This window comes from Scomber scombrus, chromosome 8, assembly GCF_963691925.1.
Source record: "Scomber scombrus chromosome 8, fScoSco1.1, whole genome shotgun sequence".
In the NCBI taxonomy this organism is placed as follows: Eukaryota; Metazoa; Chordata; class Actinopteri; order Scombriformes; family Scombridae; genus Scomber; species Scomber scombrus.
The window spans coordinates 26,570,875-26,832,949 of NC_084977.1; the positions used below are offsets into that span (position 1 = coordinate 26,570,875).

The 262,075-nt window shown below is 38.4% G+C and overlaps 16 protein-coding genes and 1 long non-coding RNA gene across 18 annotated transcripts in view; 14 read left to right on the top strand and 3 right to left on the bottom strand.

Annotated features, from left to right (window-relative positions):
- The window catches only part of LOC133984540 (complement C1q-like protein 2), a 24,809-nt gene extending 16,413 nt beyond the window's left edge, over nucleotides 1-8,396 (top strand). Inside the window, exons 4-5 of the mRNA XM_062423941.1 lie at nucleotides 2,762-2,893; nucleotides 7,723-8,396. Coding sequence (XP_062279925.1) covers nucleotides 2,762-2,893; nucleotides 7,723-8,006 — 416 coding nt within the window. The 3' untranslated portion in view covers nucleotides 8,007-8,396. The remainder of the gene's footprint in view (nucleotides 1-2,761; nucleotides 2,894-7,722) is intronic.
- A 19,406-nt stretch (nucleotides 8,397-27,802) lies between these two features.
- On the top strand, nucleotides 27,803-92,179 carry LOC133984539 (complement C1q-like protein 2). 2 transcript variants are annotated; one of them, XM_062423939.1, is made up of 7 exons: nucleotides 27,803-28,066; nucleotides 28,196-28,279; nucleotides 39,260-39,343; nucleotides 74,470-74,553; nucleotides 91,097-91,159; nucleotides 91,603-91,734; nucleotides 91,828-92,179. In XM_062423939.1, the coding sequence occupies exons 1-7, from the start codon at nucleotides 27,817-27,819 to the stop codon at nucleotides 92,109-92,111; spliced, it is 981 nt and encodes a 326-aa protein (XP_062279923.1). In that variant the 5' UTR covers nucleotides 27,803-27,816; the 3' UTR covers nucleotides 92,112-92,179. The 2 variants fall into 2 exon arrangements, with proteins under 2 accessions (XP_062279923.1, XP_062279924.1); XM_062423940.1 differs by lacking the exons at nucleotides 27,803-28,066; nucleotides 28,196-28,279; nucleotides 39,260-39,343 and adding an exon at nucleotides 74,106-74,377.
- On the bottom strand, nucleotides 31,991-77,665 carry LOC133984543 (uncharacterized). The gene is made up of 3 exons (XR_009925419.1): nucleotides 77,586-77,665; nucleotides 34,087-34,393; nucleotides 31,991-32,384 (listed from the first exon to the last, which is right to left on the bottom strand). It is a non-coding gene; the product is annotated as an uncharacterized LOC133984543 (long non-coding RNA).
- Nucleotides 92,180-94,530: 2,351 nt separating the features above from the next.
- LOC133984896 (transmembrane protein 69-like) lies at nucleotides 94,531-97,225 on the top strand. Its single transcript, XM_062424398.1, has 3 exons — nucleotides 94,531-94,610; nucleotides 95,875-95,919; nucleotides 96,032-97,225. The coding sequence occupies exons 2-3, from the start codon at nucleotides 95,875-95,877 to the stop codon at nucleotides 96,809-96,811; spliced, it is 825 nt and encodes a 274-aa protein (XP_062280382.1). The 5' UTR covers nucleotides 94,531-94,610; the 3' UTR covers nucleotides 96,812-97,225.
- Nucleotides 97,226-97,965: 740 nt separating this feature from the next.
- Nucleotides 97,966-113,452, bottom strand: LOC133984411 (mitochondrial adenyl nucleotide antiporter SLC25A24-like). Its single transcript, XM_062423727.1, has 10 exons — nucleotides 113,003-113,452; nucleotides 109,479-109,605; nucleotides 109,271-109,358; nucleotides 105,490-105,601; nucleotides 102,250-102,408; nucleotides 101,659-101,811; nucleotides 101,379-101,486; nucleotides 100,367-100,534; nucleotides 100,119-100,269; nucleotides 97,966-99,214 (listed from the first exon to the last, which is right to left on the bottom strand). The coding sequence occupies exons 1-10, from the start codon at nucleotides 113,180-113,182 to the stop codon at nucleotides 99,033-99,035; spliced, it is 1,428 nt and encodes a 475-aa protein (XP_062279711.1). The 5' UTR covers nucleotides 113,183-113,452; the 3' UTR covers nucleotides 97,966-99,032.
- A 2,315-nt stretch (nucleotides 113,453-115,767) lies between these two features.
- Nucleotides 115,768-134,623, top strand: LOC133984807 (EEIG family member 2-like). Its single transcript, XM_062424284.1, has 11 exons — nucleotides 115,768-115,939; nucleotides 121,480-121,600; nucleotides 123,011-123,040; nucleotides 123,492-123,608; nucleotides 124,194-124,240; nucleotides 125,157-125,251; nucleotides 127,856-127,954; nucleotides 130,196-130,430; nucleotides 131,327-131,463; nucleotides 132,148-132,217; nucleotides 133,178-134,623. The coding sequence occupies exons 1-11, from the start codon at nucleotides 115,794-115,796 to the stop codon at nucleotides 133,218-133,220; spliced, it is 1,140 nt and encodes a 379-aa protein (XP_062280268.1). The 5' UTR covers nucleotides 115,768-115,793; the 3' UTR covers nucleotides 133,221-134,623.
- Nucleotides 134,624-136,859: 2,236 nt separating this feature from the next.
- Nucleotides 136,860-141,368, bottom strand: henmt1 (HEN methyltransferase 1). Its single transcript, XM_062424849.1, has 9 exons — nucleotides 141,285-141,368; nucleotides 140,980-141,092; nucleotides 139,939-140,073; nucleotides 139,588-139,770; nucleotides 138,856-139,042; nucleotides 137,810-138,020; nucleotides 137,527-137,596; nucleotides 137,135-137,292; nucleotides 136,860-137,012 (listed from the first exon to the last, which is right to left on the bottom strand). Exons 1-9 carry the CDS (start codon nucleotides 141,366-141,368, stop codon nucleotides 136,900-136,902), a joined length of 1,254 nt encoding a protein of 417 aa, XP_062280833.1. The 3' UTR covers nucleotides 136,860-136,899.
- A 13,450-nt stretch (nucleotides 141,369-154,818) lies between these two features.
- LOC133984911 (trace amine-associated receptor 8a-like) lies at nucleotides 154,819-159,194 on the top strand. Its single transcript, XM_062424422.1, has 3 exons — nucleotides 154,819-154,991; nucleotides 155,478-155,804; nucleotides 159,119-159,194. The coding sequence occupies exons 1-3, from the start codon at nucleotides 154,819-154,821 to the stop codon at nucleotides 159,183-159,185; spliced, it is 567 nt and encodes a 188-aa protein (XP_062280406.1). The 3' UTR covers nucleotides 159,186-159,194.
- A 10,311-nt stretch (nucleotides 159,195-169,505) lies between these two features.
- On the top strand, nucleotides 169,506-170,925 carry LOC133985252 (trace amine-associated receptor 1-like). Its single transcript, XM_062424850.1, has 2 exons — nucleotides 169,506-169,672; nucleotides 170,118-170,925. The coding sequence occupies exons 1-2, from the start codon at nucleotides 169,506-169,508 to the stop codon at nucleotides 170,923-170,925; spliced, it is 975 nt and encodes a 324-aa protein (XP_062280834.1).
- Nucleotides 170,926-176,445: 5,520 nt separating this feature from the next.
- LOC133984958 (trace amine-associated receptor 13c-like) lies at nucleotides 176,446-177,929 on the top strand. The gene is made up of 2 exons (XM_062424480.1): nucleotides 176,446-176,618; nucleotides 177,119-177,929. The coding sequence occupies exons 1-2, from the start codon at nucleotides 176,446-176,448 to the stop codon at nucleotides 177,927-177,929; spliced, it is 984 nt and encodes a 327-aa protein (XP_062280464.1).
- Nucleotides 177,930-182,186: 4,257 nt separating this feature from the next.
- Nucleotides 182,187-183,655, top strand: LOC133985253 (trace amine-associated receptor 13c-like). The gene is made up of 2 exons (XM_062424851.1): nucleotides 182,187-182,353; nucleotides 182,848-183,655. Exons 1-2 carry the CDS (start codon nucleotides 182,187-182,189, stop codon nucleotides 183,653-183,655), a joined length of 975 nt encoding a protein of 324 aa, XP_062280835.1.
- A 3,203-nt stretch (nucleotides 183,656-186,858) lies between these two features.
- On the top strand, nucleotides 186,859-188,333 carry LOC133984678 (trace amine-associated receptor 8b-like). The gene is made up of 2 exons (XM_062424129.1): nucleotides 186,859-187,028; nucleotides 187,526-188,333. Exons 1-2 carry the CDS (start codon nucleotides 186,859-186,861, stop codon nucleotides 188,331-188,333), a joined length of 978 nt encoding a protein of 325 aa, XP_062280113.1.
- A 6,432-nt stretch (nucleotides 188,334-194,765) lies between these two features.
- Nucleotides 194,766-196,183, top strand: LOC133985040 (trace amine-associated receptor 13c-like). Its single transcript, XM_062424591.1, has 2 exons — nucleotides 194,766-194,938; nucleotides 195,376-196,183. The coding sequence occupies exons 1-2, from the start codon at nucleotides 194,766-194,768 to the stop codon at nucleotides 196,181-196,183; spliced, it is 981 nt and encodes a 326-aa protein (XP_062280575.1).
- Nucleotides 196,184-197,935: 1,752 nt separating this feature from the next.
- LOC133984679 (trace amine-associated receptor 8c-like) lies at nucleotides 197,936-199,362 on the top strand. Its single transcript, XM_062424130.1, has 2 exons — nucleotides 197,936-198,105; nucleotides 198,555-199,362. The coding sequence occupies exons 1-2, from the start codon at nucleotides 197,936-197,938 to the stop codon at nucleotides 199,360-199,362; spliced, it is 978 nt and encodes a 325-aa protein (XP_062280114.1).
- Nucleotides 199,363-205,724: 6,362 nt separating this feature from the next.
- LOC133985254 (trace amine-associated receptor 13c-like) lies at nucleotides 205,725-207,192 on the top strand. Its single transcript, XM_062424852.1, has 2 exons — nucleotides 205,725-205,894; nucleotides 206,382-207,192. Exons 1-2 carry the CDS (start codon nucleotides 205,725-205,727, stop codon nucleotides 207,190-207,192), a joined length of 981 nt encoding a protein of 326 aa, XP_062280836.1.
- An 8,165-nt stretch (nucleotides 207,193-215,357) lies between these two features.
- Nucleotides 215,358-216,841, top strand: LOC133985077 (trace amine-associated receptor 1-like). Its single transcript, XM_062424637.1, has 2 exons — nucleotides 215,358-215,530; nucleotides 216,031-216,841. Exons 1-2 carry the CDS (start codon nucleotides 215,358-215,360, stop codon nucleotides 216,839-216,841), a joined length of 984 nt encoding a protein of 327 aa, XP_062280621.1.
- Nucleotides 216,842-221,015: 4,174 nt separating this feature from the next.
- On the top strand, nucleotides 221,016-222,496 carry LOC133984955 (trace amine-associated receptor 13c-like). The gene is made up of 2 exons (XM_062424477.1): nucleotides 221,016-221,188; nucleotides 221,689-222,496. Exons 1-2 carry the CDS (start codon nucleotides 221,016-221,018, stop codon nucleotides 222,494-222,496), a joined length of 981 nt encoding a protein of 326 aa, XP_062280461.1.
- Nucleotides 222,497-262,075: the final 39,579 nt, after the last annotated feature.

The window sequence follows — 262,075 nt, forward strand, 5'->3', positions numbered from 1 at the left end:
TAACAAGCTCCAAGCAATAAGTGAGTAATTATAACCATGTGTGACTGAAACTGACTGTTTTACTTATTAATGGAGTTATAGTAAGCACAGTGAATACACACAGTAGTTATAGTTTGATCTTTACTTTTTAAACTATAATTCCCTAAATCTTGTCTCAAAATGATGCAGTAAAACTAGTCCATGCATTTGTTACTTCTAGACTGGATTATTGTAATTTATTATTATCAAGCTGCCATAATAAGTCTCTAAAGACTCTCTAGCTCTCTAAAAACTAGAAAGATTGATCATATTACTCCCATTTTAGCTTTGCTGCATAGGCTTCCTGTAAAATAAAAATTCAGAATAGAATTTATAGTCTTTCTCCACCCTTTAAAAACTCAGGATCCATCATATGTTAAAGAGCTCATAGTACCTGATGAACCTACTCGAACACTGCACTCCCACCATGTAGGCCTACTTGTGGTTCTTAGTATCTCTAAAAGTAGAATGGGAGGCAGAACTTTCAAATATCAGGCTCCTCTCCTGTGGAACCATCTTCAAGATTCGGTCCAGGCGGCAAACACCTGCTCTATGTTCAAGAGTAGGCTTTCAACTTTCCTTTTTGATCAAGCTCAAAGTTAGGGCCAGCAGGCTCGTCTTGGACCAGCTCCTAGTTTATTCTGCTATAGGCTCAGACTACCAGGGGACTCGCACGATGCACTGAGCTCTTCTCTCCTCATCCCTCTTTCTTTCCATCTATATCCACTTACACTCATTTATTATTAATGCATTCACTAACCTAAACTTTCTCCCCAGAGTTCTCTGTGCTCTCTCATCTCACAGGCAGCCTTGGACAATGATGTAGGGACCCCGGGGGTGTTCGTAGCCCATGATATGAATAGAGTTATTATTATTTTCGATGTTGATTGTTTGTCACTGTGCCTCTCTCTCTCCTCTCTCCCTCTTCTCCCTTTCCCCTCTACTCTTCATTTCTCATTTCTCCCTCTTCTCCTTCTCTCCCTTCCCTTTCACTCTCTCTCCTTCAAGCCCAACCAGTCAAAGCAGATGGTGCTATATGAATAAAGATTGATTGATTGATATTATTTCCTTCTACCTGTCCTTTCTACATAGTTTTTTTAAAACTTAATTTCAAATGTATATAAATACTACTCTCTCTGATATTCAGTGGTAAAGATTTCCACACCTTGGCTGTCCTGGACCAAAGTTTAATGTAAGTCCCCTGTGGTGGATGGTCTTATTAACCTTGAGACAGCACTGCAGGTTGTTACAAACAGTTTAAGCAGTTTTCAGTGCTCACTTATACAGACTATGAAGTGGTTACATTGATGTACTGTTTGACTGAGATAAACTCATAATCAGAGGTTCAGTTTAGTTTAGCTCATTTTATTTCTTATATGAAATGAGCATGAATACACTTAATTCTTTTTGATATTTGTGTAATTGTCTTTTTAGTGTGGATGTTTTTGTAACATGTTGTTGTTCTTGTTCTACTTTATTATGATTGATTTATTGTGGGAAAATACGTTTTATTACTAATTTCAGATATCAGCCTCTTGTCTGTGTAAGGTCACTTTCATTTGTGTGTTTTAGTGTGGTTTTCCAGATAACATGCTCCATGTGTTATCTAACTGCACGCAAGTTTGATCAAAGAAAATCTGGTAATGAATGACCAGGGTAAAACACTATATAAGGCTGGGATTAACAGAGAAACTACAAAGTTTAGATACACAGACTGACAGTCACAGAATGGAGATGACTATGTTTATTCCACTGCTGCTGCTGATCTGCTCTTTCTCCACGGCTCAGCTTCAAGAGGAGCCTGACAATGAAATTATTCCACATGGAAAACAGACTGAATCCAGAGGAGGAGAACCAGCAAATGCCTCTCATCAACAACCAGCCTGTCCACAAGACATTCATGCTGTACTGAGAGAGATGACTGCCTTGTTGGCTGAACAGAGGGTGGAGATCAGGCAGCTACAGAGAGATAATGAAGGTACAGTAGTGTTGTGGAGTTTACACACTTATAAGACAAGACTGATCACAGTAGTGTGTTCGTGGTTAGGGATACGAGAGAAACAGAGAATATGTCTAATCATACATTTTATTTCCTTTTCTATTTTAGCACAGGCAGCAAAGCTGGAGGGACAAAAGACTGAGGTGGACAACATGAAGCAGGAGATCATTCATTTACAGAGAGATAATGAAGGTACAGTAGGGGTGTTGTGGAGTGAAGAAGAAGACATTCCTGCTTAAAATTACTCAGACACATTTTAAATTACTTGATCCTTCAGGAATAGATGTCAAGTCATCATGGTATATCAGAATTACAAATGAGAAAGAATAAGCTCACTGAAAGCCAGTTCTCCTAAATGTATTTATAATAGGATTTAAATTAAATGTGTGAATGTATTTTTCTAGACAGCATTTTATTCCAAAATATTCAGATTTCAGTGGATAAATCAAAGCTTAATGGAAACAATGATAATGAGTTAATTTTCTTTCAGTACATACAGCTGAACTGATCACTATTCAAGACAGGACAAATGTCACAGAAAACCAGGTGGAGACTCTGAAGAGAGATGGAGAAGGTAAGACTCAAAACTAATTTATATGTAGAATATCACTGTAATCATATATATATTACACAAAACCTTAATACATTGAATTATAGTATGTTTTATGCATATTAATAGAAATGGATTAATAGTTATTTCCCAACATATGCTGTAGTATTGTAGTATGTTTCTTTCTCTCTCAGCCAAACAGGTGGCTTTCTCTGCCTCTCTGTTGGCTTCAGGCTCAGGATATGTCGGACCGTTTAACACACAGACTCATCTGGTCTTCAGACGTGTTGTGACAAACATTGGAAACGCCTACAACCCAAACACAGGTACTTGAATTCACATATTTTAACATTTAATTTGACTTTTCATGACAACAGTCAATTCTCCATTCATATCAAATGACAAAAAATGTCCCACAGGGTTTTTCATTGCACCAGTGAGAGGAGCCTACCACTTTGAGTTCTCCATAGGTGCACATGGACATAATTCACATCCTTCAGGTGCTGTGTTGTTCAAGAATGGAGAGCATATTTTTATTGCATATGAACATCAAACTAACGGTTTTGGGAGTTCTGCCAATGGTGCCACACTGCTTCTAGAGGCTGGAGATGTTGTGTTTTTGCGTCAGTATCAAAACACAAGGATATTTGACAATGGAAATTACCACAGCACCTTCAGTGGTCATCTGCTTTTCACCATGTGAGAAAGAAACAGTCCTTTTTCTTCACAGACTGTAGCAGTGTACCAGTCTTTGTTGACAGAAGCTGTTTCAATGAGAAGAGATTTGTGAATTCTTCATCTGCTTCTGGATTTGCATTAAAATATACAATGTTATACGGTGATGAGCCAGTTTTTTTATTTGATTAAAGAAATTCAGTAATACAAGATAAATTGTGATACTGATCCTTATTTCACAATGTTAATAAATAATAGAATAATTGTGTATCTTCAGCCGGATTAACATCATTGACACCACTGTTATTCCTGTTTGTTCTTTGTTCCATCTCACCTTTACTGTCTGATTTCTTTACACCATGTTTTACTTTGTTCTATAGAAACATAAATACTCATGTTGATGTGAAAAGAACATTTCCTGTGTACCTTTGATAGTGTATAGCTGTGTTTTTGTTTCACTTGTTATGTTATGTTTGCAATCATAACATCAATAGTTTGTACATTTTAAATGTCTTTTTTATGATTGTATTCTCTTATATTCTAATAAAATGATAAACCTCGCTGTAGTACTTTTTGTGGACTGTTGTGTTTGTAAATGATCATAGCTGGCAGTAGGAAGTGATAGATTGGTCAAAAGTATTTTTATGGTTGAACAAAGGTTAGACTCACCAGCTAAACATAACATGTACTTTTTATTGTGAGTATAATAAGTATAATCTGATTTAAACTGACTGTGTTTTACTTGTTCATGAGATTATAATGAGTTTATTACAGTACTTACTATACAAAGTTGTTGCATTTTGATCTCAACTTTTAAAATCGTAAAGTTTCTGTAATATTTCAAACTTGTTATCAATCATGCCAGCAGTAGGCCAATAATAAAACTCTTATTCTCTACTTTTTTATACGCCTTAGTGGCTGAAGAGAGGGTGAAGATCAGTCACTTACAGAGAGTTAATGAAGGTGCAGCAGTATGTTGGGGAGTGAGACATTAGACAATCATTTTGTTGGCACAGAATACGTCTTATTATATCTTTTTTCCTCTCTTTCCTCATGTCAACAGGTGATCATTTCAATCAAATACTAACCCTTAATTCTTGACTTGTGGTCACAATCTCCAATTTAAAAGACTCTGAATTACTATTTAGTATATTGAAATATCTTTAGGTTATTGACATTTTAAAAATGTTCCATTATTCTTGATTGTCACTGAGGTGTTGATAATTATTTTTTTATGTTGTATTGGATTGTATTATTATAAACTGTTAATGATATTTGGTTACTCTCATATCAAATATAAAATAAATGTACTCAAAATAAATTGTCATAGGACACTGGACAAAGACAGTCTAATAAAACTAAAACTAAATACCAGCACCTTACTTACAGTCCGTAACATATTAGCCAACTGCAGACTGCTCACCCAGAAGCACTTTACATTTTTGCTGGGGATTTTAACAAGGCGTGTTTAAAGGGTGTGTTACCTAAACTCTACCAGCATGTGGACTGTGCAACTAGAGGTGACAGCACGTTGAACCTTGTTTACACCACCATTAAAGCTGCATATAGAGCAGCCCCTCTACCACACATAGGCAGCTCAGACCATCTAACTGTCACTCTGCAGCCTGCATACAGACCCAGAGTGCAACGAGAGCCAGCAGAAAAGAAAAGCATCAGAGTGTGGCCACAGGATGCTCTACCAGCACTACAAGACTGCTTCGAGTGCACACAGTGGAGCATCTTCAGGGAGGCTGCTTCATCTGGGGACTTCATCGACCCACAGGAATACACAGAGGCAGTAATGGGATTTATCTCCTGATGTGATGATGAGATGACTGTGGTGAAAACTGTTAAAACACGTGCCACAAATAAGCCATGGCTGACCGGCGAGGTGTGTTCACTCTTTAAGACCCGTGATTCTGCCTTTAAAGCTGACGAAGCTGCAGCATATAAGGAGGCAAGGAACAACCTGAAAAGGGGGATCAGAGAGGCTAAAATGGCCTATACAACCAAAACAGCTCAGTGCAACAATCCATCGCTCCCAGTTGACCTAAACAGGTTCTGTTCCCGGTTAGAGGACACCAACACCAAGAGTTCACAAAAGCTGACACCAGCATCCACTGACCAGGTTCTACAGCTGTCTGCTGAGAGTGTTAGGAGGACCTTCTCAAGGATAAATCCTCGAAAGGCCTCCGGACCAGACAATGTACCAGGCCGTGTTTTAAAGAGCTGTTGTTCCCACCTGTTTTAAGAGCAGTATTTCATTTTTATGTACCGGCATAAGAATGACAATTAAAGTGAATCTGAATCAGAATCTGAATATACTGAGTGTAAATGGTTGCCAACATCAAAGAAAGGATGCAGGCCTTTACCTGAACCCCAGTGAGTCTGAATCTGACTTCTCCTGCAGTGTCACTTTACTCCAGCTGGGTGGTGGAGATGGTCGTCTAGGGGTTTGTCACCAGCCGTGCACTGACTGCTTACATCTTTGGTTTTAGGTTAATATGAATGCATATTAAAACTAAACCAAAATATGTCAGGAATAGAGGATGTTATCTGTCATGGTCTGAACATCTTTTTGGTGTTTGTGTTTCTGTTCTTACATCAAAAAGCAGCCTAATATACATGTTCAAAATGGATCAGCTTTACTGTGCTGCAACAGTCACAACAGTCCCACATTATGACCTAACATTTATTTTATGGTTTGAGGAGAAGCCAGTTTCATGTCAGTGGGGGAAAATTGAAAGTAGGTGTGACACACGTGTTGTTGTTTTTCAAAAAGTCATACTTTATTACATGATTGATTTATTGAGGAAGCAAAGACAAAAAATAACCTCTCATTGACCTTTTAATTGTGTTCTCATTAAGTATTTGCTTACCGCAGCCAATTTACAATCTGAGAGGTTTCGCAATATCTGATCATGTTGTTAATGTTTGAGCAGGTAGAGATGATTTTTTTTGCTGACTACTCCTTCCATGACTTGTTTTATATAAAGTGTATTTAATTTGTACAGATATGTTTTTTTCTGATGATTACATAAAAATAACTTCATCTGACTATGTCATGAATGTATGAACCACTAAAGTTACTGATAGATCATGTATCTTGTTTCATTTGTGTGTTTTTAGTGTTGTTTTCCAGATAACATGCTCCATGTGTTATCTACCTGCACGTGAGTTTAATCAAAGAAAATCAGGTAATGAATGGCCAGGGTAAAACACTATATAAGGCTGGGATTAACACAGAAACGACAAAGTTTAGAGACACAGACTGACAGTCACAGAATGGAGATGACTATGTTTATTCCACTGCTGCTGCTGATCTGCTCTTTCTGTACGGCTCAGCTTCAAGAGGAGCCTGACAATGAAATTATTCCACATGGAAAACAGACTGAATCCAGAGGAGGAGAACCAGCAAATGCCTCTCATCAACAACCAGCCTGTCCACAAGACATTCATGCTGTGCTGAGAGAGATGACTGCCTTGTTGACTGAACAGAGGGTGGAGATTAGGCAGCTACAGAGAGAAAATGAAGGTACAGTAGTATGTCAGAGGGTGAGGGACAAGACAGAAATATTGTTTGTATAGAATATGTCTAATCATGCATCATTCTTCCATTCTATTTTCTTTCAGCACAAACGACAGAGGTGGACAACTTGAAGCAGGAGATCAGTCATTTACAGAGAGATAATGAAGGTACAGTCAGTAGGGGTTTAATCGAGAGAGGGATGAGACAGAAATATTGTTATGAGAAAAAATTGTAATTTTTATAATAGTATAGCCGTATTATTTATTCCCTTCTTCCTGTTGTTTTTTTTTTTAGCACAGAAGAATGAGGTTGACAACTTGAAGCAACAGCTACAAGGTGACAGTTTTCCTAAATGTATTTACAAAGGATTTAAATGTGTAACTGGATTTTTCTGGACAGCAGTTTATTAGAAAATATCCAGATTTCAGTGAATAAATCAAAGCTTAATGGAAACAGTGATAATGAAATACTATTTTTCAGCAAATACAGTTGAACTGATCACCATTCAATCCAGGACAAATGTCACAGAAAACCAGATGGAAACTCTGAAGAGAGATGGAGAAGGTAAGACTCAAAACTAATTAATATGAAGAGTTTCATTGTAATCCTATTTTGATTATTTAAATTATAATATATAGAATAAAGGTGTTATAAAGTTGATTCATAGTTATTAATCATATTACAGTAATATCAGCCAGTATTAAAGTATGTTTCTCTCTCTCTCAGCCAAACAGGTGGCTTTCTCTGCCTCTCTGTTGGCTTCAGGTGAAGGATTTGTTGGACCGTTTAACACACACACTCCTCTGGTCTTCAGACATGTCGTCACAAACATTGGAAACTCCTACAACCCAAACACAGGTATTTGAATTCACATATTTTAACAATCAATTTGACTTTTCATTACAACAGTAAGTTCTCCATTCATAATAAATGACAAAAAATGTCCCACAGGGTTTTTCATTGCACCAGTGAGAGGAGCCTACCACTTCGAGCTCTACATAAGTGCATATGGACATAATTCACATAGTTCAGCTGCTGTGTTGGTCAAGAATGGAGAGCATATTTGTATGGCATGTGAACATCAAACTAACGGTTTTGGGACTTCTGCCAATGGTGCCACACTGCTTCTAGAGGCTGGAGATGTTGTGTTTTTGCGTCTGTGGCAAAACACAAGGATATATGACAATGGGAATCACCACAGCACTTTCAGTGGTCATCTGCTTTTCACCATGTGAGAAAGAAACAGTCCTTTTTCTTCACACACTGTAGCAGTGTACCAGTCTTTGTTGATAGAAGCTGTTTCAATGAGAATACATTCGTGAATTTTTCATCTGCTTCTGGATTTGCATCAAAATATACAGACATAAACTGTGATGAGGAAGATGTTTTCATTTGATTAAGGAAGTTCAGTAATACATGAGAAATCGTGATACTGATCAAAAATCCCTTATTTCACAATGTTAATAAATAATAGAAAAATTGTGTATCTTCAGCTGGATTCACATCAGTGACACTACTGTTATTCCTCTTTGTTCTTTGCTCCATCTCACCTTTACTGTCTGATTTCTTTACACCATGTTTTACTTTGTTCTATAGAAATGTAGATGCTCATGTTAATGTTAAAGCTCATAGCTGTTTTTTTAACTTGTAAATATCTAAGTTTGCTATAACAACATCAATAGTTTGTATATTTTACACATCTTTTCTATGATTTTATTCTCTTGTATTTTAATAAAATTATAAACATCACTGAAGAACAGTGGACTGTTGTGTTTCTAAATCATCATAGCTGACAGTAGGAAGTGTACGCAGCCCGTAAAGGATCATGCAATATATTTTTAATGTTGACGGAATCGAGCGCACGTTTTATTAACTTGTTCCCACGATTTGATAAAACGTGGCTACATTTAAATAACTCGTGCTCACGTTTTATTAACTTGTGTGCACGTTTTATTAACTCATGTGCACGTTTTATTAACTTGTGTGCACGTTTTATTGAATTGTGGCCACAATATAGCTATAACGTGCGCACGAAATACTAATACGTGGCCACGAAATAGGTATAACGTGCGCACGAAATACAAATTCATAATATTAATATCATTCCTGGACAGCTGGGTAAGCAAATCGAGCGCACCTTCTCTAGATCCTGCAATAGTCTACGTCCGGACCAAATTCTGTTCACAGTTTCAGCTTGAAATCATCTTAAAAACTGCTTTGTCCCTGATCATCTCCTTTGAAAGCAGCATCATGTGTGTCAGACTCTCAGCTGAGGGAACACATAGGTTATATGAACCGCAGCATTTAATGATGCCACCGGACGAAGCCGTGCAGTTACAATAATGCTCACTGTATGTATCACGTTGCCAAGGGAACGTATAGCCTATCAGTGATCAGAATCTAGTTTGTATTGATTTGCAGGTTGTTGTTGTTGTTGCACTGACTGAACTACTGAATATGTCTGTAGTGTTCTCTGGAAATTTGTCCTTCAATAAAATCACAGAAGATTAAAAGTTCACTAAATTATTGATCAGTCTGACGAAATGTGCTATAATTCCTTTAAACCATTATGTTATCACTTTGATGATGTTTTATGCTTGGTCCTGATTTGCTGAAGTCCGTTTTACACTGCTATATTACAGCTAATAGAACACTGATTAGACAATTGCGCAATCCTTTATTACCACAGATAATATCTGATCAATAAAAATCATTCCACTTTGATTTGCCAAATACTAAATTGATTTCATAGGACAGTGTGTTTGAGCATAATGTTTAAATCAGCTGCATCAAGTTTAAAGTTTCAGAGCTCTACAATGTGCAGCTGTCACCAGAAATACGGGAGGCATTGAGAGTAAACCGAGCACCCAGGAATGATATTAATATTATTAATTAGTATTTTGTGCGCACGTTATACCTATTTCGTGGCCACGAAATAAGTAGGCTATAACGTGCGCACAAATTAGTATTTCGTGCGCACGTTATAGCTATATTGGGTATCTTGAAAGGCGCTATATAAATCGAAGTTATTATTATTATTATTATTATATTGTGGCCACAATTGAATTTTTTTCCTTTTTTACCATGATCCTTTACGGGCTCCGTAGAAGTGTACGGAGCCCGTAAAGGATCATGCAATATCTTTTTAATGTTGACGGAATCGAGCGCACGTTTTATTAACTCGTTCGCACGATTTAATAAAACGTGAGCACATTTAATTAAATTGTGGCCACAATATAGCTATAACGTGCACACCAAAATACTAATTTGTGGCCACGAAATATGTAGGCTATAACGTGCGCACGAAATACTAATTTATGGCCACGAAATAGGTATAACGTGCGCACGAAATCCTAATTAATAATATTAATATCATTCCTGGACAGCTGGGTAAGCAAATCGAGCACACCTTCTCTAGAACCTGCAATAGCCTACGTCGGACCAAATTCTTTTCACAGTTTCAGCTTGAAATGATCTTAGTAAGCCACTTGGGTAAAGTTAGAAAGAGATTGGCAGATTCGAACTTCAGCGATCAATAGCTCACAAACGAAACATTGTTAAAACATAAAAAATGTCTCTTTCCTATCGTAGTAAGGTAGACTATTGACTACAAACTCATTTTCGCCAAAACGAGTCGTCCTCCAGGCTGCAGGAAATATATTGCTCTCTATGCGCTGCGGGCGGAGAGGCGAACGCTTAGGGACTGTCTACAAAGTGCAGTACCAAAGCAAAAAATATTCAATATCTCCACTTTTATTCACTGTAGTCTCACCAAATTCACTCCACACACCAACGGTAACCTGATAATCACACTACAACAGTTATTTCATAAAAAATCTTTTTGCATATTTTTGGGGAATTTTATTGTGAAACATCGTCAATAGCGTTAATATTATACAGTGTAGGATGACCAAAATCATGCTATACAACAAGGGTCACCTGATAATCATACTACAACAGTTATTTCAGAAAAACGTGTTTTTGTTTATTTTTGGAGAATTTTATTGTGAAAAATCGTCAATAGCGTTAATATTATACACTGTATACTCACCAAAATCATGCTACACAACAATGGTCACCAGATAATCATACTAAAACAGTTATTTCAGGAGAAAAAAAATTGCATATTTTTGGGGAATTTTATTGTGAAAAATCGTCAATAGCGTTAATATTATACACTGTATACTCACTCAAATCATGCTACACAGCAAGGGTCACCTGATAATCATACTACAACAGTTATTTCAGAAAAATGTGTTTTTGTTTATTTTTGGAGAATTTTATTGTGAAAAATCGTCAATAGCGTTAATATTATCCACTGTATACTCACCAAAATCATGCTACACAACAAAAGTCACCTGATAATCATACTACAACAGTTATTTCAGAAAAATGTGTTTTTGTTTATTTTTGGGGAATTTTATTGTGAAAAATCGTCAATAGCGTTAATATTATACACTGTAGGATGACCAAAATCATGCTACACAACAAGGGTCACCTGATAATCATACTACAACAGTTATTTCAGAAAAATGTTTTTTTGTTTATTTTTGGGCAATTTTATTGTGAAAAATCGTCAATAGCGTTAATATTATACACTGAATACCCCATCCTGAATAGGGCGGAAAGGGCGCAGCTCAAGAGATTGGTTGGCGTGGGACTCAGACCAGACCTTAGGATGGAATGCAGGATTAGGGCGCAGCAGCACTCCAGCATTCCCAGGCAAGAAGCGGCAGCACTCTTCATGCACGGAAAGGGTATGTAGCTCACCCACCCTTTTTGTCGACACAATAGCCAACAAGAATGTAGTCTTGAGCGAAAGCCATTTCAGCTCAACCGTTTCCAGAGGCTCGAATGGCCCATGCCGCAAGGCTGACAAAACCATCTCCAAATCCCATGGGGGTACACCCGGCCTCCTGGGAGAGGGAGCAACCCTACAAGCCCCCCTAAAGAACTGAGCAATAAGGTCACAACAGCCCTGTGCCAGTTTACAAGGCCCAACATGGGCCGCCTTTATGGCTGCCACCACCCCCCTCAACGTCGAGGGAGACTTGCCTGCCTCTAACAGCTCCTGAAGGAACTGAAGGATACCAGGGGCCATACAGGAGAGGGGATCCATGTGTCGTGAGGCACACCATGATTGAAACACTCCCAACGATAGGAATAAGCAACCCTGGTTGAGGGAGCCCGGGCCCCCTGCAAAGTACCCACTACAGACTGGGGGAATCCCAAGGCTAGAAATTCGGCCCTCTCAGGGGCCAGACCCAAAGCCTGAGGCCCTGGGGAAAAGGATGAAAAAGAGTTCCCTCGGCCTGGGACAGGAGGTCCCGGCGAATGGGTAGCTCCCACGGTTGTCCCTGAAGAAGGGGCGGAATCTCGGCAAACCAAATCATCTGGGGCCAATTGGGGGCCACCAGGATGAGGCTGGACTCTCTTTAGGAGTTGGTGCAGGAGGAGGAAGGGAGGGAAGGCATACAGGAGGCCCAGTGGCCACTGATGTGCCATCAAATCCGTCCCTAAGGGAGGATTGTCCCTCCCCATGGAGAAAAAGAGGGGACAATGAGTGTTCTCCCTGGTTCCATAGCGATCCCATATCCCGCTCACAACCTCTGGATGCAGCTGCCACTCTCCGGGGAGGGGTCCCCCCCTGGAGAGCCGATCTACAGCAAGGTTCTCCCGACCCGGCACGTATGTGGCCCTCAGGGACTTGAACTGGGGATAAGCCCACTTCCATATTGCCCGAGCCAATCTGCACAGGCGAGGGGAACCTAGGCCCCCTTGCCTGTTGATATATGCCGCCGCTACTGTACTGTCTGTTCTCACCAGCGCATGGCGGTCCTGTAGTTCTGGCAGGAAGTGCAGAAGAGCCAGATGGATAGCCTGCAGCTCCAAAACATTTATGTGCTGTGACCAGGGTCCGTGCCAAAGGCCGCTGATGCCCTTGCCTTCGTGGACAGCCCCCCAGCCTACCAGGTGCATCTGATGACACCACCTGGCGACGCAACACATGCCCCAGTACCGTCCCACGTGCCAAGTTGGTCGGCCGCCGCCACCACCAACGGAGAGCCACACACAGTCTGCGCATCACCAATACGCTGGCCTGCAGATTCCTCTGTGGGCAAAATCCAAGGCCCAGGAGGCAGCGATGCACTGGGCGCATGTTCAGAAGAGCCAGGGGTATGACATGCACTGTGGCTGCCATTAACCCCAAGAGGCGGAGACATAGCCTCCAGGTCACCCTGGCCCCAAGCCGGAACTGGGAGAAGCAAGCCCTGAGGGCGGCCTGTCTCACAGGAGTCAAGTAAAGAGTCCCTGCCCTGGCATCCAAACACATGCCTAGGAACTAGGATTTTGGTCATCCTACATTGTATAATATTAACGCTATTGACGATTTCTCACAATAAAATTCCCAAAAAATATGCAAAAACACATTTTTCTGAAATAACTGTTGTAGTACGATTATCAGGTGACCCTTGTTGTGTAGCATGATTTTGGTCATCCTACACTGTATAATATTAATGCTATTGACGATTTTTCACAATAAAATTCCCCAAAAATATGCAAAAACAAATTTTTCTGAAATAACTGTTGTAGTACGATTATCAGGTGACCCTTGTTGTGTAGCATGATTTTGGCCATCCTACACTGTATAATATTAACACTATTGATGATTTTTCACGATAAAATTCCCAAAAAATATGCAAAATCACATTTTTCTGAAATAACTGTTGTAGTACGATTATCTGGTGACCCTTGTTGTATAGCTTGATTTTGGTGAGTATACACTGTATAATATTAACGCTATGGACGATTTTTCACAATAAAATTCCCCAAAAATATGCAAAAAGATTTTTTTCTGAAATGACTGTTGTAGTATGATTATCAGGTGACCATTGTTGTGTAGCATGATTTTGGTGAGTATACAGTGTATAATATTGACGATAATGAAGATTTCTGAATGTAAAAAATTCCTAAAATTATATCAAAACTAATATTCCTGAAATAAATGTTGTAGTATGATTATCACGTGACCCTTGTTGTGTAGCATGATTTTGGTAATCCTACACTGTATAATATTAACGCTATTGACGATTTTTCACAATAAAATTCCCCAAAAATATTCAAAAAGATTTTTTTTCTGAAATGACTGTTGTAGTATGATTATCAGGTGACCCTTGTTGTGTAGCATGATTTTGGTCATCCTACACTGTATAATATTAACGCTATTGACGATTTTTCACGATAAAATTCTCCAAAAATATGCAAAAACACATTTTTCTGAAATAACTATTGTAGTACGATTATCAGGTGACCCTTGTTATGTAGCATGATTTTGGTCATCCTACACTGTATAATATTAATGCTATTGATGATTTTTCACAATAAAATTCCCCAAAAATATGCAAAAACACATTTTTCTGAAATAACTGTTGTAGTCCGATTATCTGATGACCCTTGTTGTATAGCATGATTTTGGTGAGTATAGTGTATAATATTAACGCTATTGACGATTTTTCACAATCAAATTCCCCAAAAATATGCAAAACGATTTTTTTTTTCTGAAATTACTATTGTAGTATGATTATCAGGTGACCCTTGTTGTGTATCATGATTTTGGTCATCCTACACTGTATAATATTAACGCTATTGACGATTTTTCACAATAAAATTCCCAAAAAATATGCAAAAACACATTTTTCTGATATGACTGTTGTAGTATGATTATCAGGTGACCTTTGTTGTGTAGCATGATTTTGGTCATCCTACACTGTATAATATTAACGCTATTGACGATGTTTCACAATAAAATTCCCCAAAAATATGCAAAAACAAATGTTTCTGAAATAACTGTTGTAGTCCGATTATCTGGTGACCCTTGTTGTATAGCATGATTTTGGTGAGTATACAGTTTATTATATTAACGCTATTGACGATTTTTCACAATAAAATTCCCCAAAAATATGCAAAAAGATTTTTTTTTCCTGAAATAACTGTTGTAGTACGATTATCAGGTGACCTTTGTTGTGTAGCATGATTTTGGTCGTCCTACACTTTAAAAAATTAACGCTATTGACGATTTTTTACAATGAAATTCCCCAAAAATATGCAAAAACAAACTTTTCTGAAATAACTGTTGTACTATGATTATCAGGTGTCCCTTGTTGTGTAGCATGATTTTGGTCATCCTACACTGTATAATATTAACGCTATTGACGATTTTTCACAATAAAATTCCCCAAAAATATGCAAAAAGATTTTTTTTTCTGAAATGACTGTTGTAGTATGATTATCAGGTGACCCTTGTTTTGTATCATGATTTTGGTCATCCTACACTGTATAATATTAACGCTATTGACGATTTTTCACGATAAAATTCCCCAAAAATATGCAAAAACAAATGTTTCTGAAATAACTGTTGTAGTCCGATTATCTGGTGACCCTTGTTGTATAGCATGATTTTGGTGAGTATACAGTGTATAATATTAACGCTATTGACGATTTTTCACGATAAAATTCCCCAAAAATATGCAAAAACACATTTTTCTGAAATAACTGTTGTAGTCCGATTATCTGGTGACCCTTGTTGTATAGCAAGATTTTGGTGAGTATACAGTGTATAATATTAACGCTATTGACGATTTTTCACAATACAATTCCCAAAAAATATGCAAAAAGATTTTTTTTTTCTAAAATGACTGTTGTAGTCCGATTATCTGGTGACCCTTGTTGTGTATCATGATTTGGGTGATCCTACACTGTATAATATTAACGCTATTGACGATTTTACACAAGAAAATTCCCCAAAAATATGCAAAAACAAATTTTTCTGAAATAACTGTTGTAGTCCTATTATCTGGTGACCCTTGTTGTATCGCATGATTTTAGTGAGTATACACAGTATAAAATTAACGCTATTGACGATATTTCACGATTAAATTCCCCAAAAATATGCAAAAACAAATGTTTCTTAAATAACTGTTGTAGTCCGATTATCTGGTGACCATTGTTGTGTAGCATGATTTTGGTGAGTATACAGTGTATAATATTAACGCTATTGACGATTTTTCACAATAAAATTCCCCAAAAATATGCAAAAAGATTTTTTTTCTGAAATGACTTTTGTAGTATGATAATCAGGTGACCATTGTTGTGTATCATGATTTTGGTCATCCTACACTGTATAATATTAACGCTATTGACGATTTTTCACTATAAAATTCGCCAAAAATATGCAAAAACAAATTTTTCTGAAATAACTGTTGTAGTCCGATTATCTGGTTACCCTTGTTGTACAGCAAGATTTTGGTGAGTATACAGTGTATAATATTAACGCTATTGACGATTTTTCACAATAAAATTCCTCAAAAATATGCAAAAACGCATTTTTCTGAAATAACTGTTGTAGTCCAATTATCTGGTGACCATTGTTGTGTAGCATGATTTCGGTCATCCTACACTGTATAATATTAACGCTATTGACGATCTTTCACAATAAAATTCCCCAAAAATATGCAAAAACACATTTTTCTGAAATAACTGTTGTAGTCCGATTATCTGGTGACCCTTGTTGTATAGCATGATTTTGGTGAGTATACAGTTTATTATATTAACGCTATTGACGATTTTTCACAATAAAATTCCTCAAAAATATGAAAAAAACAAATTTTTCTGAAATGACTATTGTAGTATGATTATCAGGTGACCCTTGTTGTGTATCATGATTTTGGTCATCCTACACTGTATAATATTAACGCTATTGACGATTTTTCACAAGAAAATTCCCCAAAAATATGAAAAAAAAACTTTTCTGAAATAACTGTTGTAGTATGATTATCAGGTGACCCTTGTTGTGTAGCATGATTTTGGTCATCCCACACTGTATAATATTAACGCTATTGACGATTTTTCACAATAAAATTCCCCAAAAATATGCAAAAAGATTTTTTTTTCCTGAAATAACTGTTGTAGTACGATTATCAGGTGACCTTTGTTGTGTAGCATGATTTTGGTCATCCTACACTGTATAATATTAACGCTATTGACGATTTTTCACAAGAAAATTCCCCAAAAATATGCAAAAACAAACTTTTCTGAAATAACTGTTGTAGTATGATTATCAGGTGACCCTTGTTGTGTAGCATGATTTTGGTCATCCTACACTGTATAATATTAACGCTATTGACGATTTTTCACAATAAAATTCCCCAAAAATATGCAAAAAGATTTTTTTTTCTGAAATGACTGTTGTAGTATGATTATCAGGTGACCCTTGTTGTGTATCATGATTTTGGTCATCCTACACTGTATAATATTAACGCTATTGACGATTTTTCACGATAAAATTCCCCAAAAATATGCAAAAACAAATGTTTCTGAAATAACTGTTGTAGTCCGATTATCTGGTGACCATTGTTGTGTAGCATGATTTTGGTGAGTATACAGTGTATAATATTAACGCTATTGACGATTTTTCACAATAAAATTCCCCAAAAATATGCAAAAAGATTTTTTTTCTGAAATGACTTTTGTAGTATGATAATCAGGTGACCATTGTTGTGTATCATGATTTTGGTCATCCTACACTGTATAATATTAACGCTATTGACGATTTTTCACAATAAAATTCCTCAAAAATATGCAAAAACGCATTTTTCTGAAATAACTGTTGTAGTCCAATTATCTGGTGACCATTATTGTGTAGCATGATTTCGGTCATCCTACACTGTATAATATTAACGCTATTGACGATTTTTCACAATAAAATTCCCCAAAAATATGCAAAAACACATTTTTCTGAAATAACTGTTGTAGTCCGATTATCTGGTGACCCTTGTTGTATAGCATGATTTTGGTGAGTATACAGTTTATTATATTAACGCTATTGACGATTTTTCACAATAAAATTCCCCAAAAATATGCAAAAACAAATTTTTCTGAAATTACTATTGTAGTATGATTATCAGGTGACCCTTGTTGTGTATCATGATTTTGGTCATCCTACACTGTATAATATTAACGCTATTGACGATTTTTCACAATAAAATTCCCCAAAAATATGCAAAAACAAATGTTTCTGAAATAACTGTTGTAGTCCGATTATCTGGTGACCCTTGTTGTATTGCATGATTTTGGTGAGTATACAGTGTATAATATTAACGCTATTGACGATGTTTCACAATAAAATTCCCCAAAAATATGCAAAAACACATTTTTCTGAAATAACTGTTGTAGTCCGATTATCTGGTGACCCTTGTTGTATAGCATGATTTTGGTGAGTATACAGTTTATTATATTAACGCTATTGACGATTTTTCACAATAAAATTCCCCAAAAATATGCAAAAAGATTTTTTTTTTCTGAAATAACTGTTGTAGTACGATTATCAGGTGACCTTTGTTGTGTAGCATGATTTTGGTCATCCTACACTGTATAATATTAACGCTATTGACGATGTTTCACAATAAAATTCCCCAAAAATATGCAAAAACACATTTTTCTGAAATAACTGTTGTAGTCCGATTATCTGGTGACCGTTGTTGTATAGCAAGATTTTGGTGAGTATACAGTGTATAATATTAACGCTATTGATGATTTTTCACAATAAAATTCCCCAAAAATATGCAAAAACTAATGTTTCTGAAATAACTGTTGTAGTACGATTATAAGGTGACCCTTGTTGTGTAACTTGATTTTGGTCATCCTACACTGTATAATATTAACGCTATTGACGATTTTTCACAATAAAATTCCCCAAAAATATGCAAAAACACATTTTTCTGAAATTACTATTGTAGTATGATTATCAGGTGACCCTTGTTGTGTATCATGATTTTGGTCATCCTACACTGTATAATATTAACGCTATTGACGATTTTTCACAATAAAATTCCCCAAAAATATGCAAAAACAAATGTTTCTGAAATAACTGTTGTAGTCCGATTATCTGGTGACCCTTGTTGTATAGCATGATTTTGGTGAGTATACAGTGTATAATATTAACGCTATTGACGATGTTTCACAATAAAATTCCCCAAAAATATGCAAAAACACATTTTTCTGAAATAACTGTTGTAGTCCGATTATCTGGTGACCCTTGTTGTATAGCATGATTTTGGTGAGTATACAGTTTATTATATTAACGCTATTGACGATTTGTCACAATAAAATTCCCCAAAAATATGCAAAAAGATTTTTTTTTTCTGAAATAACTGTTGTAGTACGATTATCAGGTGACCTTTGTTGTGTAGCATGATTTTGGTCATCCTACACTGTATAATATTAACGCTATTGACGATTTTTCACAAGAAAATTCCCCAAAAATATGCAAAAACAAATTTTTCTGAAATAACTGTTGTAGTCCGATTATTTGGTGACCCTTGTTGTATAGCATGATTTTAGTGAGTATACACTTTATAATATTAACGCTATTGACGATTTTTCACGATAAAATTCCCCAAAAATATGCAAAAACAAATGTTTCTGAAATAACTGTTGTAGTCCGATTATCTGGTGACCATTGTTGTGTAGCATGATTTTGGTCATCCTACACTGTATAATATTAACGCTATTGATGATTTTTCACAAAAAAATTCCCCAAAATTATGCAAAAGTTTTTTTGTTGTTGAAATGACTATTGTAATATGATTATCAGGTGACCTTTGTTGTGTAGCATGATTTTGGTCATCCTACACTGTATAATATTAACGCTATTGACGATTTTTCACAAAAAAATTCCCCAAAAATATGCAAAAACAAACTTTTCTGAAATAACTGTTGTAGTACTATTATCAGGTGACCATTGTTGTGTATCATGATTTTGGTCATCCTACAGTGTATAATATTAACGCTATTGACGATTTTTTACATTGAAATTCCCCAAAAATATGCAAAAACAAATGTTTCTGAAATAACTGTTGTAGTCTGATTATCCTGTGACCCTTGTTGTATAGCATGATTTTGGTGAGTATACAGTGTATAATATTAACGCTATTGACGATGTTTCACAATAAAATTCCCCAAAAATATGCAAAAACACATTTTTCTGAAATAACTGTTGTAGTCCGATTATCTGGTGACCGTTGTTGTATAGCAAGATTTTGGTGAGTATACAGTGTATAATATTAACGCTATTGATGATTTTTCACAATAAAATTCCCCAAAAATATGCAAAAACTAATGTTTCTGAAATAACTGTTGTAGTACGATTATAAGGTGACCCTTGTTGTGTAACTTGATTTTGGTCATCCTACACTGTATAATATTAACGCTATTGACGATTTTTCACAATAAAATTCCCCAAAAATATGCAAAAACACATTTTTCTGAAATAACTGTTGTAGTACGATTATCAGGTGACCCTTGTTGTGTAGCATGATTTTGGTCATCCTACAGTGTATAATATTAACGCTATTGACGATTTTTTACATTGAAATTCCCCAAAAATATGCAAAAACGCATTTTTCTGAAATAACTGTTGTAGTACGATTATCTGGTGACCTTTGTTGTGTAGAATGATTTTGGTCATCCTACACTGTATAATATTAACGCTATTGACGATTTTACACAAGAAAATTCCCCAAAAATATGCAAAAACAAATTTTTCTGAAATAACTGTTGTAGTCCGATTATCTAATGACCATTGTTGTGTAGCATGATTTTAGTGAGTATACAGTGTATAATATTAACGCTATTGACGATATTTCACGATAAAATTCCCCAAAAATATGCAAAAACAAATGTTTCTGAAATAACTGTTGTAGTCCGATTATCTGGTGACCATTGTTGTGTAGCATGATTTTGGTCATCCTACACTGTATAATATTAACGCTATTGATGATTTTTCACAAAAAAATTCCCCAAAAATATGCAAAACGTTTTTTTGTTGTTGAAATGACTATTGTAATATGATTATCAGGTGACCTTTGTTGTGTAGCATGATTTTGGTCATTCTACACTGTATAATATTAACGCTATTGACGATTTTTCACAAAAAAATTCCCCAAAAATATGCAAAAACAAACTTTTCTGAAATAACTGTTGTAGTACGATTATCAGGTGACCCATGTTATGTAGCATGATTTTGGTCATCCTACACTGTATAATATTAACGCTATTGACGATTTTTCACAATAAAATTCCCCAAAAATATGCAAAAACAATTTTTCCTGAAATAACTGTTGTAGTATGATTATTTGGTGACCCTTGTTGTATAGAATGATTTTGGTGAGTATACAGTGTATAATATTAACGCTATTGACGATTTTTCACAATTAAATTCCCCAAAAATATGCAAATATATTTTTTCTTTCTGAAATGACTATTGTAGTATGATTATCAGGTGACCTTTGTTGTGTATCATGATTTTGGTTATCCTACACTGTATAATATTAACGCTATTGACGATTTTTTACAATAAAATTCTCCAAAAATATGCAAAAACACATTTTTCTGAAATAACTGTTGTAGTCCAATTATCTGGTGACCTTTGTTGTGTAGCATGATTTTGGTCATCCTACACTGTATAATATTAACGCTATTGACGATTTTTCACAATAAAATTCCACAAAAATATGCAAAATATTTTTTTCCTGAAATGACTGATGTAGTATGATTATCTGCTGACCCTTGTTGTATAGCATGATTTTGGTGAGTATACAGTGTATAATATTAACGCTATTGACGATTTTTCACAATAGAATTCCCCAAAAATATGCAAAAATATATATTTTTTTTCTGAAATGACTATTGTAGTATGATGTTCAGGTGACCCTTGTTGTGTATCATAATTTTGGTCATCCTACACTGTATAATATTAACGCTATTGACGATTTTTTGCAATAAAATTCCCCAAAAATATGCAAAAACACATTTTTTTGAAATTACTGTTGTAGTATGATTATTTGGTTACCCTTGTTGTATAGAATGATTTTGGTGTGTATACAGTGTATAATATTAACGCTATTGACGATTTTTCAAAATAAAATTCCCCAAAATATGCAAATATATTTTTTCTTTCTGAAATGACTATTGTAGTATGATTATCAGGTGACCTTTGTTGTGTATCATGATTTTGGTCATCCTACACTGTATAATATTAACGCTATTGACGATTTTTTGCAATAAAATTCCCCAAAAATATGCAAAAACACATTTTTCTGAATTAACTGTTGTAGTACGATTATCAGGTGACCCTTGTTGTGTATCATAATTTTTGTCATCCTATACTGTATAATATTAACGCTATTGACGATTTTTTGCAATAAAATTCCCCAAAAATATGCAAAAACACATTTTTCTGAATTAACTGTTGTAGTACGATTATCAGGTGACCCTTGTTGTATAGCATGATTTTGGTCATCCTACACTGTATAATATTAACGCTATTGACAATTTTTCACAATAAAATTCCCCAAAAATATGCAAAAAGATATTTTTTCTGAAATGACTGTTGTAGTATGATTATCAGGTGACCCTTTTTTTGTAGCATGATTTTGGTCATCCTACACTGTATAATATTAACGCTATTGACGATCTTTCACAATAAATTTCCCCAAAAATATGCAAAAACAAATTTTTCTGAAATAACTGTTGTAGTACGATTGTCAGGTGACCCTTGTTGTGTAGCATGATTTTGGTCATCCTACACTGTATAATATTAACGCTATTGATTATTTTTCACAATAAAATTCCCCAAAAATATGCAAAAAGATTTTTTTTCTGAAAAGACTGTTGTAGTATGATTATCTGGTGACCCTTTTTGTGTATCATGATTTTGGTCATCGTACACTGTATAATATTAACGCTATTGACGATTTTTCACAATAAAATTCCCCAAAAATATGCAAAAAACAATTTTTCTGAAATAACTGTTGTAGTACGATTATCTGGTGACCCTTGTTGTGTAGCATGATTTTGGTGAGTATACAGTGTATAATATTAAAGCTATTGATGATTTTTCACAATAAAATTCCCCAAAAATATGCAAATATATTTTTTCTTTCTGAAATGACTATTGTAGAATGATTATCAGGTGACCTTTGTTGTGTATCATGATTTTGGTTATCCTACACTGTATAATATTAACGCTATTGACGATTTTTCACAAGAAAATTCCCCAAAAATATGCAAAAACAAATTTTTCTGAAATAACTGTTGTAGTCCGATTATCTGGTGACCGTTGTTGTATAGCATGATTTTGGTGAGTATACACTGTATAATATTAACGCTATTGATGATTTTTCACGATAAAATTCCCCAAAAATATGCAAAAACGCATTTTTCTGAAATAACTGTTGTAGTCCAATTATCTGGTGACCTTTGTTGTGTTGCATGATTTTGGTCATCCTACACTGTATAATATTAACGCTATTGACGATTTTTCACAATAAAATTCCCCAAAAATATGCAAAAACAATCTTTTCTGAAATAACTGTTGTAGTACGATTATCAGGTGACCCTTGTTGTGTAGCATGATTTTGGTGAGTATACAGTGTATAATATTAACGCTATTGACGATTTTTCACATTAAAATTTCCCAAAAATATGCAAAAACACATTTTTCTGAAATAACTGTTGTAGTCCGATTATCTGGTGACCCTTGTTGTATAGCAAGATTTTGGTGAGTATACAGTGTATAATATTAACGCTATTGATGATTTTTCACAATAAAATTCCACAAAAATATGCAAAACCTAATTTTTCTGAAATAACTGTTGTAGTACGATTATCAGGTGACCTTTGTTGTGTAGCATGATTTTGGTCATTCAACATTGTATAATATTAACGCTATTGACGATTTTTCACAATAAAATTCCCCAAAAATATGCAATAACATTTTTTTCTGAAATAACTGTTGTAGTATGATTATTTGGTGACCCTTGTTGTATAGAATGATTTTGGTGAGTATACAGTGTATAATATTAACGCTATTGACGATTTTTCACAATTAAATTCCCCAAAAATATGCAAAAATATTATTTTTTTTTCTGAAATGACTATTGTAGTATGATGTTCAGGTGACCCTTGTTGTGTATCATAATTTTGGTCATCCTACACTGTATAATATTAACGCTATTGATGATTTTTTGCAATAAAATTCCCCAAAAATATGCAAAAACACATTTTTCTGAATTAACTGTTGTAGTACGATTATCAGGTGACCCTTGTTGTATAGCATGATTTTGGTCATCCTACACTGTATAATATTAACGCTATTGACGATCTTTCACAATAAAATTCCCCAAAAATATGCAAAACGATTTTTTATGAAATAACTGTTGTATTGTGATTATCAGATGACCGTTGGTGTGTGGAGTGAATTTGGTGAGACTACAGTGAATAAAAGTGGAGATATTGAATATTTTTTGCTTTGGTACTGCACCTTGTAGACGGTCCCTAAGTGCTCGCCTCTGCGCTCGCAGCGCATAGAGAGCAATATATTTCCTGCAGCCTGGATGACGACTCGTTTTGGCGAAAATGAGTTTGTAGTCAATAGTCTACCTTACTACGATAGGAAAGAGACATTTTTTATGTTTTAACAATGTTTCGTTTATGAGCTATTGATCGCTGAAGTCTCTTTCTAACTTTACCCAAGTTAAAAAGCCTTTGTCCCTGATCATCTCCTTTGAAAGCAGCATCATGTGTGTCAGACTCTCAGCTGAGGGAACACATAGGTTATATGAACCGCAGCATTTAATGATGCCACCGGACGAAGCCGTGCAGTTACAATAACGCTCACTGTATGTATCACGTTGCCAAGGGAACCTATAGCCTATCAGTGATCAGAATCTAGTTTGTATTGATTTGCAGGTTGTTGTTGTTGCTCTGACTGAACTACTGAATGTGGCTGTAGTGTTCTCTGGAAATTTGTCCTTCAATAAAATCACAGAAGATTAAAAGTTCACTATATTATTGATCAGTCTGACGAAATGTGCTATAATTCCTTTAAACCATTATGTTAACACTTTGATGATGTTTCATGCTTGGTCCTGATTTGCTGAAGTCCGTTTTACATGCTATAGTACAGCTAATAGAACCCTGATTAGAAAATTGCGCAATCCTTTATTACCACAGATAATATCTGATCAATAAAAATCATTCCACTTTGATCTGCCGAAAACTAAAGTGATTTCATAGGACAGTGTCAGAGCTTGAGCATAATTCAGCTGCATCAAGTTAAAAGTTTCAGAGCTCTACAATGTGCAGCTGTCACCAGAAATACGGGAGGCATTGAGAGTGCACTGAGCACCCAGGAATGATATTAATATGAATATTATTAATTAGTATTTCGTGCATACGTTATACCTATTTCGTGGCCAAGAAAAAAGTAGGCTAACGTGCGCACGAATTAGTATCTCGGGGCCACGAATTAGTATTTCGTGGGCACGTTATACTGTAGCTATATTGTGGCCACAATTTAATTTTTTTTTTTTTTTTTACCATGATCCTTTACGGGCGCCGTATTTACGGGCTCCGTAGAAGTGTAAGATTGGTCAAAAGTATTTTTTTGGTTGAACAAAAGTTAGACTCGCCACCTAAACAAAAACTGCACTTTTTTATTGTGAGTATAATAATGTAATTAATACTGACTGTATTTAACTCAATAATGATATTATAATGAACTCATTACAGTATTTAATATACATAGTAGTTGCATTTTGATCTCAACTTTTATAACCCTAAAGTTTTTTTTAATATTTCAAACAGCAGGAGGCCAATAATAGAACTCTTATTCTCTACTTTTTTTTTTTTTTACTGTACTGACAGATATTTTAACACCTCACTCTCTCAAGATTTTGTGCCGACGTGTCTCTAGACCGCCACCATCATTCCAGTGCCGAAAAACACGGCAATGTCAGTCATTAATAAATAGCGTCCACTGGCTCTCAGCCCGATAATCATGAAATGCTTTGAACAGCTGGTTATGGTCCATATAAAAGAAAGCATTAACATCAGTGTGGACCCCTAACAGTGTGCCTTCGGGGAAAACGGGGCTACATCCGATGATATGTCTTCAGTCTTCCATGAAGCCCTCACTCATCTGGAGAGTAGGGGTTCATAGATCAGACTAGTCTTTCTGGACTTCAGTTCTGCCTTTAATAGGATCATTTAGCAGATTTTAGTCAACAAGCTGCTGCTGCTCGGACACAGACCATCTCTCTTTAACTGGATGCTGGACTTTTTGACCAACAGACCACACACTGTCAAAATCCTTGGTATCTCATCCTCTCCCATCACCATAAACACTGGCTCCCTCCATGGATGTGTCCTGCGCCCCCTGCTGTACACGCTTCTCATTTATGACTCTTCAGCCAAATACCCGAGCAGACATATTGTGAAATTTGCAGATGACATGGCCATGGTGGGATTAATCTCCCGCAGTGACGAGTTTGACTACACACAGGAGGTGGGAGACCTTGAAGACTGGTGCAGAGCAAACAACCTCTGCGTCAAGGTGGGGAAGACCAAGGAGGTGATTGTGGATTTCAGGAGGGGCGGCCACACCTCCTCCTCTCTACATCGGTGGAGCAGCCGTGGAACTAGTCTCCAGTATAAAATACCTGAGTGCACATTTCTCATGACCTCACCTCAACCTGCAACATGGCCAGTGTCATAAAGAAAACCCACCAAGCCCTCTATTTCCTGAGGAAGTTAAAGTGTGATGGTCTCAGTACCCCCGTCTTGATATACTTTTACAGGTGTGTGGTGGAGAGCGTCCTGACATCAAGCATAACAGTCTGGTAGGGAAACTGCTCCGCTGCCGACAGAAATGCTTTGCAGAAAAATAGCAGCCTACGTAAGCAGGTGCAGGAGCACAGCTTCCTGCATTATAAAGGACACCATCCACCCAGCAAATGGACAGTTTGTCCCCCTCCCCTCAAGCAGAAGGCTGTGCAGCATCAAGGCCAGGACAAAAAGGTTTAAGGCCAGCTCCCTACCTCACTAAGTGAACATCAGTGAACTGCTGCTATGGACATGCTGCTGTATTAAGTTATTAAGTTAATTTAGTAGTTAACCTTAGTTTAGATTTCATTAAAGTATTATTTAAGCCCTAATTGATTATTTATTTGTTATTATCACTGTCACTTTATTTCGCTGCTGGGACCTGAATGCAAATTTCGTTCTGTTCATGTGAAAGCATGTTTTTGAATGACAATAAACAAACCTTGAACCTTGAATCTTTTATACACCTTGTTGGCTGGACAGAGGGTGAAGATGAGAATACTTTAAAAGAGATAATGAAAGTTCAGCAGTATGTTGGGGAGTGAAGCATTAGACAGAAATGTTGTTGTCACAGAATATGTTTTATCATATCTTTCCTCATGTCAACAGACGATCATTTCAATCAAACACTCACCATTTCCACTTAAAAAGCAGCTTAATATACAAGTTTAAAATGCATCAGCATTACTGTGCTGCAACAATCACAACAGGCCCACATTATGACCTAACATTTATTTTATGGTTTGAGGAGAAGCCAGTTTCATGTCAGTGGGGGAAAATTGAAAGTAGGTGTGACATACGTGTTGTTGTTGTTCAAAAAGCCAGACTTTATTACATGATTGATTTATTGAGGAAGCAAAGACAAAACTACCCTCTCATTGACCTTTTAATTGTGTTTTTATTAAGTATTTGCTTACCGCAGTTGATTCACAATCTGAGAGGTTTCACAATATCTGATCATGTTGTTAATGTTTGAGCAGGTAGAGATGATGATTTTTATGCTGACTACTCCTTCCATGACTTGTTTTATATAAAGTGTATTTAATGTGTACAAACTTACATTTTTCTGATGATGACGTGAAAATAAATATCTGACTATGTCATGAATGTATGAACCACTAAAGTTACTGATAGATCATGTATCTTGTTTCATTTGTGTGTTTTTAGTGTTGTTTTCCAGATAACGTGCTCCATGTGTTATCTACCTGCACGTGAGTTTAATCAAAGAAAATCAGGTAATGAATGACCAGGGTAAAACACTATATAAGGCTGGGATTAACACAGAAACTACAAAGTTTAGATGCACAGACTGACAGTCACAGAATGGAGATGACTATGTTTATTCCACTGCTGCTGCTGATCTGCTCTTTCTCCACGGCTCAGCTTCAAGAGGAGCCTGACAATGAAATTATTCCACATGGAAAACAGACTGAATCCAGAGGAGGAGAACCAGCAAATGCCTCTCATCAACAACCAGCCTGTCCACAAGACATTCATGCTGTGCTGAGAGAGATGACTGCCTTGTTGACTGAACAGAGGGTGGAGATCAGGCAGCTACAGAGAGAAAATGAAGGTACAGTAGTGTTGTGGAGTTTACACACTTATAAGACAAGACTGATCACAGTAGTGTGTTGGGGGTTAGGGATACGAGAGAAACAGAGAATATGTCTAATCATACATTTTATTTCCTTTTCTATTTTAGCACAGACAGCAAAGCTGGAGGGACAAAAGACGGAGGTGGACATCTTGAAGCAGGAGATCATTAATTTACAGAGAGATAATGAAGGTACAGTAGGGGTGTTGTGGAGTGAAGAAGAAGACATTCCTGCTTAAAATTACTCAGACACATTTTAAATTACTTGATCCTTCAGGAATAGATGTCAAGTCATCATGGTATATCAGAATTACAAATGAGAAAGAATAAGCTCACTGAAAGCCAGTTCTCCTAAATGTATTTATAATAGGATTTAAATTAAATGTGTGAATGTATTTTTCTAGACAGCATTTTATTCCAAAATATTCAGATTTCAGGGGATAGATCAAAGCTTAAGTGAAACAGTGTTAATGAAATACTTCTTTTTCAGCACATACAGCTGAACTGATCACTATTCAAGCCAGGACAAATGTCACAGAAAACCAGGTGGAGACTCTGAAGAGAGATGGAGAAGGTAAGACTCAAAACTAATTTATATGTAGAATATCACTGTAATCATATATAGATTACACAAAACCTTAATACATTGAATAATAGTATGTTTTATGCATATTAATAGAAATGAATTAATAGTTATTTCCCAACATATGCTGTAGTATTGTAGTATGTTTCTTTCTCTCTCAGCCAAACAGGTGGCTTTCTCTGCCTCTCTGTTGGCTTCAGGCTCAGGAATAATCGGACCGTTTAACACACAGGCTCCTCTGGTATTCAGACGTGTTGTGACAAACATTGGAAACGCCTACAACCCAAACACAGGTACTTGAATTCACATATTTTAACATTTAATTTGACTTTTCATTACAACAGTTGATTCTCCATTCATATCAAATGACAAAAAATGTCCCACAGGGTTTTTCATTGCACCAGTGAGAGGAGCCTACCACTTTGAGTTCTCCATAGGTGCAACTGGACACAATTCACATGCTTCAGGTGCTGTGTTGTTCAAGAATGGAGAGCATATTTTTATTGCATATGAACATCAAACTAACGGTTATGGGAGTTCTGCCAATGGTGCCACACTGCTTCTAGAGGTTGGAGATGTTGTGTTTTTGCGTCAGTATCAAAACACAAGGATACATGACAGTCAAAATCACCACAACACCTTCAGTGGTCATCTGCTTTTCACCATGTGAGAAAGAAACAGTCCTTTTTCTTCACATACTGTAGCAGTGTACCTGTCTTTGCTGATAGAAGCTGTTTCAATGAGAAGAGATTTGTGAATTATTCAACTTTTACTTTGTTCTATAGAAACATAGATGCTCATGTTGATGTGAAAGGAAAATCCCATCTGTACCTTTGAAACAGTATAGCTGTGTATTTTCTTACTTGTAAATATCTAATTATGTAATAACAACATTTTACAATAGTTTGTATATTTTAAGTGTATGTTTTATGATCGTATTCTCTCATATTTTAATAAAATAATAAACATCACTGCAGTACTATTTGTGGACTATTATGTTTCTAATCATGGGTGTCCAACATGCGGCCCGCGGGACAGAACCAGAACACCGAGGGGTCTTATCCGGCACTCTTTCCTTCCTTCCTTTCATCTGTCCTCAATCATGGTCAATCATGATGGATAACTTCTTTCCCATAAAAAGCAGCCTAATATACATGTTCAAAATGGATCAGCTTTACTGTGCTGCAACAGTCACAACAGTCCCACATTATGACCTAATATTTATTTTATGGTTTGAGGAGAAGCCAGTTTCTTGTCAGTGGGGTAAAATTGAAAGTAGGTGTGACATACATGTTGTTGTTTTTCAAAAAGCCAGACTTTATTACATGATTGATTTATTGAGGAAGTAAAGACAAAAATACCCTCTCATTGACCTTTTAATTGTGTTTTCTTTAAGTATTTGCTTATCTCACAATCTAAAAGGCTTCATAATATCTGATCACGTTGTTAATGTTTGAGCAGGTAGAGATGATGTTTTTTTGCTGACTACTTCTTCCATGACTTGTTTTATATAAAGTGTATTTAATGTGTACAAACTTTTTCAAATAATTTTTCTGATGATGACGTGAAAAATAACTTTATCTGACTATGTCATGAATGTATGAACCACTAAAGTTACTGATAGATCATGTATCTTGTTTCATTGGTCTATTTTTAGTGTTGTTTTCCAGATAACGTGCTCCATGTGTTATCTACCTGCACGTGAGTTTGATAAAAGAAAATCTGGTAATGACTGAACAGTGTAAAACACTATATAAGGCTGGGATTAACACAGAAACTACAAAGTTTAGATGCACAGACTGACAGTCACAGAATGGAGATGACTATGTTTATTCCACTGCTGCTGCTGATCTGCTCTTTCTCCACGGCTCAGCTTCAAGAGGAGCCTGACAATGAAATTATTCCACATGGAAAACAGACTGAATCCAGAGGAGGAGAACCAGCAAATGCCTCTCATCAACAACCAGCCTGTCCACAAGACATTCATGCTGTGCTGAGAGAGATGACTGCCTTATTAAACTTTCTTATTATATAGTCCCTTCTTCTTCTTCTTCTTCTTGTTTTTTGTATTTTTTAGCACAGACAGCAAAGCTGATGACTGAAATGGACAATTTGAAGCAACAGCTACAAGGTGTGGAAATCATCATGACTGATCATTCCTGTTTAAAATTACTCAGACACATTTTTTATTACTGATAACTACTGAACCTGCAGGAACAGATGGCAAATCATCATGGATCTAGAAATATAGTATATATATTGAACTAAGACTAATGATTCAACATTACAAATGAGAAACAATAAGGTCACTTAAAGCCAGTTTTCCTAAATGTATTTACAAAGGATTAAAATGTGTAACTGTTTTTTTTCTGGACAATATTTTATTAGAAAATATTCAGATTTCAGTGGATGAATCAAAGCTTAATGGAAAAAGTGATAATTTAAATTTATTTTCAGCATATACATCTGAACTGATCACCATTCAATCCAGGACAAATGTCACAGAAAACCAGGTGGAGACTCTGAAGAGAGATGGAGAAGGTAAGACTGAAAACTAATTTATATGAAGAGTTTCACTGTAATCACATTAAGAAGATTTAAAATATAATATTAAAACATACATATCATAAAAGGTTTTATAAAGTGGACTCATATTCCTTAATCATATTACTGTAATCATATTACAATATAATATTATAATAGATATATAATAAAGGTGTTATAAAGTGTATTCATATTTATTAACCATATTACAGTAATATCAGCCAGTATTAAAATATGTTTCTCTCTCTCTCAGCCAAACAGGTGGCTTTCTCTGCCTCTCTGTTGGCTTCAGGCCATGGAGATGTCGGACCGTTTAACACACAGACTCCTCTGGTCTTCAGACATGTCGTCACAAACATTGGAAACGCCTACAACCCAAACACAGGTACTTGAATTCACATATTTTAACAATCAATTTGACTTTTCATTACAACAGTTTATTCTCCTTTCATATCAAATGTCAAAAAATGTCCCACAGGGTTTTTCATTGCACCAGTGAGAGGAGCCTACCACTTTGAGCTCTACATAGGTGCACATGGACATAATTCATATCCTTCAGCTGCTTGGTTGGTCAAGAATGGAGAGCATATTTTTATTGCATATGAACATCAAAGTAACGGTTATGGGAGTTCTGCCAATGGTGCCACACTGCTTCTAGAGGTTGGAGATGTTGTGTTTTTGCGTCAGCATGAAAACACAAGGATATATGATGATGGAAATCACCACAGCACCTTCAGTGGTCATCTGCTTTTCACCATGTGAGAAAGAAACAGTCCTTTTTCTTCACACACTGTAGCAGTGTACCTGTCTTTGTTGATAGAAGCTGTTTCAATGAGAAGAGATTCATGAATTTTTTATCTGCTTCTATATTTGCATCAAAATATACAGACATAGACTGTGATGAGTCAGATTTTTATCATTTGATTTAAAAAGTTCAGTGATACAGGAGAAATTGTGATACTGATCAGATATCCCTTATTTCACAATGTTAATGAATAATAGAATAATTGTGTATCTTCAGCTGGATTCACATCAGTGACACCACTGTTATTCCTCTTTGTTCTTTGCTCCATCTCACCTTTACTGTCTGATTTCTTTACACCATGTTTTACTTTGTTCTATAGAAACATAGATGCTCATTTTGATGTGAAAGGAAAATTCCCTCTGTACCTTTGAAAGTGTATAGCTGTGTTTTTTTTAAATTTTTATACTCTTGTATTTTAATAAAATAATAAATATCACTGCAGTACTATTTGTGGACTGTTGTGTTTCTAAATAATCATAGCTGGCAGTAGGAAGTGGAAGATTGGTCAAAAGTATTTTTATGGTTGAACAGAGGTTAGACTCACCACCTAAACATTAAATGTACTTTTTATTGTGAGTATAATAATGTAATTAAAAATGACTGTGTTTAACTCAATAATGAGATTATAATGAACTCATAACAGTATTTAATATAAACAGTAGTTACATTTTGATCTCAACTTTTATGACCATAAAGTTCTTTTTTTAGACTAGATTAGAAAGTCTTTATTGTCCCATTTATCGTTTCATTTGCAACAGCAGTCGACAACCAAATTCACATCATAAAACAAACACAAAAACAAAAAAGCAGTACAATACATAGAAACATAAATATCTGTGTACATACATCTACTGATGCCTAGTCTGGACGCAACCTCAGTGATGTTCCTGGGCTCATAGGGCGTTTCGGGTCTTTCAACATCATACGCCCTCTTCCAGGTGACCCAGCCAGGGCTGATCAGACCCCAGCTTGCTTCCAGACGGCTATCTAACTACCATGACTCCATGGCTCCTCTCTTTTGAGCCAAAGCCATCTTGAGGCTCTTTCTGCCGCTTCGGTGGTGCTGCGGATGGCTCTCCTCTTTCTCTCTCCCTCGATGCCTAAGCTACTGAAGGCTCTGGCCAATGATCGGGCTGCGAAACCCCTGCATCCAACCTCCACAGGGAAACACCTTGCTCTCCAGCCAGCCTGCTGGCAGTCGCTGACCAGTCCCGAGTATTTGGAGAGCTTCCTTTCAAAGGCTTCTTCCAGGCGGTCTTCCCACGGGACTGTCAGCTCCAGCAGCACTGCTTGCTTGGTGGACTCCGAGACAAGAACTATGTTTGGTCGCAGGGTGGTGACAGCACTATGGCTGGGGAACTTTAGCTGGTGTTAGAGATCCACCAGCAACTGCCAGTCTCTTGCAGACATGAGAATGCCTGCAGATGTTGTTCGTCTGACAGGAGTTGGGTTGTCTCCAGCTCTGACGAAGGTGATGAATTTCTTGGAGGTACGGAACTGCTTTGCCCACTCCAGGCCTGTGCTGATGGCTTCCGCAATGGCCTTAAGCACTTGGTCATGCCTCCACCTGTACCGTCCATCTCCAAGTGCCCTTGTGCAGCAGCTGAGGATGTGTTCCAGGGTTCCTCGCTTGGAGCACAGTGGGCATGCTGGTGTCTCTACTATGCCCCATGTGTGCAGGTTAGATGGGCTCGGAAGCACAGCATAAATAATAAGTGTCATTAGGTGAGTTATAATGACAATGGATGCGCAGTACAGGAACACCAGCCTAAAGCTTATTTAGAAACTCTACAGCAGAGGGAACAAATGATCTGAGGTGTTTGTTTGATTTGGCCCTCTTAGAAAAGGTGTATCTCTTTTCCCGACGGCAAAAGTCGAAACTCAATATGGAGAGGGTGATGTGAGTCTGCAAATGGTGCCAAACTTCTTCTACAGATTGGAGATGTTGTGTTTTTGCGTCTGTGGCAAAACTCAAGAATATTTGACAATGGAAATCACCACAGCACCTTTAGTGGTCATCTGCTTTTCATCATGTGAGAAAGAAACAGTCCTTTTTCTGCAGTGTACCAGTCTTTGCTGAAAGAGCTGTTTCAATGAGAATACATTTGTGAATTTTTCATCTGCTTCTGGATTTGGATCAAAATATACAGTGATAGACTGTGATGAAACAGTTTTTTTATCATTTGATTAAGGAAGTTCAGTGATACATGAGAAATTGTGATACTGGTCAAAAATCTTTTATTTCACAATGTTAAGAAATAATAGAATAATAGTGTATCTTCAGCTGGATTCACTTCAGTGATACCACTGTTATTCCTCTTTGTTCTTTGCTCCATCTCACCTTTACTGTCTGATTTCTTTACACCATGTTTCACTTTGTTCTATAGAAACGTAGATGCTCATGTTGATGTGAAAGGAAAATTCCCTCTATCTGACCTCGGCTGCTATAGCAACACTATCAGAATGCCTCCTGTTTTCCCCAAAAGGAGCAGACTCACTGCTTACCACTATCTCAAGGGGAGACAGTGTCTAAACCCAATATTTGGTGTGGCCTTGCTATGACCGCAAAGCCTAGTTTGACCCAGTGCATATTAGTTATGGGAAATTCCCTAACACCGGCGATCTCCATCTAAAATGGAGATCTCCAAAATAATCTTCAAAACTAAAATAAGAAACTAACAAAACAAAACCCCAGCACTGAAAAAACAGAGGCTGAGGGCAAAAAAACAAGGGGGAAAGGAAGAAATACTTCCCCCTTGAGATGTGACCTGGGCAGGGGCTTGAAAGAGACTGAGGATTACTCTCAATGCTCCTCAAATGCTCTCACCAGGTGACAAAACCATTGTCAGGTGTGTCTTCCTGAAATAAAAACAAACAGGTAGAGCAGAGGAAGAGAGGACGCCAGAGAGCGAGAGAATGAAGAGCGAGAGAGGGAAACCAAGCAACCAGCCGGGCGCGACACCGCTCCTGCAGTGCCACACGTAACAACTGGTCCACCTCGGGGGCAAGTTTGGACTCTTTGGCTTTCTTCCTGGAGGAGGAGCCCTCAGTCTCAGCAGCCCAACGCTTTGACTGACTAGACTGAGGTTAACTATTCTGGCGATGAAACATGGTCCAACAGTTATTCCACCTCAGCCGTTTAGCAGCACTCACTGCCCGAGGCATGAAGCTGCAGTTAATGCAGGGATCTTCTGAAAGACCCTCCCTCAGATGCTCAAGTGGAAACACCTTTGCTAACTATGAAGGCAAAATGTATATAACACACCTATGCTGGGAGTAGGAGCGAAAGCACTGCCTTCACCAACAAAGGATACTACACAAACAAAAAGTGGGTACAACCAACATTGTTACTGATTATTCAAACAAGGTAGCTCAAGTGGGCACAACGCTAACCGCTAATATATGTAACCAATAAAGTAAATAACACAACAAATGTCAGGAGAGGAAGCGAGTACACTGCCTTCACCAACAATGAACATGATAAGAAAATGATAAGAATGCTAAGAAAATACTTAATAAAGGAAATGTATCACTAAACTTGGTATTTAACCAGCTGTAGAGATCACCCAAGGATGATAATATGAGGAAAGGAATGTCCGCAACAAACCTCTCACCGAAGCACTAGCTTGTCGCAGCCCTTGGAGGGCGGGAAAATATCAGGCTCACCCATTGGCGCCAGTAATGTTTTGATTGTGAAGGCTATGAGGAAGTAGTTCCTTCTTGCTTCACTCTCTATTTTCCTTCCTCTTAAAGGGAAATTATGTTTTCACCACTAATTAACGAAACAGGTATTTAGAGTGGATAGGCCCATTTTTCAGATTCATCAGCACACTGACTACTAAATCTATAAATTGTAAATTGGCTTTCAACCTGAGAACATACTATTGAAACAATATTAGGCTAACATGATTTCGTCATTCAATTCGACCTCCACAGCTTGCCTGAGCATTTTATTGACTTCAGTGGATTAAAAGAATGTAAATTAGTCCAAATTGCATTGTTGTGGCACTACTGCACAACAAAGCATTTTACAACCAAGACAAAAGTTGATTCAATAATAGTTGGTTTGCCATCTAGTCACAATTGTTATTTCACACTGAAGACTCTACCCGTATGTGTTTTATTTCACTTGATGAAACAGGAGGGCCATGTAGTGAAATTTAACATGCATATGGGCAGGACACCTGGAGAGAGAAACCTACAAAAATGGCTGAATTTTGTTAACTTTTGTTATGCAGAATAACTAGAAGACCTCACAGCAGTGAGTGACTTTTTGACTTATAACCCTTCAAAACAAAACTAATCTATGTCCACTAGGCACACTGTCTCACATATCAACATGTGATCATTTCAGTCACACAAACCCTTAACTCTGGTATTGTTTTATTTGATTTTGTTGATTTAGTAGAGAGAGAAACTGATGAAATTGGAAAATTCCCACACAAAATGTATAATGTTCAGCATCTAAAAGTATACCTGTATGTTGTTAGTGTTAATCAGACACTAAATATGGAAACTTGCACTGTAATTAGACAGCACAATTAAAACACAATGCCTAAATTCTTTAATCCATTCCATTAATATATATATTTTAAAAATCATCTTCATTGTGGTTTGGGGAGAAGCCAGTTTCTTGTCAGTGGCTAAAAAACAAAAGTAGGTGTGACATCAGTGTTGTTGTTCTTCAGAAAGCCACATTTTATTACTTGATTGATTTATTGAGGAAACAAAGACAAAAGTACTCTCTCACCACTCTCCCTTTTTATTATGTTTTCAGTAAGTCTTTGCTTATCTCAGCCAATTCACAATCTGAGACGGGTCACGATACCTGACCGTGTTGTTAATGTTTGAGAGGGTAGATATGATCATGTTGTGCTCATTGTTCCTTTCATTACCTTTTACATAAAGTGTATTCAATGTTTACAAATTAACATTTTTGTGATGATGAAATGAACGTAATAATCTGTCAGCGTACTAGACATCAGGTGATTTTGAACAATCATTGACATTTTTTATAATCCACATTTAAAACTCATGAAATAATAAACTCTTAAACTTACACTTTAGATTATCTTGACATGCACACCATTGAGAATGTATATTAAAATACACTTGTTTTACCAATATCATTTATGTATTGTTTCCATTATTGTTTTCTAGATAACAAGCTCCAAACAATAAGTGACTAATTATAACCATGTGTGACTGAAACTAATTGTTTTACTTATTAATGGAGTTATAGTAAGCACAGTGAATACACACAGTAGTTATAGTTTGATCTTAACTTTTTAAACTATAATTCCCTAAATCTTGTTTCAAAATGATGCAGTAAAACTAGTCCATGCATTTGTTACTTCTAGACTGGATTATTGTAATTTATTATTATCAGGCTGCCATAATAAGTCTCTAAAGACTCTCTAGCTCTCTAAAAACTAGAAAGATTGATCATATTACTCCCATTTTAGCTTTGCTGCATTGGCTTCCTGTAAAATAAAAATTCAGAATAGAATTTATAGTCTTTCTCCACCCTTTAAAAACTCAGGATCCATCATATGTTAAAGAGCTCATAGTACCTGATGAACCTACTCGAACACTGCACTCCCACCACGCAGGCCTACTTGTGGTTCTTAGTATCTCTAAAAGTAGAATGGGAGGCAGAACCTTCAACTATCAGGCTCCTCTCCTGTGGAATCATCTTCAAGATTCGGTCCAGACGGCAAACACCTGCTCTATGTTCAAGAGTAGGCTTACAACTTTCCTTTTTGATAAAGCTTATAATTAGGCCCAGCCAGGCTTGTCTTGGACCAGCTCCTAGTTTATGCTGCTATAGGCTCAGACTACCAGGGGACTCCCACGATGCACTGAGCTCTTCTCTCCTCATCCCTCTCTCCATCCATCTATATCCACTTACACTCATTTATTATTAATGCATTCACTAACCTAAACTTTCTCCCCAGAGTTCTCTGTGCTCTCTCATCTCACAGGCAGCCTTGGACAATGATGTAGGGACCCCGGGGGTGTTCGTAGCCCATGATATGAATGGAGTTATTATTATCTTCAATGTTGATTGTTTGTCACTGTGCCTCTCTCTCCTCTCTCCTTCTTCTCCCTTTCCCCTCTACTCTTCATTTCTCATTTCTCCCTCTTCTCCTTCTCTCCCTTACCTTTCTCTCTCTCTCCTTCAAGCCCAACCAGTCACAGCAGATGGTGCTATATGAATAAAGATTGATTGATTGATATTATTTCCTTCTACCTGTCTTTTCTACATAGTTTTTAAAACTTAATTTCAAATGTATATAAATACTACTCTCTCTGATATCCAGTGGTAAAGATTTCCACACGTTGGCTGTCCTGGACCAAAGTTTAATGTAAGTCCCCTGTGGTGGATAGTCTTATTAACCTTGAGACAGCACTGCAGGTTGTTACAAACAGTTTAAGCCGTTTTCAGTGCTCACTTATACAGACTATGAAGTGGTTACATTGATGTACTGTTTGACTGAGATAAACTCATGATCAGAGGTTCAGTTTAGTTTAGCTCATTTTATTTCTTATGTGAAATGAGCATGAATACACTTAATTCTTTGTGATATTTGTGTAATTGTCTTTTTAGTGAGGATGTTTTTGTAACATGTTGTTGTTCTTGTTCTACTTTATTATGCTTGATTTATTGTGGGAAAATACTTTTTATTACATATTTCAGATATCAGCCTCTTATCTGTGGAAGGTCACTTTCATTTGTGTGTTTTTAAGTGTTGTTTTCTAGATGACGTGCTCCATGTGTTATCTACCTGCACACAAGTTTGATCAAAGAAAATCTGTTAATGAATGACCAGGGTAAAACACTATATAAGGCTGGGATTAACACAGAAACGACAAAGTTTAGATGCACAGACTGACAGTCACAGAATGGAGATGACTATGTTTATTCCACTGCTGCTGCTGATCTGCTCTTTCTCCACGGCTCAGCTTCAAGAGGAGCCTGACAATGAAATTATTCCACATGGAAAACAGACTGAATCCAGAGGAGGAGAACCAGCAAATGCCTCTCATCAACAATCAGCCTGTCCACAAGACATTCATGCTGTACTGAGAGAGATGACTGCCTTGTTGACTGAACAGAGGGTGGCGATCAGGCAGCTACAGAGAGAAAATGAAGGTACAGTAGTATGTGAAGCACGAGACAGAAATGTTATTTACAGAGAATATGTCTTATCATACACTTTCGTTCCTTTTATTTTAGCACAGGCAGCAAAGCTGGAGGGGCAGAAGACTGAGGTGGACAACTTGAAGCAGGAGATCAGTCACTTACAGAGAGATAATGAAGGTACAACAGTAGGGGTGTCAGGGAATGAGAGATGAGACAAATAATTTTTTCATGGATTGATATCATTTTTTAGAATGTTTCTCATTATATAATCCTTTTTCTTGTTTTTTAGCAAAGGCAGCTAAACTGGAGGGGCAGATACAAGGTGACTGGTCACAGAAAGCCAATTTTCCTAAATGTATTTACAATGGATGAAAATGTTTATTTGGATTTTTCAGGACAATATTTTTTTGAAAACCAGATTTGAGTGGATAAATCAAAACTTAATGTAAACAGTAATAATGAGCTATTTTTCTTTTAGCACATACAGCTGAACTGATCACTATTCAAGACAGGACAAATGTCACAGAAAACCAGGTGGAGACTTTGAAGAGAGATGGAGAAGGTAAGACTCAAAACTAATTTATATGAAGAGTTTCACTGTAATCATATTAAGAAGATTTAAAATATAATATTAAAATATACATATCATAAAAGGTTTTATAAAGTGGACTCATATTCCTTAACAATATTACGGTAATATCAGCCAGTATTAAAATATGTTTCTCTCTTTCTCAGCCAAACAGGTGGCTTTCTCTGCCTCTCTGTTGGCTTCAGGCCATGGATATGTTGGACCGTTTAACACACACACTACTCTGGTCTTCAGACATGTCGTCACAAACATTGGAAACGCCTACAACCCAAACACAGGTACTTGAATTCACATATTTTAACAATCAGTTTGACTTTTCATTGACAACAGTTTATTCTCCATTAATTTCAAATGACAAAAAATGTCCCACAGGGTTTTTCATTGCACCAGTGAGAGGAGCCTACCACTTTGAGCTCTACATAGGTGCACATGGACATAATTCACATCTTTCAGCTGCTGCGTTGTTCAAGAATGGAGAGCATATTTTTGTTGCATATGAACATCAAACTAACGGTTATGGGAGTTCTGCCAATGGTGCCACACTGCTTCTAGAGGTTGGAGATGTTGTGTTTTTGCGTCTGTGGCGAAACACAAGGATATATGATGATGGAAATCACCACAGCACCTTCAGTGGTCATCTGCTTTTCACCATGTGAGAAAGAAACAGTCCTTTTTCTTCACACACTGTAGCAGTGTACCAGTCTTTGTTGACAGAAGCTGTTTCAATGAGAAGAGATTTGTGAATTATTCATCTGCTTCTGGATTTGGATCAAAATATACAGTGATAGACTGTGATGAAGAAGATATTTCAGTAATTCATGAGAAAATTATGATACTATCCAGATTTTTTTTCATTTGATTAAGGAAGTTCAGTAATACATGAGAAACTGTGATACTGATCAGATATCCCTTATTTCATATTGTTAACAAATACAAGATAATTGTGTATCTTCAGCTGGATTCACATCAGTGACACTACTGTTATTCCTCTTTGTTCTTTGCTCCATCTCACCTTTACTGTCTGATTTCTTTACACCATGTTTTACTTTGTTCTATAGAAATGTAGATGCTCATGTTAATGTTAAAGCTCATAGCTGTTTTTTTAACTTGTAAATATCTAAGTTTGCTATAACAACATCAATAGTTTGTATATTTTACACATCTTTTCTATGATTTTATTCTCTTGTATTTTAATAAAATTATAAACATCACTGAAGAACTGTGGACTGTTGTGTTTCTAAATCATCATAGCTGACAGTAGGAAGTGTACGGAGCCCGTAAAGGATCATGCAATATATTTTTAATGTTGACGGAATCGAGCGCACGTTTTATTAACTTGTTCACACGATTTGATAAAACGTGAGCACATTTAATTAACTCGTGCTAACGTTTTATTAACTCGTGTGCACGTTTTATTAACTTGTGTGCACGTTTTATTAACTCATGTGCACGTTTTATTAACTTGTGTGCACGTTTTATTAACTCATGTGCACGTTTTATTAACTTGTGTGCACGTTTTATTAACTCATGTACACGTTTTATTGAATTGTGGCCACAATATAGCTATAACGTGCGCACGAAATACTAATACGTGGCCACGAAATACTAATTTGTGGCCACGAAATAGGTATAACGTGCGCACGAAATACTAATTCATAATATTAATATCATTCCTGGACAGCTGGGTAAGCAAATCGAGCGCACCTTCTCTAGATCCTGCAATAGTCTACGTCCGGACCAAATTCTGTTCACAGTTTCAGCTTGAAATCATCTTAAAAACTGCTTTGTCCCTGATCATCTCCTTTGAAAGTAGCATCATGTGTGTCAGACTCTCAGCTGAGGGAACACATAGGTTATATGAACTGCAGCATTTAATGATGCCACCGGACGAAGCCGTGCAGTTACAATAACGCTCACTGTGTGTATCACGTTGCCAAGGGAACGTATAGCCTATCAGTGATCAGAATCTAGTTTGTATTGATTTGCAGGTTGTTGTTGTTGCACTGACTGAACTACTGAATATGTCTGTAGTGTTCTCTGGACATTTGTCCTTCAATAAAATCACAGAAGATTAAAAGTTAACTAAATTATTGATCAGTCTGACGAAATGTGCTATAATTCCTTTAAACCATTATGTTATCACTTTGATGATGTTTTATGCTTGGTCCTGATTTGCTGAAGTCCGTTTTACACTGCTATATTACAGCTAATAGAACACTGATTAGACAATTGCGCAATCCTTTATTACCACAGATAATATCTGATCAATAAAAATCATTCCACTTTGATTTGCCAAATACTAAATTGATTTCATAGGACAGTGTGCTTGAGCATAATGTTTAAATCAGCTGCATCAAGTTTAAAGTTTCAGAGCTCTACAATGTGCAGCTGTCACCAGAAATACGGGAGGCATTGAGAGTAAACCGAGCACCCAGGAATGATATTAATATTATTAATTAGTATTTTGTGCGCACGTTATACCTATTTCTTGGCCACGAAATAAGTAGGCTATAACGTGCGCACGAATTAGTATTTTGTGCGCACGTTATAGCTATATTGTGGCCACAATTTAATTTTTTTTCTTTTTACCATGATCCTTTACGGGCTCCGTAGAAGTGTACGGAGCCCGTAAAGGATCATGCAATATCTTTTTAATGTTGACGGAATCGAGCGCACGTTTTATTAACTCGTTCGCACGATTTAATAAAACGTGAGCACATTTAATTAACTCGTGCTAACGTTTTATTAACTCGTGTGCACGTTTAATTAAATTGTGGCCACAATATAGCTATAACGTGCACACAAAATACTAATTTGTGGCCACGAAATATGTAGGCTATAACGTGCGCACGAAATACTAATTTATGGCCACGAAATAGGTATAACGTGCGCACGAAATCCTAATTAATAATATTAATATCATTCCTGGACAGCTGGGTAAGCAAATCGAGCACACCTTCTCTAGAACCTGCAATAGCCTACGTCCGGACCAAATTCTTTTCACAGTTTCAGCTTGAAATGATCTTTGTAAGCCACTTGGGTAAAGTTAGAAAGAGATTGGCAGATTCAAACTTCAGCGATCAATAGCTCACAAACGAAACATTGTTAAAACATAAAAAATGTCTCTTTCCTATCGTAGTAAGGTAGACTATTGACTACAAACTCATTTTCGCCAAAACGAGTCGTCCTCCAGGCTGCAGGAAATATATTGCTCTCTATGCGCTGCGGGCGGAGAGGCGAGCGCTTAGGGACCGTCTACAAAGTGCAGTACCAAAGCAAAAAATATTCAATATCTCCACTTTTATTCACTGTAGTCTCACCAAATTCACTCCACACACCAACGGTAACCTGATAATCACACTACAACAGTTATTTCATAAAAAATCTTTTTGCATATTTTTGGGGAATTTTATTGTGAAACATCGTCAATAGCGTTAATATTATACAGTGTAGGATGACCAAAATCATGCTATACAACAAGGGTCACCTGATAATCATACTACAACAGTTATTTCAGAAAAACGTGTTTTTGTTTATTTTTGGAGAATTTTATTGTGAAAAATCGTCAATAGCGTTAATATTATACACTGTATACTCACCAAAATCATGCTATACAACAAGGGTCACCTGATAATCATACTACAACAGTTATTTCAGGAGAAAAAAAATTGCATATTTTTGGGGAATTTTATTGTGAAAAATCGTCAATAGCGTTAATATTATACACTGTATACTCACTCAAATCATGCTACACAGCAAGGGTCACCTGATAATAATACTACAACAGTTATTTCAGAAAAATGTGTTTTTGTTTATTTTTGGAGAATTTTATTGTGAAAAATCGTCAATAGCGTTAATATTATACACTGTATACTCACCAAAATCATGCTACACAACTAAAGTCACCTGATAATCATACTACAACAGTTATTTCAGAAAAATTTGTTTTTGTTTATTTTTGGGCAATTTTATTGTGAAAAATCGTCAATAGCGTTAATATTATACACTGTATACCCCATCCTGAATAGGGCGGAAAGGGCGCAGCTCAAGAGATTGGTTGGCGTGGGACTCAGACCAGACCTTAGGATGGAATGCAGGATGAGGGCGCAGCAGCACTCCAGCATTCCCAGGCAAGAAGCGGCAGCACTCTTCATGCACGGAAAGGGTATGTAGCTCACCCACCCTTTTTGTCGACACAATAGCCAACAAGAATGTAGTCTTGAGCGAAAGCCATTTCAGCTCAACCGTTTCCAGAGGCTCGAATGGCCCATGCCGCAAGGCTGACAAAACCATCTCCAAATCCCATGGGGGTACACCCGGCCTCCTGGGAGAGGGAGCAACCCTACAAGCCCCCCTAAAGAACTGAGCAATAAGGTCACAACAGCCCTGTGCCAGTTTACAAGGCCCAACATGGGCCGCCTTTATGGCTGCCACCACCCCCCTCAACGTCGAGGGAGACTTGCCTGCCTCTAACAGCTCCTGAAGGAACTGAAGGATACCAGGGGCCATACAGGAGAGGGGATCCATGTGTCGTGAGGCACACCATGATTGAAACACTCCCAACGATAGGAATAAGCAACCCTGGTTGAGGGAGCCCAGGCCCCCTGCAAAGTACCCACTACAGACTGGGGGAATCCCAAGGCTAGAAATTCGGCCCTCTCAGGGGCCAGACCCAAAGCCTGAGGCCCTGGGGAAAAGGATGAAAAAGAGTTCCCTCGGCCTGGGACAGGAGGTCCCGGCGAATGGGTAGCTCCCACGGTTGTCCCTGAAGAAGGGGCGGAATCTCGGCAAACCAAATCATCTGGGGCCAATTGGGGGCCACCAGGATGAGGCTGGACTCTCTGTAGGAGTTGGTGCAGGAGGAGGAAGGGAGGGAAAGCATACAGGAGGCCGAGTGGCCACTGATGTGCCATCAAATCCGTCCCTAAGGGAGGATTGTCCCTCCCCATGGAGAAAAAGAGGGGACAATGAGTGTTCTCCCTGGTTCCATAGCGATCCCATATCCCGCTCACAACCTCTGGATGCAGCTGCCACTCTCCGGGGAGGGGTCCCCCCCTGGAGAGCCGATCTACAGCAAGGTTCTCCCGACCCGGCACGTATGTGGCCCTCAGGGACTTGAACTGGGGATAAGCCCACTTCCATATTGCCCGAGCCAATCTGCACAGGCGAGGGGAACCTAGGCCCCCTTGCCTGTTGATATATGCCGCCGCTACTGTACTGTCTGTTCTCACCAGCGCATGGCGGTCCTGTAGTTCTGGCAGGAAGTGCAGAAGAGCCAGATGGATAGCCTGCAGCTCCAAAACATGTATGTGCTGGTACCAGGGTCCGTGCCAAAGGCCGCTGATGCCCTTGCCTTCGTGGACAGCCCCCCAGCCTACCAGTTGCATCTGATGACACCACCTGGCGACGCAACACATGCCCCAGTACCGTCCCACGTGCCAAGTTGGTCGGCCGCCGCCACCACCAACGGAGAGCCACACACAGTCTGCGCATCACCAATACGCTGGCCTGCAGATTCCTCTGTGGGCAAAATCCAAGGCCCAGGAGGCAGCGATGCACTGGGCGCATGTTCAGAAGAGCCAGGGGTATGACATGCACTGTGACTGCCATTAACCCCAAGAGGCGGAGACATAGCCTCCAGGTCACCCTGGCCCCAAGCCGGAACTGGGAGAAGCAAACCCTGAGGGCGGCCTGTCTCACAGGAGTCAAGTAAAGAGTCCCTGCCCTGGCATCCAAACACATGCCTAGGAACTAGGATTTTGGTCATCCTACATTGTATAATATTAACGCTATTGACGATTTCTCACAATAAAATTCCCCAAAAATATGCAAAAACACATTTTTCTGAAATAACTGTTGTAGTACGATTATCAGGTGACCCTTGTTGTGTAGCATGATTTTGGTGATCCTACACTGTATAATATTAATGCTATTGACGATTTTTCACAATAAAATTCCCCAAAAATATGCAAAAACAAATTTTTCTGAAATAACTGTTGTAGTACGATTATCAGGTGACCCTTGTTGTGTAGCATGATTTTGGTCATCCTACACTGTATAATATTTAATGCTATTGACGATTTTTCACAATAAAATTCCCCAAAAATATGCAAAAACTAATTTTTCTGAAATAACTGTTGTAGTACGATTATCAGGTGACCCTTGTTGTGTAGCATGATTTTGGTCATCCTACACTGTATAATATTAATGCTATTGACGATTTTTCACAATAAAATTCCCCAAAAATATGCAAAAACTAATTTTTCTGAAATAACTGTTGTAGTACGATTATCAGGTGACCCTTGTTGTGTAGCATGATTTTGGCCATCCTACACTGTATAATATTAACACTATTGATGATTTTTCACGATAAAATTCCCAAAAAATATGCAAAATCACATTTTTCTGAAATAACTGTTGTAGTACGATTATCTGGTGACCCTTGTTGTATAGCTTGATTTTAGTGAGTATACAGTGTATAATATTAACGCTATAGACGATTTTTCACAATAAAATTCCCCAAAAATATGCAAAAAGATTTTTTTCTGAAATGACTGTTGTAGTATGATTATCAGGTGACCATTGTTGTGTAGCATGATTTTGGTGAGTATACAGTGTATAATATTAACGCTGTTCATGATTTTTCACAATAAAATTCCACAAAACTATGCAAAACATTTTTTTCCTGAAATGACTGATGTTGTATGATTATCAGGTGACCCTTGTTGTATAGCATGATTTTGGTGAGTATACAGTTTATAATATTGACGATAATGAAGATTTCTGAATGTAAAAAATTCCCAAAATTATATCAAAACTAATTTTCCTGAAATAAATGTTGTAGTATGATTATTACGTGACCCTTGTTGTGTAGCATGATTTTGGTCATCCTACACTGTATAATATTAACGCTATTGACGATTTTTCACAATAAAATTCCCCAAAAATATGCAAAAACAAATGTTTCTGAAATAACTGTTGTAGTATGATTATCAGGTGACCCTTGTTGTGTAGCATGATTTTGGTGATCCTACACTGTATAATATTAACGCTATTGACGATTTTTCACGATAAAATTCTCCAAAAATATGCAAAAACACATTTTTCTGAAATAACTGTTGTAGTACGATTATCAGGTGACCCTTGTTGTGTAGCATGATTTTGGTGATCCTACACTGTATAATATTAACGCTATTGACGATTTTTCACAATAAAATTCCCCAAAAATATGCAAAAACACATTTTTCTGAAATAACTGTTGTAGTACGATTATCTGGGGACCCTTGTTGTATAGCATGGTTTTGGTGATCCTACACTGTATAATATTAATGCTATTGAGGATTTTTCACAATAAATTTCCCCAAAAATATGCAAAAACAAATTTTTCTGAAATGACTGTTGTAGTATGATTATCAGGTGACCATTGTTGTGTAGCATGATTTTGGTGAGTATACAGTGTATAATATTAACGCTGTTCATGATTTTTCACAATAAAATTCCACAAAAATATGCAAAACATATTTTTCCTGAAATGACTGATGTTGTATGATTATCAGGTGACCCTTGTTGTATAGCATGATTTTGGTGAGTATGCAGTTTATAATATTGACGATAATGAAGATTTCTGAATGTAAAAAATTCCCAAAATTATATCAAAACTAATTTTCCTGAAATAAATGTTGTAGTATGATTATTACGTGACCCTTGTTGTGTAGCATGATTTTGGTCATCCTACACTGTATAATATTAACGCTATTGACGATTTTTCACAATAAAATTCCCCAAAAATATGCAAAAACACATTTTTCTGAAATAACTGTTGTAGTACGATTATCAGGTGACCCTTGTTGTGTAGCATGATTTTGGTGATCCTACACTGTATAATATTAATGCTATTGACGATTTTTCACAATAAAATTCCCCAAAAATATGCAAAAACAAATTTTTCTGAAATAACTGTTGTAGTACGATTATCAGGTGACCCTTGTTGTGTAGCATGATTTTGGCCATCCTACACTGTATAATATTAACACTATTGATGATTTTTCACGATAAAATTCCCAAAAAATATGCAAAATCACATTTTTCTGAAATAACTTTTGTAGTACGATTATCTGGTGACCCTTGTTGTATAGCTTGATTTTGGTGAGTATACAGTGTATAATATTAACGCTATGGACGATTTTTCACAATAAAATTCCCCAAAAATATGCAAAAAGATTTTTTTCTGAAATGACTGTTGTAGTATGATTATCAGGTGACCATTGTTGTGTAGCATGATTTTGGTGAGTATACAGTGTATAATATTAACGCTGTTCATGATTTTTCACAATAAAATTCCACAAAAATATGCAAAACATATTTTTCCTGAAATGACTGATGTTGTATGATTATCAGGTGACCCTTGTTGTATAGCATGATTTTGGTGAGTATGCAGTGTATAATATTGACGATAATGAAGATTTCTGAATGTAAAAAATTCCCAAAATTATATCAAAACTAATTTTCCTGAAATAAATGTTGTAGTATGATTATTACGTGACCCTTGTTGTGTAGCATGATTTTGGTCATCCTACACTGTATAATATTAACGCTATTGACGATTTTTCACAATAAAATTCCCCAAAAATATGCAAAAACACATTTTTCTGAAATAACTGTTGTAGTACGATTATCTGGGGACCCTTGTTGTATAGCATGGTTTTGGTGAGTATACAGTGTATAATATTAACGCTATTGACGATTTTCACGATAAAATTCCCCAAAAATATGCAAAAAAACATTTTTCTGAAATAACTGTTGTAGTGCGATTATCAGGTGACCCTTGTTGTGTAGCATGATTTTGGTGATCCTACACTGTATAATATTAATGCTATTGACGATTTTTCACAATAAAATTCCCCAAAAATATGCAAAAACTAATTTTTCTGAAATAACTGTTGTAGTACGATTATCAGGTGACCCTTGTTGTGTAGCATGATTTTGGTCATCCTACACTGTATAATATTAACACTATTGATGATTTTTCACGATAAAATTCCCAAAAAATATGCAAAATCACATTTTTCTGAAATAACTGTTGTAGTACGATTATCTGGTGACCCTTGTTGTATAGCTTGATTTTAGTGAGTATACAGTGTATAATATTAACGCTATAGACGATTTTTCACAATAAAATTCCCCAAAAATATGCAAAAAGATTTTTTTCTGAAATGACTGTTGTAGTATGATTATCAGGTGACCATTGTTGTGTAGCATGATTTTGGTGAGTATACAGTGTATAATATTAACGCTGTTCATGATTTTTCACAATAAAATTCCACAAAAATATGCAAAACATTTTTTTCCTGAAATGACTGATGTTGTATGATTATCAGGTGACCCTTGTTGTATAGCATGATTTTGGTGAGTATACAGTTTATAATATTGACGATAATGAAGATTTCTGAATGTAAAAAATTCCCAAAATTATATCAAAACTAATTTTCCTGAAATAAATGTTGTAGTATGATTATTACGTGACCCTTGTTGTGTAGCATGATTTTGGTCATCCTACACTGTATAATATTAACGCTATTGACGATTTTTCACAATAAAATTCCCCAAAAATATGCAAAAACAAATGTTTCTGAAATAACTGTTGTAGTACGATTATCAGGTGACCCTTGTTATGTAGCATGATTTTGGTCATCCTACACTGTATAATATTAACGCTATTGACGATTTTTCACAATAAAATTCCCCAAAAATATGCAAAAACACATTTTTCTGAAATAACTGTTGTAGTCCGATTATCTGATGACCCTTGTTGTATAGCATGATTTTGGTGAGTATAGTGTATAATATTAACGCTATTGACGATTTTTCACAATAAAATTCCCAAAAAATATGCAAAAACACATTTTTCTGATATGACTGTTGTAGTATGATTATCAGTTGACCATTGTTGTGTAGCATGATTTTGGTGAGTATACAGTGTATAATATTAACGCTGTTCATGATTTTTCACAATAAAATTCCACAAAAATATGCAAAACATTTTTTTCCTGAAATGACTGATGTTGTATGATTATCAGGTGACCCTTGTTGTATAGCATGATTTTGGTGAGTATACAGTTTATAATATTGACGATAATGAAGATTTCTGAATGTAAAAAATTCCCAAAATTATATCAAAACTAATTTTCCTGAAATAAATGTTGTAGTATGATTATTACGTGACCCTTGTTGTGTAGCATGATTTTGGTCATCCTACACTGTATAATATTAACGCTATTGACGATTTTTCACAATAAAATTCCCCAAAAATATGCAAAAACAAATGTTTCTGAAATAACTGTTGTAGTACGATTATCAGGTGACCCTTGTTATGTAGCATGATTTTGGTCATCCTACACTGTATAATATTAACGCTATTGACGATTTTTCACAATAAAATTCCCCAAAAATATGCAAAAACACATTTTTCTGAAATAACTGTTGTAGTCCGATTATCTGGTGACCCTTGTTGTATAGCATGATTTTGGTGAGTATACAGTTTATTATATTAACGCTATTGACGATTTTTCACAAGAAAATTCCCCAAAAATATGCAAAAAGATTTTTTTTTCCTAAAATAACTGTTGTAGTACGATTATCAGGTGACCTTTGTTGTGTAGCATAATTTTGGTCATCCTACACTTTAAAATATTAACGCTATTGACGATTTTTTACAATGAAATTCCCCAAAAATATGCAAAAACGCATTTTTCTGAAATAACTGTTGTAGTACGATTATCTGGTGACCTTTGTTGTGTAGAATGATTTTGGTCATCCTACACTGTATAATATTAACGCTATTGGCGATTTTTCACAAGAAAATTCCCCAAAAATATGCAAAAACAAACTTTTCTGAAATAACTGTTGTTGTATGATTATCAGGTGACCCTTGTTGTGTAGCATGATTTTGGTCATCCTACACTGTATAATATTAACGCTATTGACGATTTTTACAATAAAATTCCCCAAAAATATGCAAAAAGATTTTTTTTTCTGAAATGACTGTTGTAGTATGATTATCAGGTGACCCTCGTTGTGTATCATGATTTTGGTCATCCTACACTGTATAATATTAACGCTATTGACGATTTTTCACGATAAAATTCCCCAAAAATATGCAAAAACAAATGTTTCTGAAATAACTGTTGTAGTCCGATTATCTGGTGACCCTTGTTGTATAGCATGATTTTGGTGAGTATACAGTGTATAATATTAACGCTATTGACGATTTTTCACGATAAAATTCCCCAAAAAATATGCAAAAACAAATGTTTCTGAAATAACTGTTGTAGTCCGATTATCTGGTGACCCTTGTTGTATAGCAAGATTTTGGTGAGTATACAGTGTATAATATTAACGCTATTGACGATTTTTCACAATAAAATTCCCAAAAAAAATGCAAAAAGATTTTTTTTTTCTAAAATGACTGTTGTAATCCGATTATCTGGTGACCCTTGTTGTGTATCATGATTTGGGTGATCCTACACTGTATAATATTAACGCTATTGACGATTTTACACAAGAAAATTCCCCAAAAATATGCAAAAACAAATTTTTCTGAAATAACTGTTGTAGTCCGATTATCTGGTGACCCTTGTTGTATAGCATGATTTTAGTGAGTATACACAGTATAAAATTAACGCTATTGACGATATTTCACGATAAAATTCCCCAAAAATATGCAAAAACAAATGTTTCTGAAATAACTGTTGTAGTCCGATTATCTGGTGACCATTGTTGTGTAGCATGATTTTGGTGAGTATACAGTGTATAATATTAACGCTATTGACGATTTTTCACAATAAAATTCCCCAAAAATATGCAAAAAGATTTTTTTTCTGAAATGACTTTTGTAGTATGATAATCAGGTGACCATTGTTGTGTATCATGATTTTGGTCATCCTACACTGTATAATATTAACGCTATTGACGATTTTTCACGATAAAATTCGCCAAAAATATGCAAAAACCAATTTTTCTGAAATAACTGTTGTAGTCCGATTATCTGGTTACCCTTGTTGTATGGCAAGATTTTGGTGAGTATACAGTGTATAATATTAACGCTATTGACGATTTTTCACAATAAAATTCCCCAAAAATATGCAAAAACGCATTTTTCTGAAATAACTGTTGTAGTCCAATTATCTGGTGACCATTGTTGTGTGGCATGATTTCGGTCATCCTACACTGTATAATATTAACGCTATTGACGATTTTTCAAAATAAAATTCCCCAAAAATATGCAAAAACACATTTTTCTGAAATAACTGTTGTAGTCCGATTATCTGGTGACCCTTGTTGTATAGCATGATTTTGGTGAGTATACAGTTTATAATATTAACGCTATTGACGATTTTTCACAATAAAATTCCCCAAAAATATGAAAAAACAAATTTTTCTGAAATGACTATTGTAGTATGATTATCAGGTGACCCTTGTTGTGTATCATGATTTTGGTCATCCTACACTGTATAATATTAACGCTATTGACGATTTTTCACAATAAAATTCCCCAAAAATATGCAAAAACAAATGTTTCTGAAATAACTGTTGTAGTCCGATTATCTGGTGACCCTTGTTGTATAGCATGATTTTGGTGAGTATACAGTGTATAATATTAACGCTATTGACGATGTTTCACAATAAAATTCCCCAAAAATATGCAAAAACAAATTTTTCTGAAATAACTGTTGTAGTACGATTATCTGGTGACCCTTGTTGTGTAGCATGATTTTGGTCATCCTACACTGTATAATATTAACGCTATTGACGATTTTTTACAATGAAATTCCCCAAAAATATGCAAAACGATTTTTTTTTTCTGAAATTACTATTGTAGTATGATTATCAGGTGACCCTTGTTGTGTATCATGATTTTGGTCATCCTACACTGTATAATATTAACGCTATTGACGATTTTTCACAATAAAATTCCCCAAAAATATGCAAAAACAAATGTTTATGAAATAACTGTTGTAGTCCGATTATCTGGTGACCCTTGTTGTATAGCATGATTTTGGTGAGTATACAGTGTATAATATTAACGCTATTGACGATGTTTCACAATAAAATTCCCCAAAAATATGCAAAAACAAATTTTTCTGAAATAACTGTTGTAGTACGATTATCTGGTGACCCTTGTTGTGTAGCATGATTTTGGTCATCCTACACTGTATAATATTAACGCTATTGACGATTTTTTACAATGAAATTCCCCAAAAATATGCAAAACGATTTTTTTTTTCTGAAATTACTATTGTAGTATGATTATCAGGTGACCCTTGTTGTGTATCATGATTTTGGTCATCCTACACTGTACAATATTAACGCTATTGACGATTTTTCACAATAAAATTCCCCAAAAATATGCAAAAACAAATGTTTATGAAATAACTGTTGTAGTCCGATTATCTGGTGACCCTTGTTGTATAGCATGATTTTGGTGAGTATACAGTGTATAATATTAACGCTATTGACGATGTTTCACAATAAAATTCCCCAAAAATATGCAAAAACACATTTTTCTGAAATAACTGTTGTAGTATGATTATCTGGTGACCCTTGTTGTGTAGCATGATTTTGGTCATCCTACACTGTATAATATTAACGCTATTGACGATTTTTTACAATGAAATTCCCCAAAAATATGCAAAACGATTTTTTTTTTCTGAAATAACTGTTGTAGTCCGATTATCTGATGACCCTTGTTGTGTATCATGATTTTGGTCATCCTACACTGTATAATATTAACGCTATTGACGATTTTTCACAATAAAATTCCCCAAAAATATGCAAAAACGCATTTTTCTGACATAACTGTTGTAGTCCAATTATCTGGTGACCTTTGTTGTGTAGCATGATTTTGGTCATCCTACACTGTATAATATTAACGCTATTGACGATTTTTCACAATAAAATTCCCCAAAAATATGCAAAAAAACATTTTTCTGAAATAACTGTTGTAGTCCGATTATATGGTGACCCTTGTTGTATTGCAAGATTTTGGTGAGTATACAGTATATAATATTAACGCTATTGATAATTTTTCACGATAAAATTCCCCAAAAATATGCAAAAAATAATTTTTCTGAAATAACTGTTGTAGTACGATTATCAGGTGACCTTTGTTGTGTAGCATGATTTTGGTCATCCTACACTGTATAATATTAATGCTATTGACGATTTTTCACAATAAAATTCCCCAAAAATATGCAAAAACAAATTTTTCTGAAATAACTATTGTAGTATGATTATCAGGTGACCCTTGTTGTGTATCATGATTTTGGTCATCCTACACTGTATAATATTAACGCTATTGACGATTTTTCACAATAAAATTCCCCAAAAATATGCAAAAAGATTTTTTTTTTCTAAAATGACTGTTGTAGTCCGATTATCTGGTGACCCTTGTTGTGTATCATGATTTGGGTCATCCTACACTGTATAATATTAACGCTATTGACGATTTTTCACAAGAAAATTCCCCAAAAATATGCAAAAACATATTTTTTTGAAATAACTGTTGTAGTCCGATTATCTGGTGACCCTTGTTGTATAGCATGATTTTAGTGAGTATACACAGTATAAAATTAACGCTATTGACGATATTTCACGATAAAATTCCCCAAAAATATGCAAAAACAAATGTTTCTGAAATAACTGTTGTAGTCCGATTATCTGGTGACCATTGTTGTGTAGCATGATTTTGGTGAGTATACAGTGTATAATATTAACGCTATTGACGATTTTTCACAATAAAATTCCCCAAAAATATGCAAAAACAAATGTTTATGAAATAACTGTTGTAGTCCGATTATCTGGTGACCCTTGTTGTATAGCATGATTTTGGTGAGTATACAGTGTATAATATTAACGCTATTGACGATGTTTCACAATAAAATTCCCCAAAAATATGCAAAAACAAATTTTTCTGAAATAACTGTTGTAGTACGATTATCTGGTGACCCTTGTTGTGTAGCATGATTTTGGTCATCCTACACTGTATAATATTAACGCTATTGACGATTTTTTACAATGAAATTCCCCAAAAATATGCAAAACGATTTTTTTTTTCTGAAATTACTATTGTAGTATGATTATCAGGTGACCCTTGTTGTGTATCATGATTTTGGTCATCCTACACTGTATAATATTAACGCTATTGACGATTTTTCACAATAAAATTCCCCAAAAATATGCAAAAACAAATGTTTATGAAATAACTGTTGTAGTCCGATTATCTGGTGACCCTTGTTGTATAGCATGATTTTGGTGAGTATACAGTGTATAATATTAACGCTATTGACGATGTTTCACAATAAAATTCCCCAAAAATATGCAAAAACAAATTTTTCTGAAATAACTGTTGTAGTACGATTATCTGGTGACCCTTGTTGTGTAGCATGATTTTGGTCATCCTACACTGTATAATATTAACGCTATTGACGATTTTTTACAATGAAATTCCCCAAAAATATGCAAAACGATTTTTTTTTTCTGAAATTACTATTGTAGTATGATTATCAGGTGACCCTTGTTGTGTATCATGATTTTGGTCATCCTACACTGTATAATATTAACGCTATTGACGATTTTTCACAATAAAATTCCCCAAAAATATGCAAAAACAAATGTTTCTGAAATAACTGTTGTAGTCCGATTATCTGGTGACCCTTGTTGTATAGCAAGATTTTGGTGAGTATACAGTGTATATTATTAACGCTATTGATGATTTTTCACAATAAAATTCCCCAAAAATATGCAAAAACACATTTTTCTGAAATAACTATTGTAGTACGATTATCAGGTGACCCTTGTTGTGTAGCATGATTTTGGTCATCCTACAGTGTATAATATTAACGCTATTGACGATTTTTCACAATAAAATTCCCCAAAAATATGCAAAAACACATTTTTCTGAAATAACTATTGTAGTACGATTATCTGGTGACCATTGTTGTGTATAATGATTTTGGTCATCCTACACTGTATAATATTAACGCTATTGACGATTTTTCACGATAAAATTCCCCAAAAATATGCAAAAACAAATTTTTCTGAAATAACTGTTGAAGTCCGATTATCTGGTCACCCTTGTGGTATAGCAAGATTTTGGTGAGTATACAGTGTTTAATATTAATGCTATTGACGATTTTTCACGATAAAATTCCCCAAAAATATGCAAAAACGCATTTTTCTGAAATAACTGTTGTAGTATGATTATCAGGTGACCCTTGTTGTGTAGCATGATTTTGGTCATCCTACACTGTATAATATTAACGCTATTGACGATTTTTCACAATAAAATTCCCCAAAAATATGCAAAACGATTTTTTTTCTGAAATGACTGATGTAGTATGATTATCAGGTGACCCTTGTTGTGTATCATGATTTTGGTCATCCTACACTGTATAATATTAATGCTATTGACGATTTTTTACAATAAAATTCCCCAAAAATATGCAAAAACGCATTTTTCTGAAATAACTGTTGTAGTCCAATTATCTGGTGACCTTTGTTGTGTAGCATGATTTTGGTCATCCTACACTGTATAATATTAACGCTATTGACGATTTTTCACAATAAAAATTCCCAAAAATATGCAAAAACAAATTTTTATGAAATAACTGTTGTAGTCTGATTATCTGGTGACCCTTGTTGTATAACAAGATTTTGGTGAGTATACAGTGTATAATATTAACGCTATTGATGATTTTTCACAATAAAATTCCCCAAAAATATGCAAAAACTAATGTTTCTGAAATAACTGTTGTAGTATGATTATCAGGTGACCCTTGTTTTGTAGCATGATTTTGGTCATCCTACACTGTATAATATTAACGCTGTTGACGATTTTTCACAATAAAATTCCCAAAAAATATGCAAAAACACATTTTTCTGAAATGACTGTTTTAATACGATTATCAGGTGACCCTTGTTGTGTATCATGATTTGGGTCATCCTACACTGTATAATATTAACGCTATTGACGATTTTTCACAAGAAAATTCCCCAAAAATATGCAAAAACAAATTGTTCTGAAATAACTGTTGTAGTCCGATTATCTGGTGACCCTTGTTGTATAGCATGATTTTGGTGAGTATACACTGTATAATATTAACGCTATTGACGATTTTTCACGATAAAATTCCCCAAAAATATGTAAAAACGCATTTTTCTGAAATAACTGTTGTAGTCCAAATATCTGGTGACCTTTGTTGTGTAGCATGATTTTGGTCATCCTACAATGTATAATATTAACGCTATTGACGATTTTTCACAATAAAATTCCCCAAAAATATGCAAAAACAAATTTTTCCGAAATAACTGATGTAGTCCGATTATCTGGTGACCCTTGTTGTATAGCAAGATTTTGGTGAGTATACAGTGTATAATATTAACGCTGTTCATGATTTTTCACAATAAAATTCAACAAAAATATGCAAAACATTTTTTTCCTGAAATGACTGATGTTGTATGATTATCAGGTGACCTTTGTTGTATAGCATGATTTTGGTGAGTATACAGTTTATAATATTGACGATAATGAAGATTTCTGAATGTAAAAAATTCCCAAAATTATATCAAAACTAATTTTCCTGAAATAGATGTTGTAGTATGATTATTACGTGACCCTTGTTGTGTAGCATGATTTTGGTCATCCTACACTGTATAATATTAACGCTATTGACGATTTTTCACAATAAAATTCCCCAAAAATATGCAAAAACAAATGTTTCTGAAATAACTGTTGTAGTACGATTATCAGGTGACCCTTGTTATGTAGCATGATTTTGGTCATCCTACACTGTATAATATTAACGCTATTGACGATTTTTCACAATAAAATTCCCCAAAAATATGCAAAAACACATTTTTCTGAAATAACTGTTGTAGTCCGATTATCTGATGACCCTTGTTGTATAGCATGATTTTGGTGAGTATAGTGTATAATATTAACGCTATTGACGATTTTTCACGATAAAATTCCCAAAAAATATGCAAAAACACATTTTTCTGATATGACTGTTGTAGTATGATTATCAGGTGACCTTTGTTGTGTAGCATGATTTTGGTCATCCTACACTGTATAATATTAACGCTATTGACGATGTTTCACAATAAAATTCCCCAAAAATATGCAAAAACTAATTTTTCTGAAATAACTGTTGTAGTACGATTATCTGGTGACCCTTGTTGTATAGCATGATTTTGGTGAGTATACAGTGTATAATATTAACGCTATTGACGATTTTTCACAATAAAATTCCCCAAAAATATGCAAAACGATTTTTTTATTCTGAAATTACTATTGTAGTATGATTATCAGGTGACCCTTGTTGTGTATCTTGATTTTGGTCATCCTACACTGTATAATATTAACACTATTGACGATTTTTCACGATAAAATTGCCCAAAAATATGCAAAAACAAATGTTTCTGAAATAACTGTTGTAGTCCGATTATCTGGTGACCCTTGTTGTATAGCATGATTTTGGTGAATATACAGTTTATTATATTAACGCTATTGACGATTTTTCACAATAAAATTCCCCAAAAATATGCAAAAACACATTTTTCTGAAATAACTGTTGTAGTCCGATTATCTGATGACCCTTGTTGTATAGCATGATTTTGGTGAGTATAGTGTATAATATTAACGCTATTGACGATTTTTCACAATAAAATTCCCAAAAAATATGCAAAAACACATTTTTCTGATATGACTGTTGTAGTATGATTATCAGGTGACCTTTGTTGTGTAGCATGATTTTGGTCATCCTACACTGTATAATATTAACGCTATTGACGATGTTTCACAATAAAATTCCCCAAAAATATGCAAAAACAAATTTTTCTGAAATAACTGTTGTAGTACGATTATCTGGTGACCCTTGTTGTATAGCATGATTTTGGTGAGTATACAGTGTATAATATTAACGCTATTGACGATTTTTCACAATAAAATTCCCCAAAAATATGCAAAACGATTTTTTTATTCTGAAATTACTATTGTAGTATGATTATCAGGTGACCCTTGTTGTGTATCTTGATTTTGGTCATCCTACACTGTATAATATTAACACTATTGACGATTTTTCACGATAAAATTCCCCAAAAATATGCAAAAACAAATGTTTCTGAAATAACTGTTGTAGTCCGATTATCTGGTGACCCTTGTTGTATAGCATGATTTTGGTGAGTATACAGTTTATTATATTAACGCTATTGACGATTTTTCACAATAAAATTCCCCAAAAATATGCAAAAAGATTTTTTTTTCCTAAAATAACTGTTGTAGTACGATTATCAGGTGACCTTTGTTGTGTAGCATGATTTTGGTCATCCTACACTTTAAAATATTAACGCTATTGACGATTTTTTACAATGAAATTCCCCAAAAATATGCAAAAACGCATTTTTCTGAAATAACTGTTGTAGTACGATTATCTGGTGACCTTTGTTGTGTAGAATGATTTTGGTCATCCTACACTGTATAATATTAACGCTATTGGCGATTTTTCACAAGAAAATTCCCCAAAAATATGCAAAAACAAACTTTTCTGAAATAACTGTTGTTGTATGATTATCAGGTGACCCTTGTTGTGTAGCATGATTTTGGTCATCCTACACTGTATAATATTAACGCTATTGACGATTTTTCACAATAAAATTCCCCAAAAATATGCAAAAAGATTTTTTTTTCTGAAATGACTGTTGTAGTATGATTATCAGGTGACCCTCGTTGTGTATCATGAGTTTGGTCATCCTACACTGTATAATATTAACGCTATTGACGATTTTTCACGATAAAATTCCCCAAAAATATGCAAAAACAAATGTTTCTGAAATAACTGTTGTAGTCCGATTATCTGGTGACCCTTGTTGTATAGCATGATTTTGGTGGGTATACAGTGTATAATATTAACGCTATTGACGATTTTTCACGATAAAATTCCCCAAAAAATATGCAAAAACAAATGTTTCTGAAATAACTGTTGTAGTCCGATTATCTGGTGACCCTTGTTGTATAGCAAGATTTTGGTGAGTATACAGTGTATAATATTAACGCTATTGACGATTTTTCACAATAAAATTCCCAAAAAAAATGCAAAAAGATTTTTTTTTTCTGAAATGACTGTTGTAGTCCGATTATCTGGTGACCCTTGTTGTGTATCATGATTTGGGTGATCCTACACTGTATAATATTAACGCTATTGACGATTTTACACAAGAAAATTCCCCAAAAATATGCAAAAACAATTTTTTCTGAAATAACTGTTGTAGTCCGATTATCTGGTGACCCTTGTTGTATAGCATGATTTTAGTGAGTATACACAGTATAAAATTAACGCTATTGACGATATTTCACGATAAAATTCCCCAAAAATATGCAAAAACAAATGTTTCTGAAATAACTGTTGTAGTCCGATTATCTGGTGACCATTGTTGTGTAGCATGATTTTGGTGAGTATACAGTGTATAATATTAACGCTATTGACGATTTTTCACAATAAAATTCCCCAAAAATATGCAAAAAGATTTTTTTTCTGAAATGACTTTTGTAGTATGATAATCAGGTGACCATTGTTGTGTATCATGATTTTGGTCATCCTACACTGTATAATATTAACGCTATTGACGATTTTTCACGATAAAATTCGCCAAAAATATGCAAAAACCAATTTTTCTGAAATAACTGTTGTAGTCCGATTATCTGGTTACCCTTGTTGTATGGCAAGATTTTGGTGAGTATACAGTGTATAATATTAACGCTATTGACGATTTTTTACAATAAAATTCCCCAAAAATATGCAAAAACGCATTTTTCTGAAATAACTGTTGTAGTCCAATTATCTGGTGACCATTGTTGTGTAGCATGATTTCGGTCATCCTACACTGTATAATATTAACGCTATTGACGATTTTTCACAATAAAATTCCCCAAAAATATGCAAAAACACATTTTTCTGAAATAACTGTTGTAGTCCGATTATCTGGTGACCCTTGTTGTATAGCATGATTTTGGTGAGGATACAGTTTATAATATTAACGCTATTGACGATTTTTCACAATAAAATTCCCCAAAAATATGAAAAAACAAATTTTTCTGAAATGACTATTGTAGTATGATTATCAGGTGACCCTTGTTGTGTATCATGATTTTGGTCATCCTACACTGTATAATATTAACGCTATTGACGATTTTTCACAATAAAATTCCCCAAAAATATGCAAAAACAAATGTTTCTGAAATAACTGTTGTAGTCCGATTATCTGGTGACCCTTGTTGTATAGCATGATTTTGGTGAGTATACAGTGTATAATATTAACGCTATTGACGATGTTTCACAATAAAATTCCCCAAAAATATGCAAAAACAAATTTTTCTGAAATAACTGTTGTAGTACGATTATCTGGTGACCCTTGTTGTGTAGCATGATTTTGGTCATCCTACACTGTATAATATTAACGCTATTGACGATTTTTTACAATGAAATTCCCCAAAAATATGCAAAACGATTTTTTTTTTCTGAAATTACTATTGTAGTATGATTATCAGGTGACCCTTGTTGTGTATCATGATTTTGGTCATCCTACACTGTATAATATTAACGCTATTGACGATTTTTTACAATAAAATTCCCCAAAAATATGCAAAAACGCATTTTTCTGACATAACTGTTGTAGTCCAATTATCTGGTGACCTTTGTTGTGTAGCATGATTTTGGTCATCCTACACTTTATAATATTAACGCTATTGACGATTTTTCACGATAAAATTCCCCAAAAACATGCAAAAAATGTTTTTTCTGAAATAACTGTTGTAGTCCGATTATATGGTGACCCTTGTTGTATTGCAAGATTTTGGTGAGTATACAGTATATAATATTAACGCTATTGATGATTTTTCACGATAAAATTCCCCAAAAATATGCAAAAAATATTTTTTCTGAAATAACTGTTGTAGTACGATTATCAGGTGACCTTTGTTGTGTAGCATGATTTTGGTCATCCTACACTGTATAATATTAATGCTATTGACGATTTTTCACAATAAAATTCCCCAAAAATATGCAAAAAAACATTTTTCTGAAATAACTGTTGTAGTCCGATTATATGGTGACCCTTGTTGTATTGCAAGATTTTGGTGAGTATACAGTATATAATATTAACGCTATTGATGATTTTTCACGATAAAATTCCCCAAAAATATGCAAAAAATAATTTTTCTGAAATAACTGTTGTAGTACGATTATCAGGTGACCTTTGTTGTGTAGCATGATTTTGGTCATCCTACACTGTATAATATTAATGCTATTGACGATTTTTCACAATAAAATTCCCCAAAAATATGCAAAAACAAATTTTTCTGAAATGACTATTGTAGTATGATTATCAGGTGACCCTTGTTGTGTATCATGATTTTGGTCATCCTACACTGTATAATATTAACGCTATTGACGATTTTTCACAATAAAATTCCCCAAAAATATGCAAAAAGATTTTTTTTTTCTAAAATGACTGTTGTAGTCCGATTATCTGGTGACCCTTGTTGTGTATCATGATTTGGGTGATCCTACACTGTATAATATTAACGCTATTGACGATTTTTCACAAGAAAATTCCCCAAAAATATGCAAAAACATATTTTTTTGAAATAACTGTTGTAGTCCGATTATCTGGTGACCCTTGTTGTATAGCATGATTTTAGTGAGTATACACAGTATAAAATTAACGCTATTGACGATATTTCACGATAAAATTCCCCAAAAATATGCAAAAACAAATGTTTCTGAAATAACTGTTGTAGTCCGATTATCTGGTGACCATTGTTGTGTAGCATGATTTTGGTGAGTATACAGTGTATAATATTAACGCTATTGACGATTTTTCACAATAAAATTCCCCAAAAATATGCAAAAAGATTTTTTTTCTGAAATAACTGTTGTAGTATGATAATCAGGTGACCATTGTTGTGTATCATGATTTTGGTCATCCTACACTGTATAATATTAACGCTATTCACGATTTTTCACGATAAAATTCGCCAAAAATATGCAAAAACAAATTTTTCTGAAATAACTGTTGTAGTCCGATTATCTGGTTACCCTTGTTGTATAGCAAGATTTTGGTGAGTATACAGTGTATAATATTAACGCTATTGACGATTTTTCACAATAAAATTCCTCAAAAATATGCAAAAACGCATTTTTCTGAAATAACTGTTGTAGTCCAATTATCTGGTGACCATTGTTGTGTAGCATGATTTCGGTCATCCTACACTGTATAATATTAACGCTATTGACGATTTTTCACAATAAAATTCCCCAAAAATATGCAAAAACACATTTTTCTGAAATAACTGTTGTAGTCCGATTATCTGGTGACCCTTGTTGTATAGCATGATTTTGGTGAGTATACAGTTTATAATATTAACGCTATTGACGATTTTTCACAATAAAATTCCCCAAAAATATGCAAAAACAAATTTTTCTGAAATGACTATTGTAGTATGATTATCAGGTGACCCTTGTTGTGTATCATCATTTTGGTCATCCTACACTGTATAATATTAACGCTATTGACGATTTTTCACAATAAAATTCCCCAAAAATATGCAAAAACAAATGTTTCTGAAATAACTGTTGTAGTCCGATTATCTGGTGACCCTTGTTGTATAGCAAGATTTTGGTGAGTATACAGTGTATATTATTAACGCTATTGATGATTTTTCACAATAAAATTCCCCAAAAATATGCAAAAACACATTTTTCTGAAATAACTATTGTAGTACGATTATCAGGTGACCCTTGTTGTGTAGCATGATTTTGGTCATCCTACAGTGTATAATATTAACGCTATTGACGATTTTTCACAATAAAATTCCCCAAAAATATGCAAAAACACATTTTTCTGAAATAACTATTGTAGTACGATTATCTGGTGACCATTGTTGTGTATAATGATTTTGGTCATCCTACACTGTATAATATTAACGCTATTGACGATTTTTCACGATAAAATTCCCCAAAAATATGCAAAAACAAATTTTTCTGAAATAAATGTTGAAGTCCGATTATCTGGTCACCCTTGTGGTATAGCAAGATTTTGGTGAGTATACAGTGTTTAATATTAATGCTATTGACGATTTTTCACGATAAAATTCCCCAAAAATATGCAAAAACGCATTTTTCTGAAATAACTGTTGTAGTATGATTATCAGGTGACCCTTGTTGTGTAGCATGATTTTGGTCATCCTACACTGTATAATATTAACGCTATTGACGATTTTTCACAATAAAATTCCCCAAAAATATGCAAAACGATTTTTTTTCTGAAATGACTGATGTAGTATGATTATCAGGTGACCCTTGTTGTGTATCATGATTTTGGTCATCCTACACTGTATAATATTAATGCTATTGACGATTTTTTACAATAAAATTCCCCAAAAATATGCAAAAACGCATTTTTCTGAAATAACTGTTGTAGTCCAATTATCTGGTGACCTTTGTTGTGTAGCATGATTTTGGTCATCCTACACTGTATAATATTAACGCTATTGACGATTTTTCACAATAAAAATTCCCAAAAATATGCAAAAACAAATTTTTATGAAATAACTGTTGTAGTCTGATTATCTGGTGACCCTTGTTGTATAACAAGATTTTGGTGAGTATACAGTGTATAATATTAACGCTATTGATGATTTTTCACAATAAAATTCCCCAAAAATATGCAAAAACTAATGTTTCTGAAATAACTGTTGTAGTATGATTATCAGGTGACCATTGTTGTGTAGCATGATTTTGGTCATCCTACACTGTATAATATTAACGCTATTGACGATTTTTCACAATAAAATTCCCCAAAAATATGCAAAACGATTTTTTTTCTGAAATGACTGATGTAGTATGATTATCAGGTGACCCTTGTTGTGTATCATGATTTTGGTCATCCTACACTGTATAATATTAATGCTATTGACGATTTTTTACAATAAAATTCCCCAAAAATATGCAAAAACGCATTTTTCTGAAATAACTGTTGTAGTCCAATTATCTGGTGACCTTTGTTTTGTAGCATGATTTTGGTCATCCTACACTGTATAATATTAACGCTGTTGACGATTTTTCACAATAAAATTCCCAAAAAATATGCAAAAACACATTTTTCTGAAATGACTGTTTTAATACGATTATCAGGTGACTCTTGTTGTGTATCATGATTTGGGTCATCCTACACTGTATAATATTAACGCTATTGACGATTTTTCACAAGAAAATTCCCCAAAAATATGCAAAAACAAATTGTTCTGAAATAACTGTTGTAGTCCGATTATCTGGTGACCCTTGTTGTATAGCATGATTTTGGTGAGTATACACTGTATAATATTAACGCTATTGACGATTTTTCACGATAAAATTCCCCAAAAATATGTAAAAACGCATTTTTCTGAAATAACTGTTGTAGTCCAAATATCTGGTGACCTTTGTTGTGTAGCATGATTTTGGTCATCCTACAATGTATAATATTAACGCTATTGACGATTTTTCACAATAAAATTCCCCAAAAATATGCAAAAACAAATTTTTCCGAAATAACTGATGTAGTCCGATTATCTGGTGACCCTTGTTGTATAGCAAGATTTTGGTGAGTATACAGTGTATAATATGAACGCTATTGACGATTTTTCACAATAAAATTCCCCAAAAATATGCAAAAACTAATTTTTCCAAAATAACTGTTGTAGTACGATTATCAGGTGACATTTGTTGTGTAGCATGATTTTGGTCATCCTACACTGTATAATATTAACGCTATTGACGATTTTTCACAATAAAATTCCCCAAAAATATGCAAAAACACATTTTTCTGAAATAACTGTTGTATTCCGATTATCTGGTGACCATTGTTGTGTAGCATGATTTTGGTGAGTATACAGTGTATAATATTAACGCTATTGACGATTTTTCACAATAAAATTCCCAAAAAATATGCAAAAAGTTTTTTTTCTGAAATGACTGTTGTAGTATGATTATCAGGTTACCCTTGTTGTGTATCATGATTTTGGTCATCCTCGAGTGTATAATATTAACGCTATTGACGATTTTTCACAATAAAATTCCCCAAAAATATGCAAAAATATATATATTTTTTAATAAAATGACTGTTGTAGTATGATTATCAGGTGACCATTGTTGTGAAGCATGTTTTGCTGAGTATACAGTGTATAATATTAACGCTATTGACGATTTTTCACAATAAAATTCCCCAAAAATATGCAAAAACAAATTTTTCTGAAATAACTGTTGTAGTACGATTATCAGGTGACCCTTGTTGTATAGCATGATTTTGGTCATCCTACACTGTATAATATTAACGATATTGAAGATTTTTTAATATAAAAAATCTCAAATTATATCAAAACTAATTTCCCCAAAATAAATGTTGTAGTATGATTATCAGGTGACCCTTGTTGTGTAGCATGATTTTGGTGAGTATACAGTGTATAATATTGACGATATTGAAGATTTTTCACAATAAAATTCCCCAAAAATATGCAAAAATATTTTTTATGAAATAACTGTTGTAGTGTGATTATCAGGTGACCGTTGATGTGTGGAGTGAATTTGGTGAGACTACAGTGAATAAAAGTGGAGATATTGAATATTTTTTGCTTTGGTACTGCAATTTGTAAACGGTCCCTAAGCGCTCGCCTCTCCGCCCGCAGTGCATAGCGAGCAATATATTTCCTGCAGCCTGGAGGACGACTCGTTTTGGCGAAAATGAGTTTGTAGTCTTACTACGATAGGAAATAGACATTTTTTATGTTTTAACAATGTTTCGTTTGTGAGTTATTGATCGCTGAAGTTCGAATCTGCCAATCTCTTTCTAACTTCACCTAAGTTGCTGAAATTAAATGTCTGATCAGTCTCTGATCCATCCTGCTCAGACTCTCTGCGCGGGGCAGCTCTCCCGCATCACTCTCTCGGTCACCTGACTGTAGCTGGATCTCTCTCCTCTCTGACGGAGCTACCAAACTCAACTGTTCCTGTCAAAGATAACGTGTTGTGTGTCAGGCTTTTATACAAGCTAATGTTCTGTCAGTTCTGGGCCCCCCCCTACCCTGGGCCCGGGACAACAGACCCGTTTGTCCCCCCCTATCGGCGGGCTTGTATATATATATAAATATCATCTTCATTGTGGTTTGGGGAGAAGCCAGTTTCTTGTCAGTGACTAAAAACAAAAGTAGGTGTGACATCAGTGTTGTTGTTCTTCAGAAAGCCACATTTTATTACTTGATTGATTTATTGAAGAAACAAAGACAAAAGTACTCTCTCACCACTCTCCCTTTTTATTATGTTTTCAGTAAGTCTTTGCTTATCTCAGCCAATTCACAATCTGAGACGGGTCACGATACCTGACCATGTTGTTAATGTTTGAGAGGGTAGATATGATCATGTTGTGCTCACTGTTCCTTCCATTACCTTTTACATAAAGTGTATTCATTGTTTGCAAATTAAAATTTTTGTGCTGATGAAATGAACGTAATAATCTGTCAGCGTACTAGACATCAGGTGATTTTGAGAAATCGTTTAAATTTTTTATAATCCACATTTAAAACTCATGAAATAATAAACACTTAAACTTACACTTTAGATTGCCGTGACATATAATGTATATTAAAATACACTTTTTTGAAGTTTGGTAACCTGATTATTCAAGCATTGGGTTTTACATTCCAATAGACTGTACATGTACCAGGATCATTTATGTAGTGTTTCCATTATTGTTTTCTAGATAACAAGCTCCAAGCAATAAGTGAGTAATTATAACCAAGTGTGACTGAAACTGACTGTTTAAATTATTAATGGAGTTATACAGTAGTTAGCGCAGTGAATACACACAGTAGTTATAGTTTGATCTTTACTTTTTAAACCTTAATTCCCTAAATCCTGTCTCAAAATGATGCAGTAAAACTAGTCCATGCATTTGTTACTTCTAGACTGGATTATTGTAATTCATTATTATCAGGCTGCCATAACAAGTCTCTAAAGACTCTCTAGCTCTCTAAAAACTAGAAAGATTGATCATATTACTGCCATTTTAGCTTTGCTGCATTGGCTTTCTGTAAAATAAAAATTCTGAATATAATTTAAAATCTTTCTCCACCCTTTCAAAGCTCTTAATGGTCAGGCTCCATCATATGTTAAAGAGCTCGTAGTACCTGATGAACCTACTCGAACACTGCACTCCAACCATGCAGGCCTACTTGTGGTTCTTAGTATCTCTAAAAGTAGAATGGGAGGCAGAACCTTCAACTATCAGGCTCCTCTCCTGTGAAACCATCTTCAAGATTCGGTCCAGACGGCAAACACCTGCTCTATGTTCAAGAGTAGGCTTACAACTTTCCTTTTTGATAAAGCTTATAATTAGGCCCAGCCAGGCTTGTCTTGGACCAGCTTCTAGTTTATGCTGCTATAGGCTCAGACTGCCAGGGGACTCCCACGATGCACTGAGCTCTTCTCTCCTCATCCCTCTCTCCATCCATCTATATCCACTCACACTCATTTATTATTAATTCATTCACTAACCTAAACTTTCTCCCCAGAGTTCTCTGTGCTCTCTCATCTCACAGGCAGCCTTGGACAATGATGTTGGAGTCCCGGGGATGTTCATAGCCCATGATATGAATGGAGTTATTATTATTTTCAATGTTGATTGTTTGTCACTGTGCCTCTCTCTCTCCTCTCTCCCTCTTCTCCATTTCCCCTCTACTCTTCATTTCTCATTTCTCCCTCTTCTCCTTCTCTCCCTTCCCTTTCTTTCTCTCACCTTCAAGCCCAACCAGTCAAAGCAGATGGTGCTATATGAATAAAGATTGATTGATTGATTGATATTATTTCCTTCTACCTGTCCTTTCTACATAGTTTTTTAAAACTTAATTTCAAATGTATATAAATACTACTCTCTCTGATATTCAGTGGTAAAGATTTCCACACGTTGGCTGTCCTGGACCAAAGTTTAATGTAAGTCCCCTGTGGTGGATAGTCTTATTAACCTTGAGACAGCACTGCAGGTTGTTACAAACAGTTTAAGCAGTTTTCAGTGCTCACTTATACAGACTATGAAGTGGTTACATTGATGTACTGTTTAACTGAGATAAACTCATAATCAGAGGTTCAGTTTAGTTTAGCTCATTTTATTTCTTATGAATATGAAATGAGCATGAATACACCATGATATATGTGTAATTGTCTTTTTAGTGTGGATGTTTTTGTAACATGTTGTTGTTCTTGTTGTACTTTATTATGATTGATTTATTGTGGGAAAATACTTTTTCAGATATCAGCCTCTTATCTGTGGAAGGTCACTTTCATTTTTGTGTTTTAGTGTGGTTTTCCAGATAACATGCTCCATGTGTTATCTACCTGCACGCAAGTTTGATCAAAGAAAATCTGGTAATGAATGACCAGGGTAAAACACTATATAAGGCTGGGATTAACACAGAAACGACAAAGTTTAGATGCACAGACTGACAGTCACAGAATGGAGATGACTATGTTTATTCCACTGCTGCTGCTGATCTGCTCTTTCTCCACGGCTCAGCTTCAAGAGGAGCCTGACAATGAAATTATTCCACATGGAAAACAAACTGAATCCAGAGGAGGAGAACCAGCAAATGCCTCTCATCAACAATCAGCCTGTCCACAAGACATTCATGCTGTGCTGAGAGAGATGACTGCCTTGTTGGCTGAACAGAGGGTGGAGATCAGGCAGCTACAGAGAGAAAATGAAGGTACAGTAGTGTTGTGGAGTTTACACACTTATAAGACAAGACTGATCACAGTAGTGTGTTCGTGGTTAGGGATACGAGAGAAACAGAGAATATGTCTAATCATACATTTTATTTCCTTTTCTATTTTAGCACAGACAGCAAAGCTGGAGGGACAAAAGACTGAGGTGGACAACATGAAGCAGGAGATCATTCATTTACAGAGAGATAATGAAGGTACAGTAGGGGTGTTGTGGAGTGAAGAAGAAGACATTCCTGCTTAAAATTACTCAGACACATTTTAAATTACTTGATCCTTCAGGAATAGATGTCAAGTCATCATGGTATATCAGAATTACAAATGAGAAAGAATAAGCTCACTGAAAGCCAGTTCTCCTAAATGTATTTATAATAGGATTTAAATTAAATGTGTGAATGTATTTTTCTAGACAGCATTTTATTCCAAAATATTCAGATTTCAGTGGATAAATCAAAGCTTAATGGAAACAATGATAATGAGTTAATTTTCTTTCAGTACATACAGCTGAACTGATCACTATTCAAGACAGGACAAATGTCACAGAAAACCAGGTGGAGACTCTGAAGAGAGATGGAGAAGGTAAGACTCAAAACTAATTTATATGTAGAATATCACTGTAATCATATATATATTACACAAAACCTTAATACATTGAATTATAGTATGTTTTATGCATATTAATAGAAATGGATTAATAGTTATTTCCCAACATATGCTGTAGTATTGTAGTATGTTTCTTTCTCTCTCAGCCAAACAGGTGGCTTTCTCTGCCTCTCTGTTGGCTTCAGGCTCAGGATATGTCGGACCGTTTAACACACAGACTCATCTGGTCTTCAGACGTGTTGTGACAAACATTGGAAACGCCTACAACCCAAACACAGGTACTTGAATTCACATATTTTAACATTTAATTTGACTTTTCATGACAACAGTCAATTCTCCATTCATATCAAATGACAAAAAATGTCCCACAGGGTTTTTCATTGCACCAGTGAGAGGAGCCTACCACTTTGAGTTCTCCATAGGTGCACATGGACATAATTCACATCCTTCAGGTGCTGTGTTGTTCAAGAATGGAGAGCATATTTTTATTGCATATGAATATCAAACTAACGGTTTTGGGAGTTCTGCCAATGGTGCCACACTGCTTCTAGAGGCTGGAGATGTTGTGTTTTTGCGTCAGTATCAAAACACAAGGATATTTGACAATGGAAATCACCACAGCACCTTCAGTGGTCATCTGCTTTTCACCATGTGAGAAAGAAACAGTCCTTTTTCTTCACACACTGTAGCAGTGTACCAGTCTTTGTTGACAGAAGCTGTTTCAATGAGAAGAGATTTGTGAATTCTTCATCTGCTTCTGGATTTGCATTAAAATATACAATGTTATACGGTGATGAGCCAGTTTTTTAATTTGATTAAAGAAATTCAGTAATACAAGATAAATTGTGATACTGATCCTTATTTCACAATGTTAATAAATAATAGAATAATTGTGTATCTTCAGCCGGATTAACATCATTGACACCACTGTTATTCCTGTTTGTTCTTTGTTCCATCTCACCTTTACTGTCTGATTTCTTTACACCATGTTTTACTTTGTTCTATAGAAACATAAATACTCATGTTGATGTGAAAAGAACATTTCCTGTGTACCTTTGATAGTGTATAGCTGTGTTTTTGTTTTACTTGTTATGTTATGTTTGCAATCATAACATCAATAGTTTGTACATTTTAAATGTCTTTTTTATGATTGTATTCTCTTATATTCTAATAAAATGATAAACCTCGCTGTAGTACTTTTTGTGGACTGTTGTGTTTGTAAATGATCATAGCTGGCAGTAGGAAGTGATAGATTGGTCAAAAGTATTTTTATGGTTGAACAAAGGTTAGACTCACCAGCTAAACATAAAATGTACTTTTTATTGTGAGTATAATAAGTATAATCTGATTTAAACTGACTGTGTTTTACTTGTTCATGAGATTATAATGAGTTTATTACAGTACTTACTATACAAAGTTGTTGCATTTTGATCTCAACTTTTAAAATCGTAAAGTTTCTGTAATATTTCAAACTTGTTATCAATCATGCCAGCAGTAGGCCAATAATAAAACTCTTATTCTCTACTTTTTTATACGCCTTAGTGGCTGAAGAGAGGGTGAAGATCAGTCACTTACAGAGAGATAATGAAGGTGCAGCAGTATGTTGGGGAGTGAGACATTAGACAATCATTTTGTTGGCACAGAATACGTCTTATTATATCTTTTTTCCTCTCTTTCCTCATGTCAACAGGTGATCATTTCAATCAAATACTAACCCTTAATTCTTGACTTGTGGTCACAATCTCCAATTTAAAATACTCTGAATTACTATTTAGTATATTGAAATATCTTTAGGTTATTGACATTTTAAAAATGTTCCATTATTCTTGATTGTCACTGAGGTGTTGATAATTATGTTTTATGTTGTATTGGATTGCATTATTATAAACTGTTAATGATATTTGGTTACTCTCATATCAAATATGAAATAAATGTACTCAAAATAAGTTATCATAGGACACTGGACAAAGACAGTCTAATAAAACTAAAACTAAATACCAGCACCTTACTTACAGTCCGTAACATATTAGCCAACTGCAGACTGCTCACCCAGAAGCACTTTACATTTTTGCTGGGGATTTTAACAAGGCGTGTTTAAAGGGTGTGTTACCTAAACTCTACCAGCATGTGGACTGTGCAACTAGAGGTGACAGCACGTTGAACCTTGTTTACACCAACATTAAAGCTGCATATAGAGCAGCCCCTCTACCACACATAGGCAGCTCAGACCATCTAACTGTCACTCTGCAGCCTGCATACAGACCCAGAGTGCAACGAGAGCCAGCAGAAAAGAAAAGCATCAGAGTGTGGCCACAGGATGCTCTACCAGCACTACAAGACTGCTTCGAGTGCACACAGTGGAGCATCTTCAGGGAGGCTGCTTCATCTGGGGACTTCATCGACCCACAGGAATACACAGAGGCACTAATGGGATTTATCTCCTGATGTGATGATGAGGTGACTGTGGTGAAAACTGTTCAAACACGTGCCACAAATAAGCCATGGCTGACCGGCGAGGTGTGTTCACTCCTTAAGACCCGTGATTCTGCCTTTAAAGCTGACGAAGCTGCAGCATATAGGGAGGCAAGGAACAACCTGAAAAGGGGGATCAGAGAGGCTAAAATGGCCTATACAACCAAAACAGCTCAGTGCAACAATCCATCACTCCCAGTTGACCTAAACAGGTTCTGTTCCCGGTTGGAGGACACCAACACCAAGAATGCACAAAGACTGACGCCAGCATCCACTGACCAGGTTCTACAGCTATCTGCTGAGAGTGTTAGGAGGACCTTCTCAAGGACAAATCCTCGAAAGGCCTCCGGACCAGACAATGTACCAGGCCGTGTCTTAAAGAGCTGTTGTTCCCACCTGTTTTAAGAGCAGTATTTCATTTTTATGTACCGGCATAAGAATGACAATTAAAGTGAATCTGAATCAGAATCTGAATATACTGAGTGTAAATGGTTGCCAACATCAAAGAAAGGATGCAGGCCTTTACCTGAACCCCAGTGAGTCTGACTCTGACTTCTCCTGCAGTGTCACTTTACTCCAGCTGGGTGGTGGAGATGGTCGTCTAGGGGTTTGTCACCAGCCGTGCACTGACTGCTTACATCTTTGGTTTTAGGTTAATATGAATGCATATTAAAACTAAACCAAAATATGTCAGGAATAGAGGATGTTATCTGTCATGGTCTGAACATCTTTTTGGTGTTTGTGTTTCTGTTCTTACATCAAAAAGCAGCCTAATATACATGTTCAAAATGGATCAGCTTTACTGTGCTGCAACAGTCACAACAGTCCCACATTATGACCTAACATTTATTTTATGGTTTGAGGAGAAGCCAGTTTCATGTCAACGGGGGAAAATTCAAAGTAGGTGTAACAAACGTGTTGTTGTTTTTCAAAAAGCCAGACTTTATTACATGATTGATTTATTGAGGAAGTAAAGACAAAAACCCTCTCATTGACCTTTTAATTGTGTTTTCATTAAGTATTTGCTTATCACAGCTGATAAACAATCTGAGAGGTTTCACAATATCTGATCATGTTGTTAATGTTTGAGCAGGTAGAGATGATGTTTTTTGCTGACTACTCCTTCCATGACTGGTTTTATATAAAGTGTATTTAATGTGTACAAATATAATTTTTTCTGATGATTACATAAAAATAATTTTATCTGACTATGTCATGAATGTATGAACCACTAAAGGTACTGATAGATCATGTATCTTGTTTCATTTGTGTATTTTTAGTGTTGTTTTCCAGATAACGTGCTCCATGTGTTATCTACCTGCACCTGAGTTTAATCAAAGAAAATCAGGTAATGAATGACCAGTGTAAAACACTATATAAGGCTGGGATTAACACAGAAACTACAAAGTTTCGATACACAGACTGACAGTCACAGAATGGAGATGACTATGTTTATTCCACTGCTGCTGCTGATCTGCTCTTTCTCCACGGCTCAGCTTCAAGAGGAGCCTGACAATGAAATTATTCCACATGGAAAACAGACTGAATCCAGTGGAGGAGAACCAGCAAATGCCTCTCATCAACAACCAGTCTGTCCACAAGACATTCATGCTGTGCTGAGAGAGATGACTGCCTTGTTGACTGAACAGAGGGTGGAGATCAGGCAGCTACAGAGAGATAATGAAGGTACAGTAGTATGTCAGGGAGTGAGACACGAGACAGAAATGTTATTTACAGAGAATATGTCTTATCATACATTTTCTTTCCTTTTTTTTTAGCACAGGCAGCAAAGCTGGAGGGACAAAGGACTGAGGTGATCAACTTGAAGCAGGAGATCAGTCACGTACAGAGAGATAATGAAGGTACAACAGTATGTTAAGGAGTGAGGGATGAGACAAAACAATTGTTTGCATCTATGTCTTATCATACATTTTTCTTCAATTTAATTTTTTCAGCACAGGCAGCAAAGCTGAAGGAACTGGATGGACAAAAGGCTGAGGTGGAAAATTTGAAGCATGACATCAGTCATTTACAGAGAGATAATGAAAGTACTAGAGCCTGATAAATATGGGAATTTTGAAACCGATACTGAATTCACCAATAACTGATATGGTGGCCGATATAATGAATTTTTGAACTGGAATGAAAATAGGCCTTTTCTATGTGGATTGTTCACTGCTTTATTCAACTAGTAACTGTAGATATATGCTATGAATTGGCCACTGCTAAAATATCAGATAAGGGGATTAATTACTTTGTTGTTTGTTTCATATAAATATGTGGTCCTATGTGTAACAATTTGAAAGCAGTAAGCTTGTTGTGTAATAAGAATGCATCCCAGCTGGAAGACAGTTTACCCTGAAGTGTAATTAAATAGGTAGATTCTTGATGTTGACACGTCCCACTTGTATAGGTTAAAGGTTTATTATTAACAGGAGATCGGGGTCAAACATTCAGTCAGATCCCTGACCATCCTGTGTTAAACGATGCAGAACTAACCCTTAAAACCCCCCACAGGAGGTCAGGATTGTGTAGTTTCAGAAGAAGGGGGTCACATGGAAGTCACTATTGCGCCTGTTTAAGGAGGTCACAGGAAGGTCACATATCCTGGACTGTGAGAATATGGAGGATGGAGTCAGATCAACAGCCAATCAGGAGACGACAACACCTCACACATTGCATCAACATTCTGTATTTTTGTATAAATGGGTCAGGGAAAGGATAGGAGTCAGACTTCATGAACTGACACACACTGTTGTTCATCAGGGAAAGGAAGATCTCGACCCAGAGCTCTGTATGTTTTATTCATTTACTGCTAAATAAAATAGCCTGTGAGACCGCTCATCTTCTCCTATCCTTTCATTTAACGAACACACAGACTGAGCTAACACATAGCGTATGATTTAGCAAGTAGAATTAGCTCAAGTCGCAACAAAACTAATAATTTAACATTGTTAAGCATGTCTAGAAATGAACACTAACAAAATACAGAATAAATAAACATAAAATAGCAAAATAATTATCAGTACTGTAATGTATCAGTCATTATTTCAATTGATTGAACTGCAGTAAGAAATTCTTATTCCTTGTTGATCAATAAATGGTATTATCAGTATTTCACCATATAACTCAGTGTAAAGTGACGACTGTAATTGTTAAGTTGGAGACAAACTGAACTATGAATCCTGAAGGAAACTGTTTGATGTGAATACATGTTCTCATATTAGCTTTCACTCAGCTGACAGGGTAGCTAATGTGGCTAACGGCTAATGTGGCTAACGAGATGTCAGGGATGGACTTAATGTTATATTAGTTATATTGATGAGGGAGAATGATGGGGTCATTGTTTATTAACTTCTCAGTATGTATTTCACAAACTCAATAGTAATTTACTGTGGAGACAGCTTGACTCTTAATCCATAGCTGATACTGTTCTACCTCTCATGCTGGATGGAGTTGAAGTGCTCTGCTGGACAAACTACATAATGACACCATGTTTAAATCAGCCGATAATCGACCAATATGTGAGGACTGAGGTGGACAACCTGAAGCAAAGGCTACAGTCATGGAAGTCATGACTGATCATTCCTGCTTAAAATTACTCTAACACATTTTAAAATACTGATAATGAACCTCCAGGAACAGATGTCAAGTCATCATGGTACTAGACATATAGTATATTGAACAATGATGATTCAAAATTACAAATGAGAAAGAATAATGTCACTAAAAACCAGTTTACCTAAATATATTTATAATAGGATTTATATGACTGTGTAGCTGGATTTTTCTGGACAATATTTTATAAGAAAATATTCAGATTTCAGTGGATAAATCAAAGCTTAATAGAAACAGTGTTAATGAAATATTTTTTTTCAGCACATACAGCTGAACTGATCACCATTTAAGACAGGATGAACGTCACAGAAAACCAGGTGGAGACTCTGAAGAGAGATGGAGAAGGTAAGATTATATAAAACCTTAATACATTGAATAATAGTATGTTTTATGCTTATTAATAGAAGTGGATTAATAGTTGTTTACCATCATATTGCTGTAGTATTAAAATATGTTGCTCTCACTCTCAGCCAAACAGGTGGCTTTCTCTGCCTCTCTGTTGGCTTCAGGCTCAGGATATGTCGGACCGTTTAACACACACACTCCTCTAGTCTTCAGAAACGTCGCCACAAACATTGGAAATGCCTACAACCCAAACACAGGTACTTGAATTCACATATTTTAATAATACATTTGACTGTTCATGAATACAGTCAATTCTCCATTCATATCAAATGACAAAAAATGTCCCACAGGGTTTTTCATTGCACCAGTGAGAGGAGCCTACCACTTTGAGCTCTACATAGGTTCATTTGGTCCACATGATGCATGTGCTGTGTTGGTCAAGAATGGAAAGCATATTTTTACTGCATGTGAACAACAAACTAACGGTTATGGGACTTCTGCCAATGGTGCCACACTGCTTCTAGAGGTTGGAGATGTTGTGTTTTTGCGTCTGTGGCGAAACACAAGGATATATGACAATGAAAGTCACCACAACACTTTCAGTGGTCATCTGCTTTTCAACATGTGAGAAAGAAACAGTCCTTTTTCTTCACACACTATAGCAGTGTACCAGTCTTTGCTGATAGAAGCTGTTTCAAAGAGAAGAGATTTGTGAATGTTTCATCTGTTTCTGGATTTGCATCAAAATATGTGTGATAGACTGTGATGAGGAAGATATTATTCATTGGATTAGGGAAGTTCACAATGTTAAGAAACAATAAAACATAATTGTGTATCTTCAGCTGGATTCACATCAATGACACCACTGTTTGGTCCATCTCACCTTTACTGTCTGATTTATTTATACCATGTTTTACTTTGTTCTATAGACATGTAGATGCCCATGTTGATGTGAAAGGAAAGTTACCTCTGTACCTTTGAAAGCATATAGCTGTGTATTTGTTTACTTGTATCTAAGTATGCAATAACAACATTAATAGTTTGTGTATTTTAAGTGTTTAAAAAAAAATATTGCATTTGCTTGTATTTTAATAAAATGATAAACATCACTGCAGCTCTATTTGCGGACTGTTGTGTTTCTAAAGGATTATAGCTGGCAGTAGGAAATGTAAGATGTAAGTATATTTATGGTTGAACAAAAGTTAGACCCAAAATCACACAGTATGAGAAGTGAAGTTAACTTATTTGATTTTCTATAAATGTAAAATGAGCATGGTTACACTTCATTCTCTTTGATGTTTTTTGTCCTTTTCCTTTCAGTGTGGATGTTTTTTGTAACATTTGTAACTCTTCTCAGCCTCTTATCTGATGGGGGACTCTTTATCTGACTGTGTCATGAATGTTTGAACCAGTTCAGGTACTGATAGAGTGTTTTGTTTTATTTATGTGTTGTTCTTTAGTGTTGTTTTCCAGATAATATGTTCCAAGTGTTATCTATCTACCTGCATGTGTTTGACCAAAGAAAATCTGGTAAAAATTGATCAGGGTAAAACACTATAAAAGGCTGGGATTTACACAGAAACTACAAAGTTTAGATGCTGACAGTCACAGAATGGAGATGGCAATGTGTATTCCACTGCTGCTGCCGACCTGCTCTTTTTCCATGAGAAAATAAACAATGACAATTGAATTTTACATGGAAAGCAGACTGAATCCTAGCTGGGCCACGTTTGAGAGAAGAAGCGTTGTGTCCTGAGCCACCTGAGAACGGGACAGTGAACAGATGAGCCAATCGTCCAGATATTACAGGATCTTCATGCCATGCAACTGCGGGGGGGGGGGGGAGCTGCTGTCACACACCTGATTATGGAGAAAGTAACAGGCTGAACAGAAGCACCCTGATCTGAAAATGACTGCCTTAAATGGCAAACCACAGAAATAGCCTGTGGTGTGATGCTAAGGATACTTGAAAGTAGCATCCTTCAGGTAGATTGACGTAAGCCACTCTCCTCTGTCAACAGCACGCAGAACCTCTGCAGCGTTGAGCATGTAGAACTTCAAGACCTTCAGGAACCTGTTTAGTTCCCTTAAATTGTTTTTATTTTCTACAAGAAAGTAGGTTGGATAGAACCCCCCAGTTGGCTGGGGCTCAGGGGCCGAAAGTCCTAGGCCGCCCGCTGAACAGACTGTTGAGCTGGGCACTGAGACCTAATATAGTCACTGTGGTATGTATATATATAGCATAAGGTCTGATGAAGGAGTGATAAAGAGGTGCTGGGAGGCAGCTGAAGAACCTTTAGGCCTGCTGGGAGGAGGCGTGCTCCTGTGAAGCCCAGGAAGCTGTTGTCTTGTCTGTCTGGCTTGGACTGTGCACTCGAGTCCCTCCAGAGCAGCTGACCAAAACAGCTCACTAGGTTCCACTGGGATAATGCGGAGGGTCCTCCTACATGTCACAGTGAAAGCCAACTGTGCCAGCCAAACCTGGCGGTGAGCCTGGACGAAAGTGGACATCAACCCCCCCAGTTCTCTAGACATAAGTGCAAAAAGCCTGCAGAGAGGCATCACTAAAATTGTGTATGGAAGCATCGAGCGTAGTCTCCTACAGAAATGCGCGTGCCATGCGTGCAACTGCATCATAGGTCTTTAGAGAGTAGGTCATCTGTGAATCGACACTGGGGGCGAAGACAGTTGCATCTGACCTCACAGCATCATCAGGTGAGACAACGACAGCTGCTATAGCCGGCTTAATTGCTGGCATGCGGCTCAAGCCAAATTTGTCTGGATCCTGCATGGCTGCCAGGGTTTGGCCATCGGATGTCGAGAGAGGGCTCTAGTATCTCTCCAGAATACATGCAACTCCCTCAGGTATTCATCTGACAGAGGCACAGTTAAAGTGGCAGGTGCTGAACCACGTCTGAAAAAAACACTGGCAGGAGCTGACTGAGCTTGTGGAATGTCTAACTGCAGGTGGGTCAGGGCCATATGAATGAAATATCCTCGAAACCATCCCGAGAACTGCAGGCTGAAGAATGGGAGCTCACCTCAGTTACGTGGCAGGCTGCATCCTGGGAGACCATGTTTGCCCCATGTTCACCAACTCAGTGGCCGAGGCTGCCATTGAGAGCACATCATCTTCTGGATGCAACATGGCTGGAGGAGAAGAAGGAGCACCCGAATCCCCTGCACCAGTCCCAGACTGGAGGGCTAGGAGGAGTGATTTCATTTGGTTAAGTTCCTCAATTAACTGGTGTTACGGTCCCTCTAGCATTAAGACTCAATAGAGGCTGCAACAGAAATTAAAAGGACGCTCAGACACCAAGTTCACAATTAAACCAAAAGTTTATTTAAGTCAACAGTGACACTAAAAGCAAAGTGTCAACCAAAGGGGGATGGAGATCCCAGCCGAAATAAACAAAAGAAGGGGAAATCACTGGCCAGCCACGCATTGGGCCGTCGTACCCAGCTATTCCCCCTAGACAATCAAAAAGGGAAAAAAAGAAAGTAATCTATGGGTAATCTAAGTAATCTAATCATAAATTTACCAAATAAAACAAAACAGGTGTGTCTTACTGAAATAAAAACAAACAGGTAGAGCAGAGGAAGAGAGTACGCCAGAGCGAGCGAGTGAAGAGGGAGAGAGGGAGACCAAGCAACCAGCCGGGCACTACACAGCCCTCACTGCCCGAGGCATGAAGCTGCAGTTAATGCAGGGATCTTCTGAAAGACCCTTCCTCAGATGCTTGAGGCCAACGCGTGAGGGACCCATGTCATAGCCATCTTCAGGCTGCAGAGAAGCCATACAGATCGAACAAAAATGGTTAACCAACATGGTAACAACCAGCAAAATTCAAAACACAAATAAATAACAACAGATGCTGGAATGGGGAGTAAACACACTACCGTCACCAACAGGGGATATAAAAAATACATTTAAAATTAGCTCAAGTGGAAACACCTCTGCTAACTATGAAGGCAAAATGTATAAGAGCACACACTGCCTTCACCAACAAAGGATACTATACAAACAAAAAGTGGGTACAACCAACATTGCTACTGATTACTCAAACAAGGTAGCTCAAGTGGGCACAACGCTAACCGCTAATATATGTAACCAATAAAGTAAATAACACTACAAATGGCAGGAGAGGAAGAGAGTACACTGCCTTCACCAACAATGAACATGATAAGAAAATGATGAGAATGATGAGAAAATACTTAATAAAGGAAATGTATCACTAAACTTGGTACTTAACCAGCTGTAGAGACCACCCAACGATGATAATCTTAGGAAAGGAGTGTCTGCAAAAAACTGCAACAAAGTTGTCACAAGGCTACCAGCAACCAACAGCAGTGAAGTTGATACTTTAGCTTTAGCTCAAGTTCAGTGTCATGCAGTCTATTTGTGAAGCATATGGGCAGGACACTCTTAAGAAACCTACAGAAATGGCTGAATTTTGTTAACTTTTGTTGGGCAGAATAACTAGAAGACCTCACAGCAGTGAGTGACTTTTTGACTTATAACCCTTCAAAACAAAACTACTCTATGTCCACTAGGCACACTTTCTCACATATCAACATGTGATCATTTCAGTCACACAAACCCTTAAGTCTGGTATTGTTTTATTTGATTTTGTTGATTTAGTAGAGAGAGAAACTGATGAAATTGGAAAATTCCCACACAAAATATATAATGTTCAGCATCTAAAAGTATACCTGTATGTTCTTAGTTTTAATCAGACACTAAATATGGAAACTCGCACTGTAATTAGACAGCACAATTAAAACACAATGCCTAAATTCTTTAATCCATTCCATTAATATATATATTTTAAAAAATATCATCTTCATTGTGGTTTTGGGAGAAGCCAGTTTCTTGTCAGTGGTTAAAAACAAAAGTAGGTGTGACATCAGTGTTGTTGTTCTTCAGAAAGCCACACTTTATTACTTGATTGATTTATTGAGGAAACAAAGACAAAAGTACTCTCTCACCACTCTCCCTTTTTATTATGTTTTCAGTAAGTCTTTGCTTATCTCAACCAATTCACAATCTGAGATGGGTCACGATACCTGACCATGTTGTTAATGTTTGAGAGGGTAGATATGATGATGTTGTGCTCACTGTTCCTTCCATTACCTTTTACATAAAGTGTATTCAATGTTTACAAATGTAAATTGTTGTGATGATGAAATGAACGTAATAATCTGTCAGCGTACTAGACATCAGGTGATTTTGAGAAATTGTTTAATTTTTTTATAATCCACATTTAAAACTCATGAAATAATAAACTCTTAAACTTACACTTTAGATTATCTTGACATACACATCATTGAGAATGTATATGAAAATACACTTTTTTGAAGTTTGGTAACCTGATTATTCAAGCATTGGGTGTTACATTCCAATAGACTGTACATGTACCAATATCATTTATGTAGTGTTTCCATTATTGTTTTCTAGATAACAAGCTCCAAGCAATAAGTGAGTAATTATAACCATGTGTGACTGAAACTGACTGTTTTACTTATTAATAATTCCCTAAATCCTGTCTCAAAATGATGCAGTAAAACTAGTCCATGCATTTGTTACTTCTAGACTGGATTATTGTAATTTATTATTATCAAGCTGCCATAATAAGTCTCTAAAGACTCTCTAGCTCTCTAAAAACTAGAAAGATTGATCATATTACTCCCATTTTAGCTTTGCTGCATTGGCTTCCTGTAAAATAAAAATTCAGAATAGAATTTATAGTCTTTCTCCACCCTTTCAAAGCTCAGGATCCATCATAAGTTAAAGAGCTCATAGTACCTCATGAACCTACTCGAACACTGCACTCCCACCGTGCAGGCCTACTTGTGGTTCTTAGTATCTCTAAAAGTAGAATGGGAGGCAGAACTTTCTAATATCAGGCTCCTCTCCTGTGGAACCATCTTCAAGATTCGGTCCAGGGGGCAAACACCTGCTCTATGTTCAAGAGTAGGCTTACAACTTTCCTTTTTGATCAAGCTCAAAGTTAGGGCCAGCCAGGCTTGTCTTGGACCACCTCCTAGTTTATGCTGCTATAGGCTCAGACTACCAGGGGACTCCCACGATGCACTGAGCTCTTCTCTCCTCATCCCTCTTTCTTTCCATCTATATCCACTTACACTCATTTATTATTAATGCATTCACTAACCTAAACTTTCTCCCCCGAAGCCCATGATATGAATAGAGTTATTATTATTTTCAATGTTGATTGTTTTTCACTGTGCCCCTCTCTCTTCTCTCTCCCTCTTCTCCCTTTCCCCTCTACTCTTCATTTCTCCCTCTTCTCCTTCTCTTCTCCTTATCTCCCTTCCCTTTCTCTCTCTCTCCTCTGTCCTTCTTCTCCCTTTCCCCTCTACTCTTCATTTCTCCCTCTTCTCCTTCTCTTCTCCTTCTCTCCCTTCCCTTTCTCTCTCTCTCCTTCAAGCCCAACCAGTCAAAGCAGATGGTGCTATATGAATAAAGATTGATTGATTGATTGATATTATTTCCTTCTACCTGTCCTTTCTACATAGTTTTTTAAAACTTAATTTCAAATGTATATAAATACTACTCTCTCTGATATCCAGTGGTAAAGATTTCCACACCTTGGCTGTCCTGGACCAAAGTTTAATGTAAGTCCCCTGTGGTGGATGGTCTTATTAACCTCGAGACAGCACTGCAGGTTGTTACAAACAGTTTAAGCAGTTTTCAGTGCTCACTTATACAGACTATGAAGTGGTTACATTGATGTACTGTTTAACTGAGATAAACTCATCATCAGAGGTTCAGTGTAGTTTAGCTCATTTTATTTCTTATGAATATGAAATGAGCATGAATACACTTAATTCTTTGTGATATTTGTGTAATGTTCTCTTTAGTGTGGATGTTTTTGTAACATGTTGTTGTTCTTGTTCTACTTTATTATGATTGATTTATTGTGGGAACGTTTTATTACTAATTTCAGATATCAGCCTCTTATCTGTGTAAGGTCACTTTCATGTGTGTTTTTAGTGTTGTTTTCCAGATAACATGCTCCATGTGTTATCTACCTGCACGCAAGTTTGATCAAAGAAAATCTGGTAATGAATGACCAGGGTAAAACACTATATAAGGCTGAGATTAACACAGAAACTACAAAGTTTAGATGCACAGACTGACAGTCACAGAATGGAGATGACTATGTTTATTCCACTGCTGCTGCTGATCTGCTCTTTCTCCACGGCTCAGCTTCAAGAGGAGCCTGACAATGAAATTATTCCACATGGAAAACAGACTGAATCCAGAGGAGGAGAACCAGCAAATGCCTCTCATCAACAACCAGCCTGTCCACAAGACATTCATGCTGTGCTGAGAGAGATGACTGCCTTGTTGACTGAACAGAGGGTGGAGATCAGTCACTTACAGAGAGATAATGAAGGTACAGTAGTATGTGGGGGGTTGAGAGACAAGACATACTTTTTCTTTCTTATATATACTCCCTTTTGTTTTCCTTCTTCTTTTTTTTTAGCACAGGCAGCTAAGCTGAGAGACCTGGAAGGGCAGAAGACTGAGGTGGACACTTTGAAGCAGGAGATCAGTCATTTACAGAGAGATAATGAAGGTAGTCAAGGATGTCAAGAAGTGAAGTACGAGACAAGAAATAGTTTGCATTAAATATGCCTTATCATTTTTCTTCAATTTTATTTCTTCAGCACAAAAGACTGACGTGGACAACTTGAAGCAGGAGATCATTCATTTACAGAGAGATAATGAAGGTACAGTGGTATGTCGGGGAGTGAGGGATGAGACAGAAATATTGTTTGCTGAGAATATGTCTAATCATTTCTGCAACGTGTAGCAACAGCTACAAGGTGTGGAAATCATCATGACTGATCATTCCTGCTTAAAAAGACTCAGACACATTTGAAATTACTGATAACTACTGAACTTGCAGGAACAGATGTCAAGTCATCATGGTCCTATAAATATAGTATATACGTCATCACTGCAAAATGGTAAGAGCCCTGGACCAGATGGCTCTCTCCCTGAATTTTTTAAGAAATTTTGGCACAAACTTGCTCCGTTGCTATTGGATATGTTCAATGAATCATTTGAATTGGGTCTCCTTCCCCAAACTCTTAATCAAGCCTCCATCTCCCTTCTTCTAAAAAAAGGCAAGGACCCATTAGCCTGCACCTCTTATCGCCCAATAAGCTTATTGAATGTTGACTTTAAATTGTTATCCAAATTGTTAGCACTTCGCCTGGAATCATTCTTCCCTTCTATTGTTTCCCTGGACCAAACGGGGTTCATTCGAAACAGGCATTCTTTTTCTAACCTTAGACGTTTGTTCAATGTGCTTCATAATATCTCTTCTTCCGACACCCATGAAGCTGTAATATCCCTAGACGCCGAAAAGGCATTTGATAGAGTCGAGTGGGACTACCTCTTTTATGCCCTAGAAAAATTTGGTTTTAAGAATAATTTTATTTCATGGATTAAGTTGCTTTATTCAGCACCACAAGCCTTGGTTAGAACAAATAAAGTCCATTCTGAATACTTTCGCCTGTATCGTTCGACCAGACAGGGCTGCCCTTTAAGTCCTCTCCTGTTCGCAATCGCCATTGAACCTCTCTCGATAGCCCTTCGGTCTAATCCCCTTATTACGGGCATATCCAGATATGACACTCAGCTGAAGGTTTCCCTTTATGCTGACGACCTCCTTTTATATGTCTCCAACCTACCTGTCTCAGTCATGCCGCCCTTTCTACCCTTCATTCCTTTGGGAAAATATCAGGGTATAAATTAAATCTAAACAAAAGCGAGATATTTCCTATTAACTCAGCTGCTAAGATGTGTCCTTTGGAAAATTTCCACTTTAAAGTTGCTCTTCATGGCTTTGTTTATCTTGGAATCCAGGTTACACATAAATTTGAGGATCTTTATGAAGCTAATTTTACCCCCCTACTAACCCGAATCCAGAAAGACTTTGATCGGTGGTCTTTGCTCAATCTAACGTTGATTGCACGTGTCAACTCAGTCAAAATGAATATACTCCCAAGACTCTCTTACCTGTTCCAGTGCGTGCCGCTTTTCCTGCCTCAGTCTTTTTTCCATAAACTAGATGGCTTGATCTCAGATTTCATCTGGAATAAGAAGCCTCCTAGGCTACGTAAACAATATCTGCAGAGACCAAAGCCACTGGGAGGGCTGGCCTTGCCTAACCTGAGGTTCTACTATTGGGCCATCAATATTAGGATTCTTAAGTATTGGCTTCAATATGAGACTTTTGATCCTCCCCCAGCATGGTTAGTTATTGAGGCAAAATCAGTAAATCCTGTTTCTCTGAACGCCTTAGTGCACTCTCCTATCCACTCTTCCACCTTTCCTTACACTAAAAACATGATTGTCAAGACCTCACTTAGGGTCTGGGTCCAGTTTAAGTGCTTTTTTGGACTACAAACATTCTCTGTTTATGCTCCACTAGCTGCTAACCATGCTTTTCCTCCCTCCCTCATAGACAGTGTTTTTCTAAGGTGGATGAATCTGGGTGTTCGTAACTTTAGAGACCTCTATATAAATAATGTCTTTGCTTCTTTTCAGCAACTTTCAGATAGATTTTCGATTCCTAAGCAACATTTTTTTAGATATTTACAAGTCCGCAGCTTTGTTCATGACACATTCCCTTGCTTCCCTGACTTACCTTCGGACTCGGCTTTAGATAGCTTTCTGACACCAATCCCCACTCTTAAGGGCTCTATCTCATATATTTACAATCAAATCAATCTTTTACGTTCAGGGTCTTTAGTCTCATTAAAGTCACTTTGGGAGGGGGACCTGGGGGTGGCGTTGTCAGAAGAAACTTGGACAGAGATTTTACGACGTTTTTAATAAATCTTCTATTTGTGCCAGACACAGTCTTATTCAGTGTAAAATTTTACACCGTACCTATTACACTAAGGCCCGACTGGCTAAGATTTATGATAATGTTACTCCAACTTGTGATAGGTGCCTCCAATCTCCTGCAAATTTGATACATACATTCTGGCTTTGTCCGTCTTTACATAATTACTGGACTGAGATTTTTAATACTCTATCAGAGGTAGTTGGGGAGGAATTAAAGCCAAATGCTCTGACCGCACTCTTTGGGGTTACTCACCCTTCTCTCAGCAAGGCTAAAAAGGATGTATTTGCTTTTGCGACTCTGTTAGCCAGGAGACTGATTGTTATTAATTGGAAATCTGCAACTTCACCTTGTTATACTCGTTGGATTGGAAATGTTCTTTATTTTCTTAAATTGGAGAAAATCAGTGTTGTTTTTTTTTTTTGTTTTTTTTTTTTATATATATTGTTTGTTTTGATTTATTTTATTGTGGTTGTTCCAATTTCATGCAAGTTGTTTGGGTATGCAGCAATCCTTAAGGAACACCCTCTTCTGTTGTTTCTCCAAAAAGAAATGATGTGTACTTGACCCAGTATATGTGAATGTATATAATTGTATACATCTGCAGAACCCAATAAAAAAAAAGTTTGAAAAAAAAAATATAGTATATATATTGAACAATGACTAATGATCCAAAATTACAAATTAGGAAACAATAAGGTCACTGAAAGCCATTTTTCCTAAATGTATTTATAAAGGATTATAATGTGTATGTGGACATTTCTGGACAATATTTTGGTCAAAAATCTCCAGATTTCAGTGGAAAAAACAAAGCTTAATGGAATGATAATAAAATACTTTTTTTTCAGCACATACAGCTGAACTGATCACCATTCAATCCAGGACAAATGTCACAGAAAACCAGGTGGAGACTCTGAAGAAAGATGGAGAAGGTAAGACTCAAAACGAATTAATATGAAGAGTTTCATTGTTATCCTATTTAGATTATTCAAAATATAATATAAGAATATACCTAGAATAGAGGCGTTATAAAGTGTATTCATAGTCATTAACCATATTACAGTAATATCAGCCAGTATTAAGAAATGTTTCTTTCACTCTCAGCCAAACAGGTGGCTTTCTCTGCCTCTCTGTTGGCTTCAGGCTCAGGAGATGTCGGACCGTTTAACACACACACTCCTCTGGTCTTCAAACACGTTGTCACAAACATTGGGAACTCCTACAACCCAAACACAGGTACTTGAATTCACATATTTTAACAATTCATTTGACTTTTCATTGACAACAGTCAGTTCTCCATTCATATCAAATGACAAAAAATGTCCCACAGGGTTTTTCATTGCACCAGTGAGAGGAGCCTACCACTTCGAGTTTCACATAGGTGCACATGGACATAATTCATATCCTTCAGGTGCTTGGTTGGTCAAGAATGGAGAGCATATTGTTATTGCATGGGAACATCAAACTAACGGTTATGGGAAGTCTGCCAATGGTGCCACACTGCTTCTAGAGGTTGGAGATGTTGTATTTTTGCGTCAGTATCAAAACACAAGGATATATGACAATGGAAATCACCACAGCACCTTCAGTGGTCATCTGCTTTTCACCATGTGAGGAAGAAACTGTCCTTCAGCTACATTCACATCAGTGACAATACTGTTATTCCTCTTTACTCCATCTCACTTTTACTGTCTGATTTCTTTACACAATGTTTTTTGCTCTATAGAAATGTAGATGCTCATGTTAATGTGAAAGGAAAATTCCCTCTGTACCTTTGAAAGCGTATAACTGTAGTTTGTTTACTTATAAATATCTAAATATGCAATAACAACATCAATAGTTTGTACATTTTAAGTGTATTTTTTACTGTTGTGTTTTCTTAAATTGTAATAAAATAAACATCACTGCAACACTATTTGTGGACTGTTGTGTTTCTAAATGATCATAGCTGGCAGTATGAAGTGTAAGATTGGTCAAAAGTATTCTCATGATTGAACAAAAGTTAGTGCCACAATCACACAGTATGAGTGAAGTTAACTCATTTGATCTCTTATAAATGTAAAATGTTCATGGTAACACTTCATTCTTTGTGATATTTCCGTCATTTCCTTTTCAGCGTGGATGTTTTAGTAACATTGATGTCATTGCTCTTCAAGTCAGACTATCACAATTTTAACGTACTGAAACTAAATGTAAATATTTTGTCTCCTTTATGTTTCTGTGACAAAGTCTCTACACAGACTGTTCAGTTAGCTAACTGTTAAGCAGCTCTAATGCGATGTTAGTGAAATAGTAAAAAGATGAGAAGAGTGGTTAGTTTCATTGGATTGTTACTGTACAGAGGACTGGTCTGTTTTTGGCTGACAGGCTCTTGGTTTGATGTTTGGACACAAAGAAGAGTAAAGTAAGTCATCACTGGTAGTAATCAGTTAACTTCAGCTAACTACACCTGAGTCTCTTATGGACATGAGCTGATTAATAAAAGCCAGGCTGCCTGATTTATAAACTGGCTCATAAAACTGACAAATATTCTACTTTTTTTCTACCATTTGTATTTATATTCAGTATTTACATTCAGTATTTACATTCAGTATTTATATTCAGTATCATTTGTTTTTATTATAAACATAAAAGAATAGATACTGCTCACTAAATAATGATCACTCCACCACCTCTCCTGACATCTAGGTTCATGAGAGTGAGTCAGAGACAGGTACAGGATGTAGGGACAGTGCAGAGATCCTTTGCTATGGTGAGTGATGAAAGGGATTTTACAGTTTATAAAAAAGTCATTTCAGTCAAGGTGACCAATAAAGTCAGGAGAGTATCACATATTTGAAAATGTGATAATTTAATATCATACTTTTTCCCAAGTGAACCATCCTATGCTATGCTCACTCTCAAACTGTAAATCCACAATGGACCCTTAAATTCAATGTTATTTATCTGTAAAGGCATAGACCACCCAAAAAAATAAGAATTTGCAAATGACTATCTCACCTTTATATGACTTCTATACTTAGCTTTTTAATAACTTCTAACATGTGATCTGGGGCCAAACACTTCCTCTGGATGTAATTATAAAATGTACCCAGCATTTTTCTCACAGTATAGTCAGATCAAAGGTTCAAAACACCTATTAAATGCACCAGAATACAGGAAATGACATCTACTCTGTTGAAAATGTTATAGGGGAAGAAGCACCAAACCCCCCCCCCCTCCAATTAGATGTCACACCCATATTTCAAATGCTTCCTACGCCCATGTTGTATATAGTCATGTTTCTTTACTTATAGTACAAATATAATAAAATGTATTTGATGTATGGTGGCGACCATCAAAGAGTCACAAAAAGTTTGGGGGGCCGACTCAACTTCGCTCAAATCAATAAAAAGGTTTTCTGAAAAGTTGACAGCTCTGGTTACTGTCTTTCCCGCAGCATCTAAAAATATACCTGTATGTTCAGAATTAAGAGTTCTAGTTGTTAATCAGAGACTAAATATGGAAAATTGCACTGTAATGCGAGCGAACACAGGTCAGTCATAATGGATACATTTTTTTTTATTTATGTATTTATCTCCATTACAAAGCAGCCTAATATAAATGTTTAAAATGGATCAGCTTTACTGTGCTGCAACAGTCACAACAGTCCCACATTATGACCTAATATTTATTTTATGGTTTGAGGAGAAGCCAGTTTCTTGTCAGTGGGGGAAAATTGAAAGTAGGTGTAACATACGTGTTGTTGTTTTTCAAAAAGCCAGACTTTATTACATGATTGATTTATTGAGGAAGCAAAGACAAAAATACCCTCTCATTGACCTTTTAATTAGTTTCATAATATCTGATCACGTTGTTAATGTTTGAGCAGGTACAGATGATGTTTTTTTGCTGACTACTCCTTCCATAACTTGTTTTATATAAAGTGTATTTAATGAGTACAAACTTAAATTTGTCTGATGATGACGTGAAAATAACTTTATCTGACTATGTCATGAATGTATGAACCACTAAAGTTACTGATAGATCATGTATCTCGTTTCATTTGTGTGTTTTTAGTGTTGTTTTCCAGATAACGTGCTCCATGTGTTATCTACCTGCACGTGTGTTTGATAAAATAAAATCAGGTAATGACTGACCAGGGTAAAACACTATATAAGGCTGGGATTAACACAGAAACTACCAAGTTTAGATACACAGACTGACAGTCACAGAATGGAGATGACTATGTTTATTCCACTGCTGCTGCTGATCTGCTCTTTCTCCACGGCTCAGCTTCAAGAGGAGCCTGACAATGAAATTATTCCACATGGAAAACAGACTGAATCCAGGGGAGGAGAACCAGCAAATGCCTCTCATCAACAACCAGCCTGTCCACAAGACATTCATGCTGTGCTGAGAGAGATGACTGCCTTGTTGACTGAACAGAGGGAGATAATGAAGGTACAGTAGGGGTTTTGGGTAATGAGAAATGAGACAAATAATTTTTTCATAGATTGTAATAATATTTTAGAATTCTTCTCATTCCCTTCTTTTTCCTATTCTTGTTTTTTAGCACAGACAGCTAAGCTGGAGGGGCAGAAGACTGAGATGGACAACTTGAAAAAACAGCTACAAGGTGACTGGTCACATAAAGCCAGTTTTCCTAAATGTATTTACAAAGGATTAAAATGTGTAACTGGATTTTTCTGGACAATATTTTATGAAAACATTTTTAGATTTCAGTGGATAATTCAACGGTTAATAGAAATAGTGATAATTAAATACTTTTTTTCAGCACATACAGCTGAACTGATCACCATTCAAGACAGAACAAATGTCACAGAAAACCAGGTGGAAACTCTGAAGAGAGATGGAGAAGGTACGACTCAAAACTAATTTATATGAAGAGTTTCACTCTAATCATATTTAGATGATTTGCAACCTTACCTAGAATGGTGAATAGGAGACAATACACAGAATAATGGTTTGTTATTATAATATTAATAGAAGTTGTTCATTATTATTAACCACCTTATTGTAGCATCAGCCACTATAAAAATATGTTTCTCTCACTCTCAGCCAAACAGGTGGCTTTCTCTGCCTCTCTGTTGGCTTCAGGCTCAGGAATAATCGGGCCGTTTAACACACAGGCTCCTCTGGTCTTCAGACGTGTTGTGACAAACATTGGAAACGCCTACAACCCAAACACAGGTACTTGAATTTACATATTTTAACAATTAATTTGACTTTTCATTACAACAGTCTATTCTCCATTCATATCAAATGACAAAAAATGTCCCACAGGGTTTTTCATTGCACCAGTGAGAGGAGCCTACCACTTTGAGTTCTCCATAGGTGCAGGTGGACATAATTCTCATGGTTCAGCTGCTGCGTTGTTCAAGAATGGAGAGCATATTTTTATTGCATATGAACATCGAACTAACGGTTATGGGAGTTCTGCCAATGGTGCCACACTGCTTCTAGAGGCAGGAGATGTTGTGTTTTTGCGTCTGTGGCAAAACTCAAGGATATATGACAATGGAAATCACCACAGCACCTTCAGTGGTCATCTGCTTTTCACCATGTGAGAAAGAAACAGTCCTTTTTCTTCACACACTATAGCAGTGTACCAGTCTTTGTTGACAGAAGCTGTTTTAATTAGGAGATTAGTGAATTTTTCATGAGCCAGAATTTCTTTTCATTTGATTAGGTGAGTGCAGTAAAAAATCCAAAAATAACTGTACATTTTCAGCTGGATTCACATCAGTTACACCACTGTTATTCTTCTTTGTTCTTTGCTCCATTTCACCTTTACTGTCTGATTTCTTTACACCACGTTTTACTTTGTTCTATAGAAATGTAGATGCTCATGTTGATGTGAAAGGAAAAATCCCTCTGTACCTTTGAAAGCTTATAGCTGTGCATTTTTAAGTATGTAAGTATGTAATAACAACATCAATAGTTTGTACATTTTATGTTTATTTTTCTCGATTGCATTCTCTTATATTTTAATAAAATAATGAACATTACTGCAGTACTATTTGTGGACTGTGAATGAATGATCATAGCTGGCAGTAGGAAGTGTAAGATTGATGTACTGTACTTTATATTGTAAGTGTGATACTGTAATTAAAACTGACTGTGTTTACTCATTCATGAGATTGTAATGAGCTTATTACAGTATGTAATATGCACAGTAGGTGCATTTTGATCTCAACTTTCATAACCATAATTTTTCTGTAATATTTCTCTGCCTGTTAATTCACATTCTTATCAGTGGAATTGCACACTGATTGCTTGGAGATCTGCTCAACATCATAGAATTAGTTATTAATGGCGCCGCCATGAGGATAATAACAAAACTTTTTTTATACCCAGGTAGAAACTTGGTTCCAGTTGTCGCACATTTTTAGATTATATTGTTTAATCATATTTTGGATATATAACACCACCATGGGGCCCGTTATAAAGCAGCTTTGAGACAGAACCTGATGCTTTGAAACATATATTTGAATCAAATGAGCCTTCTTTGATTTGTGGTTGTTGCATGTGCAGATGGTTTTGGAAGTTGTGAAATGGTGCAGGACAAACCACCTGCAGCTGAATACCACCAAGACCAAAAAGATGGTTGTGGACTTCAAGAGGTCCAGCCTCTCTCTGTTACCAGTCTCCATTGAGGTGGTTAATGTGGAAGTAGTCAGGAATCACAAATATCTGGGGCTGCATCTGGACAATAAACTGGACTGGTCAGCAAATACTGATGCACTCTACAGGCTCTATTTCCTCAGGAGGCTTGGGTCTTTCAACATCTACAGCAAACTCCTCCTGATGTTCTACCAGTCTGTCATGGCCAGTGTCCTCTTCTATGCTGTGGTGTGCTGGGGAGGCAACACTATGAAGAGGGGTGCTGGACAGGCTGGTGAGGAAGGCTGGCTCTGTTGTTGGCTTTGAGCTGGAGGCCCTGACATCAGTGGCGGAAAAGAGGACCCTGAACAAGCTGCTGTCAATAACGGACAATGACCATCACCCCTGGCCTGCACAGCACGATAACCAGACAGAGGAGTATGTTCAGCTGCAGACTTCTGATGCTATCATGCTCAACTGACAGGTTGAGGAGGTCCTTTGTCCCCTGGGCCATCCAGCTGTACAACTCCACACTGTAGGAGAGGGGTGACTGACTTTGGGATTTGCTTTGGGACCAATGAAGAATTTATCTTATCTTATCTTATCTTGCCTTATCTTTTATTGTTTTTAAGCTTAGCTGTTGCAACTGGTAGTAGGCTGTTTGGGAGACACTAGGCTATGGGGATTTTGGCCCTCATCACTTATATTGAAAGCACATTTGAAGGGGATCTTTTAATAGCCAGTATGAACAGAAGGAATGATTACAACGAGTAAAACCTTTTTCAGTGTTCATGTGGACACCTGACTATTGTTTTAAAACAGACTTTAAAAAATGATGAAACTCTCCTTTAATTGAACGATGCAATCAGTCAGCAGTCCTGCAAATCAATGACATAATGTATTCTGTGGCGCTAATCAATAACGTACATGGCCCAATTAGAAGAAATAACACAAGTAGCAAGTTTATTTTAATTTTTTTGTTGTTCAATGGTGTAGGCTATACGTCTTTATTTATTTATTTATTGAAACAACAATTGAATACACATTCAGGCAAACACCACATCACGCATACAGTCTATACAATTCAGAAATGTGTTCCATATATGAAGAAATAAGGATTATAACATAGTAAATTAAATATAAAGATAATAAAAAAAGTAAATAAATAAATAATAATATTTCAAATTAATATAATATAATATAATATAATATAATATAATATAATATAATATAATATAATATAATATAATATAATATAATATAATATGTAATTAATAATAAAAAAAAGTTTACTCGTATTTATTCTGCTGCTGTGTTATGGCGGAACTGAAGTTTTCCGAGCTCATGGTGAACACGGAAAGAATAAACCAGCGTACCAGCGTGCTCCCAGCTCCAAGCACCGTCTATCTGACCTCCGGGAGAATAAGTCATTAAAATATGAGTCTTTCACTGTGAAAACAGAGGTAATATTTCATTGTCTGTATTTCAGGAGTGTGAGCTGTCACTTATATATCTGTGACCATGGTAACGGTGTTGTCTCTCTGCAGCTGTATCTTCATGACTTTGATAGATTAGTTTGTCTGGTTGTAGTTTGCTGCTGGAGAAATGTGAAGATGTCACTATGGGTGTGATAAATACAGTGATTATTAACTGGTTTGACTGGTTTCTGCACCTTATATTCACCCTGGACCAGTTAGTCTGACATGCATCTGTGTGTGAGTTGGGGTGGAGCTGTCTGAGAGATTTAGTTGCAAAATGATTTGTTTTGCATGTTAGTCTATTAATCGATTAGTTAATAAACAGGAGACTAGTCTGCATATGTCTTTTATCACTGAATGCAGACTATTAAACTTATTTTCTCACTGTAATGGTGTATTTTACATGACTAAGACCAAATAATTTCACTGCATCGGTCTAATAATTAAATATTCAAGCTATGCAAGTCAAATCCTGAGACTTGTTGCTTATTTAGTCAGTAATATTTTGGATATGATAGAGGATTACTTAAAGTGCCCCTCCACTCAAAAATATGTTTTTTCTTCTTGTTTCACAGTTGAATGTTTGAGCTTCACTGTGCCGAATGATGTCTGTGCAGAGTTTGACACTATTTTCACATTCATCTGCTAGAAAATGGAAAGTTTCTCTATGCTAATTGAAAACCTGATTTAAAACTGGCCCTACAAGCCTGATTTGTGACATGTTAAATACTTTGAAAGCCAATCCTTGTCCCATAATTCAGCTTGAAGCTGAAGCCTGCGGTGCACAAATGCTGAGAATGGACTTTAGAGCCAAGTAGGAGAATTTGTGTGTCCCGCAGTTACACTTTAGAAATGAAATTCACATATGTTTAGATTATTGAAAGTTTAAAGAGGAAGAAGTAAATGTCATTTTAAAGATTCTAATTGAATCTTTTTTGTGGAAAAAACTAGTTATTATTACAAGTAGAGTCTTTACATATATCTTAAAAAATGCAGGGAGAAGATCCTTAAGTATCTTTTATGGAAAAATGGCAGGAATTCAGTGGTTTTCTTTTTTTTGGTTCGCTATAATGTTAAGCTGTCTGTGCTTGGGTTTTGAACTGTTGGTTGGACAAAACAAGTGTTTCAAGTAAGTCAACTTAGGCTATGTTTGTTATTTTAGCATTACTAGGTGAATTAGCCTTCAATGTGTGTGTTGGTATGTGTTTGTTCTCTGCTTAACTTGACCTCTTCTTATATTTTTCAACAGATGTTCTCTGTTATATTTAGAAGAAGCACCTTCACTGCCCAGAAGGTAACGGACCACTTATGATTTTCCATCTCCTGAAGCTCTATTATTCATATTGCTAATATTTAAGATGTAATGAAAAAATGTTATATCTCTAAAATGAATGTGTCTTTCTCAGGTATTGCACTGGGCAGTTCCTCCACAGAGATGCTGGATATCTTCGCTGGCTGGAGCTTCTGATGGTGGATCCAGCCGCCCAACGACATGTTGGGCCTCATCAGCCAGGCTGCCCTGTCCAGAACAGGCTGCTGGACCAGCAAAAGTTGCTGCTGTTCTTGGTTTCATGAGGAACGAACCTTTCCTGAGCCATAGTGCTGCATTTTTAGCGAGGAACCAACATTTCCACTCTTCTGCTGTGAGGCAGAAAAAGCGTCCACAGCCTTTACCGCCTCCCAGAGAGCTTGATCTGCTCCGTTATGACATGAAAGACTTGTGGAAGGGTCCCAAACCTGCCCTGTACCTGGGGTTAGCAGGGCTGATCCCCTTCGTCTCACCGACTCTGTTCATGGCTATGAGTGAAATCTACATCCCAGAGTTGGCCTACGCTCAGTTAGCTTACGGCGCCTCCATCGTTTCCTTCCTAGGCGGAGCTCGCTGGGGATTCGCTCTTCCTGAGAGCAGCCCGGCCAAACCTGACTGGATAAACCTGGCCAACAGCGTGGTTCCCTCCCTGTTGGCCTGGGTGGCGATGCTGATGAGCGACAGCATCATTCCTGCAGTAACCATGGTGATCATGGGACTTGGAATCTCGCTGCATTATGATCTGTCTCTGCTGCCCACCTACCCCAGCTGGTTCAAAGCCCTGCGCTCAGTCCTGACTTTCGTGGCATTTTTTTCTCTTATTGGGACACTCGTAATTAAGGAAATCTACCCAGAAAAGAAGATTTTCACAGATTAGTAGTATAAAAAAATATGCAAACTGTGCTTTTGTTTTGATGATCAAACTTCACGGTTTTTCTTGATGTTTGAAGTTTCTGCCCCAGGTGACATCTTAATAACTGTCTGTACGCTTTTGTTTAGTTGCAAGTTATATTGTATATTTAACAGATCATGACATGACCTCACCTGTGTAAAAGCAGAAAGTGTCATGTGCACTCATCTTTTAAAAGGAGGCTGCAATGAAATATATTCATGGATGTTTCCTCTCTTAACAAAATGACTTCAAAATGACTTAATGAACCATCCCAAAATTATTCTTAAGGAATACATTTGTGACCCTTTTTTTTTACCACTGGGAGGCGCCAAATTCAGAAATTCTACATTTGCATCATCATTTAATGAACTGAACAAAATGGACTGAAAATGTGGAGTAAGTTCATGCTCAATGATTATCAAATAAATGCATTTGGAACTTACTGCAACATACGGTGCTCTTTTTTGACTAAGGATGATATCTATCTTTAACATGAAAAAAAATGCTTTAAATGTGCCTGTTTCCTGACCTGCTGGGCCTCCTGCTGTCCTAGACTTCATAAAGACTGAGTCCCCCCAAAAGAACCACACTCTAGTGTTTATTTTATGATGTGAGAGAATACCATGATGAAATGTGAGAAGCTTTAACTAGCCATTTCATTTTACTTGACTCAAATAATTGGTTTGAAATGATAATTATGAATTTTAAAGTTGTTAGTCTAGAACTGGACAGCTGAGAAAGCAGTCATCTTTAATTCATTTTTTAGGTGTAACACTTTCAGGTTTATTTTTTACTTTTTTTACCTGGGCAGGATCAGACAGCTCAAGTCAGGAGTACTGACATCACTGAGGAAAAGAGTATTACATAAGATATAAACTGGAGTAATCTGTACTTAAAGTCTCAGGTGTGAACAGCACACCATCAAATGATGAGTGGGTGAACGCTAGACAGGTTTTACAAAGCAAAATTCAAGATCTTTGAAGCTCAAGACTTGAAATCACAACTAATAATAACCTTTTGTCTGTTGTTCCACTTAAAAGACAAACATTGAATATATGAATTTAAACATGTAACCAAAGTAGACTTCAGTAAATACACTAAAATCTCCTCACATTTGTACTTAAATGTTTTTATTCATGTAAACACCAGCATCTAATTCACCAAATATTGGAAAGAAAGGCAAGAAAATGGAGGGTGGAGATATTCACAGACATCTGAGGAAAATCACTTAAGGCACGTTACTCCCTGTTCACCATCTTCTCACTGAAACATGTGCAATAATGATGTCCTATAAAAAGGAGCCTTTGTGGAACCAATGAAACTCAAGTTAAATCCATTTCTAAAAAGGACACTCTTGTCTCCAACAAAAAATAAGTGTTTGAATGACTAAACACAGTATTGCACTTCAAAAGTTTCCTCAGATTCCTATGTGAAACAACTCTCCGCTCCAAAGGAACATTTTACACAATATTTCTGCAGATGTTATAACGGTGACAGACTGTCTAAAATGTTTTGTTTTCCTCTTTTGCTCTCTCTTCTTTTGATAATGAAACAACAAAAGCAAAACAAAAGAACAAAAATGGGTTATTCCACTTCTGCAGGTGTTCCATTTCACCAGGTGACGGCTTAATTTGGTACAATAAGGTGCTTTTTGGTCAACTTTTAGAAGAACGTGCGACACATTTCTGGTGCAGTCACATAATATTACCCATAGATAAAATGTCTGATAAAAAAACATTGGCATTTCTACTCAAACAGACAATTAAACAAAACAAATATGTAATGAAATAAATGAAAATAAACTTCTCCATGTGTTTTTTTTCTTCTGGTTTTCAGATTCTTAATATCTATCTCTTTGGTTGATTTTACTAAAAGTCAGTTGACCCCAACTGTGCTGCGACACTTGAGCCGCGGGTGCCTTGTAAACGCAGTTTGGACAAACTTCATATAGATGGAAACATTGTAGAAGTCTCATTATTGATCAGTCCTTTGTTAGTGCTACACGATTTTTTTAAACAATGTCTTTGGCATAGTGGCTCAAGAGTTCAGCCAAAGTCCTGCAATTGCTTTAAGAACTTCTACAATGGCTCCATCTGCAGCAGTTTGAGTCCAGACTTCTGTGACCTATAGGTAAACAAGTTCTTTACATGCCAGTTTCCTGAATGTGTTAAAAGGGAAGTGTTTAATAATAAAAATGCTCTGCTCTCTACTTCTGAATACCCAGGCCAGACCGCATGTACTCATACACCACATAGCTGATGCTGACAGCTGGGATGACCTTCATGAAATTAGGCAGGATGCCGCGGTAAAGTCCGAAGAAGCCCTCCTTCTCCAGAATCTTCTTCACCATCAGGTTCATCGGTAGCTGCTCTGAGCCTTCGATTGAAGCTGAGAAAAGAGAGTTGAATCAGCATGATATTAATGTATTTTTTTTTTAATGTTTTGGCTCAGTATTACTATCTGAAATTAAACAATGATTGAGGTTAAAGGGTATACAAATACATAGTGGTTGAACTGCTCATCCAGTGCGAATTTATACATCAACAATTGAAAGTCAACACTTAAAAAGGTGTGTAAGATTTAGGGCAATACACTGGCAGAAATAGCATATAATATTCTAAAGGTATGTTTTAATTAGTGTATAATCACCTGATAATACAAATCGTTGTGCTTTAATTAGCTTAGAATGAGCCCTTTATATCTGTAGAGAGCAAGTCCTCTTCTACAGAAGACACCATGTTGCGCCATTTCTACAGTAGCCCAGAATGGACAAACAAGCTCTGGCTATAAAGAGGGCCTTTCACAGCCACTGTAGTTTCTCCTACAGTTACATGAGATGATTGCTACCACTGTCATTTCAGCATGGTAAATATGAAGCTACAGCTTTGCATAAAGACTGGAAGCAAAGGTAAACAGCTATCCTGGTTCTCAGCCAATCTGCACCTTTCAACACATTACATTTTATTTCCTAAAAAAATCAATTTACAACTGTGTCTTTACACTGAGCTTCACTAACCAGCTGCTGGTTGCAGCTTTGTATTATCATACAGACATGAGAGTGGTATCAAACTCTCAGAGCAAATAAGCATATTTCCCAATATGTTGACCTACTCCATTTAATTCATAACAGTAATGTGTCACAATGCCCACTTATCTTAGTTCCCATTTAATAATCACAATAAATAATTTACAGTAGGTTTACAGTATGTGTCAGGTTTTAACCTATAGTGTGACACGCACTAGTTGGCTGACCCAAACACTGTTCAAAGAAATGAGATTTGGGTCTGTGTACCTTGCGCCTGCATCCTGGTGCGGATCAGAGCCAGGGGGTAACTGGCCAGCTGGCCACATGTGCTGGAGATGGTACCGCAGCCCAGCAGCACCAACACACCTGGGTTGGCTGTGTCTTTGGCATAGTTGGCCAACCAGAAGTTTTTCAAACTCTGGTGAGGATCAGAGAGGTGTTAGCGTGTGTGATGAGGATGAGGTTGAATACTGCGTTAAGTGCTTTATATCCGAAAATGATTCCTCTCCACATACCTCATACACCGCAAGATCTATCCCTGCGTAGGGAATGATGCCCAGAATATTGGGAATGTAGCCCTTATAAAATGCCTTCACTCCCTCCTTCTTCACGATTTTCTTGGCACAGTCAAACATTCCTGAGTACTGTCCGGTCTTCCGCAAGGTAAGCCGAGTTTTCATCACCTAAATGAACAAAGATCATCAATCAGAGAGGCTGCTCTTCACTGGGAAGCACTTCTGACAATTTATTGTAGCCAGAAATGTAGGTTTAATAACAAGAATGCTGAAAATATAATAATTTGGAATATATCTAGAATAAACAAGTTTCTGAGGAAATGTTTTCCCCCACAATTAAAACTTGTCAATATTTTAATCACATTAGATGTAATCTGGCTCCAGACTCAATTCTCTCTGATAAAGTGGACTTCTCAATTTTTTGGCCTTATTAGTGATATTATAAACGTATATGTCTGCTTGGCTTGACCCTCTAGTTTATATGGTCCTCAGCACTGTTGTCACATAAGCTGTTTGTATTTGTAATCTTGTTTTACCTTTTTGTGAAAATATAATTATATTTCTTAAACACTGGAAATCATATGGTGGAAATAATGCAGCAGGTTCAAAAGACACATGACTGTTAATGCATTTGTGAACACTTCACAGAATCAAAATACTCTCAAAATGTTCTTGTATGAACAACTGAAGAACAAAGCTGCATGATACTCATTTACAATGTTAAAAATGTCCCCCAAAAGGAAAACATTAACAAAGATAATTTTCTTTAACAAGACACACTGCAGAGATATCTTTCAAAAAATATATTTTTTAAACTAATTTCATTAGTTTTACCTCAGTTCCAATATGTTTTATCTGTTTTGATTTGATTATTTCTACATTTAACACAGCAACAAACAAGCGCAAGTGATGCAATAAACCAATGTATACTGTAAACCTATACATACACTGTAATTGACCCCATTGGGAAGTTGTCTGACAAACAAACACACTCTATGTCTCTGAAACTCACCTCCATGGGGTAAATAGCTGTTTGTGCTGTTGCTCCGGCCAGCGATCCAGCCATGAACCTCTCATGAGTCTTGACCTTCCCTGGTTCACTGGACAGCAGCTTCTTATACTGGTGGAAAACAGTGAAGGAAGTGTTGTAGTGCATGTAAAGTCAATGACTATTATCTAACAACATTATGGTCTTGATAGCAAAAACTTACATCAATATGTTCCAGTCAAGCCTGAGGTGCATGCTGTATTTGGTGTGTTTTTGAAGAGGTAACTGGAGAAAACTGATTTACCTGCTCATAGGCCATGAATTTAATGGCCGTCTCAGGGGCGATCTTCAGGACGTTAATACCGTTTCCTCTCCACAGAGACATCGCCCCTCCTTCCTTTAACATTTGCTTGAAACCACCAGCCAGGCTGATTTTGTTGCTCTTGGAGGAATGCACCTTTAAATAAAACCCTTGCTAATGTTAGTCATGAAATCACAACTGGCAATACAAATAGTTTACATGAAACTGTAAGCAAAATGTAAAATATAATAACAATTATTCACAAGTTCTATAAGAATAAATTATTTTTACATTGTCCATGAGCTGTTTCTCCCTTGTATATTGTAATTCTATGCCATTTGAGCCAATAACACACTGTACAATCTAAACTAATCACATTACACTTACTACTACTGTTTTGTGAACTCTGCCTCATCCTGCGTGAATTAAACCACATATTTGTTTGGTCTGAAAGTTACTGTCCTTTAAGGAGTACGTTTTAATAGCCCTGGAACCAAAAAAACTATAATTATTATTCAATATGTGATGTATAATGAAGATCTGAAAACTAGGATATTACAAGCAATTAATAAAAAAAAAAGCCTTGACACACACCTGCATGAAGACTTTCATTCTGTCCAGCGGGGCGGTGCCTGTACGGGACACTGCACCTGCCATGGCCCCCGCAGACAGCTGCCTCCACCACAGACCGGTGGTCTTCTCCTCCTCTGTGAACTCATCCGGGATGGCGAGGCTGTCACCAATGTCCAGCACCTAGACACAACAGAGTACAGTTAACACACAGTAAAGGAAATTTATTAATGAATTGTGTTTCGAAAACATCAACAGTGAGCTAAAGGAACATTTAATTACTCTTCAAATTGACAATTTCAAACTAAAACCTTAAGTCCTCCGCCAGCTGATAAATGCCTATTTAAAGCCACAATGTGAGGGGTTTGTACTCTAAACGCTGCCTAAATAATCTGTGAGAATTTGTAAAGCCAGCAGATGTCAGTTCATTTATCTTGTGCTTTATGGCAATGATGAATGATGATCATTTTCACTTTAAACAGTCAGTTTAACTAGAAGTTTGTTTTGCTTGAAACATAATTTAAAATCCATTAAAAGCATATTTTTGAGACTGACTTTCATTTAATCGTACAGCTTCAAAACCACATGCAGTTTGATCCAAAGCCACACCTGGAACTTAAAGCGTGGCAGGACCAGACAATCGCCTTATCCTCATCCAAAAATGTTGCACAACTCCCAGGAAAACCCCATGCCGTGAGATCAATTACATCATCACAGTGCTTAAATCCAGTTGCATCACTGACATAAAAATTTGAAGGAGAAGGAGTACATTCTCACATGCCAACAGTCTGCATTTGCAGCAATCTTATTTCAATTAAATTAAATAAAATGAACATTAATTTAATGTAGATGAATCAATATCAGTTATTAAATTACACTTCTTTCTGCATATCTTTTGTGAGATCACAAGTAAAAGTTAAAGCGATGAACAACATTTCCAGGCGACACTGATGGCCACCGTTCACTTAAACTATCACACAGACAGTGGACACAATAATGTGAACACCTGTGCAGTACAAACATACATGAGAGCCTTTGTGAAGTTTAAGATATTGAGATTGTGTCAGAAAAGCACTGATTATGAACTTGGTGGTGTTTTATTGTTTTGAATACCCTTATACTGTCAGTTGTTCTTTATTTCATGTCCCCTCTTCATACATTCATGCAAGGCTGGGGGAATGTAAGGGAAACTTCAATCTAATCCAACAGCTCCATCAAAAAAAAAATAATAATACTAACTAAACAGAATTTAAATGTATTAGCTTTAATTGTATTAGAGGGCATTAGATTGCTGAGGTGTTAATATAATACATATAGCTTCACTGATGCTGAACCTTTGATTTGACAACAATATATCATTCCAAATTATTTTATTAACATATAGTAAAAAACTAATAAATAAACATTTTTTATAATGAAGTGAGTGGGAAATAAACTTGTCATTGCTCTTTGGTGGGCAAACTACCTAATGGCAACAGTTTCTTAATAATCTTAAGTATATCTCGGACATGTCTGTACAGAAATGTCTTGTTATTTCTCAGCCGACACATACATCAATAGATATATATGTAGTATCTGTGATGAGTTAAATTTGGATAATCAGTCACACCGACCTACCAGGCTCCATAAAGACACTAAAATCAAGTTTTAAGAACCTACCACATCCACCTCCACCTCATAAATCGCTCCATCATCGTCAAAGTCAAGGATGAACCAGTTTCTATGCTGATGCTGAGGCTGCAGCAGAGCGATGGCCATCTCAAGCCTTTAAATGAAGCTGCTGATCCAGCTCAATATAGTCCCAGAATTGTAAAATCTTCCTCCTAAACTGATCAGATCCTTTACACGATTCTAATCAGATGCCAAGGGTCTGCAAATCCAATCCAGCCCGAGGGGAGAAATACTGAATCTCCGGTGGTCAGTAACCATTGACATGAATACTGGAAGTATTGGGAAGCTGTTACTGCCATCGATGGAACCAACTACTGCTTTAGTCTCACCGATGCCTCTTCCTAGTCACCTCACCCTTGCCCTGTCCTGTTCCCGACTCACTTCCTTCCCTCCTTCTCATGTTCCGATCCCACTGACGAGGTAATCCCCCCTCAGGTCAGCATGAAATTAGCTTATCTCTGCCGAGTTTAGCAGCAACAGGTTTATTTAACCTCTGAGGCTGTGCCAGTAAACAGAGGCAGCAAACGTCAGAGATTTGTCATTGACTGGATCTGGCGGTATTTCAGGTATACGACCACTGTCATGTCACAGTTTATTTCTATATAGCCAACAAGCTCCATGTGGAAATTCACTTCAAACTGTAGGATTTTTAATATTCATTGTAAATTTAAACAATCAACAAAAGGTTATGAATGAAAGTATCATGTTTGATAGTTATGTTCATTCAGACAGTTTTGAGAACTGGACCAGCAACCTCTTTTTTCATAAAAAGGTCACAAGAAAAAGTCACGTCAATCTTCTTTTCCGATAAGTCTTGATCGTAATTACAGGTTAGGAACTCTTCACAGCTTCCTCCTCTCATCATGCTCTCTTTCCACCTCTCTCCCTCTTTTTGTCAGCTCTTCTGTGGTAATGAATGAGTCTAATCTGTTGACGTAGAGCTACTGATATGCTGCCAAACAAATCCAGCATCAGCTGACGAGTCTCTTTAACAACTTTCCCCTTCAGAGCCAAAAGGTTCTTAAAGTGAGATCTGTGACAGTCTAAGAAAGGTGAAGGTACAGGCTGGATGCCAGGAAACCTCAATGTCGCTTCAATTTTACTTTAAAAACAAGTTTATACGTAATGATTCATTTTATGAAATCTGAACATCTTTCATCTGCTAAAACTGACTAGTGTCAGAAATACTGTTTTCATTTCTTAACTACAGCACTGCTCATAATATGTAATTGCAAACTGACTTACTGTAGCATGAGAGAACTTGTGACTCCAAATGGCAAAAATGGTATGAAATGCAACTTTTAGGTCATTGTCAAAGGAAATACAACAAATACAGCAGCATGTTCAAGGTGACGTAATTGAACCAAAGGACATATTAACAATTAAAAAGTTAAAAGTATTCAGTTTCAAACATGCATTGTGCCAGCTGTGTCTTCACCATGACAACAGGTCAACAAACTTACATTTTGTTATTGCAACGCACTGATGAATAATACATTGCTTGTACAGGAAGTGGTTTTGGTCTGTGTTTGAAGAGGGTATCACTATGTACACTAAACACAACAATCAATGAGGCTCCGGCCCTCCTCTTACCGTGCTGTGCTTCCAGTAGCGGATAATGTCCTGCAGGTTGGTGGCTGGGTTAAACAGGAAATGTTCCCTCCATTCATTCCAGTCCACAGTCATGGTGCCGTCCACATCAATACTGTAACAAGACAGATAGGAGGAAATGATCAAATCTGAACAAATGGCCTAGTTATCTGGGACTCGGATAAAATGACTCATTTATTGACCTATTGAAGAAACTTTGTTTTGTATTTTACTTTGTATTCCCCAGACCCAAATTTAACTAAAATCACAACTTTAAAACTCCTTTACCAACCTGTCTGTACTCATGTTGAAACATTCAACACAGAAATGTCTGTATTCCATTTAATCCTGACCAGATGAGGCTTTTATACATAATATGCAGGTTTTTTATTTTGTTCTTTCAGTTGCGCCTTTTTATGTAAACCTTACCAAAGAAGCAAGTGTGGATGTGAAGAAAGCAGGTGTTAAGGCTGACATATTATACAATTCATGACCTAACATTAATATTTTATTTATCAAATATTTGACCTTTTTCTTTAAACCACACCTCCTGAAGAACTCCTTAATGTAAGGTAATAATACAGCACAAGATCTGGCATAACAGCATAAAGGCCTACATTTTACACATGTTATTTTATATTTTTCAACTTATATCCACATATACACATTGTTTCTAAATCCCACACATTTCCCAACATACTGAGGACATGACCCCAGTGTCTCCAGAGGGAGCTACAACCCTGCATATAATTGAGTATAATTATATAATTAAGTATACCTAAAACAGCCACTAACACCGACCAGAAGTAGACGTCTAACATAGAGCACAAGGAAGTAAATATTGTGCACTTATCCACATTGTTTGTATTATGTTTATAAAAAGGTGAATTTGAGAATTTCAATTAAATGCATTTTAAGGTCATATCATCGAGCCCTTTAACCAACTGCTGGGAGACAATTGACAACTAGATTACACTTCTCTAAATCCCATTCGGTTTTCAGGCCTCTGCTCAGTCAGAGAGAGAGAGAGAGAGAGACGTGAGAGAGGAGAAGGATTTGCTTAATGCCAAGAGATAATAGTGAGAGAGCATGAAAACAAGAAAGCTTGTTAGGTCCCAAGTCATGAAGTCATGTGAGTACAAAATGGAATAAGCAAACATTTCTGAGCTCATTTGTGTATATTTAAAAACTATCTTCTAAAAATATACAACAAATATGAAAATGAAAGAAAACATGCGGTTGGTTTCTCTTTTAATGAATCTCTTTCCGCATCTCTCCTCAGTGCACGTATATTCTTAATTTGCTTCCTTCCTTTGTGTGAATTCAGCTGACTGAGACATTCATCAATAAGTCTGCGGTTTTCAAATTAATCTTTTTGTCTGATTCACTGTCATGAACATCCTGTCTTACTTCTCTATTAAGGTCTTACTATCATGTTTGCTCTTGCACATCATGTGCGTCTCCCTCCTGTACATCATAATGTTGTACAAAAACAAACAAACATTAGCACAATATTTTGTTTATGCCAATACATACAGTAAAGTTCATCATGTGCAGCTTCCTGCATAAACCTGGCCTGACTCGCTGAATAAAGATCAATATACAGTTGTGAGCAGGAAGACTGTTGTTTAAATAAATCATACAGTGAAATCTAGCAGCTTATTTATTAATTTGGGAAAGAATATTTCTCTACTGATGAACCTTTTCACTCATTGCTTACTTAAAAAGCGCATAAAACCGAATATAAAACTGCATAAAATTCAATACCTTTTTTTATTTTTTTCTTCTTCCAAGTACCAGAATTCCTAATTCACACATATTAACAAGTTGTATACACATGTACGTAGGTCCGAGAACCTCCTCACAAAATCATTTACTAATACAGTCCACCATTATTGTTACCATTGTCTGTTAAGAAATTAAGAGTTGTATTATTTCTTTAGCGCCAGGCAGCCCCAATCAGCATATACTAAACTAATTACAGTAGTTTTTATAACTTTGAACTAATTGGTGGAGGTCTGTCTGTGTTAAGTAATAGACGTGTTACTGAGGAGCAGACGATTGAAACATCGCAAGAAAATGATTAACCTCAACTCTGAAAAAAAAAAAAAAAAAAAATATAGAAATGTACAACCCAACTTATTAAAAGACAAAAAAGGTGCGCAGGTGGTTGAGTGGTTAGAGCGCATGCCACCTACGCAGTGGACCCCGGTTTCAAATCCCGGCCGGCGGACCTGTACTGCATGTCACACACCCCCTCTCTCTCCCATGTTTCCTGTCTGGCAACTATCAAATAAAGGTGTCTATGCCTGAAAAAAATCTTAAAAACCCCCCCCCAAAAAACCACAAAAGAAAACAGTTTTACAAAATTCAAGATACAGTAGTATTTTCAGAAGTAGACTGATGGAAGAAGCAGCGTCTATATGAGTCTATATGTCATTCAGTGTTTGTATTCACTTTAAAAACTTTTACCTTTTTATTTATTTATTTACAAGGCTTTCCCTAGCTTATATTCAAAGTTTCCAAACTTTTTGACAAAAGAAGGTTTGATTCACCATTAACCACCTTGCAGTAAATACAACATACGGCTATGACTACATTTTAATGTCTGCTTTTGGGTCCTCGGGCAACATTTCTGACTTTGAGTGTGTTCATGCAGCTAAAATGTTATATTACAGCTTCACCCTCTTGTATATTCTTTTGGAAGATATATATATATTAACAAATGTAATTTAGCAGCAGTAGATTTAGCAATTCACAGAGTTGTTACTGTCTGCTAATGATCCTCTTTCTACATGTTTGGATACTGTCTCCAGTTCTACTCTGATATACAGTAAGAACGTCTTGCTGACTCTTTATCATGTATCATCAGCCCACTTCCCAGCCCAACTACACATTGAACTGGTTATCAGTTGCTCACACAGGTCCCCTCCTTTCACATCTGAAGTACTTATGAGCTTCTTCCTTTCACTTTTAGTTCAGGATCATGAAGTTTTTGCTGGGGTCCGCAAGTGACAGGAGCAGAACACTTTAAGGAGCCTGGGTCCCACTGACAGACACTAAAGTCATGTTTTTGTACCTGTACTTCCTGTTCTCTAGCAGTGCAAATGCTTTTCTGCTTGCTTTCATTTTTTCTTGCATCTTTCTACTGATATTCTTGTTTTTCTTCTGCGGTAAAAAAAAAAGAAAGAAAAAAGCAGCGGCTCCTGGATACTTATAAATTACTGGGACTGATCGTTTTACAGCTATTGTTTTATTTTAACACTTTTATAACCTCATTGCTGAGTGAGTGAGGCCATCTAACAGAATAAGCCTGTACTGCAGTGATGAGAAATGATCAGCAAGATGCCACCATTCTCCACGGACAACTACCACAGATGTCTACAGGAGATTACAGTGATAGAAACCAAAATTCACTGGTTAGAAGTGAATGTGGAAGTGAATGTACTATGTAAGAACGACACCTCTTTACCATGGACTCAAAACAGTGGACAAGAGCATGCTAATGCACAGCTACTTAGGATCAACAAGACAAAAAACCAGGAGGGCTGTGTACAGGATAGTAAATAAGTGGCAGTCCCCCCGGAACTCTCTTGGTGCAAAACCTGAGAATAAATCTTTTCCCTGGGAAATAGGAGGACGAGTAACAGGCAGAGCCCAGCGCCCTTAGTTCTGTGATGTGACTGGCTGGCCTGTATTATGATCCAGGTGCCTCTTCAACCCCTGTTCTTGGTAGGACACAGCCATTGACAGCTGCAAAAGGAACAACAAGAAGCAGAAATACCTTTGAAGGATCTTCTCTGCCTCCTCCTTGCTGATGTCCATCCCTAAATCTGCAAGTGAATGCTGGATTTCCGTGAAGTCTATCCGGCCTGTTGAAAATAAAAAGGAGTCAAATATATTATTACTGCACTTCACAAGCAAAATCACAGTATTTTCAGTATTTATTCATGTATGAAGCACAGTTTTAAGTTAACATAATTACACCGTACCATCATTGTTTTTGTCCAAGCTTTTGAAGGTCAGCTGTAACTTCTTCTCATGTTCCTTTAGATACTTGGAGAACTCACTGAAGTCAAGACTGTCATCTTTATTTTGGTCTCCAGAAGAAACTATTTTCTAGAAAAGGGAAAACAAAGAATGTTAGCAATCCAGTTTCTTTATGTCAGAGTGTCAGAGTCTCTCAGCTCCCAGAAAGTGTATTTAGGTTTTCTGGTTGTCTGACCTGCTCATTGGGCGGGAGGAGAGGTTTAGTTCAGCTGGGGCTTGAGTTAATTATGTCATCTCCTCCTCTTACAGAAACTGCTTTATTCTGCCAGTTGGTGGCAGAATAAAGCAGGTTCAAAATTCAAGAGGTCATGCAAGTTATATGGACGGGTGCAACAGATGAATTGTGTAATCAATGAACGGAAAATATTGCAATAGCTTTCCAACCTTTAGAAATTTGTTGTCAAAGATTTAGACTCAGACCCAGAATTACAAAAGTTTCAAGAGACAGATAAATGTGATGCACTGCTTGTCAGTGGTGAAACTTAACTATGAGAATTTTAACTTAGGTACCATTTTGAATGAAGGACTTGTATTGGAGTATTTTTTCATTGTTGTATTACCTATGTAAAGAATGTACATACTTCTTCCACCACTACCGGTGCTTAAATGAATCTGCTGGGAAAGCAGCCATTGTGCATGTTTATTACCCATTTATCTAATAATCATGTTGTAACTGCTTCTGTTTTACAGCACCTGGGCACCCACACGGCGGTGACCTCTTTCATGACTCATACTTTTAAAAGTTATCGGACTCACTGATGAGCCTGAGGAATGTAAGATTATTTGATCAGCCAAGGTGGGACCTTCCTCTCAAAGCCGCAGCCGACAATGAACGTTCACCTACCCAGTTTGAACTTTGAGACCATTTGTGAAAATCTGCTCCACCTTTTCGTCACTCACCCTGCTACTCTTTAACAGCCTGAGCTTGCTGCCATTTTTCATAACAGACCAAATTGTCAAGATGTATACATGCCTCATGGTAATTTGTTGCTGTCTGTGGGGGTAAAAAACTGAGGAAATGAGCCTTAAATTGAGGTTCTGAAACTCTCTCACGATGGGTCTCTACACATGTACTAATCTTGGAGGAAGTAAAAGATAATGTCAATTTGCTCTAAGGATTCGGCCATTTATAGATTCATGGTTACTTTCTCCTGTGTGTCTTAATTTCCCTATTCCATTTGATTTACTGTCATGACGTGAAAAATACTGTTTGACCAACAAGGCAAATTTTGTTTGGGAAATTTACAACAATCGCACTTTTTCAGATTCCTTCATGTTCGTAGATGTATTAAGGCCTGATGGATCTCCCATGACATCTCTGTTATCCTTTGAGCCTTCAAAAAGAAGTGCAATATCTTGTATTTGTAATTCCTTGTCTAACTTAAAACCCATAATTGGAAGTTGTAAACTTTGCATGGTAGAGGGATTTGGGCTGTGAAGAAAAGCCCTGAAGGGAGTGCATACAGCCTCAATCTGGGCCCGGCATGGCCTCATTCAGTTTAAGGTTCTACATGGCCTTCATTTCTCTGAAGTCAACTCTAAAATGTTACCAGATACACCTGTGACAAGTGTAGACTCACACCTCCATCTCTATCATCTACTCTTTGTCCATTTACTGGAGTTCAATCTTCAAAACACTGAGAGATATTTTCAAGATGGTCATTCAGATGGATTCTGTGATGGCTATGTTTTTGGCATAGTAGGAGAGAACAGTTATTATCTTATTGGGAATAATCTAAAAATAACAAAACTTTTATTTGGCACAGAGACTGATCCTCCCCAATGGAAGAATCATCATCCACCGAGCTGGACTAAGGGGCTGACAGAGGTATGCAGCATCTCAAACTGGAGAAAAGTTACAATATGTACCAGTTATGGATTACTTTAAAGCTAAACAACCCCCACCTTCCTAAATGTAACTCCAAGTGGTGTAAGTCACATCTAGTTAGTGTCTTATATCTATTTCTGTCTTTGTAAACCAAAAGCAGAAATGAAACAATAGTTCTGCAACTGCCTGTTTGTTAATAGGTCTGTTAATGTGTTTGTTAATATGTCTTTCTATTGTTGTACTGTGTGGTTGTTGTATAAGTTAAAAAAAAAACAATAAAATATGTTATATAGAAAAAATATTGTGTAGGAAAATAATGAAATCCTCACACACCTCAGTATATCACACTTATCAGACTGAGGGCGTTTTCTAGAGATCATCGTCTCTTCAGAGGGCTCAATCTAGGTTTAGGACATGACTGTATTTTGAAGTTTAGGATTAAGAGTCTCATTTCATTTTGAGTCTTTATTTGTCCAGAGGAGGTTCACCTTAACACTAAAACCCTCTCCACACTCTCATATTCACACTTAAGAGTTTCCCTGAACCACAGTCTGATCTGTTGGCCATTGAGCTGCTCCACTGCAATGTAGTTGGAATGTAAGTGCCTTGCTCAAGGGCAGATCCACAGTGGTAAAGATGGATAGATAACACTGCTCATTCTGTAAAAGTCCTGCATTCAGAATCTTGCTGCACTGACATAATACAACTGGACAAAAGGGAGAAGAAAGTCTGCACATTGTAGTTCCCTTTATAGATGCAATTTTAATGGAACATCCACAAGTGAGTCACGTTCCAAGCATGTAAGCTGATTTACTCATTTGACCGCTTAATGAAATGTGTGCCACAGTCTGTTGTGCAGCTGTAATATGACACAACAAACAAAAACATGTTGAATTGGATTTGATTAGTAGATAGTCAATACTCTGTGACTTTCCAACAAGAACTGTTGACAGTCACTTTAAACAGAGACTCTGATTCAGGGGCTCCCTGACACCCTGCAGCCCCTGGGCCCTTTCAGTAATCCCCACATGATTTTTTACTGCACATAATAAGCTTATATTCCAATTGAAAATATGCATCTGCAGTATTTGTAACTATTGCAGTCAAATACATGTAGTGGAGTAAAATACACAATCAAGTTCATTATCGCTGAAATCATAAGTTTATGAATCCTTAAAATGAATAAACAACAATTTTGATAATTGATAAACCATTGAAGTCTATCATCAAGCAAAAATCCCAAACATGATCAAGTTTCAGCTTCACAAATGTGATGATTTCCTGCTTTTTCTTCTGTTTTATGTCACCGAAAATTGGAAATCTTTAAATTTCATACTGATTAGATTGACTGATTAGATAAACAAGTAATCTGAAGACATTACCATGGGCCCTTAGAGACTGTGATGGTATTTTTTACAATGTTATATAAATAAAGTACTAGTATCTCACTGTACTTAAATAAATAATTAATACTTAATTACTTCCTATGAGGCCTGGAGCCTCCTAAGTTCCTTCAGGAATGCAGAACAACACTATTTGTGACTTTCTGTCTCCCTATAAGGTCACTAATGTCTGTATACATACAGACATTAGTGACCTTATATAGGGAGACAGAAAATCCTGTATCCATGACTCTACCTGAGCTGCTGCTTTCCCAGTTTGGATGCCCATGGCAGCCAGGCCTGCCTTCAGCTCGGACACATCCACTTTCCCATCCTTGTTGGTGTCCAGTTTAGCGAACAGCTCCTCGTACGTTTTGGATGCATCTTCTGCACACCGGCAGTCCGTAAAAAACAGTTTCCTTACAACTTGGTACATGATTAGACTGAGAATGAAAAGTCTTGGCCTTTAGAGCTCCACAAACACACACAATGGGAAATTAAACTGGTGTTGAAATACACACACAAACCGATTCCTGCGGTTGGCACTTCTGGTTTCTATCCCGGATGATTTCAAAGATATTTCCGCAGCGCAGCTTGGAAAACAAATCGTAGAAAAGTCCGCATAAATCGGTGTAGTGTATAATCCAGTAAACAAGCGATACAAAAAAAAAAAAATGCGGATTTGTAGGAAGCTGTATGCGGATGAGGTAGGCTGGCAGCGCTGAGCAAAAGGGTGGAGAGACTGGGTTCAGTTTGCCTGAGAAGACCTCCTCTTTCACTGCGCACACAGTCACTACAGACACACCCTTCAGCAGACACAACTCTCACCACACTTACTAAGTATAATGTTTTCACAGGCTACATTTTCATATTTGATTGCCCACACAGGTGAGATAGCTGCTTTAATAGTCATTTTCCTTTGCATCATAATTCAAATAGTTCCCTGCATAAATGCATCTAACAAGTATTTAGTTGTTTGCTTTATTTTTTTAATGCTTATTTTGTGTTGTGGTATTGTGGTGCAACAGTACACACGCAGGCAAACATGTAAAGTCACACAGAGTAGCCTACAGTTGGTTTCATATACATGCATGCAAGAGTTACTATGATCTATCTGTTTCAGCTCTGTGAGTCATACCCACAAGAATCTGACAGCTGGTCCAGGCAAAACTAAGCTACACAACTTTTTTAATTGGGGGTCCTCAGCTGCTTTAAAAAGAGAGAGAGAGACATTGGAGAGGGGGGGGGGGGGGGGGGGGGTGACAGGGGATGTGTTTAACCCCACTTTAGAAACTCAGTTGGCACTTATGAAAACTGCAAATCTAATTAAATACATGTCGGATTAACCTCTTAAACTCTATCCAATGTGTCTTTATGATCTAATGTTGTACCAATAAGAATTCTTGGTACGGATCTCAAAATATCCAAAGAGGCCAAAAATGTCAGGTTAAGCTTTGAGAGACCTGTATGCAAATAAAAGTATGCATAACATACAGTATATTGCATATATATGATGTAATTCATGCCAAAACAACAATAGAAACTCAAATTAAAAATTATGAGATTGTCCAGAGTGCAGAGTTAAAAATAGAGTCCTACAGCAATACTTGCATTATACCACAAGATGGCGACAAATATTAAACAACAGCATCTGGTGTCACTTTGTTGGTGTTATGTGTTCAATCAGTGCTGCTGCTGTGCTGACTGACCGCCAGGAGGCGACAGAGAGAGGAGGCGGGCTTCTCTTAACTACCATCAAGCTTCCAGCTGTCATCACTGTGCATCCGCTCAGTCAATGCTTACATCAAGATAAAAGCAGCTCAATTATGTGTGTGGTGACAGAATCATAGCAGAAGAAGGTCAACATTATTTATACAATTTTAAATATACTTTTACTTAAATGTGTTTAACCGAAAAAGAAAACAAACGTGCTAATGATAAGGTGTACAATACTTTTCAAAGAATCTCCTTGGTTTTAACAATCATCATTCGTGATCAGCCACACTAACTAAATGAATGTCCAGAAACGATGTAAGAGGTTCTTTTAATCCCATAACCCTGATACAGATGAGATCCTAATTAAAACATCCTGTTCTGAAAAATGTCCGACCAATATATTGGTCAGTCGATATTATCGGTTGATATTGACCTTTAATATTGGTATTGGCGTATATGCTGTCCGATATGTACCAACGCAGTCATACATTCATACATATTCCTCAATATATCAATTAAGGCATTCAACACAAAGCTTTCTCTCCATTCCTACAGTCACAAAATCAATTGGAAAAAATATATTTCTGTTTATTCTGACTGGAATAATTCACCCTCTAATATACGATCATTGACATCATTTCACATGTTTAAATATGGTTTGTCTTCTTATTTTGAGTTAAATTGTACGTTTCAGATGATGATATAAACACACATTATATATAATACACTGTACACTTGTGTTTATATTATGTGTTTTTTCTTCTTCATTATGGTTTGCTAGGCCAACATCTGTTCATTTGTTCATGGCCTGTTGGTGGCCACCTATGGTTGTGTCTGTTTGTTTGTTTGTTTGTTTGTTTGTTTATTTATGTACTTATCATCTAATGTTTGTGTGTTGTTATAGTTGAAGTATGTCTGTAGGATTGTTTATTGTTGTTCACTTTTGGTTTTCACTTTGTATTGTATGCTAGGACCCCCTCGGAAACGAGATGGTTCATCTCAAGGGGTTTATCCTAATAAATAAACTTCAGTATTCTGCGATAATGTTACTTATGGATGGTATTCAAGTGAAAATAAATGATTCTCCTTTTTGCTGGGGAACCTTGACCCTTCTTTGAGAACCATTGTTTTAGATTACACTAAATTCTACATACTGGTACTTTTCTTTAAAAAACTGCTTTTATTCTGAAGACCCACCGCCGGAAGTGTCTCACAGTCTTCACCCTCCTCCCACAACAAACATTACGCGGATCTGTGCAGAGACACAATGGGGCTGTAATGTCAGCGACGGGCGAGATCGGAGCATCTTCTCACCAGCACTGAGCCTGTGTATGGATTTAATGATGATGAAAAAGAAGAAATTCAAGTTCAAGGTGGACTTTGAGCTGGATGACCTGTCGTCGGTCCCTTTTGTGAACGGTGTCCTCTTCTGTAAAGTCAGACTCTTGGACGGCGGCTTCTCCGAGGAGTCTTCTCGGTGAGGATGTTGTTTTGGGGGGTTTCTTAATTTAATACGAGCATGAAAAACACTGACTGGGTCTGCTGTTTGGTTGCTTGCAGGTTAAATGAGCCCAGTCGCTTTTAAAGCTTCACAAAGCTGCGTTATGAGCTAACAAGGCTGACATTACTCACCAGCTGATGTCAAGCCAAATGAAACACCACCGTCCAACCAGAGAGATATTTTATAACCATTACATGTTAAATAGCAGCATAAACTACATATTAACACCGACTGTGTGACAATGAGAGTATGCATTGTCCTCATATTCAAGACAGCGTACTTCCTTGCTGAGGTTGTGGGATTGATTTCTGCCACAAAAGCCAAATATGCTTCCCTTTTTTTTCTTTCTTTTTTTATTACTATTATTGCTGCCTAATCAATAATCCTCAGAAATGTCGTTTTTTTTACTGCCTTTGGTTGTAAAGTTTCCAAAAAAAGTAGGAGTAAGGTTTTTGACTCTGTTGCACACTGATTAATATTGATGAAGCCATGTTGAGTGATGCTTTAATCGACATCTGAGTTAGTTTAGTTTATCTTTATTTGTTCAAGAGGGACAGTGTAAATTAATGAACATTGATATATATATTTTTTAAAAAGTAAATGCACCCGATTGTAGCCAAAAGGTTAGTTTCCATTGGCAGTCCCCCTCCCAGAAGGAGCAAGGTCATGCACATAATCAAATGTATCATCATCTTATTAATCACATAAAATAATTCATTATCAAGCTACACATGTAAGCATAATATATACCCACCCCACCTTCCCCAAAAGCACTCCAAAAGCCCCGACTCCCCCCCCCCACTCCCCAGACACACACACACACACACAATCATAACCGCATGTATACTACATAAATAAAGCTGTCACAGAGGTGAAAAGTGCATTCATTCATGTGAGCATTTCCCTTATGATGTGACGTTTTACTTCCACTTCTACATTTTAAAAGGGAATTTAAAGGAAATATTGCTCTTTCTCTTTCCACTATATCTATTTCACTGCTTAAAGATAAAGATTTGACACACCGGATGATATAATAAGCTTTTAAATAAAGGTTAAAGAAGTGGTTGCAACCCTTTTTCTTTTCTTTTTTGGCTTCTTGACGTCTTACAAAAAGTGGTGTGTAGTCAGGGTCACATTTCAGATGCCTATGAGTTGTTAACAGCTCCACCACAATATTTGGGTTTTCCCTCTAAACGTCTCACATGGTTTCTGAGCCAATATTTCACCAAAAATCAAACACTAGAGGAAGAAAACCCTCAAACTGAAAGCAGGTTTGTGTATCAGAACTTCCCATTAAATATCTCATGACCTCTCAGATTTATCATGTGACCCTTTAGGAGGGGCCCCACCGCTAGGTTGGGAACCACTGGACTAAACTAACTTTATATAAAGTAGTGTAAACTAGCTCCACCTCCAGCAGCTACAACAGTAACACTGATGCTTCACTATTAATAATCTAATGATGTCATATATAATAATATATCAGTCAGAGGGACCAAACCACTACTTTTACTGTAATACTTTAACTACATTTTGCTGCTAATACTTTTTACTTTTACTTTTACTTGTAATTAAGTATTTTTACATTGCTGTATTGGTACTTTTACTTAAGTAAAGGGAATGAATACTTCTTCCACCACTGGTAGCAGCTAGCACCCAAAAGTCACATGATACAGTACTGATGTCTCAAGTAATGTCTTTCACAATAAGAAGTAATGCTGCAACTAACCTTTATTATCAGTTAACATGCTGATTGTTATCTTGATTACGGCTGCAACTACTGATTATTTTTCATTATTGATGATTCTTAGTTAATCTATATGTTTGATCTATAAAATGTCAGAAAATATTGCAAAATGTCGATCACTGTTTCCCAAAGCCCAAAGTGACGACTCGAAGGTCTTGTTTTATTCTGACCAACAGAAAATAGTCACATTTAAGAAGCTTTAACGAGATAATAGATGGGTTAATACAAATAGTTGGGGATTCATTCTCTGTTGATCGACTAATTGATTTATTGACTAATAATTGCAGCTAAATGGACTGTACTTATGGACTGTACATTCAGCTCTTGTCTTGATTGATTGTTTGGTCCGTAAAATGTTAGATAAGAGTTTAAACTGTCCACCATATTTCTAATCTGAATTGAATGTCTCCAAATTGCCTTTGTTCAATCGACAGTATAAAACCCCAAAGATAATTTATCACAGAAGACGAATAAAAACATCAAATATTAACATTTCGGAAACAGAAAGAAAGCTGCATTAGTTGAAAATGTTACATGAAAAATAACTTAAAGAAAGCATGTTTAACTTGTATCAATCGATTAATTGATTAATTGTTTCAGTTTTAGTAAAACTATTGTCCTTTGTGTTCCCAACATTGTCATGTAGTGGAATAAATGGGGTAATTTACAAATTTTGGTTTATTTTCACGTCAAAGTAGTTATTAACAGCAACTAGAAACGGCATAAAACTGTTGAAACCATAAAAGGAAATTACATTTTTTCATTCAGCGTCACCCTGCTGTCATGATAATGTCGTTGTTACCGACTAGTCGAGACAAGCGAAGACTGTGTAACCACTGCAGAACTGGTTACACAGGAGATAGAGTGACTTCTATTATTAAAGAAAAGAGAAACCTTTGTTGTGAAGGCTGTAGAGATTAGATGTCTTCACTTCAGGCTTCAGGAAACTACAGGATGGTAACTGGATCATTTTATTATTGCTGCAATTTTCTCTGCCCTTTTTTGGTGTATTTTATTCACGAGCAGCAACTAAAAGGAATGTCCAGAAACGATGTAAGAGGCTCTTTTAATCCCATATAACCCAGACAGAGAAGTTCACACAGACGAGATCCTAATTAAAACATCCTGTCCTGAAATGTTTCGGCTACAAAAAAAACGCCCCGAGAGTCTTTAAATGACACATTTCTGCAGCGGTTTGATTTGTTAAAGATATCTGTAGAGGCTCTTTTGAGTCACCCCGACTCTCCATCTTTGTAAAGGGAAGTCTGGGATTGTTGTTTTATGAGTCTTTTGTTTTCCTTTGGTGTGGTTTTTTTCATCAAGACTTCGCCTTTTGTCTCTGCAGAGAAACAAAGTTCCCTTGTTAGGTTAGGTTAGGTAAGGGAGAGAGTGTTTCTTCTTCTTTTAAACATGGTATAGAAGAAGAAAACTATACATCAAATCCATGTCAAATAGATGTGTTTTTCTGAGATTTTATACATCTAAAATCCGACTACAGCTGCCTTTTTTATATGGAGAGCAGCTGTAGTTTAACAAGATATCTTAACTCATGTAAAGAGACGAGTGAGACAACCTCCATTGGAGCATAAAACCCAACTCACACTCACTAATAGGATCTTTTTTTTTTTTTTGCGCTGTGAGCTTTAAACAGTACATGTAATCAAGCTAGAATCTCCAAAGCACACAGTGTCCAGCTGGCTGGGACTCCCCTCTCTCCCTCTCTGGGAGTTCACTCAATTTATCAACCTCGGGATAAAGTCAGAGTGTTTGTAAAACATTGGTCACGCATCTGCTGCTCCTCCGTGTGCGCATATGAGGAGGAGGAGGAAGAGGAGGGATGCAGTGCACGACACAGGCCCGTATTTTCAGCCAGTCTTAACCATCTTAACAGTAATCCTGACACTTTGTTAATCTTTTAAGTCCTCAACGGGACATGGATATAGTGTTAACCCTTATATACACTGTTTATATTCTGACTCATAATTACACCAATTCACATTCATTAACTCCCCTATTGGTTATTAATACTGTACATGTTAGATTTATCCTTAATGAAGATGTCAGAGAGCCATAGAGTGTTTATCTATGGAAAAAAAGTGACATGTTGAAAATGTCACTTTCAACATGTTGTTTGAATGCTGATTTTTCAGTTAAAAGAACAATAAAAACAGGTCAAATTTGGACATTTGCATATATACAAATGTGTATCAGCTGCACAGAAATAAAAATATGATGCTTTTTTTTTGGGGGGGGGGGGGGGGTATTTGGGGTGACATTAGCAAAAGTCCACCTAAACAAATATTTATAAGGTGTTTTTTTTCAGCTGTCACGAAGAAAGATGTATTTTATGTCTGTTTTGGCTTTTTTTCCAGATTAAAAGTCTTTTCTGGTATTTCACTTGTTGCTTTTGCTGGCAGGGAAATGGTCAGCCCTGCTCGTATTTAAATCCAAGAAAAAGTCGATAAAAAATGAATTTAGTTTGGTTTGTCTGAACAGAAAGGAGTCTGTGAGGTGAGTGGGAGAGGAGAGGACGCCAGCGAGAGTGAGAAAGAGAAAGAGACGGAGAGAGAGTAACCATCTGGGCTACCGTAACGCTGCCCACGCATTCACGCTTCTCCTCTCTTTCACCTCAGCTCATCCTTTTAACTGAGAATACACTGCTGCTGCTGCCGCTCTCAGTTCATGTGTAGATTTTCACTCTCGTGTGTGTCAATTCAGGTCCGCACCTGCCCGCCGCAAACCCAAGAATTCAGCAGTTGGATTAATGGATAGGTGAAAACAGGCTTATAATTAATTAGCTTGTTTATTAAGAAGCTGAGGATAAGTACATAAGCTCGTATTGACGGCTTGATTCAGAAGCAGGGAGGAGAGTTGTGTAATAATGATATTTAAATGATGTTAAGTTGTAATTCTCCAGTTAATAATTAAATAAGAATGAGGAAATTCAAAGAAAGTGACAAAGCAGGAAATTAGTAAAATATCTTCGAAATCTATTAAAATGGTTTGTTTTTTTTTTAACATTGAGAAGAACATCTGTTGTGTTACATGCAGCACAGAGAGAGTATTTGACATTTATTTATTTGACATGACATATAGTTACTTATCCCAATTTTGTGTTTTATTGTTATATAGCTGGGAGGGTCCACCCGACGAGCCCTCATGGGTTTCATTGGCTCCTTCTGCACATTCCTCTTTTCTTAGTTATTTTTTTTCTTTTCTTAATCTCATGCATGTATTTTTCTTGTATTATGTTTTTGGTTTTTGTGTGAACAGAATATCTTTGGGTTTCACTTACTTTTCTTCTGCCTTTCTAATCTATTTTTACCTGTTTTTTTCTTTTACTTTTAAAAAACGTGTGTCTCTTATTCTCTCTTATTTCTATTTATTTACACTTCATTAACATTTTAATCATCTGGGTTTTCTCCTGCGTGCATTGGTCTCAGTTGGTCTTTGGTCTTTTCTTTATGTTGTCACTTGTTCTGTCTCATCATTATCAGCTTGTCAATCAACTAACTGTAAATCACTTTTAAATACACTAGCATGTATGAAAGGTGCTATATAAATAAAGTTTGATTGATTGACCAGGATTTAAAAGAAATGAGAGTTGGAGCCGACCTGGACTCTAAAATATGGAGCATAAAAACTGAATGCGGCTTCTCTGTGTTTAGTTTTGACTGTAGTGTTGTTTTGAGATTGAGAAAAGAAAACAGTGATTGTCATTTTTCACCATTTCCTGACTTTTTTTTTTTGGTGTGATTTCCTCACACAGGGAGCCGGTGCAGGCCAACTGCGTTCGATGGAGGAAAAGGTTTTCTTTTCCGTGTAAGATGAGTGCCAACGCAGGGACAGGAGTGCTGGACCCCTGTGTGTGTCGTGTATCTGTCAGAAAGGTACAGTATGAGTCTCAGGACGTACATTTGCTTGTGGTGTAAAACAAATGTTGTCAGATTGAAGATGAATCCGGGAAGAGTTTTATGCAAATATCAAAGCCATCGGTGTTGGTGGTGTAAAAAATAAGGCCGCAATAAAGAGGAATGTCTCATTCTTGCAGATTTATTTTGTCTGGATTAAATTCTGGTATTGGTTATGTTCACTTTCTGTGTGGCAGTTCGAAACTTGAGATTGAAATGTGAACTGTCGCCTATAAACAGCGGATAGCAAGCGCAGCGCTCTGAAGACAACAGACTCATCAGTGTGAAATCTTGTGCCGCTCGTCCTTTTGTTGTCCTTCAGCCTCGAGCCTCAAACAGCAGAACGAGCTCTGAGCTGTTAAAAGAATTCATCTAACGTAGTTTTTAAGCTTATATGAGACAAAAACATCAGTAAGGACAAGGATAATATAATAATAATATCTTTCTAAAACATTGAATATGAAGTGCTTAACATCTTCTGTTAAGAAAAACACACATGAAAAACAATGCTTTTTAAAATTACAACATTAAACCAAAATACTATGCCCAAGAAAAGAAAAGGAGATCAGTGGGTGAACTAAAACCATCAGTGATAAATTAAATAGACAGTAAAAGATGACATCATATTAAAAGCACATCTGTAAAAGTTTTTAGAAACTATTTTAAAATGTTTCTTCTATTGTGATCAGTGGAACAGCGTAAAACAGACCACAGGTGTAAAATGCCAACAAAACAGAAACTCACTTGTATAAATTGTGCTGCTCATGTTCGAAAACTCTACAGAGTACCTTTTAAGTTAGTAAGTTATTAGTCTGAATAACTTGTATGCTGTAATTTTTCTGATAATGCAAAGAAATATATTTATAATATTGTATTATTGTTGTTTTAATATCCAGACTAGGGCTTAGTGATATGTATAAAGTCAAATATCACAATATTTTTGACCAAATACCTCGATATCGATATCGCAGCAATAATGTATGGATGACTATTGATGCTTTCACAAAATAATTAAACAATGATAAATATTTTTTGATAACTAATCATCAGTAATGTGGATATAATGACTTTGACATGATTTTTTAAATTCTAGTATTTAATATGATCAATTATTTACATTCATGTTTGCTTGCTTGTAAATCTGATGGTGTTTGACAGCCGCCACCAATAGAGAATGAGGGAATTGAACTGATTTCATTATGCTAAATACCAAAAAAGTACCTTAAAGTTATCAGTCCAAAATTCATCATTTGTTTAATGCCAAATTTAGGACCAGAACTTCTAAATTAATCATGTTCAAATGAAGCTTCAAGCCTCGAGGATTTGAGACTTTTTTTTCCTTTTTTTTTTAATTGAGTAACCTTTTAATTGTTTGTTTTTCTTTTCCAGGAGCTGAAGGGTGGAAAGGCGTTTGCAAAGGTATTTCCTCACTTGATTATCCCACCCTCACCCCCTAACCCCCACCTCCAGGTCACCTCCATTATAGTAATCAGCCATATTTATGTAGAGATCCTTGTGAGCCTTCAGCAAACAGATGGTCTCCACTGCCTGCAGGTTGGCTCGTTATGTCATGTATGTTCATTTTCTCTACTTGATAGTAATTTACTCAGCATGCATAACCTCTTCTACACTTGTCAGACTGTATCAGATCTTCTTCATTTTTATTAAATGTTAAAAGTGCAACAGATTAACAGCCAATTATTTAAGAGAAGATTCTGTCCTAATCAAAAAAAGTGTTCAGTTTCCTTGAAGTTTGATGATGTGAGCGCCTGGCATTTTACATCCAGAGATTGTCACAGTGCTGATTGGACAAAAGATGAATCTCTTGAGAGAGACAGAAGGTCATCTTGTGTCATCCTCTCTTCTACAGCTCGGTTTTGCAGATCTGAATTTAGCAGAGTTTGCTGGCTCAGGGAACACAACCCGCAGATGTCTGCTGGAAGGCTACGATACCAAAAACACTCGTCAGGATAACTCTATTCTCAAGGTAACTTTGAAGTTACGGTAAAGTATCTATTCTTTTTGGGAACCTTGGTGTTTTGAATAAAAGCCTGGTATTTTTCGGAACTAGAAAATGAGGCAGAGGAAATGTTTTTGCACAAACGTCTAACATTGGTAGCAAGAACAATGGCCAGGTGCCCAGGTGGTCCATTCGATCGTAGCCAGAAATAAACCATTGAAGAAGAGCAGTGGAAAATAAAGGGATAGGTTTCTGTCTCACCACAGCTATTTTCTGCAACCTTTTATGGAGCATTACATCAGCCCCTAATTTATAACACAATTCCTTCTGAAAAAAGAAAAATTGTTTTAAAAAAAATCCTCATTCAACAGATTCTGTCTGACTTTTTAAGATCAGTTGGTTAATCTGCATCAAGACTTCTGGCATTTACTATTTACCTTTTTCAGAGTTTAGCTATGTGATTCTTGTAAAATTGATATTAATTACATCTAAACTTGAACCAACCAACTTTTCCTTTTTTTCCTCTGATAAATAAATATATGCTGATAGGAATGTTGAACTAAAGCTGAGCCTGAATCAATGAACCTATCATGTTTTATTTTCTGTTAACAGGTTATCATCAGTACGCAGCTCATGTCAGGGGATCCCTGTTTTAAAACGTAAGTCAAAGTGACAGTTTTCTACTTTAACTCTGGCAAAGGGACCTGTGTTGCATATCATTCCCCTCTCCTCCTTCCTGTCGGCCTCTATGCCAGTTACTGTCAAATAAAGGCAAAAAAGCCCAAAACATAATATAAATTTGCAGTGTTTACTTTTACAAAAGCTTGATGTTTAAGGATGACAATTATTCTAATGCTTGTGCTCACAGTGGATCCGCTCAGATTTGGATATTTAAGCTACCTTTGGAAAACCAAAACCAACCCAGGACCTTGACTGCACTGTAATATAAAGCCATGTCCACTTTGTCCTCTTTGAGTATTTGTAGTTGCACGGAGTTGTTGATTACTTTGTCTTGCTGCCTTTATAGGAATAAGTACTTTTAAAATAATTATTTTCCAAAGTTATGACATGTGTGGCTGACTGCAGCTAGAGAGAGTGCTAGCTGTGGGTGTGGACAGTCTAATGGGAATCAAACAATGTAAGATTGATGCTCCACATGTTGAAATCACAACTTTCATCCTGCAACTAATACACATTTAGGTCATACTGGGTCTTCTAGTAGAATCATGCTTTTCAGTGAAAATATGTGTCAGTACAGAGAAAGAAATGTTTAACCTAAAGGCAAAATCTGACCTAAAAATTATTCAGTAGCTTGTTTATGCCAAAAGCTGCATCTTCTTTTGTTACAGCATGTGTTTAATCACTATCTGAAGCTGAATGACAATATTTTATGACCTAACTGACCAGTCTCTCTATTAATATATATTATTTCATTTTAATCCTCTTGTGCCCATTTACCTTATTTTCTTCTTTCTCACTTTGCAATGTATCTTTTTTTCCAGAAGAATTATATAAAATAGACGCACTGAATACGATAGAGCACATAAAGCCTCATTGTTTCTTCTCTGTCATCAGGCCTCCCTCCACAGCCACGGTAATAGGGATCCAGGGAGATGCAGAGAGCCTGCTGGAGGAGAGGAGGGGAGGGGACTCACAGAAAGCCTCTTCTGGTGAGACCGACCACGCCACATTACACTCCTGCGCTCTGCTTAGTCATCCCATTTGCTTTTCTAAACATTTACAGGCTCCTGATAGAGAACGCTTTAGCCAACCCATTTCACACTGAGCTCACTGCTGTATATTTACATTGGAATGTATGTATACGTCCCAATCAGCTTTCAGGGACACTAATATATCCCCCCACCAGCATATTAGCTTGTCATTTGGAGGCTAAACAGTATATTTAATTGTGATTGAATCCCATCTGCAGAGTTGTGTGCTGTAGACAGATTCAGAGTCTGTGTGCTCTGTGAAGCATGATCACTGCTCACGTGTAGTCAGTTTCTATTCTATATAACTATCTAGAAAGCACACAAAATGACAGATTGAGAGTCAGTAATCTGGTTCCACATGTGATTTTAGAGTGATTAAGATCCAGGTTTCACAGTCCAAGTTCAGAACAGGCGAGGGTTATTGTAAGTAATACCATCTCATATAGTTCTTTCATATTCCTATATATTTACCCTATGTACTGTAATGAATGCCTGATTTATCTGATATATTCCGCCCCAATGTTGTGTCCCCACCAACTCTGAAAACACACCCAGCCTTCCCTGCTGCTGCTTTACATTAAAAGATTTACAAAGGGAAATGAATGACAGGCTTTTAGTGTGGCGCAACTACAGGAAGTAAAGCCTTATTTGTCACCAAGTTTGACAGCTAACATCTACAGTAAGTCTGACGTCTACACCGTTTTTGTTTTTGGGTGTTTTTTTTGCACATATCAGCACTTTTTTTTGTTGGTGAATCAATTAAATAAACTAGTTAGAAAAGCAATAGTTGCACATTGCAGCTTGGTTGAACTCAAACTTCCAACACACCAAGAGAAGCATCACTCTTGACCATGCTGCACTTCGGCAATCCAGTTTAAATATTCCAGTGTGCAATGGAAAATTCAAGTTTGAGAACTTGTGCATTGTTACGTCTCTACATTAGGATGCATGTAACTCTCCGATCCACCGTTGTGAAAATATTATATAATATGCTATTCCAGCTGTCCCTTTCTGCTTCATTTCTCTCCTCTTCTACCCCCCCCTCTCTCTATTTTTCACTCTCTCTTGTACTGTGTGTTCATGTATGTTGAATGCTTGTTCCTCCTGGAAGCTTCAGTGTAGCGCAGCTCTTTCATGTATAATTTAAACTCGTTCTCTTTTAGATTAGCTACAATCTGCTCTGACCCTGTAGGCTCTTACATGGTTAAAAATAGGACTGTGTGCAATGTGCTTGCATGTGCGTGTGTATGCATTTGTGGGCTGTATATGATGCTCTTTGACATCATTATCATCATGTCCCGAATCCAAATTTGCATTGTAGGCGCAGGTATGTAAACTTACATGGGTGTGAGCTTCATCTTTCAGTCCAGATGGGAAGTTTGGTGATTTATCTATTTTTTGGCAGAGGATTATTCTGAGAAACACACACTGGGACAAATAATCTATTAAGATATCACGTGTGTCCTTCAGTGGTCTTTTCATATTTTCTGTTGTGTTTCTGAGGTTGAGGCATTTCCTTCCCTGCAGGCATTTGAACTCGCAGCTCAGCCTTTTTACTGGTTTGACTATTTGACATTAAAATGGTGGCACATATGTTTTATGTTTCTGCACAAGCTTTAAAAAGGCTCAGACTTTCTGCTGGGTTTTGTTTTGTTTCCTTCTTCAGTCACACAGTAAATGGGACTCATCATAGATCATTTTCTTGTCATCTGTGTATATCTCAGTTTGCAGAATCAATTGTGTTGCAATACTGATGAACAAAGTATGGTGAAAGGATTTCATCAGGAGGTGCCCTGTTATTTCAAGCCAATGTTTCTATTTTTTCCAAGATAAACTAAGCCAAGCTAGTCCTGTGACCAGACACTTACCAGCTGTGGTCACTCGCCCACTGACTCGGGATGCTTAGATGAGGGACGATGTGTAAAGATTATTCTGTGTATAGCAGTTATTCATCCACACAGAGAGGATTATGTTTTCACCCTATATGTGCATTTTATGTTGCTGATGCTGCCAGTTGACAGCGTTAGAGTACAAAATCAACACTGCATTGATAGCATCCAGGCGATATTCAATTTAAAACACCAAGTGATATATATGGAAGAAACAGCACAAAGTGGGTCCACGTCTATGATTTCAAATGAAATCTGACTACTTATCTGTCAGTAGACCAGATTATAGTCATAGGAACAGAGGCTTCACTGTGTATCTGAGGTTGGATGTATTGGAAAGCAGAGAACAGCATGTTTGACACCTTTAATTGTGCTGCTGATGTTATTGATTGACTCAACACACTCAGAACACATGTTGGATCACTTGTTTCAACAACTGCTTCTTTAATTTAGACTGTATACAGTACTACACATAGCTGTTGTAGTGAGCTAGACTTTGATAAGTTTTGTGCCAGTGCCAGTTTTTCACAGTAAGAGCTTTCCATGTCAGGTTCTTACTTCTAAATCAGAGGCAAGTGGTTGTTTTTTTTTACCCGATATAACAGACTTTTGTTGAGTTTTTCAGCCTCTGTCATCTTATATCTGTTTTTTCATCTGTTTTCTAACCTAGCAGAAACTCGAGAGGGGAAGTGTCCGGTTGTTTCGGATGATTTTGGGGGCTGTGGCCACTCACGGACTTCCAGCTACGCCAGCCAACAGTCCAAACTCTCAGGTAAGGCCATTCTGCTTGGAAATAAGTGTAAAGCTTTATTCTGATAAACTGGTTTTGGTTTGACCTGGAAGAAGTCATACAGACCACCATCTTTCGGTGGTGTCTCAAAAGCCACGGGGGAAGTCACGGAGGTGTTAGAGAGCAACATTTTTTCTCTCTTAAGCCGAGGGGGTAATTCAAATTGTGCCGGTGGAAGAGTCCGTGATTTTACTCCTGGTAATTCCTCATCCCAAAAAAGGGAGGTTTACTATGTCCAATTGTAGACTAAGTTTTCTTCAATTAACCAAGAAATACAAATTCAGGATGCTCACACACAAAGTTCTGTTCTGCTCAATTTAACCGGGCGACTGGTTCACATATACAATGCACAAAAAATATCTAAAAATATCAGATATTCAGGTTGTCATTCGCCCCAAGCCTTTTCAGCAAGTGTGTGTAAGCAGCTCTGAATCTGATGTGAGCTACTGGCCTCAGGGTGCCGGCATATCTGGACAACTTTGTCTTCTGTGCTCCCAGCAGGGAGGAACCAGAGAGAGATACTCAGGCGCTGTTAAGCAGGTTCTACAACTTGGGCTTCAGTGTCACGCAAAGAGTGTTTTCTCTCCCACTCAGAGTATAGAGTATTTGGATCTCGAAAGAGACTGTCTCTTTTCAGAAAATTTGCCAGCACCTGGCTCTGTTTCACTGGGGTAACTTGATCTCACTACTAGCCTGCGTCTACCTGACAGGGCTTATGGCTTCAGCCATTTCTGTCATTCCTCAGGCGCTGCTGAGAATGAGGGGTTTCCAACGTTGGGTGTCCTCATTGCATCTGGACATACACATCACCTCAGTCGCATGGTTGGCTTTTCTCCAGCCTCAGCTTCACTGACGGGGTGAGGATCTGTATAGGAGGGCAGCTCAATAAACAGGACCTGGCCCCGAGGCTCCGTCATGCTCATATAAATGACCTGGAGCTGTTTTTTCTGGCTCTAACCAGTGAAGTTACACAGATTGGCCCAGAGTCTGATGTTGTGGAGCAGCGAGTGCCTGCTGTCATTACACTGGTTCATCCATGCCCAAACACGCTGCTGTACAAATTACCCCCGCTTGGCTTCATCACTCCGATACTGATCAGATTGACAGAGCAGCAGCTATCTTTGATACTGCTCCGTATTGGCCCAGCAGACTGTGGATGGCAGAGTGTCACAGGAGCATGGACAGATGTTTTACCCACACCTGAATGACTGGGCTTATTATGAGAGACAGTACATCTGAATGGGTCTGGTCTCCTATTGAAGTCCAACTCAAGATGATTAGTCTGCCTCATGACAGATGTGATGTTGTTGGAGCTTCCTTGCTAACCTAAAGTTTTTCTTACTGGGTAAAATATGTGTGCAGGGTCGAACTGAGCAAAGCTTTTGACTGAAGAGGAATGAGATAAAATTATTTTCCAGTGACACTATCAGAGAGTTCAGTCCTGACTTTCGAGTTTCCATTACAGACAGATCAGATGACTGTAATAAAAGACCAGAGGAAGTGGAGAGATGCACTGTGAAGAGCTCTAATGGCCCTCTGATTTAGATTTAGGATGATTTAATATTTCCTGCCGCGTGTAACTCTCGATAGAATTATTTGAACCTCTTATTTTTGTGTGGGAAGTTTGGTCTTCTGCGGCTGTAGTGAACCGATGCCCTGAGATGTCTCTTGCTTGAAATAGCTTGCTGAAGACATGAGCAGCACATAAGTGTGTGGGTGTCATTGCAACTCTATCGAAGTGATAAATCATTAAACACGCTGCAAGTTGCAAACAGCAAAAGTGGTTTAGCAGCAGCATAAGAAGTGTTATAGCTGATTATTGATTTAAGAATGAATATTTGAATGCTTATGGTAGACAGCAACTTTGTTTAACATTGGTCATCTATTAGGGAAGCAATTATTTTAGATTCATGTGATATATGTGATCTATTTTCAACTGGTGATGTTACTACATACATTTTTAATATTATGAATGTATCTCAGTAGCAGTTGCATGCTACGCTACACCTTTGCATGATTTGTTGGGGCATACAGATATTTAAACTTGCTGACAAATCTACTGAAATACCCCATTGGGACTAGGGATGGAAAAATATTAAAAGCTGCTGGTCAAAGATCAATTTTTACTGACTTCACCAGAGGAAAAATGTCAAAGCACCCCTGAGGTAATTGTAGAGCATATTATTCAACAACAGCTACTAACTCGTTGTCTATTCCTATCAGGCTACAGCACAGGTCACTCCCGCTCCTCCAGCATGTCAGAGTTCAGCCACCGGAGAAACCATTCGGTTGGCAGCGCCTCAACAGGCATCGGTAGCATCCCAGAACCCAGCGAGGACCGAGACAGAGACTCCAGACCCTGTCCCGCTCTGCCTGAACATCCAGCGCCCACCACCTCCTCCAGCAACACTACAGGCACACCAGTCCGGAGCGCTTCGTCCTGTGAACGACTCAACAGGTGAGCAATTAGTTCATTTAGCAAGTAAAGGAGCACAAGGAAATCCAGTTTATGAAAAGGAAGTATAGACTTAACTTCCTTTCAATAGTCCTGTTTAATTAACAGTGAGTAACATGTTTTATTGCAGATTCTGTGCAAAGGACAGTTAAAAATGCACGAGTGACATATCTGAGCACAAAGTAGAGCAGCAGTAAGTTGCGTTAGGGAAGTTGCACACAATCACACCTGAAAGCTTTGCCACGTTTTCAGGAAGCAGCTGTCGTGCTTTGAGGCAGAGCAACGGAAGAGTGTCTGTTGTTTCATTATGCGGTGTCAATGACATCTATTATTTAAAACTGCCACATCCACTGTTTCTTTTGTGATGTCATCTAAAAACATCAGCATTTGATAAGAGCTCAGACACTGTTTTTTGTTTGCTTGTTTTTTGACATCCTGAAAACCTTTACTGCTCAACACATAAACACAACACAAAATGATGAAGTAATTGCCACACTGATCTTTGCATTAATCATACTAATCTTTCGACTAAGTGTAGCATGATTTAAAAAAAAAAAAAAAAAAAAAAAAAAAAAGCTTCAAGCACTAGTTATCACGAGAAACAAAAGTGGAGTAAAGAAATATAAATGTTTGCAGTAGAAACCCTATACTCAACCAATGAAAATGTGTTTCAAAGTTCTATTGTAACATGAACCATTAGTAGCACTGATGACTCTGTGAGTCAACTGAAAAGCGTCGTTTCCAGTTGCCTTGTGAAATCCCTATGGATTACTGGTCAGCCACACCCCTGCTTTTTAGCACTAAATGAAAAGTTCAGAGAGTAAACATTTTCATTTTGCTGTGGAAACCATTAGTGATCAAACACACACAAAATGACTCCCCGGTTTTACTCCCTACAGACACCCAGTGAAGCAGGACTCCATGGAGTCTCAGCTGAAAAGAATGGACGACACGCGGGTGGATGCTGACGACGTTGTGGAAAAGATTCTCCAGAGTCAAGATTTTACACCGAGCCTACTGGACTCCAGTGCAGAAGGTAAGACACACACACACACACACACACACTAAAAAAGGGATAATTTATCTTGTATATCTTCCCAATCAGATTGTCCTAATCTTATAACGTCTCATCATTGAACACTTAACGTTATAAAATGCAACACTATCCTCGTACTCTGGAGTCTAATAGCAACAATGATCTAGTTGTTGGCAGGAGAACAACTTTTAAATGTGTCACATATCAAGTGAAAATGCCAGACATTTGCTGGCTGCAGGATTTGCGCTCTTCATCTGTTTTATATCAATTTTATTTTGGATTGTTGGTCAGATTTAATAAATATATTTATAGACTTAAAAACATCATGAATTAACCAAAAAATAATCCAATATTGATTAACCAATCTTAGAAATAATCATTAGTTGCAACCCCGCACAGAAAGATCACTGTACTGTACGTGTCAAGTGCTGTTTGCTTTACACAATGATTAACTGAACATTACTGTGTTACCCCCACTAGTCAGTCTGTGTACTTTGAGGATCGAGGCATTGTTTCTCTTTCCAAGGTCTCATCCAGCTCAAAGCTCGGAAAAGAAAGCTGCTGTCAATACATGAATATTTTTAGATTGCCTAGCAACTGGCTGCTCTTCATGACAAGAATTACACAGGAGGACGATGATGGTGCTTTCTGTACTGACTCTTACTACAACTGTGTCTATTTCAGAGGAAGGTTTGCGTCTGTTTGTCGGCCCCGGAGGAAGTACAGCCCTCGGAAGCCATCACCTTCCCACCAGGTGAGGCTTTTAGTCCTCGGGTTATTCACTGAACTGAAGTCACGTCACATGATCTGTTCTTTATTGTAGATGGAAAGAGGTGGAGGATGGGTATGTAGTTTTTTAGTTGCAGATTCAATCAACACTGCGACTGTCCAGGAGAACATCTTACTGTTTCAGTCTTTAATTATCTTTAACATGCACAAAGCCAGCACACTCACACCAGATTACCTCAAATGAATTTGGGCCAAACATGATTCATCTGCTGTGTCTCCTGTATTAAAAGGATAAATCCGATGTTCTATATTTTTCCTGTTCTCCATGAAGCTCAGAAAAAGATCAGAACCAACAATGTGTTAAAGCTGTTACTCACTACTCGATAGCAGTCTGTAACCAGGAGCCCATTTGTTCCTACATGAGTAAAATCCTTTTTTTTTTTTAAATAGCCACAAAGAAAGGGCTACATGATGCCCTGAAGCAGCTGGGCACTGTTAGTTTTGGCAAACATTATTCAGGAGTAAATGGTGCATTTGCTTTGGACTTTTTTTCAGCTGTGAATCAATACTGGTAGGTATTTATGGGAGCAGGGCAGTGTGGATGGTTTGACTCAATACAAAAATAACTGAATTAGTGTGCTCATGTTCATAGTAATGTATGAATATGGATCACTGGTGTGTTTTTAATAGATTTTGGACAACAGTGGAGGTCTACAGCACAGAGAAATAAGCCATACCAGGTTTTGGTTATACAGATAACACGTCTTTACACTGAATTGTTAATAAAAAATAAAGAATATCATCAGCTTTATTCTTTAAATGTTGATGTTGCTTAGTGCAGTCTAACAAACAAACAAACACACAAACAGAAAAAGAGGAAATGATGTGTACCAGAAGCTGTGAGTTCTACTTTGTATATGAGTCAGATGTTCCCTACAGTATCATAAGAAATGACGGCTAATCTTGTCTTTTTATGTCATTCCAGAGTCGGCGCTGGAGCATACGAGCAGGTGGTGATAAAGCGTTAAACCTGTAGCCTCTCAGAGACTGACTGACACACTGCTTACATCCTAAAACTGGAAGTGAGGCTGTGTCATATTTCAATCTTCATTCCTGCAGCACACACGTTACCTGATCAGCACGATCTGCAGCCTGATCAGCCAGTGAATGGTAAATGTTACAACAGTGCCCTCCTGTGTTCATATCTGCTACACAACACTGTAGCTTCCTGGTAAATTTTTTTTAAGAGCAAGAGGTGGACGGTTATCATCTCAGTGTAAACACATACAGCTGTGAATCATGGGAAATGAAACCCATTGACCAGTGAGTGTTCAAAATATTTAATATGCATGTCAGGAGCTTTTTTTATTATTATTATGGCTCCCTGTACAGAAAGAAGTGTTTCTGGGTTGTCACACAGAACCCAAACTCTACTCTTTTAAAACCGTTACGAACTGGAAGGAAACGATTAACCTTTTCGTCTTTTAATGGAGGACGTGAGGACGGGCTCTGTGTACGCATCATCAGAGCAAACTGAAGTCTCCGCTGCAGAAGAATATGCCATACGTTTTCAATACATTCCTTTTGTCTCTCAGTGATTACATGTTTTGTTTTTTGGACTTCCTTTTAAAATAGGAGGTACTATTTAATACTCGCCTATAAGCTGCTAAAAAAAAAGAGAAAAAAAAGCCGAAGTTGTAAGCACTCCGGGAAAAAAAAGTTGGTGTTTTGAAGGTGAGAATATTTTACTACAAAGACAAAGTGTCAGACTCGAGATATTAGATGTGTGAACATGGACTGTGTGTGAGTGTGTATGCGTCTGCTATGTGATAAGACCACTTTTATTTAGTAGTAACAGTTAACCTTTTATGGAGGAGGGATTGTACCTGATCTGTAATGAATGCTATGTTGGTACTCGCATTGAGAAAATGGATAACGTGACAATTTGCTTATTTTTATAATAGAGGACCCTGTTCTTATTTGTTTGACACACTGCTGTTTCAGAAAATCTCGCAGTACTAATCTGCCTTACAAATGCAAAATGCAGTGATAACATATTTGGTGAAAATTAAAGTTCAGATGGATTTTTTTAATTGTGTAACTACATATTGGAGCTAAAAACCAAACCGCAGTAGCTGCACTCTGTGTAGTTTCTGCATTCTGGTTTTATTTTGCTCCCCAGGTTGCAGCAACTACTTTTAGTTTTTGTAAACTCTGGGCTCTAGTTGCATTCACTGCACTCTGTTTGTTATCTTTTTAAATAACAAATATCCATGCTGATGAACCAACATCTTGGTAAATCAGTTTCTTATTCCGCATTACTCAAATCTTACCAAAAAGAAGAAAAAAAACCCAGCTAACGTCTGCCGGCTTTGCTTTTGACCCCAGTAATATAGCTGAGATTTGTTGTGGTTAAGCTACTTTTAAAACCACATATTTAAATATATTCAATTGTAAATTAATTTCCATTTTGATTTAATGTGATGTAATATAAATGTTAATAATAAACAGACATTAGCAAAATACATTTAATTCCAAAAAGCCATAGATTATATGTAATCAAAATTTAAAAAACTGTATTTTCTTAAAGTAGTTTAAAATGACAAGAAAGCTGTAAGAACACATTTTGTTTGTAGATGTTGTATTTTCCCCTCACATTCCCTGAAGATCCTAAAACACAGTGCAGTATCTGCATTGTTTTTGGTATGTAGAAGGGAATCTTTTTTTTGGGGAGCAATCAACCTGAAAAAGGTTAAAAATGAAGGCGCTACTTTATATCTGCTACAGTTGCCAGCTAGTCTGAACACTAAACCTCTTTTTTCTTTGACTTTGCTGCATCTGTAGTCACTGCTCTCCGCCTCTGTTGGGAAATACATGCCAGATATCTATTGTATACCTGCGCTTTGCAACTCAACTACATCTATTTGAGCTGGCTCGTGGACCAGGAGTCTTGCAGTACATCAGTGAGCAAATGAAATATTTTGTGATGTAGCAACAGTTTAGTTTCACTTGCAACTAACGCATACTGTAGTTTCACTTCAGGCTTGCACAGAGGACTAGTTCAGTAATCCACTGCCATGAAGAAAATACCTAACAGCACCTGTATTTGAAAAGACCCAGAGTAATACAGTAGTTTTGTGTGTGTATGTATATCTGCTAGCATCGTATCAACTGTAAACAATTGAGACTTTTTATCACAAATTCGATACATGAGCACTTATTGCTGCAAAAACAGAAACTTAACCTTAACAGCGAACATCTGCTGAGAGTTTGAAATCCAGACAATATCATGCATGTGGACTATTTGAATCTTTAGGCTGATAGATTTTAAATGCGCAATTTATTAGACTGACAACAAATTAGCCAAAGTACACAACACTCTGTTTTTTACCTGGGACCCTGTCAGGCCTATGCATAATGAGAATATTAGGAACATTATAACTAGTGAAACCAGACTGTACAGTGTGTGTAATCCGTCTCCTCTCATAAGCCATAGCAGAGGTCGGACACTTACCTCTTCTAGATAAACTATATATACATGTGATCTCAGTATCTGCACATGCGTCATCATCAGTGTATGGTGTTTTAACTATACGTCAGTGTTCTCCGTTTTTATGTTTGTCAGTCTGCATGACTAAGATGTCCTTTTGCTAGCGAAACAGCTCTAACTATTTCCATCGTATTTGCAGAATTTCACATATCTGTTCATGTGTGTGCCATCTTTTAATCCAAGCATTTCCACATTGAAGGAACAACTTTTTTTTGTTTGCCTGTCTAGCATGTAGGAAATTATTTTGTTTTCATTACTTCATGCTAAAAGCAGATGTCTGCACAAACGTCAGTGTATGATGTGACTGTAAATCAGTGTTCTCCGTTTGTGTTTTTATGTTCAGCATGGTTTCAATGTCCTGCGTTAAAAAAAACACATTTACAGGACATTGTTGTCTTTGTGTTTGATACTTTCATTACTGATACTGTGCCATTTTTTTGCGAAATATTTTATTATTTAGAAAAAAAGTGTTCTCACTACATAAGACAGTGTTAAATGTATGATTTATGGCTACTTGATAAAGTTTAGAGGGTTTTTTTGTCTATTTGGATAAAAATTACTTGTTTTACCTGTGTGACACAGGTAAGTTCATGTTGGTACCTAACATGTTGTTACAAACATGGTTGCTTCTTCTCTTCTGTGAAGCTGTTGTCTATATTAAACTGTAAAATGTATTCTCCTGTAAAGTGATGTTCTACGCTGTTCTGACACTGTCCAGTGTTTCTTGTTACAGACTTGTCCTTCTGACCAACATTTGCTTCCTGAACAAGTGTACTGGATGCTTAAAATGTGTACCTTGCACTGTTAAATAAAATAATTGAAAGCCTTCAGCATGTACATATTCCCCTTCAAACAAGGAAACGCACAACAATCACAATATCAACATTTTTTTTCACATTTACAGTTTTATTTTACCATTTACATGTGAACCGTCTGAGTCACATTCAGTCAGTACTTTCAAATTTTAGGAGCCAATGGATTTTTTATTTTTTTTTTACCTGCTTTTGTAATTCTCCAAATATCCAACAAATCCCAAACATACTTTCCACGGTGCTGTTTGGGATTTGTTACAATTAGTATTGTCCAGCAGTGAAAGAGGGAAAACACTTGCTCAATCATGTTTTCAAGTCATCTACTTGCCATCTTTATCTTCAGGATCAAACAGCTTCCCAGTCTTCCTCTTCCACGGCACTGTGGGAGCACTGGTTGGCCCCTGCATACCCACTGTCCTCTAAATCACAGTGATCCTGAGCCTCTTCTTCCTCCTGGTCTAAAAGCACAAATATGGTCACTTAATATTCAAACTGATAGATTCATGGGAGGAGTTTAATCAGGATGGATCAGGAGGGCTTAATACATTTTTTTTTTTTAAATCCAACTGGTGGCAAATACCTTGTTCTTGATTATAAACAAGCACAGCAGAGCCGTCTTGGCTGAGTTTGACTGCGGGGTCATCCATTAAAAGATGTCTGAGATTACTGAGACTTCCACCCAGCACACTGACTTTGGGACAGCAGGCCCACAGCACAGCCAGGGGCACAGACACATACCTAGCCACGCAGATAAAAGCACACAATCAAATCCAGTATGTGATGGGGAAGTGTTAACCTGTTAATCTTATAACCTTATGATTTGTTAGTGATAACTTTTGAATGGGTTTCAGTCTTGTACTGGAAAAGAGGGAAAGATCTTTACTAGGGGTGCCGATGTCACACACAAAAACGAGGATCCTGGTCATGATCTGAATGCAACAAACTGCCTTATTGTTCCTGTTGGAAACACACCTGGGTGATGTGCACGACTCCTGTTGTTCTTGCCCCTTTGTCAAAACACCTCCTCCAGCCTCTGACAAACCTAAACATAAATAAATAAATATAACAAGCATTATACCAGCATTAATTAGTCATGTCAATTTAAAAGATAAAGCCCAGCAGCAAAAATTATTTTAGTGGGCTGGGGAAGTCTTGAATTTGCAAAGGTCCAAAACAAAACATTTCAAGTCAATTCTACTGCTGCTATAACTTTTCAGTTTTTGTCTCCATATCAGAAATGGTTGCAGATGTTCACCTGTCTGCTTCTCCTCCATGTCCATGCGGCCCTCACAGACACTTCTTTCTCCTTCCTCAGTATGGCTCAGTGTAAAAGCACCATCCATCTCACCAGTCCTCTCCTCCATCCATTCCCTCTTCAGTTTTTCTGCCCAGTACACCACCTCACTCACCAGGACCCTCCGCAGGATGTTTTTGTCTTGCAGGCTGGGGTACTTTATGCTATACAGCTAAAAACAAACCGATAAATATATCAAAGCGTGGAGCCCAATACATGGACTGTTTCAGAAAATTGCACTGAAGTAATCCAAATACATCTCCAGGGTTGTCATGTGCCTGATTCTTTTAGAGTATTCTGGATCCCTATTCAGACTAGCTGGTTTAGTCTGTCCTCTATCATTTAAAGAAAGGCTTAAGGGCTTACAGTTCTTAGCAATCACCAGTAGAGGGAGACAAAGTTCAGTGCTTCTCCAAAACAACCTCTACTGTCACCTCTGGTTCTCAAGTTTTGGTGCTTGGTTTTATGTCCATAAGAAAGGAATTATTAATCCCCCCCCCAAAAAAAATCTTCACCATCACACTGATGTTCATCTCTTACCTTGCTGTGCAGGATTAATTCTGCATTTATGAATACAATCTAAAACACTGCATGAAAAGATCAAATCAGTTTCCTGTTAATGTGAACAGAAAAGTTTCATATCAGAGATCATGACTCTTCATCTCATGTCTATCAGAGCTTGTATCAAGAAATGTGGGGCCTCTTAAAAGGTATAAAAAATAATTATACAGCTCACAATGTCATATAAAGTATTCCTCTTTAATTTTAATTAAATATAATTAACACAGTGGTATGATTAAATTACTCAACTGAAGAAGGTTGAGACATGTCACTGACTTCTCTGCATACACACCAATATTTTAAATGTCAAACACTGTTTTGAGATATTTTATTCTATTTTGTCTTTACTTGATGGTGGTAGTAGGGGGCAACGTGAAACTTTGGAGAAAGAGAAAAGGGTAACTTAAGTCCACCACAAATTGGTCACATGAGAGCAATCTACTCACCAGTGTGTATGACAACACATCTTCTGCATCATCGCCAAAAAACCTGTTGCAATGAGCTCCGCCCCCAAGCCTGTGAAACACACCAATCTGCGAGCAGAAGCCGACTCTCTCCTGCTGTCCTGAAGGCGCCTGTCCAACACCAGTGAACTCCACCTCATAGCCATATTTCAAACACACTTTCAGAGCCCTGAGAATGGATGCAATTTTAACACAGTTCAGTTCAAATCTTTATTGTTCATGAAAAGAATAATTAAATGACTGCTCACCAATAAAACTTACTGAAGAGATTTGAGTGATAATGATTATACAATTAGCCTAACTCACTAAGAAGACATGCATCCTGGTGCATCCAGGTATCATTTCGTAATTAAGAGTTATTGACTTTATCGATGTGGTCATGTTTTTCAGGCTGAAAAGTTTAAATGGTTGCCATGTGGACAAAAATGTTAGATGATTAACAACACAGTTTGTGAACATTGCATTATATCTTATGACTGCCTTACATTTTGGGCAACAGGAGCTGATGAAAGTGTAGAAACCGGTGCAAAATGATTGCTTCAAATTATGTTTCACTTATTCTGAAAGACTGACACCAAACTAGCTGCGTTCATGTGTTTTAAGGTGGATTTATCCATTAGCAACCCCTGTCTCTACCATGTTCCTTAACACTCTTCGCTCTGTGCTCTCCACTATTGTCTAAAAAGTCTCACATGGACCGTTAAAACATCATACCAGGTCTGGAACTCAGCTCTGGTCCACTCAAATTTGTGGTCACTGTGCCTGAAACCTGCCAGTCTTGGGAGAAGGGGGTTGAACTCAGAGTTTGGGGTGCTGATGATAACTGCCGCTGGGGTCATGTAACCAAACACCACGCCAGAAAACAGCTTCACATCAGCAAGATGGAGGTGCTCTATGCTGCAGACAGCCAAGGATGAAACATTTTGATAAATAATGGACATAGAGAGACACAACGAAAGGGAAAGACATAGAAAGGAGAAAATAATGGACAAAATATAACAAGAAAAAGACTCATTAATACTGATAGATTAGACATTGGGCTTCAACGGCTAAACAGACACTTACAGCTCTATACTGGACACCAGATCAAATCCTCTTAACCGTGTGTCTTTTTGTGTGATTGAGCCCTGGTACAGCTCTATGCACAGCTGATCGTAACCTGGCTGCAGATAGTCTGTTGATATAGGAGCCAAGTCATGCCTGAAAAGGACATACAAGCAGAATTTTAACATTTTAATGCACCCATCACAGTACAGGTGTCACAAAAGTCAACCATTAAAGAGGATTGAGGAGTCAAGAAGTATCAACAGCCTTGATCGTTTAGAAGGAGATCAATTAAGGGTGAAGTTTAAGTTTGAAGTTTAGCACAATAATCACCATTTCTGATGGTAGAAACACCCAAAAATAAGTCCAGGTGCCTGTAAGTTTAACTATTAATATGTCATTTAGATGGTTAACTGCTTTTATAATAAGAAGGCTCGATATAAACTCAACATAACAATTTATCAACTAACAGTACTGTGTACAAAATGTTGTCGTCCAAATTAATTCATCAATTAAAACAAATCTGTTCTGATGTAACAAATTAATGGTGGAACACAGCTCACTGCATTTAAAATAAATGTTACTATTTTAAAGTGACTTGGCACAACAGTAAGTTACATCTCACAAACAAATGGGTGACAAATTAAAAGGACCAGAATGAAGTGTCTTAGTAAGGTGTTAGGCCTCCAGAACAGCTTCAGTGCACCTTGGCATTGACTCTGAAATCTACTATTGAACAATGTATTCTTCCAAAAGATTATTACTCATTTGGTGTTTTGATGGTGGTGGCGGAGAACACTGTCTAAAATGTCTCAGATAGGTTTTCATGGCTATGGATCATAATTCACATAATTTTCATCAAACCATTCAGTGACCCCCCCACCCCCCCTCATTCCCTTTGGATAGGGGGCATTGTCATCCTTAAGACATCACTCACATCAGGGCAGAAATGTTTCATCATAGAATAAAGGTGATCACTCAGAACAACTGTGTATTGATTTTCAATGACCTTTTGAGTCTCATGATAATGTATTTAATTACACTTTTCATTTTCAAACGTACATCCTCTTTTTAATTTTGGAACCGTCCACGTCGACTCCAACCAGCAGCTCAATATCTCGGCAAAACTTGAGATTTTTCAGTAGTGCGCACTCACTACAGCCCAAATCCACCACCTGCGGACAGAAACAGGATAGTTTTACCAAGTCAGAGGAAATAAATGACATGTGCAGGACAGTCAAATGTTAGCGCTAATTTGGGAGCATGTTGTAGATAGCATTAGCTTTGTTTGTAGCGGTTATTTACGATTAAAACATTGATTCCCAAGCTTCAGTGTTGAATATATAGACCTTAACTTAACCACCTACCTTTTTAGGTTTATTCCTCTTGACAAAATCGATGACAAATTGATGTCTCTGTCTGTGAAGCGGCGGGCTAAACAGTGGCTGCATGTTTAATTGAAGCAACTCGCTCACGGCGCCTGTAGGGGGCGCTCCTGTGCTCTTAAAAGTCAACGCCCTCTGGTTTTATTTCCAATGCAGTCAACATTTCAACTACTTTTATATATCCGACAAGCCACATCTACAGATAAAGACCCATTGTCTTAGGGTGGATCACGGTTATGTGGGGCACTTTTTGCAATTCTGACTTGTTCAACATATTTACATATGAATCCAATACATTATATCAACATCTAATATCATTATGAAATCCCTGAGATGTTTTCTTTGTTTAATCAGAAGACAATTTGTAGATATTGTACTCAAAAGGAAAATGGCACATTAATGTTCCTTGTGTCAAATGGTTTCAGAATTTGTAGGTTTTGTAATCTGGGCCACTAGTTTTTAGGCTTAGAAATACTAGATTTATGCAAAGCAACCTTATCAGCCAAAACTTTCTGAAATGCACATACCCATATTTGGTCTTTTAATTTTGTTTGCCTTTATGTTTTTTTTGTTTGCTTTCTGCGTTAAATAGGTTAAAAAAAACTAGAAGCCTGAATGTTTACGCGTAATGTTAAACTATACAACTTTTTTTTTGTTTTACTTTCTTGAGTCATGTGCCATTTGTCTTTTTCTTTTTTTTTTAAACAATGCCTTTTTATGAGGGCCCAAATGGATTTTAGGTAATGGGTTACAATAACCTGTTTCACAAGTATTCTTTTTGTTTTTCAGTTGTTAATTTATTTTGCAAGGGAAGGGACCATGTCAAAATACTGAAATCAGGAGAGGATATGCCACATTAAACACATTACATCAGCTTACATGTAATTAGTTTGGAGTCCACCACTGCACCACACACAAACACAAACTCCCTGCCTAAGCGGACTAAGTACTTAAGAGACTATAGTAGTCCCTTAACTGAGAAAAAAAATCATGTGAAATTAAGAGCCATATTGCACAATAGCCTGTTCACACATCCTTGATAAACAATGGTGCCTCAAACCACAGAGGCATTGCTCCAATCAAAGGTGTAAAGAAAACACATCTTTTAACATAAACACATTATATTATAGTCTTCTATCATCAACACATGATGTAATAGGAAATAGGTAGTAGCCCTGTTAGCACCTTGGCCAATGCAATACTTGAGATGGATTTCAGAGCTTAGTGGTCTGCCTAATAATCAAACTTAGAGTTGTTATGTCAATACAAATTTAATAACTTTCTTTGCGACATATATTAAATATTGATGGATGTCTGATATTGAAAGTCACTCTGTTCTTTGCCTTATAGATGTGCATTGTCAAAATTAGAAAATGAATCGATAATATACCACAATTCCTTTAGTTGTCAGTTCTAGACTACACAAACAGGCACACATGCTGAAGTTTGTAAGAAAATTGTCAACACTGATTGTTTACACAGAGGGGCTTCCTTTATTCTGCCGTCTCTGGGACTGTTACAAAAGATCTGTCAAAGTGTTCACCAAATGATGAGTCAGTAGTAAATCAAAAAGAAAATATACTGCATGGTCTTAAAAAATATTGCTTGATAAATGATTTGTGTTTTGAGTAAACAAATAAACTGATCATTTATTTGTTTACACTACTTTTGGTTCAATAATTAACCAGATAATCTAATGACCTACCTCAAAAAACAAAACATGGACCGCTGGGGTAGTCGAGTGGTTAAAGCATGTGTCACATAAAGGCAGTGTCCTTGGTTCAAATGTCCTTGGGACCTTTGCTACAGGTAATTCCCCTCTTTCTCTCTCTCCCTGTTTCCTGTTGGCCTCTATGCCACTACAACACTTACAAATAAAGGCAAATGCCAAAAATAAAACATTTATGATAAATAAAATATCAGCAATACTTTGTTAGACAGCTATAATGCTACATGCTGCTGTGACACCAGCCGCAGTTATGAGAATGTATATAATCTATTGCTGACAAAGATTTAAACGCATTTTAATCTGAAGTTCTCCTCATGTTTGATGAGGGTATAAGAGGTAACCCAAACAGAAGATTTTTCCTAAAGATTTGTAGTTGGATTTACTTTCTTTTTTACAATTTTCTCCCTTAAGATTTAAGGATTGAACCAATAGCAATTCTGTTATGGATGCTCTTAAGTGGAGACCAGTGTTGGGGTCATTTCTCAAACAAGCAACATTACTCGTTTCTATTTTTAAAAAGTAATGTGTTTCTTTACTTAATTACTTGCTGTGTTAAGCAATCAATTACTTGTTACATTACTTTTGCGTTACTCCTTAGCAACACCTGCGATGTTGTGTAAAAAATAATATATCAACAAATAAAATAATGAATATAATAATGAGTCTTGGCCATCATAACAACATGCTGTACAAATAATAACTGCAATAACAAATAAAATAATATATAAATAACCTGTTTATCCTCGGAGTTAGCCCAAGACTGGCTAGGCTGAAGAGCCTCTCCATGGGCGTACTAGATAGCGTTTCCATCCTGGTATAACACCGGTCAAGATATCTCACCAAAGTTTTCCAGTCTGATGATGGCTGTCCATTGACTATTATCGGTACTTTGCAAAGACGGAGATTTAACCTTACAACTGAGCAACGCACAAGCTTTGGCTGCTTGGTTGGGGTCTCATACACTCAGCTTGAGCATCACTGTGGGTCTGTGAGTATTTCGTTTCTAGCGTGCATGAAAAGTACCTTTGATTTTTTTTTTATCCGCCCAGTTTATACATAATAATTGAAGAACTTATGTAAAGCAAGTAACAACATATTTGTTGGTTTGGTAACTTAATGTAGATACTGTAACGCGTTACATTGTAGCGCATCACACCCAACACTGGTGGAGACAATAAACATATAATGGTGTTTCTGCTTAGTCCACTGTCTTTTCAAGTGGAATTAAGTGGAGGGTTTTGGGATAGTACATTGATGTTATAAGCTGTGCTACAAAGGCAGTGGGAACTCAAACTATTTCCGGGCCTGCCAATAAGAAGAGTACTCCATCAGGGTCTGTGGGTTGTTTTGGAATTCCACTGGTCAGCTCCACCAGGCACTTGACTCATTCACACTCACACTGTCCTATGACATTATGGCCCACACTAAGAGACCAATTCACCTTAGCCCTACAACAACACCCATGTGATAAAGATCAGGCCGGCGTATAGGCCCTCAAAAAGGAGTGGGCAGAGGCTCTCGAAAAACTGTTGCTGAGGAATGGGGAGGTATGGAACCATCAGACTTATTAAGTTACTGTTGCAGTCCCAGCAGCCTGCCCATCAATCCATCCAGCAACCTCTACACCAACAATGGGAACCCTGCGAGAGCTCCAGCAGCTCAGAGATGACTTATGGACTGATATACAACACAACATCGCAACTCGGCATGTTGGCAAAGGGGAAGGCTCTAGTAGAGGAGCTAAAGTTTTAGCAGGCTGGAATGGTGTCAAGCACCCCTTGATCTATTGCAGCCCAAGTACACCTATTAATACAGCTCAGCGCCCCCGGGAAAACCATCCATCTCATCCTATGATGTCCATGGGTGTCAGTGGAATAACCAAGGAAGACAACTCTGTAAACACTGTGGAGATTCTGGTCATCTGCAGAGGAACTAGCAGCATGCCCATTATGGATCCTAGTGGGACACTAGTGGAAAAGCTGAGAGCAGTAGATTGATGATTTTTATACAGCTTAATTTTACCATTGAGCTGTATATTTAATAATTGAGGTTTGGGTGGGGCTTAAATATTGTAAAGAAAATATTAAAATGCATTATTTAGTTAAAGTCTACTGAATGCACAAATATACTGAATGTTGTCTTTGTGTAAATGGGGGCAATGTTATCAACATACTGGAAGTTGTGCATATGTTATACAGGTACGCATACTTGAAAGTATATATATGACTAATATAATGATACATATTAGTATCCAAATAAGTGTCACATATTTTTACAGAATATAAATCATCAAGGCCAAATTTATGTTTTTTTCTGGACACTGAATAGCAATATATTAAAATACCAAATAAGACTATGATAGACTAAGAGACCATAATATTCCCTTAACTGAAAAAAAACATGTCATATTAGGAGCCATATTGCACAGCAGCCTGCTCACACATCCTTGATGAACAATGGTGCCTCAAACCACAGAGGCATTGCTCTAATCAAAGGTGTTAAGACAACACACCTTTTAACATAAACACATTATAGTCTTCTCTCATAAACACATGATGTAATAGTTTGGGGAAAAAGTAGTGGCCCTGTTAGTTTCTTGGCCAATTCAGTGCTTCAGGTGGATTTCACATCCATATTAGGTTGTTTTGCCTTTCAGTCACATAATATAACATTTAAAATAATAAAATTAAAATAAAATTTCCTAAAGTATTTTAACATCCAATACACAAAAGCCATAGTATATGCTGAAAAAACAGAACAAACCCAAATAACATATGAGGTCTTAAAGCTTTATGAATCAAGGCACAGTGATACTGCCACAATGGATAAAAAGCTTCTTTGTCCTTCACCACAAATATTTTCTTGTTCTTTTCATTATAAACAAATATACTTTGTATTTGCTTGTATTATGTAGGATACATTACGTTTTTCATAATCAAAGGCATTGAAACCTATGGGCATCAGGAGACTTGACAATGATTTTAGGACAGAAATGAGCAATCAATTACTTATTTTTCAAATAATGATTTGCTAACAATTTTGATAACATATTGTTAATTTAAGTCATTCATCAAGACAATAATGATCAATGATGTCAAAAATTATCAATTATTAGGATTTTCTCCTTTTCTCTATCTTATAGTATGTAATGTCTTTGTATTTTGGACTTTGACATAAGCAATTTCAGGACATCACCTGGAAAATTGTGATGGACATCGCTCAATATTTTTTTACATTTAATTGAACTGATGATTCATCAATTATCAATTTAATGAAAATATAATTAAAAATGTTGTCTTACAAATTACAAATGTAATCTTTCATTGTAGCCCTAAATTATGTATGTTCAATCAGCATAGAAGAGTTTACACCATCATTTGAAGGCTTGAAATGTTGAAACTGTAGACAATATGGTGAAACTCTTGAGTTGTTCCATTTACAACATGGCACGTTACATGTTACAGGACAAAATATATGAACCTGTATTCAACTCACTTTGTGACTATCTTTTTTGCAAAATTACAAATTTGATATGAGATGTTGCTGTAATAAAAACATAGGGTCACATAGCATTTGGCTAGTGTAGTTTAGCATTTCCTTATATGTCACCCTCTGGTGTAAAGGCAGTTGAGTTTGGTTTAGACAGCTGACACTGCTTGGCTTAAGGGTCAGTTCCCCTAAATTGATCTTAACTCAGGTGCAGTGGCGGATTTAGCAATTTGGGGGCCCAAGGCGAATTTAGCTAGGGGGCCCTTCACAACGGATTCACAACAATACTTATCACCCTGTGTTTGTGTAAGTGACAGGGCAGCTACCACTAAGAGCACTGGGGTAAGGTCCTCTGTAATTTGTGACTCAGCAATCCCAGAGTTTTCCCCCCAGTTTTTAATATTTAAGGGGGTATGTCCTAGATATTTAATACTACTCAGCCTGTGTACACAGTATAATGGCTTGTGCCTGTGGAGTGAGCTTTTAAAAGTTGGAAAAAATGACCCAAATGATGTCAATTTTAAAAGAGGTGTGCATTTATAAGGTCTAATGAGAGATGCTGTGGAGATACCTTATGGAAAATGTAGGTTTCTACTGATTTCAGAGTTTTATGCATACTAGGGATTAAAAGTCAGGATAAATCAGCAATATTAAATCCCTTAAAATGTGACAACATTTAGACCAACAAAGGACAAATGAGCAAAGAAGTAGTTTCCCACCAGATTCTGGCGAGAAGGCTTTGAAACTGTGTTTAGACAACTAATTCCACATTTGAAGTATTTTAAAGTATGTTATGGGGACTTGATTTCAGTATTTCAATAACACTAGCTATGGCCTTGGTAAGTAGATTAGTGGCACCAGTGAACCGATCATATGACAAGTACGTGATCATCTCAGCCTTAATTTATGTGTAACAGTTGCACGTACTTGGGTCTGTAAAAGCACAAAGAAATACCTTGCATCCACTTTCTGTCCCTCAAAGCTTATGTCAGAAACAGCCAGCCTGTGAAACAGCTGTTCTCAGTTTGCCATCAGATCTCCTGGTCTTTGGTCTTAAAACATGTCCATTTTGCATACTTAAAGAGATGCATACCCAAGAATAAAAGCCAAAGTAATTAAGTAAAGCAAACATGGACATGTGTTTAAGTGGATGAGGGGGGATATAAATTCTAAGCTGTGTAATGGCATATAATTATTGTTTGTACGGGTCCTCTCTTCACTAAGTCACAACGTTGACAGTCACTGAAAACGTTGGGCCACAACGCCGGATCATCTCCGATGATGACAACACTTTCGTGGTGGTCAACAGAATCAGGACTGCTACTCACCATCTCCTCATTGTTGACATCTCTTCTGTCAGAGCTCGAGCATGACGCAGTTACTATGGTTACCTCCTCCCCTTCTGAATTAGCCGGCGCCTCCTGCTGCTCCTCGACAACCGGCGGTGTTGTCGAAACATTAAAAAATGTTGTCAACTTCGGGAGTGCGTCATTTTTTGATTTCGCCTCCTCCCGCTTCCTTCTTTTGGTGGCACCACTTGGGTAGTTTCGCTTCATTTTCCAACTGTTGATATCAATTTCACCGCTCACGTAACGTCTTCCAAACTTCCCTCCACTTCCGTCACATAAGTTTGGAACTCTCGCGATCATGGCCTGGATGGAATAGTCCATTATAACACGAAATGGGATGGGGTGTAGACGGATACTTTATTTCTTTGTATTTTAGTTTGTTGTCTTTGTTTCCGATTTAAACAAAGAAATTTACATTTAGATTTAAAAACGCAATGGCTGGGGACCACTGAGGGCCCCGATTCCCAGCTGAATGGAGAGTGGGCAGCTGGTCTGGGGGCCCCTGCAGTTCGGGGAAGTGGGGGGGGGGGCCCCAGGCAGTTGCCTACCTTGCCTCTATTGTAAAACCGCGTCTGCTCAGGTGTATGTATGTGGTGCATACATTATTGAAATATTACATTTAAAAATTTCAACAGCAACATCTCTTTCCAATGAGTATCTGTCACTCTGTATAATCCACAGAACAAATGGTTAACAGTGTCACAACACTGACAGTGTTATCTCCAATTAAGAACAATCTCCAAACTCAAGCCAATGCTCTCCCACTCTGACCTGGAAAAAATTATTCATGCTTTAATTTTTTCCGGACTAGATTTCTGTTCCAAAGTCAAAGTTGAAATCTAGAGGGGACCGCGCTTTCGCCATCAGGGCCCTTCGGTTTTGGAATGACCTGCCTGAGGAAATACGGCTCACAGAATCAGTAACTTCTTTTAAATAACTTCTCAAAACTAATTTCTACAGACTAGCCTTTATGGTACGATATAAATACAGTTATTATATTATTATTATTATATCTATGGACAATATCAACTGCTATTCCTTTTTAAAGGAGTCTACTCTGGACTTACTTTTAATTGGAACCTGCTCAAAGTTATGTGGTTTGACATTCTTAAGGGGATTTTGTTGGTAGATAGTAGTTCTGTATCATTTAGTGTTTTCTTTAATATGCTATTATATCCATCCTGGCAATGTATGGAAATACAAGCAATAACTAAACAAATAAGGAAAAACAGGGTGATAGGGGGGGACCCATACTGGTTTAAAGAAGGAGTAAGACTCCAGCATCTCATGGAAGGAGAATGATGAAATGGGAGAGAGCAAAAGTTGAGGAGTAGGAAGAGTTTGGGCAGGAGCATACAGGAGTGTATGCAGAGGAAAATAGTTAGGGTACAATGAAAGGTGATGAAATGAAGAAGATGGGATGTAAATGATTTAAGTGAAGACCTCAGCATCTCTCTGGTCACATCCTGTTACGATGGTAGAGACACTGAAACAACCTGAGCTCTGCAACTTTCCTCTCAACACCTCCTGCATGTCAACGTTGTTTTCTCCCATAGCCACACTCATACTGCATAGCTTTGCATAGTGTGATGCTCAACCTGTTGGTTGTCATCTCCATCTCTCATTTCAGGCACAGATGCTTTCCCTGAATTATTGTAGTTTGTTGTGTGTTACAGCAGGTACAGGTGTCTGGGTAATTTAACTTATAGGGGAAATAGATGAAAAACAGTTTTCATAATATTATGCTTTTTTAAATTCTATGCTATGAGACTTTATTTTAGAAACAAAACAGCCCTGACTCCACCCTGCATACAAGCGTTTTGCATTGTTTTTAAAAAAGCTACAACAGGCTAGTGATATGATATCAGTTTCACGTGTAAATGAAAATGTAATTCTCAATGGGCCTCTCTGTATAAAGGTACCACAGAAGTAGAAGTTATGATAATCTCCCTCTTAATATTTTCACCAAACTGTCTTGGATTATTTCAAATAGTGTGGATTTAATAAAAGGGTTGGAGATTTATTTTGCATGTCGAGTTTGGTTTTTATATTTCTCTATTAAGAGAAGTAAAATAGTTTATATTCTCACACGCCAAGCAAAACTGCATTTCTATGACATGCAAGAGTGTTCCTGACTGAACTGTCTTTTTTCTGCAGTTCACAAAATGAGAAGTCATATAGTACATCAAAAAGAAAATATACTGCATGGTTTTATACATTTTGCTTGACAAATTAGCAGTTTATTGGTTAACACTATTTTGGTTTAATAATCAACCAGATAATCTAATAACCTACATAAAAAAAATATAGCCGGTTATTATAATTCCAGCAATACTTTGTCAGACAGCTATGATGCCACATGCTCATAAGATACCAGCCACAGTTATGAGAGTGAGTGTTTCATTGTCAGGACTGTGGGTGGATGCGTTGAGACAGGGACCTAGTCAGGCCATGTAACGTTAGTCCATTTCCTATTTAACTGCCACAGAAACGTCCCCTGGCATGTGTATTTCATGTTGATGCACAAGGTGTGCATACCAAAGAGTTGTTTTTTTACCAATCCAAAACCTTCAGTAGTGCGTGCAGTTAGCAAAGTTTAAATTAAGCAGCCCACCTCCTTGCGCTGAAAGATGGGGCAGGTCTGACACATGACCAACAGAAGCACTTACTTTTGCAGCTAATGATCAGGACTTTAGACACACAAGAACAGTTCTCCACCAGATTCCCAGAGGTAATGCCCCTGTTGAGCATGATCAGTACCAGCTGATTCCACCATCCTTGTATCCAGAGCTTCAGACCCTCCAGCAAGGGACACTGGACAATTGGGTGTTTAGGTTGAAAACTAGTCTATGGGCCACTCCTGTTGTCCTGGTTAAAAAGAAAGATGGATGTTACACAGTCTGTGTGCATTAACAAAAACTGAGTACTTTAACTCAGAAGGATGCCTTCCCACTATTAAGGACAGAGGAGGCAGTCTCTGAGCAGGCTGAACGACTCTCTTTGATACTCAACACTGGTTTGATCCCTGTGAAAGAGGGCACTCCCTGCACTCACTACACCTTTTGGCCTCTTTGAGATTGAATGTAAGCCACTTGGCTTGTGCAACGCTCCTGCAACCTTCTAGCACCTCATCCAAAGGTGCCTGGGTGATAAGGAAAATGTATACCTATGAAAATATTTATACCTTCCTATAAGCACCTGCATTGGTTTTAAATCGACTATGGTCTAGACTTAATTTTTATTTGGAATGCCATTAAAATGATGTGGTTTGGTATTCATTGGTTTCTATTTCTTTGGTAGACAGTAGAAGGTCTATGACATTAACGCTACTGTTTTCTTTAACATAGTATTAGAACATTCATTCTGGCCATGTCCACAAATATACAATTACTATACGAATAAGGAGAAGGAGGTAAAACAGGACCAATAACCAATAATAGTAAATGATGAAATGGGGAAGAGAGTTGGTGAGTTGGGGGGGGGGCAGAGTTAAATAAGGAAGAGTTAAATAACTGATGTCATGAAGAAGTGAATCAGAGGGCTGCTAGATCTCAGCAGCTCCCTCATCACATCCTCTGATGATGGTAGAGACACTGGAACAAGTTGAGCTCTGCACTCCTCCTCTCAACACCTCCTGCATGTCAACACCTGTTTCTCCCAAAGCCTCACTGATCAGAAAACTGTTGTACTCCGTCGCTGTGCTTACCGTGATTCTCAACCTGTTGGTCGTTCATAAATACCAAAGATATGTTTTGACATTCTGTTGGCATTCTATCTACCAGAGAGTGTTAAAAAAAATAATTTATGGCAGCTCACTCAAAAATGCTTATTTATGTTATGTGTTGTATAAAGACAATAGATATTGGTCCAGTATATCAGATTTTTTAAACTTAATCTCAGTCCAGATGTTTAGTCCACACCAGAGTTCCATTAACAGCGTTCATCAAACCCCAAATTTACTGAACCAAACAGATTAGGTGTTAAGGCGTCATTACATACTTGAATTAGATTGAAGAAATAATCAGGTGAAACAAACAACCATTTGGAAAACAATATTGAATTAAAATGAAAGGTGGAAGGATTATTTTTGTGAATCCTGAGTAGTGCTGGTGATTTTCTCAGCCTGCATCTGACCTGTAATATTGCTGGTAGGGTTCATTGCTGGCTGTAAAGTCACAATATCAGTAGTTCAATACTGGTTCATGAATGGTATTTTATAAAATCTTATCAAAAATGACTCCTCTCCCTGGCTGTGTCTGACTTGCTTGTAGGTCTTGCAATGATGCCAGCTGCAGTTGCCCAGCAGTCCTGTTGGTTTCCAGGTAAAATTGCATTTGCTCTCTTGTTGTTGTTGTTGTTGACCTTTACTCTCAACTTTTCCATGAAGATTATATGTTTTCAATTTGCAATTAAATGATGTATCTTCCAGTTTGCTAAATGTGATGATGTGTTGTACCCAGACTGATGAGGATTTCTGACAAACAGCATGATATGTAACAATGAATAAACTGTGTTTGTGAGTGTCCAAGTCTGAGTGACATCTTTTTCTAGACTCCAAATCATCAAGGCCAACTTGACATTTTCATCAGGACACTGGACAGTAATGTGAATATTCAAACACTAATTTACCCATTTTCATATGATGTGGCCTTTTATTACTGACCCCCCCTTAAAGGAAGCATAGGGGAAATGAGGAAGATGACAGATATATTACCGATGTCATTAAAAAGGGAATCAGAGGGCTGCGAGACCTCAGCAGCTCTCTGGTCACATTATCTGACAATGGTGGAGACATTGGAACAAGAGGAAAAGGTGACATCAGCAACAAGAGAGCACATGTGATTTTACCCGGAAACCAGTAGGACTGCTGGTCGACTGCAGATGGCATTACTGCAAGACCCACAAGCAAGTCAGAAACAGCCAGGGAGAGGAGGAAGATGTCGTTGGTGGTGTGAAGCTGCCTGGAGAAGAAGATTATGATTATGTCAATTCGTGGTAGATTCCTGACATGTCTCACATTCAGTCCATGACACAATACAGATGAGGTTAGATTCCAGCAAATATTATGAGAATACAGAGTATCTTACTTTTATAGCCACGTTATGAAAATCAAACTCAACATACAAAAGAAATATCTGCTATTTCTATTTGGTGTAAATGGAGATTATCATGACTTCAGCTTTTGTGGCACTGTCATACAGAGAATCCCATTGAGAATGTGATTATCATTGACACGTTAAGTACTGAGATATTTAGCCCTTTCTTAGCTCGTTAAAATCACATTCCAAATGCTTGTTTGCAGAGTGTACTAAGAGCCAAAGTTTAACTAATGTTAAGCTTTTTTCTCTAAAGCCCACACTTCTCAAACAACTCTACCTGTTATTACAAACTACAAGCTGCAGCAATTAAAGAAAAGCATTTGTTCCCGAAATGAGATATGGAGATGACAACCAGCAGGTTGAGTCGCTGCTCAAGGAATTACCATATACCCCAAAATAGGCCAGGGGAAAAAACAAGGGTGGATAAATCTCTTAAAACAACTTCTACTCCAGAGCTCTCCCCAAGCACCCTTCAATGGATTGCACCCCAGCTACACCTATTAAGGCAGCTCAGCAACCCTGTGGAGGGCTATTATCCATCAACAATATCCATCTCCTCATATGAAGCCTGTGGGTTTCAGTGGGATACCCAAGTAAGGCCACTTTGTATGTTTTTTTTAGGATCCTTCACAGTTGTAGGACATGTTGCCAAATAAGAAACTCAACCAGCACCTTCTGGAAAAGCAGGTATTCATTGGGGAGAGCTCTGAAGTAGAAGTTGTTTTAAGAGACTTATCCACCCTTGTTTTTTCCCCTGGCCTGTTTTGGGGTATATGGAAATTCCTTGAGCAGCGAGTAATGACCCTACAATTTACTGGACTTCCATCTGCATTCAAATCTTCTATACGTTCGTTTAATGCTACACATTTCTTTGTTCATCCATGGCACAATTTTGACAGTGGACTTGAGTTAAGTTTTGACCATATCTAGGATAAATAAATACAACTGATTGAAGATGTCCAACTGGTCATTGTATTGGTGAGAAAGGGCAAATTGTTAGTGGTGTTGGCAGTGTTAAAAAGTGATGAGAATAACTGAGCTGTGTGTTTATTGAAAACATGAAAGTGTAACTTTTGCTTTTGGGGTTTTATGGTAGCTTGGGAAACCGTATTAAACAGGATACACAATGGTCAGAGAACAAGGTCTCTGATGCAGAGACAGTTTAGATTCAAACCAAGTGTAAACACTAGGTCTAGTGAGTATCTACTGTTGTGGGTAGGACTGTGCATATGTTGGACAAAATTGTAGCAGTTATATTGATAAATTGTTGTATTCATTCTGCTTGTGGGAACATTGGAATTGTAACCACTACTTGTAATGAGATAGGAGGATAAGTAGAACACAAATTCAATTCAGTGAAAATAGAAAGAATACATTTATAACACAAAGAAAACAATAAACAAAGATGTTACCCTTTTGCATGTTAACTTGGATTTGACCAAAATAATAGACCAACGGAAATATGACTTTTTTTCAGAGCTTTTCAAATATTAACCAAAATAAATAGATAAATTAAATTAAATTGTCCACTTTTCAGTTCTTTTGTTATCCAGGTAGTATCATATTCAGTTTAAAACTATTAAAATGTCCACATTTATTTCCTCTTCAGATGCAAATTGTTTTATTTTCCTTGCAAGCATAGTTTAGTTCAGTCAAGTCAGTAAGTTTCCTTTTTTTCAGTCAACTATGTAGGTTCAGTTCAGTTAGTAACAGAAACAAGAGGGAAAAAATGGTGAGTAGGAGGAGTTCGGTTGGGGGGTGTGCATGGGGAAAGTAAGGAAGATTAGATAAAGTTAAGAAGGGAATCAGAGGGTTGCTAGACTTCAGCAGCTGTCTGGTCACATCCTCTAATGATGGTAGAGACAATGGAACAGGTTGAGCTTTGCACTCTTCCTCTCAACACCTCCTGCATGTCAACGCTGGCTTCTCCCAAAGCCACACTCATCAGAACACTGTTGTACTGCATCGTTTTGCTCACTGTGATGCTCAACCTGTTGGTTGTCATCTCCATCTCTCATTTCAGGCACAGATACTTTTTTAAATTATTACAGCTGGTAGTGTTTAATAACAGGTAGAGTTGATGGGGCGGTTTAACTTTTAGGGAAAAGTGCTGAATATCAGTTTTCATTAAATTATGTTTTTTTTTAAATTTGGGCTGTTAGTCCACCCTGCAAACAAAAGTTTTAAGTGTGTTTTTAAAAAGTTAAAGAGGATAAAGACCTCAGTACTTAAATTTTAAATAAAACATGTAATTGTCATTTGTCTTCTCTGTATAAAGGTGTAACAATATCAGTAGTCGTGATCATCTCCATTTCCGCCAAACATAAAGTATGGATATTTTTTTCATGTAGACTTTGTTTTTTGTAATCTTGTGTCTATAAAAGTAAAATATTCTGTATTCTTACAATATTTGCTGTGATTTAACCTCATCTGCATTGTGTCGCGGATTGAATATGAGACATGTCAGGGAACTGCCACTAATCAGTACAATCATAATCTTCCTCTCCAGGCAGCTTCACACCACCACCAATGTCTTCCTCCTCTCCCTGGCTGTGTCTGACTTGCTTGTGGGTCTTGCAGTGATGCCAGCTGCAGTTGACCAGCAGTCCTGCAGGTTTCTGGACAAAATCACATGTGCTCTCTTGTTTTTGTTGGGCTTTACTCTCACTTCTTCCTCTGTTGGAAGTATGGTGCTCATATCAGTGGACCGTTATGTGGCTATTTGTGCTCCTCTGCACTATTCTTCCATGATAACACCAAAGAGAGCTAAAATCTGTGTGTCTTTGTGTTGGATCTGTTCTGTTATCTATAACGTCATAATATTAAAAGATCACTTGTCCCAAATAGATATGTTTAATCCCTGCTCCCAAGAATGTACACTTATCATAGGCTACATACCAGGTGTAGTAGACTTTATTGCCACTTTTTTTGGCCCTGTTACTGTTATCATTGTTCTCTATATTAGAGTGTTTGTGGTGGCTGTGTCACAGGCACGTGTTATGCGATCTCAAATTGTAGCTGTCAAATCAAGAACTCAAACTGTAGTTGTGAAGAAATCTGAGATGAGGGCTGCTAGAACTCTTGGCATTGTCCTACTAGTGTTTATAGTTTGTCTCTGTCCATATTACTGTCCTTTTCTAGCAGGACAGGAAATGACAGATGATGGTTCATCTGCTCAAATTTGGCTATTTTATTTTAACTCCAGTCTCAATCCTCTGATCTATGCCTTTTTCTACCCCTGGTTTAGAAAATCCATTAAAATCATTGTCAGTCTTCAAATACTGCAGCAAGATTCATGTGAGGTCAAAATAACATAGAAAATAGCCCTATACTTTATATAAACTGACTTTATTCATTAAGGTGAATTCAGTATAACTGAAGTTGGAGTGTTTTTTTTATTAACTGTACGCATCAGTTCAGATTACTTTTTAAAGAAAACACTGAAACCACAGTGTTGTTGGAAAAGACAGTAAAGACTACCTGAATAGGTTATCGTACAGTTAATTTTTTTGTACATTAAAAACAGAACATCTGCTGTATATATATAATGAATTAGGTTCTATAGTAGCTTAAATATTACAAATAGAAATGCATTATTTTGCTATAAATCTACTGAATGGCCAAATTATGATTTGTGTAATTTGGACGTTATTAACATACTGGAAGTTGTGCATATGCATTATACAGGTACCTATACTGTAATTCTTAAAAGTATGGCATACAAAAATGATTCTAGTTTGCTAAATTTAATGATGTGTTGTATCCAGACCAGACTCTGTGTAATCATTTTCATTTAATCTGACCTTTTATTACTCAAGAAAACCCAGAAATTATACTGATAATTTTAAAGCAACAAAAAGACTAAGAATACTAAAAGATTTTTCACAGAAACTTTATTGTTAACAAACACCCACAGCTGTAGTTTGCAGTGCAGGTTTCCTGTTACTAAAGGGAAATGAGGTAATGGCCTTTCACTCTCCATGATCCTGTCTGTTTAATGGTCTGCCTAATAATTAAACATAACGTTGTCATGTCAATAAACATTTAACAACTTTCTGTGTGTCATACATGATTTCGATGGACTTCTGATATTGAAACTCACAATGTTCTTCACCTTGTAGAAATGCATTGTCAAAATTAGAAAATTAATAAACAACATACCATGATTCCTTAAATTATCAGTTCAACACTACACAAACAGGCACACACACTGAAGTTTGTAAAATTGTCAACTCTGATTTTTTATACAGAGGGGTCTTTTAATGTTTCAAATATTGTCTTGTCTAACCTAACACTCTGCAGTTCACAAACTGAGAAGTCATATATTACATCACAAAGAAAATACTGCATTGCTTTATACATTTTGCTTGATAAATTAGCAGTTTATTTGTTTACACTACTTTTAGTTTAATAATCAACCAGATAATGTAATAACCTACCTTAAAAAAATAGAACTATTTATGAAAAATATAATTTCAGCAATACTTTGTCAGACAGCTATAATGCCACATGCTGCTATGATACCAGCCACAGTTGTGAGAGTGAGTAGTTCATTACCAGGACTGTTGGTGGATGCATTGAGCATTAACTGTACAAATAAAGATGAGGAAGTAGGATTTGGGGAGTAAATGATGAAATGGGGTAGAGAGTTGGTGAGTTGGAGGAGTGCTGGGGGAGGGGAGGGGGTGTTAAAGGAATCATGGGGAAGATAATTGTTAAATAACTGAAGTCATTAAGAGGTAAATCAGAGGGCTGCAAGACCTCAGCAGCTTTCTCGTCACATCCTCTGACAATGTTGGACAGACTGGACCAAGTTGAGCTCTGCACCCCTTCCCTCAACACCTCCTGCATGTCAACACTGGTTTCGCCCAAAGACACATTCATCAAAGCATTGTTGTACTGCATTGCTGTGCTTACTGCAATGCTCAACCTGTTGGTTGTCATCTCCATCTCTCATTTCAGGCACAGATACTTTTCTTGAATTATTACAGCTGGTAGTATGTAATAACAGGTATAGGTGTTGGGGCGTGTTGTTTTAAAAAAAAAAAAATCCTTTGGTATTAAACCAACTTTGGCTTTTAGTCAACCCTGCAAACAAGCTTTTTGAATGTGTTTTTAAAAAGCTAAACAGGATGAAGAAATCAGTACTTAAGTGGGAAAAAAAACTCATTTAGCTTCTCTGCATAATGGTGTCACAATAGAGGTAGTCATGATCATCTCCAATTCTGCTAAACTGAAAGAGTAGCTATAGATTTTTTTTGTATGTAGGTTTTCATGTAATTGTGTCTATATAGATTAAATGTTGTGTATCCTCACAGTATTTGCTGATCTGCACTGTGTTATGGACTGAATATGAGGCATGTCAGTAAACTGCCACTAATCAGTACAATCATGATCTTCCTCTCCAGGCAGCTTCATACCACCACCAACATCTTCCTCCTCTCCCTGGCTGTGTCTGACTTGCTTGTGGGTGTTGCACTGATGCCAACTGAAATTGCCCTGCAATCCTGCTGGTTTCCAGGGAAAATCACATGTGCTCTCTTGTTTTTGCTGGCCTTTATCCTTGTCTCTTCGTCTGTTGGAAGTATGGTGCTCATATCAGTGGACCGTTATGTGGCTATTTGTGCTCCTCTGCACTATTCTTCCATGATAACAACAAAGAGAGCTAAAATCTGTGTGTCTTTGTGTTGGATCTGTTCTGTTATCTACAATGTCATAATGGTAAAAGATCACTTGTCACAAATAGATATGTTCAATCCCTGCTCCCAAGAATGTACAGTTTTCATAAGCTACATATCAGGACTAGTAGACTTTATTGTCATTTTTTTTCGGCCCTGTTACTGTTATCATAGTTCTCTATATGAGAGTGTTTGTGGTGGCTGTGTCACAGGCACGTGTTATGCGATCTCAAATTGTAGCTGTCAAATCAAGAACTCTGACTGTAGTTGTGAAGAAATCTGAGATGAGGGCTGCTAGAACTCTTGGCATTGTCCTACTTGTGTTTATAGTTTGTCTCTGTCCATATTACGGTCCTTTTCTAGCAGCAGAGGACATGACAGCTGATGGCTCATCTGCTCAAAGTTGGCTATTTTCTTGTAACTCCACATTAAATCCTGTCATCTATGCCTTTTTCTACCCCTGGTTTAGAAGAGCCATTAAACTCATTGTCAGCCTTCGAATACTGCAGCCAGGTTCCTGTAAGACAAAGATAATGTAGAAAATAGCCATATACTGTATATACGTTTTTTAACAGTGAAACCACAGTATTGTGACATACAGTGAATATATTAAGTTAGGAAAGACAGCAAAAAGACATATAAAGATTTTCAATTACATAAAAAAACAACTATGCTAGGTTTGATGTTACTCTATTTTAAAAACAGAACAATATCTGCTGTATATAAAATGAATGGCGTTCTGTAGTATCTTAAAAATTGTAAAGAAAAAGAAAAAATGCATTATTTGGTTAAAGTCTACTGAATGGCTAAATATATTGAATGTCTCGATTTGTGTAATTTGCACATATGTTATTAACATACTGGAAGTTGTGCATATGCATTATACAGGTACCTATACTGTAATTCATAAAAGTATGGTATACAAAAAAGACTTAAACAATATGACACTACTGTTTTCAATTTGCAATTAAAGTATGTTATACACATGACTGTTGATGATCCCTGACAAACAGCATGATCATGTAGAAATGAATAAAATTGATAAGTTTCCAAAGCTGTGTGACATCTTGTTCTGGACTCCCCAGAAATTATACTGATAATTTTAAAGCAACGAAAAGATGAAGAATACTAAATGATGTTTCACAGAAACCTTATTGTTAACAAACAGCCACAGCTGTAGGTTGCAGTGCAGGTTTCCTGATAGAAAAAGGGAAATGAGTAATGGCCTTTCACTCTTCATGATCCTGTCTGTTTAATGCTCTGCCTAATAATCAAACATGACATTGACATGTTAATAAAAAGTTAACAACTTTCTCTGCATCATACTTAATTTTGATGGACTTCTGAAATTGAAACTCACAATGTTCTTCACCTTGTAGATGTACATTTTAAAAATGATAAAATCAATAGATAACATGCCACGATTCCTTAAATGATCAGTTTGATACTACAAAAACAGGCACAAACACTGAAGTTTGAAAGAAAACTTTCCACATTGCTGTTTATACAGAGGGGCCTTTTAATGTTCGGAGTGTCTATTTGCACCCCTAATACAAATAGCCTTGGCCACACATCTGAGTTATTTGCACCCTAGACGTATAACAATGTGAAAACATGGCAGACATTCATATTCCACGCCAGCAGAAAAGGGCGAATTTAGAAAGGTTTCATCTCTAATGTTTGTTCTTAAGACATTTCTGGTGGGAAAGTTGTATTATATTTTCATAATCTTTCCTCTGTGAATGCATACAAGCGTCAGTTTGTCAGTTAAAAAATATTTGTCGCCAATATTTATCTTCCGTATTAGCAAACATATTGGGCTGTCACATCACTATGTAGGACCGAAGCGGTGGAGTAATCGGTAGCGTGTCCGTCATTAGTGAAGGAGACACGAGTTTGAATCTTTGCAGCAGTTACATATTGATAATGTTTTTAGCGGAAAAACTGCTGAATTTTCATGACTTTGTTAAAGAAATGCATACAACCCGAAAATATCTGAATTTACAACCTTCAGTTTGTTATATGATGGAAATCAAATCTTGACAGACAAGTCAATGGTTGCCATGTATACCAAATACATTTCAGACCTCTCAAGTCTCAAGCATTGGCACATGCATTTCAAGCTGCTCTCACGCTCACACGCCACACCTGACATTTTCTCACACCGAGAAGTGATAGCTCTCACCGGACATAAATTATTATGATATACAGAAGAGAACAGCAACGTATATTTATCCAGATACGGGAGTCTTCCGCATATCTCCAGACGCTCCCTCCGACAGTCAGTCCTGCATGCTACAAATAGCATTTACTCCTAATTGTACTGGGGTGCAAATAGCATTCATTGATATTTGCACCAAGACGGGTGCAAATAAAACACTTTGCTATATATACCAGGGTACAAATAGCATCAACTTCTAATTGTACTGGGATGCAAATAGCATTCATTGATATTTGCACCAGGGGTAGCCATTTGTGATCAATATAATTTCAGCAATACTTTGTCAAACACCTATGCTGCTATGATACCAGCCATAGTTATGAGAGTGAGTGGTTCATTGCCAGGACTGTTGGTGGATGCGTTAAGGCAGTGTTCTAGTAAGACCTCGTAACAGTAGTCCATTTCCTGTTTAATTGCAACAGAAACGTCACCTGGAATCTGTATTTAAGGTTGCTTCACAAGGTGTGCATACCAAAGAGGAATTCGTTTTTAACCAATCCAAAACCTTCATTAGTGCATGGAGTGAGCAAAGTTTCAATTGTGCAGCCCACCTCCTTGCTCTGAATGATTGGTAAGGTCTAACACATGACCAACAGCAGCACTTTCTTACTCTGCTGACCAAAATATCAGCAGTTTTTGCAGCCAATGATGAGGACTTTAGACACACAAGTGTCAGGGCCCGTTAGGGCCTGTTAGGGTTTTAGTTGATTTTCTGTTCTTGTTGTGCCACTTCCTGTTTTATTTTGAAGTCCTTGTCTTACCCCTGTCTTCCTGTCAAGTTTCCCGCCTGTGTGATTGCTTTCCCCTCCCTAATGTGTTTCACCTGTGTCTAGTTGTCTTCCCCCTCCTTGTGTATTTAAGCCGTGTGTCCCCTCCCCTCTGTGCCAGATCGTCTTGTCCTTAGAGTCAGAGTTCCAGCGTATTATTTCCTTGAGTATCTCCCTGTGTATGACCAGCATTTGATCCGTGACCTAGATTATAGCCAGCCGATTACCTGTACCTTCGCCTATTCTACTGCCTGCCTGTTTTTGACCCCTGCCTGTAATAAACGACTCTGATTAGGCCTGAGCCCTCCGGTTCCTCGTTTGTGTCCCGATCTGTACCTGATAGTACGATCTGGCCAAACATGGACGCAACGGAATCGGACCAGATCCGCACCGCGCTGAGGGCACAGGGACAGAAACTGTTTGAGCAAGACCAGCAGTTTGCCCGCCTTCATCATGACCTGGCCGAGGTCACCTCCCGCTCTGAGGAGCAGTGTGCTACAGTCTCGGCTCAACTCGCCCACGTCATCGATCAGCTTCAGAGACTGACAACCACCACCTCCGCTGAACCACCTGCCGCTGCTCCTGACGAGCCTGATCAGGCCAATCTCCCTGAGCTCCGCTCCCTCAGACTGTCCAGCCCGGAACGCTTCTCCGGGGACTCAGGTGACTGCCGTCCATTCCTCACCCAGTGCGAGCTCCATTTTGAATTTCAGGCTAAGGTCTTCCCCTCTGACAGAGCTAAGATAGCGTTCATCATGTCTTACCTGTCCGGGAGAGCCAACGCCTGGGCCACCTCAGAATGGAGTCGTGACTCAGCTGTGTGTTATTCACTGCCCCTTTTCCTAGAGACTTTCAAACAGATCTTCCACTCTGCCACCCCCGGTCGAGAGGCAGCCAAGGCACTAGTCAGCATTAAGCAGACGGTCAGTCATGGACTACGCCATTGAGTTTCGTACCCTGGCTGCTGATAGTGGCTGGAACCAGCCGGCCCTGGTAGATGCTTTTCACCAGGGTTTGTCGGAACGTCTCAAGGACCATCTCGCTCCCCTGGACCTCCCCTCCGAGATCGACGCCTTGGTGTCCCTGGCTTCTCGGATAGACCAGAGGCTCCTGGACCACCAGCGAGGCAGACCATCTCCTCCTCCCTACAGGCCACCTGCTCTCAGGTCCACGGAACTTCCCCTTTCCCCAGAAGACCACATCGCGTCGACAACTTCTCCTGAGCCTGTGCAGATTGGGCAGACCAGGCTGACCCCCGCTGAGAGGCAGCGCAGATTCCTCGAGGGCCGGTGCATCTACTGCGCTCAGTTGGGCCATGTGATAGCTCACTGTCCGGTTCGGGTTTCCAGGCCTTCCAATGCTCCAACGTCTCTGGTGAGTGCTACACAGTTAACTTCCCAAACACACCGCCAGCTAACTGACTTAGCACTCACCTCAGACACCACCTCCATCTCGGTAAAGGCATTAGTAGACTCTGGGGCTGACACAAACCTTATGAGCTCCAAGCTAGCAGACCAGCTAGGTCTAGCGACTGTTCCCCTTGAGAAGCCCCTATCTGCCACAGCCCTGGATGGCAGGCTCATGAGTCTGGTCACACATGAAACACCACCAGTTGCACTCACCTTTTCAGATGGCCGCTCTGAACAACTCACCTTCCACCTGTTCCGCTCAGTCACTCTCCCCCTCATTCTCGGCTACCCTTGGCTGGTTAGTCACAATCCCCACATGGATTGGGCATCTGGTAATGTGTTGGGTTGGGGACCCGACTGTAAGGAAAACTGTTTCCCCAGTCTCACCCAAAGCTCCCCGTCACCTGAACTGTCCCTCTCTGACTTCGCCCCTGATGTTAGCCTGGTGCCTGAGTGCTACCATGATATAAGAGAAGTCTTCAGTAAGTCTAAGGCTCTATCTCTTCCTCCCCACAGGGAAGGTGACTGCGCCATTGATCTCCTACCTGGTGCTCTATCCCTAAAGGTCGTCTGACTGCCATGGAGGAATACATCACGGCCTCCCTGCAAGCAGGCTCGATTCGTCCTTCCTCATCGCCTACAGGCGCAGGGTTTTTCTTTGTCGAGAAAAAAGACAAGACACTCAGACCTTGTATTGATTACACCCACCTTAATGATATTACAATAAAGAACAGGTACCCACTTCCACTCATTGCCTCCGCCTTTGATCTTCTTCAGGGTTCCCAGGTTTATACCAAACTAGACCTTCGCAATGCCTATCACCTGGTCCGGATTCGAGAGGGGGATGAGTGGAAAACAGCCTTCAACACCCCCGTTGGCCATTATGAATATTTAGTCATGCCTTTCGGTCTCACCAATGCCCCTGCAGTTTTCCAGTCTCTGATCAACGAAGCCCTCCGAGAATTCCTTAACAAAGATGTTTTCGTGTACATAGATGATATTTTGATACATTCTCGAAATATGAACGAACATGTAGCCACGGTCAGAAAGGTTCTGACTCGTCTGTTGGAAAATGGACTATATGTGAAGGCTGAAAAGTGTGAATTTCACAAGAGCCAGGTGACCTTCTTAGGTTACATCATCTCCAGCGGTCAGGTCAAGATGGATCCTTCAAAGGTACAGGATGTACTTAATTGGCCTTCCCCCACAGGTCGTAAAGAGTTGCAACGCTTCCTGGGGTTCGCCAACTTCTATAGGAAGTTCATTAAGGGGTTCAGCTCTGTAGCCGCCCCCCTCCATGCTCTAACCTCTTCCAAGTCTGTCTTTCAGTGGTCTCCGCCTGCAGAGGAGGCCTTCCAGCGCCTGAAGAAATCCTTCGCAGCAGCCCCGGTCCTCACCTTGCCCGACCCCGCCGAACAATTCATTGTTGAGGTGGACGCCTCGGATATGGGGGTTGGTGCTGTCCTGTCCCAGAGGTTGGGTAAGGATGGAAAGATTCATCCATATGCTTACCTCTCTAGAAAACTGTCCCCTGCAGAAAGAAATTATGCTGTGGGGGACCGGGAGCTGCTGGCGGTTAAAGTGGCGCTGGAAGAATGGAGACACTGGCTGGAGGGGGCGGCCCTCCCGATCCTGATCTGGACCGACCACAAGAACCTGCAGTACATCAAGTCTGCCAAGAGGCTAAATCCACGTCAGGCCAGGTGGGCAATGTTCTTCTCCCGCTTCAATTTTGTCTTGTCTTACAGACCCGGTTCTAAAAACAAGAAGCCTGACTCCCTCTCCAGAATCTTCTCCCATGATGATGCAGAGGGAAAAGAGACCCCCATTGTGCCCCCAGAACGGGTTCTGGGAGCCTTCACATGGAATGTGGAAACTAAGGTCATCGAAGCCAACCGCCGCAACCCTGCTCCGGCTCCTCCTCCGCCAAACCGGCTTTTTGTACCACCAAATCTCCGGAGTGAAGTTATTCGGTGGGGACACTCATCCCCCTTATCATGCCATCCTTGGGTTAAACGTACATTGTTTCGCCTGGCCGAAAGGTTTTGGTGGCCAGAGATAAAGAAGGATGTCTGTGAATTTGTCTCTGCTTGCGCTGTGTGTTCCCAACAGAAGTCATCTAATGCTCCCCCTGCTGGTCTCCTTCATCCTCTGCCCATACCTCATCGCCCCTGGTCGGACATCTCCATAGACTTTGTCACAGGTTTGCCAGACTCCCAGGGTCATACTGTTGTCCTCACCACTGTTGACAGGTTTCCCAAAATGGTGAAATTCATTCCTCTCCCCAAACTCCCATCCGCCAAAGAAACTGCTGAGGTTTTGTTAAGGAGGGTATTCAAAGATTTTGGGTTCCCACAAACCATCCTGTCCGACCGGGGGCCCCAATTCATAGCACAATTCTGGAGGGCTTTCTGTGAGCTAATTGGGGCTAAAGCTAATCTGACTTCTGGTTATCACCCCCAGAGCAACGGCCAGACGGAGAGGGTAAACCAACAATTGGAGGCTGGTTTGCGCTGTCTCACCTCCCAGAATCCCTGCAATTGGTCCAAGTCCCTACCTTGGGTTGAGTTTGCACACAACACCCTGTCCTCTTCATCCTCCGGCTTAACCCCCTTCCAAGTGGTTTTCGGTTATCAACCTCCTCTCTTCAGAGCTCTGGAGAGAGATGTTTCGGTGCCATCCGCTGTTGCCCTAGTCCGTCGGTGCCGAGGCATGTGGGCCCGTGCAAGGGAAGCTCTCCTGAAAACCTCCCAGTCCTACAAGAAGTCTGCCGACCGCCGCCGCCGCCCTGCTCCAGACTACGCTCCTGGTCAGAAGGTGTGGCTATCCTCCCGTGGTCTCCCTCTCCGAGTCCAGTGCCGTAAGTTGTCTCCAAGATTTATTGGACCGTTCCCCATCTCAAAGATCATTAACCGTTCTGCTGTCAGACTGCAGCTTCCCAGGTCCTCCAAGATCCACTCCACTTTCCATGTCAGCTGCATTAAGCCTTTCAAGGAGAGCCCACTTGTCCCAGCCACCAGACCCCCTCCTCCCCCCCGGCTCGTTGGTGGGGGCCCGGTGTACACCGTGAAGAAGCTGCTGGCGGTCAGGCGGCGGGGCCGGGGCCTGCAGTATCTTGTGGACTGGGAGGGATACGGCCCGGAGGAAAGATCCTGGGTGCCCTCTCGCCATATCGTGGACCCCCACCTCATTAGGGACTTTCACCGTTCCCAAGGTCCTGGGCCGCCGGGTGTCGGCCCTAGGGGGGGGGGGGGGTACTGTCAGGGCCCGTTAGGGCCTGTTAGGGTTTTAGTTGATTTTCTGTTCTTGTTGTGCCACTTCCTGTTTTATTTTGAAGTCCTTGTCTTACCCCTGTCTTCCTGTCAAGTTTCCCGCCTGTGTGATTGCTTTCCCCTCCCTAATGTGTTTCACCTGTGTCTAGTTGTCTTCCCCCTCCTTGTGTATTTAAGCCGTGTCTCCCCTCCCCTCTGTGCCAGATCGTCTTGTCCTTAGAGTCAGAGTTCCAGCGTATTATTTCCTTGAGTATCTCCCTGTGTATGACCAGCTTTTGATCCGTGACCTAGATTATAGCCAGCCGATTACCTGTACCTTCGCCTATTCTACTGCCTGCCTGTTTTTCACCCCTGCCTGTAATAAACGACTCTGATTCAGCCTGAGCCCTCCGGTTCCTCGTTTGTGTCCCGATCTGTACCTGATAACAAGAACAGTTCTTCACCAGATTCCTACTGGTAATGCCCCCCTTGAGCATGATCAGTACCAGTTGATTCCACCATCCTTGTATCCAGAGCTTCAGACCCTCCGGCAAGGGACACTGGACAGTGGGGTGTTTAGGGAGAAAGCTAGTCTATGGGCCACTCCTGTTGTCCTGGTGAAAAAGAAAGATTGAAGTTACACATTCTGTGTGCATTAACACAAACTGAGTACTTTAACTCACAAGGATGCCTTTCCACTACCAAGGACATAGGAGTCAGTCTCTGAGAAGGCTGAAAGACTCTCTTTGATACTCAACACTGGACCTGTCAAGTAGGAATTGGCAGGTCGAGTTTGATCCCTGTGAAAGAGGGCACTCCCTGCACTCACTACACCTTTTGGTCTCTTTGAGTTTGAATGTAAGCCACTTGGCTTGTGCAATGCTCCTGAGACCTTCTAGCACCTCATCCAAAGGTGCCTGGGTGATAAGGAAAATGTATACCTATTAAAATATTTGGATGATGTGATGATCTATTTCTCTTCTTTTGATAGTCCACTGCCGTATTTGGAGCAGTATTTTCAACAATTTCAATAGTACAGCCTCAATCTACAGCCCCAAAAGTGTCTTCTCTTAAGACAGGAGATGCGGTTTCTGGGCCATGTTGTCTGCAGACAGGGGGTGGCTCCAGATCCAGAAAAGACAGCAACTGAGAGAGACTGACCAGTACCAGTGACAGGGAAACAGATATACTCTTTCATGTTTTTTTTTTTCTGGTTTCTACAAACCTTTCAATCCCACTAGTGCAAAAACATTGCTCCCTTGCATAAGCTCTTTCAAGAAAAGACGTCACAGAAATCCAGTCCTGTCCAGTGGAGACAACAGTGTCAGCAGAGTTACGACCAGCTAAAACAATGCTTCCTATAAGCACCTGCATTGGTTTTAAATTGACTATGGTCTAGACTTAATTAGGGCCCAAGCACTAAAGTGCGCAGGCCCTATTGTAATCGTAGAGATTATTATATAAAACAAACGCCTTTTTGACAGCCTAAACGTGCCCCAAAACTCACAAAAATGTGCGCGCACATCAGACCCGGCGAAAAATTTGATATTTTATGGTTCACCAAAATGTCCGTCGCAAAATGGCTCAATAGCGCCCCCCTAACGAATATAAAAATGTGACAGATTGACGTACATGAATGAAATTTGTTATGTATATGTATCATGTCGAGACGCACAAAAAAGTCTATGGGGCCCATGACGTCACTCCAACAGGAAGTCGGCCATTTTTAAAAATATGTGCGATTTTATTTTAACGAAATTGTCCTAGGGATTTCATCCGACCGACTTCAAATTCACTCAGAAACATCTTCAGACATTGGAGATGAAAAGTTATTAAAATATTTTTGGTTTGGTTGCTTCGTGGTGATGTGAGAACCCATGTATCGTGTAAAGACGTACAAAAAAGTCTCTCGGACCCATATCCTCACGAGGCAAAATGGCTCAATAGCGCCCCCTAGAAAATAAAAAATAAAAATTGAGCCCCTCCCTCCAGATTGACGTAGACAAATGAAATTCGGTACATATATGTATCGTGTCAAGATGCACTAAAAAGTGTCTTGGACCCATACCCTCACGCCAACAGGAAGTCGGCCATTTTGAATAGAATTGTGACTTTGGCGCTGTTTGTTTCCATTTGACCTCTAAGATGCGTCGCGGCAAGTCTCGCTCATTAGTGGCGTGGCGAGGGAGCTTGGGCCCGGTCATCGCTGCTTGCAGCTTTAATTTTTATTTGGAATTCCATTGAAGTTATGTGGTTTGGTATTCATTAGTTTCTATTTCTTTGGTAGACAGTAGTAGCTCTATGACTGTCCTCAATGCGTCCAATGCATATATTGACAGGAAGCTAAACGCTCCAGTCCAAACAAGACTCTGGGTACTGCTTTTTGCCAGGTTTATTGATGAAGTAAAGTGTAAAACTAAAAAGAAAATAAACAAATAATAGAATCATGAGAATTACATTTCTTGAGATGCATAAATGATAAAATAAACAATTCAACATCTGTGCGTGGCACGCCATATAAAGCAAACCCTAGCATGGCTAATAGAAATAGTAACCTAAAGGGAAATACAAATGAAACATGTCACTAATAAACATGCAATGTAATGCTTTGCCACTTAAGACGTTAGCGGATGACAATAATATTCACATATAAACACGTACCGACGATGCTACTCGAACGAGATGTTTGCTGAAGTGGCTGGTTTCACTAGCTGGCAGTGTGCTATTCTGTCGCTTTTCCTCTCACTTCCTGGATAAAGTTTTTTATTGAACATTGATAAAACACCAGCCGCTAAACCAAAATCAGCCAGTAGATGGTGGTAGCGCAGTTTTTAATATCCTCATTTAAATAAAACACAGTGAAATAAATGAAATTACATAGATCAAATATTTTTTAACTGATATTCTGAATCTTATGAACTAAACAGAACAATGACGTTGATGCTACTGTTTTCTTTAACATAGTAATAGAACATTCATTCTGGCCATGTCCAGAAATATACAATTACTATACAAATAAGGATAAGGAGGTAAAACAGGACCAATAACCAATAATAGTAAATGATGAAATGGGAAAGAGAGTTGGTGAGTTGGGGGGGCGGGGTTACAAGAATCATGAGGAAAATGAGGAAGAGTTAAATAACTGATGTCATGAAGAAGTGAATCAGAGGGCTGCTAGATCTCAGCAGCTCCCTCATCACATCCTCTGACGATGGTAGAGACACTGGAACAAGTTGAGCTCTGCACTCCTCTCAACACCTCCTGCATGTCCACACTGGTTTCTCCCAAAGTCACACTCATGGAAACACTGTTGTACCCTGTCGCTGTGCTTACCGTCATTCTCAACCTGTTGGTTGTCATCTCCATCTCTCATTTCAGGCACAGATACTTTTCTTGAATTATTACAGCTGGTAGTGTTTAATAACAGGTAGAGTTGATGGGGCGGTTTAACTTTTAGGGAAAAGTGCTGAATATCAGTTTTCATTAAATTATGTTTTTTAAAATGTTGGCTGTTAGTCCACCCTGCAAAGAAGCGTTATGAGTGTGTTTTTAAAAGCTAAACAGCATAAAGATCTCAGGACTTCTCATTTGGCTTCACAATATCAGTAGTCATGATAATCTCCATTTCCGCCAAACATAAAGTATGTAGGTTTATTTTTCATGTAGACTTTGTTTTTGTAATGTTGTATCTATAAAAGTAAAATATTTTGTATTCTTACAATATTTGCTGTGATTTAACTTCATCTGCATTGTGTCGCGGATTGAATATGAGACATGTCAGGGAACTGCCACTAATCAGTAAAATCATAATCTTCCTCTCCAGGCAGCTTCATACCACCACCAATGTCTTCCTCCTCTCCCTGGCTGTATCTGACTTGCTTGTGGGTCTTGCAGTGATGCCAGCTGCAGTCGACAAGCAGTCCTGCTGGTTTCTGGACAAAATCACATGTGCTCTCTTTTTGTTGTTGACCTTTACTCTCACCTCTTCCTCTGTTGGAAGTATGGTGCTCATATCAGTGGACCGTTATGTGGCTATTTGTGCTCCTCTGCACTATTCTTCCATGATATCAACAAACAGAGCTAAAATCTGTGTGTCTTTGTGTTGGATCTGTTCTGTTATCTATAACTTCATAATATTAAAAGATCACTTGTCCCAAATAGACGTATTTAATCCCTGCTCCCAAGAATGTACAGTTTTCATAAGCTACATATCAGGACTAGTAGACTTTATTGTCACTTTTTTTGGCCCTGTTACTGTTATCATTGTTCTCTATATGAGAGTGTTTGTGGTGGCTGTGTCACAGGCACGTGTTATGCGATCTCAAATTGTAGCTGTCAAATCAAGAACTCTGACTGTAGTTGTGAAGACATCTGAGATGAGGGCTGCTAGAACTCTTGGCATTGTCCTACTTGTGTTTATAGTTTGTCTTTGTCCATATTACGGTCCTTTTCTAGCAGGAGAGGACATGACAGATGATGGCTCATCTACTCAAAGTTGGCTATTTTCTTGTAACTCAACATTAAATCCTCTGATCTATGCCTTTTTCTACCCCTGGTTTAGAAGAGCCATTAAACTCATTGTCAGCCTTCAAATATTGCAGCCAGGTTCCTGTGAGGTCAAGATAATGTAGAAAATAGATATATAACTGCATATAAACTGATTTAATTTGTTAAGCTGAATTCAATGTAATTAAAGGTGAAGTAAATGTGTTTTGTTTTTTGTTGTCAAAAAGACACATATTGAGAATATAAACTATATTTAATAAAGCAATTCCCCAGTGTAGATGATGGAGATTTACAGCTTTTGTTTACAAACCATTGAATACGTATTTATACAGTTTAATCTAGCTGTACTTTAAAAACAGAACAATATCTGATGTATATTTTTTAGATAAGGTTGTGGCCTAAATATTGCAAGAAAAATGAAATGCATTATTTGGTTTGGATAAGTCTACTGAATGGCCAAATATAATGAATCTCATAAATTCAGTAATTAAGGCCTTTTACAGCATACTGGAAGTTGTGCATGTGTTGTACAGGTACCTATAAGTCTAAGTATGGCAGACAGAAATGAGTTAACAATATGACACTACTGTGTTCAATTTTTAAATACATTTTCTTTTCCAGTTTGCTCGATGTGATGCGATATGAATGTGTTGTGTCTCTAAATGATCAAGGTCAAATTCATATTTTTATCCAGACACTGAAAAGCAATATAGATATTAAAATACCAAATAATGAAGACAGTTAAAATGAAATATTGGTTATCACAAAACAAAATACAAATATAGTCTTTTTGTGGTTCATAATTCTAGTGTTCATATATTTTATTGTTTTTACATATAAGTAATGTATTTGAAATGTTTAATTATACAATACAGTGTGGTGAACAGTGGCGTGCACAGATAGACCCTAGGTGGTGCTATAGCACCTGCCCGTTGCCCTCTGGACCAAGCAAGTGCCCTTTTGAAAGTTTTTTTTTTTTTTTTTTTTTTAACAGTGTACTGTATGTGGCCCATGTTGACATGATAATCTATAAATGCTCGACGATTAAAAGCGTGTGATAATAATAATTTTCAGTCAGCATTGTGTATACCCACTTCTAAATCCCCCCTGATGCGCACCATTCAATAGTATCTGCGAGCCAAATTGCCCATTTTTCCCTAGGATGGTGAAGCCATGACCCACGCTACTCTGCCTCTAATTGGCTAGTACACGCTGTCAATCTAATCAGTAAACTGATGAGCCAATCGGAGGCAGGGAAGGGCGGGCCATGCCGAGGTAAATATTGCTAACCTACGAATTTACTTTTACAAGTTTACTTTAAATGATTTGCCTTTAGGATATGCAATGAACCGGTAAGTTTAGGTAGATTGCTAGTTTGGGTAACTTCTGAAACATTGGACACCGAGAACAGTGCAACACAAATAATACAACATGTTGCCAGTGAGATGCAGAGCAACATGTCAGTAGCATTATAGCATCATCCTTAAATTAGCATTAGTGCATCATCATTAAATTAGCTGTCCTAATTGACGAGGCATCTTTTTTAAGTCACAAAGCTGTCATGACAGTTTCTATTAAAGCATCAATTCAAGAAGAAAGCACTTTTGAGTTTATCTGATTGATTTTGATGTGTGGAAGAGAATGATATGTGTTTGTTTTTAAATCTAAGGTGAAATATGAACAAGGATGCATTGTCAAATTCAGATCTGAAGTATTTTATTTAAATAAATATTCAAAAAATAAGTGAAACACCATGTTTGCCTCATTTATAATTTACATTCATGCAGGCTGCCTGTGTGACCATTAATACCTACCAACTGCTCCTGATCCAGTCATGTTAATTTTATAATAGTGGCACATCTGGCCCACACTATCTGTTGCTAATCAGCTGTTCAAAGAGACAGTTTACAAAAGAAACTACTGACTTGCCAAGTGAGAGAATAGGTGTCATTCCTTATTCCTTAGTCCATCCACAGTGTGGATGGACTAATAGTTCACTCACAATGCATAGTTGTCTCTCACTAGTCTGTGGGCCTGTATTGGTTTAGTAATTTCATAATCCTTCCTCCCTGAGATCAAGCAGCAGAAATGATGTTACAATGAGCAAATACTACAGACAGATTTTTGGGTAAACTAAATAGTCTTACATGTCACTGTTTCTAAAACAGGGCGTTTTTCTGGGCTGCGTTAAAAAAGGGCAAAAATTGAGAGTATACCCACTTCTCCAGGGACCACTACACCACTGATTGTAGCTTCCTAACTTGCTAAAAACCTCATGTGTGTATATTCCAGAGAACTAAGACAACAGTGATTGACTGATCAGTGCTATAGTCCAATTGAAAGGTCAATATTAACATATTGACATAAATAAATATGCAATTACATTCAACATGTAACTGTAATGTTTTTTTGTTTAAAAAAAAAAAAATCTCACACTGCTATAATAAGGCAGCCGACAGTTCCACCTGCCGCACAAAGTGCCCTTATTTTTCACTGAGCACATGCCCCCCAGAATGTCTGTGCACGCCACTGGTGGTGAATGATACTATTCACTATTAAAGTCAAATAGTCTAGACTGTTTAAAGGACCTTTTTTCCATTTTTTAACAAATGGTCTGCTTGAAAATCAAACATGAAGATGTCATGCCCATAAAATTTAACAACTTTCTCTGTGGCATACTTAATTTTGATGGACTTCTGATATTGAAACTCACAGTGTTCTTCACCATCTAGATGGTTAAAAATTACAGAATTAAAACATAACAAACCACGATTCCTTCAGTTATCAGTTTAACACTACACAAACAGGTACACAGACTTATGTAAGTGTGTAAGGAAAAATAAAATTGTCCATACTGATATTTATACAGAGGGGCCTTTTAATATTTCACAGATCAAAGTCAAAGTCGGCTTTATTTTCAATTTCTTCACATGTTAAGGCATACAAAGGAATCGAGAAGACAGGGCAGTAATAGCAGCAAAAAGTTCTGTAAGATGTATATTTTTAACAGATACAGTGCAAAAAGAACAGTCATTTAATAGCAGCAATTTCAGTCTGTGGGGGGGGGGGTTCAGCTTTCTGACAGCCTGGAGGATATCGCTGTAGGGAGTGAGGGGAGAGAGTTTAGATTTCTGACAGCCTGGTGTATGAAACTGTTTCTGAGTCTTTCGGTGCGGCCACGGAGGCTCCTATACCTCCTTCCAGAGGGTGTCGCACTCAATAGAGGTAGCTTTACGGATGAGGCGGGTGTCTTGTAAGGAGGGGAGTGGGGCACCAATGATCTTACCAGCTGTATTCACTATGCGTTGCAGTGCTTTCCTGCTGTATGCAGTACAGCTACCGTCCCACACAGTGATGCAACTGGTCAGGATGCTTTCAATGGTGCCCCGGTAGAATGAGTTCAGGATGGGTGTGGGAGCTTTCGCTCTCTTGAGCTTGCGCAGGAAGTAGAGGCGCCGCTGGGCTTCTTCTTCGCCAGTGATGCAGAGTTGGTGGTCCAGGAAAGGTCCTCACTGATGTGCACCCCCCAAGAATTTGGTGCTGCTCACTCGCTCCACAGCAGCACCTTCGATGGTCAGTGGTGGGTATTCGGTGTGGCCTTTCCGGAAGTCAGACACAATCTCCTTTGTTTTGCTGACATTCAGCAGGAGGTTGTTGTCGCTGCACCACGTGGTCAGAAGGTTGACCTCCTTCCTGTAGTGGGTCTCGTCGTTCCTGGTGATGAGACTTACCAGAGTTGTGTCGTCCGCAAACTTCACCAAGTGATAGGTGCTGTGGGTTGGTGTGCAATCGTGAGTCAGCAGGGTGAAGAGCAGGCGACTGACCACACAGCCTTGTGGGGCCCCTGTGCTGAGCGTGATGCTGCTCGAGGTGTTGTTGCCGACTCGTACTGCTTGTGGCCTCTCGCTGAGGAAGTCCAGAATCCAGTTGCAAAGGGAGGTGTTGAGCCCCAGCTGGTCTAGTTTACAGATGAGTTGTTGAGGGATTATGGTGTTGAAAGCTGAACTAAAGTCTATGAACAGCATTCTCACATATGAGTCTGCTTTTTCCAGGTGGGTGAGGGCTGGGTGAAGAGCAGAGCAGATTGCGTCCTCTGTGGAACGTTTGGCCCGATATGCAAACTGAAAGGGGTCCAGGGTGGGGGGGGAGGATGGACTTAATGTGAGTCATGACTAGTCTTTCGAAGCACTTCATGATGATGGGGGTCAGTGCCACAGCACCTCCAAATCCGAGTCCATGGTCCTCAGCCATAAAAGGGTGGAGTGCAGAGTCTGGTGATCTACAGAGGAACTCCCCATGTTAACAGTCCAGGCAGGAGAAGTTTTTTTTAGGATCTTTGACAGTTGTATGGCAGGTTGCCATATAGGAAACCCAACCAGCACCTCCTGGAAAGGCAGGTTTTCATTGGGGAGAGCTCTGAAGTAGAAGCTGTTATAAGAGATTTATCCACCCTTGTTTTTTCCCTGGCCTGTTTTGGGGTATATGGTAATTCCTTGAGCAGCGAGTAATACAATTTATTGGACTTCCATCTGCATTCAAATCTTCAACTTTTTGCTTTTGAGGTTTTATGGTAGCTTGGGAAACCGTATTAAACAGGATACACAATGGTCAGAGAACAAGGTCTCTGATGCAGATTATACAAATCAGATTTAAACCAAGTGTAAACACTAGGTCTAGTGAGTATCTACTGTTGTGGGTAGGACTGTTCACATGTTGTAGGGCAGTTATAGCGAGAGATGGTGGTATTAATTCTGCTTGTGGGAACTTTGAAATGAATGTGATTCATCATCTCTTTCAGGGCCTTCACCCCAGAACAGCTGCCTTCAAGTCGATGTTCCCTACTACAAGCAATGCCCAGGCAAGGCAAGGTCCTAGTAAGGCTGTGTAACCCTAATCCATTTCCTATTGAGCTGCTAGAAGAAATGACCCTTGGCATCTGTATTTCAGGTTGATGTAAGATTTTCAGACCTTAAAGGAGTTGGTTTTTACCAATACAGAACCGTCGGTATCCAGCTGGATGTGCAAGTGGTAAGCAAATTTTAAATTGAGCAGCTTTCCCTAAAAGATCTGGATGATCTGACACCTGACCAACAGTAGAGGTTGCAACCTGCTGACAATGGTCAGTGGTTTGTGCGGCCAATGACAAGGACTTTGGACACACAAGAGCAGTTCTCCACCAGATCCCCACAGGTAATGCTCCCCTTGTGTATGATCAGTACAAGCTGATTCCACCAGCTTTTTGTGTTGTTTGTTTCAGTTATTATAGTTATTTGACATAAACATTAGTTTTTTTAATTATTATTTATCATTTAACATTAAAACCTTTTTGCTGTCAATTTAAATAATGTTCTTTTTCTGAATAAACGGGTGGAAATTATTTTTATTATTTTTTTAAATCGGATTCATCGATTAATCGAAAGATAATCGACCGATCAATCGATTATTAAAATATTTGTTAGTTGCAGCCCTAGTAGGAAGTTAACTTATTGAAAAAGAAAGGGAATGGGAAAGAGAGCAATATTTGGTGAGTAGGAGGAGTTCGGTTTGGGGAGGGGGGTGCAGAACATGAGAGTTAAATAACTGATGGCATGATAAGTGAATCAGAGGGCTGCTAGATCTCAGCAGCTCCCTCATCACATCCTCTGATGATGGTAGAGACACTGGAACAAGTTGAGCTCTGCACTCCGCCTCTCAACACCTCCTGCATGTCAACGCTGGTTTCTCCCAAAGCCACACTCATCAAAACACTGTTGTACTGCATCGTTTTGCTCACTGTGACGCTCAACCTACTGGTTGTCATCTCCATCTCTCATTTCAGGCACAGATGCTTTTCTTGAATTATTACAGCTGGTAGTGTTTAATAACAGGTAGAGTTGTTGGGTGGTTTAATTAAGGGAAACATTCTGATCAGTGTTCATAAAATTGTTTTTGTAAATCCTATGCTATAAAACCAACTTTGGCTCTTAGTCCACCCTGAAAAAAAGCTTTTTAAATGTATTTTTAAAAAGCCAAACTAGATAAAGATCTAAGTACTCAACCTATGAATTAAAAACATTTCATTTTCATTTTGCTTCTCTGTTTGAAGGTGTCACAATAGTAGTAGTCATGATAATGTCAAATTCTGCTAAACTGAAGGAGTAGAGATTTATTTTGCATGTAGAGTTGGGTTTTCATATTATTGCGTTTATAAAAGTAAAATATTCGGTATTCTCGTAATATTTGCTGTGATTTAACCTCATCTGCACTGTGTCAGGGACTGAATGTGAGGCATACCAAAGAACTACCACTAATGGGGCTCATCATAATCTCCCACTTCAGGCAGCTTCACACCACCACCAACATCTTCCTCCTCTCCCTGGCTGTGTCTGACTTGCTTGTGGGTGTTGCACTGATGCCAACTGAAATCATCAACATGCAGTCCTGCAGGTTTCCGGGTAAAATCACATGTGCTCTCTTGTTTTTGTTGAGCCTTACTCTCACCTCTTCCTCTGTTGGAAGCATGGTGCTTATATCAGTGGACCGTTACTTGGCTATTTGTGTTCCTCTGCACTATTCTTCCATGATAACACCAAGCAGAGCTAAAATATGTGTGTCTCTGTGTTGGATCTTTTCTGTTATCTATAGCTTCATAATATTAAAAGATCACTTGTCCCAAATAGATATGTTCAATCCCTGCTCCCAAGAATGTACAATTTTCATAAGCTACATATCAGGCATAGTAGACTTTATTGTCACTTTTTTCTGCCCTGTTAGTGTTATCATTGTTCTCTATATGAGAGTGTTTGTGGTGGCTGTGTCACAGGCACGTGTTATGCGGTCTCAAATTGTAGCTGTCAAATCAATAACTCTGACTGTAGTTGTGAAAAAATCTGAGATGAAGGCTGCTAGAACTCTTGGCATTGTCCTACTTGTGTTTATAGTTTGTCTGTGTCCATATTACGGTCCTTTTCTAGCAGGGGAGGACATGACAGATGATGCTTCATCTGCTCAAAGTTGGCTATTTATTTGTAACTCCACTTTCAATCCTCTGATCTATGCCTTTTTCTACCCCTGGTTTAGAAAAGCCATTAAACTCATTGTCAGCCTTCAAATACTGCAGCCAGGTTCCTGTGAGGTCAAGATCATGTAGAAAAATAGCCATATACTGTACTTAGACTAACTTATTTCATTAAGATGAATTAAATGTAATTAGAGGTGAAGTACATTTGTTTTGTTAACTATACACATCAGTTCAGAATACCTTTTAAAAAACCCAGTGAATCCAAAGTGCTGTGACATTTGTTAAATATATTAAGCTAATAAATACAGCAAAAAGACACATATTGAGAATATAAACTATATTTATTAAAACAATTTCCCCATGTAGATGATGATGATTTAACAGCTTTTGTTTAGAAACCATTGAATAGATATTCTTACAGTTTAATCTTGCTGCTTGCCAGATGTGATGATGTGTTGTGTCTAAGCTGTTAAGGACAAATGGCATGATTATGTACAAATGAATAAAACTGATAAGTGTCAAAATATGTGTGATGTCAATTTATCAAGGTCAAATTGATATTTTTATCTGGACACTGAAAAGTGATAAATATTCAAATACTAAACAATGAAAACAGTTTAAAAAAAATTCAAAAACATTTTTGTGGTGTATTAATTATTCTAGTGTTTGGATATGTTATTGTTTTTACAGCCAAGTTAAACATTTTAATGTTGAATTATACAATACAGTACAGTGAATGATACAACCACAACCATTCAAGTAAAATTGTCTAGACTGTTGAAAAGTCCTTTGTTGTTTTTCTTTTTTTACAAAAAACATTTGGACATGTATGACAATTTAACGATTAGTCTTCCTGAAAATCAAACATAAAGCTGTCATGTCCATAAAAATGTAAAATTCTGATTCATAATTAATTTTGATGGACTTCTGATATTGAAACTCTTACTGTTCTTTACCTTGTTGATGTGCATTGTCAAAATTAAAAGATTAATAGATGACATACCACGATTCCTTCAGTTATTTTATACTACACAAAGAGACACATACTATGAGGTTTTTAAGAAAACCAAATTGTCCAAAATGATGTTTATACCAAGGGGCTTTTTAATGTTTCAAAGACTCTTTTTTTCTGCAGTTGAAAAAATGAGAAGTCTTGCAGTTCACGCACACACACACACACAATACTGCATGGTTTAACGCATTTTGCTTGATAAATTAGCAGTTTATTTGCGTACACTGCTTTTGTATTAATAGTCAACCAGGTAATCTAATAACCTATGTCAAAAATATAACCTTTTATGATAAATATAATTTCAGCAATTACAATTACAGCTATAATGCCACAGGCTGGTAAGATACCAGCCACAATTATGGTTCATTGCCAGGACTTGGTGGGTGCGTCGAGGCAGGGTCCTTGTCAGGCTGTGCAACATTAGTCCATTTCCTGTTTAACTGAAACACAAACGTCCCTTGCATCTGTATTTCATGTTGCTACACAAGGTGTGCATACCAAAATAGAGTTGGCTTTTAAACAATCCAAAACCTTCAGTAGTGCGTGGAGTGAGCAAAGTTTCAATTGTGCAGCCCACCTCCTTGCTCTGAATGATCAGGAAGGTCTGACACATGACCAACAGCAGCATTTTCTAACTCTACTGCCCAAATGGTCAGTGTTTTTTGAAGCCAATGATGAGGACTTTAGACACACAAGAACAGTTCTCCACCAGATTCCAACAGGTAATGCCCCCCCTTGAGTATGATCAGTACCAGCTGATTCCACCATCCTTGTATCCAGAGCACTGGACAATGGGGTGTTTAGGGAGAAAGCTAGTCTATGGGCCACTCCTGTTGTCCTGGTGAAAAAGAAAGATTGAAGTTACACATTCTGTGTGCATTAACACAAACTGAGTACTTTCACTCACAAGGATGCCTTTCCACTACCAAGGACATAGGAGTCAGTCTCTGAGCAGGCTGAAAGACTCTCTTTGATACTCAACACTGGACCTGACAAGTAGGAATTGGCAGGTCGAGTTTGATCCCTGTGAAAGAGGGCACTCCCTGCACTCACTACACCTTTTGGTCTCTTTGAGTTTGAATGTAAGCCACTTGGCTTGTGCAGTGCTCCTGAGACCTTCTAGCACCTCATCCAAAGGTGCCTGGGTGATAAGGAAAATGTATACCTATTAAAATATTTGGATGGTGTGATGATGTATTTCTTTTTATAGTCCACTGCAGTATTTGGAGCAGGATTTTCAGCAATTTCAACAGTACGGCCTCAAGCTACAGCCCCAAAATTGTCGTCTCTTCAGACAGGAGATGCGGTTTCTGGGCCATGTTGTCTGCAGACAGGGGGTGGCTCCAGATCCAGAAAAGACAGCAACTGAGAGAGACTGACCAGTACCAGTGACAGGGAAACAGATATACTCTTTCATGGGTTTTTTTCTGGTTTCTACAAACCTTTCAATCCCACTAGTGCAAAAACATTGCTCCCTTGCATAAACTCTTTCAAGAAAAGACGTCACAGAAATCCAGTCCTGTCCAGTGGAGACAACAGTGTCAGCAGAGTTACGACCAGCTAAAACAATGCTTCCTATAAGCACCTGCATTGGTTTTAAATTGACTATGGTCTAGACTTAATTAGGGCCCAAGCACTAAAGTGCGCAGGCCCTATTGTAATCGTAGAGATTATTATATAAAACAAACGCCTTTTTGACAGCCTAAACGTGCCCCAAAACTCACAAAAATGTGCGCCCACATCAGACCCGGTGAAAAATTTGATATTTTATGGTTCACCAAAATGTCCGTCGCAAAATGGCTCAATAGCGCCCCCTAACGAATATAAAAATGTGACAGATTGACGTACATGAATGAAATTTGGTATATATATGTATCATGTCGAGACGCACAAAAAAACGCCTCGTATTTTAACGAAATTGTCCTAGGGATTTCATCCGACCGACTTCAAATTCACTCAGAAACATCTTCAGACATTGGAGATGAAAAGTTATTAAAATATTTTTGATTATTGGTTTGGTTGCTTCGTGGTGATGTGAGAACCCATGTATCGTGTAAAGACGCACAAAAAAGTCTCTTGGACCCATATCCTCACGAGGCAAAATGGCTCAATAGCGCCCCCTAGAAAATTAAAAAATTGAGCCCCTCCCTCCAGATTGACGTAGACAAACGAAATTCGGTACATATATGTATCGTGTCAAGACGCACTAAAAAGTGTCTTGGACCCATACCCTCACTCCAACAGGAAGTCGGCCATTTTGAATAGAATTGTGATTTTGGCGCTGTTTGTTTCCATTTGACCTTTAAAATGTGTCGCGGCAAGTGTCACTCATTATTGGCGTGGTGAGGGAGCTTGGGCCCTTTCATCGCTGCTTGCAGCTTTAATTTTTATTTGGAATTCCATTAAAGTTATGTGGTTTGGTATTCATTAGTTTCTATTTCTTTGGTAGACAGTAGTAGCTCTATGACTGTCCTCAATGTGTCCAATGCATATATTGACAGGAAGCTAAACGCTCCACTCCAAACAAGACTCTGGGTATTGCTTTTTGCCAGGTTTATTGATGAAGTAAAGTGTAAAACTAAAAAGAAAATAAACAAATAATAGAATCATGAGAATTACATTTCTTGAGATGCATAAATGATAAAAATAAACAATTCAACATCTGTGCGTGGCACGCCATATAAAGCAAACCCTAGCATGGCTAATAGAAATAGTAACCTAAAGGGAAATACAAATGAAACATGTCACTAATAAACATGCAATGTAATGCTTTGCCACTTAAGACGTTAGCAGATGACAATAATATTCACATATAAACACGTACCGACGATGCTACTTGAACGAGATGTTTGCTGAAGTGGCTGGTTTCACTAGCTGGCAGTGTGCTATTCTGTCGCTTTTCCTCTCACTTCCTGGATAAAGTTTTTTTATTGAACATTGATAAAACACCAGCCGCTAAACCAAAATCAGCCAGTAGATGGTGGTAGTGCAGTTTTAATATCCTCATTTAAATAAAACACAGTGAAATAAAAGAAATTACATAGATCAAATATTTTTTAACTGATATTCTGAATCTTATGAACTAAACAGAACAATGACGTTGATGCTACTGTTTTCTTTAACATAGTATTATAACATTCATTCTGGCCATGTCCAGAAATATACAATTACTATACAAATAAGGATAAGGAGGTAAAACAGGACCAATAACCAATAATAGTAAATGATGAAATGGGGAAGAGAGTTGGTGAGTTGGGGGGGCGGGGTTACAGGAATCATGAGGAAAATGAGGAAGAGTTAAATAACTGATGTCATGAAGAAGTGAATCAGAGGGCTGCTAGATCTCAGCAGCTCCCTCATCACATCCTCTGATGATGGTAGAGACACTGGAACAAGTTGAGCTCTGCACTCCTCTCAACACCTCCTGCATGTCAACACTGGTTTCTCCCAAAGTCACACTCATGGAAACACTGTTGTACCCTGTCGCTGTGCTTACCGTCAGTCTCAACCTGTTGGTTTTCATCTCCATCTCTCATTTCAGGCACAGATACTTTTCTTGAATTATTACAGCTGGTAGTGTTTAATAACAGGTAGAGTTGATGGGGCGGTTTAACTTTTAGGGAAAAGTGCTGAATATCAGTTTTCATTAAATTAAATTAAATTAAAGTTTTTTTAAATGTTGGCTGTTAGTCCACCCTGCAAAAAATTTGGAGTGTGTTTTTAAAAGGTTAAAGAGGATAAAGACCTCAGTACTTAAATTTTAAATAAAAAATGTAATTCTCATTTGGCTTCTCTGTTTAAAGGTGTAACAATATCTGTAGTCATGATAATCTCCATTTCCGCCAAAGATAAAGTATGGAGGTTTATTTTTCATGTAGACTGAGTTTTTTGTAATCTTGTGTCTATAAAAGTAAAATATTCTGTATTCTTACAATATTTGCTGTGATTTACCTCATCTGCATTGTGTCGCGGATTGAATATGAGACATGTCAGGGAACTTCCACTAATGAGTACAATTATGATCTTTCTCTCCAGGCAGCTTCATACCACCACCAATGTCTTCCTCCTCTCCCTGGCTGTGTCTGACTTGCTTGTGGGTCTTGCAGTGATGCCAGCTGCAGTCGACCAGCAGTCCTGCAGGTTTCTGAGTAAAATCACATGTGCTCTTTATTTGTTGTTGGGCTTTATCCTAACCTCTACCTCTGTTGGAAGTATGGTGCTCATATCAGTTGACCGTTATGTGGCTATTTGTGCTCCTCTGCACTACTCTTCCATGATGACAACAAACAGAGCTAAAATCTGTGTGTCTTTGTGTTGGATCTGTTCTGTTATCTATAACTTCATAATACTAAAAGATCACTTGTCCCAAATATATATGTTTAATCCCTGCCCCCAAGAATGTACAGTTTTCTTAAGCTACATATCAGGGGTAGTAGACTCTATTATCACTTTTTTCAGCCCTGTTACTGTAATCATATTTCTCTATATTAGAGTGTTTGTGGTGGCTGTGTCACAGGCACGTGTTATGCGGTCTCAAATTGTAGCTGTCAAATCAAGAACTCTGACTGTAGTTGTGAAGAAATCTGAGATGAGGGCTGCTAGAACTCTTGGCATTGTCCTACTTGTGTTCATACTTTGTCTCTGTCCATATTACTGTCCTTCTCTAGCAGGACAGGACACTACAACTGATGGCTCAGGTGCTCTAAGTTGGCTATTTTATTGTAACTCCGCTTTAAATCCTTTGATCTATGCCTTTTTCTACCCCTGGTTTAGAAAAGCCATTAAACTCATTGTCAGCCTTCAAATACTGCAACCAGGTTCCTGTAAGACAAAGATAATGTAGAAAATAACCATATACTGTACATAAATTGAATTTATTAAGGTGAATTCAGAGGAAATGAAGATGAAGTAAATTTGTTTTGCTTTGTGAACTGTTCACATTAGCTCAGAATACTTTTGTTTTTTTTAAACAGTGAAACCACAGTTTTGTGACATACAGTAAATATATTAGGTTAGGAAAGACAGCAAAAAGACATATACGGATTTTCAATTACATAAGAAAAAACAACAACTAGGCAATTTAGATGTTTAGAAACATTTAATAGATGTCCTTACTGTTTAATGTTACTCTATTTTAAAAAACAGAACAATATCTGCTGTATTTAAAATGAATGGCGTTCTGTAGTGTCTTAAATATTGTAAATAAAAATAAAAATGCATTATTTGGTCAAAGTCTACTGAATGAATAAATATATCTTATGTCTCGATTTGTGTAATTTGGACATATGTTATTAACATTATGGAAGTTGTGCATATGCATCATACAGGTATTTATACTGAAATTCTTAAAAGTATGGTACACAAAAATGACTTAAACAATATGATGCTACTGTTTTCAATTTGCAATTAAAGTATGTTATTTCTAGTTTGTTAAATTGAATGATGTGTTGTATCCAGACTGTTGATGATCCCTGACAAACAGCATGATCATGTAGAAATGAATAAAATTGATTTCCAAAGCTATATGACATCTTTTTCTAGACTCCTAATCATTAAGGTCAAAATCAAAATGATGTTTTTATCAGGACACTGAACAGTAATATATGTATATTCAAATACTAAACTAAAGACAGTTAATATTGACTAATTGCAAAACAAAAACAAATATAGACTCTGTGTAATCATGTTTCATTTAATCTGACCTTTTATTCCTCAAGAAAACCCAGAAATGATAATGATAATTTTAAAGCAACAAAAAGACCAAGAATACTAAATGATATTTAACAGAAACTTTATTGTTAACAAACAGCCACAGCTGTAGGTTGCAGTGCAGGTTTCCTGTTACAAGAGGGAAATGAGTAATGGCCTTTCACTCTTCATGATCCTGTATGTTTAATGCTCTGCCTAATAATCAAACATGACATTGACATGTTAATAACAAGTTAACAACTTTCCCTGCAGCATACTTAATTTTGATGGACTTCTGAAATTTTAACTCACAATGTTCTTCACCTTGTAGATGTACTTTTTCAAAATTATAAAATGAATAGATAACATGCCATGATTCCTTAAATTATCAGTTCAACACTAGACAAACAGGCACACACACTGAAGTTGGTAAGAAAACTTTCAACATTGCTGTTTATACAGAGGTCTTTTGTTTCGGCAGTTAAAAAATGATAACACATAAAGTACATCAAAAAGAAAATATACTGCATTGTTTTATAATTTTGCTTGATAAATTAGAAGTTCATTTGTTTAAACTACTTTTGATTCAGTAATCAATCAGATTATCTTATAATCTACCTCAAATATATAGCCATTTGTGATCAATATCATTTCAGCAATACTTTGTCAGACACCTATGCTGCTATGATACCAGCCATAGTTATGAGAGTGAGTGGTTCATTGCCAGGACTGTTGGTGGATGCGTTAAGGCAGCGTTCTAGTAAGACCTTGTAACGCAGAAACATCGCCTGTCATTTGTATTTAAGGTTGCTTCACAAGGTGTGCATACCAAAGAGGAATTAGTTTTTAACCAATTCAAAACTTTCAGTAGTTCGTGGAGTGAGCAAAGTTTCAATTGTGCAGCCCACCTCCTTGCTCTGAAAGATCAGGAAAGTCTTTTTGATACTCCACACTAGATCTGACAAGTAGGTATTTGCAGGTCGAGTTTGATCCCTGTGAAAGAGGGCACTCCCTGCACTCACTACACCTTTTGGCCTCTTAGCTTCTGCAATGCTCCTGCAACCTTCACCTCATCCAAAGGTGCCTGGGTGATAAGGAAAATGTATACCTATTAAAATATTTGGATGATGTGATGATCTATTTCTCTTCTTTTGATAGTCCACTGCCGTATTTGGAGCAGTATTTTCAACAATTTCAATAGTACAGCCTCAATCTACAGCCTCAAAAGTATTGTCTCTTCAGGAAGGAGATGTGGTTTCTGGGCCATGTTGGTTGCAGGCAGGGGGTGGCTCCAGATCTAGAAAAGACAGAACCTGAGGAAGATTGGCAAGTATCAGTGATAGGGAAACAGATATGCTCCTTCTTAGTTTTTGCTGGTTAGTACCAATTATTCACTCCTGCCTGTGCAAAAACACAGCTCCCTTGCATAATCTCCTTCAAGGAAAGAGGTCACAGAAATTGTGTCCAGTCCAATGGAGTCAAGAGTGTCAGCAGAGTTACGACCAACTAAAACAAACCCTCCTACAAGCACCTACACTGGTTTATACTAATTACAACCTTCCCATCAGGGTGTATAGATGCCAGTATGGTGAGTTTAGGGGCAGTGCTCTCCCAGGTCCAGGATGGTAAAGAGAGGTTAATCGCCTGTTGAAAGTCAGAATGCAAACATCTTGTCGTGCCTATCTGGGGAGTTGAGCTGTTATTCAGGTTAAGGGAGGCCCAGGCACCTACAGACACTACACCATAGTGTAGTGCTCCATCTCCAGAGATCTGGCATGAATGGGAGAGTAGTGACCCAGACCTTTGCCAGGATGAGTGGAGGCCCAAGGGAGTCGACTGCCCACCCCCACACCCCACCTTCAGACTCACCATAACAGTATGGGGTGGGGGTGACCTATGAATAATATAAACAGCTATATTTATTGAAGGAACTATGGTCTAGACTTAATATTTATTTGGAACTTTGGAACAAATAAAGTGGTTTGGATTCATAGTTTCTATTTCTTTGGTAGACAGTCATAGGTCTATGACATTTGGGCTTCTGATTTATTTAACATAGTATTATTACATCCATTCTGGCAATGTCTGAAAATTTTAGCAGTAACTATACAAATATGGATGAGGAAGTGGTTGAAATGGGGTGTAAGACAGGGGGAGAAAATGATGAAATGGGGAAGAGAGTTGGTGAGTTGGAGAAGTTTGTGCGGAGCGGGATGGGAGTGTATGACGACAAAAAGGGGGAGGGTTACAGGCAGCATGAGGAAAATGAGGAAGATAAGAGTTAAATAACTGATGTCATGAAGAAGTGAATCAGAGGGCTGCTAGACCTCAGCAGCTCCCTCATCACATCCTCTGACGATGGGAGAGACATTGGAACAAGTTGAGCTCTGCATCCCTCCTCTCAACACCTCCTGCATTTCAACACTGGTTTCTCCCAAAGCCTCACTCATCAAAACACTGTTGTACTGCATCGCTCTGCTCACCGTGACGCTCAACCTACTGGTTGTCATCTCCATCTCTCATTTCAGGCGCAGATGCTTTTCGTGAATTATTACAGCTGGTAGTGTTCAATAACAGGTAGAGTTGTTGGGTAGTGTAATTAAGGGAACAATTCTGATCAGTGTTCATAAAATTGTTTTTGTAAATCCTATGCTATAAAACCAACTTTGGCTCTTAGTCCACCCTGAAAACAAGCTTTATAAATTTCCTTTTAAAAAGCCAAACTAGATAAAGATCTAAGTACTCAACCTATAAATTAAAAAAATCTCATTTTCATTTGGCTTCTCTGTTTGAAAGTGTCACAATAGTAGTAGTCATGATAATGTCAAATTCTGCTAAACTGAAGGAGTAGAGATTTATTTTGGATGTAGAGTTTGGTTTTCACATTACTGCGTTCATAAAATTCAAATATTCGGTATTCTCATAATATTTGCTGTGATTTAACCCTAATATACCCTGTGTCATGGACTGATTATGATGTCCAGGAAGTACCACTAATCGCCCTCATCATAATCTCCCACTTCAGGCAGCTTCACACAACCACCAACATCTTCCTCCTCTCCCTGGCTGTGTCTGACTTGCTTGTGGGTCTTGCAGTGATGCCAGCTACAGTTGACCAGCAGTCCTGCAGGTTTCCAGGTAAAATCACATGTGCTCTCCTGTTTTTGTTGAGCATTACTCTCACCTCTTCCTCTGTTGGAAGTATGGTGCTTATATCAGTGGACCGTTACTTGGCTATTTGTGTTCCTCTGCACTATTCTTCCATGATAACACCAAGCAGAGCTAAAATATGTGTGTCTTTGTGTTGGATCTGTTCTGTTATCTACAACTTCATTATATTAAAAGATCACTTGTCCCAAATAGATATGTTTAATCCCTGCCTCCAAGAATGTACAGTTTTCATAAGCTACATATCAGGACTAGTAGACTTTATTGTCACTTTTTTGGGCCCTGTTACTGTTATCATTGTTCTCTATATGAGAGTGTTTGTGGTGGCTGTGTCACAGGCACGTGTTATGCGGTCTCAAATTGTAGCTGTCAAATCAAAAACTCTCACTGTAGTTGTGAAGAAATCTGAGATGAGGGCTGCTAGAACTCTTGGCATTGTCCTACTTGTGTTTATAGTTTGTCTGTGTCCATATTACTGTCCTTTTCTAGCAGGAGAGGACATGACAGATGATGGTTCATCTGCTCAAAGTTGGTTATTTTATTTTAACTCCACTTTCAATCCTCTGATCTATGCCTTTTTCTACCCCTGGTTTAGAAAAGCTATTAAACTTATTGTCAGTCTTCAAATACTGCAGCCAGGTTCCTGTAAGACAAAGCTAATTTAGAAAATAGACAAATACTGTACATAAATTTGATTTATTAAGGTGAATTCAGAGTAAATGAAGATAAATTAAATTTGTTTTGTTTTGTCAACTGTATGCATGTAGGATCCTGCGAGGCCACGATAATGTAGAAAATAGCCATATACTGTTTATCTACTCAGTTACTTTATTAGGAGAATTCAGTGTAATGGGAGATGAATTTGTTTTGTTTCGTAAAGTATACACATCAGTTCAGAAAACTTTTTAAAGAACACAGTGAAACCACAGTTTTGTGAGGGACTGGAAAAGACAGTAAAAAGACAGATATTCATAATATAAAACCCAACGGTTTGTCAGTGAAGATGATGAGTTCCTTTACTTTAAAAACAGAACAATATCTGTTGTATATAAAATGAAGGAGGTTGTGTAGTAGCTAACATATTGTAAAGAAAACCAAAAATGCATTATTTGACTAAAGTCTACTGAATGTCCAAATATAGTCATTGTCATGATTTCTGTAATTAGGGCATAACATACTGAAAGTAGCTGTACTGTAATTATTACAAGTATGACACCGAAAAATGACAATATGACACTTCTATTTACAATTAAATCGTGTCTTTAACAATTCACTAAATGATGATATGTTGTATCCAAGCTGTTGACGATTTCTGACAAATGGCATGATCATGTTGAAATTAATAAAACTGGTATGTGTCAAAATCTGTGTGACATCTTTTTCTAGACTCCAAATCATCAAACACAAAGTTCTCATGTACGTGAAAATTTTAAAACTTTATGCACAGCATATTTAATTTTGATGGACTTCAGATATTGAAAGTCACACAGCTCTTCACTTTCTAGATTTGCATTGTCAAAATTAAAGATAATTAAGAAAAGAAAATTGTCCACACTGATATTTATACTGAGGGGCCTTTAAATGTTTCACAGATTTTTTTTATTCTGCAGTTTCTGGGACTGTTAAAAAAAAATCTGTCAAAGTGTTCACAGACCAGTACTTTGGCCTGGAGTAGCTGCTTTAGCTGATTGCATTTTTGGCTGCAAGCCTGATGCGATAGGAGGTCAATGATGAAATCACCTTCCATGGTTCTCACTCTTGTTGGCCCTCTAATCTTTCTGCTCCTCCTCAACAACAAGTGTTTAATCGGTTGCATCCTTCACTGTCATCCATATTACATACAGATATGAGAGATATACAGGAGAGAGTTAGAAGTTGTTTTGTAATAAAAGACCTTTGATGAATGTATACTCATGTTTGATCACTATATATCTCTAGGTTATGTAATAACATAGCTAGGGCTGCAACTAATAGTTATTGTCATTACTGATTAATCCATGCAGTAATTATTTTATAAAATGTGTTTTTGCAGCTTTAAAAGCTACACTTTCCAGTAGGCCGAAACATCTCCTCTTTCTGAGTTCCTGTGGGCCTCCCAGGAAAGCATAGCAAGACTGTCTATTACCAGAGTGTTTCACAGTCTCTAGAGTACAGGGCACTGGGAAGGATACAGTAAAAATGCTGTAAACAAACAGACTGGAGTCTCTTACTTTACCTAAATCTGTGAGATCGAGATGAAGACATTCTGTTTCAACATGTTACAAAGCAAGATGTTAGTGTTTCAAATGTGGTATTAAACATTCATGATTTCATCTCCTAAATGTATAAACCTAAATCCAAAAAGAGAAAAATGTTGTTTTAAACAACATTTTTTCTTTTTTTTAATGAAAATATACAGGTCACTAAAAATGCAATGTACAGGCTACATTATCTAATATAAATGCAAAGTTATCTATGACTCAAGTAAAGGTCCCAGAAGGCTTGCTGACCCAAGCTGAGCGTCAGCAGCATACAGTGATGTTATAAGCTGTGCTGCAAAGGTATTGGAAATTAAAAATATTTCCTGGCCTGCCTAGAAGAAGAGACCTCCATCAGGGCCTGTGGGTTGTTCTGAATTTGACCAATCACCTCCATCAGGTACTCAACATCACCTAAGTTGACACTGTCCCATAGGTCACGGCCCAGGCTAAGAGACCAGTTCACCGTAGCCCTACAACATGACCCAGTCCAGCAACAGATTTGACTAAGAATGGGGACAATGTTTGTACAAGCAAATGCATAGGCCCTAGACTAGGACTGGGCAAAGGCATTCGAAAACAAGCTGCTACGGAATGGTGAGGTAGGGAACAATCGGACTTGTGAAGCTGATGTTGCAGTCCCAGCAGCCCGTTCATCAACCCATTCAACAACCTCTACACCAATAGTGGGAACCCAGACGGAGCTCCAACAGCTCAGACACAAGTTAAGAATTGAATTACAACACAACATTATAACTCAGATGTCGGCAATGGGGAAGACTCTAGCAAAGGAGCTAAGGAGCTAAAGTTATAGCAGGCTGGAATAATGTCAAGCACCGTTCAATGGATTGCAACCCAGATACACCTATTAAGGCAGTTTAGCAACCCTGTGGAGGGCTATTATCCATCAACAATATCCATCTCCTCCTATGAAGCCTGTGGGTTTCAGTGGGATACCCAAGTAAGGCCACTTTGTAAAGACTGCAGAGTCTGGTCATATACAGAGGAACTCCCCATGTTAACAGCCCAGGCAGGAGAGGTTATTGGGATCCCTCACAGTTGTATGGCAGGTTGCCAAATAAGAAACTCAATCAGCACCTCCTGGAAAAGCAGGTTTTCATTGGGGAGAGCTCTGAAGTAGAAGTTGTTTTAAGAGATTTATCCACCCTTGTTTTTTCCCCTGGCCTGTTTTGGGGTATATGGTAATTCCTTGAGCAGCGAGTAATGAACCTACAATTTACTGGACTTCCATCTACATTCAAATCTTCTATATGTTCTTTTAATGCTACACATTTTTTTGTTCACATGGCACAATTTTGAGTTAAGTTTTGACCATATCTAGGATAAATAAGCACAACTGATTGAAGATGTCCAACTGGTCATTGTGTTGGTGAGAAAGGGCAAATTGTTAGTGGTGTTGGCAGTGTTAAAAAATGATGAGAATAACTGAGCTGTGTGTTTATTGAAAACATGAAAGTGTAACTTTTGCTTTTGGGGTTTTATGGTAGCTTGGGAAACAATATTAAACAGGACACACATATGGTCAGAGAACAAGGTCTCTGATGCAGAGACAGTTTAGATTCAAACCAAGTGTAAACACTAGGTCTAGTGAGTATTGTCACTATCTGTCACTTTCTGTCATGTTTTGTTTACCTTTTTGCCTGCCCTCTGGTGGTTCCTTTGTGTACGGCCTGGCCATGTGGTTTTCGCTGGAGCTGCCCATGATTACTTAATTGTTTGCCACCTGCCCCTGATTATGCTGGCCTAATTGATTGGCCTACTTAAACTCTGTTCACTCCATGCTCTGTGTCAGATTGTCCTGTCCGTCTCTCTGTGAATGCTGTTGGAGCCCTGAACTAGAAGTTTGACCTCTTTGTTCTCCTTGTTGGATTCTGCTTGTTTTTCTGCCCTGCCAAGCTTCTGTTTTTGCATTTTTGATTACTCCTCTTACGAGTGAGGATTTTTGCTGTGGACTTTTGAACTGCCCTACTGGCTGAAGTTTTTTGTTGATTGACTTTGAAGAATAAAAACTCTGAAGTGGAACTGCAATTGGGTCTCCCTGTCTGTACTGTAACAGTACAATCTGACCAAGATGGACCCAGCGGACCAGAACCAGCTGAGGAGTGCTCTGGAACAGAAAGGAATTGTGTTTGGAAGACATTCCACTCTATTGGACTCTGTAGCTGCAAGTGTCCGAGACCTGGCCGCCCAGATTCAGCCCCTGCAGCTAGCACGCTCAGTTTCTGCTTCAACACCTACGGCCGCTCATGAACCTCGTCTGCCCCCGCCTGAGAGGTACTCTGGTGAGCCCGGCACCTGCCATTCCTTCCTTACTCAGTGCTCACTCATCTTCCAACTTCAACCTGCCACCTTCCCTTCTGACCAAGCTAAAGTGGCCTATGTTCTCACTCAACTGTCTGGGCGAGCAAGAGAATGGGGAACAGCCCTATGGGAGGCAGAGTCACATGTCTGTGAGGACTTCCGTGAGTTCCGTAACGAGATGAGAACAGTCTTCGACCGCTCTAAACATGGCCATGAGGCTGCACGGGAGCTGCTACACATGCGCCAGGGTCGCCGTTCTGTCTCAGAGTTCGCCATTGATTTCCAAACCCTGGCAACATCCACTTCCTGGAACGCAGGAGCCCTCTTTGACACCTTCTTGAATGGCCTATCAGATGAAATCAAGGACGAGTTGGTGTCACATGATCTCCCATCGACCTGCGTGGAGTTGATTGACCTGGCCATCAGAATTGACTCTAGGCTGCAACAGCGCCCGGGTAGGAGAGCCTTCTCCATTCGCTCCAGATTGGCCAGGGACATGGCTACCACTCTGCCGACCACCAGCACTCCTGATCCAGAGCCGATGCAAGTGGACCACACCCGTCTTACCCCAGCAGAGAGACAGAGGCGGATGACCACTGGATCCTGTCTGTACTGTGGACAGGCAGGGCACTTCATCGCTTCTTGCCCAGTAAAATCCAGCGCTCGCCAGTAACAGTTTGCAAACTGTTTGTCCTCTGGTTATCACCCTCAGACAAACGGCCAGACCAAGAGGGCCAATCAGCAATTGGAGACAGTGCTGCGCTGTGTGGCCTCCCAGAACCCTACCACCTGGAGTGAGCAGTTGCCTTGGGCGGAGTACGCCATCAATTCCCACATCTCCTCCTCCACTGGTCGATCCCCATTTGAATGCCCCATGGGCTACCAACCACCACTCTTCCCACACCAGGAGGGAGAGGTGGGGGTCCCCTCCGCAGAGGCCTTCATCCGCCGCTGCCGGCGGTCATGGAGGCTCACCCGCTCTGCTCTACTCCGTGCATCCTCCAGAATGAAGAGGCAGGCTGACAAACACCGATCACAAGCACCCCATTACCGCCAAGGGCAGCGAGTTTGGCTGTCAACCCAAGACCTTCCCCTCAAGACAGAGTCCCGAAAGCTATCCCCTCGCTTTATTGGCCCCTTCCCTATCGACAAGGTCATCAGCCGCTCTGCAGTCCGGCTGAAGCTCCCTTTCCCTCCGCCGCATCCATCCCACCTTCCATGTGTCCAAGATTAAGCCTTTCATTACAAGCCCCATGCACCCTTCCCCGAAGCCCCCCCCCACCTCCCAGGTTGGTTGATGGCGCTGAGACTTTCACTGTAAGCCGTCTGTTGGATGTCCGACGGAGGGGCCGGGGTCTCCAGTACCTCGTGGACTGGGAGGGCTACGGCCCTGATGAGAGGTGCTGGATCCCGGCCCGTGACATCTTGGACCCGTCCCTCATTGCTGACTTCAGGCGGCAGAGACTCACGGCACCTTAATGACGCCATGGGGCGTCTTTTGGGGGAGTACTGTCACTATCTGTCACTTTCTGTCATGTTTTGTTTACCTTTTTGCCTGCCCTCTGGTGGTTCCTTTGTGTACGGCCTGGCCATGTGGTTTTGGCTGGAACTGCCCATGATTACTTAATTGTTTGCCACCTGCCCCTGATTATGCTGGCCTAATTGATTGGCCTACTTAAACTCTGCTCACTCCATGCTCTGTGTCAGATTGTCCTGTCCGTCTCTCTGTGAGTGCTGTTGGAGCCCTGAACTAGAAGTTTGACCTCTTTGTTCTCCTAGTTGGATTCTGCTTGTTTTTCTTCCCTGCAAAGCTTCTGTTTTTGCATTTTTGATTACTCCTCTTACGAGTGAGGATTTTTGTTGTGGACTTTTGAACTGCCCTACTGGCTGAAGTTTTTTGTTGATTGACTTTGAAGAATAAAAACTCTGAACTGGAACTGCAATTGGGTCTCCCTGTCTGTACTGTAACAAGTATCTACTGTTGTGGGTAGGACTGTGCATATGTTGGACAAAATTGTAGAAGTTATATTGATAAATTGTTGTATTCATTCTGCTTGTGGGAACATTGGAATTGTAACCACTACTTTTAATGAGATGGAGGATAAGTAGATTTATAACACAAAGAATTAATAAACAAAGAGTTTACCCTTTTGCATGTTAACTTGGATTTTACCAAAATAATAGACCAACGGAAATATGACTTTTTTTCAAATATTAACCAAAATAAATAGATAAATTAAAGTGTCCACTTTTCAGTTCTTTTGTTATCCAGGTAGTATCATATTCAGTTTAAAACTATTTAAATGTCCACATTTATTTCCTATTCAGATGCAAATTGTTTTCTTTTCCTTGAAAGTTTAGTTCAGTCAAGTCAGTAAGTTTCCTTTTTTTCAGTCAACTATGTAGGTTCAGTTCAGTTAGTAAGTAGGAGGAGTTCGGTTGGGGGTTGTTCATGGGGAAAGTAAGGAAGATTAGTTAAAGTTAAGAAGGGAATCAGAGGGTTGCTAGACTTCAGCAGCTGTCTGGTCACATCCTCTAATGATGGTAGAGACAATGGAACAGGTTGAGCTCTGCACTCCTCCTCTCAACACCTCCTGCCTGTCAACGCTGGCTTCTCCCAAAGCCACACTCATCAGAACACTGTTGTACTGCATCGTTTTGCTCACTGTGACGCTCAACCTGTTGGTTGTCATCTCCATCTCTCATTTCAGGCACAGATACTTTTTTTAATTATTACAGCTGGTAGTGTGCTGAATATCAGTTTTCATTAAATTATGTTTTTTTTTTAAATTTGGGCTGTTAGTCCACCCTGCAAACAAAAGTTTTAAGTGTGTTTTTAAAAAGTTAAAGAGGATAAAGACCTCAGTACTTAAATTTTAAATAAAACATGTAATTGTCATTTGGCTTCTCTGTATAAAGGTGTAACAATATCAGTAGTCATGATCATCTCCATTTCCGCCAAACAAAGTATGGAGATTTTTTTCATGTAGACTTTGTTTTTTGTAATCTTGTGTCTATAAAAGTAAAATATTCTGTATTCTTACAATATTTGCTGTGATTTAACCTCATCTGCATTGTGTCGCGGATTGAATATGAGACATGTCAGGGAACTGCCACTAATCAGTACAATCATAATCTTCCTCTCCAGGCAGCTTCATACCACCACCAATGTCTTCCTCCTCTCCCTGGCTGTGTCTGACTTGCTTGTGGGTCTTGCAGTGATGCCAGCTGCAGTTGACCAGCAGTCCTGCAGGTTTCTGGACAAAATCACATGTGCTCTCTTGTTTTTGTTGACCTTTACTCTCACTTCTTCCTCTGTTGGAAGTATGGTGCTCATATCAGTGGACCGTTATGTGGCTATTTGTGCTCCTTTGCACTATTCTTCAATGATAACACCAAGCAGAGCTAAAATCTGTGTGTCTTTGTGTTGGATCTGTTCTGTTATCTATAACGTCATAATATTAAAAGATCACTTGTCCCAAATAGACGTATTCAATCCCTGCTCCCAAGAATGTACACTTATCATAGGATACATACCAGGTGTAGTAGACTTTATTGTCACTTTTTTCGGCCCTGTTACTGTTATCATAGTTCTCTATATTAGAGTGTTTGTGGTGGCTGTGTCACAGGCACGTGTTATGCGATCTCAAATTGTAGCTGTCAAATCAAGAACTCTGACTGTAGTTGTGAAGAAATCTGAGATGAGGGCTGCTAGAACTCTTGGCATTGTCCTACTATTGTTTATAGTTTGTCTCTGTCCATATTACTGTCCTTCTCTAGCAGGACAGGACACTACAACTGATGGGTCATCTGCTCAAATTTGGCTATTTTATTGTAACTCCAGTCTCAATCCCCTGATCTATGCATTTTTCTACCCCTGGTTTAGAAAATCCATTAAAATCATTGTCAGCCTTCAAATACTGCAGCAAGATTCATGTGAGGTCAAAATAATATAGAAAATAGCCCTATACTTTATATAAACTGACTTATTTCGTTAAGGTGAATTCCGTATAACAGAAGTTGGAGTGATTTTTTTATTAACTGTACGCATCAGTTCAGATTACTTTTTAAAGAAAACACTGAAACCACTGTGTTGTTGGAAAAGACAGTAAAGACTACCTGAATAGGTTATTGTACAGTTAATTTTTTTTGTACAATAAAAACAGAACATCTGCTGTATATATATAATGAATTAGGTTATATAGTAGCTTAACTATTGCAAATAGAAATTCATTATTTGGCTGTAAGTGTACTGAATGGCCAAATATGATAAATGTCATGATGTGTGTAATTTGGACATATGTTATTAACATACTGGAAGTTGTGCATATGCATTATACAGGTACCTATACTGTAATTCTTAAAAGTATGGTACACAAAAATGACTTAAACAATATGATGCTACCTTTTTTCAATTTGCAATTAAAGTATGTTATTTCTAGTTTGCTAAATTTGATGATCCCTGACAAACAGCATGATCATGTAGAAATGAATAAAATTGATACGTTTCCAAAGCTGTATGACATCTTTTTCTGGACTCCAAATCATTAAGGTAAAAATGTTGTTTTTATCAGGACACTGAACAGTAATATATATATATATTCAAATACTAAACATGAAGACAGTTAATATTGACTAATTGCAAAACAAAAACAAAAATAGACTTCGTGTAATCATGTTTCATTTAATCTGACCTTTTATTACTCATGAAAACCCAGAAATGATTCTGATAATTTTAAAGCAACAAAAAGACTAAGAATACTAAAAGATGTTTCAGAGAAACTTTATTGTTAACAAACAGCCACAGCTGTAGGTTGCAGTGCAGGTTTCTTGTTAGAAAAGGGAAAGGAGGTAATGGTCTTTCACTCTTCATGATCCTGTCTGTTTAATGGTCTGCCTAATAATTAAACATGACATTGTCATGTCAATAAACATTTAACAACTTTGTGTGTGTCATACTGTATGTGATTTCAATGGACTTCTGATATTGAAATTCACAATGTTCTTCACCTTGCAGAAATGCATTGTCAAAATTTGAAAATTAATAAATAACATACCATGATTCCTTAAATTATCAGTTCAACACTATACAAACAGGCACACACACTGAAGTTTGTAAGAAAAATAAAATTGTCAACACTGATTTTTTATACAGAAGGGTCTTTTAATGTTTCATACATTGTCTTGTCTTACCTAACCCTCTGCAGTTCACAAACTGAGAGGTCATATACATCAAAGGAAAATGTACTGCATGGTTTTATATATTTGCTTGATAAATTAGCAGTTTATTTGTTTACACTACTTTTCGTTTAATAATCAACCAGATAATCTAATAACCTACCTCAAAAAATAGAACTATTTATGAAAATATAATTTCAGCAATACTTTGTCAGACAGCTATAATGCCACATGCTGCTATGATACCAGCCACAGTTGTGAGAGTGAGTGGTTCATTACCAGGACTGTTGGTGGATGCATTGAGCATTAACTGTACAAATAAGGATGAGGAAGTGGTTTAAAGAGGAAGTAGGATTTAGGGAGTAAATGATGAAATGGGGTAGAGAGTTGATGAGTTGGAGGAGTGCTGGGGGAGGGGAGGGGGTGTTAAAGGAAGCATGGGGAAGATAATTGTTAAATAACTGAAGTCATTAAGAGGTGAATCAGAGGGCTGCTAGACCTCAGCAGCTTTCTCGTCACATCCTCTGACAATGTTGGACAGACTGGACCAAGTTGAGCTCTGCACCCATTCCCTCAACACCTCCTGCATTTCAACACTGGTTTCGCCCAAAGCCACATTCATCAAAACATTGTTGTACTGCATCGCTGTGCTTACTGTGACACTCAACCTATTGGTTGTCATCTCCATCTCTCATTTCAGGCACAGATACTTTTCTTGAATTATTACAGCTGGTATTACGAAATAACAGGTATAGGTGTTGGGGCGTGTTGTTTTTAAAAAAAAGAATCCTTTGCTATTGAACCAACTTTGGCTTTTAGTCAACCCTGCAAACAAGCTTTTTGAATGTGTTTTTTAAAAGCTAAACAAGATGAAGAAATCAGTACTTAAGTGGAAAAAAAAAAAATCTCATTTAGCTTCTCTGCATAATGGTGTCACAATAGAGGTAGTCATGATCATCTCCAATTCTGCTAAACTGAAAGAGTAGCTATAGATTTTTTTTGTATGTAGGTTTTCATGTAATTGTGTCTATATAGATTAAATGTTGTGTATCCTCACAGTATTTGCTGATCTGCACTGTGTTATGGACTGAATATGAGGCATGTCAGTAAACTGCCACTAATCAGTACAATCATGATCTTCCTCTCCAGGCAGCTTCATACCACCACCAACATCTTCCTCCTCTCCCTGGCTGTGTCTGACTTGCTTGTGGGTGTTGCACTGATGCCAACTGCAATTGCCCTGCAATCCTGCTGGTTTCCAGGGAAAATCACATGTGCTCTCTTGTTTTTGCTGGCCTTAATCCTTGTCTCTTCGTCTGTTGGAAGTATGGTGCTCATATCAGTGGACCGTTATGTGGCTATTTGTGCTCCTCTGCACTATTCTTCCATGATAACAACAAAGAGAGCTAAAATCTGTGTGTCTTTGTGTTGGATCTGTTCTGTTATCTACAATGTCATAATGGTAAAAGATCACTTGTCACAAATAGATATGTTCAATCCCTGCTCCCAAGAATGTACAGTTTTCATAAGCTACATATCAGGACTAGTAGACTTTATTGTCACTTTTTTCGGCCCTGTTACTGTTATCATTGTTCTCTATATGAGAGTGTTTGTGGTGGCTGTGTCACAGGCACGTGTTATGCGATCTCAAATTGTAGCTGTCAAATCAAGAACTCTGACTGTAGTTGTGAAGAAATCTGAGATGAGGGCTGCTAGAACTCTTGGCATTGTCCTACTTGTGTTTATAGTTTGTCTCTGTCCATATTACGGTCCTTTTCTAGCAGCAGAGGACATGACAGCTGATGGCTCATCTGCTCAAATGTGGCTATTTTCTTGTAACTCCACATTAAATCCTCTGGTCTATGCCTTTTTCTACCCCTGGTTTAGAAGAGCCATTAAACTCATAGTCAGCCTTCAAATACTGCAGCCAGGTTCCTGTAAGACAAAGATAATGTAGAAAATAGCCATATACTGTATATACGTTTTTTAACAGTGAAACCACAGTATTGTGACATACAGTAAATATATTAAGTTAGGAAAGACAGCAAAAAGACATATAAAGATTTTCAATTACATAAAAAAACAACTATGCTAGGTTTGATGTTACTCTATTTTAAAAACAGAACAATATCTGCTGTATATAAAATGAATGTCATTCTGCAGTATCTTAAAAATTGTAAAGAAAAATAAAAATGCATTATTTGGTTAAAGTCTGCTGAATGGCTAAATATATTGAATGTCTCGATTTGTGTAATTTGGACATATGTTATTAACATACTGGAAGTTGTGCATATGCATTATACAGGTACCTATACTGTAATTCATAAAAGTATGGTATACAAAAAAGACTTAAACAATATGACACTACTGTTTTCAATTTGCAATTAAAGTATGTTATTTCTAGTTTGTTAAATGTAATGATGTGTTGTATCCAGACTGTTGATGATCCCTGACAAACAGCATGATCATGTAGAAATGAATAAAATTGATAAGTTTCCAAAGCTGTGTGACATCTTTTTCTGGACTCCCCAGAAATTATACTGATAATTTTAAAGTAACGAAAAGACGAAGAATACTAAATGATGTTTAACAGAAACGTTATTGTTAACGAACACTGACAGCTGTACGTTGCAGTGCAGGTTTCCTGATAGAAAAAGGGAAATGAGTAATGGCCTTTCACTCTTCATGATCCTGTATGTTTAATGCTCTGCCTAATAATCAGACATGACATTGACATGTTAATAAAAAGTTAACAACTTTCCCTGCAGCATACTTAATTTTGATGGACTTCTGAAATCTAAACTCACAATGTTCTTCACCTTGTAGATGTACATTTTAAAAATTATAAAATCAATAGATAACATGCCACGATTCCTTAAATGATCAGTTTGATACTACAAAAACAGGCACAAACACTGAAGTTTGAAAGAAAACTTTCCACATTGCTGTTTATACAGAGGGGCCTTTTAATGTTCGGAGTGTCTATTTGCACCCCTAGTACAAATAGCCTCAGCCACACATCTGAGTTATTTGCACCCCAGACGTATAACAATGTGAAAACATGGAGGATATTCATCTTCCGCGACAGCAGAAAAGGGCGTATTTAGAAAGAAACATCTCTAATGTTTGTTCTAAAGACATTTCATTAGTTGTATTATATTTTCATAATCTTTCCTCTGCGAATGCATACATGCGTCAGTTTGTCAGTTAGAAATTATTTGTCGCCAATATTTATCTTCCGTATTAGCAAACATATTGGGCTGTCACATCACTATGTAGGACCCGAAGCGGTGGCGTAATCGGTAGCGTGTCCATCATTAGTGAAGGAGACACAGGTTTGAATCTTTGCAGCAGTTACATATGGATAATATTTTCAGCTGAAAAAACTGCTGCATTTTCATAACTTTGTTAAGTAAATGCATACAACCCGAAAATATCTGAATTTACAACCTTCAGTTTGTTATATGATGGAAATCAAATCTTGACAGACAAGTCTATGGTTGCCATGTATACCAAATACATTTCAGACCTCTCAAGTCTCAGGCATTTTTTCACGCCGAGAAGTGATAGATCTCACCGGACAGAAATGATTATATGATATACAGAAGAGAACAGCATTGTATATTTATCCCGCTGTCCCGGTTGGATATGGGAGTCTTCCGCATATATCCAGATGCTCCCCTCCGACAATTAGTCCCGCAGGGTACAAATAACATGCACTCCTAATTGTACTGGGGTACCATGCACCAGGGGTAGCCATTTGTGATCAATATTTTTTCAGCAATACTTTGTCAGACACCTATGCTGCTATGATACCAGCCATAGTTATGAGATTGAGTGGTTCATTGCCAGGACTGGTGGTCCTGGTGAAAAAGAAATATGGAAGTTACACATTCTGTGTGCATTGACACAAACTGAGTACTTTCACTCACAAGGATGCCTTTCCACTACCAAGGACATAGGAGTCAGTCTCTGAGCAGGCTGAACGACTCTCTTTGATACTCCACACTGGACCTGACAAGTAGGAATTGGCAGGATGAGTTTGATCTCTGTGAAAGAGGGCACTCCCTGCACTCACTACACCTTTTGGCCTCTTTGAGTTTGAATGTAAGCCACTTGGCTTGTGCAATGCTCCTGCGACCTTCTAGCACCTCATCCAAAGGTGCCTGGGTGATTAGGAAAATGTATACCTATTAAAATATTTGGATGATGTGATGATCTATTTCTCTTCTTTTGATAGTCCATTGCCGTATTTGGAACAGGTTTTTCAACAATTTCAATAGTACAGCCTCAATCTACAGGCCCAAAAGTGTCGGCTGGGACATGTTGTTTCCAGGCAGGGGGTGGCTCCAGATCCAGAAAAGACAGAACCTGAGAAAGACTGACCAGTATCAGGTATGCTTCTTCTTAGTTTTTGCTGGTTAGTACCAATTATTCACTCCTGCCTGTGCAAAAACACAGCTCCCTTGCATAATCTCCTTCAAGGAAAAAGGTCACAGAAATTATGTCCAGTCCAATGGAGTCAAGAGTGTCAGCAGAGTTACGACCAACTAAAACAAACCCTCCTACAAGTACCTACACTGGTTTATAGTAATTACAACCTTCCCATCAGGGTGTATAGATGCCAGTATGGAGAGTTTAGGGGCAGTGCTCTCCCAGGTCCAGGATGGTAAAGAGAGGTTAATCGCCTGTTGAAAGTCAGAATGCAAACATCTTGTCGTGCCTATCTGGATAGTTGAGCTGTTATTCAGGTTAAGGGGGGCCCAGGCACCTACAGATAGTGTAGTGCTCCATCTCCAGAGATCTGGCATGAATGGGAGAGTAATGACCCAGACCTTTGCCAGGATGACTGAAAGGCCCAAGGGAGTCGACTGCCCACCCCCATACCCCACCTGCAGACTCACCATAACAGTAAGGGGTGGGGGTCCGTCCGTCTGTCCGTCCGGACAGGGAAGCCCAGACTTCCCTCTCCCCAGCCACTTCGTCCAGCTCTTCCCGGGAGATCCCAAGGCGTTCCCAGGCGTGTTCTGGGTCTGGGTCTTCCCTGGGGTCTCCTACCGGTGTATAATACCTCACCAGGGAGGCGTCCGGGAGGCATGCTAACTAGATGCCCGAGCCACCTCATCTGGCTCCTCTCAACGTGGAGGAGCAGCGGGTATACTCCGAGCTCCTCCCGGATGACCGAGATTCTCACCCTATCTCCAAGGCAGAGCCCAGCCACCCTACAGAGGGTGCCTTTCGACTCAGCTCCCTATTCACCACGACGGATCTGTGCAGAGTCCGCATTAATGCACCGATCCGCCTGTCGATCTCCCATTCCATCCTTTCCTCACTCGTGAACAAGACCCTGAGGTACTTGAACTCCTCCAGTTGAGGCAGGATCTCCCACCCTTTTCCGCCTGAGGACCATGGACTCGGATCTCAAGGTGCTGATTCTCATCCCGGCCGCTTCACACTCGGCAGCGAACCAATCCAGCGAGAGTTGGATGTCACGGTCTGATGAAGCCAACGGGACCACATCATCTGCAAAAAGCAGTGACCCAATCCTGAGGTCACCAAACCGGACCCCCTCAACGCCCTGGCTGTGCCTAGAAATCCTGTCCATAAAGATTATGAACAGGATCGGTGACAAAGGGCAGCCCTGGCGGAGTCCAACCCTCACTGGAAACAAGTTTGACTTATTACTGGCAATGCGGACCAAGCTCTGACAGCAGTCGTACAGGGAACGGACGGCCCATATCAGAGAGTCTGATACCCCTTACTCACGGAAAACTCCCCACAGGACTCCCTGAGGGACACGTTCGAATGCCTTCTCAAAGTCCACAAAACACATGTGGACTGGTTGGGCAAACTCCCATGCACCCTCAAGGATCCCGCACAGGGTGTAAAGCTGGTCCACAGTTCCACAACCCGGACGAAAACCTCATTGCTCCTCCTTAATCCGAGGTTCGACTATCCGACGGACCCTCCTCTCCTGCACCCCAGAATAGACCATACCAGGGAGGCTGAGGAGTGTGATCCCCCTATAGTTGGAACACACCCTCCGGTCCCCCTTTTTAAGAGGGACCACCACCCCAGTCTGCCTATCCAGAGGCACTGCCCCAGATGTCCATGCAATGCTGCAGAGTCATGTCAATCATGATAGCCCGACAGCATCCAGGGCCTTTAGGAACTCCGGGCGGATCTCATCCACCCCCAGGGCCCTGCCACCTGCCACACCCGGGTCCACAGGCTCTGATTCCTTACCGGAAGGCGTGTCGGTGGGATTGAGGAGGTCTTCGAAGTATTCCTTCCACTGATCCACAGCGTCCCGAGTCGAGGTCAGCAGTGCACCGTCCCCACCATACACAGTGTTGACAGTGCACTGCTTCCCCTTCCTGGGTCGCCGGGTGGTGGTCCAGAACCTCTTCGAAGCCGTCCGGAAGTCGTTCTCCATGGCCTTACCGAACTCCTCCAATGTCCGGGTTTTTGCCTCATCAACCGCCGCAGCTGCACTCTGCTTGGCCTGTCGGTAACTGCCTGCTGCCTCCGGAGTCCCACAGGCAAAAAAGGCCCTATATGACTCCTTCTTCAGCTTGACAGCATCCCTCACCGCCGGTGTCCACCAGCGGGTTCGGGTATTGCCGCCACGACGGGCACCGACTACCTTATAGCCACAGCACCGGTTGGCCACCTTGACAATGGAGGCACGGAACATTCGGCCCACTCGGACTCAATGTCCCCCGCCTCCCCCCGTACATGGTCAAAGCTCTCCCGGAGGTGGGAGTTGAAGCTCTCTCTGACAAGAAACTCTGCCAGACGTTCCCAGCAGACCCTCACAATGCGTTTGGGTCTGCCAGGTCTGACCAGCATCCTCCCCCACCATCGTAGCCAACTCACCACCAGGTGGTGATCAGTTGACAGCTCCGCCCCTCTCTTCGCTCGAGTGTCAAAGACATGCGGCCGCAAGTCCGACGACACGTCTACAAAGTCAATCATCAAACTGCGGACAATAACAGAACACCGCTCGGCTTCAGATCGGGAGGGCAGTTCCTTCCAACACCCCTGCAGGTCTCACTGTTGTTGCCAACATGAGCGTTGAAGTCCCCCAGCAGAACGAAGGAATCCCCAGAGGGAGCACTTTCCAGCACCCCCTTCAAGGAGTCCAAGTAGGGTGGATACTCTGAGCTGCTGTTTGGACCATAGGCACAAACAACAGTCAGGATCCGTCCCCCCACCTGAAGGCGGAGGGAGGCATACAGGCACCAAGCCGGGGGGCAATAAGTATTGCCACTCCTGCCCGGAGCCTCTCACCAGTGGCAACTCCAGAGTGGAAGAGAGTCCAACCCCTCTCGAGAAGACTGGTTCCAGAGCCCTTGCTATGCGTCGAGGTGCGGCCGACTATATCTAGCCGGAACTTCTCAACCTCGCGCACCAGCTCAGGCTCCTTCCCCACCAGACAGGTGACGTTCCACATGCTTAGAGGTAGCTTCTGCAGCCGAGGGTGGGACCAACAAGGTCACAATGAACCCGACCCCTTTGGCCCCTCCTACGGGTGGTGAGTCTATGGGAAGGGGGTCCCACGTTGCCTCTTCGGGCTGTGCCCGGCCGGGCCCCATGGGTGCAGGCCTGGCCACCAGGTGCTCGCCATCCAGCCCCACCCCCAGGCCTGGCTCCGGGGGGGGGGGGGCCCAGTGACCCACGTCCAGGCAGGGGACACGTGGTTCCATTTGTGTTTTCAGTCATTGGGGTCTTTGTGAGCTACGCTTTGTCTGGTCCCTACCCCAGGACCTGTTTGCCATGGGTGACCCTACCAGGGGCATAAAGCCCCCGACAACTGAGCTCCTAGGGTCATTGGGACACGCAAACCCCTCCACCACGATAAGGTAGTAGCTCAGGGAGGGGGTCACCTATGGATAATATAAACAGCTATATTTATTTGGAACTTTGGAACAATTAAGTGGTTTAGATTCATAGTTTCTAATTCTTTGGTAGACAGTCGTAGGTCTATGACATTTGGGCTTCTGATTTCTTTAACATAGTATTATTACATCCATTCTGGCAATGTCTGGAAATATGAGCAGTAACTATACAAATATGGATGAGGAAGTGGTTGAAATGGGGTGTAAGACTGGGGGAGAAAATTATGAAATGGGGAAGAGAGTTGGTGAGTTGGAGAAGTTTGTGCGGAGAGGGATGGGAGTGTATGATGACAAAAAGGGGGAGGGTTCAGGCAGCATGAGGAAAATGACAAATATAAGAGTTAAATAACTGATGTCATGAAGAAGTGAATTAGAGGGCTTCTAGACCTCAGCAGCTCCCTCATCACATCCTCTGACGATGGGAGAGACATTGGAACAAGTTGAGCTCTGCACTCCTCCTCTCAACACCTCATGCATGTCAACGCTGGTTTCTCCCAAAGCCACACTCATCAAAACACTGTTGTACTGCATCGCTCTGCTGACTGTGATGCTCAACCTGTTGGTTGTCATCTCCATCTCTCATTTCAGGCACAGATACTTTTCTTGAATTATTACAGCTGGTAGTGTGTAAAAACAGGTAAAGTTGTAGGGGCGTTTTAACTTTTAAGGAAAAGTGCTGAATATCAGTTTTCATAAAATTATGTTTTTCAAACCCTATGCTATAAAACCAACTTTGACTCCACTCTGCATACAAGTTTTATGGACTTGTTTTAAAAATGTAAACTAGAGAAAGATTGCAGTACTTGTAAATGAAACATCTCATTCTCATTTGACTTCTCTGTATACATATGTCACAATAGCAGTAGTCATGATAGTCTCCTCTTTTTTTTAAAACAGAAAGCGAGGAGATTAATCCTGTATGTAGACTTTAGTTTTCATATTATTGTGTATATAAATGTAAAATATTCTGTATTTTAACAATATTTGCTATGATCTAACCATTGTGTTATGGACTGAAAATGAGGCACGTCAGGAAACTACCACTAATTGTCATAATCATAATCTTTCTCTCCAGACAGCTTCATACCACCACCAATGTCTTCCTCCTCTCCCTTGCTGTGTCTGACTTGCTTGTGGGTCTTACAGTGATGCCAACTGAAATCGTCATCCATCAGTCCTGCTGGTTTCTGGACAAAATCACATGTGATCTCTTTTTGTTTTTGAGCTTTATCCTCACCTCTTCCTCTGTTGGAAGTATGGTGCTCATATCAGTGGACCGTTATGTGGGTATTTGTGCTCCTCTGCACTATTCTTCCATGATAACACCAAGCAGAGCTAAAATATGTGTGTCTTTGTGTTGGATTTGTTCCGTTATCTATAACTTCATAATCCTGAAAGATCACTTGTCCCAAATATATATGTTTAATCCCTGCTTCCAAGAATGTACAGTTTTCATAAGCTACATATCATGGGTAGTAGACTTTATTGTCACTTTTTTCGGGCCTATAACTGTTATCATAGCTCTCTATATGAGAGTGTTTGTGGTGGCTGTGTCACAGGCACGTGTTATGCGATCTCAAATTGTAGCTATCAAATCAAGAACTCTGACTGTAGTTGTGAAGAAATCTGAGATGAAGGCTGCTAGAACTCTTGGCATTGTCCTACTTGTGTTTATAGCTTGTCTGTGTCCCTTGTACCTTCCTTTTCTAGCAGGAGAGGACAATACAGTTGATGGTTCATCTGCTCAAAGTTGGCTATTTTCTTGTAACTCTAGTTTAAATCCTCTGATCTATGCCTTTTTCTACCCCTGGTTTAGAAAAGCCATTAAACTCATTGTCAGCCTTCAAATACTGCAGCCAGGTTCCTGTGAGGTCAAGATAATGTAGAAAATAGATATATAACTGCATATAAACTGATTTAATTTGTTAAGCTGAATTCAATGTAATTAAAGGTGAAGTAAATGTGTTTTGTTTTTTGTTGTCAAAAAGACACATATTGAGAATATAAACTATATTTAATAAAACAATTCCCCAGTGTAGATGATGGAGATTTACAGCTTTTGTTTACAAACCATTGAATACGTATTTATACAGTTTAATCTAGCTGTAATTTAAAAACAGAACAATATCTGATGTATATTTTTTAGATAAGGCTGTGGCCTAAATATTGCAAGAAAAATGAAATTCATTATTTGGTTAAAGTCTACTGAATGGCCAAATATAATGAATCTCATAAATTCAGTAATTAAGGCCTTTTACAGCATATTGGAAGTTGTGCATGTGTTGTACAGGTACCTGTAAGTCTAAGTATGGCAGACAGAAATGACTTACCAATATGACACTATTGTTTTCAATTTTTAAATACATTCTCTTTTCCAGTTTGCTCGACGTGATGCGATATGAATGTGTTGTGTCTCTAAATGATCAAGGTCAAATTCATACTTTTATCCAGACACTGAAAAGCAATATAGATATTCAAATACCAAATAATGAAGACAGTTAAAACGAAATATTGGTTATTACAAAACAAAATACAAATATAGTGTTTTTGTGGTTCATAATTCTAGTGTTCATATATTTTATTGTTTTTACATCTAAGTAATGAATTTTGAATTTTGAATTACACAATACAGTGTGATGAATGATACTATTCACTATTAAAGTCAAATAGTCTATACTGTTTAAAGGACCTTTTTTTTCATCTTTTTTTTTTTTACAAAAGACATTCCGACATACTATACTGTAGGAAGAAGACATAAACAATTTAACAAATGGTCAAAGAAAAGAAAGAAAATATACTTTGTTTCTTTTTTTCTTTTGTTTTATTGCTTGATAATTATTAGTTTATTTGTTTACATTACTTTTAGTTTAATAATCAACCAGATAATCTAATAGCCTACCTCAAAAATAGAACTATTTATTATAAATACAATTTCAGCAATACTTTGTTAGACAGCTATAATGCCACATGCTGCTATGATACCAGTCACAGTTTTGGGAATGTATATAATCTATTGCTAAGAAAGTGTTCTAACTCAAAGTTCTTAATATGTTTGATCATAATTTATCCGTGTGATGTAAGACATACTCTAAACAGTTTTCTTGAAGCTCTTTAGTTCTACTTACTTTCTTTTTACAGTTTTTCCTCTACAGGTTTAAGGATTAAACCGATAACAATTCTGGGGACGATAAACATGTTACTGCTTAGTCCAGTGTCTATTTAAGTGAATCTGTGGTATTTCATTAGGAGGCACCAGTGGTTCTGCACATTGGCCTGGTGTATTTGCTTTGACTGATGGTGTTTTTGGCTGCAAGCCTGATGCAGTAGTAGGTGGTCCAAGGCCTGAGGTCAGTCCCTTTGTAAGAATCACCTTCCACGGTTCTTACTCAAGGTGGCTGGCTGGCCCGCTGCTCACTCTGCTCCTCCACAATGAGGAGTGTATACTTGGTTGAGTCCTTCACTGTCGTCCATATCACATACAGATCTGAGAGCCAGACAGAGAGAGTTGGAAGTTATTTTGTGAGAAAAGACCTTTAATTAATGTATACTCATGTTTGATCACTATGTGGGACACTATCTCTAGGTTATGTAATAACATAACTAGGGCTGAAACTAACAATTATTTTCATTATTGATTAATCCGGTAATTATTTTATCAAATGGTAAAAATGTTGCTCACACGTCAAAGAAGGTGCTGATCAATTTTCTGGCGATTGACTGATCATTGCAGCTTTAAACATTACACTTAACAGTAGCCCATACATCTTTCTTTCTCCCATTTCCTGCAGGACTTGAGGAGGATGAGTATACTCATTACAAATACCAGATATCCAAAATGTCGATAAAGAGAAATAAGTGACTAAATGAAATACAACACTAACGTTAAAACAGCAGCGGTTTGATGACATAGCAAAGCAGTCTCTGTGTTACCATTCCACTGAACAAAACGACACAGGAGTTTCACAAAACACAGTTGTCAGCTGTTTGCCTATTTTGATGTCAAACAATAGGCAATATCATAATTTCCATCATTTTAATACAGCTTCGTCTTGTCTTAACTGCAGCTGATATGTTTTGGTCCAACCTTCTGTCGTTGATGAAACCGCTGTAGATACTGTTGCTGCCACAACCATTGCTGTCTATGTTGAAGAAGCTACAGCTGGATGTTCTAGATAGTGCCACTCCTTTGTAATGAACGGATGTTGTTGATATCAGACAGGTGCCATTCTGATACTGTAATGCCCCTGTGACCTTCCAACACCATTTGGATGATATGAAGATCAATTTTCCTTATTTAATAGACCACTGCAGTATTTGAAGCAGCAGTTTCAACATTGCAGCCTCAAGCTATAGACACTAAAAGTGTCATGACTTTAGGGAGGAGATGTGTTTTCATGGCCATGTTGTTAGCAAGCATAGGGTGACCTATGGATAATATTAAATGGATTCTGGTCTTGTCTTAGTTTTAATTTGAATAGATGGTAGCGAATGAAATGTAAATGGGGGAGGGTTATAGGAAGCATGAGGAAAATAAGGAAGAGAAGAGTTAAATAACTGATGTCATTGAGAAGTGAATCAGAGGGCTTCTAGATCTCAGCAGCTCCCTCATCACATCCTATGATGGTAGAGACACTGGAAGATGAGCTCTGCATCCCTCCTCTCAACACCTCCTGCATGTCAACGCTGGTTTCTCCCAAAGCCTCACTCATCAAAACACTGTTGTACTGCATCACTCTGCTGACTGTGATGCTCAACCTGTTGGTTGTCATCTCCATCTCTCATTTCAGGCAAAGATACTTTTCTTGAATTATTACAGCTGGTAGTGTGTAATAACAGGTTTTGGTGTTGGGGATTTTAGGGAAAACTGATGAGCATCAGTTTTCATAAAATTATGTTTTTGTAAATCCTATGCTATGACAACAACTTTGTCTCTTAGTCCACCCTGCATAGAACCCTTTTAAATGTGTTTCAAAAGCTAAATAGGCTAAAGATCTCAGTAATTAACTTGTACATTTAAATAATATAATTTTCATTGGGCTTCTATGTATGAAGACGTCACAATAGCAGTAGTCATGATAGTCCAATTCTGCTAAACAGAAAAAATAGAGATTTAATTTGCATGTACAGTTTGGTTTTCGTAGAATTGTGTCGGTAAAGGTAAAATATTATGTATTCTCAATTTCTCACAAATATGAGGCACATCAGGAAACCACTAATTGGAAAACTCATAATCTTCCTCTCCAGGCAGCTTCATACCACCACCAATGTCTTCCTCCTCTCCCTGGCTGTGTCTGACTTGCTTGTGGCGGTTGCAGTGATGCCAACTGCAGTTGCCCAGCAGTCCTGCTGGTTTATGGACAAAATCACATGTGCTCTCTTGTTTTTGTTGGGCTTTATCCTCACCTCTTCCTCTGTTGGAAGTATGGTGCTCATATCAGTCGACCGTTATGTGGCTATTTGTGCTCCTCTGCACTATTCTTCCATGATAACACCAAGCAGAGCTAAAATCTGTGTGTCTTTGTGTTGGATCTGTTCTGTTATCTATAACTTCATAATATTAAAAGATCACTTGTCCCAAATAAACATGTTCAATCCCTGCCCCCAAAAATGTACAATTTTCATAAGCTCCATATCAGGTGTAGTAGACTTTATTGTCACTTTTTTGGGCCCTGTTACTGTTACTGTCCTACTTGTGTTTATAGTTTGTCTGTGTCCATATTACGGTCCTTCTCTAGCAGTAGTGGACATCACAGATAATGGTTCATCTGCTCAAAGTTGGCTATTTATTTGTAACTCTAGTTTAAATCCTCTGATCTATGCCTTTTTCTACCCCTGGTTTAGAAAAGCCATTAAACTCATTGTCAGCCTTCAAATACTGCAACCAGGTTCCTGTGAGGTCAAGATCATGTAGAAAATAGCCATATACTGTATAGAAATTGAATTTATTAAGGCTAACTCAGAGTAATCTTTATCTTTAGTTCAGAATCATTTTCAAAGAACACTGTAAAACCACAGTGCTGTTTGTAAAAACAGCAAAAAGACTACCTGAATAGGTATTCTTACAGTTTAATGTTACTGTACTTTAAAAAACAGAACAATATCTGCTCTATATATAATGAATGAGGGTAGCCTAAATATTCCAAAGACAAAATTAAAAATGCATTGTTTTGTTAAAGTCTATTGAATGGCCCGATATAATGAATCTCATTATTTGTGTAATTAAGGCCTGTTATCAACATGCTGCAAGTTGTGCATGTGATACACAGGTACCTATAGTGAAAGTCTTAAAAGTATGGCATACAAAAATGACTTAAACAATATGACACTACTATTTTCTATTTTAAAATAAACTTTGTGTTTTCCAGTTTGTCAATGTGATTCCCGAAAAATGGTATAAATGAATAAAACTGATATGTATCCAAACCTGTGTGACGTCTTTTTCTAAACTCCAAATCATCAAGGTCAAATTGATGTTTTTATCAGGACACTGGACAGGAATATAAATATTCAAATACTAAATAATGAAGACAGTGAAAATGTACTAATTGCAAAACAAAACAAAGACTATGTGTAATCATTCTGGTATTATATGACCTTTTGTTACTCAAGAAATACCCAGAAATGGTACTGATTTTTTGAAGCAACAAATAGACTAAGAATAATAAATGATGTTTCACAGAAACTTTATTGTTAACAAACACCCACAGCTGTAAGTTGCAGTGCAGGTTTCCTGATAGAAAAGGGAAATGAGTAATGGCCTTTCAATTTACATGATTCTGTCTGTTAATGGTCTGCCTAATAAACAAACATGACGTTGTCATGTCAATAAAAATGTAACAACTTTCTCTGTGGCATACTTAATTTTGATGGACTTCTGATATTGAAACACACAATGTTCTTCACATTGTAGATGTGCATTGTCAAAATTACAGAATTAAAAGATAACATACCACGATTCCTTCAGTTATCAGTTTAACACTACACAAACAGGTAAACACACTTATGTAAGTATGTAAGGAAAAATAAAACTGTCCACACTGATATTTATACAGAGGGGCCTTTTACTATTTCACAGATTGTCTTTATCCTGCAGTTTCTGGGACTATTAAAGTGTTTCACAAAATGAGAATTCATACGGTACATCAAAAAGAAAATATACTTTGTTTCTTTTTTTTCTTTTGTTTTATTGCTTGATAAATTTACTTTACTTTTAGTTTAATAATCAACCAGATAATCTAATAGCCTACCTCAAAAATAGAACTATTTATTATAAATACAATTTCAGCAGATGGTGGGGGAGGATGCCGGTCAAACCTGGCAGACCCAAACGTATTGTGATGGTCTGCTGGGAACGTCTGGCAGAGTCTCCTGTTAGAGAGAGTTTCAACTCCCACGTCCGGGAGAGCTTTGACCATGTACTAGGGGAGGCCATGTTCCGTGCCTCCATTGTCAAGGTGGCCTACCGTTGCTGTGGCCGTAAGCTAGTCATGCCTGTCGTGGCGGCAATACCCGAACCCGCTGGTGGACACCGGCGGTGAAGGATGCCGTCAAGCAGAAGAAGGAGTCCTATAGGGCCTTTTTGGCCTGTGGGACTCCGGAGGCAGCAGGCACTTACAGAAAGGCCAAGCGGAGTGCAGCTGCCGTGGTTGCTGAGGCAAAAACCCAGACATGGGAGGAGTTCGGTGAGGCCATGGAGAACGACTTCCGGACGGTTTCGAAGAGGTTCTGGACCACCATCCGGCGTCCCGGGAGAGGGAAGCAGTGCACCGTCCGGGGACCGGAGGGTGTGTTCGAACTATAGGGGGATCACACTCCACAGCCTCTCTGGTAAGGTCTAATCGGGGGTACTGGAGAGGAGTGTCCGTGGGATAGTCGAACCTCGGATTAAGGAGTAGCAATGTGGTTTCGTCCAGGTCGTGGAACTGTGGACCAGCTCTACACCCTCTTCAGGGTCCTTGAGGGTGCATGGGAGTTTGCCCAACCAGTCCACATGTGTTTTGTGGACTTGGCGAAGGCATTCGACCGTGTCCCTCGGGGAGTCCTGTGGGGGGTTCTCCGGGAGTACGGGGTATCAAACCCCCTGGTACGAGCCTTCCGTTTCCTGTACAACCGGTGTCAGAGCTTGGTCCGCATTGCCGGCAGTATGTCGAACTTGTTTCCAGTGAGGGTTGGACTCCGCCAGGGCTGCCCTTTGTCACTGATCCTGTTCATAATCTTTATGGACGGGATTTCTAGGCGCAGCCAGGGCGTTTAGGGGGTCCGGTTTGGTGACCTAAGGATTGGGTCACTGCTTTTTGCGGATGATGTGGTCCCGTTGGCTTCATCAGACCGTGACCTCCAACTCTCGCTGGATCTGTTCGCCGCTGAGTGTGAAGCGGCCAGGATGAGAATCAGTACCTCCAAATCCGAGTCCATGTTCCTCAGCCGGAAAAGGGTGGAGTGCAGAGTCTGGTCATGTACAGAGAAACTCCCCATGTTAACAGTCCAGGCAAGAGAGGGTTTTTTTAGGATCCTTGACAATTGTAGGGCAGGTTGCCAAAGAAGAAACCCAACCAGCACCTCCTGGAAAGGCAGGTTTTCATTGGGGAGAGCTCTGAAGCAGAAGTTGTTTTAAGAGATTTATCCACCCTTGTTTTTTCCCTGGCCTGTTTTGGGGTATATGGTAATTCCGTGAGCAGCGAGTAATGACCCTACAATTCATTGGAGTTCCATCTGCATTCAAATATTCTATACGTCCTTTAAATGCTACAAATTTCTTTGTTCATTCATGGCACAATTTTGAAAGTGCATTTGAGTTAGGTTTTGACCATATCTAGGATAAATAGGTGATTAAACATGCCCTACTGGTCATTGTATTGGTAACAAAGGGCAAATTGTTAGCGGTGTTGTCAGTGTTAAAAAGTGGTGACAATAACTTAGCTGTGTGTTTATTAAAAACATGACAGTCAACTTTTTGCTTTTGAGGTTTTATGGTAGCTTGGGAAACCGTATTAAACAGGATACACATATGGTCAGAGAACAAGGTCTCTAATGCAGATTATACAAATTAGATTCAAACCAAGTGTAAACACTAGGTCTAGTGAGTATCTACTGTTGTGGGTAGGACTGTTCACATGTTGTAGGGCAGTAATAGCGAGAGATGGTGGTATCTTTGAAATGAATTTGATTCATCATCTCTGGGACAGTCTCTTTCAGGGCCTTCACCCCAGAACAGCTGCCTTCAAGTCGATGTTCCCCACAACAAGCAATGCCCAGGCAAGGCAAGGTCCCAGTAAGGCTGAGTAACCCTAATCCATTTCCTATTGAGCTGCTACAGAAATGACACCTGGCATCTGTATTTCAGGTTGATGTAAGATTTTCAGACCTTAAAGGAGTTGGTTTTTACCAATGCAGAACCGTCGGTATCCAGCTGGATGTGCAAGCGGAAAGCAAATTTTAAATTGAGCAGCTGACCTCCTTCCCCTAAAACATCTGGATGATCTGACACCTTACCAACAGTAGAGGTTGCAACCTGTGCTGACAATAGTCAGTGGTTTATGCGGCCAATGACAAGGACTTTGGACACACAAGAGCAGTTCTCCACCAGATCCCCACAGGTAATGCTCCCCTTGTTTATGATCAGTACAAGCTGATTCCACCAGCTTTTTGTGTTGTTTGTTTCAGTTATTATAGCTATTTGACATAAACATTTGTTTTTTTAATTATTATTTATTATTTAATATTAAAACTTTTTTGCTGTCAATTTAAATAATGTTCTTTTTCTGAATAAACAGGTGGAAATTATTATTATTAATATTTTATCCGATTCATTGATTCATCGAAAAGATAATCGACCGATCAATCGATTATTAAAATATGTGTTAGTTGCAGCCCTAGTAGGAAGTTAACTTATTGAAAACGAGAGGGAATGGGAAAGAGAGCAACATTTGGTGAGTAGGAGGAGTTCGGCTTGGGGAGGGGGGTGCAGAACATGAGAGTTAAATAACCGATGGCATGAAGAAGTGAATCAGAGGGCTGCTAGAACTCAACAGCTCTTTTTTCACATTCTCTGATGATGGTAGAGACACTGGAACAAGTTGAGCTCTGCATCCCTCCTCTCAACACCTCCTGCATGTCAACACTGGTTTCTCCCAAAGCCACACTCATGGAATCACTGTTGTACTGCATCGCTCTGCTCACCGTGACACTCAACCTGTTGGTTGTCATCTCCATCTCTCATTTCAGGCACAGATGCTTTTCTTGAATTATTACAGCTTGTAGTGTTTAACAACAGGTAGAGTTGTTGGGTGGTTTAATTAAGGGAAACATTCTGATCAGTGTTCATAAAATTGTTTTTGTAAATCCTATGCTATAAAACTAACTTTGGCTCTTAGTCCACCCTTAAAACAAGCTTTTTTAATTTCCTTTTAAAAAGCCAAACTAGATAAAGATCTAAGTACTTAACCTGTAAATTAAAAACATTTCATTTTCATTTGGCTTCTGTGTTTGAAGGTGTCATAATAGTAGTAGTCATGATAATGTCAAATTCTGCTAAACTGAAGGAGTAGAGATTTATTTTGCATGTAGAGTTGGTTTTTCATATTGTTGCAGTTATAAAAGTAAAATATTCGGTAATCTCATAATATTTGCTGTGATTTAACCTCATCTGCACTGTGTCACGGACTGAATGTGAGGCATGTCAAGGAACTACTACTAATCAGCCTTATCATAATTTTCCATTTCAGGCAGCTTCACACCACCACCAATATCTTCCTCCTCTCCCTGGCTGTGTCTGACTTGCTTGTGGGTGTTGCACTGATGCTAACTGAAATCATCAACATGCAGTCCTGCAGGTTTCCAGGTCAAATCACATGTGCTCTCTTGTTTTTGTTGGGCATTACTCTCACCTCTTCCTCTGTTGGAAGTATGGTGCTCATATCAGTGGACCGTTACTTGGCTATTTGTGTTCCTCTGCACTATTCTTCCATGATAACACCAAGCAGAGCTAAAATCTGTGTGTCTTTGTGTTGGATCTGTTCTGTTATCTACAGCTTCATTATATTAAAAGATCACTTGTCCCAAATAGATATGTTCAATCCCTGCTCCCAAGAATGTACAATTTTCATAAGCTACATATCAGGGATAGTAGACTTTATTGTCACTTTTTTCTGCCCTGTTAGTGTTATCATTGTTCTGTATATGAGAGTGTTTGTGGTGGCTGTGTCGCAGGCACGTGTTATGCGATCTCAAATTGTAGCTGTCAAATCAAGAACTCTCACTGTAGTTGTGAAGAAATCTGAGATGAAGGCTGCTAGAACTCTTGGCATTGTCCTACTTGTGTTTATAGTTTGTCTGTGTCCATATTATGGTCCTTTTCTGGCTGGAGAGGACATGACAGATGATGGGTCATCTGCTCAAAGTTGGCTATTTGTTTGTAACTCTAGTTTAAATCCACTGATCTATGCCTTTTTCTACCCCTGGTTTAGAAACGCCATTAAACTCATTGTCAGCCTTCAAATACTCCAACCAGGTTCCTGTGAGGTCAAGATCATGTAGAAAAATATCCATTTACTGTATAGAAATTGAATTTATTAAGGCTAACTCAGAGTAATCTTTATCTTTAGTTCAGAATCATTTTCAAAGAACACTGTAAAACCACAGTGCTGTTTGTAAAAACAGCAAAAAGACTACCTGAATAGGTATTCTTACAGTTTAATGTTACTATACTTTAAAAACAGAACAATATCTGCTGTATATATAATGAATGAGGGTAGCCTAAATATTCCAAAGACAAAATTAAAAATGCATTGTTTTGTTAAAGTCTATTGAATGGCCCGATATAATGAATCTCATGATTTGTGTAATTAAGGCCTGTTATCAACATGCTGCAAGTTGTGCATGTGATACACAGGTACCTATAGTGAAAGTCTTAAAAGTATGGCATACAAAAATGACTTAAACAATATGACATTACTATTTTCTATTTTAAAATAAAACTTTGTGTTTTCCAGTTTGTTAATGTGATGATATGTTGTATCCAGACTGTTGACGATTCCCGAAAAATGGTATAAATGAATAAAACTGATATGTATCCAGACCTGTGTGACGCCTTTTTCTAAACTCCAAATCATCAAGGTCAAATTGATGTTTTTATCAGGACACTGAACAGGTATATAAATATTCAAATACTAAATAATGAAGACAATGAAAATGTACTAATTGCAAAACAAAACAAAGACTATGTGTAATCATTCTGGTATTATATGACCTTTTGTTACTCAAGAAATACCCAGAAATGGTACTGATTATTTTGAAGCAACAAAAAGACTAAGAATAATAAATGATGTTTCACAGAAACTTTATTGTTAACAAACACCCACAGCTGTAAGTTGCAGTGCAGGTTTCCTGATAGAAAAGGGAAATGAGTAATGGCCTTTCAATTTACATGATTCTGTCTGTTAATGGTCTGCCTAATAAACAAACATGACGTTGTCATGTCAATAAAAATGTAACAACTTTCTCTGTGGCATACTTAATTTTGATGGACTTCTGATATTGAAACACACAATGTTCTTCACATTGTAGATGTGCATTGTCAAAATTACAGAATTAAAAGATAACATACCACGATTCCTTCAGTTATCAGTTTAACACTACACAAACAGGTAAACACACTTATGTAAGTATGTAAGGAAAAATAAAATTGTCCACACTGATATTTATACAGAGGGGCCTTTTACTATTTCACAGATTGTCTTTATCCTGCAGTTTCTGGGACTATTAAAGTGTTTCACAAAATGAGAATTCATACAGTACATCAAAAAGAAAATATACTTTGTTTCTTTTTTTTCTTTTGTTTTATTGCTTGATAAATTTACTTTACTTTTAGTTTAATAATCAACCAGATAATCTAATAGCCTACCTCAAAAATAGAACTATTTATTATAAATACAATTTCAGCAGATGGTGGGGGAGGATGCCGGTCAGACCTGGCAGACCCAAACGTATTGTGAGGGTCTGCTGGGAACGTCTGGCAGAGTCTCCTGTCAGAGAGAGTTTCAACTCCCACGTCCGGGAGAGCTTTGACCATGTACTAGGGGAGGCCATGTTCCGTGCCTCCATTGTCAAGGTGGCCTACCGGTGCTGTGGCCGTAAGCTAGTCGTGCCTGTCGTGGCGGCAATACCCGAACCCGCTGGTGGACACCGGCGGTGAAGGATGCCGTCAAGCAGAAGAAGGAGTCCTATAGGGCCTTTTTGGCCTGTAGGACTCCGGAGGCAGCAGGCAGTTACAGAAAGGCCAAGCGGAGTGCAGCTGCCGTGGTTGCTGAGGCAAAAACCCAGACATGGGAGGAGTTCGGTGAGGCCATGGAGAACGACTTCCGGACGGTTTCGAAGAGGTTCTGGACCACCATCCGGCGTCCCGGGAGAGGGAAGCAGTGCACCGTCCGGGGACCGGAGGGTGTGTTCGAACTATAAGGGGATCACACTCCACAGCCTCCCTGGTAAGGTCTAATCGGGGGTACTGGAGAGGAGTGTCCGTGGGATAGTCGAACCTCGGATTAAGGAGTAGCAATGTGGTTTCGTCCAGGTTGTGGAACTGTGGACCAGCTCTACACCCTCTTCAGGGTCCTTGAGGGTGCATGGGAGTTTGCCCAACCAGTCCACATGTGTTTTGTGGACTTGGAGAAGGCATTCGACCGTGTCCCTCGGGGAGTCCTGTGGGGGGTTCTCCGGGAGTACGGGGTATCAAACCCCCTGGTACGAGCCTTCCGTTTCCTGTACAACCGGTGTCAGAGCTTGGTCCGCATTGCCGGCAGTATGTCGAACTTGTTTCCAGTGAGGGTTGGACTCCGCCAGGGCTGCCCTTTGTCACTGATCCTGTTCATAATCTTTATGGACGGGATTTCTAGGCGCAGCCAGTGCGTTTAGGGGGTCCGGTTTGGTGACCTAAGGATTGGGTCACTGCTTTTTGCGGATGATGTGGTCCCGTTGGCTTCATCAGACCGTGACCTCCAACTCTCGCTGGATCTGTTCGCCGCTGAGTGTGAAGCGGCCAGGATGAGAATCAGTACCTCCAAATCCGAGTCCATGGTCCTCAGCCGGAAAAGGGTGGAGTGCAGAGTCTGGTCATGTACAGAGAAACTCCCCATGATAACAGTCCAGGCAGGAGAGGGGTTTTTTAGGATCCTTGACAATTGTAGGGCAGGTTGCCAAAGAAGAAACCCAACCAGCACCTCCTGGAAAGGCAGGTTTTCATTGGGGAGAGCTCTGAAGTAGAAGCTGTTTTAAGAGATTTATCCACCCTTGTTTTTTCCCTGGCCTGTTTTGGGGTATATGGTAATTCCATGAGCAGCGAGTAATGACCCTACAATTTATTGGACTTCCATCTGCATTCAAATCTTCTATACGTTCTTTAAATGCTACAAATTTCTTTGTTCATTCATGGCACAATTTTGAAAGTGCATTTGAGTTAGGTTTTGACCATATCTAGGATAAATAGGTGATTAAACATGCCCTACTGGTCATTGTATTGGTAACAAAGGGCAAATTGTTAGCGGTGTTGTCAGTGTTAAAAAGTGGTGACAATAACTTAGCTGTGTGTTTATTAAAAACATGACAGTCAACTTTTTGCTTTTGAGGTTTTATGGTAGCTTGGGAAACCGTATTAAACAGGATACACATATGGTCAGAGAACAAGGTCTCTAATGCAGATTATACAAATTAGATTCAAACCAAGTGTAAACACTAGGTCTAGTGAGTATCTACTGTTGTGGGTAGGACTGTTCACATGTTGTAGGGCAGTTATAGCGAGAGATGGTGGTATCTTTGAAATGAATTTGATTCATCATCTCTGGGACAGTCTCTTTCAGGGCCTTCACCCCAGAACAGCTGCCTTCAAGTCGATGTTCCCCACAACAAGCAATGCCCAGGCAAGGCAAGGTCCCAGTAAGGCTGTGTAACCCTAATCCATTTCCTATTGAGCTGCTACAGAAATGACACCTGGCATCTGTATTTCAGGTTGATGTAAGATTTTCAGACCTTAAAGGAGTTGGTTTTTACCAATGCAGAACCGTCGGTATCCAGCTGGATGTGCAAGCGGAAAGCAAATTTTAAATTGAGCAGCTGACCTCCTTCCCCTAAAACATCTGGATGATCTGACACCTTACCAACAGTAGAGGTTGCAACCTGTGCTGACAATAGTCAGTGGTTTATGCGGCCAATGACAAGGACTTTGGACACACAAGAGCAGTTCTCCACCAGATCCCCACAGGTAATGCTCCCCTTGTTTATGATCAGTACAAGCTGATTCCACCAGCTTTTTGTGTTGTTTGTTTCAGTTATTATAGCTATTTGACATAAACATTTGTTTTTTTAATTATTATTTATTATTTAATATTAAAACTTTTTTGCTGTCAATTTAAATAATGTTCTTTTTCTTTTTTTTAAACGGGTGGAAATTATTTTTATTATTTTTTAAAATCCGATTCATTGATTAATCGAAAGATAATCGACCGATCAATCGATTATTAAAATATGTGTTAGTTGCAGCCCTAGTAGGAAGTTAACTTATTGAAAAAGAGAGGGAATGGGAAAGAGAGCAATATTTGGTGAGTAGGAGGAGTTCGGTTTGGGGAGGGGGGTGCAGAACATGAGAGTTAAATAACTTATGGCATGAAGAAGTGAATCAGAGGGCTGCTAGATCTCAGCAGCTCCCTCATCACATCCTCTGATGATGGTAGAGACACTGGAACAAGTTGAGCTCTGCACTCCGCCTCTCAACACCTCCTGCATGTCAACTCTGGTTTCTCCCAAAGCCACACTCATCAAAACACTGTTGTACTGCATCGTTTTGCTCACTGTGACGCTCAACCTACTGGTTGTCATCTCCATCTCTCATTTCAGGCACAGATGCTTTTCTTGAATTATTACAGCTGGTAGTGTTTAATAACAGGTAGAGTTGTTGGGTGGTTTAATTAAGGGAAACATTCTAATCAGTGTTCATAAAATTGTTTTTGTAAATCCTATGCTATAAAACCAACTTTGGCTCTTAGTCCACCCTGAAAAAAAGCTTTTTAAATGTATTTTTAAAAAGCCAAACTAGATAAAGATCTAAGTACTCAACCTATGAATTAAAAACATTTCATTTTAATTTTGCTTCTCTGTTTGAAGGTGTCACAATAGTAGTAGTCACGATAATGTCAAATTCTGCTAAACTGAAGGAGTAGAGATTTATTTTGCATGTAGAGTTTGGTTATCATATTATTGCGTTTATAAAAGTAAAATATTCGGTATTCTCGTAATATTTGCTGTGATTTAACCTCATCTGCACTGTGTCAGGGACTGAATGTGAGGCATACCAAAGAACTACCACTAATGGGGCTCATCATAATCTCCCACTTCAGGCAGCTTCACACCACCACCAATGTCTTCCTCCTCTCCCTGGCTGTGTCTGACTGGTTTGTGGGTGTTGCACTGATGCCAACTGAAATCATCAACATGCAGTCCTGCAGGTTTATGGGTAAAATCACATGTGCTCTTTTGTTTTTGTGGAACCTTACTCTCACCTCTACCTCTGTTGGAAGTATGGTGCTCATATCAGTGGACCGTTATGTGGCTATTTGTGCTCCTCTGCACTATTCTTCTATGATAACAACAAACAGAGCTAAAATCTGTGTGTCTTTGTGTTGGATCTGTTCTGTTATTTACAGCTTCATAATACTAAAAGATCAATTGTACCAAGATATGTTTAACCCCTGCCCCAAAGAATGTACAATTTTCATAAGCTACATATCAGGTGCAGTAGACTTTATTCTCACTTTTTTCTGCCCTGTTAGTGTTATCATTGTTCTCTATATGAGAGTGTTTGTGGTAGCTGTGTCACAGGCACGTATCATGCGGTCTCAAATTGTAGCTGTCAAATCAAAAACTCTCACTGTAGTTGTGAAGAAATCTGAGATGAGGGCTGCTAGAACTCTTGGCATTGTCCTACTTGTGTTTATAGTTTGTCTGTGTCCATACTACTGTCCTTTTCTAGCAGGAGAGGACATCACAGCTAATGGTTCATCTTCTCAAATTTGGCTATTTTACTGTAACTCCACTTTCAATCCTCTGATCTATGCCTTTTTCTACCCCTGGTTTAGAAAAGCTATTAAACTCATTGTCAGCCTTCAAATACTACAGCCAGGTTCCTGTGAGGTCAAGATCATGTAGAAAAATAGCCATATACTGTACTTAGACTAACTTATTTCATTAAGATTAATTCAATTTAATTAGAGGTGAAGTACGTTTGTTTTGTTAACTATACACATCAGTTCAGAATACCTTTTAAAAAACCCAGTGAATCCAAAGTGCTGTGACATATGTTAAATATATTAAGCTAATAAATACAGCAAAAAGACACATATTGAGAATATAAACTATATTTAATAAAACAATTTCCCCATGTAGATGATGATGATTTAACAGCTTTTGTTTAGAAACCATTGAATAGATATTCTTACAGTTTAATCTTGCTGCTTGCCAGATGTGATGATGTGTTGTGTCTAAGCTGTTGAGGACAAATGGCATGATTATGTACAAATTAATAAAACTGATAAGTGTCAAAATATGTGTGATGTCTTTTTCCAGACTCCAAGTTATCAAGGTCAAATTTATATTTTAATCCGGACACAGAAAAATGATAAATATTCAAATACTAAACAATGAAGACAGTTAAAACATAATACTGGTAATTGCAAAACAAAATACAAAAGATTCAGTATTTTGTGGTGTATTCATCATTTAGTGTTTATATATTTTAGTGTTTTTAATTATATATATAATCATATTTTTATATATATATATAATTTTAATTATACAATACAGTATGGTGAATGATACAGCTACAACTATTGAAGTCAAATTGTGTAGACTGTTGAAATCTCCTTTATTTTCTTTCTGCCTTTTTTTTCTTCCACAAAAGACATGTCAACAATTTAACAAACGATGGCTGAATCCCATTTAATTGCTTTGGATTCACAGTTGTCTGAATATTTACATACAGTAAACTCTGTGTAATTTCATATAATCTGTCATTTTATTACTCAAGAAAAAACAATACCCAGAAATGATAGATAAATTTAAAGCAAAAGGAAGACTCAGAATAATTAGTTATGTTTCACAGGGGCTTCATTGTTACCAAACACTGGCTGCTGTCGTTTGTAGTGCAGGTTTCCTGTTCAGTCTTCATGATCCTGTCTGTTTAATGGGTCTGCCTAATTATCAAATGTAAAGTTTTCATATCCTTAAAAATTGGACCAACTTTCTGTGTGGCATATTTCATTTTGATGGACTTCTGGTATTGAAACTCACAATGTTATTCTCCTTCTAAATGTGCATTGCCAAAATTACAGAATTAATAGTTAACATACCACAATTCCTTCAGTTATCAGTTCAACACTACACAAATAGACGCACACACTTAAGTATGTAAGGAAACAAAATTGTCCACACTGACATTTATAGAGGGGCCTTTTAATGTTTCACAGATTTTCTGGGACTGTTAAAAAAAATCTGTCAAAGTGTTCACAAAATGAGAAGTCATATAGTACATCAAAAAGAAAATATACTGCATGGTTTTAAAAAATATTGCTTGATAAATTATCAGTTTATTAGTTTATACTAGTTTCACTTTAATAATCAACCAGATAATCTAATAGCCTACCTCAAAAATAGAACCATTTATGATAAATATAATTTAAGCAACACTTTGTTAGACAGCTATAATGCCACATACTGCTATGATACCAGCCACAGTTATGAGAATGTATATAATCTATTGCTAAAAAAAGATTTATAAGTATTCCAATCTAAAGTTCTCCTCTTGTTTGATCATAATTTATTTGTGACATGTAAACTAAAAAGAAAGGTTTTCTTAAAGCTTTGTAGTTGAACTTACTTTCTTTTTTTTACAGTTTTCCCTCTAAAGGTTTAAGGACTGAATCAATAACAAGTTTGTTATGGATGCTAGTGAGTGGAAATGATAAACATATGATGGTGTTTCTGCTTAGTCCAGTGTCTATTTAAGTGGTATTTCATTAGGAGCCATCAGTGGTTCTGCACTTTGGCCTGGAGTAGTTGCTTTGGCTGATGGTATTTTTGGCTGCAAGCCTGACGCAGTAGGTGGTCCAGGGCCTGAGGTCAGTCTCTATGTAAAAATCACCTTCCACGGTTCTTACTCGAGGTGGCTGGCTGGCCTGCTGCTCACTCTGCTCCTCCTCAATGACGAGTGTGTACTCATTTGCGTCCTTCACTGTCGTCCACTTCACATACAAGGAAACCCCACCAACTGTTACCGTCACTACCTCTGGTATCTCAAGATCTGAGAGACAGAGAGATGGGATAGGAATTAGAAGATATTTTGTAATAAAAGAGCTTTGATGAGGTTATACTCATGTTTGAACACTATGTACAACACGGTCTCTGGGTTCTCTGATAACAAAACTAGGGAAGCAACAAAACTCTTTTTTTCATTACAGAATAATGCAGTGATGATTTTATAAAATTTCAGCAGGTTAAAATGTTGATCACTTGTTAAAAAAAAACTGGTCATCAATTTTGTGATGATTGACCAATCATTGCAGCCCTAACCGTTATACTTACCTCTGTCTAAATTGGCAAAAACCTGAGTAGCCCGTAAATCTCTTCTTCTCCGAGTTCCTCCTGGACCTGAGAAAGATAAGAATATTCATTAAAGATTTCAGTGTTGCAGTGTTATCCTAACTTACAACTGAAGTATGTTGGATCTGATTGAAACATAGGGTACTTTCACACAAGCCCAAATGAACTGAACCAAACAGGAAAAATTCACCCCATATTGTTGGTGATTCTCTCGCCCTGCATCTGACCTGTTATGTTGCTGTTAGGGTTGCTCTCTCCCACGGCATTGCTGGCCGTCACTTCAGTGGTGTGAGGATCAAAGTTGGTCAGTGCACAGAAGAGCCCTGTGGTGTTGCACAACTCGACACGGTCTGTACCCGACACATTGTAGACAGTGTACCTTGTGGCAAACAATGAGGCCTCCCAGGATAGCACAGCAGACTGTCTGTTACCAGAGTATTTCACATCCTGTGGAGTACAGGGCACTGGGAAAGAAACAGTAAAAATGGTGTAAACAGACAGATTGGAGTTTCTTATTGTATCTAAACCTATGCTATATGAGGTGAAGATACAAGACATATTCTGGCTAAACACATTAAAATATATAGATATATGTTAGATGTAAAACATCAATATATACAGATCACAAAAAATGTGATCTATGAGCTACATAATCCAATGAAAACATATAATTACCTGTGACTCCAGTAAGGACGCTGGAAGGTTCGCTGACCCCAGCTGAGTTTTTGGCGCGTACAGTGATGTTATAAGCTGTGCTGCAAGGCATTGGGAACTCAAAATACTCCCTGGACCACCAATAAGAAGAGAACTCCATCAGGGCCTGTGGGTTGTTTTGGATTTGACCGGTCACCTCGACCAGGTACTTGACGTTGGAACAGTTGACACTGTCCCATGATGTCAAAGCCCAGTGAGTTTGGTCACTCTTCTGTATCCGTACTTTAAGACCAGTTGGAGCACATGGAGCTGAGGAAGAAGGAGGTAGATTCTCTTTGTTTAGGTGACAATTTGAAAGGGTAAAAGATCATCCTTGCCAGCCTTTTTGGTGGGATAATTAGATTTTGTTGTGCTGTATCTATTTATTAGACTTGCTATACTACATTGCAGATTATTAACCAATTGAGTGCTTCTTGAATTCATTATTGTAACATATGTAAGGAAACAACACATTTATCATATCTACTATATTTTTATATTTTTGCTACTGATATAATTCACTTTTGAACTCTGACATTTACCTGCTCCAGCTTGCAGAGGTGCACTAAATGAGCTGTTGCAAATGCCATTTGAGGCTTCAACAGAGAAATTGTACATTTTGCCACATTCCAGGTCTTCGATGATGCAGGAGGTGCTGGTGCTGTCACAGTATAACATGTCTCCATCCATAGGTTGGGCAAAGCCAAAATACTTCACAGCACCCTCACTTTCATTCCAAGAAAGGATGGCAGAGTTCGTCTTGCAATCAATATCCACTGCTAGACTGAAGGGCTCACAGGGCACTGATAAGGAAGACAGGAAATAATATCTGTCAGACATTCAAGCATACAGCTGTTCATGATTTAAAAGGAGACTAAAAAAGGAAAAAGGCCAATGCCAATTCTGGAGTCTAAAGAGTCTAAAAAGAGGTGACTACTTAAGTGTAAAATCCAACTTCAGCTTTTAGTTGAAATTGAATTTAGTATATCTAAGTACTTTACTAGAATAACACAAGATAAACAAAACCTACTTATTATAAATCACAGGTAACTCATGTTGATTATTATCAAAAAATAAATTTGTATGGTATGTTGCATGATTACAGATGTCATCACAATATTTTGTTTAGGCCTCTTTGGTCCAATTGTCTAACATCTTCTTCTATTGTGAAAATGTGACTGCTGCATCTAAAAAGTATCTTCATTATCGATTTATCTGCCTTGTACTTTGTTGATTAATCATATGTATAAAGTCAGATGACAGTGGAAAATGGCTGTCTTCAAATTACTTGTTTTATAGGAACAACAGTTCAAAACACAATAGTTTTCCTATCATATAAGCAGAAATCTGATGTCTGACAGGCTGCAATTCAACAATTCATCAATTGTTCTTTCCTGGTCTTGATAGATTAGCCGATTAACAGAATTTTAACCAATGAATCTTTTGTCAGCCAATTATTTGACAAGCCATTGCAGCTCTAGACTTCATCATCTACTGTATATCATTTGACACACTAACATACAGTCTACACCTTATCTAAAGTGATGCTTTGGTTAAACAATAGATTTAGTGCTTCTTGAAATTTCACTTGGAAAAAGAGACATGTCTGGTCATCTCTGTACCTGTCCTGAAGGATGCAGTCTGGGGTGCGCTGGTGCAGTTGTCTCCTGTGGCAGTGATACTCAAGTTGTACAGCTGTCCACAATGCAGATTAGCAAGGGTGCAGTTGTTCACTAAGGTGTTGCATTTCGTAACGTGTCCATCCCTTCCTGTTGCTGTCAGCAGGTAGGACATGGCCACAGGGGAGTGGGCCCACGTCACTGTGGCTCCATTATCCTCGCACGATGGTACCACTGTCACGTTGTCTGGGACACAGGGCGCTAGAAAAGACAGAATAATCTTAAATTTGGTGCTTGTGCTGTGGCTTTACTTTTGATAATAGAAGTGGATTTTTCCATAAAGAATTAAGTGAATCAGGCTACCTGGTGAGCAGAAAAATACCTGTTTTTATCTTCTTTGGTGGACTTCTAAGGCTGCTGCACTTATCAGAAGAAGATGATACAATGATGCTGTATTGCATGCCACAGCGAATATCCTGTAGTACACATGAATTGGAGGAGCTGTTACAGGAAAGGAGGGATTGGTCGTGGCCCTCAGCGGTCACCAGGTAGAAGGGCGTGTCCTGAGTCAGCTCCCATTCAACCAGGATTGTGTCACTGTTGCACTGTGTTGCTGCACTGATGGATGTTAGAGCACAAGGACCTACAGGACAGGGCAGATATATATATATATATATATATATAGATGCTCCAGAAAACGATCAACTGTTTGAAATCATCTGATCATATCTTGACAGCAAAGATTCATGTTAAATACCTGTCTCAATCTCAAAGGTGGTGCTGGTATTACTGCGGCAGTCTTTGTTGACAGCAGTGACATGGAAGGTGTAAAGCATCCCACATTTCAGATCTGGCACATTACAGGGAGAGGAGGTGGTAGTGCAGGTGGAGTTGTGACCTCCGACCTCCTGGGCCAGCACAAAATAGCTCAGAGCTCCTTCTGAGGCGTCCCAAGTCACCCAAGCTGAATTAGATATGCAGTCCAGGCGGCCGTTGGGGTTCCTGGGCACACATGGAGCTGAAGAGGAAATGAAAATAAATGAGCATTCAGACTGAGACGGATTTATTTCAACACCTTTTGTGTGATTTATTGCAACAAATGATTACACAATTTGAATTTCATGCGAATTAAATGGAGTTCTGCACAAGAAGAAACTCCCCTAATGGCTCCAAGTGTCATGTCATCCTTTTAGAGAATAAACCCCCTCTCAATATTGAGGAAATATAGAATTTAAAAAGGGGAAATGCAAACAGTGGTTTAAGAATAAATTGTGCAACTAGATCAACAGCACCAGTGCTGACTTGGTAACTGGTTTACCAGCTGTCAAAAACCTAGCTCAAACCAGCTTAAACCAGCTAAACAAAACTGCTCTACCAGCTGATCACCAGTTGAATCAGCTTGAGCAAGCTAACTCAGCAGCTACATCCAGCAAGGCCAGCTATTGACCAGCTATGGTTTGAAGTTGGTTCTTGCTTAATTTTCCAGCATAGTAGACTTAAATGTTACTGACACCAAAGTGCTTTGGTAGTCGAGTGGTTACCACGCATGCCATGTAATTGCATCGTCCATGGTTAGACTGCAGCAAGGGACCTTTGCTGCATATCATTCCCCTTTATCTCTGTCTCTCTCCCTGTTTCCTGTCAGCCTCTATGCCAGTATTGATCTTCTCATCTAACACTCGGAAAGAGTTGTGACCTAGAAGTGAAAAAATGTATTTCCTGGCCGTAACACTTCCTGCCTGTAGGACTTTGCTTTCTTATAGGTGGTGCATATTGGCTTCTTAAAGCCTGATATGATAAATAATGAACAGCCTCCCCTTGTGGAGAATCTGGAGTTTGCTATACATGTCTTCATTGAATGAAGTTCTGAGTTACAGAGCCATTTCCACTGCATCATACCACTGACAAGCTGAGATGTGTGACAAATGGCTTCAGTTTACCTGTAGAAATCACAACAGTAGGGCTCGGCTTGCTCTCACAGTCATCTCTTACAGACAACACAGTAACGTTGTAGCTCCGTCCACATGGAAGATTTTGAATGGTGCAGGCTGTGCCAGTCGAGTTACAGTAGAGTCTCTCCCCCATGTTGCTCACTGCTGCCACGTGGAAGTACTGGGCATTGAGGTTGGGTGACCAGGACACGACCATAGCACCTTCATCACACTGGACATCAACAGTCACATCCTGTGGTGCACAGGGGGCTGCAGGGAAGAAAGAGTGGAGAAAAAAGACAGGTTAATATAGTATTGTTTAACTACCTTCAGGGAATTTCTAAGTTTCTATTTTGAGGAACAATGACACAGTACCTGTCTGCATGTAAGCCTTGTCACTCTCCACACTGGTGCAGGACTCATCCAGGCCAAACACGCTCACATTATAAGTCTGTCCACACTGCAGGTCGCTCAGATCGCAGTGGGTCATGGTGTTGTTGCACTGGGTCTGGTAGTCTCCGTCTGCTGTGACACCCACAGCAAGATAGGAAACTGCGCCGCTGGCTGGCTCCCATGTCACCGCTGCTGAGTTTGAGCGGCACAGTAGTGACGACTTGATGTTGGTGGGCCTGCAAGGTACTGGTAAAGAGAAGAGGAAAGATAAACAATGAGTTCTTCTTACTTAATACCAAATAACAAAATGTAAAATAGAAGAAAAGAGACTTGAAGCATGAGAATACTATTAGCTTTACTCATAGTATGAGTAAATGTGAGCCATTATGTGACCTATTTAGACTTCTATATTGTTTAAAACAGAAATGTATTGGTTCCATCATGTGCATGTAAGATAAACGTCTGAAAAACACCTCCTGTGTTGATGCACTTATCCACGCCAAAACCAAAGCACCTAACTTATTATTGTTCATATTTACCTGACTGCAGGTTGAGGTAAGCGTGACTGTTGTCACATTGTTCATCCAGAGCTGTCACTGTCAAGTTGTAGAGCTGGCCGCATTGCATGTTGGGTAGCTCGCAATTGGTTTCAAAAGTATTACACTGGATCTTGTGACCATTGGGTCCAAAAGCCCGCACCATGTACGAGGACACACCCTCTCCTTCTTCCCATGACACCACACCTGTGTCATTGCTGCACACCATCTCTGCTGTTACTTTCTGTGGTACACACGCCCCTAAAGACAGACAGACAGGCAGGCATAAATAAAGATCAGTATAAGTAAGTAAAATATGAATACAACTTGCAATATGCCTTATAGAAGCACTGAATGCTGCTGTTTAGGATACATGTCTAATGAAGATGTCACATGATTTACCTTTGCTGATCTCCACAGCAGAACTTTCAGCACTGTCACAAGTCTCATCTGCGGCCCTAACAGTGATGGAGTAATTGAGTCCACACAGCAATTCGCTGAACAGGCATGTTGTGTCGGTGCTGTTGCACATTGACTCGTAGCCACCGTTGCCCTGGGCGACTGTGGTGTAGGATAATGCCCCACTGCTGGGCTCCCATGAGACCGCCACAGCACCAGACTCACAAACCACCCGAGCCTCCACCTGCTGTGGTACACAAGGCACTGCACAGACACACACAGAGTTTTGTTAATACAAGTCCACACTCAGCTTATATCTGCAGTCTGATAGGTTTGAATTATTGAGGTTTAAAGTTTGACATCCTTGTCAGTGAAATTGTCATTGCTTTTATTTGTTAAATAACAGACACTCTAAATGTACTTTAACTGTATAATATCAAAGTCCCATCACATGTTTAAATGGGGTTTTAATGATCAGTTGATTTTCAGATTGATTTTCAGATCAAATAATCTCCCCCTGTCCTAACATAACAATAGAAATATAGAGATATTCCCAAACTACTACTAAAAAGAACAATCTATAACATAGCTTTTATTATGCTGCCAGACCCCAACATGCTCCTTATCCATACCTGTTTGTAGCTGTTTCATGTCACTCCGCGACACATTGCACTCACTGTTGATGGCAATCACAGTGATGTTGTAGGTGAAGCCACACAAGAGATCAGAGAGGACGCAGGACTCTGAGTCTGTCTCGCAGCCAGATTCATCTTCCTGCACGCCGAGTGCTTGGACAATGTAGGAATCGGCTCCCTTGCTGGCCTGCCACTCCACGAGGGCCGTGTTAGTAGAGCAGTCCAGTACAACTTCAACATCCTCAGGAGGACAAGGCACTGGTGGAGGGAAGGGAAAGGGAGAAAGTTTACTTTTTGGTGGAAAAACAAACTCCTCAAAATACATGCTTTTTTTTTTTTTACTGAACAGGATACTGGCATTCCTCCTTTCAGAACTTTAAAAAATGTGGGTAGTCTTAAAAGGTCAATAGAGATCATAGATTACTTTAATTCCCCTGTCGTGCAGGACTTTTGTCTCCCCCTTCTGGCAGTGAGAGTAATTATAGGATAGGGATAGGATAGGGTAGCTTTATTGATCCCCCTCGGGGAAACTCAAAATTGACACAACAGCACCTCCAAGTATAAACAAAACTAAATCAAATAAAAATTAAATCAAATAAACAATAAAACCATCTCAAAACCATATCAAAGTACTATATACAATAAATATACAAAATATTAGTGTGGGTGGGAGGAACTGGGAGCTGTGGTGTTGTACAGTCTGATGGCTGATGGTATGAAAGAAAAACAAAAGCACTGTCAACGCTCTTACTGTAGGCTCCAGTGTAGCCTACTCCATTGCTACTGTTGGAGCTGTAAAACAGTGCAGCATGATGTTTCCTCATTGGGCAGGGGCTTGACTGTAATGGACGTTCATTTACATGTAAAAGTTTCACATTGCAGCTTTAAATAGACACTAATCACTAAACTGAGAAGCATAATTTAAACTCTGAGCACATCCAGCCAATGTCAATCTGAAAATGTTTTGTTTTTATTGATATTTATTAAATTATGTATTGAAATGTATTAAATTATTATTCATTCAAAATATTATTATACTATTATTAAATGAATTTAAAACGACTTTTACCTCACCTAATTAATTTTTGTACTACAATTAAACACAAAAAGTTAATGTGATTTGAAAAGTGATGAGAACTTTAGCCACTAGAGGTCAGCAAAAATACAATTTTGAGCTAGTGTGATACGCTACTTTATTTTTTTCTGATTCTTAACACATCAAATTAAGACCAAAACCAAGAATACCAAGTTACCCCTACCAACAAAAACTACAGTGCTAGGCTACTTTAGGAAATTATTCAGCTTTTTTCTCATGAATCACAAAAACTATAATATATCCCCTTGAAGTTACTCAAACATTACCAAAATAAGCAGTATATAAGATCTTTGCCCCACAACTTAGTTTTACCTGATTCAACCTGCAAACTGGAGCTGGGGGGGCTATCACACTCATCGTTTGAGGCCACAGTGATCACATTATAGGTCTGGCCGCACTGCAGGTCCCCCAGCTCGCAGTTGGTGTAGCTGGAGCTGTTGGTGGAAACATGGCCGCTAGAGGACCGGGCTGTTGTGGTGTAGTACAAGGCCCCCTCAGCATAGCCCCAGTCCAACAGGGCCGAGTTGGTGAAGCAGTCCAAAACCACTGAGCCAATTTTGGGGGTGCAGGGAACTGAGAGATGGAGAGGAGAAAAAAAGTCATACACCAAGTTGACCAAGTACACATTCTGACATCCAAATTTCCATCCATATACTCTACCTGATTTGAATTTGGTAGCCAGGCTGGGCAAACTGGAGCAGATATCATCCTGTGCCACCACTTGGACAGCATAAGACTGTCCGCAGGTCAAGTTGGACAAGATACACATCAGGTCCGTACTCTCACAGGAGGACACGTCTCCCTGTGTGCTCTGAGCTGTCACTTTGTAAGACAGTGCTCCTTCGCTGGCGCTCCAGGACACAAGAGCCTCATTTTCAGAGCAGTCCATCGTCACGTTCACATCAATAGGAACACAAGGAACTGTGAAGAAGCATAGGGAAAAGATTTCATAATTATGTATTTACAAGAAGCTTTAGAACATTTAAATAAGTCACAGAAATACCAAGCCATCATTTTAAGGGTATCAGATCTTTTTTTACCATTTGTTGTTTTCCTGTAAGACTGGTAATAAGGTTTTATTTCTGTCTGGATTCAAAGTATATGCTCAAGTTGAAAAACATTATAAATATACAGTTATATGGCTATAGTGAGGAAAACAAGGAAATAAGCCCTGAGAGTGCTCGTTTGTTATACCTCTGCCTAAAGAATATAAAACAATATGAGCTATATCAAAGAAATCTGAAGGAAATAACTATACTTTGACCAGTTCTGTAAGTTTATAATAATAATAATAATAATAATAATAATAATAATAATAATAATAATAATAATGCATTATATTTAAAGGCACCTTTCAAAGCACTCAAGGACACCTTACAAGGCACATAAAACACGACAACAGTACATCAAACAATAAAAATCAGGTAACATTTAGTGCAAAGATAAAGAAATAAATATGAATGTGACTATAAAGTGCATCAGTGCAACAAATAAACAAAAGCGTCATGACTCCGTACAAGTTGTAACTTGAGTCACGATTTGTAAGGAGTCCTCACAGATGAACACTTACTCAGTCTGTTGACCTTTTTGTTTGCAGATTATAAAAAAGTAGTAGTAGAAAGAAGTATAAGGAGAAAAAAAATCAGGAGATTAAAATAAATATCAACTCTCACCTGACTGCAGTGTGTCGGCCTCACTGGGGTCAGAGTTACATTTCTCGTTGGAGGCGATGACCGTCACTGTGTAGTTTTGCCCACATTCGACGTTGGGCATGCCACACTGCTCACTGTCAGACCAGCAGCTTTGTGATTGGCCGTCTTCCTGTGTCACTGTGGCGGTGTAGAACTGTGCCCCAGCTGAGCCGGTCCACGATACCACAGCAATGTTGGAGACACAGTTCATGAAGCTGGATACGCCAGTGGGAGGGCAAGGCTCTGAGGGAAAGATGTAAAAGAGACTTGATCGATGTTTTTAAAAAGGGATGGCATTACAAACACTACAACTCCTGATAGTCGAGGGTCACAGTTCGACTTCACAGTGACATGAAAGTTGCTGTATTGACCCTAAAGGTTTCATTACTAAAAAAAAAGTTAAGGAGTAATTCAACAGTCTAGGAAAAATTATGATTATCTGCTTTCTTGTCGAGAGGATTAAGCAAAAAAATCGATACGACAGCTAGCAGCTGGTTAGCATACATAAAGACAGGGGACAGAGGGACAGCTGGTCTGACTGTCTCTTCTAAACTTAATTTGTTTAAAGTAAGCTTTAAACCAATTTAAGAAAACAATATATTATTAAAATTATTATTATCATTATTTATTATTATTAATGAAATAGTAAATAGTAAGTCAATACAAAAAAAAGTCTTTGATTTGACAATTAAATTAAATTTCCGTTTTGTATTTTAATATTTGCTTACTAGTGTAAAGCTTTTAAGAATAAAGATCACTTCAAAAATAGCTTAACAACAATGTTTTAGTGTACATGGATAGGAATCTACCTGACTCCAGCATTGAGGGCACACTGGGGAGACTTGTGCACACAGAGTCTGCAGCCTGAACTGACAGGAAGTACTCCTGGCCGCACAGGAACTCAGAAATGTAGGTCCACGTGTCATTAGTGCTGAGCTGCACTTTGTGGCCGCTGTTCGTCTCTGCGGTCACAATGTAGAACGTTGCGGTTTCACTTGCATTCCAGCTCAGCGAACCCACCTTAGAAACAAATTATAGATTAATTTCAATTCCTAAAAAAATAATTGCCCCAGAACCTTTTAAAGCAACCATTACAAGGAGTGTAATTACAATTCAGTTCAATATTTCCTGAGGAGGATCCTTAAGAGAAACAGCTTTCCAAAAATGGTAAAATACTAACCTTGGTAGTGCAGTCCAGAGATGATTTCAAGTTATTTGGTGTACATGGAGCTACAAAAAGAAGGCAAATGGTTAGTTGTGATGCTGGTGCTTTTCACATGGTATCAACTCAGAGAAACACTGAGATTTATATGTTTAATTCTTGGTAGATGTCTCTCTAACATCATGTGAAATTTTCTGAAGTTTTTTCATTAAACTTTATGTATTTTCCATTACATAAAACTTGCATCTAAAATCTCCCCTGAAAAAAATCTGCATAATATTCTAGAGTACATTTATTTTTACGGTATAAAATCTTCAGCTGCATACCCATCCTTATAGAAGTCTTGTTGCTTGGCATGCTGCTGCACAGGTAGTCGTTGGCAATGATGTGAATGGTGTATTGCTCGCCACAGTGCAGGTCATCCCAGGTGCAAGTGGTGGTGTTTGTGGTGTTTGTGCTGCACATGTGCGTGTGGCCGTCCTGTCCCACTGCTATGGCCAAGTAGGAATCTGCCCCGTCGCTCTCAGCCCAGCTGACCGAGCCCAGACTGTCCTCGCAGTGTGTAAAGCTCTGTACGTGCCGGGGCACACAGGGGCCTGGAGAGAGGGTAAATTGATAATCATGATAGTCGCCTTCTTAAACATCACATCTGGCAAAACAATAAGAGACCCATACCTGTCTTAAACTCTTTTGGGTTGCTCTCAGCGCTGTCACATTGACCGTCCATAGCCTTCACAGTGAAAATGAACAGCTGTCCACAAGGCAGCTCAGCCTCTATCATTGTGTCATTGGTGTGGAAAGCTGTGATGTAACCCAGGTCTCCTGTGGCTGTCACTTCATAGACTAGTGCACCGTTAGCTGACGACCAATCCAGCACCACCGTCTCATTGTAACATGACCCCTCGACTGTCAGGTCAGCTGGCTTGCAAGGTTCTGGAGGAGAACGAGTTGGACACAAATGTCACACTCAATCAATTAATCAATTAATAATCTGTTCAATAAAATGTCTGAAAAGTGCGATTCTTATTTTCATAAAGGCCAAGCTGACATTTTCAAACTGCCCACTCTGTCCAATTAACAGTCCTAAACCCAAATGAGCAGACACATTTTTAAGCAACTTCACAGACAAAAATATCCCCTGTCCAATTTGTGAATAATAATGGTGATTTTGCACAATCAGAAGATCAGTTTCATTCATATCTTTATATACAATTTAAAGTATAATTTTAGGTAAGAAAATAAACCAGTCATTTAATACATTTATAATGCTGAGATTTGATCTGTTACATATCTTATCTGTTTAACATTGGCTGACTGTCTATATTGTAATATATACACTCTTAAAAGAGAGATTTTTAATCTCAATTACATTTCAAAGTTTTTGTTTCACAAAGGTTAAAAACCCATTTACAACAACAACAAAAAACAAAAAATAAATTAAATCAATCAGTTACATAACCAGTTAAGTTGATAATAATGGTCCCTACCTGTCTGAACCTCTGCAGTGCTGCTGGTTTCGCTGTAGCACATGTTACTGTACGCAGTTAAAGTGAATTCATAGGTTTCCCCGCAGTGCAAGTTGGAGAACTGGCAGGTGGACTTGGTGGAGTTGCATGTCAGAGTCATTCCCATGCTGGAGGTGGCAGTAGCCATGTAAAGCTCCACTCCCTCCGTTTCCTCCCAGTACATGTTGACTGTGCTCGTCCCACACTGCAAGTCGGCTCCAACATGCAAAGGTTTACATGGCCCTGAAGAAATAGTTAAGTGTTGAGAAGAAAAAAATAGTTATAAACAGAGTTTATATATAATACAAACAGTGTTTTATTTTTATAATAAATAAGGTACAATACATTTAAGATCAGTAGTTCTCCAGCTGATCTGGGATGCGGTTGTAGGACTCACCTGTGCTGAAGGTGACATAAGTGTTTGTCTTAGTCTGGCAGTGGTCACTGATGGCTGTAAGGCTGATGTTATATGTGTGACCACAGTGCAGCTCAGTCAAATCACAATGGTGCTCAGCAGTTTCACATGAAACCCAGTGTGAGCCATCATCTGATACAGCCATCACCAGGTAGGAGCTGGCTCCACTGGTCGAGCTCCAAGAAACCTCGGCTGAGTTGTTATAGCAGTCCATGTTAACTGCCACATCTCCAACTTTACAGGGAGCTGGAAACAGAAAGGAAGACAGGCAGGGTAAAACATGCAGGTCATAGATAATGCATCAATGTGCATATCCATAGCATCATTGCAGAATCACTTGCATATAAAGTGTGCGTTGGAGTGGCACTTTCTGAGAAGAGATCCTCTTGTAATTTAAGTAATAAATCATGGACAATAAGAAAACTGGTCAACATCACTAAATTACACAATCAATCCAGAAAGTACTATAGATCACTTCAAAGGCGAGAGGCTAATCTCTACTCAAATAGTTGCTAGATTCATCAATAGGCTCTATAATAGTCCCTAAATCTAGATCTTAAAAATGGACAAATCTACATTGTCTGCATTGACAACATATCGTGGTAAACTTATAGTCGTAAAGACATGCATTTTGACCTCTACATCTCTGACATTTCTCCTACAGTCTAATTCAATGGTGCTATTCTTAGGTGATATTTTGGCAGAAAGTAGTTCCAGTGAAAACCATTAACAGTGAGATATGTTAATGAGGCAAAATCTAGGCAGAAATCTCAGAGACACATCTCAAAACTATTTCTATGGCTGAATCCCAAAAAAGGTATTCTTCCTTTTTGTTCTTGTAATCTTTAGATTTAAGCTAACAAAGCAGCTGTGTCTTAACAGTTGGTATTAGTAGTTACCAACTCAATGTATTTTTTCACATAATTTCATACTTTTACTTTAAATACATCTAAAGTAATCCACAGTGAAATTCTAAAGGGGAAACTTCAGGTGAAAAGTGTAATCAACATAATCTTATACCTGAGACCAGCAGTGAGGTGGTGGAGACGCTGCTGTTCAGTGTGTCTCCGATGGCGATGACGTTGGTGTGGTAGACTATTCCACAGTGGAGTCCTTCTACGTTACAGAAAGTGTCCTTGGTGCGGCAGGACAGGGAGTGGCCGTCACGCCCAGCGAGACGGGCCTCGTAGCCCACGGCACCAACGGTGGCCTCCCATGTCACGACTCCCATGTTGTTCTCACACTGCACGCTGGTCTGAACATTGTTGGGCGGGCAAGGCTCTGAAGTTGAAATAAGACAGAAAACCAGTTGAATGATGAATAATGAATACATGAAATCTGTGCTACACAATAAAAAAAACATACACATACACAAGCAAATGATAGAAAAAAGATGCATCACAATGTTTTCTCACCGGTCTTAATCATAACTGGTTCTGTTGAGATGGACATGTCTTGGCACACGTGATTGTTTGCTGTGACGTTAATGTCGTACATCTGACCACACTCCATGTTGTACAAGGCACAGTAGGTGTCGTTCGTCATACAAGAGACCATCAGGCCCTGCTCTGTCACCCCCTCCACTGTGTAGTAATCAGCACCAGCGGTCATATCCCATAGCACATGGCCAATCGCCGGGCTGTACTGGGTGCTGATGTGTTCAGGGATGCATGGTTCTGAGAGAGAAGAGGGAAGTAAAGTTGGATATTAAATAAGAGAGATGACATGATCTGAGAGTTAACAGTACGATAATGGAGAGTAGGGTTAATGAATTGGGGGGCTTAAAGAGACAGGAGCAGAAACAGCCTGTTTCAGACAGAGGCTGAACTGAGGGCTGCATAAAGGGCCAGTATAAGATAATTAAGGAATTTTATGAACTGTGAATCATACAAAGATATTCCAGTAAAGACGCCGAACATAAACATAGACCTGGAAATTAATCAAGTATCAAGTTATGTTTTCTAAAACTACATTTGTAGTTTGGTGAAACATATGTCATGTTGCTCACCAGTGACCAGCTTTCCTGTCATGTGAGCGATGCTGCTGCAGGTTGTTCCTACAGCCTCAACAGTGACGGAGTAGCTCTGTCCACAGGGCAGCCCTTCCAAATCACACTGGGTGGTGTTTGTCTCACAGGTTACATTGAGGCCTGACGCAGTGATGGCCAAGGCCACGTATGACAAAGCTCCATCACTCGGGTACCAGGAGACCACAGCCGTCTGCGTGTAGCAGTCCATGACTGCCATGATATGTCTCGGTTTACAGGGCACTAAGAGAGGGACAAGTAAGACACTTATTAGAGTTATCTTTGACAGTAAAATAGATTAAAACTAGGGTTGTCAACGTTAATGCGATAATAACGCGATACTTTAAGAAAAAACATGTTTACAATATATTTTGGCGTAATCCACTGTTATTTGTTCAAGAGTTTAATCATTATCATCAAGTATCACAGAATCTTCTCGACCCTTAAATAAACTATGGGATTATTTAGAAACAAAGAACAAGTTTCCTCATGCCAGCACATCATTTAGAGTTTTCTTGGGTGTTGAAGTACTTCATCAATGTCCTCTTAATGTTTCTGAAAATGTGTTTGTAGTCTGATTTTAGCCTTTGTCATCGAAATACACGACTGTCACTTGAATCCCTTTCTTACCTGAAGATGTGTCAACCATATTGGCAGGTGGGCTGTCACAGTATCCATCAGAGGAGACCAAAGACACATGGTAGATCTGACCGCAGCCGAGTCCCGTCACATTGCAGAAGCCCTCGGTTGTGCCCTGGCAGGTTGTGGACTGACCGTTGCTGTCCTGCACTGTGGCGAGGTACGAGTCGGCTCCCGGGGTGTCGGACCAGGACACAATCAGAGAATTGGTCTCACAGTCCACCAGAGGGGAGACGTTTGCAGGAATACATGGCACTGGTGAGAAGAGGTTGAGAGATGTGGTGTAGGCTTTAATGTCTATTATGACATTGAAATGAGTTTCAGTAGATGACAGCTGCTGAGAGGTTTCTTATTAGGAGTTGAATGAGAAGATTGATACTACTTTCATATTTTTAGGGTTAGGGGTTAGGTGGCTAGCTGTGGTCTTATAGGCATTACAGGGTGACAACAGGACTTCAGGAAGTCACTGCATCATGCCGAGAAATAGTCCAGTACTCCCCCATAAAAGCACAATTTTTGGTTGTCAGATAATCATTTTTGGAAAAGATTCACCAAAACAAGATACATCATGTTAGTGAGATTTAGAGGTGCTTGTAGGTGGATTTTGATACCTCTGGGGAGAGACAGGCTAACTATTTCCTTCCAGCCTTGCCTCCAGTATTTATTCTAAGATGAGACAAGCAGCTGATATGTATAGGTTTATATTCAACTGACATAGTGGTATCTATCTACTCATCGAACACCTCTTAGCATGAAAGCGAACAACCGTGTTACCCAAAATGTCAAACTATTCCTTTAAAGCAAAATAAATGATTTGATATTACACAATTTGTGCTACCTTCTCCTGTATGTTTGATTTTTTTTTGTTCTATCCTGAAAAAAATCTGCCTGTGCACAGAAATACATTTACAACTGCAGCTGTAGATGAGGAGAAACAAAAATAAGAGATTTATCTGGAAACCAAGGCTTCATGGACAAATAAGACCTTAAAAGAAAAACAAAATAAAGATGAAAAACCTAAGACCTTCAAAATAGAAGTTTGTTAATAATTTGCAGCTCTGGATAGCTTATATTTCTTGAGAAAACTTGTACTATTTCAAAATCCATGAACACACACAGAAATCAGCAGTGAAAATGTGTGCATACCAGTCTTGATTGTCACACCGTCGCTCAGTTTGCTCCTGCAGTCTCTGTCCTCTGCCATCACAGTAGCAGTGTAGTACTGACCGCAGCGCAGGCCCGTCAGATCACACTTCTTTTCATAGGAGGTGCAGTTCTCCACATGGCCATCGGTACCAACGGCAGTCACGTGATAAAGCTGTCCTCCTATGTTGGAGTTCCACGACATGGAGGCCACATTGTCGCTGCAGCTCAGACTAGCTTTGAGGTTATCAGGAATACATGGCACTGTGGGAGAGAGATCAATAAAGAAGCAACCATTATCATCTCATCTTCATTGAGTTTTTATATGAGAATTCCAAAGGTGTGGGTTTTGCCACTGTATCTGAAAATGGTTTTGTTAGAATTTATAATTATGTGTGTGTAACATCCTCTACCTGTCTTGACTATGTCGCCTGAACTCTGAGAGCTGTTGCAGGTTCGTCCCTCGGCCGTGACGTGCAGGGCATGGAATTCTCCACACAGCAGGTCAGTAATGTGACAGCTGGTGTCTGAAGTGGTGCAACAGGTGCTGTCTCCCTTTAAGTTATCCAACATAGCCGTGTATGTTACAGCACCAGGAATGGATCCCCAGGAGATGCTGACTGTGCCATTGTTACAATCCACCCACTTCTCTACATCCTTAGGAGAACAGGGAGCTGAGGAAAGAGAAACACTGTGAGATACGATGTAAAAACAGCTTTCTGACTATCATCTGTCATTCATTAGGAAGAGACACAAATGAAAGAGGAATAAGTGAATCAGCTCTAAAAAAAAAATGGAATAAAGAACACACTTAACCTGAAACAGAATAGCTTATATGTTCTTCATGTGTACCACTACTGCCACTATGTATAGATTATTTATTTAAAACTGACATCTCTCAATTTATTCTAATGGCATTAGTAGAAAACAAATTGGCAATGTGGATTACAATTGGTGCACTCAGTCAGCACATTCAGTGTTCAGTGTCATTAGGTCAGATATGTGAGGGAGACTTTCAAATTCTGCACACAGTGACTTTAACTCATGTTTTACACAATAAATGAATTCACTATAATAATTTCAAGACGTGCAAAACTTTGTAGAAAGTGATTCCTCAATGTATTCATTCAAACATGGTGTTTCATATTCATTCAAATATGGCATCAAGATCAGACCTGAAACATCATGTTTTAGTGAATAAATTTGGTGATATTTTAACATAGAGAACCTCCTGTTTTCTTCCTGATGGTAAACTGCTGTTGGGAGCACCTCGTCTCTAGCAGTTTGTGCCCAGATGTTTTTTAATGTTTCACTAAAATAATTTCCAGAAAGCAAAAGCCATTTTTTGATGTTTGTGGAAAAGAAAAACAGGAAAAAGTTTCAATTAAAGTTAATTAGCACCAACAATTTAGTTTTTCCATTGACAATATCAACACCTGCAGCGCAATATGTCTCTGGTATAATTGTTTAAAGTGACTTCCGGTTTTCTTGCTTTTAAAATATTTTATGCATTTATGTTGACAGACCTGTTTCCGTCACAACAGCATTGCTGGCTGCACTGAGGCACTGCTGGTTTTGGGCTTTGAGGGTGAAGGTGAGGTTCTGGCTGCAAGTCAGAGGAGGCAGAGCACACGTCCCGTCTGAGGTGGAGTTACACTCAAATGTCTGGACATCACCGTCAGTGTTTTTTACTAAGACAACATAGTCTTCAATGCCAGCAGCCTCTTCCCACATCACCCACGCTGAGTTTGCCAGGCAGTCGATTTCCACATCAGAGAGGTGAGGAATGCAGGGAACTGAGAGTAACCAGGGGGGAAAGGAAATTAGCCATGCACAGTACTCTCAGTCACTTTTGAAACCTGACAGTTTATTTGTCTTAACTATTTTTTAAATTGTCACTGCATAAAATAATAACTTGGAGTGCATTACTGCTCCAGAAATTCTTTGTAACATTCACATTTATTTTTATTTTCAAGACATTAAATTACTCAAGAAATAATTTTGAATCTCAGCCTAAATTTAAAAACAATTTTGTCAAGTTTGTCAATTACTCAGAAATGTACTTGTATTCAAACAAGTATTATTGATCCTTGCCTGTTGTGATTGTTTTTGTGGGGCTTTCTCTGCCCACACATCCGTCCCTCGATGGTGTGATGGTAATGTTGTACTGCGTCCCACACTCCAGAGTAGTGAGATCACAGTACTTCATTAGGCTGCTACAGTTGTGTTGGCGACCTGTGGCGTCAATCGCTAACACTGTGTACAGGACCTCTGCAACATTGTCAGTCCAGTTTACAGATACAATTCCAGTGTCACAGTCCAGAGTGGGAATGTAGGACGTAACAGGACAGGGAGCTGAGAGGGAGATTGTGGAAGAAGAAAAAAAGATGGATTGAAGTCAGAATAAAATAAAGTAAAAAAGTCTTCCTGCACCCAGAGCTTTGTATTATAAAACATGAACAGAATAAAACATTCAAAAAAGTTTAACAAATACAGACATATCCTGCATACCTGTATTAATCTGCTTTGTGGGGCTGTGGGAGCTATTGCAGGCCGCATCATGGGCAACGACTGTAACACTGTAGGTCAGTCCACACTGCATGTTGTGCACTATGCAGTGATGCTTATCCGTCTTGCAGATGCTGACATGACCGTTGCTGCTCACCACAGAGGCACGGAAATGAGGAGCGTAACCTGTCGAATGCCACGTAACGTTGAGGACACCAGACAGACAGTCGAGGTTGTTTTGTATGTTCTGTGGCACACACGGAGCTGGAGAGAGCAAAGAGAGTAGTAAGAGAAATTGTCCCATTTGATCCCTCGAATGGCACATGGGTCCTAGAGGGAGATACAGAGCTGCTATCGACTACTTTTTGCAAGATGATTGGATGAATCTGAATTATTCCTGCTGTAATATAAATCATTATAGTAGCAGAGAGTGGGAAAAAAGACATTAACAGTCACCCAACAAGGGTAAAAAAAAAAAACTAAAAGCAATCAGCGTAAACACACACATAATATATTATTATAGATAAATAAAAGAAATAAGTGCAAACATTGCTGTATTTATTGCTGTATTGACCTGTAGGGGTTCATTTTTTGTTTTTCACTACTGCTTTAGTGTTTGTGTCAAAATCAGCCAATTCACAGATAATTAAATGGAATAAAAATTGATGGAATAGAATAACATAGGATAAAAGCAAGTGAGATAAATAAATAGAACAGATAAGACATTAAAAACTGAAAAAATAAAGTTGACACAACTATGTGGCCTGCAGGTTTAGAGGCTATACTTTGTGGTGTTTGTAATGTTTTGTCCACTTAATTTACATCCACAATGGAGAAAAATATTCGATAAAATATCAATATAAAAGGTAAATCAATCACTCTTTCTCAAGTCACTGGTATAAGACTCGGTTTTTGTTTTGTACTTTTTATCCATTTTGTCTTTTTGTTAATAAATGTGTTTTTGCATGCAACCCAGTGACGTGTCCCTCCTTAAGTTGCAGCTTTCGAGCCAGACATTTACATTTACATTCACATTTACATTAAATGTGTGTTTTTTTTATGTGATTAAACATCTTTCCAGTTATTCAGATAGCATGAATGAAATAAATTGGTGTGAATAGCAGCATGCACTGCTGGCTGCCACAGTGTCTTTTTTGATACTGCCACTGGGTGACGCCAAAGATGGGCATTTTCAAATCCCACATACAGAGGCTTCAATGATGAAGTGAGGGGTATAATTTAATCCATGGGCATGTGAGGAATATCTCAAAAGATATTAACTGATACACAGTAAAAGTCAAATCAAACATAGTTTCTGAATCATCATGATTTCAAAGACAATAGAAAAGCCTAAGATTGATTTGAATGCCCACCTGCATGAATCACTTCAATATTGCTCTTGGCTCCGATACACTTTTCATCAAGACCAGCGGCGTAGACCTGATACTGCTGCCCACAAGGCAGGCCAGATATCTGGCAGTAGGTGCTGCTGGTGTTACAGGACCACTGAAGGCCCTCTGCATTCTCTGCTACAGCCATGTATGTTACTGAGCCCTTTGAAGCCTGCCACGACACCGTAATGTTGTTTGATTCACAGGATGAGTCGACTCTCAGCTGGGTGGGAGGGCAAGGAGCTGCAGGAGAGACACAGGAGAGGGTCGGGCAGATTTACACACATTCAAATCAAATATATAAACTTGAGTTCCCTTTTAAAGTTTAGTTCGGTATTAGACAGTTTCTTGTTTCTTATATATGTCTTACTTAACATATCTCATCTCATATTTTTATTGTCATCATTTCTTATCAGCATCAACCTAAATAAAAAAAATAAAAAGCTACACGCGTTAAGTTTTTCTAAACACCAGCCAAACTCTCTATAGTTACTCTCAATTACCTGTGTTGATTCGCTGCCAGTCCTGTGCAGGACTAGGGCAGTTCTGTCCTTGTCCACTGACGCTCACCCTGTAGCTCTCCCCGCAGTGCAGAGAACTGATGTTACAGGTGGAGCTGTTGGTGGAGCAACTCATCTGGTGTGTGATGGCAAAGGCATCTGCCGAGGCGTTGTAGTAGAGGATGCCACTGCCGGGTGTCCAAGATACCACAGCAGTATTGATGTTGCAGTCCAGTGTAGTCTTCAGACCACTGTGGGGGCAAGGTCCTGGACAGGGAGGGATGAAGAGAGAGAAAGATAACACATAGACAGAGGGTCAAGTGGGTAATGCATTGTAAAATTGAATCTATAAAATACAAAATCAAATGTATTTTTTTTATTATTATTATGTAAGTATTGTCACTTGATATTAGTTGCTTTTGGTGATACCTAATAGGATTTCAAATGGGCTATATGAGAGTGTTTAATGACCCTGACACTTGGCCTGTTTAAAGTTTCTACAAGCAAAAAAAAAGGCTCTCTAGTAACACCAAGTGGCAGCAATGAGAAACAACAAGCACACCTTTCACCAGGTGTTTCACCACAACTTTAACATGAATTTCAATTTTACTGTTGCTTATCATAAATAACTTAAGAGATGAGACAGAGGCAGCATATATTTTTGTATTTTATTCCTGACAAATGGCTACACAGAACAGTGAAGAAAGAGAATCTTCATAATGTCTGAGTGTGTACTAGGATGACACTGATCTCATTAATTCTGGGTATTTGTGCAAAGCGACAGTAAAATATTACTGACTGCACCATTAAAACTCAGTAAAAACCTTCAATTTTGTATGGTGGCAATATGATAACTACAGTCACTGTCAATCAGTTGATCTGGTTGTGTTTTATTACCTGTGGTGGCGCTGACAGACTCGCTGACCAAACTCATGCAGGTGTCATGGCGAGCCACCACTGTAATCGAGTAATCCTGCCCACACGCCAGGTTGGGGAAATGACAGTTGGTGTCAGTGCTGTTACATGTGGCGTTGTGGCCGAGACTGCCACAAGCATAGACGGTGTAAGATCTGGCGCCACCCGCCATATCCCACATAACCACGGTGATGCCAGTCTTGCAGTCCACTCTTGCTGTGAGGTGAGTAGGAACACATGGAGCTGATGGGGGGAGAGAGAGAGAAGTAAATATGAGTAAATACAATCATTTTGCTATTGTTACTAGTTATTTTGCAGCTTAATATTCAACTGATTACCTTATACGAAATGCAAAAGTATATCAAGTAAGTTACAATTAGCACCGCCTCAACCATCTACAGCATTAAAGGATGCTCATACATAACAATCATATTATATATAATTAATAAAATAACACTGTGTAGTCATTTTGTATGACTATTTTTGATACTTTAATAAATTAAAGGTGCAATACATGACATTCAGCCTCACAGTAACCTAATTATTCTTGGTTGATTTTAAAAAATCTAAATAAAATCTGAAACATTTTGGTGAGTGGTTTAGTAAGACTGTGATGCTGCACAGCTTGCTGTACATTTTTATGTTTTTTTAATTATTAGTACCTGTGTAGAATCTTTCTGAAAGAGCTGGTTCACTGCTGCATGTATTTGTGTGGCCGATGACACTGACAGTGTAGGTCTTCCCGCATTTCAGCTGGTCAAAGGTGCAGTTGGAGCTGCTGGAGTTACAGGTGGTGATCCCTCCTCTGCTGTCCACCGCTGACACCACCTGGTTCTGATTTGGACCTGAGTTTCCCCAAGTGACTGACGCCATGTTTGTGCTGCACTGCAAATTCACCAACACACTGTCTGGTTTACAGGGGGCTGATGATGAAGAGGTGGATAAATAAGAAAAGTGGAGTGTAAGTTTCATTAATAAGAAAGGATAAGGAAGTGTGAGCTTCATGTAGATCAATACTTTTAGAGAAAACTGAAACAAACAAAAGTTACAATGACAAATGTTTGCACTGTAGAACTCTCCATCTTAAGTAATTTTGGTCTATATCTGAGTCTTAAAAGTCTCTTAAACTTCAGGGGGAAAACCCAACAACAAATATCTGCAAACGTAGTAAGAATTTCAACCTGTTTTCAGTTCGTATCTATTTTATAACGGTTTAAAGCAGTATTAATAGATTTTTTGGCCACCATATAAAGTTCCACTTGTACAGTAGTTAGCAAACAATTGCCTATTTATGCTGTAGCGTTAGCAGTAATTTCAAGCCATGTTTCAGGGCACCGTGATGGACTGAAGTCAAATCTTCAATCTCTTCTTGGCTCATTAGCTGTTAAATGCTCTACTATCTTCACTAGATCATTGTTAAGTTAGTCTGTCTGCTGTTTGGTGTTGGGGAGCTATTGTATAGTAGGTCTATCAAAGCTTCTTTATTGAAAACAGTAGCCAGTTATACCTTGAAACAAACTGATGAGAGTGAACCAAAACATTAAAGTTGCAGACTGTAAAAACCAAAACAATGATCTGAAAGACGCTAGAAAGGTCAGTAGTGCCGAGTGACTAAAGGGTATTATTTTCTGCAGCTTCATCATTATGAGTGTCAAATTCTTCAATACACATATTCACATTTGACTCATTGTTATCATAATCTTCTTGATTATTGCAGCTTTAAATCAATTACCGCACTGTACGAATCTAGTTAGCTGCATTAGAATTTAAAAAAAGGTCATTTATAAGGACACATTTGTATTTTACAAAAGGGCCTCTATAGCTTCTCCAACTAGCTGGTATATGCAATCATTTCATATAACTTTTAAAATGTAATACACCCTAATTCATGTAAAAAAAAGGTTCCATCTTATCTTGAACTTTCGATACCTGACTGTATCTTGTAGTTGGAGCCCTTGATGGTGCCACAGTTGACTGACGACGTGGTGATGACAACACCGTAGGTGAGGCCACATTTCAGGTTATTGATTGTGCAGTTTGTGTTAGTGGTGTCACAGGTTGCACGGCTGTCGTCACTGCCAATGGCGATCGCAGTGTAAAAGCCGGCATCGATGGCGCCCCTCCACTGCACTGCAAAGGAGTTCACCTCACAGTCGAGCTCTGCCCCGACCCTGTCAGGTAAGCAGGGGGCTGTGGCACGGCAAGGGTAGGATGAAAGATAGATTTATTTAGTCATTAATTATTTAGTATTGAGGTTTAATACCAAATGAAACAGACTGAAAGTGCAACCCATTCATACCTGAGGAAAAAGTTAAGGTGTCTCCCCTGCTGCTGTTGCATGTCGCGCTGGAAGCCACCACATACGCTGAGTACTGATGTCCACAGTCCAGATTTACTGAGCAGGTTGTTGAGTTGGAGGAACAGGAAACTACATGTCCGTGGGTACCATAAACTGTAGCTGTGTAGTAGATTGCATTAGGACTCGGCGCCCAGCTCAGCGTTCCCAAGTTGGTACCACATTCAGCCTCTGCAGTCAGGTTGGTCGGAGGGCATGGAGCTGACAGAGGAGAGATTTATGAAGAAATTATTATGTCTTCCTCAGAGAAATACAATAAATTATCTTCATGCATGCATCAAGTTGGAAACCCAAAAACCTTTAATGTCAGGTTCTGTAAATGTTGTCGATGTATAAGAACTTTTTGTTATTCAATTGGAAAAGAAATAATACCATACTCGTATGCAATAACTCAATTAACAGTTTATTTAAAGCATTGATTTTACTATGAGGGGGGAAATTAGTGGAGAAACAGTGTTCAAATAGATATACTATAAAATATATATCTGTCATGGTCTCATTGGCTCTGGACAGTTTTGTATTTCTTTTCAGTCCTTTTGATCGTTTGGTTTTGCTTATATTTGGGTTGTATACGTTTTTTTCTGGATTTTGATTTTCAGATTGCTCTGTTTCACTTCTGTGTTCCTACACTTGTCCCCAGCCCATTTTTTCTCTCCACACCTGCCTTGCATTTTCCTCGTTAGCTCTGACCTACTCCAAGTGTCTTTCCCAACCAAGCATGACAATATCAGTAGATTTAACCACTTTCTTTACACTATCCAAAGTTGGACAAGTTGTACAACAAAGTAGTACTGCAGTCATTGGAGAAAATAATTTATATATTTTTATCATAAGCATCTCTTTATCAGAGCAAAACATCTTGTTAAAATAAGAGAAAATATCAGTAATATGTGAAAAACACATAATTGGATGACCACTGGTTGCTCACAGTGTGAAAATAACTTTTCTCTCTGTGGAAGTTTCACATTGTTGTAAGTGAGAAATTCATTTTACAAATATTAACCTGTTTCAGTCTGTATAGGATTGCTGCCAACGCTGGTGCACTGAGTGTCCTTTGCAGCCACCTTCACTGTATATAATTCGCCACATTGCAGCCCAGTGATCACATGGGACGTCTGGGCTGTAGAGTAGTTGGCACTGGCCCCGTCATCTTTTTGAGAGTGGATAATGTAGGTAGCACCATTCTCTGGACTCTGGTCCCAGCTTAATGTGATGTCATTCTTCCTGCAATTTGTCACTCCAGTCACAACAGGCGGTGGGCAGATGACTGAAAACAAGAGATGTAAATAAGCAACTTAAAACCAATATGGTAAAAGTTATGATAAAAGTTAATCGTGACACTTTTTTTATTACATATGTAAAACAAATATAAGCAAAGATAAAAGTTAACAAATACAACTACCAACACCTCTAAATCTCACTAATTAACACTTTAATATTTCATTCATAAACCGAAACTTAAAAAAACTGGGAAGATGTGCTTGAACTATTTCCTGAGGTGAGCCTCCTTCTTTTAACTCTTTCTAAAACTACACATTGTATTGTTTTATTCCTGTTTGTATACACATCAAACAAACAAGACACACAGTTTTGGAGGTGATGGTAGGCTGTTTTCCTGTGCTTGCAGTATTGATTATAAGTGAACCGCCTCCTGGCTGCAGCTCCACATTCAACACACAAACATGACATGATTCTTGGCAGGAAAGCAAATCAGTGTACTTCCCAAAACTTGGAACTATTCCTTTAAGTATCTACAACTCCATTCTCTGACCTGAACGGAAAGTGAAAGGCAGGCTGGGTTCGCTCCGGCAGCCCCTCTCTATGGTGACCACCGTGACAACAGCTGTCTCGCCGCAGTGGAGATCTGTGAGAGAGCAGCTTGTTCCATTGGAGGTGCAGTTGTGGGCATGGTCGTCCACATCAGAGGGAACCGCTGTGGCCACATAGAGATCTGCCTGCTGGGCGGCGTTCCATGATACAAGGCCAACGTTACCGACACACTGAAGGGACACATGAACATCGGTGGGCGGGCAGGGACCTGAGACAAAGAGGAGGAAGGGAGCACAGTCAGAGGGAGCGTTATAGTAGTATCACATACTTCAAGTCACAATCAAAAGTCGATATATATATATATATATAAAGTCGAAAATTTATGAGAAAAAAGTTGGATATTCTCCAACAATATAATGTCGTAAATTTAGAGAAAAAAAGTCGGAAAAGGGTGTTTTGTTCTGCCAAGCAATCACATCGCCTCACTTTGCAACACTGCAGAGACATCGCTTGTCGTGTATTATGCCTGCCGTGGAAGAACTGATCTAATTGTACTTTTCAGTTGGGTTTAGCAACCGAGCGTTATTGGTCCATGCATATATTGGTCATTCTATTTTATTTTCAGGAATGAGTATTGAAAAACAAAAAACAAGTGGTTATTTGATTTTCGTTTTCAAATACAAAAGACTAATTGAAATACCAGCTGTTATTCTTTTTTTCTGGTCAAAAAGGGATGAGCAGAAATGTAAAAAATGATTTCTTTTCATATTTAGAATAATACAAATTTAAATCACTGGCAAACAGAAACAAATAATGACAACATTTCCAATATTCTGAGACCAGATGTTGCCATGCTTTTATCTTTGTTATGGTAAATTGAGCATCTTTAGATTTTGGACTGCAATGTGAAGATGTACCTTTGAGCTTCAGGGAATTGTGATGGACGTTTTTCACTATTTTCTGACACTTCATAGATCAAACAAATAATCGATTAATTATTAAAATAAAATTTGATTTAAACAATCAACAGGATAACCAATAAATAAACATAAGTTGAAGCCTTACCTTTTTATTCTAGTTTTAGGGTGCTTTAAAACACATTAATCTGTGATACTTTATTTCACAAATATATCATGAAGTGAAAAGGAGTTAAAACTGAAGTGAGTTGAATATTTTAGCACCAGCTAATTACAAGACGATGGAAGGTGGGATTGCATGGTAAATATTCCTCCTCACATAACAGTATTAGATGATCCTTTTACTACTTGTGTTTGATAAGGTCCAGTTACCATCAACATCGTAATGAATGCATCTTTGTGTCACTAAAGAACATAATTTAACACATGAGTAGCATTTATATGCTGCATAACTTCCTGCATTATTTTCAGTCATTTGAAATTAATTTACCTATGTAGTGCTGATGATGCAAGATGACAAGTCATCAAAACTGTCCAGTTAATGAGACACTTTGCAGGTGTGAAAGTGGCTGGAAAGTCTTTTTTACCCCAATAGAATAGTAGAATAGAATAATATAAAAACATATACCCATGTGATCGTCCATACCTGCGATGTAGTTGTACGCGGAGCTGTTGGAGCCCATGCAGTGACTGGAGAAGGGGGTGACAGTGATCATGTATGTCTGGGCGCAGTGCATGTTGGGCAGCTGACAATGTGTGCTGTTTGTGGTGCACTGTTTGATATCTCCATCTCTGCCTTGTGCTGTCACTGTGTACGACACCGCACCGGGACTGTGTAGCCAGCTGACTGCTGCCGTGTTGTTGTCACAAACCAGGGAGGCACTGACATTCATGGGAGCACAGGGGGCTGATGGGAAAAAAGGAGAGAAACATCATTGAGTCTTGATGTGAAAGCACCTACTTCCGTTCTCAACGAAATTCCAAATTTACAGATTTTGCCGCACAACATTTTGTACATCCCAACACAGATGTAAGAGTCTTATTTCTCTTATCAATTAATATAATTTATTAAAAACCCAACCTTCTGATGTTTCTTAATATATATATCCTCTTAAAGTTAAAACCAACTGCTTATCTTGCATGTCCTACCTTGGCTGTCTTCAATCAAACTGTGTGTCTGTGACTTATTAATCATGTTTAGAGTCAGTTTTGCTGCTGTTGTCATTTGTCATTAAGAGTGACATAAGTAGCCCTTCTTTTTTACATAACTCCACAACCAGAACATTTGCTTAAGTCTTACCACACTAGTTTTACCACAATTCATATTATGAGAAGCTTTATGGTACATTTAGTTGCAACAACAGACAAAAACATGGCTTATGTGTATTTTTACCCTGTTATCAATTACAAGTATGAACTGATTAAATAACTGGTGGGGAAGGATTTGGTGGCATCTAGTGGTGAGGTTGTAGATTGCAACCTACTGAATACCCCTTCCCTCACACTCCTTGTGAAACATCCTTGTGTAGAAAATAGGTTGGCGGCCTCTGTGGAACAGGACCTTCCTCTTGCACATAAAAGGCTTCATTTTAAGGTAGAAAAAACTCAGTTATCCTTATTTTCAGTTGCTTATACAACACTAATTAAAACATAAAGCTTTATTATTATTATTGCCTAAATCATGTAATTTATTGCAGTGAATATCAAGTCTTTTTTACAAAGTAATATTGTCATTTTTAGGTAACATAGTCCAGATTGATCAACATAATTGCTATTTAACTTGCAATTCTATTTTAATATCAATTACAATGAATTAATATTAACAGCTCTATTGTGCGCAACTCTGAAAATAGATTGTCATATCACATAAAAATGAATGGCAACAAAAGGATTCCTTAAGCTGTATAGAAATCTAAAATATTGTTTGTATTCAAAAAATGTCAGACAACTGTAAAGCAACTGGATTTGCAGTTAAGAAGCTAAAACCTGCAAACATAATGTTAACCTGTGGATGTTTCAGTACCCCTCCCTCCCTCACTCTCTTACCTGTCTGTATCTCTGTCACACCAGGCACGCTGCTGTTACAATGGTCAGCCACAGCGATCACTTTTACACTGTACATGCGGCCGCAGAGCAGCGAGGGAAGGGAGCAGTCAGTCTGGGTGGTGCTGCAGGAGGCCATGTGATCTCCGGATTGGACGTGGGCGTAGAAACTCTTCCTGCCCAAAGTCTCGTCCCAGCTCAGGAGAGCCACGCCAGTCTCACAGGAGTATGTGTACTCCACGTTTGCAGGTGTGCAGGGGGCTGGGGGAGAGAGGGATACAGTCAGGCACTGAACACTTTAATCTAAACCTATAGTCTAATGATCCTGAACTCTAAAGCAGCAGTTCAGAGGTGAGGAGTAACAACATTTTCACACTTTGTCACTCATTTCCTATCACTGGGAGGACATTTCACCCTCATTGGAATAATGTACCTGTGACAATCTGAAAAGAAGAGCTGGGTTGGCTCAGACACTGAACTCCTTGTGCCACAGCTTGGACGGTGTAGGTTTCTCCACACCGCAGGTCATCCAGGACGCAGCTGCTGTTGGTGGTGGAGCTGCAGGAGGTAGAGTGTCCCAGACTGGAGGTTGCATTGACAATGACGCTTTTTGCATCCTCATCCTCAACCCAGGAGACCAAGGCATGGTTGGAGACACAGTCCAGGGAGTGGTCCTGGATCACTGGAGCACAGGGAGCTGGACAGGGGATAGTCACAGATTTTAAAGTTGTTGTTCAGAGGAATCTTAGGGTTAGTAACAGTGCACGGAAACCCTTCTCTTTAACATTCCTCAACGCTATAGGTCTGTTATTCACATGTCCCTGAATTGTACAGTTGAACACAAGGTTGGCAGTGGTTTATTTAACTTACAGTATCATTTTATTTATTTCAACTAATGTCCCAAAGAACATTTCTATGGAAATCAGTTACTGTTTTGCTAAAATTACTCTTTATATCTAATTCTGGTTCCTCTGTATACATTTGTCACACATGAGGGGTGTTTTAAAAACTGATTTGAGTATTTTTAGATTCATTATGTATAAATCTGACTTCTTTTGCACCAAAGTTTCAGTATTTGCCCCCCAGAATGTTATCCCTGCCACCAAGGAGAGGGCTGCTAAAATTGTAGAAAAATTATCAGAAATCTGCAGAAAATTCAAAATTCCTTTCTTTACCTGTTGTTATGTTGGTCTTGGCGAGTACAGAGCTGTTGCAGGTCCCATCCCCTGCCAGTACAGTCACAGTGTAGTCCTCTCCGCACTGCAGTTGTGTCAGCTTGCAGGAAGTGCCGCTGGAATTACAGGAGTCAACGTGTCCGTTGGCCTCAGCCAGAACTTTGTAATTATGTGCTCCAGCACTGGTGCTCCAAGTCACCGTCGCCTCTCCAGAGAGGCATTTCAGGTTAGCTGCCACATTTGTAGGATCACATGGTGCTACAGAAAGGTGGGGAAGATGTCAGGATGCACGATGAGCATCATGAATAGATTCACAGTTTGACAGTGACAAACATAGAAGGTTTCACTAAACATTTACCTGTGATAACTGAAATCTTGGCACTCTCGGAGCTGTTACACCTGTTGTTTAGGGCAACCACACTGAGCATATACGTATGGGCGCACTGCAGGCCAGGGAAGTTGCAACTTTGGTTAGCTGTGGGACAGGAAACAGAGAAACCTCCCTCTCCTGTCAGTGTGGAGATGTAGGACACGGCTCCGGCAGCTGTATTCCAGGATGCCTGCAACGTGTTAGAGGAACACTCCACAGCGCCTTGGACGTTATCAGGAACACAAGGAACTGAGAGAGAAAGCACAAAAAAAAAGCAGAAGTGAGATTATGTTCTGTGAGGGCAAAGGAAATTATTTTTTAGGTTTTTTTCCCCTGTATGTAACACTCAATCTTACCAGAATTGATGATCTCCATGACACTGCTGGGACCGTTACATGTGCTGCTGACTGCTGTGACCGCCACCGTGTACTGCTCACCACACTGTAAATTAGTCATCATACAACTGGAGCCCTCTGTGATGCATTTGAGTGTGGTGCCATCTGCAGCCACAGCGGTGGCACTGTGGTTTACCGACATTGATCCGGGCACCCAGCTGATGTTCAGTGTGTTGGTGCCACAGTTCAGATCATTGAGCACATTTTGCACAACACATGGAGCTGGAACACATGGAATGTAAGCAAAGACAGGGTCTAAGGATAGAGGATGTTTTATGCTGCACAGATTGTGAAGCCCTCTGAAGGACATTTGTAAATTGTGATATTGGGCTGTACAAATAAAATTGACTTGACTTGACTGTAGCAGTGACTTTAATTGAATTTGGCTTTTGGACATTTGGGGACAGAAGACCTCCAAAACACACTAATATAGGGTTAACATCCCTGATATAAAACTTGGGTGGATAGTTGTTTTTTTTGTTTAACAGTTTAATGAAATGTAACTTGTGGTGTTGCTGATTTGTCAACAACTGTTTCCATTGTTAAGAATGAACTAAATTGAAACTCAATCTTTAAGCCAACATGGATGAGTTGTCCTTGAAGTGTTTGAACAATTGACATTTGCACATTTATAATAACTGAGGAAACTGAGTAAAGATTCTGATCAAAAGCTCCAGAACATCTATTAAATGGATCTTTTGATGATATTACTTTCGCAAGTAATGTTTTTTAGATTTGGGAGGAGGGAAGAGCGGGAAAGGGGGATTTTTTATTGTAAAGACACATCTAGAAAAAGGTGAAACGAGAGGACAGAAGAAGCAATGGAAGATCAAGAGGTGCAGTTAGTGTTTACACAGATTTGAAGGAAAGGATTTAGGAGGGAAGAAGAAATAGTCTCCTTCTCACCAGTTGTACGCATGACCGGCTCGCTGTCACTGCTTTGACAGCTGCCGTCTGAGGCTGACACAGTGAAGGTGTACTTCTTCCCACACTGCAGACCCTCTAACTGGCAACCGAGGTTCGTTCCAGCGTCACAGGACACATTGTGTCCCTCTGCACTCACTGCCTTGCCGGTGTAGGACACTGTGTTAGGGCTGCTGTTCCAGGTTAACATGGCAGAGTTATTGGCACAGTTCACTGAGACGTTCAGCTGAGAGGGAGGGCAGGGCGCTGCAGGGGAAAGAAACAGCACAGTTGAATGGTATGAGCTAGACTGTAAAAACATATTTCAGAGTTATAATTATTGTTTTATTGTTGTTATATTGTTATAATACTGTGCAATATTAGTACTTCATGTATACTACTAATTTCAATTCAACTGTGCAATATACATATAATATACATATATATTTTTTCTTTTACTTTAATCTGTGCAATAGGAATATCATCTCTGGTACATTACCACTCAATACTAATATTACTCTAATGTAAATAATGTCAGGATTATGTTATTATATATTTTTTTACAATTATTGTTCTTATTGATTTTCATACTTACTATTTATTGCTGCTCTTCTATTTTATTGTCCACTTGCTGCTGTAATAATGCGATTTTCCCCATTGTGGGACTAATAAAGGAATATCTTATCTTAAAACATTGCTCATCTTTACCTGTTTGTACTGTCACAGCTGAGCTCTCATTGCTGGAGCAGCTGTTATCCGACGCAGACACACCAACATTGTAAACCTCGCTGCACATGAGGCCATCAAGCCTGCACATCGTCTCATTGGAAGAGCACGGCAACTGGCGGCCATCTTTATCTAATGCAGCTACATGGTAGTGAAGGGCGCCACGGCTTGCGTTCCACGTTACGTCCATAAAGCTCTGGCCACAGTTTCTCTTCGCCATCACATTAGTGGGCACGCACGGTGCTGAGGGAAGGAAAACCTCTCATCAGATCAGCACATTTTAAGGAAGTGTCTTCAAATAAAAATTTATAATGCACTTCAACTGTTTACACATCTGGAAATGGCCATTTGTTCCCACTTTACAAATAAAGCAAATAATGACAAGGGATACACATGTTATTATACAGGAAAAAACACAATTTCAATCATAGCCTTGCTTACATTTCAGTAGACAATGATTCTGACACTTTTGTATCATGTCAGACTGACCTGATACATAATTTAGACATTTTATTGTGATTTATTTCATACAGGGCAAGCACCTCATGTTTATTAAAGAACTCATTTGCTCTCTTACTTTTTTGGACAGGTAACACCGTGGGATGACTGACACAGGTGCCGTTGACAGACATCACTTTCACTGTGTAATCTTGCCCACACTCTGTTTTCACACTCAACGCAGGCTCGGTGGTGTTGTAGGACATCTGCTTGGTGCCGTCTGAGATCACGGTTATGTAGCTTTGTGCTTGACTCGACGCGTTCCAGCCGATGGTCAGTACCTGTGACTTGCAGTCTAAGCGGGGGCTCACGTAGGGCCCACATGGAACTGAATAGAGAGGAATGAGAAAGGTAAAGGTGGGCAATGAGTTGATTATCGTTTTTATATAAGATAACACATTTCATGTTCCTCTCAGACCTTCTACAACTTGATTTAGAGACTGTGCTTAGGCGAAAGAACGAGAAATGTCCAGATTGTAATGTAGAGGCTGTTAAAATGAGACCAAGACTCATCTTAACAGCTTGTAAGTTAAGATGAGACCTGCTGTCATGTTCCCTTTAACACATTTGTGGATTTCTGATAGGGGCGCTGCTTTTTCAAAGGTTTGCTGAAGAGAAGAGAGATACAGTGCCATGAATATAAATGCATGTTATGAGCAGAATGGTCTCTTACCAGACTCCATGTAGATGGCTTCAGAGGGCATGCTGGGACAGATGCCATCATGGTGGCAGACAGTGACAGTGTAGAGCTGGCCACATTTCAGGTTGGGTATCCTGCAGCTGGTTGTAGTAGAGCTGCAGCTGAGAAGTCCTTGATTTTCATTCACAATGGTGGCGGTGTACGAGTTCATGCTATTTTGTCCGTGCCATGAAATCATGGCCTCATTGGCTGCACAGTCCAGGGAGGCCGAGACTTGATCCGGAGGGCAAGCAGCTGAAATGAGACAAAGGTTTGCAATGTGGTTAATTATTTAAGTATGTCGCAGAACATAGATATACACACTGACATTTACAATGACAATTTCACAATAAAGTAGAAAAGCAGTGAGCAGCGTCATCATACCTGTCTCTATGGTGACCATCTCACTCTCAGAGCTGTTGCACATGAAGTTGGAGGCGATGACGTACGCTGTGTAGTTGGTGCTGCATTTCAAGCCTTCAATCTGGCAGGTCAAATCCATGGAGTTACAGCTGTGAATGACGCCATTACTATCCCTCGCTATGGCGACATAAAAAAGCGCACTGGTAATGTTCCAGGTCATTGTGATAGAGTCGGCTCCACAATCCTTGACTGCTGCTGGGCTCTCAGGAGTGCATGGGACTAGAGGAGAGAGGAACAGTCATAATTAAAATTACTTCCTACTTTCTGGCAATTTAAATCTTTTCATAGTTGACCACAGATGACATCGTGCTGCAACGGTACAACGCTCACAATCATACTTACATCTTTTGAAAGTAAGAAAACACTTAACACCTTAATTAGATGCAATATTACAATGCTGCTTACACATATAATGCATAAAAATCTTCTGTATTATACTTTTACTTGCTGATAATATTCATGCACTTTACATTTTTATACTTTAACTTTTCTTGTGTTAACTTTTTTATTTTAAATTCGCCTCACCTGTCTCAGCTACAGGCCCCAGTGTCCTAGGGCTTGCACACTCATCATCAAAAGCTGTGATGTAGATGGTCATGTAATCTCCACAGGGGACGACCTCTATAGCGCAGCTGTTAGACAGGGAGGTGCAGTTGTAGCTGGTTTTATTTACCCTGTTGCCATAGGCCTCCACAGTGTAGCGCAGTGCCCCCTCAGCAAGGTCCCACTTGCTGAGCAGAACATTAGAGTTGCAGTCGGCTGAAGTTTGCACATTCTGGGGAATACAGGGTGCTGGAGGCAGGCAAATGAATGCAAGGATTAATTTATTTTACTTTATCTTGTGTTTTTATTTGCAATTTGAAAAATGCAGGCAAAAAAGATCAGAAATAATATAGCAGTAAAAATATAGTTTCCATTCATGATATATAGGACAGATCTTACAGAATGTATGTTCTAAAGAGACAATTTAGGTCTAAAAAAGGTTCTTAGCTGAAACTGAAAAATAAAACTTTTTAGAGCAAAGTTTTGGAGTAGTTACCACAAATGTACAGGAATAACTCATCATTTACGTACTTATATCTGCCCCGTCATTCAATCTTTTTAAAAAAATATATACTTACATTTTTAAAAGGTTAAACTTATGTGTGTTTAATTCTTAATACCCCACAACAATCTAATATATTTATAAAATATAAATAGGGATCATTAATAGGGATTGATATTGAGATTAAAACTGGGGCAAGAAAGAAATTCTGCTGCTGGTCGAGGAGGCAAGTCAGAGAAATCATATAATGAGGAGAATTTAGTGCCACCCTGACAAGTTATTTCAAACAAAATGCCAGCTCTGTTCTTATTTAAACCCCCTACAAATAGTTTGAAAAAGGAAAAGGTGTAACATCATTTCAAATGTTAAAATCAAGTGCAAATACTATTCTAAAGCTAACTTATTCTAATCGTTTTGCTTCAGTTCACGTAATATATTTTGCACAATCATGCAGAAGATGTGTGCTCACCTCTGTTTATGCACTGCAGAAATCTGAGACCTACTCTCAAACCATTCAAGAGACTCTGGAGCATTTTTCTGATTGTAGTAAATTTGATTTGATACCTAAAATAAAGTTAAAGCGGAGGATTTTTCCCTTTATCTTTCACTTCAGTTTGGAATTTCATTTTGTGAACTTTAATAAATATGGGCCTTGACATATATAAAGCAGTCTGGTGAGATTTTACAAGAAAATCCACCAGAGGGCGCTCACACTGAGTGGACAACTACCCCAAAGCTAAATTCAGCTCCTCACAGAGAAATCAATCATGTTTAAAATTGTATTGCATGTTCAAATTATGGAAGTGAAATGATTATTACTGGACGACATGTGGTCATACCTGTTCGGATGTCAACAGTAGAGCTAATGTGGCTCCTGCACTGTCCTGAGATGGAGTAGACTGTGAAGTAATAGTGTCGTCCACACACTGTGTGTGTAAAATAACAGGAGTTGTCTTCAGTCAGACACTCCTGCACTATTCCCTGGGTACAGACAAATCACAAAATATTAACAGTCATATGCACACAATAAATATCTTACCTTCTCGAGAGTTACATTTACTTTCAATAGTTAACTGATGATATTTACATTTTTGTTTTTATGTCATTCAAAATGACATTTGACACAAAAAAATGTCATTGACCCATAAATACCTTAGAGTCCACGGCCCTGGCCATGTAGTGGTCTGTGTTGTTTGTGTGTTCCCAGGAAAAGACGATGACTTCGCTGGAACAGTCTCGCAACAACTCCAGCTTCTCAGGAGGACAGGGGACTTGAAGGGAAGAGAAATTCATCGATTCATTTAGACGGTGCAAGTCAGTTTTCTATATTTCTTGTTCACCTTGTTCACTAGATAGTTAGTTAGATAGATAGATAGATAGATAGATAGATAGATAGATAGATAGATAGATAGATAGATAGATAGATAGATAGATAGATAGATAGATAGATAGATAGATTGGATAGATAGATAGATAGATAGATAGATAGATAGATAGATAGATAGATAGATAGATAGATAGATAGATAGATAGATAGATAGATAGATAGATAGATAGATAAAACTCTAGAGAAAAAGAGTAGCTAAAAAATAAGTAAATGAGGTTAAATACCAACATCAAAGGCGAGCGTCTCAAGTCCATTTTCAGGTTAAAACGCCCTGATCGTGAAGATTACACACTAGTGTTGTTTTTCACTGTATGAGGTTTCAGGTTTAACACAAACACAGGCTCATTCTCAGCAGGTTGAACACAACACAATATCATATAGACAACGGAGCTCAATAGGAGACCCAGTTTTTTAAGGAGACACTAAAATAAACGTGTGAACTTAAGACGGAAGAGAAACAAAAAACAAACAAACCAAAAGTTGCAAACAGCGATTCCCAAATGACTTGAGCTTGATATGACCTCAGAAATCCTTTATCCTCACGTTAAAAAAACAAATAGATTGAAGCTGTAAAGTCTTAAAATTAAAAATGTAATATTAATAAAAGAGTTTTAGATTGTTTATCACATTTTAAACCTGACACACACATGCTATCTTTATCTTTAAATCCTTAACTTTGATGTCCAGTCTCCAGTGCCAAATCTGTGTGATTCTAGTGTCGTAACTCAAATGTGGATCTTGGTGGCATGTTTTGTCCATGAAATCAATGTAAAATGTATTGTGCTGGAGCCTATTTCAAAACTTAACTGCAAAAACATCTTAAAAAATGACATTGATGTCTTACAAAAGGTTTTATCTTCACTGAGTTGAGTTACTTAATGGGTTTTTTCTTTCTCAGATATTGAATAACTGCTTATTTGACATGAAACAATTACTGGGAATAAAATTATATTCAGCATCATCCAGCTTGGCGGTTCACAATGTGGCCTCAGGGGTGGGGTTGCACAGAAAATCTTAAAGAGGCCGTCTTCACAGAAAAGGAGTGACATGTGAGATGAAAGGATCAACTGCTCACACACAAATAGATCGCAGGGTGGAGCGGTAAAAATGTTCGTCATCCAGATTCTTTTTACAAGCACAGCTCCATTCAGTTAACTGACATTGATGGATGGTCATTATATTGGCTTTTTTGCATTTTATGGTGCTTTCTTCAACCATTTTTTTTATCTTTAATCTGTAATAATTTT

Bases quoted from the DNA above. Each gene is read 5' to 3' on its own strand.
- LOC133984911 (XM_062424422.1), top strand. From the start codon at position 154,819: ATGATGGTAGAGACAATGGAACAGGTTGAGCTTTGCACTCTTCCTCTC. The intron at 154,992-155,477 runs GCACAGATACTT...CTTCCTCTCCAG, and splicing joins ATCTCCATCTCTCATTTCAG to GCAGCTTCACACCACCACCA. The intron at 155,805-159,118 runs GTCCCAAATAGA...CTGGTTTAGAAG, and splicing joins ATAATATTAAAAGATCACTT to AGCCATTAAACTCATTGTCA.
- LOC133985253 (XM_062424851.1), top strand. From the start codon at position 182,187: ATGGTAGAGACACTGGAACAAGTTGAGCTCTGCACTCCTCTCAACACC. The intron at 182,354-182,847 runs GCACAGATACTT...CTTTCTCTCCAG, and splicing joins ATCTCCATCTCTCATTTCAG to GCAGCTTCATACCACCACCA.
- LOC133984958 (XM_062424480.1), top strand. From the start codon at position 176,446: ATGATGGTAGAGACACTGGAACAAGTTGAGCTCTGCACTCCGCCTCTC. The intron at 176,619-177,118 runs GCACAGATGCTT...CTCCCACTTCAG, and splicing joins ATCTCCATCTCTCATTTCAG to GCAGCTTCACACCACCACCA.
- LOC133984807 (XM_062424284.1), top strand. From the start codon at position 115,794: ATGGATTTAATGATGATGAAAAAGAAGAAATTCAAGTTCAAGGTGGAC. The intron at 115,940-121,479 runs GTGAGGATGTTG...TTCCTCACACAG, and splicing joins TTCTCCGAGGAGTCTTCTCG to GGAGCCGGTGCAGGCCAACT. The intron at 132,218-133,177 runs GTGAGGCTTTTA...ATGTCATTCCAG, and splicing joins AGCCATCACCTTCCCACCAG to AGTCGGCGCTGGAGCATACG.
- LOC133984678 (XM_062424129.1), top strand. From the start codon at position 186,859: ATGGGAGAGACATTGGAACAAGTTGAGCTCTGCATCCCTCCTCTCAAC. The intron at 187,029-187,525 runs GCGCAGATGCTT...CTCCCACTTCAG, and splicing joins ATCTCCATCTCTCATTTCAG to GCAGCTTCACACAACCACCA.
- LOC133985077 (XM_062424637.1), top strand. From the start codon at position 215,358: ATGATGGTAGAGACACTGGAACAAGTTGAGCTCTGCATCCCTCCTCTC. The intron at 215,531-216,030 runs GCACAGATGCTT...TTTCCATTTCAG, and splicing joins ATCTCCATCTCTCATTTCAG to GCAGCTTCACACCACCACCA.
- LOC133984679 (XM_062424130.1), top strand. From the start codon at position 197,936: ATGTTGGACAGACTGGACCAAGTTGAGCTCTGCACCCATTCCCTCAAC. The intron at 198,106-198,554 runs GCACAGATACTT...CTTCCTCTCCAG, and splicing joins ATCTCCATCTCTCATTTCAG to GCAGCTTCATACCACCACCA.
- LOC133984896 (XM_062424398.1), top strand. From the start codon at position 95,875: ATGTTCTCTGTTATATTTAGAAGAAGCACCTTCACTGCCCAGAAG. The intron at 95,920-96,031 runs GTAACGGACCAC...TGTCTTTCTCAG, and splicing joins GCACCTTCACTGCCCAGAAG to GTATTGCACTGGGCAGTTCC.
- LOC133984955 (XM_062424477.1), top strand. From the start codon at position 221,016: ATGATGGTAGAGACACTGGAACAAGTTGAGCTCTGCACTCCGCCTCTC. The intron at 221,189-221,688 runs GCACAGATGCTT...CTCCCACTTCAG, and splicing joins ATCTCCATCTCTCATTTCAG to GCAGCTTCACACCACCACCA.
- LOC133985254 (XM_062424852.1), top strand. From the start codon at position 205,725: ATGGGAGAGACATTGGAACAAGTTGAGCTCTGCACTCCTCCTCTCAAC. The intron at 205,895-206,381 runs GCACAGATACTT...CTTTCTCTCCAG, and splicing joins ATCTCCATCTCTCATTTCAG to ACAGCTTCATACCACCACCA.
- LOC133985252 (XM_062424850.1), top strand. From the start codon at position 169,506: ATGGTAGAGACACTGGAACAAGTTGAGCTCTGCACTCCTCTCAACACC. The intron at 169,673-170,117 runs GCACAGATACTT...CTTCCTCTCCAG, and splicing joins ATCTCCATCTCTCATTTCAG to GCAGCTTCATACCACCACCA.
- LOC133985040 (XM_062424591.1), top strand. From the start codon at position 194,766: ATGATGGTAGAGACAATGGAACAGGTTGAGCTCTGCACTCCTCCTCTC. The intron at 194,939-195,375 runs GCACAGATACTT...CTTCCTCTCCAG, and splicing joins ATCTCCATCTCTCATTTCAG to GCAGCTTCATACCACCACCA.
- LOC133984539 (XM_062423939.1), top strand. From the start codon at position 27,817: ATGGAGATGACTATGTTTATTCCACTGCTGCTGCTGATCTGCTCTTTC. The intron at 91,160-91,602 runs GTGACTGGTCAC...TCTCACTCTCAG, and splicing joins CTTGAAAAAACAGCTACAAG to CCAAACAGGTGGCTTTCTCT. The intron at 91,735-91,827 runs GTACTTGAATTT...AATGTCCCACAG, and splicing joins CGCCTACAACCCAAACACAG to GGTTTTTCATTGCACCAGTG.
- LOC133984411 (XM_062423727.1), bottom strand. From the start codon at position 113,182: ATGTACCAAGTTGTAAGGAAACTGTTTTTTACGGACTGCCGGTGTGCA. The intron at 109,359-109,478 runs GTACGGTGTAAT...TATTTTCAACAG, and splicing joins CTTGGACAAAAACAATGATG to GCCGGATAGACTTCACGGAA. The intron at 100,535-101,378 runs GTGAGTTTCAGA...TTGTTCATTTAG, and splicing joins CAGCTATTTACCCCATGGAG to GTGATGAAAACTCGGCTTAC.
- henmt1 (XM_062424849.1), bottom strand. From the start codon at position 141,368: ATGCAGCCACTGTTTAGCCCGCCGCTTCACAGACAGAGACATCAATTT. The intron at 141,093-141,284 runs GTAGGTGGTTAA...TTCTGTCCGCAG, and splicing joins AGAGGAATAAACCTAAAAAG to GTGGTGGATTTGGGCTGTAG. The intron at 138,021-138,855 runs GTGAGTAGATTG...GTTTGTTTTTAG, and splicing joins ATGTGTTGTCATACACACTG to CTGTATAGCATAAAGTACCC.